Source organism: Pelophylax lessonae (assembly GCF_965119305.1).
Source record: "Pelophylax lessonae genome assembly, chromosome: 5".
NCBI classification, from domain to species: domain Eukaryota; kingdom Metazoa; phylum Chordata; class Amphibia; order Anura; family Ranidae; genus Pelophylax; species Pelophylax lessonae.
This window is the reverse complement of record NC_138772.1, coordinates 481,585,009-481,873,366: the sequence shown is the minus strand read 5'-3', so window position 1 is coordinate 481,873,366 and position 288,358 is coordinate 481,585,009. Positions and strand designations below refer to the sequence as shown.

The 288,358-nt window shown below is 42.7% G+C and overlaps 1 protein-coding gene across 1 annotated transcript; it reads right to left on the bottom strand.

The window, feature by feature from the left end:
* Positions 1–63,185: 63,185 nt before the first annotated feature.
* LAPTM4B (lysosomal protein transmembrane 4 beta) lies at positions 63,186–250,407 on the bottom strand. Its single transcript, XM_082258011.1, has 7 exons — positions 250,078–250,407; positions 144,845–144,956; positions 138,495–138,568; positions 134,484–134,606; positions 101,414–101,512; positions 87,942–88,037; positions 63,186–64,595 (listed from the first exon to the last, which is right to left on the bottom strand). The coding sequence occupies exons 1-7, from the start codon at positions 250,174–250,176 to the stop codon at positions 64,521–64,523; spliced, it is 678 nt and encodes a 225-aa protein (XP_082114137.1). The 5' UTR covers positions 250,177–250,407; the 3' UTR covers positions 63,186–64,520.
* Positions 250,408–288,358: the final 37,951 nt, after the last annotated feature.

Genomic DNA, 288,358 nt, shown 5'->3' with positions numbered 1-288,358 from the left:
AGACCTTGATGATGGCAGAGCAGGTCTCAGGGATGATGACTCCAAGAGCTTGGGGGGAGATGCCTGTGGTGAACTTCAGATCCTGCAGGCTTCTCCCTGTTGCAAGATACCTCAACGTCGCAATTAACCTTTGCTCAGGAGTAATTGCAAGCCGCATACAAGTATCCTGCTTCAGAATATAGGGGGACACCAGGGCAAGAAGACGGTAAAAGATGGGATCCGTCATCCTCAAATAATTCCTGAAGTCATCAGGATTATTTTCCTGGAGCTCCCTCAGCAAGGACATATGAGAAAATTTATCACGGTTAAGCAACCAATTTTTCGTCCAGGAGGTCCGCTTCTTCTTCCTATTGCTCGTACGTCGTCTCAGAGCCAAAACTCCAACACTAACGACAGCAACGGACGAATTCACGGTCGCCATAATAAATTCTCGAACGATGTCTCGGAAAATAGCGAAATGTCGTCAACCAAACAAATGCTACCGAAATCAGCGCGAGATGCCCAGAAGGGTCACGGCCAAACACTCACTTCCTCTTTTGTAGCGGCGAACGTGCGTGGAACGTAGTGACGTCATTTTCTGTCGGAAGACAAATGTCCTGGGCAAGTTTTGAGCACTTTTCAACAGACAAACAACAAACACACCAGCCGCGAACATTTGTAGGACGTTCCGTCGGCCGACGATCGGTACGTGTGTACGGGGCTTTATTCTCTAGGTCAGCCCAGCATGGATCAACAGGATGGAGACAGAGGTCAGAGGGGACCTGCTTCAATCTTTCACCTCAAAGCTCGGGATAGGTGCCTGTTGACTTCAGAAGGGAATCCAGAAACAGTGCCCATCAGTGCCTGCTCATCTGTGTTGCCCATCAGTGTCCATCAGTGCCGCCCTTCAGTGCCCATCAGTGCCGACTATCAGTGCTCATCAGTGCTGACTTTCATTGCCCATCAGTGCCGCCTATCAGTGCTCAGCTTTGTCGCCTATCAGTACCCATCAGTGCAGCGAATGATAGTACCTCCTCATCAGTGCCACCTCATCAGTGCCCATAAGTGCCACCTCATCAGTGCCCATCAGTGCAGCCTATCAGTGCCCATCAGTGTCGGCTCATCAGCGCACATCAGTGAAGGAGAAAAATTACTTATTTTCAAAATTTACTGACAGAAAATAAGAAAACTTTTTTTTTCCAAAATGTTCTGTCCTTTTTCATTTTTTTTTAGTAAGAAATAAAAAACCCAGCGGTGATTATATACCACCAAAAGAAAGCTCTATTTGTGTGAAAGAAATTATAAAAATGTAATATGGGCCACCCGATCCCTTCTTGCATCCACTCCAGCATCTCCATCCTTTCTCCTATCCCCTTTCTCTTCTTGTGTTCTTTCCTTCTTTTCCTTTCCTTTTCTTCCTTTTGGATATTCCATACTTCCTCCTTTCTTGTGGCTTATAGGGTATCTACCTCTCTCAGGACCTATATCTTTAGAGGGTGATTATATGCAACCCCAGTTCATAAGATTCAGGGGGGGGGGGGGGGGGTTCCCCTTCCTGGTTTACAGAGGGCGTTTGTAACTTACATGGAGGTCCACGGTTATATTTTTCTGTGCTTTGCTTGCGGGCTGGGATTCTGTTCTGATCCTCGGACGTTTTAGTAATTCTGTTTTAGTAACCATGCCTATCTCGTATTGCATTGTTGCCATTGTTATCGTTACGAAGTCCCTTCCCGAGTGGGCTCTGTATATGACACATTGTATACCTTTCTTATGCAATATTTCCTGAGATTGTATGTTATTAATCTACATATGTCTTACAAAATAAAAAACTTTTGCAAGTAAAAATGTAATATGGGTACAGTGTTGCATGACCGTGCAATTGCCATTCAAAGTGTGACAGCGCTGAAAGCTGAAAATTGGCCTGGGCAGGAAGGGGGTGAAAGGGTCCTGTATTGAAGTGGTTAAAGGTTTTCTCCCATCTGGAATGAGATTTGTATGTGGGCTTGTGAAAGGGGGCTGATTAATTTTTCTTCCAGAACGGAACTGTTTTCTGCTGGATTGATACCCAAAGTACAGTTCTGCCGCTTTACAGGAATTCTTCATTTAAATAGATGCTGTCTACATAGGTCAGGATGACATGTTTGTCTACTAGGTGTGTGAGAAAGGTTGTCAATCATCCCCCAGACAAACACTGAACACAAGGGGATTTCAGGTCACAGTTAAATCTTCTACATTCCTGTCTGCCCACATATACTTGGCTTTACATTGCATTTAATATAAAAAATTCACTGAAAAATAAGATGAATGTCCTGTGATCATTTCCTGCATCCCATACTAATGCTTTCTATACTGTAATTATTTGCATATTTACAGTCTTCTGCAGCCATTATAAAATGGTTAAAATGCGGTAAAAAGACATTTTTGTTTTTCATTTTGGATCTTGAATAAAGATGTAATCCTGCATATTGGGAAGCAATTACATTGTAGACAGTGGAGGGTATTAGCAAAGACTCTGGTGCATGCAAAAAAATGCATCCATTTCTAAATGCCTGCTTAATTAGCTCTTCCTGTGTCAAATAATTAAAGTGTTATTTGTGGCAGGTGGTGTGCCAGATTATATGGTAACTGCATGTGCCAAAATTGGGGTTCAAAACTTATGTTATGCTCACTACAGTATTAACACCTGTATTTTTTCAGTGAATTCAAGGTGTTATTCGACTGGAAGATCAATCAGAGGACACCCCGTATTCACTGGAAAAAATACAAGGTGTTCTCTAAATGATGGCAATTCTGGGCGAGCGACCCCCAGTGTGCAGTGTGTAGAGGGGAAACCGCTGAAGCAGCACTTAGCGTACAGTGCCTTTGCAAAAGTATTCAGCCCCCTTGAACTTTTCGACCTTTTGCCACATTTCAGGCTTCAAACATAAAGATATAAAACTGTAATTTTTTGTGAAGAATCAACAACAAGTGGGACACAATCATGAAGTGGAACGAAATTTATTGGATATTTCAAACTTTGTTAACAAATAAAAAACTGAAAAGTTATTCAGCCCCTTTACTTTCAGTGCAGCAAACTTTCTCCAGAAGTTCAGTGAGGATCTCTGAATGATCCAATGTTGACCTAAATGACTAATGATGATAAATAGAATCCACCTGTGTGTAATCAAGTGTCCGTATAAATCCATATAAATGCACCTGCACTGTGATAGTCTCAGAGGTCCGTTTAAAACACAGAGAGCATCATGAAGAACAAGGAACACACCAGGCAGGTCCGAGATACTGTTGTGGAGAAGTTTAAAGCCGGATTTGGATACAAAAAGATTTCCCAAGCTTTAAACATCCCAAGGAGCACTGTGCAAGCGATAATATTGAAATGGAAGGAGTATCAGACCACTGCAAATCTACGAAGACCTGGCCGTCCCTCTAAACTTTCAGCTCATACAAGGAGAAGACTGATCAGAGATGCAGCCAAGAGGCCCATGATCACTCTGGATGAACTGCAGAGATCTACAGCTGAGTTAGGAGACTCTGTCCATAGGACAACATTCAGTCGTATACTGCACAAATCTGGCCTTTATGGAAGAGTGGCAAGAAGAAAGACATTTCTTAAAGATATCCATAAAAAGTGTCATTTAAAGTTTGTCACAAGCCACCTGGGAGACACACCAAACATGTGGAAGAAGGTGCTCTGGTCAGATGAAACCCAAATCGAACTTTTTTGGAACAATGCAAAACGTTATGTTTGGCGTAAAAGCAACACAGCTCATCACCCTGAACACACCATCCCCACTGTCAAACATGGTGGTGGCAGCATCATGGTTTGGGCCTGCTTTTCTTCAGCAGGGACAGGGAAGATGGTTAAAATTGATGGGAAGATGGATGGAGCCAAATACAGGACCATTCTGGAAGAAAACCTGATGGAGTCTGCAAAAGACCTTAGACTGGGACGGAGATTTGTCTTCCAACAAGACAATGATCCAAAACATAAAGCAAAATCTACAATGGAATGGTTCACAAATAAACATATCCAGGTGTTAGAATGGCCAAGTCAAAGTCCAGACCTTAATCCAATCGAGAATCTGTGAAAAGAACTGAAAACTGCTGTTCACAAACGCTCTCCATCCAACCTCACTGAGCTCGAGCTGTTTTGCAAGGAGGAATGGGCAAAAATTTCAGTCTCTCGATGTGCAAAACTGATAGAGACATACCCCAAGCGACTTACAGCTGTAATCGCAGCAAAAGGTGGCGCTACTAAGTAGGGGGCTGAATAATTTTGCACGCCCAATTTTTCCGTTTTTTTATTTGTTCAAAAAAGTTTGAAATATCCAATAAATTTCGTTCCACTTGTTGTTGATTCTTCACAAAAAATTACAGTTTTATATCTTTATGTTTGAAGCCTGAAATGTGGCAAAAGGTTCAAGGGGGCTGAATACTTTTGCAAGGCACTGTATGTGGCATGGACTACAATCATTATTTTCAGCATCCCCAGTGTCCCTCTGGATATCAAATAGGGATACTTGGAAAAAAAAGTAAGTATTTGCAGCGCCTATTAAAAAAGCACAAACATAAAGTGTATCAGCAAACCACAAGAAAAAAAAAAACACCTACATTTATTTTATAAATCATAAAATAAAATGAAATAATATTGTATGCAGTACAAAGTGCAAAAAATATATTTTAGTACCTATACATATATGTCCAGAAAAAAAGGTCTTAAGATTAAAGTTCATCCACATGCGTATAAAAGATGAATCCTCCACTGACAGATCCAAATTGATAGTGAATCTTCCAGTATATGGGCATACACTGCCACCCAGTGCAATAAACCCTCACCACAAGTCAATGCTATAGCCAACGTAGCAAACACAGCTTCTCTTTTAGAGTTAAGAACCATCACACATGTAGTTCACGCCACCTCTCAGTTATCTCCTCTGCCCCAGTCATGAATGCCAATATGGGCTGTAGCAACAAAGCTCGCAAAAGTAGTGGGCAGGATGTGGCAATGATGTAGAATTTTTTTTGGATAAATGGAAAAATGGATACATCAAAAATCTTTCATGGAACAAATGAAAAAGAGCCACTGAACACCTGCATCCGAAGCTGCTGCCGCCAGGATTGTGCAGCGGTATGACATCAGCACATAGACTTTGCCCCAATGCGTTTTGTCCAATGGGACGTCTTTAGGGGACTCTAGTGGTGACTGCAGTCATCTTTTTGTAGCCAACTTTACTCCTCCAATGGGAAGGAACTCGGACCCTGGAGGTCCCCTGAAGATGTCTATACTGGAAAATAAGCTGGTTGGTTCGAAGTCTATGTGCTGACATCATGCTGCTGTGAAAGAGTGGTGAGACCCTATTGTGTCGAGGGACAGAACTAGGAACTGTTTAGAGCAGCCTTTCTCAACCCTTTTAACATGGAAGAACCCTTGAAATAACTTTTTGGTCTCAGGGAACCCCAACGAATAATTATTATAGCTACAGTTCACAGTGTATTACTGTGGTGGTCAGTGGGAACTGGGAAGAATGCGCTTTACATTGGTGGTCAGTGGCAAATATGCACCCTTAAAACCTGTTCACCCAGGTGGCCAGGGAGTGGTAAAAGCAGGTGGGTGTGCCATAGTTTTACCACAACCCCCACCGCCTACCTAAATGCAGACATGCAGGTGTTCAGGGCTGCATACATGTTGCGGCCGCCATGCTTTTCTTCTCAGCTGCGGCAAAAGTTAAACCCCTTCAAGTGAATGAGGTTACACTGCAACTGCCCTGCATTGACATGCAATGCACACAGTTTTGGCACAGTGGTTCAGCTTTTTGAGGGTGAAACAGGCAGTGAGGAGGTAACATATCACCTCCTGGCTGCCTGTCAACCACTGGCTGAAAAGCAATCCACGAATGTTGGCAAGGGTTGCTGCACATCTAAACGAGCCCTTACAGATAGTTAAAATAATCAGCGTTGTCAGGGGTTACCTACAGAAACTGCTCATTGGTCATGGAAGCCCTAACAATATCTGGAGGAACTCTAGGATTCCATGGAGTCCTGCTTGAGAAAGGCTGGTCTAGGTGATATCCTAGTCCTGCAGCCCCAAAAGATACAATATGATAGTATGTCATTTACCTACTATCATCCATGCATACAGTATCTCACAAAAGTGAGTGAGTACATGCCAACATGTACTGTGACATACTGAAGCAGAGCATGATCCCCTCCCTTCAGAGACTGGCCCGCAGGGCAGTATTCAACATGATACCCCAAACACAACTCCAAGATAACCACTGCCTTGCTAAAGAAGCTGAGGGTAAAGGCGATGGACTGGCCAAGCATGTCTCCAGACCTAAACCCTTTTGAGCATCTGAGGGGCATCCTCAAACAGAAGATGGAGGTCTCAAACATCCACCAGGCCTGTGATGTTGTTATGCAGGAGTGGAAGATGACTCCAGTGGCAACCTGTGAAGCTCTGGTGAACTCCATGCCCAAGAGGGTTAAGGCAGTGCTGGAAAATAAGGGTTGCCACACACAATATTGACACTTTGGGCCCAGTTTGCACATTTTAACCACTTAAGCCCGGGAAGATTTTACCCCCTTCCTGACCAGGGTTTTTTTTGCGATTCGGCACTGCATAAATTTAACGGACAATTGCGCGGTCGTGCGATGCTGTACCTAAACGAATTTGACGTCCTTTTTTCCCCCACAAATAGAGCTTTCTTTTGGTTGTATTTGATCACCTGTGCGATTTTTTGATCATTTATAATCAAAAAAAGAGCGACAATTTTGCAAAAATAACAATATTTTTCAAATTTTTTTTATATGAAATCCCCCCCCCCCCCCAAAAAAAATGTAAAAATCAAAATTTTTTAACATTTTTGACCAATTTGTTTTCTGCTACATATGCTTGGTAAAAAAAATCACAATAAGCGTATTTTGATTGGTTTGCGCAAAAGTTATTGCGTTTACTAACTAAGGGAAAGATTTTTGTCATTTTTGTTGGTTTTTTTTTTAACGAGTAATGTCGGCGATCTGCGATTTTTTTTGCGGGACTGCATCATTGTGGAGGACAGATCGGATCCTTGACTGACATTTTTGACACTTTTGGGGGTACCAGTGACATTACTACAGTAATCAGTGCTATAAATATGCACTGTTACTGTAAAAATGACACTGGCAGGGAAGGGGTTAACTTTATTGGGGAAGGAGGGGTTAAGTATGTCCCTAGGGGCGTGTTTCTAACTGTGATTGGACATGGCTACTGGTGTAAGAACAGAGATCAACGGTCCTACATAGTAGAGCCGTGTGATCTCCATTTTTACACAGGGGAGAATCACAGGTGGCTTTGTTTACATTAGCCACCTGCCTTTCTCCCTTCCCGGCGAACGATCGCGAGTGACCTGCGGACATCGGGTCCGCCGGTCACACGCACTGACTTGTTAGGGAACGAGCGGGGGCGGGCGCACGCCTCCGCGGGCGCGCGCTCGCCCACTATTGGCTCACAAGCAAGTGACAGGCTAGTGACGTACCCATACGTCACTTTGCCTGGCCGGGGCTGACCGCCGCAGTATATGTACTTGCGGCGGTCGGCAACCGGTTAACTGTGGCTGTTTCTTGAGTTATTATGAGGGGACAGCAAATTTACACAGTTATACAAGCTGTACACTCACTACTTTACATTGTAGAAAAGTCTAATTTCTTCAGTGTTGTCACATGAAAAGATATAATAAAATATTTACAAAAATGTGAGGGGTGTACTCACTTTTGTGAGATACTTTATATGAAATATAATTTATTATTTATTTTATTTTTTTTTGCCTATAGTGTATGCATTACGATTCAACAGTGCAGGGAAAGATCCTGCACGCAGTTCTAGTCCATAGAAAATCAATTATAAAAATGCACATAGCTCAATAAAAACACACACAACAATATAACAGTCCCACTAATGGGTTTCAGCCATAACAGCCCATTACAGCTCTTCATATAAAACGTGATAAAGTGCATGCTTTTGTCTTTGTAAATGGAGTTTATACAAGCAGAGAGGACAGATTGGAATCGCCATGATGACAGTAGAACTCTGCACTCAGTCAAGTGCCGTCAGGATAAACTCAGCACTGAAACAATTTGTTAAACAAAGTGAGCATTACAGATAAATGTGATAATTATTTACAAGGAGATCATATAGGTCTGATGGTGGTACAGAATGTTAAATGTGCAACATTTAAATGATACAGATTGCATGAGGTCTATTTTATTCTTCAGATGTTTTGCTTTTTTCACATGCATAGCTAAGGCAATGGAGGAAGGTGTTACATGCAAACAATGCACTTCGGCTCTAAAGTAAATTCTAAATAGAAGGCAGTTGGATCCTAAAAAACAAAGTGCGGCGCTCCAAGCGCCAGCATATATTAACGTGGTGACTCCGGTGTTACAGAATGCCAGCATCCAATATGTTCTCAAAATTTAGAGTTAGGACTGCAGATAATACTGGGATGCTGTGAAGTGGCTCTGCAGCTTACGCATGTATTTTCAAATGTGTGCTAACTAAACCCCTGTTTTTAACACTGTTAGACAGAATAATTTGGTTGATTGCAGGCTGGTTGGTAAGTTGAGGTGGGAATTTTCCTTGTTTTTTGTTTGAATGGGGTCGCCCATCCATGTGCTCCTTTGCAGTTATAGGCCTCCAAAGCCAACACCCACTGACGCGCTTCACCCTCCCACAGGCTTAGTCATAGAGGTGGATACTTACAGGACTAATGTACGGATTTTTGACACCCTAGGTGAACACCTCATTTTGCCGCAACCACAACCCCCCCCCCCCCCGGCTCCATCCCTGACTCCAACCCCTTTGCCCTGCCCATGTATACCTCGCCTTTTGAATGACTGCTACCATTTGCAAACATGATACAAGAGATGGCCAGAGACTGTGCGGACATGATACAGCAGATAATCAGAGACTGCAGAGAATAGATGACAGATCAGTAACTTGAAGTGCCCACCCCATATCCACACTTCAGGTCTGTCCTTATACAGATTCAGTCTGCCCCCAGCACACATTATACAGCTCCCATAGACAATGCTGTACAGAGCCACTATGATAATGAGCAGCAATGTCCGGTCTTAGGCACACTGCCCCTGCCATCTCCGGTCTCCCGTTCCTCCCGGCATCTTTATGCTCCTCTGAGTACTTGCTGAACATACACACAGTATGGAGAGCCAGGCACATGTGGTGGGTGAGGAGGGAAATGTCAGCAGCACCCTCATTGGATACAGGGAACAGGGCTCTGCAGTGTGATGTAACCTCTGATTGGCAGAGTGTGTGGTGGGCAGGGCGCAGTGTCTAAGCAGCCGCAAACAGTGAGTGGAAGGGGAGCCAGAGGGAAGTCAGCTTTTGTTAGGACATGCGAACACCGACCATTCCTACACACGTCAGACAAATTAGGCGGCCGCGAGGCCCCTTGCCAGCGGCACACCGGCGCGGCGCCCTAGACTGATGTTCACTCTAGGCCAGAGCCTACCTTGCATATAGGTAGCACCGGGTCTGAATAGGTACCTTGCTTGCTGCCTGTACCTCCAGAATGCAGCTTCATTCACAAAAAATCCCCGGCTAAAGTGTGCTGGAAAACCAAGCACCATTCTGCAGGGTCCTCAGTGCTTGGTGGATCCTCCTGCTGACCTCCACTTAATTTCCTGAGACAGAAATGTTGGTTTGCTAAAGGAGAAGTTTTCCTTTTGCAAAGTGAGTTTTGCCTGAGCTTAGTGATGGAGGAGAAGCTATGTAAAAATTCACTTTGAAAATGATACCCAATCACGTGCAAGGAAATAAAAAATAAAAAAAAACAGGTTTTGTGCTCACACATGATTGGATGATTGAAGTCAGCATGGCTTAATTTTATTCAGTAGCCTAAGTGAATATTCCTCTCTTCAAGAAGCTCTATTCCTTTAGTAAATCAACCCCAGTATGTTTTCAGTCTTCTATGCTGAATAATGCTGTAACTAAGGACAGCCTGTGGCTGGGAAAAGGTATGCAGGAGACAGCACCGGAGAGAAGGTAAGTATTGCAGCTCTAGCTGAATTTTTTGTTTTTACACAGGCTGGGTAGCTCTTGTTACATACATTTGATACAGCTCTGACTGTGAGCACATCTATTATAATGTAAAGGAAATTGTTTGTTCACCAGTTTGGCCCAAACAAACTATTTAGTAATAGAAAATCTGGAGTTAGGTTTTAATTCTGTGTATATAATGTTTCTTTTATAAAAACATCCAATTAATCTGTGGATATCACAAAAGCTGCCTGGAGTTCGTCAGCTCCTCTGATGGCAAAGCTCCATGTTCAGTCTTCACATGAGGACATAAACTTCTGTGGTTTGGCTTTCTTTTTGTATTTTGCTGACTTTTCACAACTTGTAAAATGTTCAATATAACAGAGTCCAGTTTTTAATGAACATTTGTCCTTATTTATGTTATGTGATTCAAAGAAAGCCAAGCAGATCTTCTGCAGGGTGAGCCAGAACCAAACATTCCCCGTTTGCTGTTCTAAAGTCCAGAATAACGCAGAGGATTCTCCATGGCAACAGAACTGTGGATTTTTCATTTTCGAGGAAATCTAAACACTATAAGAAAAGTATTCGCTCATTAAATCAGCATAACCTAATGTGTAAATCCTAAAAGTCATTTGCTAACCTCAAATTACGGTATTTGGAGGCTTACAGAAGGAAGGCTCTCTCATTAACAGGAGTGTACTGAACAGTGGTTTTATAAAAATAATATTTTTCTTTTCTTCTTTTTTTAAGACTGGCAAATATGAAATCATATTTAATAATATATATTTTTAGCCAGTGAGTTGAATTTTTAGTGCCTTTTCACATATTTTCTTATATCTCTTTACAGTCTGTTGCAAAATAAAAAAATGCCTGTTGTTTACGGGCCACAATAACTCAAGCTGAAATTTACATATACAAGTGATTGAGTATTTTAAGTGACTCACTCCCTATGAGATGGTTGATTAAGTGCACAGTTTTTTCAAACTCAATGTGCTCTGGGAATCAACTTCACGCATTAAGGACATGTTTACACTAAAATGTAGTTAAAGTATAAATAAGGGCAAAACTTTTTTTCTTAGTCTTGGGTAGAGTTAAGAGGGATTAGAACACCTGTCAGTTTTTATTGCTGTCAGTGCCCCCCTTTTGCACATTCAACCTCTCTATTTGTCCTGTTTATCATTATCATTGAAAGTAAAAAGTAAAAGAAAAATCCCAAATTTTGGGCTGTCCCCAGAATAGTAATAGAGGGGAAATCTTCCAATGTAGACACTAGTTCTGGTGACCTGGGGGTCCGCCATAGAATTCCCTTAGCAGGTCTGCAGGGATTTCCTCTCACTTCCTGTTTGGCTATGGGACAGGAAGTTAGGGGAAGTCTCCGCAATGGGACAAAGATGGTGAAGAAAAATCTGACAGGGGTTATAACCCTCCCTTACTATATCCAGAATGAACAGTTTTGCCTAAAGTTCTACTTTAAAGTGTCATGGAACCCAGACTATGAAAAAACTCACATTACATGTAATATAACAGGGTGTACATACTCACGAAGCCACTAAAGCATTTATTTTGTACAGAGTGAAAAATACCTTGTTGATCCTGCCTTCAGCTGTCCCTCCTATCTTCTCTGTGTCCCCATTGCAGCCTAAGATTGTGGAGACCAGCTGTTGATATAGTATGTTGATTGCTAATTGATTACATTCATTAAGAAAACACAAAAAAGATTAATTTTAATATAAATCAGTATTAAGTATATCAAATGTAATTGCTAATACCTGTAAAGTAAAAAAAGATCCTTGGATGCAGATGCCAACTGAATAAAATGAAAGATCTAGTGTGCTGTTACACCAATATGTAAGATATAATATAATGCATAGTTATGGTGATGTCTATATAATTGGTCCTTATATTGCCATCTTGTGGTTATTTAGGTTGTTGTACTTGCCTTTCTGTCTTTCCCTTTTGTGTTCCCTCCTGTCTCCTCCCATTTGTGAGGAATTTCCTGTTCCTGCTTTTTTATGCTTGTGGGGATAGAGATGGCCACATCTGTCTAGGCCTTTCATACAATCTGCTCGCATCCGGGAACACATTACCATGTTTTGACCTGCAAATACCATCTTTCAATCATCTGCCACATTTGTTGTCTGCTATACCTACTGCTTGCAATAAAACCTACGCGGATGGAAAGAAACGGTCTTTGGTGAGTTCAGCTATCTGATAACGATTGTCCGCGGTGATTGTATCTGCTTATACAGACCAAGTGCCCACCCTCGTCATCTTGGGCTCCACAGTCAGACATGTGACATATATGCTGATGTCACTATATTGCTCTGCTGCACAGACGTGGATCAGGCGCCCCATGTGGGAATAAATGGTGGCTCCAGACTTCACCACACCCACTGTTTCATGGATGCATTAGGCTTGTAGGATGGGTGCTACTAAGTGACTAACTTACAAATTAAGAGTGAACAACATAATTCCCTGTTCAAATGATACACATACACATTTTCAGTTATTTAATGATTTGCAGATGTTTGTTTTCATAGAATGTTTATGGGCTTTTGACCTTATATGACTTTATTGCTGGCCCTTGATACATAACCTCTTGATCAGATCCTCGGCACTGCCTTCTATCCCATTCAGTATTTGAGGTGTTGTCAGCCGTGTCATTTTGAGGAGCATTTGGGTGCCCAGCATGGATGGGGGAGTGTTACATCTTCTCAGCCATCCTTACCTGGTGGGAGTTCACTCTCCAACCAGAGGTGGTGCATCTGGGGCCGTGTCAGACAGCATGCATGCGCACTACACTGAATACCCATGCCGGACGTGGTATCAGTGGGCCGCGTCACTGCCCTGTCATGTCCGGTGGGACCATATATAAACGATCTGGTGGAACTACAAGCTGGACGTGGCTCCGGTGGCTTATGTGCCATATACACAGCAACAATATATAAGGTGTGAACATTAGAAGGAGATTTTATGGGTGGTATGACTACCGTGAGTGGTTGGTAGCTGTCTAATGTTATCTTTATGGGTTACCAAAGCATGGGGGATGCTTTTTTAGGACCACATAGTTGGATGCATTGTGCCTAGAGTAGGACTGAGGGGCTGCTGATTGTGTGTGGGGGAAGGGGGTGGGGTAGATGCTGGTGTGGATATTTATTTGTTTTGTGAGGGGGGCAGTGTTCTGTTGTGCGTTTCGTTGGCATATATGTGCAAGGTGTCATCATGGAATTGTGTGGGAGAAGTTGGGATGTGTCTGTGGGAATGGGATGCATGTGGGGACTGGGAGGTGGGTGGACGTATTGGAAGTTAGGTGTGGGTGTAGTCTCACGCCTTGTAGATGTGATTGAGTTTGCAAGCGTGGTTTTCTGGGTGAACATATGTATGAATGTGGTTGGATGTGGACTAGGTGTATGTACTGTATGATACAGGTGCAATCTTCTGTGTGCGCTGATTGATCAGGTTTTAGCATATATCCATATCCACTTAGTGAAGTATCTTTTTACCCTAGTGATTGGGCAACACCTTGGTCCACTTATATCTCTGCCTTATGGTCCAGTGTCTATCAGACATGGCCCTGAGACCTATCAGAGGCCAGTTGGTCGATGTACGACCCGGATTAATCCATTTGCATCTGGAGGTATTAACAGTTTACTTTGGCAAAATTGGTGAGCATAGATACTCACTTGCAAGAGTGAATAATTTAGGCACCAACAATTGTCTATAAAAATCAAATAAAGTGCAAAATCAAGCTGCTATACCCACTTAGTTTACCACTACAAAGTAAGATCAATAACAAAATAATCCTCCTGAGGAAGTCTAGCATCTGATTGAGGGATGACGCAACGCGTATAGGGGGCGGAGTCTTCACCGGCAACCTGGAAGCCGACAGCCAGTTTGGAAGAGTTTACTAAGCTTTGTGTTCTACTTGCACTTAATGTAGTGCCCACACATGTGAGTTCTTTATTTATCATATCCTGATTAAAACTCTGTTTATACTGAGAGCATTAGATCCTGTGCCTCTTTTGTCTTTTATGCCACATCCACGATAAGAACTTTGTTCGAGTGTATGGCTGTTTCTGAGCAGCAGTGATCCTATTGAGAGTGGAGATAAGGAGCTTTTTAACCCCTGCTTGTTTGACCTGCTTATTTTGACCTTGTGGTGAAACACAGGCCTAAACCTCAGGTGAGAGGCCAATCGTTTATGTGGTGGTGGTGGAAGCACACATACTTACCCTTGAGCACTGGTTGAAGCACCGTCTCCAAGCATATTTTGCACAAGTCTTTGTACAAGATCACCGGACTTTTTATTTATTCATATTTATTTATTTATAATTTATATGTATTTATTATATCTATTTGATTGATACATATTACATTACAAGCACAATACTGGCACTGTAGCACTTTATTTCCATTTCATCATTGCACAGATGTATTTATTGTTTGCGTATAGTCACTGAGTGCACTTTGGTTTATGTAGCGCTGTACCGTTATTTTTTTGATATAGATACTCACTTGTTGATGGATAATAAGTGTTTATGTTCAATGAAGTTCCGATGTATAATATGTTTTTCCTCTTTTCAAATCTTGTAAGAATGTGTAGATGCACATATAAGCTCCCTGAAGAAGCAGAGAAAGTGTTCTGCAAAACGCATTGGATCTTATTGTTATTTTACAAGCACTGGATATGTGTAACAGCTGAAGCTGTTTGCTATGGTTTTGTACACATGCTTTTATGTTTAAATTCTAGACCTCTTTTAATCAGGTTTATACAGCAAAAATTAATTTTTTTAGATATATACATGTATGTGCTCATTGTGACAACACCACTTCCTACAAAGTCCTGTGCTTTTTGATAGGGGTACGCTCTGTCCCCCTATCCTTTTTCACAAATTTGATATATTAGGATGTGGAGAGTTGTCCCTGGAACTGGTATAATATACTAAAACTATGCTTTCTATCACATACTTTATCAACTCTAAATGGACTTTTTTACTCACAATTTTTTGCAAGTACATGAAAATCAATTTAATAAAATATTACTATTATTTTTGAACTACTATTGAATATTATTACAACTAAATTATGGTTCCTTCCCAATGCTTAGAAAATGTTTTGCCTTGAGTGATATACTGTATATTGTTATTATACTATTTTCTGTTATATGTACACAAGGAAAATACATTTGTCGTGGAAATAATAGAGATCAATACCTAAAGATTATGTAAAATGTGATATAACCAAATTGTAATATCAATTTCAGATCTCTTTACCTCCCTTTCTTCTGATGAAGTAGACTTGGTCTAAGAAATACATAGAGAATTGGAAACCTTACCATTTGAACTTTGAATACACCAATATTGATTGTTGTATATATTTGCAAACATTATTATACATATATTTATAATGAATACTTGATATCATTTATATTAGGAGGTTGTTCAGATATTGTGATCTACATCATTCTTTCATAATTATTTTTACGTGATATTTTGAAATAAAATTTATTGTATTTTATTTATCACCAATTAACTGATTTTAGATACTACGTCGTGCAAAAGTCTCATCATTCCTTATACATGATTTATAGTCTCCTTGGGATGTTGGTACAATTAGCATAGTGACCTATTAATTCCATATACTGACTTATTAATTCCATATACTATTACCTACATTTTAAAGGTTTCATTTTAACATTTACTTAGCATGTTGATAAGGGAGGGCAGGAAACAGAGAAGGAAAAATATAAGCCATGTAGCTGTAAAGCCAAACCTCAACGAAGATAAAGGTGCCACAGCCAGTGTTTAACCCCTTCCTGACCCCTTCAACCTCATTGTAAATTTACATCCCCCTGGTTAGTTCCCCAAAATGGGAGGATGGTAATTTAAGTCAGACGATATTCAAATCAGGAAAATCTGTGCAGATTGTCAAAGAACGCACAGGGTGTCACAGACCCAAACACTGCTTTCACAGTATAATTATGTTAAGATTGTCAACGCACTCTTTAAATCGTTGATGACCCACCTCTGAAATTAGATCCAAAGAGGGCTCTTTGCTTTATGTAATAAGGCTGAAGATTTTGGAACAAGGTTTTAGGGGAAGCACTGAGGGTGCGGTGGCTAAGCCCAGAGTTGAGATTTAAAGTAAAATGTCAGTAACTTTGCAATCCTTATTACCAGAAGCATTGTTTTAGTTTTAACATAAATGGGACACATTGCCAAATAAAATAAATACTTAAGATCTATGAGAAAAAAAATCTGTATTCCCCTCTTCGTTATACAATTAAACGGAGGGTTGTGGTCAGATTTCTGAGCTCTCTGCAGTAAAATGACTTTTCGAGAGGTGCATACTAATTTAGGTGACTCACAGTTTATATTGGGCGCTGGAAACATTTTCCAGCTCTAATGAAAGAATATTGGATACAAACAGAGTAAAGAGAGCACCTGCTTTTTTTCCACATTAGCCCATTCTACTAACACTGCAATAAAACAAATATCAAAATGCATTCATTAGAAATAATTATTTTTTTGAGATACTTGCATGGAAAGGGCCCTGTAGGTTGACACAAAATTAAAGCTATATAGCTCTTCTCTTGTCACTTAGATCATCCTCCTAGTTCCCTCAGGGCCATCCATATTTGATGTAAACTCTTTGGGATTTCCATTGACGTTGGACACTTAAACATGTGTAAGGTGAGGATGGTCATCGTATGTCCTCCCCACATCCCCAAGCTGAGTACGCCATCCCATCCTCATATATCTTCTACTATGCCCAGGTAAAGTCAACATGCACAACACTGTTACTCCAAGTACTGTCATATGGCTCAATGTAATGCTTTCCTAAAGTCCTACACAAATGAAATTGCTTTTTTGGTTATATTCTTTTCTTAAAGCTTTTCAGCTACTGGCACTCCTCCCCCTCCTTTCTCCATAAATCTCCATATAAAACAGCTAAAGTATTAGAATATAGCTGGTCGTGCATTAGAAAGGCTATAAAAGGTCAACCCTGGTGGGAAATGCACTTTAAGTTACTACACAGAGCATATTATGCTTTCATCATTAAACTTGCTGCTGACCCAGTCAGTGAAGCCTGAAATCTCATCAATCTAAATCTGACCTTGACCATCTTTCATTGTTGTGACCTCTAGCTTTTCACATGTAGTCATTCTCTATATGACATTTATTAGGGGTAAACATAGAACGCCCAGACCGAATAATGGAGACACAAGTTCACAATTGATTTTGACACACAATAGACCAGGAACCAAATTCGAATTTGTGAATCCTTTTTTGTGAAAAATTGTATTCTTAGAAACTGGTTTTCCCACGTCAAGCCTACCTGTCACGTACCTGGTCGGAGGGCGAAGTGCTGAGGGGGCTTCCCTTGTGGTTAAGTCCAGAGCACCCCTGAAGGTGGTAACAGGGAATGCTATGCTCAGAGAAGCAGGGGTTGCCAGCTGCAACAGGCTGAGGTGATGCTGAGATGTCCGCTGGATGGCGGCTGACGAGCAGGGTGCGCTGCTGTGCAGGAGTCCCTCAGGAGTTTCAGGTGAGACTTGGCAGCAGGGAGAGCCAGGAGTAAAGTCAGTAGTCAGGCCAGAAGTCCTGCACAGAAGGTCAGCCAGGAGTAAGCAGCAAGCAGGGTCAGAAGTCAGCAGGGGTCATACACTGCAGTAGCGGAGTCAAAAGAGCAAGCCAGGGGTCAAGCACTGAGCAGCAGGCAGAAGCGGGGTCACAGGAATAAGCCAAGGGTCAAAGCCGGAAATGGAGGCAAGACAGGTCAAAGGCAACCCGGGTCGGTAACAGGAAATCCAATAATATCAAGAACAGGAACACACGGGGGGGGGGGAGCTGAAGATCATCCAGCAACTAGTGGCTTAGGCTGCTGGCTTTAAATAGGCCATTGGGCGCCAGCATCTGTCACGCACCGGCGCATAGATCTTCACAGCTGCCCTTGCCCGTGCACGCATGCGCATTAGCATGGGCGAATTTCTAAGTGCCCACCTTTGGTTTTGCTGGGCATTTACAGATGTGCCAATCTTTCTACGACCCGTTCTCTGACACTACCACTGTTAAATGTTGATATTCAACAAACCCTAACTAAACTCATATTAATAGAAAACCCCTATCCCCCCATCTACACAAGCCATATCCCCCTTTATTTTCCAGTAACCCCATTCTGCCTCTTCTTTATCATATTGTTTTATGTACACCACATAGCCTTACACCACTACCACCAAATAAGATCTATTTTTTTTTTCTTGCATTTTACCATTGACCACAGGTCCAAATTAATTACCTAACCTGTGGTGTTGTCAGTTGCCAATGCATTATATCTATATCCTCTTTTGTTTACATATGCTATTAATTATTTTTACTTTCCTGTTTCTTTACTACATATTGTTTAGATAATATATTACATTCCATTTACTTCCCTTCACTAGTATGTTGATATTTCTGATTGTCTGCATTTCCAACTGTCAATACCATTCTTGTTACATTTATTCCCATCAAAAATGTAGTTGCAGATAGCATGTAACCACTATTTTCTTATCTAATCATATGTGAATATTATTATTAACATAGCTCCAAAAGAGATACAGATACCAATGAAAATGCTTTTTGGAGATTGGAGAAGGGCTCTTCCTGTCCTCTGTGAACAGTTACTAATTCTCTGCTCCCTTTGTGCCAAACTGCCAAAATTGATCTTTTATTTGTAATGAGCAAGTATGGCTGCCCTCATAAGTATAAACAGTATATGTTTAGAATCTGCAGTAGTGAATAGTGGTAGCATCATCCTGGTTATACAGCATGTTAGGACTGTGTGAATCATGAAAATGACTAAAGTGAATTGCAAAAATTGTGTAAGAAAAACAAATCTCATATAAGCATTGTAAGTGTTTCTAGTAACTTGTGTGGAGATCTGCTGTAGGTGATCTCCTAACTGTCTACATAAACTACTAGCCCTGTGCTAATATTAGCTTTATTCTTAAACAGCAGTTCCACCGAAAACAGGTTTCTACACTATACTGTAGGTGGAGCAGAGTTGGTTTCATTCCCCTGCCATGCCCATCCTAGAGGAAATGGCAGAGACCCCTCCCTCTATTGGTGGCATGGCTTCTACAGACTAAGCTCAGATTTTCTGCTGTTGTCATTAGTATCCATATTGTTGTGTATAACTCACTAAAAAATGGAGAATTTACTTAGACTAGTGACAAAACTAGCTTGGCTGAAAAAGTGAGATCAGACTTTCACAGCAGCAGAAGAAATCTCCCTTACTGGATAGCAGTAGAGACACCTCCTTCTGGATAGAGTTTTTAATATAGAACAGTTGTGGGAGGGGCCCTACTAGTATTGCCCTCTCTTGTAGCATGTTTGCCCCGTTCTGTTTGGAAATATCGATATTGCGGTCTAGTGACCACTGATAATATTGCTATCAAAAGTGAAATCAAGCAGAGGAAGAGGTTGCCCTCAACTGAGGACACCTGGCGCCATTTTTGGGAAGCCTAGATCTAGATTGGACTTCCAGCAACATTTTTGGGGCCATTTTTGGATGCAGAGATGATGTGCGTCAAAAGGGACCCTGCAATGGGAAGCATAGTTAGGGACAGGGCTCCATCTGGTCAGGCAGAGTTAATCTCTGAAGATATCCTTACATTGGGGATAGGGAAAGATAGAAAGGCTGTGGACCCAAGAAGAGAGTGATCCATTGGGAGTAGGGTGACCACATCTCTAAACTGCCATTCAGGGACACCCCCCCCCCCGCAACACCCCACCCCCTCTAATCCCCCACTCAAAAAAAAAAGATGATTTTTTTTTATACTTTTTTTTGCCAATTAGTTTAGACAGGAGATTTACAATGTGCAAATACATCTTTAAAGCCCTACACCCGGACACTCATCCATTAAAAAGTTAAACTTACATTTGTCCAGGTTTTGTCCTCCTCTTAAATGCTGATATCGGCCGGCCGTGGTTGGATTACAGACAGTCACAGTCAGTGACTCAGTTACAGCAGCAGGCTGAGGTGAGGCGGCGCTGCACAGACAGATCCCGGCTCCGGGGTCCGGCTGACGTCACCGTCGTCACGTGACGTGACTCTCACTCGACCGCGCACTGCCCAGCGTGCAGCAAGGCAGGGGAGGAGCCAGTGGCTCCGAGCCACACACACTGGACACTCACGCTGTTGTGACACAGAGCACAGCAGACATTCTATTCATTTACAATACACTCCTCTGCTCACTGCTCTGCTCTCGCATTGGCTCGAATTGTACAGCCCGCCCTGAGCGCCCTCTAACATGGTACAGCCCAGCCAGCCATCCTCTCATCCAGCGGCCGGACATGGTACAGTCCAGACCAGCACATGATGATGATGCACTAGTATGAATGCAGCTCGCGCTGCCGCGCACTTCCTCTTCCTTTCTGCCGGTTCGGTGGGGGAGCGGAGCGGCAGTGCGGCAGTGCTCAGATCATTCCGGGACACTGCATTGTCCTGGAATGAAGGTGACCGGGACCCGGGACAGACTCTCCAAATGCGGGACTGTCCCAAGCGATCCGGGACACGTGGTCACCCTAATTGGGAGTGATGTTTTGTAGCAACCAAACTGTTCTCCACTGTGGTCTCCTACCTTGGAAAACTTGACATAGAGCAAGAGAAGGTAAGAAGGGGTGGCTGAATTTGGCCCTAAAAAGAGGGTTGTGGGTGTAGCAGAAGTGCCCAAAAAGAAGAGGATGCCCAAGGTTTTCCTGTATAAAAAGTAAGAAGAGAAATGACATAGTGCAAAAAGAAAGTTAAGAGGATAGGAACTTCAGTGTTTCAAGAGAATCTTCCCCATTCAGTGAATCTGATAATGGGTGTCTCTGAACCCATACTCAGAAACATTGGTCTTGTTGGTTAATCTGTTGAATCGTTAATTTATTTGAGACCGATAAAAAGGGACTACACCAAAAAGGCAAAGTATTGTTTTTCATTGTTATTTTCACTATTACTTGGACCAGAACTATTATGAAGTGTTGCATTCTATACTTTTAGTATCACCTCTGGCGCCTACCTGTTAAATAGTCACCATAAAAAAAGAAGTAAAAAGAAGGTCATTGTCACATTACTGAGGCACATATTACATTGTGAAATCTATGGTGACTGTAATGGTTTATTTTAAAATGAACATGTATAACAACAATAATTACATTAGGGTTTTTAAAAGCCTAGAAAGGAGTCTGGGCCCATAAGAGCAAAGATGCAAATAGTCAGAATAATACATTACAGCCATGACATAAATGGTTGTGAAAGGGAAAAGAATCAGCCTCACTCTGACAGCTGAAAAGGAACCCGAATGGGTAATTTAAATTTATCCGAACCAAAGGAAAATATCCAATGTGTTCCTCTATGGTCCAAGTGTGTTCCAGTGTTTTGTTTGCTTGATGTCTGGAGGCAGGACACAAGATACATACGTGTAGCAAGCACCCTCCTAGGTATGTGTTAGAGAGAGAGTAAAGTTTTTGGCTCTGTCTGCCTATCGGAGGAGCAGCAGGCAAATCTATGTTGCTTTCTGCCTACCAGAGAGCAGGATCTGGGAGTTAGGTCTGCTCATAGTGCTCAATGTGTGATTCATCTGGTCTAGGGAGTGTTTCACACTGGTCCAATAGGGAGGCCTATTGGACAGTGGAGGAAATCTGACCAATGGGTACAGAGGCTTTGGTACAGCCCCAGTGATTGGCACAGACTGATTGTCTCAGTGCATTGTGGGGTGTGGTATCAAAGCCAGGAGCACATGTACTGGGGGTCTTTAGCTAGTGAGCAGAGTCCCAGAGGGAGGGTGGTGGCTGCCTCCTCCGCTTTAGCAGTGGCACGTGGTCACAGGCAGCCGGCCTGGGGACCAGAAGGAAGGAGCTGATCCCAGAGGTCCATGAGAGTTGACTGAAGGGGTAGGGACACTGGAGACCTTTGACAAAAAGTATCCTGAGTACAGGGGATTGTGTCTAGGGGCCCCCCCGGTGTAGGATAGTCAGAGGACAGGGGTCAGCGGGTGGAGTGAAAAGGGGTACTAGGTGTGTATCCCGAAGATAATTCATCCTAACAAGTCATCTACATAGAGACTTAATCCTAAATTCATCTAAGTGGCAAGGTGAATATGCAGGCTGGCTGCACTTTCAGACAGGAGTCCTCATCTACTGTGAATAGTTCAAGTTGGAGTATCCCACTCTTCCCTTCTCGCATCCCTAATTTACAAAGTAAATAAAACCACAAAAACAACTACATAGTTACACATTAAGTCCCTCCAAACTCAGGTCCAGGTGCCTGAACTGTGTCTCCAGTGAGCATTACTGCTCCTTTAAATAGGGTGTAGTCGGGTATGGCCAGTGTCGACCATGTTAGCTCCATAAATACTTCACAGATTTGAATGGGACCAACTGGTACCTACATTTCTGGTGATACATCTTTAACCCCTTTCCCATCCCTTTAACTGGGCCTTTATGCTGGGGGTGGGGATAGGAAGACCTGACTGGCTTATATAGTATAGTGTTATCGTTATTATATATTATGGTTATATTACTTTAATGGTGCATTCATTTATATATTTTTTTCTTTCTCTGGAGTTCTGCTTTAAAAATATGGGGGGGGGGGGGAAGTAATTAAACATAAGGCTAGAGATGATGAATTCTTTAATTGAATGATATACTGGGAAAATACTGTCCTAAATATATGAAGATTTGATCAGTTGCATTCACTACGTCCTTGACTTCTACAATAAATAATTGACAATAAGGGGAACCCATGCCATTATTTGTTCTGCTGCACCAGACCGGCTGAGTCCATGTATGTGATTAGGTAACATTCTTTTCTTTGGAGAAGGTTGGCTGACAAGTGAAAGAGTCTATGATGTAAGATGCAGTCAATGTGAGTCTATGATGTAAGGTGCAGTCAATGTGAGTCTATGATGTAGGGTGCAGTCAATGTGAGTCTATGATGTAAGGTGCAGTCAATGTGAGTCTATGATGTAAGATGCAGTCAATGTGAGTCTATGATGTAAGGTGCAGTCAATGTGAGTCTATGATGTAAGATGCAGTCAATGTGAGTCTATGATGTAAGATGCAGTCAATGTGAGTCTATGATGTAAGGTGCAGTCAATGTGAGTCTATGATGTAGGGTGCAGTCAATGTGAGTCTATGATGTAAGGTGCAGTCAATGTGAGTCTATGATGTAAGGTGCAGTCAATGTGAGTCTATGATGTAAGGTGCAGTCAATGTGAGTCTATGATGTAAGATGCAGTCAATGTGAGTCTATGATGTAAGGTGCAGTCAATGTGAGTCTATGATGTAAGGTGCAGTCAATGTGAGTCTATGATGTAAGATGCAGCAAAGTCGCCCCTGGCAATCCGCACACCGGAGAAATAATCCAATATACAGTAAGCAGAGGAGCACATCTTGTGATTAAAGAGGATTTACTGCACTTTATTTAGCGTGGACAGAAAAAGACAAGTGGAAAATCCCCATTCATCAGGTCAGACTGAAAAGGAGCAAAGCCTTACCTTCTGTTATTGGGAGCAACAATAACATATATGTACAGTGCTAGCTAAAAGCCTAAAAAGAAATGACAGAATCTAGGATGCATGGAAATATTATGGTGCACATAAGCATTAAAGTGTAGCTAAAGCTGAAATTTTTTTTTCTGGGATGATTTACCCTCTTTTTATGTCCTGTAAGACCTTTTTCACACAGGTGATGATGCCCATATACCATCAGTAGGCTGTTTTGTTCATGTACAGTGCCTTGAAAAAGTATTCATATCTCTTTTCAGTTTTCTTTTGCAATTTTTTACAACCAAAAAGGTAAATGTATTTTATTGGGATTTTATGTGGTAGACCTACACAAAGTGGCACATAATTGTGAAGTGGAAGGAAAATGATAAATGGTTTTTACATTTTTTTACAAATAAATATCTGAAAAGTGTGGTGTGCATTTGTATTCAGCCCCCTTTCCTCTGATACCCCTAACAAAAATCTAGTGGAAGTAATTGCCTTCAGAAGTCACCTAATTAGTAAATAGAGTTGTGTGTAATTTAATCTCAGTAAAAATTTGCTGTTCTGTAAAGCCCTCAGAGGTTTGTTAGAGAATCTTAGGGAATAAACAGCATCATGAAGGCCAAGGAATACAATAAACAGGTTGGGGATAAAGTTGTGGAGAAGTTTAAAGCAGGGTTATGTTATAAAAAAATATCCCAAGCTTTGAACATCTCACGAAGCATTGTTCAATCCATCATCCGAAAATGGAAAGAGTATGGCACAACTGGAAAACTACCGAGACATGGCCGTCCACCTAAATTGACAGGCCGGGCAAGGAGAGCATTAATCAGAGAAGCAGCCAAGAGGCCCATAGTAACTCTGGAGATCCACAGCACAGGTGGGAGAATTTGTTCACAGGACAACTATTAGTCATGCACTCCACAAATCTGATCCTTATGGAACAGTGGCAGAAAGCCATTGTTGAAAGAAAGCCATAAGAATTCCCGTTTGCTGTTTGCGAGAAGCCATGTGGGGGATACAACAAATGTGGAAGAAGGTGTTCTGGTCAGATGAGACCAAAATTTAACTTTTTGGCCTAAAAGCAAAATGATATGTGTGGCGGAAAACTAAAACTGCTCATCACCCTGAACACACCATCCCCACCGTGAAACATGGTGGTGGCAGCATCATGCCTACCCTGAGGAAGTCACGTGATCAGTGGCGCAAGGTGTTGGGCGGAGTTAGTAATGTCAGTCTCCTTTGGTATCTCTGAGACCCGGAAGTCCAGTGGTGAGGAGGCGATCGGCTGTTTTTGGATGTAATTCATGCTCATTACAAGCAATGTTCCTGTAAGTGTTTTTAATCTATTAAAAAGTGAAGCAATTTAGTAAACATAACATGCTATGAGCCTATTCCTTTGTGTATTCTAGGTACCTGGTATTCCCAGAGGTAGTTGCATACATAAAAGGGCAAAGCACAAAGAGGTGGAAATCTATTTGGAGGCATATCCAGCTGACAGTTTTTCTCTACAAAGGCTCAGTATGACTTGTAGTGGGTCATAAAGTGAGGTGAGTGGGCATTGCACCTATTGGTGATTGGTGAAGGCATTTGACATACAGCTGAAGATGTATGGATGGATACCACAAGTCACATTTTTTCACAAAGGCCTCGTGCACACTGGATGTTTTTGTACTTCGATAAACGCCGACAAACACAAAAAGCCACTGCTAACTGACGTTTTTTGACACTTTTGATTCCATTGCTTTTTTTTAAGCCTGGGTTCTGTTTCGAGGTGTCGTTCATGGAACATAGCCTGGGTTCACACTGGTGCATGCTGAACACCACAAGTGTTTTGCACCAAAAATGCACCGCATTCCTCTGCACATCACATGTGATGTCTGTGCCATGCGATTGAAGCCATATATTTTGTATGGCTCAAATTGCATTACATTTGCACCAAAATGCTGTAGGATCCTTTTTTCTCCACACCTAATCGAACTGCATGGGTGTGAACACCCACGCAATGTGATTTTGGTAAGCGCACTGCATTTTGCAATCTGTTTCGGTGTATCGTTCAGGAAACCTGAAGCCCCCGTTGACATTGTGCAGATTTGGCATTCGATTTGGCATGTCGAATCGCATGTCAAATCGGAGCCTATTGCCGGTTTAAACTGAGGGCGGGTTTGAAATCATTCAGCTGAATGCACACAATTTCAAACTCGCATGTCAGTGCAACTTTGGGGGCGATTTCACAGACATCTGTACAGGTTCATGCACAGATGTCTATTGAGATCGCCATGAAGTCACCAAAAGTAGTGCAGAAACTACTTTTGGGAATCGGTGCGGCGCCACAAAGTCAGGGTTGCACCAATTTGCACAGTGACGTTGCCGGCAATAGGCTCTGATTTGGCATGCGATTTGAAATGTCAAATCGCATGTCAAATCTGCCCGATGTGAACGGGGGCTTAATGTTCCATGAACAACACAAAACAGATTGCAAAATGCAGTGAGCTTGACAGAATGGCATTGCATGGGTTTTCACACCCATGTGATGCGATTTTGTTGCGGGGAAAAAAGGGTCCACATTTGCACCAAAAGGTTGTAGGACCCTTTTTTCCTCGCACCTAAATCTTATCGCATGGGTATGAACATCCATGCGATGAAATTCTGGCAAGCATTGCATTGTGGGAAAGTGGGAGTTACAAATTTATCAGAGGTGATTTTTAGCTAAAAACGCCAAAAAGTGCTAATGTCAAAAAATGCTAAAAAAACGCTACAAAACGCCAATGTAAAAAAGCTGAAAAACTTACTACAAAGCTACCGGCATTTTTTATAACGTCCCGTGTGCATGAGGCCTTATAGTTTTGGAAGTGGACTTTTCAGAATCGTATTCTAATCATTGGATGTTTCCTGATTGTTTATATATTGTTTTTCACTTATATGCATATAATAGCACTCATTATCATTGTGAGAGATTTACCAGAGATCGTATTCTTATGTTGAATAGCGTACTATTTATCACTTTATACATGCATTCTGAGTGAAAGGAGTAACACTATGGTGCAGCAGTTCTTGGTTTAAAATGAATTTGCATATTCACATAGCAGTGCATTAGTATTTTACTCTATAGCTGGAAAAGGTAAATGTCATTGACTGGACCTTGTAGCACCATCTCTCTTCTGGGGAAATGACGCAATGTCTGTATAGACTCATTAAGATACACAAGGGATGCGTTCCTCTAAGGCCAATTTCAGTAGCATCAACTCTGTCACATATAACATTGCTAAGTATCTGGCTACTATCCTACCTCTCTTAGTTGGCAACACGGTACACCATATTCAGAACGCCATAGAATTTGTCAACAAGGTACATGGATTTTAATTAGAGGGAATAGAGAAAATGGTGCCCAATGATGTCACATCCCTTTTCACTTGTATACCAGCTGCAGAGGCTATTGCGACTGTAAAGAAACATCTGAATCAATGAGATAAGACTATTGACAGTAGAGCAGAACTCAAGCCACACCAAGAAAGTTCCTTGCTGGACCTTTAACTCAACACCATCTATGTTTGTTTTAATACATTTTTTATTCAAGGAGTAATAGACATCACACTAGACACAATTCCAATCAAGGAGGGTGCATAAACAAAATCAGTATTCCGAACGTTCAGATCCCATTCATACTTTCATGCAACTCGAAGGCCATATACTTCAATGTTAACCTTCAAAAGTTGCATGAAAGTCATACCTGAATGTTTTACATGCAACAGTGGTTCTGACTTTGTAGAGAGAGAACAATTCACATCCAAGTCATGCCCATCCAAAGTTGCATCAAGGTTGCTTCAATGTCGCATAAAAGTTTCACTCTAAAGTCCTGCGACTATGGAGTGGAAGAAGTGTGAATGGAGCCTAATAGTCTGGGACTGAGAAAGCAAGAACTGTAATTCACATTCTCAGTATCATCTAATGAAGGATCAAATAAAATATCTTAACTGTGCTGTAGTGACCAACGAGGAGGGTAAAGAGAAGTAAGAGAGAAGAAGGAGGACAGACTGGGGAGATAGATCAGGTAAGGAGTGGTTGTGAGTTCACCAGAGGTAGATATGACAAAAACAGACAACGCCTAATCCAGTCCCCTGTAGGAGGTAAGTACATGGTGCACTGGCAGATGGCGTCTTCCTTACACCCAAAGACCACTGTATAAGGTAAAGATGTGTAGCCGGCAGCCCGTCACCTGAACGTAGTAGTCCTTATTGATACAGGTAGTGTACAGAAAATACAGAGGCTACCAGATTTTAAAAGCAAGTAGCCAAGATCTTAGTGTCTAGAATGATTAAGCAGAAAGATGGGTCAAAAATTAGACTAAAAGGTAGTGTTTGTATCTTCCTTGGACAGCATACTGGTTGTGACAGTAAGCATATTCATGCACAAACCTACACTTTAAGGCCATTGATGAGCACTTTGAATGACAATTGCATGGTCATGCAGCACTGTATCCATATGAAATCTTTATCATTTTTTTTAGCTTTATTTTGGTCATATATAATCACCACTGTTTTTTTTTACTTGTTGCTAAACAAACAAAAAAAGACTGAGACCCCGTTCACACTGGGGCGACGCTACTTGCGGGGGCGACCTCACAAGTCGCGGTGTGCAGCTCGCACCGCGACCTCGGAGCGGCCGGCACGGACTTCATATCATTGAAGTCAATGCAGGTTGCTCCAGGTCGCCCCAAAGAAGCTCCAGACCCTTTTTCTAAGTCGGAGCGACTTGTGTCGCTCCTATTAGAACGGGTCCACAGCTTCTCTATGGCAGGCGACCTGTCAGGCGACCAGGTCGCCTGACAGGTCGCCCCAGTGGGAACGGGGTCTGAGTTGTGAAAAAACAAAAAACAAAACACTTTTTCTTAGTTTTTGTTATAAAATTTAGCCATTAAGTAGTTTTTCTCCTTCACTGATGTGCACTGACGAGGCTGCCCTGATGGCTACCGATAGGCTACACTGATAGGCTTTGATGGGCACTGATGAGGCTTCACTGATAAGGCGGCACTGATGGGCATTGGTATGCTGCACTGATGGGCACTAATATGCTGCACTAATGGACACTGATTGGCACTAATGTAGCTGCACTGACAATCAGGGCATTGATGATTAGTGCCCTGATTATCAATGTAAATGTGTGATGTCACAGGATAGCCGGTTATCCATTTTCCTTTCCTCACACAGTGACAGTGCTGAGGAAAGGAAATGCCGATAACCGACATTTTTTTACATGGGATCCGCTGTGATTGAACACAGCTGATCACATGGTAAAGGCCTGTTGTGATCAGCCCTTTACCTCAATCTGTGATCCGCTGTGTCCGAAATCAAACAGCATGTCCAATGCACGCCCTGAGGGCGTCAATAGACGCCCTCCCAGAACTGGACAACTGTACTGTAGCTGTCTTTCAGCTATAGCGAGGTTGGTAAGTGGTTAATGTAATGGGATTCTCCAGGACTTGAGAAAAGTCCTTTGATATAGGTGAGAGAGATAGGTTGAAGAATAAATTCCCATGGTCTTGTTATCAAAATGTTTTGTATCACAGTAGAGTGTGGAGAGACGTTTATGAAATTCACACAGAATTTTGGACTTAGATTCTCAAATTTCCAGATACAGCAGTTTTGTCATGGGGTCAGGTTGTCGCAGTGTGTTTGCCAGGAGTGTGTGGGGCTTGTTGCCATCAATATAAAATGTATTTTTTTGGCCAGCAGAATTGTTTTTCAGCCTAAAAAGCCAGGCACAAATTCAATCGGATTTGTACATTAGATCATTTTTCATGTAGGTCAGGAGATGGAGTCACATTGAATTGAGTGTTTAATGAGGAAAACTCCCTTTTTTCCCCAATTCCCTAAGTTGTTTCTTCATTTGAGAGGCAATTTGAATTATGTGGTCCCTAATGACTGCCATGTGAACATTCCATAGAATGCTCAGAGAGGCATCATCGTGAAATTTAAGGTGACATATTCTGACAAAAATCATTTAGTGACCATCTACCATTCCATGGTTTTATGAATAGAGAAGTAAAAGAGGTCAATAATGCATCATGATCAGACTATGGGAAGGCTGGAAGTTTGCAGGCTTGGAATAAGGGATTGGAATGGCTCTTAACCACTTTAAGACCAGGCCTATTTTTGACACTTGGTGTTTACAAGCTAAAATCATTTTTTTTTTTTTGCTGGAAAACTACTTAGAACCCCCAAACATTATATATATATATTTTTTTTAGCAGAGACCCTAAAGAAAAAAATGGAGATTGTTGCAATATTTTTTGCGCAGCCGTCTTCAAAACACAATTTTTTTGGAACAAATTCACTTTTTTTAATTAAAAAATAAGAAAACGGTAAAGTTAGCTCAATTTTTTTCCATACTGTGAAAGATAATTTTATGCCCAGTAAATAGATACCCAACATGTCATGCTTCAAAATTGCACATGCTCACAGAATGGTGATAAACTTTGGTCCTTAAAAATCCCCATAGGCGACACTTCTACAGGTTACCTGCTTAGAGTTACAGAGGAGGTCAAATTATTGCTCTCGCTCTAACGATCGCGGCGATACCTCACATGTGTGGTTTAAACACCGTTTACATATGTGGGCGCGGCTTCCATATGCGTTCACTTCTGCACGCGAGCTAACAGGGACAGGGCGCTTTCATTTTTTTTTTCCTATTTATTTTATTTATTATTTTTTATTTTTACACAGTTTTTAAATGTGATCATTTTTATTCCTATTACAAGGAATGTAAACATTCCTTGTAATAGAAATAGGCATGACAGGACCTCTTTAATGTGAGATGTGGGGTTAAAAAGAGCTCAGACCTCACAAGTACACTACAAAAGAAAAAAAAATGGTTAAAAAAAATCGGCTCTTTAAAGCGGTTGCTAGGCAACGATGATTGACGGAGCTCCAGTCCTCCAAGACCATAGAGTCGAGTGAGGGCCATCTTGCCCTCACTTGACTTCCTGTCTAAGAGGATTCGGGACCGGATCGTTTTCCCCGCTGCCGGCAGGTCCGGTAAGGCGGGGAAAAGGACCGGAACGCAGCGGGGGGCACCTCTTCCGCCGCACCTTAACGGTGATCCAACGGCAAATTCAAACATACTGGGGTTATGGCAGCTATCTGCTGCCATAACCCTGGTATTTAGCATCAAAGGACTGACGTAAATTGGTGGCGGACGGTCGGTAAGTGGTTAAGTAAGATGTGATGTATGAAAGATAATGTCCCTCGGGGATGCAGGAAATTTAACCTTCTATTGTTGGTTGTAAAGGGGAAGGGGGGGGGGGTGGTGAGTGTAGAGTTGGCCAAGGCAACACAATCTATTTCAAGTTTCAAGTACAAGGGTAACTACTACAGACTTAGGCTGGGTTCACACCATTGCGAATTGGATACAGGTTTCCCCTGCATCCAATTTGCATGTCAGGAGATTGTGACCAGCTCTCTATGGAGCCGGTTTACATTTCTATGGAGCGGCTCTGGTGCAAATTGCATAGGAATCCTGTGCATCTTCTGGCCTGTTTCAGGTCCGAATTCAGTCAAAAATTCAGACTGAAATCGGACCTGGAATGGTGAACAGGGACGCACCGGACCCCTGCTGTGAGCTGCTCCGTGCAGCAGTGTGAACCCAGCCAGAAACCTGACTGTGCTATATGATCATCGTTATGTAATTAGCCTGTACATGGAGAAGAGAGCCTTAAACTTATTTAGAGAAATAACACCAAAACAGTGTGACAGAGTCTAGGTACAAAGAACATAAACATCTCAGGTGTGCTTTGAAAGTTTGTGGCTACCCAGACTGGACTTTCATTTAAACATCCATAAGGTTAAGCAAAACCACAGGACCATTGAACAGAGGAGAGAAGCAGAACACATTGGGGTTGATTTACTAAAGGCAAATAGATTATGCACTTTGCAAAGTGCAGTTGCACTCTGCAAGTGCAGTTGCTTCAGAGCTTACTAAATGAGGGAAAGCTTCACTTTGCGAAGAATACCCAATCACTAGCAAGAAAAAAAGCGTCTTTGCTTGCACATGATTGGATGATGGAGGTCAGCCAAACTCCTGTTCATTTACTAACTTTTGGAGCAACTGCTCTTGCAGAGTGAAACTGCACTTTGCAAAGTACACAGTCTATTTGACTTTAGTAGATCAACCTAGTAAGTAATACAGACATCCCATATAAAGCTGGAGAATCTGAAAAGCTCAGAAGGATCTTTAACAAACCTTACATCCCTGTATCTTTCAAGTGTAGCAAAACATTCAGACAAAAGCTTGTACATCCAAAAGACCCAACAGCCAAACACAAGAAAAGTAAGCTGGTATTTGCAGTGCAATGTAGTGAGGAAAGCAAAGACTTGTACATTGGGGAGAAGAAGCAACCTTTCAACAATCAAATGGCCCAACATAAGAGGGGAAATTCCATAAGTCGAGACTCATCAGTTTTCCTTCACATTCCTTTGCATACAGTGGGGTGCAAATTTTGGACAGAAAGGACAACTGGTTCACAGAAGACATGAAAGAGACCATCTACATCAAACTGGAATAATCGTCATTGAACAGGGGTAGGGGCCTTTAACATCATCTGTTTCTTATATAATGTCATTTTAACATCTCCAATGCAGTGTTAGTGTTTTGACAACATTTCACACCTTCAGCCATGTAAATCAAAAAATTAACACCTATGCATACTCCGGGGTTTCTGGGGAATGAAAACCATAGCTTGAAGACTGCTGTATGTTATCCTCTACATCCGTGCTGCGGCTGCCACAATCCTCCTCCTTCTCCTGTGCGTTTTGCGGAACCGCAGGAATGGTATCTGCATAAAGGGGGCCTTATGAGGATAGGAAGTCCTTCTCTTCCTCCCGCTGTTCTGCCTCAAGTGCCCTGTCCATGATTCCACAAAGCGTGTGCTCCAGCAGGAAGACTAGAGGGATAGTGTCACTGATCCATGCATCATCGTGGCTCACCATCCTTGTGGGCTCCTAAAATGGTGACAGGACAGTGCATGCATCCTTTATCAGCAGCCACTGGTGTGGGGAAAAGAAGCCAAGCTCCCCTGAGCCTTTCCTTGTGCCATACTCACACAGGTACTCAATGATGGCCCTCTGCTGCATGTGCAGCCGCTGCAGCATTGCCAATGTTGAGTTCCACATGGTGGGCATGTCACAAAGAGGTGGTTGGTTGGCAGGTTAAATTCCCGTTGAATGTCAGCCAGCCAAGCACTGGCATTGTATGACTGCCGGAAATGGCCACAGACTTTTCTGCCTGTCTCAGAATTCAGCAAAAGAGGCCATAGAGGAAGAAGAAGAAGAGGCGTGGGGTGGAGCAGACAGATGTGGCAGAATCACCACCAGCTTTTTTGGAGGTGGAACAAGCTCCAACACTAAACCCTGCCCGGCATCCTTCCCAGCTGCCACCAGAGTTACCCAGTGCGCTGTGAAGGAAATGTAACGTTCCTGACCATGTCTGCTGGACCATGAGTCAGCAGTAATGTGAACCTTCCTACTTACTGCTCTGTCCAACAAGGCCAAAACATTTCCTTCCACATGATGGTACAGAGCTGGAATGGCCTTATGTGAAAAGAAATTTATTTTTGGAACCTGCAACTGTGGTGCAGCACATTCCACAAATTTACAAAATGGGACAGGGTCTACCAGATGAAAAGGCAGCAGTTGTAATGCTAGCAAATTGTCCAAGCTAGAATTTAGACGCTGAGCATGTGGATGGCTGGGACAGTATATTTTCTTATGGTTCAGTAATTGGGGTAGCAAAATTTGTCTGGTGGTAAAAACAACAGGTGGTGTACTGCTAGTAGATTGGGTGCAAGTACCTGTGGCACCCATTGCTAATCCATCATCCCTCTCAGGTTTTTGAGAAGACTTGAGGTATAGTAGGGATTGAGATCCCAGATGAGGAGCAAGGAGAAGTCTGTATTTTATTATGATGTGGGTCTTTCAGGTGCTGTTGCCAACAGACTGCATGGCAGGTCATCATATGTCTTTTCAAGCCTGTGGTGCCCAAGTGGCTGGTGTTCTGGCCATGCTTGATCCGCTTCAGACAGATTACAAACAGCAACGCTGCGGTCTGCTGCACATGTGTTGAAAACAGCCCGCACCAATTAACTTTTGGAAGTCAGCGGGGAGTTAGCAGCACCCTGCACCTGTAGAGCTCTGTGGTATGATGCAATAAGGTGGCTGCCCTTAAGCCGGTCCCTGGAGGACATCCCGCCTCATTGGAGTTATGCCTCCTCCTCCTCACTTTCCTCCTCTATTCTCTCAGGCACCCAAGTAAAGTCAGTGACCTCATCATCCCCTCCCTACTCATCACTGGAGCATACGTGGCAGTATGCTGCAGCTGGGGGAACATTATTGCTAGTTTCTTGTCAGTCATTGGCACCCCCTCTCTCTAGGCTCACATTATTCCATTCCTCAACCTGGGAGCCAACATCGGAGCATTCAAATTGATGCGCATCCTCCAGCATCATGTAACTGACCCTATGATCGAATAATTTAGGTGACACCTCTGTGGTGAAAGGCAAACCAGTATGAGCCTGGGTAAGAGAGGATGAGGAGGATGAGGACGGCTTAGTTATCCACTCCACCAACTCTTCTGCATGTTGTGGCTCAATAACATGGCCAGCACCGGAAAAAAGGACAAGAGTGACCTGCCTGCAGAGGATGTACCATGTCCGCCACCACCACTTTTCACTGTGGACACAGAGGCTGCTTGCCCTCTTTTAGTGGCCTGTGAGTGTCTGCCTCTCCTTGTTGACCTTTCGGGCATGATGGGGATTTTTTTTGTGTTGCTGCGCCACAAAATAAAAATCCCTGCTGACGCAGAAGGAATAGCACCTGCAACGCAGAAGGGGGGAAGGTAATTATGCTCTAAATATTATTAGTGCTGCTGCGCCAAAAAAACCCCCTGCTGATGCAGAAGGAATAGCACCTGCGACACAAAAAGGGGGACAGCAATTATGCCCTAAATATTATTAGTGATGCTGTGCCACGAAAAAAAACACACTGCTGATGCAGAAGGAATAGCACCTGTGATGCAGAAGGGGAGACAGCAATTATGCCCTAAATAATATTAGTGCTGTTGCCCGGCAAAAAAAGAAAACTCCTGCTGATGCAGAAGGAATGGCACCTGCAACACAGAAGGGGGACACCAATGCTCCTGTGCCATGAAAAAAAACCCACACACTGCTTATGCAGCAGGAATAGCACCTGCAATGCAGAAGGGGGGACAACAATTATGCCCTAAATATTATTAGTGCTGCTGTGCCACGAAAAAAAAAACACACTGCTTGTGCAGAAGGAATAGCATCTGCAACGCAGAAGTGGGGACAGCAAATATGCTCTAAATATTATAAGTGCTGCTGTGCCACGAAAAAAAAAAAACACACTGCTGATGCATAAGGAATAGCACCTGCGATGCAGAAGGGTGGACAGCAATTATGCCCTAAATATTAGTGCTGCTGCGCCACAAAAAAAACCCGCTGATGCAGAAGGAATAGCACCTGCAATTCCGAAGGGGGGGACATCAATTATGCCCTAAATATTATTAGTGCTGCTGTGCCACGAAAAAAAAAAACCCTCCTGACGCAGAAGGAATAGGACATGCCACACAGAAGGGGGGGACAGCAATTATGTCCTAGATATTATTAGTGCTGCTGCGCCACAAAAAAAACCCTGCTGATGCAAAAGGAATAACACCTGTGATGCAGAAGGGGGACATCAATTATGCCCTAAATATTATTAGTGCTGCTGTGCCACGAAAAACAAAACAAAAACTGCTAGCGCAGAAGGAATAGCACCTGTGACGCAGAAGGGGGACAGCAATTATGCCGTAAATATTATTAGTGCTGCTGTGCCACAGAAAAAAAGGAAACACACTCCTAAGGTGGAAGGAATAGCACCTGCGATGCAGAAGGGGGAACAGCAAATATGCCCTAAATATTATAAGTGCTGCTGTGCCACGAAAAAAGAAAAGAAAAACACACTGCTGACGTATAAGGAATAGCACCTGTGACGCAGAAGGGGGGACAGCAATTATGCTCTAAATATTATTAGTGTTGATGCGCCACAAAAAAACCCCCTGCTGATGCAGAAGGAATAGCACCTGCAATGCAGAAGGGGGGACAGCAATTATGCCCTAAATATTATTAGTGCTGCTGCGCCACACAAAAAAAACCCTGCTAGTGCAGAAGGAATAGCACCTGCAACGCAGAAGGGGGGGCAGCAAATATGCCCTAAATATTATTAGTGCTGCTGTGCCACAAAAAAAAAAACAAACACTGCTGACACAGAAGAAATAGCACCTGCGATGCATAAGGGGGGACAGCAATTACGCCGTATATATTTTTAGTGTTGCTGTGGCACCAAAAATAAATAAATAAATAAATGAATAAATAAAAAAATCACTGCAACAGAACCTGATGCTACAAAAAAAAAAAAGGAAAAACAAAATATCAATGAAAAAAACACTTCCGTGGCACCACTACACAAGAATCAGCACAGCACTACACTGACTGTGACTACATCACACTGTGCTATACAAAGATCAACACAGCACTACACTATGTTACACAAGAATCAGCACAGCACTACACTACACTGACTGCACTACACTGTGTTACACAAGAATCATCCCTTCCCTACACTACACTACACTGCACTGCATTAAACTGACTGAAAGCACAATCCGCTAACTACCTGCCCAATCTCCACTCCTAACACACTACACAGGGCTGCCATGTAGCAGCCTTATATAGTGTGGGGCGTGGACTTAACCCCTGAGCCATGATTGGCTAAAGCCACCCTGCCTTTGACCAATCATGGCTCTGACAGGACATTGTGCTGTGATTGGCCAAAGCATACAGGTCAGGTGCATGCTTTGGCCAATCACAAGCACTTAATGCAGTGCATTTACGGGCGCTCGTCGGCGTGCAAACTTCCACGTACGTTCGAATCAAACATAACGCCCATCACTAACTGAAACACCGTTACACAGTTTTCACACCTCCCATCCTGTTCTGGGACAATAATATCTACACATTCCAATGGTGATTGAATTAAGGTGTCAAAAAAGGATACCTCACAAGAATACCTTGCGTGGTCAATTTAAGGATTTGAAAGGCAAAACATGAGACACATCATTTTATATAAAAGATACATTTTATTTAACATGTGTGAAAAACGAGTGTATTAAAAGGCTTAAAAGATAGCCAGCAACACGGGAACATCCCCTGCAAATTACTTTCTCAAAGAAAAAACAGGACATTGATGACCATAAACATCAGATAGTTTATCATTACGGTAATCCGAATCATCCAAGTGGTCTTGTAAAGTCCTGAGCGGTCAATGTGTTTCGCTTAATTTGGAGCTTCTTCAGGACCATGTATTTTGAGGGAACAACACTATTAACTTTAAACAAATAAACAAAAATGAAATATGTATTTTTCCTAACATAATCATCAATTGGTATGTATAGAACGAGTGCACAGCTTACATTGATGGCGGTAGTTGGTAAAATTCCAAAAAATCAGTCTGGGGGGGCAGCAAAGGGGACTCAGGTATAACCAGCCCATGGGCATTGTGTATTGGATGTGACACTTTCTGGAAAGCTAGTTTGTTGGATGTCAGTGCCACCTTTCAGGATTTAAATACTGGAGTCTTTCCCTGATATTTATTAGAACTATAGAAGGGACAGCTGCCTGCTGGTTCCACGATACTTAAGGGTAGTACACATGGGCTAAATATTAGGCGGCATTGGCTGGTTCAATGGAAACTGGCGGACATTTGGCCCGTTTGTAGAGCAGTCGACTTGTGTGTTCTGGCAGGGGGCTGTCCCCCTGTCAGAACATAATAGCTCAGCAGGGGAGATGGCTATACTAACATTGGAATGTTAATACAGCGGCTCCTCCTGAGCTCCTCATCAGTTTTTTTTTAGTAACAAAAAAAAAAAAAAAAAAAAGCTACTAGTATTTACCAGAGTCACCACACTGCAGTCTCCTGTTCCACCAGTCCAGCTAGATTCTCCACCCATCTCCCAGTGACAGAGCGGGTCCCACCGGGAACCAGCATGAACCCTATACATGCATATAATTAACTCTTCCGTATCATGCTGCTAGGTCCCTAGAGCCTCTGTCATGTGAGTACGGGCCCTTTTGCTGGGGAACCAACAGCTTCCATCACTATACATGAGACCAGTCCCCCCTTCCAGTACCATTCTCCCACTGTCTGGCTATCATCCCTCTCTTGTACTTGTTGTCCCTGGCAATGGCATTTCACCCCTTGTGTGTGCATTACAGCCCTGTTCTTCTATACGCCATTACCACCATGCAACCCTTTAGGTAACTTCAGGCCAGGCATGGAAACTTTTTAAAAGCTTTAATGTATTAGTGCAGCATGATGAGAAACACAAGATAACAGTTCAACATTAAGTGCAGTCTTTTCCTAACATCTCTAATTCCTAACTACAGGCTTGTGTCTGCCCCTCCAGTATACCTGCTTAGGAAAGACTCCATTGCTGACATTATCTGGGAGGACTACAATTCCCAGAAACCCCTCCTACATGTGGAAGGCTCCAAGATACAGTTTTGTAGCACCTTTGCTGGAATCAGAAACAGGAGTTCTCTCCCACATCTCGCTGGCTGTCCCTGTCTTTCCTTCTCATGCAGCAGGCAGTGTGTTGTGGGACTACAGGTCTCAGCAGCCCCAGGCATGTTTTCAGGCTCCTCACAGCAGGGATCTCCAGTGAAGACAGATAGCAGAGAAGGTAGCCGAAGCTGAGCAGAGCCCCTCTGGGCAGATGGTGTGCTGGAGGGTCAGGATACAATGCAGCAGTCAGCCTCTCTTCTCCCATATGGCTGGCCTCTGTCTGGGCAAAACTCCCTTCTAATTTATATATGCACAGGAAAGGGGCAGAGCCCAGCAGAAGTGTGCCAAGAAAGACCCGGGAAATGAGTTAACCCTTTCTTTCCCTGCCGGGCAGCAGCCTTTTCCCTAACCAGCATTTCAACCTGCTTACAAGTGGTTTGGATAAATTACAAAACATCTTTCCAGCAGTCAGCCTCTCTTCTCCCATATGGCTGGCCTCTGTCTGAGCAAAACTCCTTCCTAATTTATATGCACAGGAAAGGGTCAGAGCCCAGCAGAAGTGCGCCAAGAAAGACCCGGGGAAATAAGTTAACCCTTTCCCTCCCTGCTGGGCAGCAGCCCTCTCACTAACCAGCATTTCAACCTGCTTACAAGTGGTTTGAATAAATTACAAAACATCTTCTATATTACAGAATAGGTCCAGTTGAATGTGACTAACTACTACTAGATAATTGCATTGTTATGTTCAACACAGAGAACTGAACGATGATCTCCACCTTTTGGCTTATGACTGATAATATTAGTTCCTTATAGAGAAGAGATGGTAACAAAGAAGAACGATTCGTTCTTTTCAGTCCAGTATTCTGGAGTGATGACTTAAATCTGGGACATTTAGCCAGAAAGAGGAATCCACTGAAATTGTGATAATTCCGAGGTGAGCGCCAGCAGCCATTTTCTTCTTCAGGAAATTAAAAATTCATATCGCCACATGTTCGATGGATACATTTCAGAAGAAATTTTCTGGGTATAGCTAAAAGCTGTCATCGTACTGCAAAAAATATGCTGTGTGCAAATGCCAACATAAAAATGGACACACTTTTGGATGCTAAAATATTAGAAATATTGAAACCCTAAGTGAAACCAGACCATATTGATGCGTAATCTGTATAAGTGATACAGAAGAAACATAATAGTGAGAAGGGGGAAGGTGGAGAAGGTAGGTGTTGTATCTGGTCCATCTGCTAATGGCAATTTAAATATGTATTAAAGAAGCCATGTTTGCCTTTTAGAGCAGGGTGACCTAGTGTGCACAAAGCATTATCTGACTTGGACTGCTTTGGTTCTCTCAAGCCAGATCTCATTTTTGTACCAGATGATCTCTGCTAATACTGTTTTATTTGGAGGGGCTGTGGCATAAGCATTGCAAGAGAAAAGCACATTCTGTCCCACTTGCATATATCAGGCTATTATTGTTTTGTAGTATGCATCCATCTAGTGGTGATTTTGGGCCACTACAACTTATTAACTGTGTGATTTGGTTTATCCCTCTGTCCTCGCCTCCTTTTTACTACTAGTTAGTTCAGTCCTAGTTAGACCTGCCCTATTTCCTCCAGGTTCCTTCCCTCAGTATTTGTACTTCACAGAGACAGGGCTTAGGAAAGTCATCGTCTTCTTCCACATCAAAGGATTGGTAAAACATCCTCTGTACTGAAATTAGCTGGAGCAAAATTGCGTTGGATTTGATTTCTGTGCCATATTGAAGGGAGCTTTCTGTGGATGGTGCTAAGTCAGCAGGAGACCATACTGTCTAGAATAGACAGACTGAATCTAAGGAGCTATGTCAATGCATCTAACAGCATTTGAAACAGAACACAGCAGTTGCAATAGATCACACATCTCCCCCCGAAACCGAGCCTTAAAACTACACCTAAATTCTGTATTGGCTTTTAATACATAACCTCCTACATAACCCTTAAGTTAAACTCCAGGCAGATATAAAAACACAAATGAATGTAAATATTAATACACGATTAAAGGTACTTTTAATGCAAACAGTTTAGGCCACTGATTGCCTTTTGCAATATAATAAACAGTCAATACAGTGGAGCTCAAAAAAAAAGAGTGCGAGAAGCAGCACAAGCAGCCAATCGGGTATGCTACAGGACAAGGAGCATGCTGATAGGAGGAGAGAGCAGAGCGATGTTGAGATTAGCTCATTAGTGTGCTGCTTCTCCTGTAATTGTCCAGTCACAGGATGTGTAGGGACAGGACTTGTCAGTGAAAGTGAAGCTAAAGCAAGAACAGGTTCCCCTACTAGACACGGTTGTCACAGGGTGTGCCAGGTGTGCCTGGGAACACCCAAATCATTCTGTGTGGCTCTGATTCACCCTGTTTGAACCCTTAATATTTCATCAAAGCCCTCTAATGGGACTCCTAAAAAAATTGTAAAAAAATAATAAGAATAAAAACTACTGACACCGTCCACTTCCCTACTGACACCGTCCTCTGCTCTGCTGACACTGTCAGTATATCTATACATATGCACACACATGCATATATGTTTGAGCTATGGAGTGCACTAGGCTATGCACACCTATGACAGTGGTTCTGTGTTAAAGCAGCATTCCAAAACCAAAAATGTAACATATTGCAGCTTACTGTTCATTAGATGTGGTGGCTGAATTTGTTTTCTTTTCTATGGCTTTTCCCCCTCTGTTTTCAACTGGTGAGCTAGCCAATAACACACCTCCTGTATTAGTGGGACAAAACTCTGGAGTAATGAGAACAGGAGGCACAGCAGACAGCAGCATTCTCAGTTTGGGGGGGAGATTATGAACCATTTAAACTCTACGAGGTGAAATCTTGCATGGAGCCCCAGACTGAGGAAGATTAGTGTTTCTTCCATTTACGAATAATTGCACCAACTGTTGTCCCCCTGTCACCAAGCTGCTTGGCGATGGTCTTGTAGCCCATTCCAGCCTTGTGTAGGTCTACACAGTCTTGTCCCTGACATCCTTTGACAGCTCTTTGGTCTTGGCCATGGTGGAGAGATTGGAATCTGATTGATTGATTGCTTCTGTGGACAGAACTGAGATTAGGAGCACTTTAACCGCTTGCCGACTGCTCACAGTATATTTACTGCGGCAGTCAGCCCCTCACAGGCAGAGCGAAGTAGGTCTACGTCGCTAGCCTGTGAGGCTCTGGGGAGCGAGCGCGCGCCCGCGGAGGCGCGCTCCCGCTCCCGCCCGGTCACGGACCCCCCCGCGCGTGTGACCGGCGGACCCGATGTCCGCCGGTCACTTGGCGATCGTCGGGGGAGAGGGAGAAAGTCAGGCGGCTTGTGTAAACAAGCCACCTGTCATTCTCCTCGGTGTAAAAACACTGATCACACGGTTCTACAATGTAGAACCGTTGATCAGTGTCCCTACAGCTCAAGCCACAGCCAATCACAGTAAGAATCACGCCCCTAGGGACACACACAGCCCCTCCCTCTCAAATAAAGTTAACCCCTTCACTACCAGTGTATTTTTACAGTAACAGTGCATATGTATAGCACTGATTACTGTAGAAATGTCACTGGTAACCCCAAAAGTGTCAAAAATGTCAGCCAAGGGTCCAATCTGTCCGCCGCAATGTCGCAGTACCGCAAAAAAATCACAGATCGCCGCCATTACGCGTTAAAAAAAAACAACAAAAATGACAAAAATCTTTCCCTTTGTTAGTAAACACGATAACTTTTGCGCAAACCAATAAAAATACGCTTTTTGCGATTTTTTTTACCAAACATAGGTAGCATAAAACAAATTGGCCGAAAATGTTAAAAAATTTTGATTTTTACATTTTTTTTGGGGGAATTTCATATAAAAAAATGTGGAAAATATTGTTATTTTTGCAAAATTGACACTTTTTTTTTGTTTATAGCGCGTGATCAAAAAATCGCACAGGTGATCAAATACCACCAAAAGAAAGCTCTGTTTGTGGGGAAAAAAGGACGTAAAATTCGTTTAGGTACAGCGTCGCACGACCGCGCAATTGTCCGTTAAATTCACGCAATGCCGAATCGCAAAATACCCCCTGGTCATTTAGCATCCAAATCCTCCGGGGCTTAAGTGGTTAAGAGAGTGCTCCTAATCTCAGCTCATTACCTGTATAGCAGACACCTGGGAGCCAGAAACCTTGCTGATTGATAGGGGATCAAATGCTTATTTTACTCATTAAAATGCAAATCAATTTATTACTTTTTTTAAATGCATTTTTCTGGATTTTTTTTGTAGTTATTCTGTCTATCACTGTTAAAATAAACCTACTATTAAAATTATAGACTGATTATTTGTTTGTCAGTGGGCAAACGTACAAAATCAGCAGGGGATCAAATACTTTTTTCCCTTACTGTATGTACATTTTCCGCCACTAAATGCCATGTGTTTTGTGCATTAGTAATAATTCATATCACTTAAATACTCACTGGTTTAACCAGTTCCGGACCGCCCTATAGCAGATTTACTACCTTTAGATCCTGTGTAGGATCACCTATATACAGTATATATAGTTCTGCACTTCTGCCTACAGGGGGCTCGCTCCGTCAGTGGGCCACTTCTGCTGTAAAGCCGATCAGAAGCCGATCTGGGGGTGCCAGGCAGCTGAATATTTGGCACACAACGATCACCGGTGAAACACACAAAACCGAGATCTGCCTATGTAAACAAGGCAGACCTCCAATCTGACAAGAAGGAGAAATGGGGTTTGTGTCCCTGCAGAGCAGGGAATAAAATCAATCTCTTCCCCTAGTAAAAGCAGCACACACGTCACAAAACACCGGTTAGGCACACAGTTAACCCTTTGATGACCCTAGATCCCTAGATGTTTAACCCCTTCCCAGCCAGTGCCATTAGTACAGTGACACTGGTTTCCACAAAGTGTCAGTTAGTGTCCGATTGTTCGCTACAATATCACAGTCCCGCTATTAGTCACTGATCACCGCCATTACTAGTATATAAAAAAAAAAAATCCAATAAACATATCCCATAGTTTGTAAATGCTATATTGTTTGTGTAAATCAATCAATATATACTTATTGGGATTTTTTTTTAACAAAAATGTGTAGCAGAATACACATTTGGCTAATTTTATAAAGAAATCAGATTTTTTACATTTTTTTATAGAATATGTTTTATAGCAGAATTTTCTTTTTTTTTTCGAAATTTTGAAAAAATTTTGAATTTTTTTTTTGGTTTATAGCACATAAAATAAAAGACACAGTAGTGATAAAATACCAACAAAAGAAAGCTCAATTCTTAGTTAAAATAAGGCAGTGCCATATCAAAAAAATAAAGAAAATGGCCTGGTCATGAAGGGGTAAATCTTCTGGAGGTCAAGTGGTTAAGAAGGCAATGCTGTAAAATTGTATCCTTATTCTAAGTTTTTGAAGTGATGTTGTGTACAATATCCGTCCTCATTGTTTTAATAGTATTGTCTCAGATTAGCTTGTCCCACACTTACCCTTATGCCGGGTGCCATGTTTCACAAGCCCTTGTGCCATCTACAGGTATCTAAATTAGAGGATGGATATTAGTTGCAGATATCATTTCTACTTGAACCTGTGTACTAGAAGTAGCCATTCAGTTTTGTAACACTTCCCCATTAAAGGTTTTAATGCACTTAATGACCTTTGTTTGGATTGTGTGGATCATTTACCTGTATCTGTTACACGCCTCTGACTGGCTGGAGGTTGAGTTACATAAGATGCATGGTGCTATGTTTCATGGACCTCCACACTTTCACACTAAAACTAAACTGGGAACAGCTGACACTGGCACATTGCAGTCAGATAAAGGATCCCTTAAATTTCACGTGTACATGGAAGACCCATCTTTTATTTCCCTACCACAAATTCTCTTATTGGGTCTCTGGCCTCAAAACAATTGATATCATCATAAAGGCTCCAAAACATTCCCATCATAGATGGGCGTGCACCTGGGGTGTCCCAAGTGTGCCTGGGCACACCCTAATCACCCTTTGTGGGGCAGATTCCCCCTGTTAAGACTAATAATCACCAAACCTAACAGGGCTCCTAAACAAATTGTAATAAAAAAAAAATAAAAAAAAACGAAAAGTAAAAAATAATTAAAAATAAAATAATAAAAATAAAAATACTGACACTGTCCACTGCCAATCTCTGCCCTATTGACACTGTCCATTGCTCTACTGACACTGTCAATATGTATACACACACACACACACACACACACACACACACACACACACACACACGTGTGTTTGAGCTTAGGGGTGCACACTCTAATGTGATAGACTGGGCACACCTATGCCATCATACTATGTCATATTGCTTTTTACTCGCTTTCAAACCCTCTGCATGTGTTTTTTAAATGCCAAATAACCTCTGGTTATCGTAGGAGCATTATACAGTATATCTAAGTTTACTGCAGCCTTTTTTACCCAGGGTACCCAGGCACAATGGGGAGCCCTTAAGTTTCTTCAGGGGTTCCTTGGCAAAATGCCTAAAAATTGCCCAAAAGTTGTATACAAGCCAGTGTGTGGATCAGGATCTTTTATATTCAATCTGAGATTATTGAAAAGTATTTTTACATACAAATTTTCATACATAGATGGTATTATCATACCTCCAATCGCAATAGAATATAAAAAATATAATTAACAATACTAATAGAAGTCACTTTGACACAGAGGAACTCGTATGCAATACAAGAATAACGCACAAAAAAAGAAGAAATAAATAAAGCATACAGTATGTTATATGGATCTATATTACTAAATAAATGGACCAAATTACTTATATATATATATATATTCATTAAAAGGGTGCGTATGAGCATTAGAGCACAGTGGACCACCTTCCCTCGATACTATTAATAGTTACAGTCTATGATATCCTAGTCCTTAACATTCAGCAACAACTCCAAAAAGGTGAGAGAGAGAGAAAAAAAAAAGGAAAGCAAGAGGGGAAAAGGGGGGGGGTAGTGAAAAGGGGGATTAAATAAAAATTTTAATTGAAACAGCCAGAAGTAGGCATCCGTAAAGAAACTTCACTTTGGGTCCTTTCACACGGCCGCTCCGTGTGAAAGGTCCGCTGCGGGACTTTTTTTTTTTTTTTTTTCCACGGAGTGGATGACATTTCTGTCATCCGCTCCGTGTGCCCGCATATCATCCCATCCGTTTGCGGATGATATGCGGACATAATGTAAGTATATGGCATTGCGGATGTCAGCGGATGACACCGCTGACATCCGATTTTCCTTCCTTTCCGTTTTTGGAATGGATGAAAAAATGGGGTTCTGTTCCATTCGAAAAAACGGAACAGAACTGAAAGGAGGAAAATCGGATGTCAGTGGATGGTATTTCGCTGACACCCGCAGTGCCATTCACTTACATTATGTCCGCAAATCATCCGCAAACGGATGGGATGATTTGCGGACACACGGAGCGGCCGTGTGAAAGGACCCTTAATCATATTCGAGGCCTACTATGAATCAATAGAAAGATTCTGGTTTTCTGTTGACTCCCTAATGTCCTCCAGGAGCCCATATCTGACGGCATTGTTTGTGTGTATCCAATTCATGCGCCAAGAGGGACTCCATCCTTTCATTACAATCCATCTCTGTGACCCACTCATTCGCAGAGGGGGACCGAGTTGACCACCAATGTTGCGGTATAACCAATCTCGCTGATGTCAACCAGTGTCTGAGAAGACCTTTTTTGATGTTTTTGAAGGAACCTGTTTAAATAGAAAGCAAGGTGGTTTGAGGGGTGTTGGGGGCAACCCCCCTGGGACAATAGTATACAACGGCATAATCCGGTTCAAGAAATGAATGGATTTGAGGGCATTCCCAACTGTGAAGGAATGAGCCCTTAGCAGAATGAAAACGCCAACATATATCAGATGCATCTGGGTAAATACGATGCAGGGATATTGGGCTTCAATACCAGCAGGAGAGAAACTAATTTTTTGTCTCTTGAGGTTTAATCTCCAAAGACAAACAATGTGTGAGAGTGAACGACTTCTCCCGCTCTTCTGCTCTAATTTGGACATTGAGATCTTTTGCGCATTTGTTTGTAAATTCTGGAAGATCAAGATGTTTTTTTTGGCAAGAAGAATCTTATTTACCACTGATAGAACATATTTTGGCTTACAATCTTGCAAAAGAAGGGTCTCAAAAGAGTCCAGATCCCTATTAAAAGGTTAATTTAAAGAGATAGAAGAAAAAAACGACAACAGTTGCCAATATTCCATCCATTGCATAAATGAAGGCTGTTAGGCACACAAAGCTACAGGTTTTCATTGCACATTTTTACAATCTTCTAGCTGCCACACTTGTAACAACGAACAACGTCATTGGTTGATGAGGAGGAGGTTGGGTGCCTGCACAGCATCTTTGTTTGCCCTTTCTATCAAGCACCTGGGTCGTATAAGTTGAGTAAGGGCTGGAAACTGGAGGAGAAGAGAAACACTGGAATACTGGTCAGTACCAGTGTGCAAAGGTGTATTTGCTTTTGAAGAATAAATTACCTCTAACTTTGGGTGCCCTATGCATGTAATTGTTGCTACATTAGAAAAGGGTGCCTCGAGATTGTGCATCATTTTAATGGGTACCTTGATGGAAAAAAGGTTGAGAAACACTGGTTTTCTGTACACATTAGTTGTCCAAAATTCCTACAACAGAAATAGTTGCCTGCTATAGGTGTATGCTTGGATCTCCCAAAGACCACATGGTTAGTAACCTTTTTTTAAATCATGCTCTAGTTTTTGCTATGCCATGCGCAATGTTCCCTTATTCTGAGACACCAGCTGTAAATCGTTTTTCTGCAAACTGCAGTATTTCATTAATCTTGGTAAGTCAGGTGCCAGTATTATGTCTTTGTATGTCAATCTTTTTATTTAAAATTTCCACAAAAGTTATTTCAGTATACCAGAACTGGCATGAATTACACGTGACAAAAGTACACGTTACATCGTTACCAGCATAATCGCTCATTTTCACATTATCATCTTGCACATCATAGCCATATCCATTTTCAAAGCACAAGAAAATACAGAAGAACTTGATCACATCAAATATTAATAGCAGCAATCCAGGACATCGGAAAATATGCCAGATTTTACTGTGTAAAGAAGACTTCAAATAAAAGAAGCCATGAAAAGAGAGAAAGGGGGAAAAAAATTAAAATCCGGAGCCTAACCAATCCTAGAAAAAATAATAAATCCATGGGTCTCAAGTTTTCCCGAATTTCTTTTGAATGTTTTGAAAAGTGCATGTGAGTTTGTCTTTAATCATCAGTTCACCCAGTTTACTTTACGTTTGCCATTGTTGAACTGTATTGTTGTTTTTCCAACACTTCGCTATAGTTATCCTAGCTGCCAGCAGAATGTTCAAGAGTAATCGTGTAGAGAATCCCGAAATATCAAGGTTGTTTTTTTTGGAACAAGTCACTCGCTAGAACACTTGTCTGTATAAATCATATTAAAAATTCTGATCCTTGGGACTTTGTCACCATACATGTGCATATTTTGAAGTTGACTACAACCCCTGAAACGCAATAGAGAGGCACATGGGGTCCATTTGGCAATTTAACTCGGGACCATGTACCATCTCACAAAACAATCAGAGATGTGCTTACAGAGATCTTGGGCAAGTTATCTGCCATTACCATCTGGCAAAACATTCCTATTGTAGCATATATTGACATATGTGAGTCGGTGTGAATGTGTGTGGTGGATCTGAGCTTGGTCCTCAGAAAAAAGGCTATTTGCAAGTAAGGAAATGTTGCTAAAAAGCAAAGAAAGGCAAGTGTCACTATCTCGTCCCTCCTCTAAAAGGTCAACTATGCAAAGTAAACCTTTATTGGTTACCAGTTTGTCTTAGATTTGAATTTCTAACTATAATGGTGTCATCATTTTAAAATTTCCCAGTTGTTGCCATTGCTTTCCAAGTGCTAAACATGTCATTCCCATTAGAGTGTATTCTGTATACAACATCTAATGGATCCCATTACCAGATTATGCAATGCAATGGATCCTGCAAACTTACAGCACAACTGACTGTTAAATGAATGAAGCATTCAGAACAACCTGAATCATAAAGCAGCTTGTAAAGTCATTCAAATACTGTATGTGGGTGGAAGATAAGACCATCTTGGCTAAATAACAATCAGCACACAGTACACATAATGTGAATACATCCATTGAGCCCTGTTCTGAGTTCATTTTATTCTCACTATGGAAACTATCCTCATGGAAATAAAGATTTTCCCATCATCTCAGTGCAGTGGAAGGTCACTATGATGCTGGACAACAGGCTTTCTGTACTGTAGGTCTATATACACTATGTTAAAGTGGATGTAAACCCTCACATATACCCAGTAACAGTGGCGGCCAGTCCATTAGGAACGCAGAGGTGCCGCCCAACCCCATCCATGCAGTCGGCCCCCTAATCTACATGCAGGGCCCCGGATGCATGGATTCCAATAGGGGATTTTTTTTGAAGCAGGTGATTAGAGCCAGAGGCTCTAATATGCTTAAAAAAAGGGTGGGTTCGGGGCGGAGAGCACTGCGCCCTGAGCCCACCCAGTTGTATGGCAATAGCGAAGAAATATTCGCTATTGTCACACTCATTCTCCTCCCAGCCAATCAGGAAGAGGGTTGTGAGACCCCTTTCCCTATTGGCCAAAAGGAGAAGCGATCTTACTGGCCACTGGCGTCCTTCTGCCCATCAGGGAAAGGAGAATGGGGGGTGGTGCGTTGGTTTGCCAACCCCCCCTGAATTACTGAGCACCAGCCACCACTGCCCAGTAAAGTGAACAGCTTTCAATGATACACAGTGACAGAGATGAAACAAATCTCCATACTTAAGGTTTTGTATATGTGCTGTCTTCATCTTTCTATACTGTTTAGAAAGTGGTCATCCTGTTAGAATTTTCTATTCCTGATTTAGCTGTGGGAGGGAAGTTTGGCCATACAATGTGAGACAGCTGATTGTAGGAAAGGCATACACCCCCTCTCTACATAGGCAGAAACATGAAGAGCTGTGCTGTGAATAGACCAGCTCTCTGCTAATCTATTGATAGCATCCACCCAACACAAAATTCAGCCTGGTTTTATCTTAGTTGACGGAGAACTTGTCAGAAGTTATCATGCTGATAACAGAAGAATGGAACAGGAGAAAGCCAAGGGACTTAGGGCTTTGGAGAGAGATAAGTAAACACTACAGATAGATGTACCAAGGTCAAATTTCATGAATGGGGTTTGCGTCCACTTTAATGCACATCCATCTATTAGTGTATTTGTAGGGACTTTCCCAGAGGCAAATTTACATGTGATGGGGCTTTGAAACAGAATTATTACTAGGCTTCTACCTCGCCAGCTTAATCCTAAAGGCATTCCCACAAGTCATACTTTTGCATTTTCTCAAACTTAAAGCCCATATCCAGCTTTTATCCCACCCCAACCTATACCTATTATAAAAATCCTTTATACATACTTTGAAACTGAATTTTAATCTACAAGACTTATTTTTTCCTTCTCTATGGAATGCATGCAGATTGTGGCTGGTGGGAGGGGCCAGCAGGGTGCTGTACTATACAAGCAGCTTGCTATGGGGGCACCCGAGCCGAGCTGCAGCTTTGTGTGTCCATTCAGACACAAAGCTGACACAAAGCTGGGGTTCAGCCCCGCCCCCTTTCTCTCCTGATTGGCTAACTGACTTTAACCACTTTACCACCGGAGGATTTTCCTGCTTTACGTCCAGGCCACTTTTTTCGATTCGGCGTCAATTTTGAAAAAATAACAATATTCTTCACATTTTTTTTATATGGAATTCCCGAAAAAAAAAATGTAAAAGTCTAAATTTTTTAACATTTTAGGCCAATTTGTTTTCTGCTACATATTTTTGGTAAAAAAAAATCGCAATAAGCGTATTTTGATTGGTTTGCGCAAAAGTTATCGCAGCTACTAACTACGGGAAATTTATGTCATTTTTATTGTTTTTTTTTTAACTAGGCGATCTGGCGGCGATCTGCAATTTTTTTTGCGGGACTGCGACATTGCAGCGGACAGATCGGACCCTTGACTGACATTTTTGACAATTTTGGGGGTACCAGTGACATTACTACAGTAATCAGTGCTATAAATATGCACTGTTACTGTAAAAATGACACTGGCAGGGAAGGGGTTAACTTTTATTGGTGATCAAGGGGTTAATGTATGCCTGGTGCTTACTGACGTGTGTGGGGGGAGGTGACTGAGTGACACAAGGACAGATCTCAGGTTCAGCTATGCTGAATCCTGTAATATTTCCCTGCCTGTCACTTAGGAGATCCGCCCACTTTGTTTACACATGCGGGCGGATCTCCACACTCCATCCCCGACGATCGAGGAAGAGCGGCGGTGATCACTGCCGCTCCTCCCCTGGCCCGACTCCCTCTGTGACTGAATACAGCAGGAGCGAGCCCACAAGGGGAGGAGTCCAGCGACGTAGACCTACGTCGCTGGACGATAACGAGCCACTTTGCCGCAGTAGGCTCAATGTGAGCGGTCAGCAAGTGGTTAAATTACAGCCTTGGGAGCCAATGGCACCACGGCTGTGTCACAATCAATCAGGAGGGAGAGTCCCGGATGGGATATAAATATAACGTCACTGATGCCAAGTGAGCCAAAGTCTATAAAAAGCAAAAAAAGTCCCAAAGTGACACTATAAAAACAATTTTTTGTATGTCACCACAATCAACAACAAAAAAAAATATACGGGAGGACACCCGTGGCATGTGAATGTACAATATCTCACAAAAGTGAGTACAACCCTCACATTTTTGTAAATATTTTATTATACCTTTTCATGTGACAACACTGAAGAAATGAGACTTTGCTACAATGTAAAGTAGTGAGTGTACAGCTTGTATAACAGTGTCAATTTGCTGTCCCCTCAAAATAACTCAACACACAGCCATTAATGTCTAAATCACTGGCAACAAAAGTGAGTACACCCCTAAATGACAATGTCCAAGTTGGGCCCAAAGTGTCAATATTTTGTGTTGCCACCATTATTTTCCAGCACTGCCATAACCCTCTTGGGCATGGAGTTCACCAGAGCTTCACAGGTTGCCACTGGACTTCTCTTCCACTTTTCCATGATGACATCACAGAGCTGGTGGATGTTAGAGACCTTGGGCTCCTCCACCTCCATTTGATGCTTAATATGGCAAGACACACTTGTCTTTGTACTGCTCACCTGGTTGCCGCCACACACGCTTGACACATCTGAACCAAATAAGTTTATCTTGGTCTCATCAGACCACAGGACATGGTTCCAGTAATCCATGTCCTTAGTCTGCATGTCTTCAGCAAACTGTTTGCAGGCTTTCTTATGCATAATCTTTAGAAAAAGCTTCCTTCCGGGAACGATAGCCATGCAATTTAATGCAGTGTGCAGCGCATGGTCTGAGCACTGACAGGCTGACCCCCCCCCCCCACCCCTTTAACCTCTGCAGTAATGCTGGCAGCAGTCATATGTCTATTTCATAAAGACAACCTCTGGATATGACGCTGAGAACGTGCACTCAACTTCTTTTGTTGACCATGGCAAGGCCTGTTCTGAGTGAAACCTGTCCTGTTAACCGGCTGTATGTTCTGCAGCTCAGTTTCAGGGTCTTGACAATCTTCTTATAACCTAGGCCATCTTTATGTAGAGCAACAATTATTTTTTTCAGATCCTCAGAGAGTTCTTTGCCATGAGGTGCCATGTTGAGCTTCCAGTATGGGAGAGTGAGAGCGATAACATAAAATGTATCCCCATTCACACCTGAGATCTTGTAATACTAATGAGTCACATAACACCAGGGAGGGAAAATGGCTAATTGGGTCCAATTTGGACATTTTCTCTTAGGGATGTACTCACTTTTGTTGCCAGCGGTTTAGACATTAATGGCTGTGTGTTAAGTTATTTTGAGGGGACAGCAAATTTACACTGTTATACAAGCTGTACACTCACTACTTTACATTGTAGCAAAGTGTCATTTCTTCAGTGTTGTCACATGAAAAGATATAATAAAATATTTACAAAAATGTGAGGGGCGTACTCACTTTTGTGAGATACCGTATCTATTGTGTTTTTAAATAAAAGCTTGTTTTTACTATTCACGCAATGGGAGCATTCGTCCTTTCTTCCATTTATCTGGTACTGAGCGCTGTGGTTCAATAATGGGAAAGCGGATGGGAGCCTAATTGGAGTGGAGACTGTGTTCGCTGGATATTCTGTGGCGTTTGTACTGGTTTATAATTTGACCAGCCTGGGGTTCTGGTGAGTGATATTTAGTGATAGCGGTAACTGATTCACTTTGAGGTGCTGCACTACAGGGGGACATGCTTTTTACCTTTGAATATCACATGTGTTTGAGGATATTACATACGTCTTGAAAGAAGAATTTTTTCTTGCTTGAATTTTATATATATATACAGTGTATATATATATATATATATATATATATATATATATATATATATATATATATATATTATTATTATTATTATTATTATACAGGATTTATATAGTGCCAACAGTTTGCGCAGCGCTTTACAATGTGAAGGAAGACAATACAGTTACAATACAGTTCAAAACAGGAGGAACTAGAGGGCCCTGCTCGTTAGAGCTTACATATATACAGGGCTTTTTTTCTGCCGGAACGCACCGGAACGGCGTTCCGGAACCTTTGGCAGCAAGCCCTGTTCTCTTCCACTTGTCACGTAACACTGAAGCTGCTAGAGGACTCACTTCCTCCACCAGCTTCTGTGTGGTAGTGACGGCGCTGCAACCAGGGCACATGAATACCCGGGATGTGACTGTCCCGGGTCTGGACGCTGCAAATGTAACATTTTTTTTTTGTCTTTGGGGCTTGGGGAGGCGGCGGCTTCTTACTCCGCCCGCCGCCTCTCCCCACTGTGTGGCACGGAGTCAGGGTTCACTGAACTGCTGTGAAACTCCTCCTCCAGCTCTCTGCTACATTCCTTATAGGTGGAGAGGAGCAGAGCTGCAGGAAACGTCACTAGCTTTAAAAAAAAAGCCCGGGCAGAGCTAACAGAGCGGTCAGCGGTGCCGGCTGCATTCTGAGAGAGGTGAGAGAGCTGTGGGGGAGGACGAGAATATGTCAAAAGGTGAGAGAGCTCTTTGTGTGGGTGTGAGGGATTATTGTAATCAGGTGAAAAAGCCTTTTGTGTGTGGGGGGGGGGGGATGATATGTGAACAGGTGAAAGCTGGGGGGGGGGGGATTTGTGAAAAGGTGAGAGCTGGGGGGAGGGGATGATTTGTAAACAGGTTAGAGCTGGGAGGGAGAGGAGGATTTGTGAACAGGTGAGAGAGCTGGGGGGAGGGGATGATTTGTAAACAGGTGAGAGCCTGGGGGGGGCGGGGGGAAGGATTTGTGAACAGGTGAGAGAGCTGAGGGGGAGGGGATGATTTGTGAACAGGTGAGAGAGCTGAGGGGGAGGGGATGATTTGTGAACAGGTGAGAGAGGTGAGGGGGAGGGGATGATTTGCGAACAGGTGAGAGAGCTGGGGGGAGGGGATGATTTGTGAACAGGTGAGAGAGCTGAGGGGGAGGGGATGATTTGTGAACAGGTGAGAGAGCTGAGGGGGAGGGGATGATTTGTGAACAGGTGAGAGCTGGGGGGGGGAGGGGATGATTTGTGAACAGGTGAGAGAGCTGGGGGGGGAGGGGAGGATTTGTGAACAAGTAAGAGCTGGGGTCATGATTATAGAATGTATAGCACAGTATACAGGGGTAGTGGTTAGGAGTGTGTATCATACAGTGTACCTTACATGTGCCTGATCATAGCCTTGATGCTGTGCTGTATGGTACATACTGTACCTTTTAATGTTCTGTACTGTACATGTTTATGGCTGCTGCACCCTGTATGATATGCACTCCTCAGCACTGCACAATACATACTCCTGAGTCCTGTACTCTGTGTGCTTCTCTTTTCTGAACCTTGCGCTTTCTGCGATACGCAGTTCTAAGCCTCGATCACACCCACTTTTGGCAACCGTATAATTTTTACCTCTGAGGAAGGCGTGACTGGGGGTGGGGCTGTGGGCGGAGTTGGGGTGGAGTTGCGGGCGGAGTTGTGGGTGGGGAAGGTGAGTTCCAGCACCTATTCTCTGAGAAAAAAAGCCCTGCATATATATATATATAGTGTAACTATGGGACTTTTTTGCTTTAATAGAGTTTGGCTCACTTTGCATCAGTCACGTTATATTTGTATTGCACTTTATTTTTGCTCTCAGCAATTTATATTATTTAGTGCACATTTATGAATTGATGATATGATATTCATGATGTTTTATTAGCATGTTACACGTATGGCATAGGATTTAAGTTGTTTATTCACACTTTGATTGAGCATACTTAGTTTGGTATGTGGATCAGCGCTGCTCACTAATACAATCCCTCCTTTAAATCTAGTTGTCTTCTGGCTGGTCACATGACAAGCAAGATCTTTATTATGCTTCTTCCCTAATGAGCATTCCTGAATGGCGAAGAGAACATTCTTTATAGGGTTGCCACTTTTTCTTTACGTCAAACCCGAACACTTTAGCATTGCACATAAGTCTTTTTAATATGTTCCCACCTCTTTTCCTCTCTTTCCTCATTATGGTAATTTCGCCACTAGTTGAAGGGATTCATGACCCCAACAAATGACTGAGAGGATTATCGACATTGGGAGGGTTTTTGATATTTCGTAACATAAGTTAAATATTTTATTATTCTACAGACCACCTTGTACATGCTAAGTATTATTGGTGCCTTGTGCCTCATGGGCCCTGTGCATTAATTGGTGGACCTGTTAAGCCGTCTTTCTGAAAGGCCCTCTTCTATTCATTACCATGTTATTGAAATATAATGTATAGTTTTCCACATGTTTGGTCTTCCAGTTTGTATTCAACTATACTGGACCTCCTGGATGGTTCATCCTTGTTGTTAGGACCCCCTTTTGTGTACCTACATTACTACTTTGTATTGTTCCTCCTTTTTCTCATTTGGACAAGAAAATGTAATAAAAACGATTGAAACAGAAAGGTGTTGAAACATCCTTCCTGAAGAACATGTTACTCTAAGTTCCCTAAACTCTTGGACCTGTGAACAAAAGCTTTGGAACATGGTTCTGGAACTTTTGTTGTAGGTGAAGATCATAACACAGGTCTTATCCAGCAGGACTTGGATACATTTTGGGGCCGCTTGACCACTGCTGAGTCCTGCATCTGTGGAGGACACTGCTTCCTATCATACCCAGAACTTGGCTGATCTACAGGTTACTGTGAATCTATTGATGACTAGATCCGAGGGCGCTAAGAACAGACTCCATCATAACAATCTGAGGGTAGTCAGCCTCCCAAAAGGGGCAAAGGGTTCACATCATATCATTCTTACAGAGTTCCTCTTTGAACAACTCCTGGATTTACAGGCGGTGTCTCCATCGCCATTATCCTGGTTTTCCCAGTTGTTTTGAAAATTTTTTTTCAGACCTTTTTGTTTGATTTTTCATTTTTTTCACGAGGAAGTTGCGCACTGTCCTACAGGTATACGTAGTTACATAGTAGTTGAGGTTGAATAAAAATAGTCCATCCAGTTCAACCTGTGTAGGTGTGAATCATTTCCCATACCCCTGAATGTTTTTATCCTTGAGATGTGTGTCCAAGAGTCTTTTAAAAGTAGACATACTTCCCGCAGTTATACAAGCCAGGTGTATCCATTTTATTGCACAAAAAAATTCTATATTCTGTTTGTCAGGTGTTTTCTGATTATGAGGGGAGATGCGTGGCAACTGAAACCAATTCATAGTTACTGGCATAATTAATGTGTATGTCCCCCCGCCCCTTTTAATAATACCATGTTTTATACTATTCTAGAAAAGTTCTTATGCTTAAAATCATTATTTGCTGAGGACTTTATTTATGTGTTAGACTGCTCCTTAGACACTTCTAGACCTATCATCTTTTATTCTATTCTAGAAAAGTTGGCTCCTCTTATGCCGCCTAAAATCCTTATTGCTGAGGACTCTAATAATGTGTTAGACTGCTCATTAGACACTTCTAGACCTCAAATCGTGGGCGGGCTTCACTATGCTCACGGAACTTTGGAGGTGGAAGAACCCTACTGCCAGAAGATACTCCTATCTATCTCATGCCGTTTGCTCCTCCTCTAGAATACATCTTGTATTTGCAAATTCAGCCCTACTTCCTTTGGTATTGGATGCCACGTATCTCGCTGGGGGTATATCAGGTCACACACCCCTCCAAGTTATTCTACAAGTGACGAAATCTAGGCATCCATGTATTTGGTACCTAAATCCTGGCTGGGTGGCAGAGTCAACTGTTGAACCTGTGGTGCCAGCTCATTTTAACACCTTTTGGTACTTTACTGGGGACTCCTCTACTCCCCAGGTTGTGTGGGATTCCTTTATGGCGGTTACAAGGGGAGAATATGTTTCTGCCACTAAGGCAGCTCGTATCAATCAAAACTGCAGTGTCCAGGATTTCCAGGATAAAGAACTGAGTTGTGCTCAGGACCATGCTGAGACACCATCCCCTGGAATCTTAGTTGGCTCTACAACAGGCTAAAGCTGGTCAAAGACAGTTTGAATCTCGGCTGTTTTAACAGGGACTGGATGGGGTTCAAACCATTTATTGGCAGGCTAAATTTACCTAAGTTGATCAATCGTTGTTGGATTTTACATATGATTATTCCTAGAAGCTGTTATAGCTGCTAGCAGTAATCACTGTGTTCTCCCGGCAGGGACAGCTCTTCTCACCCTACTGCTGACATAGGCTCCCTGGGAGGGATTCCACCATCAGCACAGTCAGCGTTGATAAGGGGAATCTAGGGATTTCCTTTCATGTGACCCATGGTTGCAGATAAAAAAATTGTTACATCTATGGCTGGCTTAGGAGAAATCTCTTGACTCAGTACCAAATCCTGATGCATTGTATTAGCAAACAAAGGGCTAAGGACTTTTTTGAAAGGAGATATAAGAAAGGCAAGCTGTTGGCTCTGTTAACAGCTGATCGTAGAACTCACAGTTATCCCTTGTATTTACTCCTCTGATGGTACACTCCTGGCCGCGAGAGAGGAGATTCTCCAGGCATTTTTTTGATATTACAGTAAATTGTATTCTCCTATATCCCCATTTGATTATTGCCACTTGCATACCTCCTTATACAGCCTTCTTATATCCACTTTGCCTGATAGGAGACTTTTGAGGTTTGATTACATAGATTACAGTTGCTCACTCTGGAGAAGAGGTGGTTAAGAGGGGATATGATTACAATGTACATTAAATATGTACATATGTATAATGTACATTATATTAAAGGTGACACTAGTAACTGTAATAAAAGGTCCATAAAGGGGCCATGGTTTGAGGTTAGAAGAAAGCGGGTTTAACTCCTTCATGTCTAAGGGTAAAACAAATATTAACCCATTAATGACTCTTGTTCCAATATTGGAACAGTAGTGATGAGTTATTTATTTATATCCTACTGCTCTAGGTAACATATGAATTTTATGCGCAAATTTAAAAAAATTTCAACCTTAGGCATAAATGGGTTAATGCCTAAGCACAATTTTGCAACTTTGACATGTGTTAGTAAAACCCTACAAAACACAACTACTTTGTGCGTCCAGGTGGATTATACCTTGTTTTATTCAGGACAAATAGGGCTGTCATTCGGTGATAAATGGTAATGGATATCTCCTGATTTTTTTTTTTTATCAAAGGAAAACCGGCAAAAAATAGTAAAAAAATATATTTTTTTTAAATGTTGCTGTATATTTCCTGTTACTACCATAAGCTACCACCGAAGAACAAATCAAAATAAATTCTCTTGCTCCTGAGGATTGCAGCGATACCACATGTGTATGTCATTTGTTGTTTGTATCCGTAGTACAGCCCAGAAACAATAGTGCACATTATGCTTTTATTTTTTTTTTTGTCCTACCTAAAACACAATGACACACTGAAAAACTAACTGACACTAATACTAATTTTAAAATAAAATCCTGCCCAAAATATGACTCTGACCTTTGAACCTGGCCCTAACCATTGACCCTTACTTGACCCATACACTAACCCAGGCACAGACCTAGATCAAAGCTTGATATTATTATTTTATATTATATTATTCATTTATTTTTATTACACACCATTGTTGTTTGTTTATATCTGCAAGGAGAAAGATGCAATGTATCTTTCCTCTACATTCACAGAGAGAGAAACACGGGGGCAGGCTTCACAATGCGTGATCACTGCGGTAGCCAATTACAGGTTACTACAGCGATCAGGTGACTCAGAACTGGGTATTCCAGGTCCCGATCATTAGTATGGGACCCGGGGCTCTTGGTGAGACTCCGGTCTCTGTGCTGGGAGCTTAATGTGTGGCAGGCTTCCAACACGAAGCGCATATATGCGGCCCCATGGGAAAAAGCCCAGTCCAGTGAGTCCTCATATATGTGTTATATCGGCATAAAGGGGTTAGCCTTAGGATCTTTACTGTTAGAGCAGTAAAATGTGGAACTCATTTACTCCAGGAAAAAGTACTAGATAAAAATGTTGACAACTTCATAACCTTTTAGATATCTTTCTCACAAATAGAATATACAGGGCTATGGGAATTGTTAGAAAATAAAAATCACACACACACATATACATACACATATGATGAACTGGATTTAATTGTATTTTTTTTCTATCCTTATAAACTAGTTAAATATAATAATAGAGTTTTTGTTAATGCTGCATACTGATGGCTCTTTGCTGTACAATTATAGGGTAAGTGCTGGTTATATTTGCTAGTTTTTGCTTTTTCTCTTGATGCATGTTGTCTTTATTTGTCTAATTGTGATATACAGTATACAGATGTGTATTTGTAAACTCTACATGTGTTGGATATGGGGTTAAGAGTATTTACCTTGATTCAGAGGGTCTGACAGACAGCTATGATTAAGGCCTCACTGGCAGAAATGCGTCTTTGTCATGATTTGATTTTAGCTGTTTGATAATACGTTTTTGGATGAAGGATCGGCTACTGAGTGCCAGCAGGAGTTAAGCTTGGCACTGGTGTTCCATCTCAATTAAGTTGGGTGGAGGAGGTTTGGGCAGTGTTCTACGCTGTCTGCTTTAATGTTAACACACGTAGAATATCATTCTTGTACACTGCATAAATGTTATTGCATCAGACAGGCAAAGTCAAGCACTTTCCAAGGTCACCGCAACTTTTGTCGCCTGTAAATGTAAGCAGTTCAGATACAAAGGGAACTTATCAAGTTATACTGTGTGACTACTACAAATGCAAGAAAATGCAACAAAAGCATATCAAGACCCAGAATATTTTATAATGAGAAACCAGTGTCTACTTTATTAGTATAGATTGGAATACAGATGCTTGGAATTACAAGAAACCTCAGTCACAATGGACAGAAACAATAGCAGTTACACAAGAAATGCTCAGGTGATGTCTTGTTTTCAGTACTATTAAAAGTTACGATTTCTGAGACATGAAGCATTTTGACTATCGGGTGTAAAACTCTTTCTCCATTTTCCCTGCCTTTTTCTGTTTTAGTTGTATTTTCTTTTTTTTAACTTTATGTTATAAAATTAATAGCTAGATCAAGAGAAAAGGTTATGTCTAACCAGAACTCCAGCCATCATTCTTGCTGGAATAGTAAAAAATATTCAGTTTGGAATTATGTGTTATGAAAAGTATTGTTTCTCCTATGATAAGACTGGTATCTGGTTATCTGCTCATGTTGACAATATAAGCGACTTTAGGTGATCTCTTGAAAGTTGGACTATTCCTGGTTGTGGCAAAGCTACCAGGGATCTGCCTCAACTTACAGGTCCACCACAAGCGGAGAGTCTACAGTTACCAACCTTTATATTATATTGTTGACACATAGTGCCCAGCCTGAGGCCTTTTGGTAATTGTGTGGCCTTTGGAACACTCATATTCAGTCTCTGATCTAGCCCTGTTGTATGTCCACAATTATGTTTATCACACAAGTTTTGGCTTTCAAATTGCCCTAGAATGATGCAACATGAGTAATGCCTATAATTTCTAAATATTACAAATGCCTATAATTTCTAAATATTACAAACAGCCATTCAGGATTGATAAAGTAACCTCAAATATTCACTTATAGTTTAGTAACATACACAATTTCAATATTATAAATTCCATTAAAGAGTGCCTTCAAAGTGGAACTTTAGTCAGAGAATTGAGTCTTGCTAGATAACATAATGGTGGCCCCTTCTGCATGTATAGCTATGTAAAACATCAAAAAATAAGTGGCTATACTGTTTAAAATTCAGTAATACACCGTCTCACCCTGCTCTGAACATGCTCGTTTGCTATTTTTTGGCAATGTGCCAAAAAATCAGAGACACTAGAGGCTGATATGCTGAGCTTGCCTAAAGATTTAATGCTGCTCAGTGGCTCTAGGCTTCAGCACAATGGCAGCCTCCAGCAAGAAGAAAAAGAAGCAAAGCTGGAGGCAACTTACAGCACATACTAACTATGGTAGCATAATTATTAAGGTGGAATGTATGTTCATTGCGAAGGAACATTATTCTATTTTGAAGTTATTGTGGGTAAAGTTCCACTTTAAGACATTGTTTCTCTAGAGTGGAAAATGTACAACTGGTAGGTCTGTAAGTAGTACAATACAGAGCTCAGAGTTTTTGTGTAGACATATTTTGTTGGAGAATAGACTAACTTGCTAACGATCAGTGCACGGGGGAATATATGTTTTCCAGTGGACGTTTTGGAGAAGGCGACGTCCAAACTGGATGCTGGCAGTGGAGCTAGGTGGGGTATGTGATAATCTTTTATAGTACAAGTGGCACTCAGACACTGTAAAGGTTGGTATGGAGGTGTAAAGTTTGGAAAACACTGCTTGAAAATAGCCTGGGGGTTTTGTCATCCATTGCAGAACCAATGGATATAATATACTAAGAACCTACTAAACAGAGCTTGATTAAGGTGCCACCATAAATACTAGATCAGTGCAAATATGTGTAATGAAATTAAACCTTTTACAAAATTATTTTAAGTTACTGTATGTACATAATCAGGGGGATTTAGTAAAACTAAACCACGTAGCATCTGGTGCGGTGCATAATCAATCACCTTTTAACTTCAGCTTGCTCAATTATGAAGAGGAGGGGGAGGTTTCGGACTTTGTATGAGACGCACGATAGGATGTGTCGTGCACCTACATCCCGATTCAATAGAAATAAAAAGAGGGTTGGGACTTTGAGTGAAAGACATGACAAGGCTTGCAGGAAAAAATTTTAAAATTTATTGATAGATACATACAGATAAAAAGCATAACAGAAAATTGTATATATGTTACATGAACAAGTAAAAAAAGAGGTTGGTGAATAATCCCAATTCAAGTGTTCATAAAAACCAACATGGCAAATTTCCAAGAATAATAGAGTAGTTATAATCACAACATCAATAGACTGCAATGGTCAACAGTACTAAAGTAACTTAATATAATCACAACATCATAGAACTTGACGAATCGCGTGGAATTGGGATTATTCACCAACCCCTTTTTTTACTTGTTCATGTAACATATATATAATTTCATGTTATGCTTTGTATCTGTATGTATCTATCAATAAATATAATTTATAATTTATAATTTTTTCCTGCAAGCCTTGTCATGTCTTTCACTCAAAGTCCCAACCCTCTTTTTATTTCAGCTTGCACAATTAAGCTTTGACAATAAAAAAATAGAAGTTGATGGGTTACTATGTACAGCTGCACTAGATTTGGTGTGCTACAGTTTGAGTAAATCTCCCCCAATATCTATAAATAAATAAATAATAAATACATTTGTGGCAGGCTTACATAATTTTATATATAGTGACCTTCTGCTCAAACAGAATGCTTGAACAGTAACAGAAATGCATAATCCATTGCTAGTTTGATACTCTAAAAACATTCACAAGTTGGGCATATAAACTTTTAAACAGAACTCAGGACACTATCAAAAAAGTACTCAAGATATGCATTAGCATGACCATAATATTAAATGGGACCGTTTAGATCTAAACACAACTTTCACATCTTTTGTAATTTTTAGAAAATAAACATATATGGAAATAAAATGAAACACTAATTTTGGTTAAAGCAAAAATTGAACTTTCAGTTTCCAGCAGCCATCTCTCACCAACATGTGTGTGGAAGCAGTGGTCTCTCTGCAGACTTCTTGCTAAATCAGACCTATAGCTCTGCAATCAGCAAAGCTCAAGCTCCTTGCTGATTGAAGAGAGCTAGCTTTCACTATGCAGCAGTGCTTTAAGTGGACCGGTATGCACTGGTACTCAGTACCGCCACTTCTAAATATGGCTCCTGAGCATACCGCCACCTCTCCGTGTGCCTTAGCGTACCAGTACGCTCATTTTGGACATCTGCGCCCTCAATTGCCCCCCCCCCAAGAATATTTCCCACTCCAGAGCCAGACCAGTCACCACCAGTGAGTCCCCCTGCTCCGGAGTCCCAGCCCAGGGGGGGTGCTCTGTGGGGACCCTGATGTGGGGTGGTGCGACAAAATGTATAGGCTATAATAGAGTACCGGCACCTCTTTTGGGCAACTTAAAGCACTGCTAAGCAGGAGGTGTGTCGGATGTCTTCAGCGAGACCACTGCGTCTACATTGAGAACAAAGATCTTAATCTGCAGAATGTTGGCAGAGGACAGGGTTTTCTAGTCAGGCGATAGCTATTTTACAAAGAAAATACTTGTAAGACTTTGAACAACTTTTGCATTAATGAACCTGGAATGTACTGATTTAAACAAAATGTTCATTGGAAAACCCGGGATGATACAAATACCACTGTTCTATTGGCTTCTTAAAATGAAAACATGTAGCATTATTTATAACAACCACAAGTGATCTTCAGGTTTCATTATGCATCAATGGCCTCAGACTGGCATGAGTATGCAATTATTAAATTACTCTTTAAATTTTAAAGATTATTTATTATAACAAAAATATGGACAACACAAAAAGTCAGTGGATAAAAGAGAAAACTAACAGATGTCTACATATTTCAGCCAATATTGCATTTTTCATTCAATGGGTTAAGAGTTAGTTATGCTTAGCACTTTTATTCAGCCATTTGAAATGCCTAAATGTATCAACTCCAAATGCTTTGCCACTCTGTTTAAAATGTATCAAAATAAAATTCTCATTTAAGACAATTGAGTATTCATCAATCTGACTGAATGTATGAAAGCAACAGCAAATGGCAAACTATATCATCTTTGGAATGGATAATGTCTTAACTCATCAAAGTACACTAAAGTCAGCCTTTAACCCAAACAAAAAAATATATATACAAATGTATAATTCTTTACATATGCATTTCCCATTTACATAGAGCACTATATGATAAATTGTCCAAGTTCACCCACATTCATTCATGTTCCATAAAAAGTCATGAATGTTTATACGAAATCATCAAAAAAAGAACACTTTATTTTTACCATTATATATTAAATTGGGTTCACCTTAATCTTTGGACATGCAAAAGGTTATTTAGGTTGGTCATGCAGTCTTAATTTCACTTTGTAATAAAATGACATAGCAAACTCAAACGCCGTATATTCTATGAGCTGAAAAAAACTATTATTTGGACCAGAGTGTATTAGGATTACAAAGATCAAAGTGAAGACATGCAGCCTAAATATTGGTTATGATTCTGATTTTGATATACAATGTTCCATACCTAATCTACAATGTTCTACAGCTATACATTGTCTAAATGTTGTTTATTAGAAGACTTTGTTAAAGTAATACACAAAAAGTACAGAAAGAGCGAAAGTTAGGGTATGAAGACGCTATGGACCAGCAGTCCACACAAGTGTGCAAGTTTCCTTAAAATCTGTATATACAATATCAACATGAATTCATTACATCGTTACTCTATTAAAAGCAATGGGACCAGGTAAGTGCGGTTTCAGGGTACAGTATGTATGTCATACAGAACACTTTGCACATAGGTTTCAAAGATGTCACATTACAAAGCCAAAGGGAAAACACCGTAGGGGATGCACTAAGGTCCTCTGTTCCGTTTTACAGAATGACTCGAAAATCCAAGTACATGACTAGGCTATTTTCTAGCTGTCAGCGGAACATAGTGCATCTAAATCATGGTATGCTTATTGACAAGATATTTGGTAGTGCTGCTGTTCAGTAGAATATAACCAGTAGATGAAATGTTTTATTGCCCCAATGACTCAGACATTTATAAAGCTGCTGATTCTTTTAGAAGTTGGGTTTTCGCCTTTTCTTCAGGCTGACATGTAGGGTGGAGGAGGCTCCTTAGATGTTCCACTTGCACTGTCTTCATATTGAGGTAAAAGTACCTGCAAAGTTAAAAAAAGAAAGCAAAAACTTTGCTTTAGTGAATATTAAAAAATTTAACATGACTTTAATTTAAGTTTTCAGGGAATAAAATGTACAATTTAGTAGAATATACTATAATCGTGTGTATATATTTGTAGGCATGTTCTGCTCTTAAAAATGAGGTCTTCCAGAGCATTCAGTCTTCAATACAATGTAATAGAGAGAAGGGTTCAAGAAAGTCAGCATTTTACTAATTAAAACCCTCGGATGGTCAGACTTGTGCAATTAACATCTTCCTAGTAACAAGTACACTACACATTGTTGGAAGTGCTAATTATTGCTTGCGTTTTCCAACATCTTAGATCATTTTTAAGTTTTGCATAGTAGAAGGACAGTCTTGGTCAGCATAGGCAGATCTCTCATAGCTGCTCCCTTGGCAGCCTATCAATGATGAGTAACAAACAAGCTAATAGTGTTTGAGAAGCAGGTCGAGCTCAGTTCTTGGGTTTCAAGTGCTCAGGCATTCTGCTACAATTTCAGTTAGCAATACACTCTATATAAAAAAATAAATAACATAAAATATTCTATTCTTACCCAAGAAGCCATCAATACTATTTGATAGAGTATTATGATATTTCTTCTTTGACAGGGAAAGTCACCACAATTGTGAATGCTATTAGTGCTATGTAGTGTTAAGGAACTACAAAAAAAGTAAAGCTCTGCTATGTTATAGGGAACATCCAGAAATGTTAATTGTGCCTAAGTTATACCCTGAAAAAAATAACCTTTGTCTGAAATTCCTCCTGAAAAATAACTGCACTTCCTTGTATGTGACAATGTCACACTGCGTGTGATGATGTCAGCACTGTACTGCTCAGGGTTCTCTTTCTTGGAGGCTCTGATATTAGGAAACAAAGCCCTATCCAGGGTTGTTGCTAGACCCTTGCACCCAGGGCATATGCTCCAGGTCTTCTACTGAGTGCCCAGGGTCTCCTTTAAAATATGGAGATGATAAATTATATGCATTATAGGGTTTTAAAATATATAGAGTTTTAAAACATTGTATAATGTATTTACTTTCAATCAATCTATTAGTTATTTTGTCATGAAAATGTGACATTACTGTTTTTAGACCAATTCAATATTATTCAGATAATAGGATGGTATTAGTCTTAGATTTGATCCAAAGTGGCCATCATGGTATTCTACCAGCCCTTGGTCTATTAGAACCCTAGAAATGCCCTTGGCCCTGCCTGCACTGAGATAGAAACCTCCACACCTGGGACACATTGCAGAACAAGGCATGGGGAAAAGATTGGCTACATGAAGTCCACTGGTAATACTGAGGGCTAGTACTTAGCCCGCTATCTACCTTTTTTTGACACATTTTTGAGGGTTCAATTTCTTTTTAATGAAAGTAAAGAGAGGTGGATTTACCTCTCAGAGATGCCAAAAATGGCAAATAAGCCTAATGGGCACGAAGAGAAGAAGCTTTTTGCTGGGGACCGTAGACCAAAGCCTTTGGAGTCTTATGTTATTTCTGGTCCTGGTAATATAGAATCTATTTATGTTGCTTTTATTATGACGAAACACAAATATTTCATTCTATTTCACTGCTAGGACTACTAATGCTTGTTTGAAAGGCAGACAAACCCATTCTAATGTGGAAACTTCAAGGGAAGACACAGCTGCAGACAAATGCAGACCCTCCAACCTAAAGGCTTGAACATCGATATCGATCTGAACTGTTTTATCACCGATTTTTAAAAGACTCCCGTTTTAAAAACTCCCGTTTTTGAGCCTTGGACTTTTTAACCTTGGAATTTTATTTCTAATTTTATATTTATTTTTATTTTTATTTATTTTTCTTATTTTTCTTATTATTCATAGTTTTTCTCAATGAAGTTTCTTATACATCTCTAAGAAGGGTTTTGAAAGGGTTTTAATAATTGATTTTTAATTTTTAAACCCTGGTTCATACACATCCAAACAAGATATTATCCAATTTGCACATCCTCCTCTGATGTAGATCGAGCCTTTTTACAAGTTCTCTTTTTACAAGTTCTCCTTTTATGGATTATCGCAACTCATAATTTTTGGGATTTTTTTTGGAACTTTTTGGAATTTTTAATTTTATATAATTTTTTGGAATTTTATTATTTATTTTATATGTAATCTGTTCCAATGTTCTCCTCCTACGGACTTCCCCGTCATATAAGAATATTTCAAGTGTCCTATTGCAATGGTTCCTCTATTTTAACGTCCTCCTGTTTTTTCTGTTTTTTCTGGATTTTCTGGATTTAGAATGAATATACAATTTTATTCTTATTTTTTCATATTTTTTCATCTAAAAACGTGAGAACCTGCTCATGAGGTCTCTGGATTTTAATCAGAACTATTTTACATTAAAAAACATTTTTTGTTTTAGCACGATTTTATCTCACCGACTAATTGTTACATGTATGGGCACTTTTTTCATAGTCTAGCACCAATTGCATAGACACATGGGCCCACGATTTTATGTTTTATGTATTAAGTATAGTCAAGACACGTATCACTTGATCACTTTGTCACTATAATAATAAAACTATTTTAACAAATATCTATTATTTCCACAATCACGGCACACACTGGTTATCGGTTCACCCTGATTAAACCAGACACATCACTATTTGCACAAATTTATTTTAAACCTATTTATTGGTTTAGTCGTACTCTGTGTTTAATAAAGAATATTGTTTTTATGTACGGCAAACACAACATGAAGGGAGTTCACATGATGAATAAACATTCTTTTAGGATATGGGATAGGTGCACCAAGATGGCCGCCGTGTCCGGCCTTAAATTGGGTATACCAAGATGGCGCCATCCCAGCCTATAAAAGACCGGGAGTAGCGAGAGATGGCACGCTCCAGATGACGTCGTATGACGAAACGCGTAGGGCGTGGCTTGTTTACGTCAATACGTCACTTCCGGGAATGGTGGTTTGAGCCGGTGGAACGCGGAAGCGGCCCGGCGAACACCTTTCAAGCTGACAGTGAACTCCCCAAACTGTGAGTGGATGCTAACTTATTTTGCTACACACAACATATGCTACGCAATGGAGGTTTATTCTTTGTTCTAGTGACCAAGAAGTGTCGAGTCAAAGGCTTAAGAGTGCGGTAAGCAGCGGTGCTTTTTGGTGGACCATCCGCCGGCGCCATATATTGTTTTTAGCACGGATCACAACACGTGGCACTTGGTATTATTAGCACTTGGCAATTTATGCAGATGTATGATATATGACACTTTTAATGTAGTACACTGAGCACAGCCCAGGTTAAACCTATTGATGTTTTTAACGGCACGTAGCACTTTCTATGTATTGATTGCACTACATGCACCTTTATAGCACATAAAGCACATATTTGCACAATACTAATTTAAAAGTGGTAGCGCCGGGTCCAACATTTCTTGCATTTTTCCTAATACACTCTATATAAAAAAATAAATAACATAAAATATTCTATTCTTACCCAAGAAGCCATCAATACTATTTGATAGAGTATTATGATATTTCTTCTTTGACAGGGAAAGTCACCACAATTGTGAATGCTATTAGTGCTATGTAGTGTTAAGGAACTACAAAAAAAGTAAAGCTCTGCTATGTTATAGGGAACATCCAGAAATGTTAATTGTGCCTAAGTTATACCCTGAAAAAAATAACCTTTGTCTGAAATTCCTCCTGAAAAATAACTGCACTTCCTTGTATGTGACAATGTCACACTGCGTGTGATGATGTCAGCACTGTACTGCTCAGGGTTCTCTTTCTTGGAGGCTCTGATATTAGGAAACAAAGCCCTATCCAGGGTTGTTGCTAGACCCTTGCACCCAGGGCATATGCTCCAGGTCTTCTACTGAGTGCCCAGGGTTTCCTTTAAAATATGGAGATGATAAATTCTATGCATTATAGGGTTTTAAAATATATAGAGTTTTAAAACATTGTATAATGTATTTACTTTCAATCAATCTATTAGTTATTTTGTCATGAAAATGTGACATTACTGTTTTTAGACCAATTCAATATTATTCAGATAATAGGATGGTATTAGTCTTAGATTTGATCCAAAGTGGCCATCATGCTATTCTACCAGCCCTTGGTCTATTAGAACCCTAGAAATGCCCTTGGCCCTGCCTGCACTGAGATAGAAACCTCCACACCTGGGACACATTGCAGAACAAGGCATGGGGAAAAGATTGGCTACATGAAGTCCACTGGTAATACTGAGGGTTAGTACTTAGCCCCCTATCTACCTTTTTTTGACACATTTTTGAGGGTTCAATTTCTTTTTAAGGAAAGTAAAGAGAGGTGGATTTACCTCTCAGAGATGCCAAAAATGGCAAATAAGCCTAATGGGCACGAAGGGAAGAAGCTTTTCGCTGGGGACCGTAGACCAAAGCCTTTGGAGTCTTATGTTATTTCTGGTCCTGGTAATATAGAATCTATTTATGTTGCTTTTATTATGACGAAACACAAATATTTCATTCTATTTCACTGCTAGGACTACTAATGCTTGTTTGAAAGGCAGACAAACCCATTCTAATGTGGAAACTTCAAGGGAAGACACAGCTGCAGCGGCTACATTCAAAATCTTGTTACCATTGCTGAGATTTTCCAGAAATGTTTTCCCATTATCAGTTTAAATAAAGCCTCTGATGAGCAGGTTTATCTGCTGCAAGCCAACAATGTGCTAAGAAATAGATGTAAGACTTATATGCAGCATAAATCACTTCTATTACTCTGACTGTAGACTTGAATCACATTACTTTTCCTGGGTCTCTGCAAGTGTGCTACAAAATGTGGAAATAGGAAAACTTTATTAGCTGCTTAATTAAAAGTCTGGGTAAGAAAATTCTCCCGAGATGCTGAGTCATTAACACTCAAAGTTTTCATCTTTAAATAACTGGAAATGTAGTTTTAATTGTTAGCTAAGGAAAAAAATGTCTAAAGCTGGATACACACTATACAATTCTCTTTAGATTTTTTCCTTTAGATTTACCATAACCACATAATGAGGTCAAACCCAAACACTTTCAATTTGTATGCAGTCAGGCAGGCCCTTGCACAACATAATTGAAGGTAAAACTAACAACAAAAGTTGTATAGTGTGTATCCAGCTATAGGGTCCTTTCACACGGTCCGCCTCCGTCGGCAGACTCCATGCTGCTCAGCGGGGGATCGATCTAAATCTTGTGGACAACCTTCCCAGAAGGGTTGAAGCTGTTATACCCAACTCAATATTGAACCCTACAGACTAAGACTGGTATGCCGTTAATGTTCATGTGTAAAGGCAGGCGTCCCAATCCTTTTGGTAATATGATGTATATTAATGATCAGCCTTATAGATCTCTCTTTGGTTGTTGCTACAGGTAAGTAATATCACACAGGCAGTGCAGTAAAGCAGGCTTGTTATTCTCACCGTGGACTCTAATAGGTTAATCCTGCGCATTGTGTAAAAAGGCTGCTTGAGACTGTCTTCTCTGATCCTCCCCATCTTTTACTGACCCCAATCCATCTGCTGATGGAACAGAGCCCTAGGAGGCACTCTGCACATGCTCAGTTTGGTGTATTGCTAGAGAGTTTTTTTTTTCTGGGAGGGTGCATGTGATCAGCACAAAGCCAATCAGCACTGTCCAGGCAGAAAGTCAGGGGTCATGCAGCCTCATAGGACAGTCAGAGAAGAATGAAAATTCCTCCTACAAGCTTTGACCAGTGCTTAGCTGGACACTGATAGAAGTCACAAGACTGCTATATGCTGCTGATGAGAAAAGGTATTTAGCAGTTTATATTAACTAAAATAATTGTATTTCCATGTTCCGTGTCAGAGGCATAACTAGAACCTTCAGGGCCCCAATGCAAGAAACCATGAAGGGCCCTCGACCCTGGCAGGGGCCCTAAATCTCCATTTCTGCAGCCTCAGCTGCAAAGGTTGAATGGACAGGAATAGCTCTGTACAGAGCTTCCCATTAATTCAAAAACTGAAGCATAGTAAACAGTTACTATGCTTCATTTATGAATGGACACAGTGAGTGCGGTACCGATCACTCACTGTGTCCATTCAGAAAAAGGGGCCGAAGGGGGGCACTGTGAAAGGAGAGGGTTAGTGTATCAAGAAAGGGGTAGTATGACAGTAGGGGACAGTATGACAAGGTTGGTAGTGTGACAGATAAGTAGTATGATAGGGGGGTATTGTGACAGTAGGGCAGTATGATGAGGGAAGTGTCTCTAGGAGGGGGCAGTATGACAGGGGTATTGTGACAGGAGCAAGGCAGTATGACAGGTAGGGGGGCAGTGTGACAGGAGAAGGGTATCTGAGAAGTATGAGAGGAGAGGGCAGTGTGACAAGAAGGGGCAGTATGATGGGGGGAAGTATGACAGGGGGCAGTATGACGGGGGGCAGTATGACTAGGGGAATATTCTGACAAGAGGGGGCAGTGTGACAGGAAAAGGGTACCTGGGAAGTATGAGAGGAGGGGGGCAGTGTGATAAGAGGGAAGCAGTGTGATAAGAGGGGGAAATGTAATGAGAGAGCACTGTGAAAGGAGGGGGCTGTTTAACAAGAGGGGGGCAGTATGATGGGGGTAGTGTGACAGGAGGGGGGTAAATATGACAGAAGAGGGCAGTGTGACGAGGGGGCAGAATGATGGAGGGGAAGTGTTACAGGAGGGGGGCAATATGACGGGGGTATTGTGACAAGGGGGCAGTGAGACAGGGACAATAGGACAGATGGGGGGCAGTGTGATGGAGGGACAGTATGACGTGGGCAGTGTAATATAAGGAGGGCTGTGTGACAAGTGGGGGGCAGTGTGACAGGTGGGGGGGCAGTGTGACAGGTGGGGAGCAGTGTGATAAGAGGGGGAAATGTGACAAGTGGGGAGCAGTGTGATAAGAGGGGGGCAGTGTGACAGGTAGTGTCAGTGTATACAGTGGAGAGGGGAGGGGCCTCTGACCCAGGCAGATATCGGCAAGAGTGTACAAGCAGAGTGACTCACTTCTGCACTGAATCTGGTGCCTGCCCGGGTCAGAGGTCCCTCCTCTCCCCACTGTATACACTGACACCCGGGAAGTGAACTGCTAGCTGGGGGGGACATCCCGTGGACATCACAAAGCTGCAGATCGCCCCCTCTACTGTATAGTTAGCTGCCATCCGAATGTACAGTGGGAGATGCTGGGTCTTAGGGCCAACCCCACAGTGGCGGAACACCAGGGCCCTGTCGCAAGTGCGACTACTGCGACCCTGGTAGTTCCACCACTGTTCTGTGTACTGTGGGAGACCAGATATAGTGAATGCAGGTCCTGGGTTTAGTAAAAATCTGTTAGAACAGCAAAATTACAAACAACCACACTGTGTGAGAATCTACCTAGATAATCAACTAATTTTATATCTATCTAGGCGCTGCTAAGTTTAAGTGGTCTCACTGTGTTGGACCATCTATACGTCCTTCATTGAAATGGAGTGTACACCAATAATATAACTAATGCAGATCTGAGGAGCTTTTGGTAAGTGATAGATGCTGTGCATATTAGTAGTACTGCAGATGACCCTGGCCGCTGTTATTGACATCTATTTGTATCTATTTCTCAGCAATACAAAAATTGAAATATTTGGAGGCCGGGGCCATCTGGATGAGTTAGAGACTCTAATAGGGAAAGTGCAGGGTATTTTTAGTGAGCACATGCTTTGAGTTATTAAATGCAGTCATTTTATTGTGGTTTTCCCTTTTTTACAAGCTCGCTCTTCAAAATGTTTGCTACTGCATATCACCTCAACTCTGGGCAAAAACATTAGTTTAAATATATTCCTCAATAGCTGCAAAGGATATAAATTCACATTGGGTGCATCAAATATCTTCACTGATCCAGATATTATCTGGTAAAAGTAGCAGTGACATCATCACTGTGGTGTTCAAAGTGCAGAGCTGTGTGGGGGAGCCAGCAGGTCCTTCTGCTACAGGAAACTACAGGGAGGCAGACAGGAGAGAAAGCAGTGGCGATTGTTTTTTTATTACAGAAATTATAATACAGGATTTGTTTTATTCTGTTTTACTGTATGGGTGTGGAAAATACACAAAGGGGGACCAAGATTCAGGTAATAATACCCAAGCCTTTTGTGTTTAGACCAGTGGTCTACAAACTGTGGCCAGGGGGGCTAGATGCAGCCCTTTGCTTGCTTTTATCCCGATCTTGAGGCACTAATTCTTCCACTGATACAAGGCACTATTCCTCCCACTGACACCAACAATGGGGCGTAATTACTGCTACTGACATTAGCTATGAGGCACTATTTCTCCCATTGACACCAACGCTGGCATACTATTCCTTAAACTGACACCCAAGATGGGGCACTATTTTCTCCCACTGACACCAACGATGGGGCACTCTTCCTCCCACTGACACCAACGATAGGGCACTCTTCCTCCCACTGACACCAACGATGGGGCACTCTTCCTCCCACTGACACCAACAATGGGGCACTATTCCTCCCACTGACACCAACAATGGGGCACTATTCCTCCCACTGACACCAACTACAGGGCACTCTTACTCCCACTGACACCAACAATGGGGCACTATTCCTCCCATTGACACCAATGATGAGGCACTATTCTTGCCCTAGTACCAAAAATGCATTTTTATTTCGACTGATGCCAGGACAGTTTCTATTCCCAATGACCACAGTTCGGCTCCCTTAAATTCTGAAGGGCAGTAAACTGTCCCTTTTTTTAGAAAGTTTGGAGACCCCTGGTTTAGACAGTATTCGCTTATCCCAGAATTCACTTTTAAAGTGTCTCTAAAGCATAAACATTTTTTATTTTTTTTTACCTTAATGCATTCTTTGCATTACGGTAAAAAATGTTTAGCCATCAGTATTGGCTCCCCCCCCACTCTTTTATTTACATAAACCTTCATTTATTCCAGCACTTTGCACATCTGCAGCTCTTCTCTCCCCACATTTCCATGTCCCACTGGCTTTTCTGGGGCACTAGGAGTCATTGGTTCCCGCTGCTGTCTATCAAAGCCAGTGAAAAGGGAGCGGAGGGTGGGGTCGAGTTCTCCTGTCTGTGCCAATGGATGTAGCAGTGGGGCTCCGGAGCAAGCATTCACACATGCCCCCATGGTAAGCTGCTTTCCATGGACAGATAGGAGGGGCCAAGAGTGCCGGCGGGGGACCCGAGAAGAGGAGGTTCAGGGCCGCTCTGTGCAATTTCATGAGCTGAACTCAAAGATCTAAGAATTTTTCCATGTACACAAAAGGCCTACTTCTCTCAAATATTGTTCACAAATCTGTCTAAATCTGTGTTAGTGAGCACTTCTCCTTTGCCGAGATAATCCATCCACATCCATCCATCCACAGGTGTGGTATATCAAGATGCTGATTAGACAGCATGATTATTGTACAGGTGTGCCTTAGGCTGGCCACAATAAAAGTCCACTCTAAAATGTGCAGTTTTATCACACAGCACAATGCCACAGATGGCGCAAGTTTTGAGGAAGCGTGCAATTGGCATGCTGACTGCAGGAATGTCCACCAGAGCTGTTGCCTGTGAATTGAATGTTCATTTCTCTACCATGAGCCGTCTCCAAAGGCATTTCAGAGAACTTGGCAGTACATCCAACCGGCCTCACAACCGCAGACCACATGTACCCCCACCAGCCAAGGACCTCCACATCAAACATCTTCACCAGGGGCGTAACTACAGGGGTTGCAGGGGTTGCAATTGCTACCGGGCCCCATGCTCCAGGGGGCCCAGTAGCAAACAGTGGGTGAACTTCCAGGATTGCAAAAGTCACACTTGCGACCGGGCCCTGGCATTGCACCACTGTGGGGAGGCCCAAAGATTGCAGGAAGGGAGCCCACTGCAGAACTTGTGAAAGGATCCTGCTGCGGGACTGTAATAAAAGGCCATGCAACGAGAGTAAAGAGCCGCAGGATTAGTGGGAAGAGCCCTGGGCTTGAAGGGAAGGGCCCCGGCCAGGGATCTGGGGGGGCCCTTCATGGTTTCTTGCATCGGGGCCCTGAAGGCTCTAGTTACGCCTTTGATCTTCACCTCCAAGATCGTCTGAGACCAGCCACCCGGACAGCTGCTGCAACAATCGGTTTGCATAACCAAAGAATTTCAGCACAAACTGTCAGAAACCATCTCAGGGAAGCTCATCTGCATTCTCCCCGTCCTCATCGGAGTCTCCACCTGACTGCAGTTCGTCGTCATAACCGACTTGAGTGAGCAAATGCTGACATTCGATGGCGTCTGGCACTTTGGAGAGATGTTCTCTTCACGGATGAATCCCGGTTTTCTTAGGTCTTTGAGTTCAGCTCATGAACAATTGGGGCAAAAACCAGTGCTGCGTTTATCATTTTGTTCAGTATATAATTACAAATTACCCATAGGAATATGCATTTGATCTCTTCTGCAAATTTTAAATAGAAGTTGGAAAAACTATACATCCCTTTTAAAGAATTGTGTATAATTTTATCATGTATTTGTTTAAGGAACATATAAATATGACAGTGCGGATATCATTTTAGGACAGTGTTGACTGTTTCTCTTTGGGGGTGAAAAGGTGTTAGTCGCTGCTCAATATAGCCTAAAGAATGGAAATAAGGTGTTCCCGCTGTCACTAATGATGTTGTCTGCTGTCCTTGGTCAGTGTGGCGGGATCGGTAGCTGGAATGTCGGGCACTAATTGAATCACAACTCTTGAAGTGCAGTGTGTTAATCAAGGATGGTATTTTCATAGGGAGCCAGGGCCACACGGGTCAGAGTGACTCACATCTCATGACTGCATTAGACTTCTCAACTAGTTACTACACCTATTACTGTCCCTGACAGTCCCCTGATAATTAGACTCTGAAAGCTGGAAAAGTTTACTTATTTATAGAAGTCATTTTCTGACAGAGCAAAACTCTGCTGAGTGTCCTAAGTGTTTTCAAACATAACCTTTCATGAATTATTTAAGGAAGAACTCCACATAACCTTAGTGTAATATAAGAAAACCAATCTTTTCTACGGAGACTCTTCTTGTCTCCAAACTTTACATTTTTATTCACGTGCAGAATATTAATGGAGAGATGTAGATGTAAAATTGTGGGAGTTTGGTATGGCGACATCTTTTTATCAGGAAATCCCAGCTGTCAGGAGTAAAAAATTTTACAGTTCATTTTCTTAGAAAAGCAGCCACCACCTGAGTAGAAAAGCATGTCCCCTGCCAGCATGCTTCAGAGAATGACTCTTGCTCCCTGTGTGGACGCAGTTGACTCACTGCAGAAGCTCAAAACACCCCCTGCTGTGTCAGAGCTATAGCTCTCCAATTAACAGGGAGTGTGAGCTTTGCTGATTGCAGAGCTATTGGTCTGACTCAGTAGAGGGCGTAAAGCCTAGTACCAGTGTTGCCAACCTACCAGATTGAAATTTACTGACATAACACCCAAAATTTACTGGCACACCCAACTTTTTACTGGCATTTCCAAAAGTTAAAAAAATTACAGTTTTAAAGAGGTTGTAAACCCACATATTTTTTTTTTCTTCACCCTGAAAGAGAAACACATAATGAGCTAGTATGCATCGCATACTAGCTCATTATGAAATACTTACCTTAGAATGAGCCCCCGCCGTGCCGCCCGCATACCTCTATGATGGGTGACATGTCCAGTCGCCCATATTCCGGGATTGCGGCATCTGGCCATCTGATTGGCCGGAGCCGCGGTGACGTCACTCCCGCGCACGCGCGCGGGAGCCGAGATATTACAGTACCTATAGGTAAGCCTTATCATAGGCTTACCTATAGGTACAACTTGCATAGGAGGGTTTACTTCCTCTTTAAGTGCAGTTTTCAGTATGTAGGCTACAAACAAGAGCAATATGCAATTAGCAATATGATTTAAGGTAGATATTAAGGCAAAAAACATATTTCTTACTTTATTTTCGATATAGTAAGTAGCTCAGGGACAGGACTCAGGGAAAGAAATTGGAATAGGCAGCCACACACACATGACATTGACTCCGACAGTGACACTGACAGCAGTGTGCAGCAGCACAGATGGTGATGACACCTCACCAACATGTCCCCTCCTGAGTCACAGTGACAGTCTCTCTCCACGCCAGGAGGTCCCTTCAGTCCACTTCAGTCCAAACAGCACTGGCAGTCCCTGGCTAGCCTTGCTCCTGTCCCACAGACTCACACACAAGGCCCTGGCCGCTCTGCCTAGCTCCCTTGCACCATGACATCACACAACATGCTCAGGCACCATCCCTGCCAGACCCACCACCTGCTGGTGCCACTCGAACACACTGTAGCAGGCACTCGGATGGTCCCAGCTGGCTCAAGCCCAGAACTGCGCATGCTGAGAGCCTCCACCATATTTTTTACTGGCAATCTTTTCCTGTTACTGGCAGAAGAAAAGTGATACATTTTTACTGGTTTCCAGTAAAAATACTGATGGTTGGCAACACTGCTTAGGTCACATGGGCCAAATGTCGGACGGCATCGGCCGGTTCAACAGAAACCAGCCGACATTCAGCCTGTGTGTACTGGAGGCCAGTTTCTGTAGAAAAAGAAAGAATAAACCATAGTGCAGCGCTAAACCTGTAGTAATAATTACTAAAACAACGATATGACTCTCAGTATCATAAAATCACGTGTGAAGTGTCCATAGTGATAAGAAATGTAGAAAGTGAACAGTGGTACGAAACAGAGAATTAAAAATTAGGATTCTTGAGTTTAAGATTCAGGAAGAAAATCAATAATCAATAGTCCAGTAAACAATATTCTTGTTGTGAGAGGATGAATCATGTAAAGTTGATATCATCCGTGAAGGGACGGAAAATTAAAACACCATCACTGTGGGATCCACCACCAATGTGTAAAGCCAGCATGCTTACCAGACAGTGTTCATACATATACTGGATGTATTAAGTCAAACACGCAGTTACAGGGAATTGGGGGGAATGACGAAAAAGGTCTGCCAATCGGCTCCCAATCAGCTGGAGTGTTCTGGGGGGGCCCTCCTCCTGTCAAAACACAATAGCACCGCAGGGGAGATCGCTGTACTAATGCCAGATTTTTAGTACAGCGGCTCCTCCTGCAGCTGTCAATTTTTTTTTCCTTCAGTCCTGGTTAAAAAAAAATAAATAAATAGTAGTTTGTATGAGACTTTTAGAATTGGGCTAGAGCTGCATCAAACTAAACAAGGCTGAAGAGTTCCATATGGCGCAGCAGCCTCAGGCTTGCTTTTTTTTATCCCAGGCGTTTAAGTGAGGGACCAACGCAGTTTGTTATGAGTCTTCTACTTTATAAATCCCTAAAAACCCTTTTAATTGTATGGAGAACATGATGGGACAATGGTCCCATAAAACCCTGCTTTAAAATGCTGTACTTGGTCAGATGTTTTATTTCTGCAACTATGCTAACTAAAACTTTAATGATGTATTGTTTGGAAGGTTTAGTAGAATTTATTATTGTTCTTCCAGCTACACTATTCTTCAAACATGTAATAAATGAGTATTATTCAATTATGTGATAGGCCATATCTCTTTGCTAAGATTTAAAGTATAACTTAAGGCAAAACTTTTTTGTTAGTTTTTGGATAGAGTGGAGAGGGATTAGAACCATGAGTTTTATTGCTGTCTGTGTCCCCATTAAGGAGATTCCTCCTCTCTATTTGTCATGTTTACCATTATCATTGAAATCAAATCTTCCAATGACTACACTAGTTCTAGTGACCTGGAAGTCCCCAAGGAATTCCCTTAATTTGCAGGGATTTTTAATCACCTCCTATTAGGCTATGGGAGAGGAAGTGAAGGGATATCTCTGCAATGGGACACAGTTGGCGAAAATAGAAATCGGACAAAGGGTTACAACCCTCCTTTTCATTATCCAAAATTAAAAGAAAAAGTTTTGCCTATAATTTTACTTTAACTCAGGCTATGTGGCCTTGCGATCCATGCTTTCCTTTAGTATTTTCATGTTGTGCATGCAGTGGCATTGCACAAGAGACACTACTTGCCTCTACTGTATAGGTTTAATAATGAAGCTTAGTTCTAGACAACGCATGCATGTACATGACCAGCATGGTCCCCTGTTATGTTACCTCTACAGATTAGACACTCATTACTGACTGCTTAATTGCACTACAGGCACAAATATCTGATGTAAAGATATCTGGAATGGTCTTTTTTCAGATTAATGAAAAATGAATGTCCCTGAACCAGTAGACAAACTAGCTTGTCTATGGTAAGCAATACAGAAAGTTAATAAACATTGGGTTACACCAGCAACATATTGCAGCTGGAATGCATGTATGTTCACATACCATGTACAACGTAAAACACCCCGGGAATCATTAAACCCAGAGTGCCCTTGTAATGCAAATCTTGACCATTTCTTATGGTGGAGACTTCTGGTTTGCCCCTTCTGCCTCCTGCTTCTTCTTAGTTATTATTATTATTATACAGGATTTATATAGCGCCAACAGTTTGCGCAGCACTTTACAATGTGAGGGAAGACAATACAGTTACAATACAATTCAAAACAGGAGGAACTAGAGGGCCCTGCTCGTTAGAGCTTACAATCTAGAAGGGAGGGTCAAGTGAAACAAAAAGGCAATAGCCGTGGGGGATGGGTTGATGGAGAAAATGGAGGTACATTTGTTAGGTGTGAGTAGGATAGGCTTCTCTGAAAAGGAGGGTTTTCAGAGATCACCTAAAAGCTAATAGAGTAGGAGATAATCAGACAGATAAGGGTAAGGAGTTCCATAGGATTGGAGAGGCTCTGGAAAAGTCCTGGAGGCGAGCATGGGAGGAAGTGACGAGGGGAGCTAGAGAGCTGAAGGTTTTGAGAGGAACGAATAGAGCGATTAGGTTGGTATTTTGAGACAAGGTTGATCATCATATTTATCTGTCAGTCATTCAGAAGGCACAATGAGGGGGGCCCAAGATCTTGACCAAAGTAGCTAGTTGTGTTATACTCTACAAACAACCTTGCAAACACTTCTAATTGGTTGTGTGTAAACATACTATTGGTTCAACTCTTTTTAAATGTTATCGAACAAATCTTTCAGCTCCAATGTGGCTATGGGTAAGCAGAATCACTTGATGGTTTTTCTATGTCTTATGAAGAGAACAAAGAGAAATACCCTCTATGGGACTTTAAGGGGCTCTGGTATAGTGACACATATAAAAGGTATCAAATATCGAAAAAGATAATTTTATTTTTCACAAAGATAATGATACAATATACAAAAGGGATGCATGATAAAACAAAACGGTTGTGACAATAAAAGCACATACAGTATAATGTACACAAGGGACAACAACCAAGTACGGCCCAACCCCTAGGAGTATGGGGTGGGTAAGGCCCAACGTGTTTAGAATATTAGAAGGATGATTCTATCTTCTTTAGGGTCACAAGTGGTTGAAACATATTCTGTAAGTATACATACAAAACAATCAATATAATTTTCAAGCATAACATTTGTACCTTGCATACAGTCTATTAGGTCAATCTTCATATGATTATTCTATTACAATTTTTGATAAAGATTATGTATAAAATGTTATGCTTAAAAATTATATTTATCTTTTTGTATGTATACTTACAGAATATGTTTCAACCACTTGTGTCCCCGAGGAAGATAGAATCATCCTTCTAATATTCGAAACGCATTGGGCCTTACCCACCCCACACTCATAGGGGTTGAGCCGTACTTGGTTGTTGTCCCTTGTGGACATTATACTGTATGTGTTTTATCGTCATAACCGTTTTGTTTTTTTATCATGCATCCCTTTTGTATTTTGTATCATTATCTTTGTGCAAAATAAAATTATCTTTTTAGATATTTGATACCTTTTATATGTGTCACTATACCAAAGCCCCTTAAAGTCCCATAGAGGGTATTTCTCTTTGTTCTCTTCAATTGTTATTGGGATGTAGGCTCAACAGTTTAGGTCTTTACCTCTGGCTTTCTACTAAACCTATGTCTTATGGGTATATGCTCAGTGAGATATCCCCACCTGAAGTCCAACCCAATTATAAAGTTTCCTATTGTATATTGTTTCTTATCCTTGAAAGGGACAAAGCTCAAGCAATTGGTTTGCCTCACTGCCACTCATGCACCCCTTGATTGCTAGGATGCAGGACTGCCAGCACAATGGAAACAGTGCAACCTGGGCCACCAACACCATGAAAGCATTGATGCTGTACCCAGCCACCTGCACCATGGAAACCAACGACAATGTGCCTCCCAGGTGGCCAGTGCCATGAAAATGAAATACCCCGTGCGGCCCTGGCTTCCCACACCATGGGACTGCTGAGTGGCTGTTGCAGCTGAGCTGCAGTGAGACAAACAGAGGGTTAAACAGGGAAATTGGATTAGTCATGTCATGGGAGAGGGGAGGAATCACCCATGGCCAGCTTGGGGGGAGTGGTTGGTGTAAAAAACATCATGGCATCCTATAGGGGTGCTCAATAAACAAGGGGCATTGACAACTGAGCTTTGCCTAAGCTAAACAACAAGGACACCAACAAATATGGCTTATGCATGGGAGGAGCTCACAGGCAGCAATGAAGGAACTAAAGAATGGTTTTCCTGAAGAGGCAAAGAAAAGATACATACACTGTACACTGTATATACATGAATGTATGGACATGTATTTACATTTTTAATGCTCACGGGAGTTCTTCTTTAACAATGTCAGTCACCTGATGTTTGATTATGTCAGTCACATAATGTAGTATTAAACAATGCCTACCTAAACCTGACATTTCAGCCATGAGTAAAGATGGCCCAAGTTATTTTTCTTTTTTATTTCAGAATGTAAGAACAAACAAAAAAAATTCAATCTATTTAAATAATAATCTGAGCAGTTATATTGTGACATAAATGGCACAGCAGATCAGTTCTCAACCCTCCGTACACAAAGGTCTAATAATTCCGGAGTCCTTCTCCCTCACACAATAGTGTCATTGATCCTTCTCCTGAATAATGCATCTGTGCTCAGTGGAAAATACGCACAGTTTAATTTGCAGGTAAAGCATGACAAATCAATTGATTAGATATGTTTAATTGGAGCTTTCTCACTGGAAACTTTCCTAGTGAGGTCATTTTCCTATAAAATTAGACTTGTTTCTTCTACTCTATTTGTCATTTACAAGTATGCTCTGGGATTTAGCTTTACTCATGTGGGCCTCAAAATTCATCCCACAATCCCCCTTTATTATTTATTACCATACTGCACATTTCAAGATATTGAAGTGGTATAAAACCCAAAAAATGTAATATATTGCAGCTTACCAATCATTAGATGTGGTGGCTGCATTAGTTTACTTTTTTTAGTCTTTTTTCCTTCCGTTTTCCCCTGGTGATCTGCACATATTATACAGACACCACTCTGGATGAAGGAGCACAGGGGGCAGATTTGGACAGCATCATATTCAGTTTGGGGAGAGGGGAGTGTTAGATGTGCTAGCAGGTTTAAATACACTAACAAAGTGAAGCCAAACTCCAGCTAACACTTTATAAGCAGTTACAGCAAACAGTTTTTTTCTCTTTTTGGGATAAAGGTTTTACATAAATAAATAAAAGATGATTATTTTAAGCACCCCTGTCAGTTTTAAATGGTGTCTCATACCTGTAACTGCTAGAGAGAGATTTTCTGTTGAAAAACAACAGACTTACTAGCTGAACCACCAGATGAAAATAGAATAAAGAACTACACCGCTCTCTATAAAGTACGAGCCCCTAGTTGAAAGTCTTTTTCACAAAACAAAGCGCATCTCCAGACAAGGTTCTGTTAATTAACGATATACTAATACGACAATGCTTAGGACCAATGGTCCTTTACACCTATGTTACTATTGAATGTTACAAATTTACAGAGAGAAACTCCTTCTGTACTTGTTCATATTTTTGCACAGACTTTTGGATATGAAAAAGTCTATTTTTTACTTTTTTTTTTTATATATAATAAAATTTAAGTGAAAGAAAATAGAATAAAGAAAGCCTAACAAGAAAATGAATGCAGCCATCACATCTACGGATTGGTAAGCTGCAATATAATAAATGTTTGCTTTTGGGTTTAATACTGCTTAAAGCTCGGTTCATACTAGCCTGACTCCAAAGTCGCACGACTTTCACTGCAACTTTGGAGTCTGACTTTGATATGACTTTGAAGTGACTTTTTACATTCTCTGGCATTGAAGTCATATCAAAGTAGAGCCAAAGTAGTGCAGGAACCTTTTCTAAAGTCAGACAGACTTGTGTAGTATCATTAAGACGGCTCTCATAGGGAAACATTGAATTTCACACGCCATCTGACTTGGGGTCTCACAAGTGGTATCCTATATCGCATCAGTATGAACCGAAGTCTCCTTCAGCTAATTATGAGGATGCCTCCTTCCTACTTTACTAACTGCTTGTAGTACTAATTGATTTTAGTATGGCTGGCTGACTGATTTTGTTATTCAAACTTAAAATAATTCAATCATCAATCATCATGTTTTGATTACTTTTTACACTTATTCTACCTACAAACCTTATTCTTTTATCTTAAATGTTATGCTTATAATAACACAGTTATAAATTATAAACGGTCACTGTGGGGGTTATTTACTAAAACTACATTGTGCAAAATCAGGTGCAGTTCTGCATGAAATTTCAAGCCGGCATTTCAGTCCGACTTCAGGGGAAATTTGATAGACATCTGTGCGGGTTCATTGAAATTGCCCCCCAAAGTAGCCAAAAGTAGTGCAGGAACTACTTTTGGGAAAGTCGGCGTCACATCGATTTGGACGGTACCGTTGCCGACAATAGGCTTCGATTTGTCATGCAATTTGACATGTCAAATTGGCCTGATGTGAACGGGGGCATATTGTTAAAGCTTAATTGAACAAGCTGAAGATAGAAGCTGATTGGCTACCACGCACAGCTGCACCAGATTCTGAGTGTTCCAGTTTTAGTAAATCTCCTTCAATACTGTGTTTATTTATTACAATGAATTCTAAAAGAACATATAGCTGACCTGTAGGCAGTTTAAAAACACAATTTAATTGAGTTTTATATTATGTACAATTAATTACAAATCATTAAAAAAGTTACATAAACTATTACAAATACATATATATGAAATTTCTGCACAACAGGCTGTAGATCTGGAGATGGATCAATTCATACTCATTCACTCAATGCTGTAATCTCTCTATCTGGAAGGGGAGAGCAGAGAGATAAACTTATGAGCCAGCTTACTCTTCCTAATTATCCAATGCAAGTCTGTGGTGGGCATGTAAACCAGCAGTACTGCTTATAGCTGAACTCTAGAAAAAAAACTTTTCCCTTGCAGTGGGTCATCCCCCATACTGCAAGGGTTAACTGCTTGATTTGCCCACAAGATGCTTTGTTGCCCAAGCGGTTTTAGCTCTCTGACTTTAATCCTGTATTTCCTAAGGTTGCCAAGGACCCGTTTACAAGACAGGAGATCGGACAGCAGAGGAGGGTGCTGGCTGCCGGGAGTGGGCATAATAAGGTAGGTATATTATCTTATTCATCATCCCTTAGCAAAAATGTGCAGTTACCACTTGCAGCCTGGAGGGGGCTCACTGCAAAGGTAAAGTTTTTTATTTTCAGAAATTTAGCTTTAACTGCAGTAAAGAAAAGTGAGGTCACCATACTAGCTGTGCTGTCTGGGGAAAATGCTTAGATCACAATATTAGCTAACTAGAATTACAAATCTGTAAATTCCCCTTTTAAAACTGTGGAGGGTTCCATCCAATAATTGTGGCTGCAGAGAGGCATTGTTTCTTTAAAAGGATATGAAGAGTGTCTTTTCTGTGCACAAAGTGTTATCTTGTACAGTGTTACTTTGTGATGATAAAGGGATGTATATTTCGTAATTACATTCAAACCTTTCATTCTGACCTTATAGCTTGACTGTGCAAAATTCTAATGGAAAAGAGTGCCTATGATTTAAAATATGGACTGCAATGTTCTGCTTCCCACAGTAAAAATAATAAAACTGAAAATAACAGTGAAAGAGGCATTAGACCGTGAAGTGCTAAGTGAAGAAAGCATGAAAATAGTGCTATATTCTCTATAATTCCTGCCCATGCTGGACTAGCACTGCAACATTAAAAATGAGAGACCTGACAAATATTATGCATAGATATGTGCAAAAGTTTTACGCTGGTGTAACTAAATGCTGTAAATTAGGAATGCTTTCAGAAAAAGAAGTGTTAATAGTTTATTTTTATGAATTAACAAAATGGAAAGCAAATGAACAGGAGAGAAATCCAAACTAAATCAATATTTAATGTGTGATCACCATTTGCCTTCCAAACAGCATCAATTCTTCTAGGTAAACTTGCACACAGTTTTTGAAGGAACTCAGAAGGTAGGTTGTTCCAAACATCTTTGAAAACTAACCAAGTATCTTCTGTAGATATAGGCTGCCTCAACCTTCTGTCTCTTTATGTAATCAGAGACAGACTTGATTGTTCTTAATGACATTGGCTGTTTATTTGGGGTAATGTCCTGCTGGAGAATAAATTTGGGGCCAATCACACGTCTCCCTGATGGTATGATATGATGGAAATTTATCTGCCTGTATTTCTCAGCATGGAAGACACCATTGGTTTTGACCAAATCTTCAACTCCATTTGCAGAAATGCAGCCCCAGACTTGCAAGGAGCCTCCACCATGCTTCACTGTTGCCTGCAGACACACATTATTATACCGTTCTCCAGACCTTCAGTGAACAAACTGCCTCCTGCTTCAGCCAGCTTTTTCATTTTGACTCATCAATCCAGAGCACCTGTTGCCATTTTTCTGCATCCCACTGCCTATGTTTTCATGCATAGTTGAGTCGCTAGGCCTTGTTTCTACATCAGAGGTGTGGCTTTTCAGCCGCAATTCTTCCATAAGACCACTTCTGGCCAGACTTCTCTAGATAGTAGATTAGTGTACCTGGATCCCGCTAATCTCTATGTGTTCTGTGCTAATGGCACTGCTGGACATCTTCTGATTTCCAGGTGAATTAAGCATGATGTGTCTTTCATCTGCTGCATTAAGCTTCCTTGGCCGACCACTGCATCCTCATAGTTCCTCATTTCTTTGTGTTTCTTCAAAAGGGCTTGAAAAGCACATCTTCGATCCCCAGTCTGATTTGAATTTTTTGTAAAGACCTTGCTGATGCAGTCTAACTTCCTTGTGCCTTTTTGCTGTGCTAAGTCTTGCCATAGTGTATGACATGTGACATAAAACAGTGTTCCACAACCTCATCTTAGTAGCAGGGTTTGGCTGTTCCTCACAGAGTTTTAGGCCTCTTACACAGCTGTTTTTGTTTCAGTTAATGACCGTATTTAAACCTACATATGAAATTGATCATTAGCATGTGCTTGTTATAATCATACACCTGGCTCTAAACCTACAAAATCCATGACTTTGTGCAAGTGTGTAAGTATAAGAAATAGATGCTGGTTTGAAGCCCAAGGGTAGTCACACCAAATATTGATTTTGATTTTTCTTCTGTTTGCTCACTTTGCATTTTGTAAAAATAAACAACAAAATATATATTTTTGAAAGCATTCTCACGTTACAGCATTTCTTCACAACAATGGCATCCCAGCCTTAGTCTCTAGGGTTCAATATTGAGTTGGCCCACCCTTTGCAGCTATAACAGCTTCAACTCTTCTGGGAAGGCTGTCCACAAGGTTTAGGAGTGTGTCTATGGGAACGTTTGACCATTCTTCCAGAAGCGCATTTGTGAGGTCAGGCACTGATGTGGAGGAGAAGGCCTGGCTCACAGTCTGCGCTCTAATTCATCCTAAAGGTGTTCTATCGAGTTGAGGTCAGGACAGTCAAGTTCTTCCTCCCCAAACTCGCTCATCCATGACTTTATGGACCTTACTTTGTGGACTGGTCCAAATCATTTGGTGGAGGGGGTATTATGGTGTGGGGTTGTTTTTCAGGGGTTGGGCTTGGCCCCTTAGTTCCAGTGAAGGGAATTCTTAGGGCTTCAGCATACCAAGACATTTTGGACAATTCATCCCAAAGGTGTTCATGGGGTTGAGGTCAGGCCAATCAAGTTCCTTCACCCCAAACTCGCTCATCCATGTCTTTATGTATCTTGTTTTGTGCACTGGTGCACAGTCATGTTGGAACAGGAAGGGTCAACCCCAAACTGGGGGGATTATGGTGTGGGGTTGTTTTTCAGAGGCTGGGCTTGGCCCCTTAGTTCCAGTGAAGGGAATTCTTAAGGTGTCAGCATACCAAGACATTTTAGACAATTTCATGCTCCCAACTTTGTGGGAACAGTTTGGGGATGGCCCCTTCCTGTACCGACATAACTGTGCACCAGTGCACAAAGCAAGGTCCATAAAGACATGGATGAGCGAGTTTGGGGTGGAGGAACTTGACTGGCCTGCACAGAGTCCTGACCTCAACCCGAAAGAACACCTTTGGGATGAATTTGAGCGAAGACTGCGAGCCAGGTCTTCTCATCCACATCAGTGCCTGACCTCACAAACGCGCTTCTGCAAGAATGGTCAAACATTGCCATAGACAAATTACTAAACCTTGTGGACAGCCTTCCCAGAAGAGTTGAAGCTGTTATAGCTGCAAAAGGTGGGCCATCTCAATATTGAACCCTAGGGACTAAGACTGGGATGTCATTTGAGTTCATGTGTGTGTAAAGGCAGGTGTCCCAATACTTTTGGTAATATAGTGTATATATTAATATATTTCCCAGACTTCTCCTCCTGTTAGTTTCATATTGGGCCAGTGCTCAATATCCACTGTCAGGGTCAATGACAGGTCAGGAGGAATATAATCATTTAAGTACCAGGATTTATTTAAACATCTAAAGCCAGTGACAGTTTCCTCAATGGACAGTGATATGTAACACTTGTATACCACTACAGTAACATAAAATAAACAGCAGTTAAATGAAATGTAGTCTGTAGAATTGACTTTGTATGCAGTTAAAGCAACCCTGTCAGGTTTAAAAAAAAATCTCCAAATTAAATTCTGAATCAGTGGCTATTCCCAGTTCTGGTTTCCTTTACAGTGACCATATCAGACGTCTAAAGAATTCCTAGTGGCAGGTCCCTGTGATAGAGGAGATCGTCACCTTTTTGGGAGCCTTTGTGTTGTATCCAGCACTGCAGCCTCTGTAAGGCTCTTCAGCATTCCACATTAAATATAATTAATAATAATAAATTACATGGCTGACAACTACTACAACTACTGTCTACTTAGCAGATTGTTCTCTAGTATTCATATTCTTTTCCCCTAATTCCCCTCATTTGCAAAAACATTCTGAAAAGTAAAAAAACTCACTGTTGTGTCATTGGTGGTTACATAGACCAACACATCTGAAGAATTGCGGCTGTTGATGTATCGATAACAGTTCCACACACAGCTGATTAGGTAAGCCTGGAAACAAACACAAAGAATTCATCGAATTAAAATTGATACCACCTATTACATAACAGAGTTTCCTGAGCCACCATATGGTCTATATATGAGTACATTTTCCTGTGTAAATTGTATTCTGGATATGCCATAATAAGGGGATATCCACAGACTGTACAGAGAATGCGTCTTTCCTTGCGTCCCTCGCTGCCTCTGAAATCTTGTGAGATTTCAAACATATACGGTATGACTAGTTGGGAAAAACAGACATTGCTGACATCCAAGGCTTTTTTTCTCAGAAAAAAGGTGCAGGAACTCAACCACGACCCCCCCCAAAACTGGCCGAAATTTCACTAACAGTGGGAGAGTCTTAAAGGGGCATCAAATACCAGGAGTGCAGTATGTACAGAGTGCAGAGTTCTGTGGATACAACACGGAGTGCAGAGTTCATGGTTGTGCTACGTACAAAGTTCGGGAGTGTGCTACATATACAGTGCAGAGTTTAGGGTTGTGCTACATGCAGAGTTCAGGAGTGTGCTACCTACACAGTGCCGAGTTTAGGGTTGTGCTACATGCAGAGTTCGGGAGTGTGCTACGTATACAGTGCAGAGTTCAGTGTTTGTGCTACGTGCAGAGTTCGGGAGTGTGCTACGTATACAGTGCAGAGTTCAGGGTTGTGCTACGTGCAGAGTTCGGGAGTGTGCTACGTATACAGTGCAGAGTTCAGGGTTGTGCTACGTGCAGAGTTCGGGAGTGTGCTATGTATACAGTGCAGAGTTCAGTGTTTGTGCTACGTGCAGAGTTCGGGAGTGTGCTATGTATACAATGCAGAGTTCAGGGTTGTGCTACGTGCAGAGTTTGGGAGTGTGCTATGTATACAGTGCAGAGTTCAGGTTTGTGCTATGTGCAGAGTTCGGGAGTGTGCTACGTATATAGTTCAGAGTTCAGGGTTGTGCTACGTGCAGAGTTCGGGAGTGTGCTACGTATACAGTGCAGAGTTCAGGGTTGTGCTACGTGCAGAGTTCGGGAGTGTGCTACGTATACAGTGCAGAGTTCAGGGTTGTGCTATGTGCAGAGTTCGGGAGTGTGCTACGTATACAGTGCAGAGTTCAGGGTTGTGCTACGTGCAAAGTTCAGGAGTGTGCTACGTATACAGTGCCGAGTTCAGGGTTGTGCTACATGGAGAGTTCGGGAGTGTGCTACTTATACAGTGCAGAGTTCATGGTTGTGCTACATGCAGAGTTCGGGAGTGTGCTATGTATACAGTGCAGAGTTCAGGGTTGTGCTACGTGCAGAGTTCGGGAGTGTGCCAAGTATACAGTGCAGAGTTCATGGTTGTGCTACGTGCAGAGTTCGGGAGTGTGCTACGTATACAGTGCAGAGTTCAGGGTTGTGCTACGTGCAGAGTTCGGGATTGTGCTACTTATACAGTGCAGAGTTCATGGTTGTGCTACGTGCAGAGTTCGGGAGTGTGCTATGAATACAGTGCAGAGTTCAGGGTTGTGCTACGTGCACAGTTCGGGAGTGTGCTATGTATACAGTGCAGAGTTCAGATTTGTGCTACGTGCAGAGTTCGGGAGTGTGCTACGTATACAGTGCAGAGTTCATGGTTGTGCTACGTGCAGAGTTCGGGAGTGTGCTACTTATACAGTGCAGAGTTCATGGTTGTGCTACGTGCAGAGTTCGGGAGTGTGCCAAGTATACAGTGCAGAGTTCATGGTTGTGCTACGTGCAGAGTTCGGGAGTGTGCTACGTATACAGTGCAGAGTTCAGGGTTGTGCTACGTGCAGAGTTCAGGAGTGTGCTACGTATAAAGTGCAGAGTTCAGGGTTGTGCTACGTGCAGAGTTCAGGAGTGTGCTACGTATACAGTGCAGAGTTCAGGAGTGTGCTACGTATACAGTGCAGAGTTCAGGGTTGTGCTAGGTGCAGAGTTCAGGAGTGTGCTACGTATACAGTGCAGAGTTCAGGGTTGTGCTACGTGCAGAGTTCGGGAGTGTGCTACGTATACAGTGCTGAGTTCAGTGTTGTGCTACGTGCAGAGTTCGGGAGTGTGCTACGTATACAGTGCAGAGTTCAGGGTTGTGCTACATACAGAGTTCGGGAGTGTGCTACATATACAGTGCAGAGTTCAGGGTTGTGCTACGGGCAGAGTTCGGGATTGTGCTATGTATACAGTGCAGAGTTCAGGAGTGTGCTGTGTACAGAGTACAGAGTTCAGGGGTGCACTACACACAGAGTACAGAGTTCAGTCTTCTTCCACAGCTGCTTAGTTCTGCATTCCCCATCCACATTTCACTTTTACCCCTCTTCTTCTCTAGTACCTCCCCTCACACTGTAGATGGCTTTGCCTCTCTTACTTGCAGGAAGATCATCCAGTGGGGGTGTCAGCATTTGCACTGCACCCCAGGCACCGCCATCTCCTTTGTCCCCATCCTGCACTTGGAAAACACAGGAAGCCAGACCTCTGTGTTTATGAGTGATAGTGGTGAGCAGGGAGCAGAGGGCCTGAGCCAAAGGTGGTGGAACTGAGTTCCACCAAGTTCCAGCTGAAAAAAGCCCTGCTGACATCACATATCACATGGCCAGAATACAGGTAATCGGGGTATCAGTTCAACATTGTTCAAATGTCACAGCGAAATAAGGTGTTTGGGGTCAGACTCAACACCAAACGTTAACATAGACAACCTACTTACACATTTCAATTACTTTACAATCCTGAACAAGCAATATTAATCATATCATTACAATAAAAAAACTTTCCATGAAAAAGCAGTTTAACCACTTGTCTACAACAGGGGCAATGTTTTATTTCTTTGCACATATGTTAATTCTACATTTTTTGCTACAGATTATTTAAAACCTCCAAACAATTATATATTTTTCGTTTAGCAGAGATCCTGGAAAATAAAATAGTGGTAGTTGCAATGTTTAATGCTGCACAATGTTTGTGCAGCTATTTATCAAGTACAAAATGCAATATAATGAGTTTTAGTGCACGCATGTTATACCCAGTTTGCAAATAAAATATAAGAGAAGGGGGTTGCATTGAGTAAATAAATACTAAACATGTAAAGCCTTAAAATTGTATGCACTCATGAAACCACAAAAAACATTGGTACCCAAAATTCTCCATAATCGATGCTTTAAAGGGGAAGTAAAGCTTCCTCTGTAACTTGTACCTATAGGTGATCCTATGATAAGGCTTACCTATAGGTACTGTAAATATCTCCTAAACATGTACCGTTTACTTTGCATGTAGCCAGAGACATCACCGGTGCATGCACTCTAAAGAAACGACCGCCTGTGCCGTTCCTTCAGAGCCCTGTGCCGTGAACGGTGGCTCCCGTGCGCATGCGTGGGAGTGACATTATTGCAGCTCCGGCCAATCAGATGGACGGAGGACGCGAACCCGGAAGGAAGACGGGTTTACATGTCGGCTGTGTAAGTGTTGTGCAGGCAGGGCTGCGGGGGCTTCATTTTAAGGTAAGTATTTCATAATGAGCTAGTATACGATGCATACAAGCTCATTATGCCTTTTCCTTTCAGGTTTTTATGTTTTAAATGTTTTTTTGGGAGGTTTACAACCTCTATAAAAGCCTTTACAGGTTATTAGTTTAGAGTTAGCCATGAATGTTGGTTCTAGAATTGTTTCTCTCACTCCATTGGTCATGGAGACACCTCACATGTGTGTTGCAATTCATGTTTACATACACTTGTATGGCCTATGCTGTGAATTTGAATTAAGGGGGGGGGGGTGCTCTTAATTTTTTTTTATCATAAATTATTTTTTTACACTGTTTTAATTTGTTTCATTATTCAACTTTATTGCTGTCACAAGCCACCCCAGTGATAGCATTAGGCAGGTGTGACATGTCCTCATTCTGGAGACATCATATGTCTAATAGATCCCCAATGTCTCCCATGCCCTCTATTGCAGCTAATCAAGCGCATATCATGCTTAATAGCTGCAGTGGCAAGGGAATGACAGCTGTGAATCTGGAAGTAATGTAATACACCTTGCTTACAGGTGTATCAGTCACGGCGGGGGGACAGATGTTCCCTGTTCTCCTGCTCTCATACGCTATCCAAAACTAAGAAAAACTTTTGGCTTCAGATACACTATAACCACTTAAGCCCCGGAAGATTTTACCCCCTTCCTGACCAGGGCCTATTTTGCGATTCAGCACTGCGTGACTTTAACGGACAATTGTGCGGTCGTGCGACGCTGTACCTAAACGAATTGATGTTTAGGTGAAGGACGAAAAATGTCCTTTTTTTCCCACAAACAGAGCTTTCTTTTGGTGATATTTGATCACCTGTGCAATTTTTTGATCATGCGCTATAAACAAAAAAAGAGCGTCAATTTTGCAAAAATAACAATATTTTTCATATTTTTTTTATATATCAAAATTCCCCCCAAAAAAATGTAAAAATCAAAATTTTTTAACATTTTCGGCCAATTTGTTTTATGCTACATATGTTTGGTAAAACAAATCGCAAAAAGCGTATTTTGATTGGCTTGCGCACAAGTTATTGCGTTTACTAACAAAGGGAAAGATTTTTGTAATTTTTGTTGTTTTTTTTTAACGCGTAATGGCGGCGATCTGCGATTTTTTTTTGCGGTACTGCGACATTGCGGTGGACAGATTGGACCCTTGACTGACATTTTTAACACTTTTGGGGTTACCAGTGACATTACTACAGTAATCAGTGCTATACATATGCACTGATAATGTAAAATTATACTGGCAGTGAAGGGGTTAACTTTTTTTTTGAGAGGGAGGGGCTATGTGTGTCCCTAGGGGCGTGATTCTAACTGTGATTGGCTGTGGCTTGAGATGTAGGAACAGTGATCAACGGTCCTACATAGTAGAACCGTATGATCACTATTTCTACACAGGGGAGAATGACAGGCAGCTTGTTTACATCAGCCGCCTGCCTTTCTCCCTCTCCACCGACAATCGCGAGTGACCGGCGGACCCGATGCGCGGGGGGGTCTGTGACCGCGCGGGAGCGGGAGCGCGCCTTCGGCGGTGCACGCTCGCTCCTGAGACCCTCACAGGCTAGCGGCGTAGTACTACGTCGCTTTGCCTGTGAGGGGCTGACCGCCGCAGTAAATAGTCGTGCGGCGGTCGGCAAGCGGTTAAAGTCTATCATTCCAATTTATCATGGCCAGTTACAGTCTCCAAAATCTGGCAAAACAAAAAAAAAAACAACTACATAAATAATATGCATCCTTTTCTATGTTTATTTACAAATGCAGACTGATTGCGCTGAATATGCATGAAGTTAGTGAAGAATAAGCAATGTTAGGACAACAATGGCTTGTGGGATAAGAGCCACATGTAAGCAATTATTTGGAGTAGAGAACTACAGATGTTAAACTTATATGGATTTATATTAATCTGGGCCAAATTCCTGGACTCGTGCATTGTGCAATTACTTTTTTGAGAACATTTTTAGCTACATGTACAGTATTAACTCTATGTACATTTTACTGATATAACTGTCCACATGCATACTTTTCTAACTTTCCCACTTAGCCCTCAAATGGACTCCCCAAGCAACTAGGTTTTTGCCTATGATATATCAACTTTGAAAAACACACACATGATATTATCATAAGTATTGTAAGGCCTGCCTTTACACGCACATGAACTTTAATGGCATCCCAGTCTTAGTCCGTAGAGTTCAATATTGAGTTGGCCCACCCTTTGCCGCTATAACAGCTTCAACTGTTCTAAGAAGGCTGTCCACAAGGTTTAGGAGTGTGTCTATGGGAATGTTTGACCATTCTTCCAGAAGCGCCTTTTGTGAGGTCAGGCACTGATGTTGGACGAGAAGACCTGGCTCGCAGTCTGCGCTCTAATTCATCCCAAAGGTGTTCTATCGGGTTGAGGGCAGGACCGTCAAGTTCTTCCTCCCCAAACTTGCTCAACCATGTCTTTATGGATCTTGCTTTGTGCACTGGTCAAAATCATTTGGTGGAGGGGGATTATGGTGTGGGGTTGTTTTTCAGGGGTTGGGCTTGGCCCCTTAGCTCCAGTAAAGGGAATTCTTAAAGCCTCAGCATACCAAGACATTTTGGACAATTCATCCCAAAGGTGTTCATGGGGTTGAGGTCGGGCCAATGAAGTTCCTTCACCCCAAACTCACGCATCCATGTCTTTATGTATCTTGTTTTGTGCACCGGTGCGCAGTCATGTTGGAACAGGAAGGGTTAGGGTCCATGTACACGGGACGCTGGAAATGGCTGTTTAGGAGCAGTTGGGCGTTTTTTTCAGAAGCCCCTGAACCCATCTACATTTTATCTTATCTGTCCATGTACACATGGTCGTTTACAGTCATTTGCAGGCAGTTGCGTTCAGGGACTGTTTTTAGAAAGCAATTATTTGCGTTCGAACGTGTGTTTCCCGGCGTTTCAAACGCACAAACGCGTCCGAACGCGTCTGAACGCGATGACCCGCGTTTAGCGTTCGCGTTTTTCCATTTTAAAGGGGAATAATTTTTTTTGACCTCTAGGAACGCTTCTAAACGCAAACGCTGCTAAACGCTGCTAAACGCCCGCTAAACGCGGGTACAAACGCGACTGAACGGACGTTTCAAACGTCCTAAAAATTCCAGCATTCAAAGGGACTTTTAACAACGTCCCGTGTACATGGAGCCTTAACCCCAAACTGTTCCCACAAAGTTGGGAGCATGAAATTGTCCAAAATATCTTGGTATGCTGACGCCTTAATAGTTCCCTTGACTGGAACTAAGGGGCCAAGCCCAACCCCTGAAAAACAACCCCACACCATAATCCTCCCTACACCAAATGATTTGGACCAGTTATAGTTGCAATGGGTGGGTCAACTCAATAATGAACCCTACGGACTAAGACTGGGAGCGCATTAAAGTTCATGTGCATATAAAGGCAGGCGTCCCAATACTTTTGACAATATAGTGTATATCTTCCACATTATTTCTCTTAGTTTGGATACATTTGATTGTCTCCAACTGTCACAACGCACAAGCACACTTGACAGTTACTTTGTTTTGCATATAAACATTAATTACATGACAAAGATTCCCAAAGCACTATGGATTACCTAAAAAGAGAGTTAAGCAGTATCTGCCTGATTTTTAGATTCACTTTGTCTGCCTGAAACCCCGGATAAGGGACGGGTCGCTGCTCTTATTCACTTATATATTTCAGCTTGAGTCATAGAGTTTTGTAAACAATTGGCTTATTATAGCAGATGAAAAGGAGACATTGTACATTGATCATGTAGTCTCATGACATCATTTGTTGCCCTGGACACACAGCATATAGTAGAGTAAATCTTCACATTTCTGTGTCAGCAGTTTCTGTTTGTGTTGAGGCATGCGGCTTGGTACTGCCCATTAACATATGACCTTGTTGACCCATCTGTAGTGTGAGACCTGGCATTTTCTGTCAATTAACCCTTATATCCCGCAATCCCTGGGTCTCTGATTCTAGCACTGGTGCAGGGGAGAGCTCCACAGTAGATATGTTATGGAAAACTTATTGTGTATCCATCACTGGTGAAGTGGATCTCATTATGTGATGTATACAAACTTGTACTGATATCTAGTGACTATTTGGTGTGGCTACAACTGGTTATTACTCTTTTTCTGAAATGGCATTTTCTAGTTTACCTGCATGTTGGGGCTAGTTAGTTTAGTATTTAGATGGACCCCTCTCTTCTTCCTCACGTTTCTTCAGTTAGTTACCAGCCTTCATAGTGGCAAAAGGCTTAAAAGCTAAATGCCTCTTTACACTTTAATTTGACAAATTAACATCCCATGTATTGCAGTTTTAACAAGTAAAACTATATTGGATTAAGCTGCCGTGTCTTATTAGAGAGTTGAGCTGTCTGTGGAGGTTACTTATTCAGCAGGTGACCATACTGAGTTCTAAAGGAAGTATGTCGTATGTCTATGCATATAGCAGTGCATGAAACAGAACAAATTAGATGTCACACAGATACAAGCAGGTAGACCATTCACAGACATGCATTTGCAATGGAAGGAATAGAGAGGCATGCTTTGGATTCTATGTGACACAGAACAGGAAGTTGTCTTGTCTAGTGCTGAAACAACTAATCGTTTATGAAAATAGTTGTCAACTATTTTCATAATCGATTAGTTGATCAGCTGATTAGTTGGCCTGCATACAGAATGCATTATTTGTTTACATTTCAGGAAATACAGTGCAGCACACATATAGCTCAGTACACCATCCAAACATGTCAGTAAGTGCCCGAGAACTTGTGAATGTGAATGTGTGAGGAGCAATGCCTCATGGGACACGTAGTCCTGGGCAGGAAGTGAGTGGCTCTGAAGGCAGAAGTTTTTTTTTACCTTGCTATTGGGGAACTCTATACTATATTTTGCATCTTGTTATAGGGGCACTCTATACTATACTTTGCAGCTTGTTATAGGGGCACTCTATACTATACTTTGCAGCTTGTTATAGGGGCACTCTATATTATACTTTACAGCTTGTTATAGAGGCACTCTATTTTATACTTTGCAGCTGGTTTTAGGGGCACTCTGAAGGCAAGAGTAGCCAGAAAAATGGGGTGGGGGCCCCAGAAGAGGAGAATCAGAGCTGCTCTGTGCAAAACCATTACACAGAGCAGGTAAGTATAACATGTTTGGTTTTATGTTTTTTTTTTTTTTTGTTTTTTTTTTTTTATCACTTTAAAGACTCTGTGCAGGGAAGATCAACATCTGAACCCGGGAAAGGTGGAGGCTGATAGACTGGAGGTAATATAAGGCATTACAATTACTTTTAAAGTAAACTTTTACCAGTATTGTGCATTATATTTAAAAGGATCATATCTATCGGGGAAAAAAAAGTTTCAGCTTTTAGTACTACTTTAAAGTAAAAGATTTATATCTCCCTTCCACCCTTTATATAGCTTCATGTCTGACTCCTAGTTAAAATGCCCATATATCCTACTTCTGGGTGTATTATTATATATATGATATAAGTCATTTATATTATTACTTTCACTGTTTCACATTTTTTTTATAACTTTACATATTACCTAAAGTATACACCACAGTTTTCTTTAAGGTTATTTACCTGATTAATCGAAACAATAATCGGCCAACTAATCGATTATGAAAATAATCATTAGTTGCAGCCCTAGTCTTGTCCCTTTGGTGCATAGGGACAAGCTAGCTGAAACAATAAAGGGATCAATCAGCAAAGAACATTGCCAACTGCAGCCACAATATATGAGCCAATCATTACAAGATAAGGCAAACAATAGATAGAATGAATATAGTTACATTAATAGCTAGTTAAAACAATGAAAATATGTGAACAATGCCTTTAAAATACTGTATTTCCTATTTTTATTATAACAATAAGTAAAATAAAATACATAAATTTGAACCACTATACAGCCCCTTTAAATTAGTGCTTTATATAGTGTATTTTTTTTCTTTCTAGATAGGCCTGCTGTAAATATTTTCTTTAAAACAGACCTTTATGAAGTTTATGTATATTGCTACTTCATGATCAATAAAAATTATTTTATTGTGTTGTCTAACCTGCAGCACTTTCTCACCTCTCCCCTGTGAGTGCTCGTGCCAGAACATTCTCTACAATAAGTATGACAGTAAATTGTCCTTGCAATAAATCTTACAAAACTGTTACATTAATAAAATATTTGTAATTTCTTCATGAAAAATCAGTTATAAAGTGGCTATATATACTATTTTATTTTCCTAAGTTTTAATGGTATTGCACAGAGCATTCAGCCGGCACTCTATGCTACTCCTCTTCTGTGAATGCCCCCATAGCAAGTCTGCTGATATGGGGGCACGCAAGTGGGCAGTCTCAAGAGCTGGGCTGTGTGCATCTATAGACACACATTGTGCAGCTTGGCAGCACCCCCGATCCCTCCTCTCAGGATTTGATTGACGGCAGTAGGAGCCAATGGTTCCTGCTGCTGCCTCTGTGTCCTGTGAGAAGAGGAAGAGAACAGAGCACTGCTGCAAATGAACACAGCACTGGATCGAGAGAGGACGCAGGTATGTGGTTAGGTTGGTAGGGGGGCAATACAACTACTAGGATGTTTTTTACCTTAATCCATGCAATGCAAGCAATGTAAAAAATGTCTTGACTTTAGAACCACTTTAATACATATCTATTTAGCTATAAAAGCACCAGGAAAGTACACTCAAAGTTGGATAAAGGCAACCCTGTAGAAAGAGGAAAAACAATGCATTGTGATTCCACTGCATAGATTTTATTACTTTGTGTACACTACAAACCTTTCTTTGAATTGCAGCATTATCATGGGAATTGTTTTTCCAAAGATACATGATATAATAACTATTAGAGCCATAATGCAGTGAGATGAGTGTGAGAGTTCGAGCCCCATAGCGACAAAGCCAAGCCGAGAACTCTGCTATGACTATGTTTATTCAAGTGTTTAAGTTTCCTGAACAGATGTATAACTTCAGGGCTGCATCCAAGCTTTCCTATAAAATCATCAAACATAGAAATGTGTTTGGGAACAGTGATTGTAGAAATAAGTGAACATGTGTTCCTTACTCTAGCATCCATTTATTTTCAGTCTATGGGTCAGGATTCAATATATTGACCCATGATAAATTTTTGGGGTCTCCAGAAGACAAGAAATTATATTCAACTGATACTTGGGGCTTCAGCATTAAAGCAACTATTGGGTTAAAATATGTAAAAAAACCACACCCTGCAATATAACTGGGATTACACTCACCCCCTCCTGACACCCAGGGCCGGATTAAGAGCATCATGGGCTTGGTGCTGAGGATTTTGAAGGGCCTTAAGGGCCGTGCCTTGGCATGCACCCAGAGGAGGAAGGGTGCAGCCATGCATGCCTAATTCAACATGGGATGCTGTCACTGACGCCCATAAACACATCCATGCATCGGCAACTGTCCGTCCTTGTCCGGCCTTCGTGCTGTGTGGGGAGGTTCTGAGGGAGCTGCCTGGGGAAGCGAGCATAGAAGCCAGACTTCTGTGTTTACAAGTGACAGAAGAGTGGTAACAGTGAATATGACCAACCCGGGGCCTATATTAAGGTAGGGGCCCGGAGCTGCAGCTCCAATAGCCCCTATGTTAATCTGGCCCTGCTGACACCCCTTCCTCTTATTTTCACTCTCTCTGGAGAACAATGGCCTCTTCATATCCAATACATTTCCAGGCCTGCCAGATTTCTTGTTCTACTCTGAGCTTCCTTCAGCTGCCCCCTTTGCCACTACAGGAGGAAGGTACCACAGTGTGTGCCAGTGGAAGCAAGCATCACCGTAAGTTTCTAATATTCATTTTTTTGTTGTGGGTTAGTGGCAACAAAACTGTTCATAAATAAATGGTGTTTTTATTGCAGCATATGTTTCTGCACATTTACAAATATATATAATTTCTTAGATATTTGTACCAATCTTTCCCTACTCAACTGGAACCTCTCCCTACCGCTGGTCCCTGTGCCTGACAGACGGGTGATCTGTCCCTACACTACCCACATGCTAAAAGCATGCCAAGCCTGGGAGCCAGGGCCTGACCCGAGATGGCCAGTAGAGTCACATGGGGCGGCAGCATCCAGCTCAATAGCTTCCCCAGTGATCCAGGAAACCATAAAGGAACCATATTGCTCTTGACTTCCTCTCCCTTTGAGATACTGCTGTGGTTGAGTTTCACCTGCAGTGGAGACAATAGACTACACCTGCCTACACATTCATGATACTGAATTTTCAATGCATACCGAGGTTCCTGAATACAAAAACCTACCTGTTTGCTTACTAGCAGCCTGAGTATCACTGATGATCTCTGCAAGCAGAGAGAAAAAAAAGTGTGTTCCTCATTAAATGGATCAAAATTAGGCCGGTTCAGCAAGGACCAGCCAAATTTCCATCCACGTGTGGCCACTGTGGTTGAACAGAAGTCGATCTACCAATCAGCTACTGGTCAACTGTCAGAGATATAGCTGTGGAAGAACTGGCTTTGCTGCCAATACTAGAGATGGGTGCATCAGGCGCACTTCCATGTGCATGCACATTGGCAGAAGAATGGTGACTTGGTGCACGCAGGTGCATGGCGCGTGAATCAGCGAGCGCGTGTGCGCAATGGCGCACGCATCACGCGACAGATGTGGACACTTGCTGGCCTAAATAAGACCACTGCTGATTCCATCAAATGGCTGGATTGTCATTAGCCTTCCTGTGTTCCTCTGTGTACTTTCCTTGGATTTCCTGTTGTGACCCGGCTTGTTTCTGACCTGTCTGATCTCTTCTCCTGGCATTGACCCTTTGGCTTGCTCTACCAACCTTGCTCCTGTTTAATCACATGTGTATGACTTCAGTTTGCTTCACGGACTTCACTATTACTTACCTGCCTGCCTTCCTGTGTATGACCCAAGCTCACAATACAGACTTTGCTATTACTCCCTGCCTGCCTTCCTGTTGTGACCTCGGGCAAGTTCCTGTTTCTGCTATCTGCCTTTGCCCCCGGACTGATTACCTGTGTTTGATCCTCAACCTGGATTCTACTACAGTTCCCTGTGTGCACAAGTTTGCCAAGTACATGTGGAGTTTCCCGAGAGACATGTTGCTGTGTATCCTGTCATTTCCGGCATCCACCAGGTGATCACAGGCTCAGCTCTTCAGTACCGTGTTGGCAGCCTGTGCTTTTTTGGGCGCTACACCTCCTGTACCACCTTCAGGGGTGTACTGCACTTAGCTGCAAGGGGAGTCCTCTCAGCACCTTGGCCTCGGATCAAGTACGTGACATCAACTGCCCTGTCGCATTAACGCTGCTCGATCAGCGCTGTATGCTTTAGACTGTAGCACTGATCAGTGTATTCTGACTGCGGGGAAGTCTCCCCTCTGTCAGGATATAAAGACCCAGCAGGACACACAGCATGGAGGGGAATCAAATCAGTTTTTTTGTTCAGCCCACTGGTTGAACAAAAAGAAAAACAGACTAATGTATGGGCAGTTTAAGACTTATAGTTTGTTTAGTCTGATCTCCCTCCTGTTCAGATCTATTTTATAGAATGACTTTTACCTGGATCCTGCAGGAAACTCGTGATCTAAAGCTTTGCACCTGTTGGCTTCATATATACCAGTCAGGCAAGAGTTTTTTTCTTTTTTTACCTTGAACATATGTATTAAATATTAAATAAAAGAAAGAAATATACAAAAGTTCCTTTAAATAGCAACAGGGATAAACGGGAAATATCTATTCCTTCAACTTTCCTACAGCAATTATAGATGTTCTTCATACGGATTGATGGTTTTGTCTCGATAAAATTAAAATAAATACCTACACCATTATAAAAGCGTAATTTTCTCATCTAGAAGACGAGGCCCAGCCATTACAGCACTTACCTTAAAAGCCAGGATGATACTGATGAAGAATAGAATGATCACAACAAGACATGTGGGATTCACGGACAGAATCTCTTCCTTGTATGGGAAACTGGACGGCTGTAAGAGAGATAGATTGTTGTTATAATGGATTCTATTAGAAAACACAGGATAATAAATTACTGGTGTCATCTCTGCTGGATGGAAAGAGTCTCCAGCTGTGATCCCACTCTGGGCATATGTAACGCTGTGAAGGGCTATTACTGGCTGGCGTTATGTCAGGAAAACAAACACAATTAGGTGACATGACAGATTTAATCTCGTATTCTTATTATTCTTTCTACTCTTATTAGAAATAAAATCTTTCATAGCACATTGGAACAGCTTTATGAAGATATGTGGATCTCAAAGAAATGTTGTAACACTCGTGCCCTAATTATGCAGCATGAGGAACATTCTCTGATAAGTTACTCTGAGTTTCTAAACTCTGTTCACAGGGCAGAAACTTTTTTTAAAAGTTTTTAAATAGAGTAGGGAATGCTTAGCAACCCTGTCAAGACTTTACCGTTGTCTGTGTCCAATGGGGAAATTCACTCTCTCCATTTGCCGTGATGACCATTGTCACCAGGTATAAAAGTAAAGGAAAATCCAGAATAGACAAAAAGTCTTCCAATGAGGATGCATTGTGGTGAAACCAAGAGTAGAGTTTCCCTATTCATGTCTACAGGACATGATGTGAAGAAAAATCTCTCCAATGGAAAAGAGATGGCCAAAAAACTTAATGGATTTTTTTCTTTCGCTACTCTATCCAAAACTAAACATAAAGCTTGGGCTTTAGTTACACTTTGAATTTCCAATGTGAAGGAAACCACATTTGGCAGTCCAGGGAGAATGAAGATGACTCTGCCAGCAGGCTGGTCCTTGGGTGCCTGTGCTGCCGTTTCCTGCTATCTTTGGGTTAGGGTACCTGATGTAACTTGCAGGCGTAAAAACAGAAGTGGCCTTTTTCCAGGCTGAAAAGCTCTCAGCTGATTGTGGAGTTTCCTTGCCAGGAAAAGAGTCTCTTCAGGCTCATAGCTAGAATAGTGACAATAGAAAATTTAGATCTGAGCATGATGATGTTGCACACCTGACTATATATATCACCTGAGGGCTTGCAGTCTTTTCCCTTGTAATTGTGCGCAACAGTCTGATGCGCAACCCCTCAGGTACAAAACATTTGCCAGCAGGTCTCTTTGTGGGAGCATCAGGTTGGGCAGCCAAGATCTGTTCCCCAAGAGGAGAGGTTAACCTGCACATATCCAAGATGGCTGCCAACAGGAAGGCAAAGTGAGACCTTGACATCACCAAAACCATAGAAAAGTCTCATTAACAGGTATTAACTGCTAGTGAATATAATTTGGCTCTTGGGGTTCCTAAGGGCTCATGCACACTGCAGCTCAAAAAAAAAAAGCTGCATATACAGGCATTTGAGATTTTATTTGTCTGCTTTATGGCTCATGCATGCTGCACCTCAAAAAAAGTTGCTTTTATAGGCATTTGAGCTTCTATTTCAGCTTGAATAAGCTTGTGCTTTGAGCATAGGCATTTTTTTTCACAAGCTCCTCTCGGCTCATTTTTCCTATTTTTTTTTTTTTTTTTTGTGTGTTTTCTAGCTTCTTTGAGCTGTTTCATGCTCTTTCACGTTTTTTTTTTTGCATGTTTTTTGGGCCCTTTTGCGTCTTTTATGCTCGAAAGCTTCTCTCAAAAACAGGAGTTTGGTGGGGTTTTTTTTTCTGCTTGTAAGAGCATATTCTTGTAAACTCCTGAAAAAGCCATAGTGTGCATGGATTAGTGATCGACCGATTATTGGCAATGCCGATATATCGGGGGCCGATACGCACTTTTCCCGATATATCGGAATCGGCCCATGAGGTTACCGATATTGGCAATATTAAGGGAAAGGGCTTGTACCGGAGTGATGCCTGCAGCTAGAGGCATCACCCCAGTACCGGCGTCCATAGCCGCTGGTCGGCTGTCTTGCAATGACAACCGATGCGACTGAGAAGCCGCTCAGCTGTCATTACAAGGAGCGTGAGGGGACGTCGCCCGGGGCCCCCGTCCCACCGGCATGGCTGCCGAACAAAAGACCCAATCAAAGCCGCATTCGGCTCTGATCGGGTGTCCATGTAAAAAAACCGGAAGTGATGTCATGACATCACTTCCGGGTACTCGGCAGCACATTCAAATAAATGCGAGCATTCAAAACAGCCAAACTTGGCGTTTTGAATGCTTTTAAGTGCCGAGGAGAGGTTTGGAGTCTTTTAGACCCCCAGATCCCTCCACCAGAGTGCCTGTAAAAAAAAAAAAAAAAAATTTTAATGTCTGAAAATATCAGCCAATATCGGCCGATACCGATATCCGATGACCAAAATATCAGTATCGGCAATAAAAAAAACAATATCAGTCGATCACTAGCATGGATACATGGCTAACATGGAGGGGAGTTTCCAGGCAGAAAAACATGAAAGCTCAAAAGCCTGAAGGAGCAGTTTCTTTGGGCTTCTTTAAGATCCAGTGTGCATGAGCCCTTATAGCATGATGAAGCTTGTGATTTTTTGTGCTCTTTTGCACGTTTTTTTTCTAGCTTATTTGAGCATAAGTGTTTTTCACAAACCCTCCCCTCAGCTATTTCTTTCCTTTTTTTGTGCATTTTCATACTTTTGTAAAGCTTTTTCATGCTTTTTTGTACTTTTTCACTCTTTTTAGCACATTTTTGGGCACTTAGGCATCTTTTCTGCTCTAAAACTCCTCTCAAAAACACGAGTTTGGTGGGATTTTTTCTGCCTGTAAGAGCATATGCCTGTAAATTCCTGAAAAAGTCATAGTAAAACCCTCCCCTCAGCTAATTTTATTCTGTAGTCTGTAGGAGCAGCTTCTTTGAGATGCAGTGTGCATGAGCCCTAATAAAGAAAGAAATCTGAGAGCCCCCATTGCTGACCCCTTTCTGAAAATGTTAGCTGATTTGCTGCACTGCTGATCTTATTTTTATACTTTTTGAGTCGCTGGTGTGGAACAAACATGCAGGTCGGGAAAGTCACAGCTGAGTTGTAACTAATTTACATATTGACTTGTTCTCAGGGTCTTAGTAGGCATTCAAGTCATTTAATCAGCATAAATATACAAGGAGAAGAGTGCCAGAATTGTATAAAATAGGTTTAATTTTTTTTAAAAATGTGTTAAGCAAGGAGACCACGCATTTGTTATCCAATGTGCTCCTTTCATTAAAACATTGAAAATGCCGGATGGGGCTATTGCAAAATCAGCAAATAGAGGAAACTTAGTGGGCGTTTTAGACTGTTCTCAGATAAAGCATCCCTTGGGAAAACGAATCTATACCATCCAGATCATGCTGCATCCAGCATTTCTAGGGAAGTAGGCCTCATGGAACCTCCATAAGACACTGGTTTCTTTCTGAACAGTCTTTTTTTCCTTTTAAATAGCACTTATACTGGACACAAACAATCATTATGGTGCTCCCTCCTTGTATCTTTATGCTGATCAAATGACCTGAATTCTTACTAAGTCATTTATTGAGAATAATCTTTTATATGAGTTCCTCTAGTTCTCTGCACTGGGCTGTTAAGATCAGCCTTTTTTAATGTTTTTATTATGGAGAAACCCCTGCTAAGTACTATATCTACAGATATAAGTAAACAGAATAATGTAAACAGGCCCCCTTACATTGATGGCCAGAGGGAGAAGAGCCCTTTGCACTGCTGGCCAGTGGATAATGTTAATATTAAAAAATGGAAAAAGCTAGGCTTACCCAATTGTGACAATATATAATAAACTCTTAATAAATACCCACCATGCAAAACTTATCAGGACATACAATTATATAAAGTGCAAACTTCAATGTGCAAATCAGCAATTTAAATCAAAGTGTAATAGTGCAAAGAAAATGTGCAATCCGCTTGTGTTACAATTCTTGCAAATAAAAGTGACTTGTGCCTTCATTCCACCCGACTCCACTCTGTGCCACCACCAGTGTCCCTTCCAGGGAATGAACTCACTAAAATATGTTGACCCCTCTATGCGTTTGCCTAAGAAGGTCAATACAGCTTTATATCATAGACTCTCTGTATAAGGGATCCCATAAGGCACAGGTGTCAAACACAAGGCCCACGGGCCAAATCCAGCCCTCCAGGCCATTTCATGTGGCCCTTGCACCTCTCCTGCAGCTGCTGCATCTCCCTCATCTCTGCCTCCACCTTGTCTCAGCAAATGGCAGCAGAGAGGACAGATCTCCTCTGCCAGATCCTGTGCTTCCCCCTGTAGCTGCAGAGAGGACCCCCCCCCCAACTTAGTAGCTGGCAGCAGAGAGGAGGACACAACTCCTTCTACAGATCCTGCACCTCTCTGTGCAGCTGCAGCACCCCCTCCTCTCCACCTCCACGGGTCTTAGCATTCAGCAGACTTCAGCAGCTGACTCCAGCCCTCCTCCAGACACTGCAGTTGCTGCTTCCCAACTCTGCCTCCAGCTTCTTCCCAGCAGCAGCACATGGTAAAGGGGATGCACTGTGATGTAAGGGATGAGAGGGTGGGGGCTCTTGACTTCTGATAGTGCTGGGCTACAGATAGAACTGGCCCTCTGAGGGCGACCATAATGGGGATGCATCCCGCAATGAAATTGAGTTTGACACCTCTGCCATAAGGGATCCCATCCACCTAGGACCAATATATATGGTTGGTTTCTATAGTCCCAGGCCCCCGCCTCCTTCTGACGTCCAAAAGAAACGACAAACGATGTGGCTAAGTTCAATGGATTGATTATGGCCTATGAAAAGCCAAACATAGTTAGTCTGGTTGAAACAAGTCCTTCTAGTTCAACCAATAAAACCAGTGAGAGCCCGAGCTCACGTAGTAAATAATATCACTATTTAAGCAGCAGTTTATTTTACAGTTACTTGAGGATATTTAATTTTTTCTGTGTCATTGGTATTTTCTTCATATACGCCAGTGGATAATGTGCATGTTCCAATGGTGGTCAGAGTAAGAAGGGTCCATTACATTGGCAATCAGTGGGAAAATGTTTCCCACATCGGTGGTCAGCAGGAAAATTGCTCCTTACATTAGCGGTCATTGGAAAGACAACTGCAAGCCCCCCCCCCCCCTTACTTTACAAATAGCTAAAAAGATCCCTGATATCACTGGAAGAACTGGTAGCAACCTGTGAAACAATCCTAGAATTGTCTGGAACCCTGGTTGAGAAAGGCTGAGCTCAACTAAGAGAAGATGAGGCCACTCTGGAAGCCAACCAAATTTTACCACATTGGGCATAGAGCTGGTTGATAGCATAGTAGAGCTGACGGTTGATCTAAGCAGTGTGTTATTGATATTTCACTATCCAGTACCCATGCTGAGGCAGTCTTTGACCAACCTACTTTGCTTTAAACGTAGTAGAGGAAAGTCAGGTCAGAACCTGGCTATGCTGCCTGGGAGGGATGTATAGGTTAGAACACTGGCTGAAATGAATTGCAACTTTTTTAACAGGTAAGACAGTTCATGCATACTATATCCATTTCAAATGTGTGTTAAGCTGTTTGTTTATACCTCCACGATGAATGAATTATAATCAGATGGATACATGTGCACTTAGATAATCCGATAGTGCAAGTGACACATGGCTGTTTTAGTATCTCAGCAGATAGGTACAAGGTCTATGTGCTACAAAACTCTTTTTCTAGAAATGGACTTTGTCAAACGGTATTAAACACAGGACCATAAATGTAATATATTGCAGCTCCCCAATCATTAGATGTGGTGGCTGCATTCATTTTCCTATTTTAGGCTTTTCCCCTCTGTTTTCACCTGGTGATCTGGCCAGTAACGCACCTCCTGTATTAGGCTTCATGTACACTAACCTACATGGCCAACTCCTAAACTTGAGTTTAGGAGCTTTTGGAGTTTTTTTGCCAAAGCTTCTAAACTCAACTCCATAAAAGCCTAGGTGTCTGGGAGAGTTTAGGAGCTGCCAGGTTTAGGTGAGCTTCAACCTCCCTCTCCCTGAACGCAGAAAAGGAATGTTTTGACCACCGGCCACAGGAAAACGCAGCAAAACCGTGATTTTTCTGCACTTTGTGTTTTCCCGTGGCTGCAGTAAATGTAGGCTAGTGTACATGAAGCCTCAGAGTGCCCTCATTCTAGATTAACCACTTAAGCCCCGGAAGATTTTACCCCCTTCCTGACCAGGGGGTATTTTGCGATTCGGCACTGCGTGACTTTAACGGACAATTGCGCGGTCGTGCTACGCTGTACCTAAACAAATTTGACGTCCTTTTTTTCCCACAAACAGAGCTTTCTTTTGGTGGTATTTGATCAACTGTGCGATTTTTTGATCATGCGCTATAAACAAAAAAAAAGCGTCAATTTTGCAAAAATAACAATATTTTTCACATTTTTTTTATATGAAATTCCCCACAAAAAAATGTAAAAATCAAAATTTTTTAACATTTTTGGCCAATTTGTTTTATGCTACATATGTTTGGTAAAAAAAATCGCAAAAAGCGGATTTTGATTGGTTTGCGCAAAAGTTATCGCGTTTACTAACTAAGGGAAAGATTTTTGTCATTTTTGTTGTTTTTTTTTTTAACGCGTAATGGCGGCGATCTGCAATTTTTTTTTGCGGTACTGCGACATTGCGGCGGACAGATCGGACCCTTGACTGTATTTTTGACACGTTTGGGGTTACCAGTGACATTACTACAGTAATCAGTGCTATACATATGCACTGTTACTGTAAAATGACACTGGTAGTGAAGGGGTTAACTTTTTTTTGAGAGGAAGGGGCTGTGTGTGTCCCTAGGGGCGTGATTCTAACTGTGATTGGCTGTGGCTTGAGGTGTAGGAACAATGATCAACGGTCCTACATAGTAGAACCGTATGATCACTGTTCCTACACAGCGGAGAATGACAGGCGGCTTGTTTACATCAGCCGCTTTACATCAGCCGCCTACATTTCTCCCGCTGTCACGGACGATCGTGAGTGCCCGGCGGACATCGGGTCCGCCGGGCACACGCGCGGGGGGGTCCTTGACTGCGCGGGAGCGCGCCTCCGGCAGCGCGCACTCGCTCCCAAGAGCCTCACAGGCTAGTGACGTACCGGTACGTCACTTTGCCTGTGAGGGGCTGACCGCCGCAGTATATGTACTTGCGGCGGTCGGCAAGTGGTTAAGGAGCACAGGGGGGCACCTTTAGATAGCAGCATTGTCAGTCTGGGGGGGAGGGTAGTGTTAGATGGACTAGCAAATTTAAATATACCAACAAATGAAGCCAAACTCCAGGTAATAATTTATACACATTTACAGCAAAAAAATTTTTTCCTTTTGAGATAAAGCTTTTACACAAATAAATAAAGGCTGATCTTTGTAAGCGACCCTGCTTAATGGTTTGCCTCATCCTTGTAACTGATACATTCTGCTGGAGAGCTTGTTCTTTTGAAAAACAACAGACTTACTGGCTGGATCACCAGGTGAAAATAAAGGAAAGAAAGCCTATACGAGAAAATGAATGCAGCCATCAAATCTAAGAATTGGTAAGCTGCAATATGATAAATGTTTGATTTTGGGTTTAATACCGGTTTAATTTGTTATGAAAATCCCAGTGCAAGATACAGTGTTGTGTTAACTGTAAGGCGGGAGTGATTTCATTGTGTACCGCACTCCCACAGGAAATGATGTCACCCCACTGGCCAATGTTCAAGGCAAACCAAGCCAAACAGACACTGAATGAAATGTCTCATACAAATACACATCTCAGTTTTCGAACAGAGACATGCTTTATGATATCATTCAGCAATTAAAGTCTACAATTGCTTAAATGGCAAAATACATGCCAAGTACAGAAATTCTAACAATATAACTGACAACAGGAAAACACATAACTGCTTATTATCTTGATTTCTTCTTCTTCTTCTCGCTACATAACTGCATGGCTGCTGACTTTGTGCCAACTTTCTGATATTTGATCATGAAAAAAATGACTTTAAAGGAAAAAAAGTAAATAGATATTTTGAGTTATTATAAGGCTTTACCTGGAAGAAATCTTTTACAATGTACATGTTACATATGGCAATTATATATTTATACAGACTTGTTGCTTGATTCTCAAGTGGTTATCTGAATATCAGATAGTAGAATAAGGTTATTTGATAAACAACTGCAGAGAAAAAAAAATCTGCTTACCGTTTATAAATAGTACATATACACAGAGAATGCATTGTTTTTAAGCAAATCCAGCCTACCTAAAGACTTGCACTGAAATAAGTGAATCAGTAAATCATAAACACTGTGTTTAAGTTCAGGGCCGTCTTTAATATTGATTGAACCCTGGGCAAACATTTTCTTTGGCCCTCCCAAATCCACTTAACTATTTGCGAGCAGTGTGGGCTTAAGAGGAAGCTGCCTTGGGCCTTATAACAATGACTGGGCCCGGGGCAGCTGCCCCTTTTGCCCTGTGTTAAAGACCGCCTTGTTTAAGTTACTGAGCTATGTTGACAAGGGGTTATATTTTATCAGGTGGTAATGAGAAACAGAAAAACACATGAAATTATCCAACAGCTCCAGCCATTGACTGCCTGTAAAGATCTAAAATATTAAAGCATACCTTTGCCCATAACAGTTTGATAACAATAGGGCATGATTCACTAAAACTGGAGAGTGCAAAATCTGGTGCAGCTGTGCTTGGTAGCCAATCAGCTTCTAACTTCAGCTTGTACAATTAAGCTTTGGAAATAAACCTAGAAGCTGATTGGTTTTCATGCACAGCTGCACCAGATTTAGCATCCATTAGTTTTAGCAAATTAACCCCTGAAAGTGATTGTAAAGTAAACTTTTTTTAAATAACAAACTTATCTATACTTACATGTTCTATGCAATCTCCTCTTTTTGGGTCCCCGGCCAGTGCTCCTGACCCCTTCCCTCTGGCCAGTGCCCCCATGGGAAGCACGCATGCTTGCACTCAAGTCCCACTGCTGTGTCCACCGACACAGACAGCGGGACTCGGATCCACCCCCGGTAACTGGCTTTGTGTGACAATGGCTCCTTGTGCCCCAGCAAAGCCAGTGGGACCCAGAAGTGAGAGGAGAGAAGAGCTGCAGACATGCATGGTGCTGGATCAAATGAGGGCTCAGGTAAGCAAAGGGGGGAGGGGGGATACTGACACCTAAACATTTTTTACCTTAATTAGTGTTTGTTACCCTAACATAACAACCCTTACGTGCCTCCATCATACGCAGCTCTCTTCTGTTCTCCCCCCCCCCCCTCCTTGCCTGTCAGCTTCTGTATGTGTGTGTGTGAGCCACCCTTCCCCCCGCCACTATTAGTAATAAGTTAAACTTTAAAAAAATTTACTGTCAGTCCCTCTCTTTTATTCAGCTATAACACGCAATGTAAGTGTTTGTTGAAAAATGAGCTTCTAAATACCTTTTTTGCAGATATCTTCAGGCCAGTCACGTGATTCCCGGCCGCTCTCCTCCCCCATCTAAGGGCTACAGCAGGAGGGGCCAAGCGGCCAGCACAGTGGTCACATGACCTCCCCGTCTGACGTCAGAGGGAGATCTTGGCCTCTCCCGCTGTTGCCTATACATTGGAGTAGGAGAGCGGCCAGGAGTCACGTGAATGGCCTGAAGGCATCTTCAAAAAAGGGTATTTAGAAGCTTTGTTTTCACGTATTCAGGGTTGCCTATTTGGAAGGTCTTTGTAGCTCTCACTTAATGTAAAAATATGTCTTCTGTGCTCCACATATTGTCTGTCTCAGTCTCTTTGGCATCCATTACAATTAAAATTTTGATTAGAGGTCAGGGCAGACCTGCAAGGAAGCCTGAAATGAGAGAATACAGAGGGGGCATTTGTGACCTCCTGATCAAAACTCTTCATTGCTTTCTAATGCCGGCCTTGGATGGTGTGATTTTCATCCCTGCGTCCACAGGCTGACTGTGTTGATGGGGGAATGGCTCCCGCTGAACAATTGTGTTCTCCCAAGGGTAGGGGCGCTTGGTGCTATCCCTGCCGGGAGAACATACTGGGATTATTTTTGGCAGCTACAGCATGAAAAATCCAACAGGCTGGTTGTACCCAAGTTTATCGATCGATCAGCTTGGGTACAATCAGCCTGCCCATACATGGTTCAAATCTTGACTGGTACATGCGGTCTATGGCCAGCTTAATGACTGACCTGGCAAAAGACTGCTGTTCAGGACTTCTGATTTTATTCTGCGTGCTTGGTTCAGGTCAGTGACACAGAAAGTACTGAATCCAGAGACAGCCAGGCAACTATTATTTTCAGGAGATCAGCAATTGTAGGCTTTGTATTTTTCTCAGTACAAAAGTTTTTGTGTATGTATAGCCAAAAATTTTTTTTTTAGTTTTTGGATAAAGTAGCATAGGATTAAAACTCCTGCTTTTTTTTTTTTTTTTTGCTATGTTTGTCCCATTGGTGAGATTTCTCTTAAACTTCCTGTCCCAGAGACACAGGAGGAAGTGAGAGGAAATCTCTACAAAGCGAGGAGAATTCCACTCTTGGACACTAGAAGATGTGTACCCATTTTAAGACTTCCTTACATGATCTCTTGTTGACGCCTCTTTCTGTCTCAGTGAGAATAGTCAGTAGGACAAGTAGAGGGTGAATCTACTCAGTGAGGACTCAAGACAACAACAACAAATCTAAAAAAAAGTTGAGGATACATACTCCTTAAAGTCCTTTAATGCCTGAAAATTGTTGAGCTATTCTAAATGATAGCCCACACATTCTATAAATCTGATACAAAACAAACCCAATAGAGACTTCTGTATATATAAATAGCATGGCCTGACTATGGTAGTACAACATGCAAAATGTATTAAATTAATGTAAAATGAAGAGGAGGGCCTAGGTACCTTGGAGCCTTTAAAGGGCAATATGGGAGCTTCCCTATGGATACGTGGCACTATAGGCAACTCCATCATTTTGTACATAGTTTGACACCAAAGCTTAGTCTCTCATGGTGACAGCAACCTGGAACCTCACTCTATTTCTGTACTGTATAAAATAGTATAATAATAATAATAATAATAATACAGTATATAAGTACTGTATAAAATGCTTCAGCTTATATGGCCACCCACCAAATCCTTCTACATACGTGAGTGGGAGACAGACTTGCACCATGATTTTCATGAGATTCGGCTTGATCACCTTTACTGGTTGACCCATTCCAGCTCTGTTGATACGAGAATGCAAGAAACTAACTACAAGCTGTTAACACGCTAATACAGGGTGCCATCTAAACTGGTAAGGATATACCCTTCACAGTCTGGCACTGTGGCCAACATGGCACTTTTGTACACATTTGATGGGAGTGCCCAAGACTTCAACTCTTTTGGTCTGATATTAGAACCCAAATTTACCCTTGACATCAATTTTCCTGACCTGCCAATTTAGTTTTTGCTACATGTTCTTTCCATCCCTCTCAGCCACTATAGAAGTGTGTTTTACCCCACCTCCTTAACACAGCTAAGCATTCAATTCCAATCTACTAGAAGAAACCTCAGGTTCCCAGTTGATAGGATTGGGTGAGTTTGGTATATATCATTATGGAGGCTGAGGAATGGATAGCTAAATGCAAAGAAAAATAAGATCGGTATTATTCTATTTGGTTTCTCTCATGGGGCGCTATTCTGGTATTGACTGTGTTATTGACCATTTTATTATTTGCTAACGGGATTCCCCGAATTTTTTGTATAACCGATATGCATGTATGGAATTGACCCTCACACCTGAGTTCAGTTTTCCAACTGCTGCTCTGCGTTCTGACTTTGCCCACGTTTCAATTTTGTTTTTGTGCTTGTTTTTTTTTTTTGTATAATCTATTTGCATATACCTTTATCTTTCCATTTGGCGGTCTGGATGCCCAGTGTGGTCGCGGATGCAGCCTTACTGGTCTCCCTGGTCATGATCTGACAGCGCCTCCTTACACCTGGTTTTGTTACCTGGTCTGTCAAGAGGAACCTCTTTTTTTTTTCTGGGTGCCCTCTTTTGTGGTATATATCCATACCTTTTTTTGGGGTTCTTGGTTTTGCAATTGTTGTACTACGGATTTGACTACATCACATTGTATCATATGTACCCTTTATGATAATCCTCATGTGCCTTTTCCTTGAGTGTGCCTTTTTCTTTTGGTTTTCATTGTATAATTTTATTTAATTATTTATAGTAAATTTTACCTTAATTAAAGTAGAATGAAATGCAAAACGTTTTTTTCCATTTTGGGTATAGAGTAAGAGTCCTAAAAACCTTGTCAGTTTTTTTTTTTGCTATCTGTTTTGGGGACATTTCCCTTCACTTACTGTCCTTCAGCCACAACAGGAAGTGAGAGGAAATCCCTCGAAAGTAAGAAAACACTGTTTATCACCAGGGTCAGCAGACCTAGTGCCTAGTGTCCCCATTGGAAGATTTCCCCTCTTTTCCTGTTCTGGTGAGAACCCAAAATCTGTGTCTTTCTATTACTTTCACCCTTAGATAACACTACATAGTACAAATAGAGAGGTTGATTCTCCCTAATGGGGCAAAGACAGCACTAGTCTATCTCCACTTTATCCAAAACTGAAAAAAAAAACTGTCTTTAGTTATACTTTAAACAATATTAAATGATAGAAGTCCATATGGCTAAAAGTTCAGTACTTTCTATGATACTGCTAAATTCATTCCTACGCATACCACAGACGTCTCCGTAACCTCCCTCATATAAGGTGTTACCAAGAAGGCCACAGAATAGCTGAAGCCATGCTAGTGATTTAATGTAGAAGGTATTTCTCCCACAAATAAAGTTGATGGGCAGAGCTGTAACCCACAAACTCGAACTTGGAAACCAGAGAACTACATGTATACAACAGAACGAGAAGAACTATCGGAAACTATTGCAAATCATTCTTATGGTGAAGAAAATGATGTGTCCGTGTATTATTTCTGGTTTAAAAAAAAAGACCAGTGCTGGCCTGCATGTGAGGGTACAGAGCGTACTCATTAATGCCTGGGACCAGGCAGGGACCTCGTTCATGTGACAATCAAAAATTATGCGTTAGAGATGAGCCTTAAATGGTGTGCAGTATAAAATGTATAAAGTCCTTCTGTAAAGTGCTGTCCATGTCACTACACACATTTCTCTTGCAGTATAGTGCATTGTGGAGGAACACTGCCGAGCCGATGCCTTCTCCACTAGTCCAGCGTACCTCTGCCACCTTACTCCCAGTGACAGAATGGAGTCCCGCTGTGCATCAGCACGGACCTCATGCGTGCACTTAACTCTTTCTTTCCTGTACCATGCGGCCAGGCACAGAAGGTCTTCATATCATGGGATCAGTCCAGGTTGCTTTAGGAAACTGACCACTAGGAAGGGAGCCAGATCAACGACCCCCTCCCTACCGGAGGACTTGACATCTACACCAGGCTTCATGATTGGCTGCAATGTACCTTGCACTAGTTCTGGTTACCCATAGCAAATGCTTTCCTCCTCTGACTAGGCCATGCCAAGTTAACCTTCCATAACTGCTTACTTCATTACCAACATGTGCTTTACTGACCCTGTTCTCTCATACGTCAGAAATGAGCATGCACCCCTTTTAAAGTCTTCAGACCAGGCTTAAAATACAACTTTACTTGAACATTTGTGAGAAAGTCCAATAGGTACAGTTCCAGTGCAACATTCCCCTCACTAACTGAACTAGACTGCCCATTCATACCTCAACAAGGTGGTAGTCCATTGCTGGAATTTCCCCAGGTCTTGGCAGTTCTCTAGGCTTCAGTGTCTTCTGATTGACTGTTGGGTGCAGCAGTCCCCCTCAATGTTGCATAGTGATCACATTATCTGCTAGAGTGGGCCAACCGACTGACCCAACCCCAAAACCCGGCTTTCCCCCTACATTTATATCACAGGGCAGAAAGGCAGGGCCAAAAAAGCCTTTGAAATGAGGTGCAAAATGTTAACCCCTTCCCCAGCCTGGGCCAGCCAACTACCTAACTTACTGTAGGCAGTCTGCCTACAAGCTGATCTGTGGCAATTGTGTGTGGTCCACAACCACCACTACCTCAATAAAAAGGCCTTTTACATTGGTAGTGGCTCTTTTTAATAACTCAGAGTTGTGCATGTAGCTCAAACTCTATACTGGTCCTGCTGTTTAACCCAGGTTCTGATCCCAATTTGGTTCAAACAGCCAGTCACAGGCTATTTTCAGCCAGGTGCACAAAGTTTCACTCTGTCTCTCACACAGTGACTGGGCAGATAGTGTGTTTTTGTGGTTTTTATTTAGTTTTGTAGAACTGGGATAGGGGTTTGCAAAAGCCTTGGGATGCCCAGTACTAACAAACTTGAAGGAGGTCTTCTATGAAGGAAACAGCAAACAATTCAGCACAGGGGTCTCCCACCATGGAAACAACCCTGGCCAGCAGGTATGAAGCAGTCCCTCTAGCCAAAATGGGGCAAAATGACAACAGTCCCTCTCCGAGATTTTCTTTCAGGCCCACTTGCTGTGTCACTGGCTATCTGGATGACTCCTTCCAGTTTCAGATGACACTGCACTATAAGCCTCCTGAAAATGATCCTCCCTGGATGTTGCCTGGTTGTTCCTGCGACTTGGGGGTTATCCTTCAGCTCCTTGGTGAGCCAGAATCATCAAGAATTTCTTGCAGCTTCTCAGAGCCTTGGAAGGTTTAACAGTATTTCAAGGCCAGGTCACTCTCCATCAGGCCAAGGACCTTGCAATTCTCTGCTCAGCACCCTAAATAACCCTCTCAGCACCCTGCTGCTCACTCTCCTGACCAAGGATTAACTGAGGCAGCTCAAGCCCTACCCTCTTCAACCACTATGTTCCAGTGCTTTCTGGAAAGATAGGGGGAGACAGGCAAGCCTGCAGTTGCAGAGCCCAGAATAGACCAAAATAATCATTTAGGCTACAGCAGAGGCCAAAAATAACAAAATTTACCTACAACCTACCTTTACTTGCACCTAAATAGGAGAGTGCTACATGCTAATTTCTTTGGATTTCCTATGAGATAACAATACTTAACCCTACACATTTCAGTAGAACTAAAGTAGAACTATAGGCAAAACTTTTTTTCCATTCTGGATAGAATAAGGCTAAGTTTAACATTTTGTGCATTGCAGCATAATGTGTGGTTCACATGGTTGTGTTAGCATCCTATGGTGTCAAATTTACCAGACGTGTCAGACTTTGAAACTCCCCAAATGCCTATCTAAATGCACAAACACAGTGCATACACATCACAAATGCCCCTATGGCATTCACAATGCATTTGAGATGAGTTTAGAAAACGTTACTAGCCAAGATGATAATACAAAAATCCATAAAGTAAAAAAAGCCAACACAGATGGGGCAACTGGTAAGTGTTTTTTAATGCACTGCAAATGCATCAAAAATATGCCATTAACACAGCTTAATGTATTAGGTGCATTTATGGGTGCTCCAATTTCTTTACATTTTTAATTGAGCCCTAAGGGAGGGTTATAACTCCTGCAATTTTTTTTTTTTTTCCATTGCTGAAATTTCCCTTCACTTTCTGTCCTATAAGCCCCATACACACGTAGCGATTGTCGGCCGTAAATATTCGGCCGCCGAACGATCGGCCGATTGTCGGCTTGTTAGTATGATGCTTCCGACAACCGACAGCGACTTTTCGGCCGAACAGAATCTTTTGTGCAGGCATTAAAATTTTTGTTGGCCGACACCAGAACGGCCGATTGTTCGCCAGTCAGTACAAAATTCGGCCGACAAACAGCCGATTAGCAAGACTGGGCATGCTCAGAAAAGAAAAAAGACACGGAAAGTTAACCAGCACATGACATCACTTATGCAGTCGGCTGTTGTTGGCCGACAAAATTCGTGTGCAGTCTTTAGCACTTTTCAGCTGACAGGACAGCACCGGACAAAAGACGGCCGATCGTTCGGCCGACATTCGGTACGTGTGTATGGGGCTATAGTCAAAAGGAAGAAGGAGGAAATCCCTCCACAATTAGTGAATGCCTGGTTGTCACCAAAACTGATGTCCCCATTGGAATATTTCCTCTCTATTCCTGTTCTAGGGACAACTCAACATTTGAGATTTCATTCACTTTAACTTTCAGTGATAAAGGTAAACAGGACAAATAGAGGGGATGGATCTCATTAATGGGGCATATACAGAAAAAAAAAAAACCTGACGGGTGTTCAGATCCTTCTCCGCTCTATCCAAAACTAAAAAATAAAGTTTTGCCTTCAGTTATAGGATTATATGATTAAGGATTGGAAGCTGAGTGCGCTGCAGACTGTAATGTTATAGGCAGGTGGATATATACCGCAGAGGCTCTATACAAGTAATCAGAATACGCTGTAGCCACCAGAAAATCAATTTTTAAACAATTTCAACCACTTTCAAACATCATTTGATCACAAAATTGACTAAACCAATAAATCCAACCAAGAACAGTTTATTTTGAAACTGTAAAATGATCTAAAGTGTCGGTGGTAAGTTGCCTTTAGCTGTTTATCTGTTTTTCCGTTAAAGCAGATGAATATTTAAAAATTGTATTGTGCATGATCAGCATAAAGCTGGCCAAACACTCTTAAAACTGAAAAAAATTGATGGAGCTGGGCAGAAAATTATCGGCTGAACAGTGACTGCAGCCAATGAAATGCAGTAATTGTTCGGGCATTCTGACAGCTGCGGGTGGCGACTGTCAAAGCAAAAATAAATAAAATAAGTAAAAGCTGCTCCTTTACTCTATATAAATAGAAAATATCAAAACTAATAATTACTAAAGGAAGTGTTAAAAAAGTTTTTCTCAAATAAATATGTAGCACTACTCCCATGGGAGCTGCTGGTTACGGGTTCCCTTGGTTTACCCATAGCAACAACATCACAGTTTAGCATTTTCGAAGTGCTTGGCTCAGTCAGAAAACAGTCTAAGAGGTTTTTTTTTTTTTTTTTGGTGGATTTATTTGAGAACTTGGATAGGAGAAGGGATGAGTTTTGATGGGATGAGGGATGACTTGCTGAGACTGCTGAATAACTGAATGCGGCAAGGCCGCTGCTTCACCTTGACTATGCAGTGAAGAAGTATTTAGATAAGCTGCACTGTACTGTAGAACACTCTTTATGGCCCTTCCTGGTACCCCCTTTGTCCCTATTCTTCCCTTTCTCTACACGGCACCCCCTTTACTGTAACTCTGTGTGAGCTGGCTCCCTGATCCCCTGACTCCATTGGAGTGGCCCCCCTTCCTGGGCAGACCCTTTGGCAAATCTCCTGGTACTCATGGACACTGTTTTTCCTGAGAGACTCTGCAAGCAGCTCCACCATCAGCTTCACTGTATCCTCTGCAGCTCAGCTCCACATCTGGTTTACTAGGCCGACTGCTTGAAACCACCTTCTTCATACTCAACAGGAGGAGAGACAGCCGTCAGCCTCCTCCTGGGACTCTGCTACCCGCCAAAGATGCCCTGTCACATGTCCCCCCAGCCTTTATGGGCAATCCCAGGATGCATTGCAAGAATGCCCTCCCACTGGGACTCCAACAAAAGCCAATGTGTCACTGGCTGGGTTTCCTCCACTATCCAACAAGCTCACTCATTGGATACAGTGGGGACACTCCCTCAGACCCAGTGAATCACACCTAGAGACATGCAACAGGCAACCTAATAGATCAGGCTCCCCTGATAAGAACAAGGAGCGATAGATGCATTTGCCTAGCACCTGCCTACTGTACCTAGGAGAGTGCTACAAATATATAACATACACATGTTATATGCAGCAGGCAGTAGGTGCACTCAATGGGACTTACAGCAGAATGACTTTTTCAAGGTAGTTTAATCAATGTCAATATTTCGGTGGGGCACAGCCACCCTTTCTCTTTCTCTTCCTCAGAAACATTGATATTGATTAAACCTTGTTGGAAAAATCCTCCTGCTGTAAGTTCCATTGAGTGCACTTATTGCCTGCTGCAAATTCTACATAATTTTTTTTCTACATAATTTTTTTTTAAAGTGATTGGGGGAAGTTCGTTACACGGTGTCCTTGGCCTGTCCCAGGAGGGAGAGAACGGCTGTCTCTCCTCCTGTCTGAGGAAGTGGATGTCTCGGGGTGTCGCCTGAGAATCCAGAGAGAGAGCTGAGTTGAGCTGAGGGGATCCGGTGTGCCGAGAATCAGCGGAGAGCGAGAGGGAACCAGTCCCAGGAAAGCCTACACAGGTCGTGAGTACTGAGGATTGCCCCTGGGGGTCTGCCTGAAGAGTTAGAGGAGACCACTCTGTAGGAGGTTCTGGGATCCAGTGTCAGCTAAGTGTAAAGGGGGTACCTAGGTTGAGGACCCTGAAGTAGTAGAGGGGGTACATAGTCAGTGGACCCTGAAGAGCTTAAAGTGTAAAGGGGGCGCCTGCGGTTTGGGCCCTGAAGTGTACAGAGCATCAGTTGAGAGTTACAGCCATACAGAAATTCACAGCAAGCTACCTCCAGTCAGTGCCAGGTTGGAGAGAGTGGTCGGTCAGAGACTTTGCAGTGCAGCAGTGTCAGTAGTTCTAGGCTTCACAGTCCTGAGTCTTCTGGACCTAAAGTCGAGGATTTAGCACTTCTGTCAAGTTACAGTGTGTTCCAAGCGTCAGTGAGCTCTGGCTAGCGTCGGCTGGCGTCAAGGCAGCGCTAACAGACATTTTTCCAGATAAAGTCCCAAATTGTATCTAGTTAAGCCTAAAGGAGTATCCCACTCGTTCCCTTCTCCCATCCCCTTATCTACAAAAAAACCACAAAACAAAGATGCCAGAGTTTTTTTTTACTATATATATGTTTTTATGCACAATTTTCTATTTATATTTTTTTTTACTATTTTTGAAAATGTGTTTGCTCTGCTGTGGAATATTATTATTCGTTTATCACTGATGATTGTTTCACTTTTATTTATGTGTCGTGTAGAATCGCCTACAACTATTCATTTTTCACAATCCATGTCAACTTGGCCTTCAAGAGATCAAATGCATTATGTGGTATTTTTCTGAAATGATTCATAAAAAAGAAAAATACTGCATTGTGGCCACTAGATGGAGGTGAGGATCATAGGACATAATCATATACCAAACAATATGATATATACAGTAAAACCTTGGATTGTGAGCATAATTCGTTCCGGAAACATGATTGTAATCCAAAGCACTCCTCTATCAAAGTATATTTCCCTATAAGTGTAGCACCCTCCTAGGTAGGTGCTAGAGAGAAAGTATAGTTTAAGGTCCTGTCTGCTTACCAGAAAAACTGCAGGTAAATCTATATTGTTCTCTGCCTACCAGAGAGCAGGATCTGTTAGTGAGGTCTGCTCATTGCGCTCAGGTGCAACTCGTTCTGTCTGCAGATGGTTTCACACAGGTCCAATAGGGAGGCATATTGGACAGTGGGAGGAAACCTGACAAATGAGTGCACAGGCGTATGATACAACTCTGGTGATTTGGCAAAGTAAAAGTGCATGCTGGGGTACTGTATAAAAGCCAGGAGCACATGTGCTCTGGTTCTTTTGGCTGGATAGTGGAGTCCCAGAGGGAGGGGGCTGCTGCCTCCACCTCTGTAGAGGTGCCATGCAGCCTCAGGTAGTCGACCTGAGGGCCTGGACAGTGCTAGCGAGGAACTGAACCCAGAGGTCTGCTGAAGCTGACTGAAAGGGGAGACACTGGAGGATCTGATTCTGCAGTACAGAGAGTACAGATCTGTTTCAAGGGGCCTGACCTGAGGGGGGCCACCCCTGCAGCTAGAAGAGTCAGTGGACGGTTGTCAGTAAAGGGGATGCTAGTGAATGTCCCGAAGATAATGAAGATTCACCAAGTCTATTGCTGGAGAGAAAAGAGCACGGGGACTTAACCCTTTCCATTCATGTGTTAGTATTGATTAAGTAGCGCAGCTGCTTCCACAAGCAACCTGGTGAGGCCATGTTACAGTTGACCTTATATGTTAATAGTTACAGTTGGTATTTCCCACTATTCCCTTCTCCCATCCAAGTTCCAAAATAAACACTAAAAACCAATACCCCTGGACTGTTTATTGTGTGATGAGCCATCGGGAGTAAGGAGGGATGTGTGAACTGCTCCCTAAGTGACTGTGTGCTGGTAATCAGAGGAGGCGCAACAAGTCATCTTACAGCAAGCCCTACGGGGACAGTGCTACATAAGAAATAGTGGAAACTCAAATGATTCGTTCCACAACCATTTATTCATAAGTCTTTCAGTTTATTGTCCATATAAAAAAGTTACGTATGGGAATGTGATAGGTTGTGTAACCATAAAATGTCCATCCACGAATGGCAGCCTCCTCAAGGGGATTAGACGTTAAATCCAACAGGAGGCTCAACATTTAGCAACTCACATGGTTGATGATTAAAAGAGGCACATCTAATTATGCAGGCATCCAGGGTAAAGCTGTCCACGAAGACCATCCTCCTCACCGCCGGCTCTCATTGCCCTCAGTCATGACCGGGAAGACTACCCTGCAGTAGAGCAATCTGAAAGCAAGGCTTAAAGTACTCGTGGAGCGCAGTGTGGAAGGGATGACGTTGATGGTGCTGCAGAGGATGGTCTATGTGGAGAGCTTTACCCCGGATGCCTGGATACTTAGATGTGCCTGTTTTAGTCATCAACCATGTGAGTTGCTAAATGCTGTACCCCTATTAAATGTAATCAAATTGCTACACTTAGAGGCACCTCTCTTCCCTATTATACTCAGTTGTGACATGACGCTACTTGTATATCAAGGCATTACTTGTTTATCAAATCAAACTTTATAAAAAAGTTTTGCTTGTCTTGCAAAACGCTCTCAAACCAAGTTACTCTCAATCCAAGGGTTTACTGTACATGCTTAAGTTACGAGTACAGAGAATGTGTTTTTATATAAATGTATAGTATATAGCAGGGCTCAAAATTTAAAGTCCTGAGCTACTAGCCAGGCCTTAAGGGTTACTAGCCACCAGTTGCCCCACCCAACTCCTACCCTGTCCCGCCCCGCCCCTAATTACGCCCCTAAACACACCCTCATAAATTATCTCATAAAATTACACTGTTAAATGTTTTTGCATTAATGCAGAAGTTACAAAAATAATTAATAACAACGTTTTCAGTGGCCATCAGTGCAGGCTCATTAGTGCCCATCAAGGGTCTGGAGGGCGGGGGGCTGAAGAGCACTGGGGGGGGCTGGAGGGGGGGCTGAAGATCACTAAGGGGCTGGAGGGGGGCTGAAGAGCACTGGGGGGGAGGGCTGGAGGAAAGGGGCTGAAGAGCACTAAGGGGCTGGAGGGGGGGCTGAAGAGCACTGGGGGGCTGGAGGGGGGGCTTAAGAGCACTGGGGGGGCTGGAGGGGGGGGCTGAAGAGCACTGGGGGGGCTAGAGAGGGGGGGCTGAAGAGCACTAGGAGGACTAAAGAGCATTGGGGGGGGGCTTGAGGGGGGGGCTGAAGAGCACTGGGAGGGCTGAAGGGGGGGGCTGAAGAGCACTAATGGGCTGGAGAGGGGGGGCTGTACAGCACTGGGGGCCAGCAAAAGAAAAAAAGAAGTTGAATAGGTGGGGGATGGGGGGCTTCATATAGAGGAATTGATCTTTCCATATTCCTCCTGCAACCGCTGAATGCCTGCAAAGAGGAGGAATATGGAAAGATCAATTCCTCTATATGCAGCTGCCCCACCGCTCCTCCTATCCAGTCACACTAGGAGGCTTCTCAATCCTTGGGCACTCACCTTCTTCCAGCCCCCGCGAGCAGCGCAGCACAGACTGAGGGAGCAGCTACCTTAATATGAGGAGATGATCGGCGCGAGTACCGGCTTGACACCCCCCATTGGTATGCCACTGCTGGCCAGATAATGACAGAGCGTGGATCATCCCACTGTAACAGCTTTAATTGTAATTGCCGGGCGCTCGTCGACACACACAGTCCCGCCTCCTAGCCCGGCTTCTTTGATAGAGGTCACACGTCCTGGTTGGCCAGGTGTTCTGTCTATCAAAGAAGCTGGGCTAGGAGGCGGGACTGTGTGTGTGTCGGCGAACGCCTGGCAATTACAATTAAAACTGTTACAGTTGGATGATCCGCGCTCTGTCATTATCCACCGGCTTTCCTCTCCTCTATTCCCCTGAGGGGCTCCCAGAGCTCGCCCTACATAATTTTCCACTCGCAAAATGCGAGCAGGCGAGTGGAAAATGTGAGGGCTGGTATATAGTCAGCGTAAAGTGGTTGTAAACCCCATTCATGAAATCTGACCTAGGCACATATATCTGCAGTGTTTACTTATCACTCTCCACAGTGCCGTTTCTCTCTGGTGCTCCGTTCCTCTGTTATTTGAAGGGTCACTGACACATGAGATAACAGCAGCTGAAATGTTTTGTTGGGGGAGGGAGCTTAGAGGTAGATTAGAACTGGTCTATTCAGACTACAGCTCTAAATGTTCCTTTGTTCCTCTGCCTATGTGGGGGGGAGGGGAGGGGTGTGCCTTTCCTCCAATCAGCTCACACACAGTGTAAGCCCAGACTCCCCATCCACTGCTGAATTAGAAAGAAAGATTTCTAACATGATCTGCACTTTTCAAAGAGTGTAGAAAAGAGAAGACTGCTGATATATATGTAAAACTTATGTAGAGAGATTTGTTTCATCTTTATGTATCATCTGAGGCTGTTCACTTCACTAGGTATAAATTCACTGGGTATATGAGAGGGTTTACATTCACTTTAAGACGCTTCCCCTGATATTCACTGGGCACTACAGCCTGAAAATCCCTACAAAGCTTTCACTGCGTGCCTGACTACAAATTCAGAGAACCTACAATGTGTGAATCAGTTTTTATTAAGTCTATAGTGCTTCCTCTTTGACTCTGCAAGCTAAGCAGTAATATTCCCCCTCCAATTATGTTATTAGAGTGCGGAATGGTGCCAGCACTTGTGCAGAGGGACAGCCAAGACTATCTAGTTGCTTCACCGGCATAAACCGTCTAATGAAACCATTACTTCATATTGGCCAACAAAGTGAAAGCTGCAGATGCTCTTTCTAAGATTTTGGAGGACAATTCATTAGCAAAGTGGGAGCGGGATCAGACAGGGACAGCTGGTGAGACAAACAAAATCATGTTCATCTAGAATTTCTAAACCTCTCTGAGGCACATAAAAAACACCCAGTTCAATGTCTGCCAGAGGAAAAAATTGCAATTTTATAGTGTAAAGGGGCCCAAAAAAACATTTCTTATTCTGCCAAAGTGCAGTATGTCTGAGACACACCCTGGAACTCCCTATGTAGTCATGTGACCCTATTATGTCACTGTGCTATAAATTGTAGCACTAATGGGACACTTAAGTCAAACATAAAAATTGTACTAAGCCTAGGTTTTTTTTTTTTAATCAGCACAAGGGATGCTATTTACATATAGGCATCATGCACTCTAGCGTATTTCATAAGCTCAAAAAAAGCTAGAAAAAATGCTGATAATAGCATTTTTGTGCCAGCTTCTAGTAGTATGTTAGTAGCTTTTAGAAGCTTTTAGGAGAATTAGCATTTTATAAGTGTTTTTTCAGTACATAAAAAAAAAAGCTCAAAAAAAGCTGTTAGTAGCATTTAGAAGTGGTTAGGAGCATCTGCTGGCAAAACGCTGCAAAAAAAACTCTACAAAAACAATGTTTTTTCTGCTCCTAGATGCTGAAGCTCAAAAAAATGCTAATAGCCTAAAGTAGTGTGCATGGGCACATAGGATGACACTATTTAGCTTCTAGGAGCAGAAAAAAATGCTAATAACAGCAACTAGGAGGTAGAAAAACAGCTTGTGTGCATGGAGTCTTATTGAGGTGTCCCCTGTGGTGGCTCTCTTCTGCCCCCCATACCCCCAGCAGTAATTTACCAGTGCTGTGGGGCCTAAAACAGCCCCTGGATCTCTCATAGGCACTCATCAATGTGCCTGCCATTTAAACCCTGCACCTCCTCCATTTATAGAAGCTGTACTATAGGTTCTGTCAAGGAAAAATGCTCTATAAATGGAGAAGGTGGACCTTTCAACCATACGCCCATCCTCCATTCATAGAGCACGTATCATTGATGGAAGCTATGATACAGCTTCTATGAATAGAGGGGGAGGAACGTGGCAGAAAGGGCAGGCAAAATTCTTTAAGGGTTCCTATAATAGGTCAAGAGGCTGCATTAACCCCGCAGCACCAGAAGAGAACCCCCGAAGGCAGAAGATTCAAGACAGCACTCATATACAAAGGATGTCCATGGGACTCTAGGAGAGCTACACCAAAAAAAATGAAACTTAGAAACATTTCATGGACATTCCGTGGGGCAAATATGAAAGAGCCAGTAAGCTGGGGGTGAAAGACGCTATATCACCGCTCCAGCCGCTAGATCATCACAGGTGCACCACCCGAATTCCAAGAAATGGGAGAGGGAAGGGGCATGGGATTTTAATGGTGCCATAAACATTAAAGTTACAACAAACCCATATAATAAGTGGTTAAAAACATATCAATTTTATTCAAAAAGAAAAAAATATTTCGTAGATAAAAACTATATACGAGTATCAGCTATCGTACAAAAATCGCATGACATGGACATCAAGGACATCAAGGACATCAATAATACAGATATAATGGTGGACCATGGACTGGTAAGTGGTAATCCAAGGGTTGGTATCAAAGCCAAGAATTCCCTGTTATTAGGTGGCAAGGTGGTCCATGCCCATCCAGAGACTTTGGGCTCTTTCACACGGCCGCTCCGTATGTCCGTATATCACCCCATGCGTTTGCGGGTGATATACGGACATAATGCTTGTCAATGGGATTGCGGATGTCAGCAGATGACCATCCGCTGACATCCGATTTTCGTCCTTTCAGTTCTGTTCCGTTTTTTGGAATGAAACAGAACCCTATTTTTCTTCCGTTAATAAAACGGAAAGGAAGCAAAATCAGATGTCAGCGGTGTCATCCGCTGACATCCGCAATCCCCATAGACATACATTATGTCCGTATATCATCCACAAGCGGATGGGATGATATGCGGACATAAGGAGCGGATGACACAAGTGTCATCCGTGTCCGTAAAAAAAAAAAAGTGCCGCAGCGGAAGAAGAGATCGTAGTGGCCATGTGAAAGAGCCCTTAACATGTTTCACGGTTTTCAACCGCTTCTTCAGAAGTTTATTATACAAAAGTAAACTGTACTGGTGATTAGAAAACAGGTGTGATGGACCTCAATATGCAGTCAATCCACTAGTACTCATAGTTGCTTGATAAAACAAAATCCACTTCTAAACTACCCAAGTTTACGGTTATAATTCCCTCAGGAATTTGGGATGAATATCTTAGAAGTGGATGAAAAAAAAAAACCCCGGGCGGTCAGGTGCAGTCTCCAAGATCAGTAGATGGAAATTCAATTCAGCCACTACAAAGACAAGCAACACAAGGGTGCATTTCTCCACTGTTCGCTAATGTAATGGAATGATTCTCCACTTACCACTAATGTAAGGGTACACTTCTTTACCACAAAAACAAAGAGGCGCCTTTCTACTAACTACCAATGCAATGGGGTGACTCTCTACTGACTATCAATGTAAGGGAATGCTCTTCTACTGGTAGTGGTGCGCTTCAGGGATAGGCTCTAATGAATTTCTATTTGGGTTGATGGCAGTGATGTGTACAATTCTTGCTGTCAAAGTGCTCCGCGTAATAAATAATGTATAAAATCAATAAAATTTTATACATTATTTATTACGCGGAGCACTTTGACAGCAAGAATTGTACACATCACTGCCATCAACCCAAATAGAAATTCATTAGAGCCTATCCCTGAAGCGCACCACTACCCTTAGAATTATATGATTTACTGCCTTAGTAACAGTCCCAGTGGCGCTGCAGCAGGGAGTCTCTAGCCATCTCAGACAGCGCAGGGATCACACACCCCCCGATTGAATGCTCTTCTACTGTCAATCAATATAAGGGGCAATTTTCCATGACCACCAATGTAACAGAGCAACTCTTTACTAACCACCAATAAATTGGGGCACTTATTTACCGACCCCTAAAGTAAAGGGCACTTCTTCCATAACTACCAATGTAGGAAAGCATTACACTGACCATCAATGTGAGAGGACACTACAAGGACCAGTGATACTAGGGGGGCACTTCTTCACTGACTACCAATATAAACAAGCACCATTCACACACATGCAAAGTAAATTCTCAACATTCTCATTAAGCTAAGGGAAAGTAAAAATTTCCTTGCACAGTAAACAGATGTAGGCACAGGCCCCTTTAACTCCATTTGTTCCTGGACATGCCCAGAAAGAATAAATACCTCAGCTTCCCTCACTCATGCAGGTCAGAAAGGTCACAACGGATGAGGCAGAGGTAGCTGGACAATTGATCTTCAGTTGGGTGAGACTGGCCCTCCACTGTCAGAATCAGCAACTGGGTTGGAGCTAATGGCACATAGCTTCTCCAGATGATCCAGTTACTGTGACAAAGCCCTTCCCAATTCCTACCAGAGTACTTCAGTTCCAGTAGGGTGGCCCATTGTCCTTGGATCGCTCTGGCTATTTACCTATGTTGCCAGTATTACCACTGGATGTTGTTTAATCGCAAGTAGCTGTGTTGTGAACTGTTTTACTGAAGTAGTAATTCTCAGCTTGACTCTTTTGTTATAACGTTTATAGAGATTATTCTATGGAGCTATGTCAATATTTGTGCAGCTTTTATTTTTTTGCACTGTATGCATGTTTTTTGCCACCCTAACCTATTGGCCAATTATATATTTTGTTAAAATGTTCCTCTTTTTCAATGCAAGTGTATAAGTGAGGGACCCTTTCTTCAAATCTTCTGCTCAGCCCAAAAATGTGACTAAGCAAGAGCTGCTGCCTGATCGTACCCTTAAGATAACATTTATTGGCTTGTCTTGGACAAGTTATGAATTTCTGTGTAAGAAACAGCCTTTCATGGGTACATTTTAATGGAGTTTTCAACTTGTACAGTCAGAGCTAGAGTTACATAGTTACATAGTAACATAGTTAGTGAGGTTGAAAAAAGACATCAGTCCATCCAGTTCAACCTATGATGTGTGTGTGTGTTTGCTGTTAACCGTACATTGTATACCCCTGTATGTTGTGGTCTTTAAGGTGCCCATCTAATAGTTTTTTGAAACTATCGATGCTCCCTGCTGATACGACTGCTTGTGGAAGAGAATTCCACATCCTTACTGCTCTCACAGTGAAGAACCCCCTGCGTATTTTAAGGTTAAACCACCTTTCCTCTAGTTTTAGTGAGTGGCCACGTGCCTTATTGTATTCCCTTTCTCTGAATAGTTTGTTCCTTATGCTAGGGTCGCCAGTACAGTATTTGTACATTGATATCATATCTCCCCTCAATTGCCTCTTCTCCAGAGAGAATAGGTTCAGTGCTTGTAGTCTTTCCTCATAGCTGATGTCCTCCATTCCCCTAATTATTTTTGTTGCCCTTCTCTGGACTTTCTCCAGTTCCAGCACATCCTTCCTGAGGACAGGTGCCCAGAACTGGACAGCATACTCCAGATGTGGCCGGACCAGAGTCTTGTAGAGTGGGAGAATAATCTCTTTATTTCTGGAGTGAATCCCCTTTTTTATGCATCCCAGTATTCTGTTGGCTTTGCTTGCAGCGGCTTGGCATTGCATGCCACTGCCAAGCCTGTTGTCTACCAGTACCCCCAGGTCCTTTTCCATCCTAGACTCACCCAGAGGTTTCCCCCCCAGTGAGTAGCTTGCTTTCTGGTTTTTAACACCCAAGTGCATTACTTTACATTTTTCAACATTAAACCTCATCTGCCATGTAGTTGCCCACCCCATTATTTTGTTCAGGTCCGCTTGTAAGATTTCTACATCCTGCATAGAAGATATTGGCATGCTTAGTTTAGTATCTGTGACGGGAGTCACTTTGGGCATGGGGGTTGTGGACCCCAAATTCCTTTAGAGAGGTCGGGGGGCACCATGCCCAGCCTTATGGGGCTCTCTTATGTTTAAGTCACCCTGCATCTGTTATGGATGCAGGGTGACCAGGAGGGTGGTGAACACTGAAAATATGGTTTGGACTACTACAAATGGGACAGTCACATTCAGGAATAATGTCTCCCTTATAAAATGACAATGTTATTCCCTGTATAGTATGAGGTCTCTGGACAGGAAGTACCACTCCTAATATGGTCATTCCAGGAAGTTCAATGAGGAGACGGACTGTCTGAGGTGGCTCTCCATTCACCTATTGTCGGGTGTGCTAATGAATTCACCTGCTGTCTGCTAAGGGATGTATTGACACTCAGAGTAATGTGTATTGAGGGCTCGTTAGGGAACCATTGTTCTTTGTCTGGCTATTGTGTACATTGATTGCCCCCTGGGGCTTCTGTCTCCTTGCACATGGCAGTCCTTCTGGTCAAGCTATCTGACCAATTACTGCTGACTCATTTTCAAGCCCTCATTTGCATGGCTGGAGAGGACCTTATGGGGAACTGCAGGTACTGTGCAATTGACCAATGGGAAAGCGGTTGTTGGGGGAAGGATGTTCCAAATTCTGTATAAAAGTGTGCTGTGTTCTTCCAATAAATTGTCTTCCTGTTTGAACTTACATACAGCCTGCCTGGTGTGTGTTCTAATGGATTCCGGACGGCACATAGCTGTAGTTTGGTTCCCAGATCCTTGGTTGACTGAACCTTCAGACATTGCGATCTGCAAGCTGACTCACTAGAAACAGAGGAGTGTCGGGAGAGCGGACAGAGCGAGCAAGGGTCTCGTCACAGAATCATCTGCAAATACTGAGATTGTACTAGATATCCCCCCTCTAGATCATTTAAGAGTGAATTAAACAGGATTGGCCCCAGGACATAACCCTGAGGGACCCCACTTTCCACACCCACCCAATCCGAGTACTCCCCATTAATCATCACCCTCTGGACTCTCCCCTGGAGCCAGTTCTCTATCCAGGTACTCACCTTATGGTCCATACCTACATGCCTTTGTACAGTAAGCGTTTGTGGGGAACGGTGTCAAAGGCCTGAGTCTTCCTCTCAGCAAAGCTCACACTCCCTATTTAGTGGAGGGTTCTAGCTCCAAGCCTTCATTCAAACCTGATCAAAACGTAATCCTAGTAACTGTAATGCCTTTTTTGGGCATTTTACAAGTTTTGTGCAAGTGTTGCACATGTATTTGTTTCCTGGGCTGAGCAAGGGGAGGAGAGCAATTTTAAAGAAGGAGAGTAATATCAGGTGTAAAATCGTGCACAAAAATGTGTGCAAACACATATGTTGTGCATTTACAGGCGCACCCATTGAAGTCTAATTGGGCAAAAATGTTTGAATACACTCAAAAGAAAAGCTCATGTACTTTTTTGAGCCCTAGGCATAGAGCATATAATGTAGAACATAAGAAGACTGAGTGTTAGGGAGGACCATTAGAGAGAATGGGATTCTACTTGCTGAGCATAGTCAGACACCTTTTTATGTCATTGAAGAAAACCATTCTGCCTCACTAGATTGCATGAACATCTATTGTTACATAGGGGCCGAGATGTGCAGGTAGAGAAAACAGTACCAGATGTCCTCTATAGGAAAACACTTTGTGGCACATCCACAAATAACTGTTCTGTTTTCCAGGAAGAGTATTAGGTAGTTGGTTACTATTTGGCAAGATCCTTAAAGCCCATCCAACACAATTTATGGCAGCCAGACACTGCAGAGGAGCTTTCTGGCTCAGATCCATATGTAATTGAATTAAACAAAAACTCATTACCAAAATAGCTATGAAATCAGATTCTTGTGGCCCTGTAACACTGGGAAGCTTTACTATTTGTCACAGACACCGAGACACAACGTTGTGCTTTAACCTCATGTCAAGTCATGGAGGCATCCTTCAAGGTTAAGTAATCATCTCAATAGTGCTACATCTGACCCCATGATGCTTGGTCACAAATTACACCTTTGCTGCAGTGAATTTGATTTATGGTCTCTATAAATCCCAGCTGATATACTGGGCCAAGAATCTATGAAAACAAGCACAGAGGAATATAGTAGGCCATTACCTACATTTTAGATGGTTTGAGTGCAAAGTAAATATTTGTACCTAAGCTCAACCCGGCTATGTACAGTTATGGAAGATGAGGAAGGCTGAACCAATAGACAGACTATGACTTTTTTTTAGGAAATAAGGATTGTGCAAAGCACAAAAGCAGGGTAACCTAAGGACATGACCCAAAGTAAGAATCATGCCTCAGAGAATCAATCATAAGGCAACCTTTGAAGATTCAGATAACCTATATTTGGGCAATCTAGGTCCATTGGTGTAGAAAATGAAGAGGAACCTTAATATAACCAAAGACATGCTGGTAGGTTAATTGGATCCTGTATAAAAAATTGGCCCTACTGTGTATGTATGTGAGTTAGGGATCTTAGATTGTAAGCTCCTTGAGGGCAGGGACTGATGTGAATGTACAATGTAGATGTAAAGCGCTGCGTAAATTGACAGCGCTATATAAGTACCTGAAATAATAATAATAATAATAAATATAGAGACGCTGAGCAAAAACAACTACCTTGAAATAAGGTTTGGATTGAAATTAATGTTAAAAAGGAAACAAAAAAAGCTTTTTTGAAATAAAATGCAGTTCTAATATTTTTTGCATCCATTTTTGCATTTCAGTGTTGCTGGTCTCCTCCAGCCTCTTTTAGCCACTTCCTGACTAAATGTACCTGCTCTATCATCAGCTTAACATTATTTATTTGGGCCAGCCTCCTGATAGTGACAATGTTGAGACATGCCTCTGCAATGTTTGTCGACAAGGCTGCCTGCAGTCTATATCAGGGGTGCATGGGACAGGGTAACACTACAGGAGCACATTGTGGAGACAAAGACAGAGCGTTGTCATCTTATTACAAGCCTGACTTTTAAAACAGGATCACAATGTATTCTACATATTTAATGCTTCATATATTAAATGATTGAAAGGGTAAAAAAGATTTTGCCCAGAGTTTGGATTAAAAGAGAAGTAAGGCCACTGGGTCACAGGAGTGCAGCTGTGACCCAGAATCAACTGAGAGCAGGCTAAAGCCCGCTGTCGGCTGACTTTACAGAGTTGCTTTGGGATGCATCCCAATAATAATGTCAGGATCCACCCAGATGATTTGCAGGCAGCTGGCTCAGCCTCTCAGCATGTCACTGGCAGCCTGACCCAGCTGCTCCCAACCCTCTCCTGTCTGATGCTCCAGTGAGTGCTGGAGGGGCAGAGCACAGAGAGGTGACTGATAGTCACAGCTCTCTACTCTGAATGGACCAGAGTACTGAAGATCAGTGGTCATGTGATTGTTCAGTTCTTGAGCTTAGAGCTGGCCAGGGACAGCTTGCGGCATGGAACCAATGCTGCAGCAGGTAGGTAAGTTTGTATGTGTCTTTTTTATATTCCCACACTAGTCATTTAAAACTGTCAAAATTGTTCCTGTTTGCCTAATGGCCTGAATACAGAAGAATGTGTTACTGCACAGGTGGAGAGCACAGAAGTGCACATTGGTATAATGGCTGCGAGCACTGTGGCATGCATCGGTGCTATGGCAGTGAGCGCAAAAGCAGGCATTGATGCAGTAGCAAGTACAGTAGGGGCAAGTGGAAGGGGTGGTAAAAGCAGGAAGGTGGAGGTTGGTGTGCAGGTGTGTTGTGGGGAGAAGAATGGGGGTCAGCTGAAGTGGTGAGGTTGATGGTAAGTGGTCCCTTGGCACGTAGCTGTCAGACGTAACTCCAGATGCACTCCAGATGTCTGCAATGGCAGCTACTGAATTAGGTCTCATTTATGCGGGCATATTTAAGGGTACATTAATGCAAAGCATCGTGTTTGCCTGCATGAGATGCACAGTTGTTCCATGCAGGCAGTCCCATTAATTTCTACTGGGATACAGGGGCTGCACGGATACAGCTGGTGCTCCTGATTTGCCATCCATGTGGGTGTGTGTCATCGAAATCACACTGCGTTCGGGGACACGCACCCAAACCCGTATGGATTTTAAACTGGGAGCAGCGGATGTGTCTGTGCACCCCCTGCATCCCAATGGACATGAATGTGACTGCCTGCATGTAGTTGCACAGAACACCTGTGCATTCTATGCAGACAAACACAGCCTTTCACACAGATGTGTGGTTAAAGCAGTAGCAAGCTGGACCAAAGAAAAATGGGCCCCTGGGCAGTTTAAGTCATAATGTGCTGGTATGCATTGCATACCAGTACATTATGAAAGACTTACCTGAAAACGAAGCCCTTCAGCGCCACGCTGTCACGAGCCCCAGCGCTTCCATCTTCACCTGGTCTTCCTTCTGGGTTTTCAGGATTCAGCCGAGCCGCGATGACGTCACTCCGTGTGGGAGTCACAGCCGTGGCACAGAGTTCTGAATGAACAGCACAGTCCATTCAGAGCTCAGTGCGCATGTGCCAGTAATGTCACCGGCTGCTGCTAAAGTAGATATCTCCTAAACAGTACATGCATGGCCGTCTTTAACGCAGGGCAAAAGGGGCAGCTTCCCCGTGCCCAGTTATTGTTGTGGGGCCCAAAAGCTGCTGCCCCTTGGGCCCACACTGCCCAAAAATAGTTGATATGTGGACTCAGGAGGGCCCAAGAAAATGTTTGCCCAGGGTCCAATCCATATTAGAGATGGCCCTGAGTACACATTTAGAAGATATTTACTGTACCTATAGGTAAGTCTTATTATAGGCTTACCTATAGGAAAAAAATCACCATTGTGACTGTACAACCACTTTAAGTAAACTCATGTGAACGAGGCCTTATACTGCATTCACATTCTATGTAAAGGAGTTTTGTATCAGAGTGGGCTTGTGATAAGGCTGGACAGATAGTATATTGGTTTAGACCACAGGAAAATTCCACCGCTGGCAGTTGGCACCAAGACAGGTGTTTCCATTGGAACATTTCCCCTCACCCCATGTACAGTAACTGCTCACTCACCAGTACCCCTCAGATCACCCCTACAGTATGTAATAATATGGAACTTTAAACAATATATATATTTTTTTTTTGCTTACCAGTTGCTGCAGATAGTCCTGAATTGTGTTGGGATAGACAAGCACACTGACAGCAACCAGGGAGTTCAGAGCAAAGTCAAAAATCTGGTAGCAAAAAAATGGGATAATCCAAGCAGCATGTTGCTAAGGAGAGAGAAACAAAAGAAAGTTAAAAAGTACAAAAGGTCTAAAAAAAAAAGCACCTATTCTGCAACTAATGGAATTTTTAATTATCTTCAGATGACTAAGCAATATTAGAAATCAAACATAATTTGAACATAAATAAAGCTGAACTCCAGGCAAGCATCTAAATACAAACATTGAATGCATACAGTATATGGGAGCCGTTTTATCTGCCACAGTCATATTTTTTTTCTTCTTTTTTTTCCTGAGATGGTGCGTGACACCACTTTCTTTTTTACAGGATTAGACTGTAAGCAAAATTTTGTGATATCCACACTTCACCCCAACGTGCTAAATAGAGAGTGAAAAAACAGCAAGCGACTGATAAGGTCATCTCTCTACTCACTTTGCTTTCTCCTCCTATTAGCATGTACCTTGTCAGAATACTGTATATCTGCCTGGAATTCAGATTTAAGTTTACGCAGCATAAACTAAACCAATACTGAGAAAATGTGTAGGCTGCTCTACTTTGAGAATGCATGTTTAATTTTATGTTATAATCTGTAGACCATTATACTGAGTCAGTGGCCCAGATCAGAATAACTGGTCAGGGTTCTGATTTCTCTAGTTGTGTGGTTGTTATGGAACAGTGACCCAAAATACTAAGGACTGGGACAAAAAGGAAACTAGTATTTTTAAAAAGTCACCAATGGCAGCCCCACATTTTTAACAATACAGGTTTCCTTTAAATTGTTACCAGTGTAAAAAGCCTCTGACCTGAACAATGCATTCTTAAACATAGTTACATAGTTACATAGTTACATAGTTACATAGTAGTTGAGGTTGAATAAAGACAAGAGTCCATCCAGTTCAACCTGTGTAGGTGTGTTTGGCCGTAATCATTTCCCATACCCCTGAATGTTCTGATCCTTGAGATGTACGTTCAAGAGTCTCTTAAAAGTAGCCATACTTCCCGCAGTTACTACCATCTGTGATAATCGGTTTAGAGTGTATTTAAACCCAACACCAAAAATTTAATATATTGCAGCTTACTAGTCTTTGGTTTGGTGGCTGCATTCGTTTATTCTTTTCAAACTTCTTAAGCAACAATTAAATTAAGCAATTGAGCGATGTCCATGATACTTTTTTATTTACACTAATATAACATTTTTTCAGGACAAGCTTTCAGGGTATGTCCCCTTCTTCAAGGTACTAATTCCCAAATTGCTTACAAATTGCACTGAGGAGATATACAGCCTGATAGTGACCCCTGGTGGACGGATAGGATCTGGACGTGCCTAAGCGACGACAGACCGACTAGAAGCAAGGGCTCATGCAGCTTATGCATAAAGGCGATATTTCAAGGGCAATTCGGTGAGTGGCCACTTCATAGGGGTGCACAGTCGGTGTGGTGAAGGATTAGTGATACTGTGTGTACAATCACTGGTGCTGAACATCAGAGGAGAAATCTTTTTGCTGGCTGTGACTGCACATCCTGTGGAGTTGGGACTAGTTTGCAATTGCAGGCTCTGAAGCACTGCAGGAACTGACTAATATGCTTGCACACATACATTGTGTGTGCTAAAGCGCCGCTGAATGTATGATATAACGAACTGAGACGCACAGATTGGGCTATTATTATACATTTGATTTTGCAAGTTTTACGTTTACAGTGGCAGCTAGTGCATTAAAAGGATGCACAGAGTGACATGTTTTACATGATTTTATCTACATGATTTTATTTACTATTTATTCATGATTTGAGTAGATATATTTATTTCTTTATACCTTACACTGATTTATATATATATTTTAGCGCCGGGCGGGTGGTTGACGTTTTTTAGCATCAGTTACCTTTTACAATACTAATTCCCAAAGGTTTTAGCAGAATGTAAGTTTTGTCAGAAATAGGTTTCCTACTTATTAGTTTATGTCTGAGGTTGGGTGGTTGTCTGAAAGCCACTATTGTGGGTTGTTTGGTATATTTCTTTCAGAGTTTCATCCTCTGGTATGATGGGTTGTAAATCTTTGATTATCTTTATTATCCCTTCTATTCCAGGATTGTATGTGGTTACTAGAGGTACACATTTTTTTTTTCTCTTAGGCCCCTTTCACACATGCGGACTGTTCAGATCCGCCTGTCAGTTTTTCAGGCGGATCTGAACGGATGCCCCATGCATCTCTATGAGGCAGCAGATGTCCGCTGACATCCTATACGAACCTGTCCATCAAATCTGGACGGATGGCTGATCGGATGAGAACGGACAGGTGGTCCGTTCTCATCCGATTCTCCCATAGGGGACAGCGGGGATCTGACACCTCCGTCTCCGCACACAGAGCTGTCATCCGCCTGCTCAGCGGGGATTGGCGGATCTTTCCCCCCGCTGAGCAGAACGGCTCAGTTGACGGAACGGAGCCATGTGAAAGGAGCCTTAAAGCTATTGTAAAGTTTTGTTTTTTTTCCTATAAAAATAATAAACATGTTATACTTTCCTTTCTGTTGCAGTGGATTTGTACAGAGCAGCCCAGATCCTCCTCTTCTCAGGTTTCTCTTTGCTGCTCCTGGCTCCTCCCTCCTGTTCAGTGCCCCCACAGCAAGCAGCTACTATGGGGGCACCCGTGCCGAGTCACAGCTCCCTGTGTCCATTCAGACATGGAGCCCCGACCCGGCCTTGCCCCCTCTCTCCCCTAAATGGCTAGCTGGCTTTGATTGACAGCAGTGTGAGCCAATGGCGCCGCTGTTGTGTCTCAGCAAATCAGGAAGGAGAATCTCGGACTGCTGGGACACTCTTGGACATTGCTGGGGAGGGGGCTCAGGTAAGTATAAGAAAGGGCTGAAGGGGACTGCTGCACACAGAAGGCTTTTTATCTTAATGCATAGAATGCATTAAGATAAAAAACCTTCAGACTTTATAACCCCTTTAAAGCTTCTTCTGCTTTATTGCTGCAAATAACACGTTTCCTGTCTCTGGGTGGCTTTGTCACTCTTCCACTGTATCAATGGAGGGAGCCATGGTTGTCACCCTAGGCTCCTGTCCTTATATGGACTACAAACATGTGTGCATCTCTTCATCTCCATTACATAGGCATACCTCCCTTCTTTTTGAAATAAGGAGGGACACCTTTTAGCAAGTAGTATGTAGGTAAAGGACGTTTTCCTGCCATGGCCTCAGGTACATGGACCACAACGATCTAATATGCAAAAAATGATTGGCTAAACCACACAAGTACTTTTTTTGACATTTATTTTCCTTTATATTGGGTTTTCAGCATAACAAATGCACCAATACAGAGGTTGGGTAAATAAATTTAGTGCAGTATAACACTTTTTAGTAAAATAATACATTTTGTATAGAGATGTACACATCAGATACAAAAAGAGGGACAATTGAAGATACAAGACAGAGAGAGGTTATCTTAGAAGGGGGGCAATTCCTTCAAATAAGGGACAATTGGGAGCTATGAACAGGGGGAGGGGCATTTGGTAGCTTTCATAAGATAGCTAGGAAGGAAGATATTTGGTGAAGCTCACAAGAAGTGACAAGTAGATTGCATTTCTGGCAGGATCAATGGGTATTTTCTACATTTGCTAATAATTTTTATAACTTGAAAATAAAAATAAATGCAGCCATTGCACCTAAGTAATGTATACTACATAATACAGTGGAAAGAAAAAATGTACATGCCCTTTTAAAAATGGTAGGTTTTTTAGATAAAAAAATCAGTCCAAGATAAAACACTTTATTTTTTCCATAAAGATAATAGACCCATATAAAAAAGCCAAATCAAAATTGCTTCGGAAATATTTAACTAATCACTGTGATTATTTATACGTAAGTCATTCGTTTATAGCAGATTTTGTATTCCCCAAACAAGTTGGTGCTTTTACAAAATATTAGCAATGTTTACCTTGTAGGCACCGTATGTCGCCATTGCACAGATTAAAATCATTAGGAGTGATACTGAAGTAGCAATGCACATGTCTAAATAAAAAAAAAGGAAAAAACAGAAAGTTAGACAACAACAACAAGGACACAGTGTGGATTAAAACACAACTGCCTAGATGACTATATTTGTAATAAAAGTCACATTTTCTGGCATTATGGAAAATTAGGCATTGGGTAAGGTATGGGATGTATGCCATACCTTGCCCCTCTACATATCCCTGCAGATGATAAGAAAAAATAATTAATATTATACAGGATTTATATAGCGCCAACCATTTTCTCAGCACTTTACAATATAAAGGGAGACAGTAGGATTAAAATACAGTTCATCATAGAAGGAATAGGAAGGCCCTGCTCATGATGCTAAATGCTATTTTAGGCTATTTTATTGTTTTAAGTGGAACTTCAGGCATATAAAAATCCCATCACTTGGTTTAACGTTCTTTTAAGTCAATCCATAACTGTATTTTACCTGCTGCTGGAATAATGACCAAAAAGGATCTTTGTATTACCTTTATAACTTCCCATAGTCCCTTGCACACCAGATATCAGGCAGAGAGGGTTAGCATTCTAGACCAGTCTGATCAAACTTTTTACCCAACAGAAACCACCCAAATCAGTTTCAAGTCATGGGAAACCCTTACTAAAGCCAATTAATCGGGGGGTCAATGGGGAAAATGCCCACTAAACCAGTGGTCAGTATCCCTAAGGCCCGGGTTCACAGCATGGGGTCCGCTGCATCCCTGTTCATTGATTTAGGAGTGAATCAGGTCTGAATTTTAGCCTGCATTCGTACCTGAATTTGAAACCAAAGACACACAAGATCCTTTTAAAATGCGGACCGAGACCACCCCAGAGTTGTGTGAACTGGCTCCATTGAGAGCCATTTACACTCTCCTGTCATGCGGGGGAACCTGAAGCCAATTTGCATATGTGTGAACCCAGCCTTATGGCCAGAATACACGATAAGAAAATCGGGCAAAAATTTCCATTCAGCGAACGATCGGCCGATATTCTACTCCTTAATGCCCAGCCATCAATGACCAATATCGATATTGTGAACGAAAAATACCATTTGAAAAAAACAAAAAATTATATTGTCTTATTTGCGAATGAACGATATTATATTCGTTGGTGTTAGGGTCGTTCATTTGAAATCTGTAGAACATCATCACGCATGACCACTGTTTCGATGGTCGGCGGTCAACGGTCGGGCGATATTCGGCCGTGCATGTTGGCAACGTTTTCGACCAACGAACACTTTTTCATAAGTCAGTGGTCGAATGATCGGGCGATATTCTAATCGTGTATTCCGGCCATTATAGTGTTGGTGAGAATTCTATCTTACAGACCACTAAAAAGATACTTTCTGTTGGTTTTGTCTTGTAGCATCAGCCCTGGCAGGCACCATCAAATGGGAGGTCAATCAACCACAGGTCAAAGAAACCCCTAGCAACCTCTGAAGGAGGGTCACACAACCCTGGTTGAGAATGGCTGCCCTAGGACTGAGCAGGCTTAATTATATTGCACAGGATTTCCACATGTGCTAGGAGTAGAGGCAGTGATGTTAAAGTGTTACTAAACCCAAGACCCTGTGTTCAATATATCTGGTCTCCCACAGTACACAGAAATGTTATTAATTTAGTAAATATAAACTGCTAAATACCTTTTCTTATCAGCAGTATATAGTAGTCTTGTGACTTCTATCAGTGTCTGGTTAAAGCTTGTAGGAGGAGTTTTCATTCTCCTCTAAGCAACCAGTGTGGACAGCGCTATCCAGATATGGATGATGTCATGCAAGCCTCCAATTGTTAGAGAGCCAGTGGAAAATTAAAAATATTTATTGAACAAACAGTTGATATAGATAAGAAATAAAAAATTATTTATTATTTTATTTTTTATTTCTTATCTATATCAACTATTTGTTCAATAAATATTTTTAGTTTTCCACTGGCTCTCTAACAATTGGAGGCTTTCATGACATCATCCATATCCGGATAGCGCTGTCCACACTGATTGCTTGTTGAATGGTCATTTTGTACCAATTTCTGATGGCTTCATTGGATTGGTTTGCGACAGTAAATAGTGTGGTTGGCCACAGAGACTAGCGCTGTTTTTGCTGTTTCATTCTCCTCTGACTGTTCTATGAGGCTGAAGAACTCTTGACCATCTGTCTGGACAGTGCTGATTGGCCCTGTGTCAGGACCCGGACTTGAACTTGGGACTTCCATGGTGTCTGGCAATGACTCTACTCGCTGAGCTACCTGGAATGCTGGACATCTCCCTGGACAAATCCTTGAATGATCCTGCTGTGAATCTTTATTGCCTTGAACCTTGAACCCTTTGCTCCTCCCATGAACTTCCTGTTATAAGCCATGTCTTTGCACTTCCTGGTTGCCAGAATATTGTGCCTTCAACAGCCGATATCTCGCTTGTCTCTCCTGCTGCCGTCCGTATCTTTGCTACCATCCGTTATCGACACTTGGCTTGTTTCTCGACTACTCTTCTGCTTGATCCCAACCTGCAACTACTGGTTACCGACCTTTGGCTACTCCTTGACTACGCTTCAGCTTAATCCCTATCTGCTACTGGACTCTGACTTGCTCACCTCCTGATGGGGCGATCTTGAGGACTGCGACCTGGTGCTAACACGCAGCAAAATCCATCTCTACCTTCAGGAGCGCTGGTGAAGACCGGTTAGTACTTAGACTACGCACCTCAGGTGAGCCTGCGTCATCTGCCTGGGTGAGCTGCCAGTGTTCCTATCCTGCTGGTTCCTGTGTGACCTGCGACTGCTATAGCTACTGGTCTTCGAGCCTGACCCCAGATCGTGACACCCTGTGCCAATCAATTGTACCCTCCCAAGAAAAAAAAAACCTTTCTGGTAAAACACACCAAACTGAGCATGTGCAGAGTGCCCCCAAGGCTCTGTACTATTATGAAAAGTACTCGAGACTGTGGAAGAAGGGGAGGATCAAATAAGTCAGGATCAAACAGCCTTTTTATACAATGCAGAGGATTAACCCCTTAGGTTCCAGAGTGAGTATAACAAGCATGCTTTACTGCATATACAGACTGATTTTACTGTTGTGGGTTTAGTAACACTTTAAGGTGGGTGACTATAGGGCAGATATCACAGGTACTGTATTAGATCTTCACTAAAGCCTGCCATACACTGTTCAAATTTCTTCTGATTCATGCTGAATTGGTTAAATATTAAACCATGATTAGGCCCTTTCAGCTTAACAAACCTCAATTGGAAAACTGAATTGTTTCTTGGAAAACTGTAGGGCCAAACAGTGACTGCACCCAATACGGCACTGCTAGGTATACAGTAAGTGGCAGGGGAGATTTCTTCATCCACGCAGTTTAGAGTAGATGGAGGACTCAGTTAGATTTCTCTTGTTCAGCCCTCAGGCTAAACAAGAGAAATCTATGCGTGTTTAGCTGAAGAGTGACACCAATGAACAGATTGGGAGAAGAAGGTGGCACAATAAACTACAAACCTTTTGCAGAGTAACAAATCAGCTTTAAATTGGCCATTTTATTGTCAAACTCCTAAATGACTTGAGTAACTAACCACTGTCATGAGATGTTTTATTTGTTCGATTCGGGCACTTGGTTACAACAAAACAGTGAGAAAACGAAATGAATATGTTTCCTATGGCAATCAAACATCTGTAGCTGCCATTCTTCACCCTCTGGTTACAAAATAAAAACTGACAGAAGATTAGGTTGACGTGGACAACTTCAAAGGGGGCGACTTATCATATTTACACAAAACTGCCAGCAGGTGTGTATGATCTTATGCGTCAAATATTTCAGACAATATGTTGTATCCAAATGTTGGGAAGTTGGGAACGTTCTTACACATTTTGTATTCTTTTTCTTTTATTGTTATTTATTTGAGGCTTGATTCACACTTTCTCTTGTGAAAATGCCCATCATTTTGTGTGTTTTTAATGTGCGTTGTGCCATGCAGTTTGCCAATGTTAGCAGGAATGTTTTTACAGCTTTTGCCAGCATTTGCTATGCATGCTCTTGGAAAAATGAAATACAAATTTGTTGGTCATATGGTATTCAATAAAACACACTACAGGTTTGACTTAGTGCATTACCGTTAAGAAATAGGTTGCCTTTAGAATAAAAGTTTACTCCCCCCAGCCCAGAGGTGGCACCAGTGGTGTATTTTGGTTTTGTGCTGCCCTAGGCAAGACTAAAAATGGGTGCCCCCCTCCTGTGTAAATATGCCCCACTCCTTTTTTAACGGATGTTGCTCCCTCCAAAATTGAAGGACTACAAGTCCCAGCATTAACTCCTGAGATCTCATGGGGGGGAGGGGGGGGGGTAAGAGGGGGTGGGAGAGAGAGAGGGGTGAGGGAGAGAGAGAGGGGGGTGGGTGAGGGAGGGAGAGAGAGGGGGCTGAGAGAGAGAGTTGGAATCAAAGAGTGAGAGGGGGGATGAGAGAGAGAGGGGTGATAGAGAGGGGGTGAGAGAGGCGGCTCTAGCAACCAGTGGCCAATAGAGTCTCAGGTGGAGGGGGGGATTTTTTTGCTGCCCCCCTGCAAAGTGCCGCCCTAGGCCTGGGCCTTGTTGGCCTAGGCCAAAATACAGCACTGAGTGGCACAGATTATCATGTTATACAGTCCAAAACCAGTCTGATCTGAATGCAATAAGAACACAAAGGCTGCCAGCACCAAAGAATATGATTGTGATCCATGAGATAATGCAAATAATGGGGTGCCAATAACAATGATACTGGACAGTCATCAGATGAATAAAGAATTAATGAATACAGTTCAGATAAGTCCACTCAGCAGATAAGGTGAGAAAAAGTGAGAGGTCCCACACCCAGGAAATATGGCAAATCCAGGGGCCAATCCACCACAGTGCTCAGGATAGGTGAACTGCTTACGTCGTCACGTCATCAAGGTCCCCATTGCATGGTGATCATCTTACCTGTATACCGTAAGGAGATTAGTGAGGTTGACCATCTTGATATATCATCATCGATCTAAGTACGCCTTTTTGCTATCCATGAGGAGCTGGTTAATCGCTGACTTCAGTGAGGATCCCGGGGAAATATCCTACTACATGCTGATTTTGACCACTCTATAATTTGAGGGTCAAATCGTTCCGGTAAGCAGTTCACTTATCCTGAGCACTGTGGTGGATTGAGCAGACATGGGAGTAAGTCATACATGTGCAAGTCACAAGCAAGTCTCAAGTCTTAACCTTCAAGTCTCAAGCAAGTCCCAAGTTACTGTGGCGAAAAGCAAGCAAGTCAAGTCGAGTCCCTGCTAGAAGTCAAGCAAGTCAAGTCAAGTCATTTATTTTGGTCAAGTCACAAATCAAGTCAAAATACTGATCCACCCCAATTTTCACCTTTAAATCAGTTAAAAGCCAGTGGTCAGGAAAGGTTTTGTTTTATTTTCAACATTAACAAAACTGCTAAGTGCAATCCGATTGAGCCCTGGATTTGCCATCTTTCCTGGGCGTGGGACCTCTCATTTTTTCTCACCTTATCTGCTGAATGGACTTATCTGAACTGTATTCATTATTCATCTGATGACTGTCCAGTATCATTGTTATTGGCGCTGCACCCCATTATTTGCATTATCATGTTATACACACTTGTGGTACCACCCCATGGTAGTGTACAATTTTTTCTGTCCTATTGCTCTCTGTTCCCATTTGGGAGTCTTCTCCTGATCTCCTGATTTTCTGTCTACTTGGTTGGTATCAAAGAGAACAAGAAGCATGGTATAATCTCCAAACTTCCTCTCTGGTTAACAGATATCAGAGCAGCAAATGATGGGAAGATCTCAAAATGGCAACACTGGCAGTTAAAATGTTTTTTTTTTTTTTTTTATAAAAATCATTAATTTCATTTTCGGTGCACTGTCAAGAAATCTTTCCAAATAACTTGCTTTTAAAATTGGTGGTAGAGGAAAAATGCAACACACTGAACTTCCTATTGACCTCGATGCCCATGACAGCCACGCACATTTTGGGGTCTATTTGTAAAACATTTGTTGCATGAATATCAGAAGCATTTGTGCAAGCTGAATGAAATGTGACCGTAATGTTTCAAAGAGATTAATGCCTGTATCGTCAGCTCCATCCAGTGGCCAATATGTGGTATAGTTTTCTGAAATACCTCAATAAAAAAACTATAACCACATTCTGCACACTAGACAGAGCTGTTGACATCAGAATTAATCTCTTTGAAAATTTGTGCAAAAAAGGTGATATTCAGTTGTCTAAGTACAGAAAAGTGGCGAGTTGTTAAACCAATCTTTATATACTTACTGGCCTCATCCATATAATAAAATTCATTCCTCAAGTCATTGCTTGGAAGGTGATAGAGGTCTGGATCAGCGAGGGCACTCAACAGTATAAGAAGGACCAATGAATTTATTATCTGTAAAAAATAAAAGAATAACGGCAATATCAAGCTGTGTTGTATGGAGATCTACTTCAACATATCCATTAGGTTTAACAGGCTTTAATAGTGGTTTTAAAGAAAGAGGCAGTTAATGGTCTTTAAGGCTTTGGGGGGGGGGGGGGGGGAGACTATGGCCAGTGGGAGTAAAAATGGGCCCTGGCATCAGTAGTCAGTGGGAGTAAACAATCACCATCATTGGTGTCAGCAGGATGAATATTGTTCCATTGTTAGTGTTACTTGGAGGAATAGTGCCCCATTGTAGGAGTCAGTCAAAGGAATAGTGCCCCATCCTTAGTGTCAGCAGGAAGAGTGTCCCATTCTTGGTGTCAATGAGATAAATTGTGCCCCATCATTGGCGTCAGTATGAGAAATGGTGTCCCATCATTGGTGTCATTGGGAGAAATAGTGTCCCTTCATTGGCTACGGTGGGAAGAATAGTGGCAAGGTATTGGTGAGAGGAATAATGCCCCATCACTAGTGTCAGTGTAAGGAATATAGCCTCATTTGTGTCAGTGGGAGGAAAAATGTTGGTGTGGATTGGAGGAATGGTGCCCCCTCATTGGTTTCAGCCATTATTGGTGTCAGTGGGAGGAACTGTGCCCCATTGTTGGTGTCAGTGGGAGGAACTGCGCCCCATTGTTGGTGTCAGTGGGAGGAACTGTGTCCCATCATTGGTGTCAGTGGGAGGAATAGTGCCCCATCACTGATGTCAGTGGGTGGAAAAATGCCCAATCATTGGTGTCCATGGGATGCAGAGTGCTCCTTGTTTGGTGCCAGTGGGAGGAATACTGCCCTAAGGGCCAGTTAAGGGCAAGCAATGAGCCACACATGGCTCATAGGCCACAGTTTGTGGAACACTTTTATCGCACCGGATCGTCAAAGGGGCTAAGGAAGACCCTATCATATTCCTGCACAGGATCATCAAAGGGGCTGAGGAAGACCTTATCATATTCCTGCACAGGATCGTCAAAGGGGCTGAGAAAGACCCTATCATATTCCTGCACAGGATCATCAAAGGGGCTAAGGAAGACCCTATCATATTTCTGCACAGGATCGTCAAAGGGGCTGAGGAAGACCCTATCATATTCCTGCACAGAATTGTCAAAGGGGCTGAGGAAGACCCTATCAGATTCCTGCACAGGATCATCAAAGGGGCTAAGGAAGACCCTATCAGATTCCTGCACAGGATCATCAAAGGGGCTAAGGAAGACCCTATCATATTTCTGCACAGGATCGTCAAAGGGGCTAAGGAGGACCCTATCATATTCCTGTACAGGATCGTTAAAGGGGCTAAGGAAGTCCCTATCATATTATCATATTCCTGCACAGGATTGTCAAAGAGGCTGAGGAAGACCCTATCATATTGTCAAAGAACAACATTTAGAAAAAGTAGACATGAAGTTTAACCAAATGCTCTGGAGTCTACCTGATGTAAAGTATGATTGCCTCCATGGTCCAACAAAACTTTCCTCTGCAAATATTTTCAAAATGCATGCAGCACTAATGACATTTTACAACTCCGACCCATCATGAGAATTCCTTCATATAGACAGCATATACTCCAAAGATGCCGTATATCATAATTTCTGCCAATGCATCATATACAAAATGCTAAGCTTGGGCAGACATCCAAAAAAATACATGTAACCAACCCTTGAAAGGTCACCTTTCCAATCCCTGTTATTAATCCTCTTTCAGATTATAAAACAAGATAAACATCTTCTTGGTTTGGACATTTCTGAGAATTAAGCTATAAATACATTCAGGGTTGAATTTTAAAGAAGGCATTGTAAATTTAATAGGGACAGTAATCAGACTGATTCACCTAATTTATAGAATGCTGGAGCCACCTCAAGAAAGTGACTGCTCTTAACAATAGCAAAGTGCAGATATATCTTACATTCAAAGAAATAAATTCTTTATTAAGACTTATTGCGCTCATGGAAATAAAATAAATATTGCAGAATATAACAAACAGGATGAGACTTATATCAGTGTAAATGTAGACTGTGGCACTGGAGAGTACAAGGCGATTCAGATAATATTTATGTACAAAAAGAACAGACCAAATTCAAACATCAGGGCAAATTTGTTGCATACAGAGCAAGTATAAATTGGAATTTATATATTATAAAATACATCTACGCTAGGTCCCCAAAAAATTTATAAAATAAACAAATGAAATAACAAAATAGAAAATAAATTATAAAATAAAGCAGCTCCTATGCAATTGTGATACCAATTGTAGATTATAAAAAAACTGAAAAGCAGAGCAAAATGTCAAAAAACAAACATAAAATCATAAACAAACATCCAAAAGGCCTCATGTACACAGGACATTTTTTAAGCTGCTTTTAGATGCATTTGGTGGTTTTTTTACTGCCTCTGAACTCTCCTCCATGTTAGCCTATGTGTCCATGCACACATAATCTTTTAGAGGAATTTAGAGCCATAAGCGTTTGGAGGCAGGAAAAAAAACACTGCCTGTGCATCCTGTTTCACTGCAAAAACGCAAACCACCTAAAAATGCGCCTAAATGCAGCTAAAAGCTTGTTACAGCGTTTTGGCGCGTTTGGCGTTTATAGGTGTTTTTACATTACAAAATAGCAAGGGGAGTGTTTTTATGGTAAAAACGACCAAAAACGCGCATAAACGATCATAAACGTTATTCAAAAACGTAGCTAAAAGTCCTAACAGCAGCACTGGTATTTTTTAAATGTCCTCTGTGCATGAAGCCTAACAGTCCATATGTAGGCTGCGCTTTCAGGTATTGGCACCAGAGAGAAGAAAAAACTTCCATTGTGAAGTACATTTAAAACTTCTACTATTTATTTTAATCCAGTGATGTCTGTCCCCCAAAGACGTCACTTCCAACGAAACGTGTAGGGTGTTGCCTGTATATGATGTCATCACACACAAACTGCTGGTCGGAGCTGCTGTTTGCTGTAAGCTATCAGCCTGCTATTATTGTTTGAAGCGCGAATTTCATACTGCAAAGCTATATGATGTATTTGCAATATACTATTGCAAACCTCTGGATTTAAATAAAAGGAAGTTTAAAAATTACTTCACTATGGGAGTTTATTCTTCTCTCTGGTGCTAATACTGGAAAGCCGAGGTGCGGTGTTTGGTCCTATGGTGGGAGCCATTGGAGTAATATACAACCAAAGCGCGTTTGACCATTTATAATTTTATGGCCCATCTTATCTGGTAAGAAGCCTCTTCTACTGGTTTCACACGGGGATGGAATCCTTTTCAAGTTTGATGTTTGCACATTTAGCAAACAGATGAACCGTGACCTTCTATATGCACTTTCTAATCACAAAAGTGTTTATTTGCACATCCCCGTGTGGCTAAGCTTTTTGGAATAGACAAGGGGTCTCTAAACTATGGCCCTCTAGTTGTTGAGGAACTACAATTCCCATCATGCCTAGTCATGTCTGTGAATGTCAGAGTTTTGCGATGTCTCATGGGACGTGTAGTTCCTCAACAGTTGGAGGGCCGTAGTTTGGAGATCCCTGGAATAGAAAATCTGCTCACAGATGGACTGTTATGGATGTTTGTTTATGATTTTAAGTTTTTTTGTTTTAAATTAAGCGCTGCTTTTCTGTGATTTTACTATTTGGAATTTTAGAGGCGAAAAGTGATACAGTTGAGAGTGGTGAGGTATCTGGACAGTTTGCCACAAAGTGCCCATATGGCTGGGCAAAGTTTGGGTGGAGGGAGAACCACCCAAGGGGCCCTTGTACAATCCCTCCAAACCATACAGTGCAGGCAGTTACACACACGTGGCTGAATGTTTCAACCCTTGATCCCAAACGTCATTGTATATAGAGGGACAACCTATATGAGTATTTGTTAACTTTTTTTAAGGGAGAGTGGAATTTATTTTTGCCAGCCAAGATTGGAAGTGGGGGAAGTGCCTGCATCCATTTGCAAGCTATCACTTTCCTTTCACTACAGAGAGTTTCAGGTAAAAAAATCGTCATATGTTTGTCAGCATCAGGATCAGGAATGAGGCCTAGCAGGCATTGTTTAGCCCAGGGGAAGAGAGCGAACTCATGGCCTGTCCCAAATATTTATATCCTCCACTAGCATGCACCAGTGGCCTAAACCGCCTGATGGCTTGGCTGAAGGAAATATAAATATTCATAATTCCATTTTAGTCTCATGTGACCACCTTAAACATACTTTGAAGATTCTGAAGCAACATGGAAAAAGGTGCTATGGTCAGATGAGACTAAAATTGAATAGCCCGCCAACTACTGCCATATCAACTGGTGGACTTGGAGGCCTTTCGTAAATTTGTGGCCATTGGAACACCACAATGGAAGGTCCCAGGCAGGAAATATTTCACCAGGGAAAGAATTCTTCGGTCATCCACCACAGTTGTTTTCCGTGGTCTTCCGGGTCTTTTGGTGTCGCTGAGCTCCCCGTTGCGTTCTTTCTTTTTAAGGATGTTCCAAACAGTTGATTTGGCCACACCTAATGTTTTTGCTTTATCTCTGATGGGGTTGTTTTGTTTTTTCAGCCTAATGAAGGCTTGCTTCACTGATAGTGACAGCTCTTTGGATCTCAATAAAAGTCCATAAGGTGATTATTTAGTGAATTAAACTCCAGATTTAAGTTGATGGGTGAATCTCGGGGTGATCCAGAAACAGCGTGCCGGGTGAGGAAACTAGTGCTCCCCTCTCAATTCTGCCCGCACTCACCAGAGCTCAATACCCTATAGGGGTAATCAGCATGATGTTTATATGGGGTTCCCTCAGCCAGGTAGGGCCTGTATACCGTTATCCTCAGTGGTTGCTTAAGATCAACCGGAAACCCATTTGGTCATGGTGGAATTGGACCACTTGAAGCCAAAATTCCTGAATTACTGGGCAGACCCATAGGTATTGATAAAAGGTACCAAGTAAATAAGAACATGATGGGCATAGTAGGCAAAAAGTGGGACAGTACTTGGATATTCTAACAGGGGTCAGGTAGGCCCTGTGTAGGATACACACCTGTATTAGACAATCTGATACCCTTAGGGAGATCGACTTATAATTATCCAATAATTCCTCCCATTCTTTATCGTCCAGGCCCCCTATATCCGCTTCTCAGCAGGTCTTAATTTGATAGGCTATTTTTGTGGCAGATGGTGTTTAGAGTGCAAAAAATAAAAATCCCAGAGGTGATGAAATACCACCAAAAGAAAGCGCTATTTGTGGGGGAAAAAAAGGACATGAATTTTATTTGAGTACACCGTCGCATGACTGCGCAATTGTCCGTTAAAATATGGCTGTGCCGTATCACAAAAAATGGCTTGGTCATTAAGGGGGTAAAACCTTCTGGTCCAGAAGTGGTTAAATGTTGACAATAGAGTGTCAAAGAGGATAGGAAGAAAAACTATTGTTCGCCCCAGAAGTATAACATTTTGGTAATGGATGGGCAGATCTCCCACTGCTTAATTTTTGGGTGTTAAAACTGTCCATGTATTGCCACCCCCATCTTCTACTGGTTGGGTTATTCATTAATGAGGAGATTTAACAACTTTTTTCCTCTTTAGCACCAGCACAGCTGCATAAAATGTATAAACAGTCTGTACGTCTGCAGAAATGACATATTGTTTTAAAATGTTTTCTTCATTAGGTATAAGTACCCGATTCTTACAACCGTACTCTTTGTCAGCAGAATTTGAGTCAAGAAAAAATATGAACAGCATTAACTCTGGTTAATTAAGCCAAAAATGTGTTTACATGCAGAACAGACAAAGCTGGTCTGTTCTGATTCTAAAGAAAAGCTGAATTGCCACCTTTCCAATGACTCGGTGGCATTAATCAATGTCCCTGAGCATGTACACAAATTGCTCATCACAAAGCAGAGACACAGCTGTACCGGTATTATTGCTGTCAGTTAAAGAACAGGTAAACCTCAAAATTGAAGCGGCCATCAGTGAAGCATGAAGACAAAATAAATTGTTCAAGTTGTTTAAGTTTATTCTGACATTCTAGCACAACTCTGTTAAAAACAATAAAAGTGATAAAAAGCCTATGGGTAATGTAACAGAGAAATAACTTCCCCCCTACCACCCCCACCCCATTGTAAGTTCCCCTACATTAAAGATGGGGACCAGAAAGTAGCACTTCTGAACAATCAGTGAAAATGCATGAATGATCTTGATCGCTAAAAGTGCATCAGCCTGGAACCTTCGCCACCTGCTGGTCTTTACTCAGTACTGCAGCTCAGCTCTCTACTATGCACACTTGCTCTCAATATTGGACTTTAAAGAAGGGCTACAACCTCAAACTCATGCCTAACCAACAGCCCGAGGTGTTCTTGGGGAAAGACCGCTAACATAGGGTACCTCCACTTTGAGGTTGCTCTGTCCGTCGTCCGTAATAAAACGTCCGATTTTCGTCTCATTAGTACAGATTTCGACGGAAAAAAATCTTAAGAGCAAGACTAGGCATGCTCAGAGACGAAAAAACACATACAAAGCAATCCAACACATGACATCACTTCTGAAGTAGAATTCTGTAGTATGGGAAAATTCTTATGAAAATAACCTCTTCACTTTCCACATCAGACTAGCATGCCACAAAAACGGTCGTGTGTACAGGCCTTTAGTCACATTGCTTGCACAAGTGGTGATTTGAAGAAATCTGCAAGCAATAACTGAAGGACTTTTATTATTGGATGGACAATGATTTCTTTTATCTACATTTTAACTTCAATCACTGGGAGGTGGTAGCTCCCTTCAGATTCTATTTTAGGTTAAGCGCCGCTGGAGTGATTTCCGATATTTTATTCTTACATATGAAATTTACTGGTTTGAATTAAGCAGCAGCTACTCATAATTGTATTTGATTTGGGTGTTTATCTACTTCCAGGAGAGCAGAGTTTTGTGTAGGAGATTTAAAAAATCAATATTATTGCTGTCACAAGGAATGTAAACATCCTTTGTGACAGCAATAGGCATGTGACAGGTACTCTTTATGGAGAGATCTGGGGTCTATAAGACTCCACATCTCTCCTGTACCCTTAAAAGCATTTGACCATACCAATATCGGTGTGTTTGAATGCATTTTGGTTTTTTAAAAATGTCGCCGTTTACATCCGGATAACCCTGGAAGTGATGTCAGGTGATTGCTTCTGGGATACCATAGCAAAGAACTGAACAAAGCTGATCCGGTCTTTGTTTGGCTTTGCAATCAGCCAGCGGAAGCAACGACTGGTCAATCAGGACTTCCTGGTGGGACAGGAGATCCCGGTAACACTGCTTGTAAAAGCACTCCCATGGCAAATTAGCCACTGGTATTGCTTTTACAAGAGAACCGACCGTCAGCTTTATATAATAATGCATATATAATATATATATATATATATATATATATATATATATATATATAATATATACAGTGGGTACGGAAAGTATTCAGACCCCCTTAAATTTTTCACTCTTTGTTATTTTGCAGCCATTTGCTAAAATCATTTAAGTTCATTCTTCTTCCTCATGAATGTACACATAGCACCCCATAATGACAGAAAAACACAGAATTGTTGACATTGTTGCAGATTTATTAAAAAAGAAAAATTGAAATATCACATGGTCCTAAGTATTCAGATCCTTTGCTGTGACACTCATATATTTAACTCAGGTGCTTTCCATTTCTTCTGATCATCCTTGAGATGGTTCTACACCTTCATTTGAGTCCAGCTGTGTTTGATTTTACTGATTGGACTTGATTAGGAAAGCCACACACCTGTCTATATAAGACCTTCCAGATCACAATGCATGTCAGAGTAAATGAGAATCATGAGGTCAAAGGAACTGCCTGAAGAGCTCAGAGACAGAATTGTGGCAAGGCACAGATCTGGCCAAGGTTACAAAAAAGATTTCTGCTGCACTTAAGGTTCCTAAGAGCACAGTGGCCTCCATAATCCTCAAATGGAAGACGTTTGGGATGACCAGAACCCTTCCTAGAGCTGGCCGTCCGGCCAAACTGAGCTATCGGGGGAGAAGAGCCTTGGTGAGAGAGGTAAAGAAGAACCCAAAGATCACTGTGGCTGAGCTCCAGAGATGCAGTCAGGAGATGGGAGAAAGTTGTAGAAAGTCAACCATCACTGCAGCCCTCCACCAGTCGGGGCTTTATGGCAGAGTGGCCCGACGGAAGCCTCTCCTCAGTGTAAGACACATGAAAGCCCGCATGGAGTTTGCTAAAAAACACCTGAAGGACTCCAAGATGGTGAGAAATAAGATTCTCTGGTCTGATGAGACCAAAATATAACTTTTTGGCCTTAATTCTAAGCGGTATGTGTGGAGAAAACCAGGCACTGCTCATCACCTGTCCAATACAGTCCCAACAGTGAAGCATGGTGGTGGCAGCATCATGCTGTGGGGGTGTTTTTCAGCTGCAGGGACAGGACGACTGGTTGCAATCGAGGGAAAGATGAATGCGGCCAAGTACAGGGATATCCTGGACAAAAACCTTCTCCAGAGTGCTCTGGACCTCAGACTGGGCCGAAGGTTTACCTTCCAACAAGACAATGACCCTAAGCACACAGCTAAAATAACGAAGGAGTGGCTTCACAACAACTCCGTGACTGTTCTTGAATGGCCCAGCCAGAGCCCTGACTTAAACCCAATTGAGCATCTCTGGAGAGACCTAAAAATGGCTGTCCACCAACGTTTACCATCCAACCTGACAGAACTGGAGAGGATCTGCAAGGAGGAATGGCAGAGGATCCCCAAATCCAGGTGTGAAAGACTTGTTGCATCTTTCCCAAAAAGACTCCTGGCTGTATTAGATCAAAAGGGGGCTTCTACTAAATACTGAGCAAAGGGTCTGAATACTTAGGACCATGTGATATTTCAGTTTTTCTTTTTTAATAAATCTGCAACAATGTCAACAATTCTGTGTTTTTCTGTCAGTATGGGGTGCTATGTGTACATTCATGAGGAAGAAGAATGAACTTAAATGATTTTAGCAAATGGCTGCAATATAACAAAGAGTGAAAAATTTAAGGGGGTCTGAATACTTTCCGTACCCACTGTATAATGCATTAGGGTAAAATAAAAAACGTTTGAATTTAGAACCACTTTAGGGTTGCGTCCGCTGGCTGTAATAAAACACTCCAGCACACTGACAACACATCTCTCAGACCCTTTGATTGGGTGGAGTTAACTTTTTCCAACACCCTCTCCAAGGTCAATGAATAACTCTCAGCTTATCATTGCAACTATTAAGGAACAATAAGTTATTTCTGAGGGCCAGTGACTCTTGCAAACGTCAAATTGGATTATTACAAGTAATCTGAATTCTGCACTAAACCATAGATCAGGAAAACTCCACTTAAAGTGGTGTTAAACCCAAAACCTGGCTGGCTTTATTAGATTTCTTTTTTCTAGGCTTTTTTCCACAGGTTTTCCCTTGTGATCTGGCCAGTAACAAACCTCCTGTGTTACAGTGCCTCCACTCTGGATGAAGGAGCACAGAGGGCAGATTTGTACAGCAGCACTGGCAGTCTGGGTGTAAGGGAGTGTTAGATGTACTAGCAGATTTAGGTACACTAACAAATTAAAGCCAAATTCCAGCTAATATTTTATAATCAGGTACAACAAACAGGTTTTTTTTGCTTTTGAGAAAGGTTTTACATAAATAATTAAAAGCTGATCATTGCAAGCACCCCGTCACTGTTAAATGGTTTGTCTCTTCCCTATAACTGCAAGACAGCTTTTCTTTTGAAAAACAACAGACTTACTGGCTGGATCACCTGATGAAACTGGAAGAAAAAAAACCTAAAAAAGAAAACGAATGAAGCAATCACAAATAAAAACTGGTAAGCTGCAATATAATAAATGTTTTCTTTTAGGTTTAATATTGCTTTAAATCATCACTGTCCAGTTACTCTTTCACTGTTCAGTCAGCAGGCTGGGGGTGGGAAGGTGACAAAAAAGCAAAATTGTACCAGCCCCCTATTCCTGAACTTTTTTGTATATATATATATATATATATATTTTTTTTTTTTTTGGGGGGGGGGGGTTAAGAAACTGCAATCTTGGGATGCTGAATTTGTGAGAACGTTTTTAGGTATCACTGTGCAAATGGAAAACCCTGGAGCACAACAGAAAGGCCCCCTAGAAGCCCATCAGATGTGTACACAAAGGTTTTTAGCCTCAGCGTGATAACTTTAGCAAGTTGGATCTAATCATTATGCACAGTGCCCGGGGCATGTTCAGCTCAGAGATTCAAGGTGAACAAAGGAGGTCCATAAAAAAAGAAAGGTTTTAAATTGTTAATCCTTTCTGACACACTTGCCACCGCAAGGTAATGTGTAAATAATTAATTTGAAATAGTGTATCTGTACAGCCCTTATAAAGCTGGCATCGAATAACGGGCATCTTAAAGGGAAAACTCTAGAGGCTGCCAATGCTGACCTCTCCTGAAAACACAGTCCCCGTCTGTAATGCTGATCCAAATTCTGATTACCTTTTGAGCCACTGACTTAACACCAGGATGCATATTTTAAGTTCAGACTTAACTTTCCTAGTCTACATCTTTATTTTGTGTCACAATATTTGAAGCCAGAGTCAGCCAGGCAATCAGCATGTTCAGGAGGTCAGACTCTCAATTTTTCTCATTACAGATTTCCCTTATAGTAATGTATAGTGTTTCTTGTTTACATTGTTTTTAATAAATGGAGGATAGAAAAAATATTGAAAAAAGGCATTTTCAGAGCAGCTCTAAGGAAGGGGGCTTGGTAGCATCACGATTTGGAAGGAATCTTCCCCAAGAAGCAGCGAGAGAAAAGAGGACAGTGTGAGAACATCAGCATGGTCAGGAACTTGCAAAGGGAAAGACTGTCACATGTAGCAAGCCTTTCTGAAAGACAGCGTTGGGCTTAAAAGTGGAGTTCCGGCCTATTTTGCAACTTTAGTGATTCCTGAAGTGCTTGCTATGCTAATCAACAATTGGGCATTTTACATTTTTTTCGGGGGTCCCTTACCTTATTTTCATTGCATTTTTGATTGTACTTCCTCCTTCTCCCCCCTCTGTGGCCGCGGCCACCGACATCACTTCCTCCTTTGCATTGCATCCTAGGAGGTGTTTGTCATCACTCCCAGGAGGCTGGAATCAGGAAAAACTCCCAGAACACTCCCTGGAATCAGGAAAAACTCCCAGAACACTCCCTGGAATCAGGAAGAACTCCCAGAACACTCCCTGGAATCAGGAAGAACTCCCAGAACACTCCCTGAAATCAGGAAGAACTCCCAGAACACTCCCTGAAATCAGGAAGAACTCCCAGAACACTCCCTGGAATCAGGAAGAACTGCCAGAACACTCCCTGGAATCAGGAAGAACTCACAGAACACTCCCTGGAATCAGGAAGAAGGACACAGCAGATTACACTGCGGCTTCAGATGCCCACATCCAAGATGGCCGCGCTCAGACAGCATTTTTAAAATTTCTCTTTTTTTTTTCTATAAAAAGTCGCGCTAACTTGAATAATGGAAAATAAAGTCCATAAAGTCCATATAAATCAGGAACACCGTATCCAAACAGGCTCCCTATGGGTATACGCTTACCAGAGCTGGTAAATCAAAAGGCAGGTTCTCAGAAGCTAATCTCGTCTCTTTGATAGTAGACTGGAACCAATCTCTCGCGTAGACTCAAAAAATCGGAGAAAAGATAAAAACGCAATAGCATAAAACCCAACAAAAACGGATGAAAAAAATTATACACCAAAATGGGTGACTAACAACTGGATGAATAGTGTGAACTCCACCAGTGTATGGAAAAAAGAAATGCTCTGATAGGGACACCTAAGGTACCCCTTACCAAAGATAGCTGAAAAACATGCAATCATATAAGTGCAATCCTGTGACAGCCGGAGTCGCCTCTTAACACCGTGTAAAGATATGTTTGCCAATGTGAATAGAAAATCCTATGGGTGTCTTCTATGTAGATAACCACCACCAATTACACTCGCCTCTTACCAGATAGAAATCAGATTGAGCCAAATAAAGCAAGAGAGTATGACAGGACGCCAGCCTTCACCAGTAGGATTTGCCTCTTACCCTAAGGGGATGGTAAATGAGCCTATAGGGATGATGAGCTTCACGGAACCTGCAGTGGACTCCAGGGCAAGTGACTCCAATACGAGTAACTCCAATGAAACCAGGGTATTACCACCAAAAAGAAAAGACCTCCATAGTGTAAAACCATACGATTTATTGAAGAAAAAAGAATAAAACTTACAGAAACGAGGAAATGGGGAGCATGTATAACAAGGCCGCCGGCCGGACGGTCTCCGCTCGTCCGCACTTCCTGGTCGCGATCGGATGACGTCAGTACGCCGTGTCCTTCTTCTGAGAACCTGCCTTTTGATTTACCAGCTCTGGTAAGCGTATACCCATAGGGAGCCTGTTTGGATACTGTGTTCCTGATTTATATGGACTTTATGGACTTTATTTTCCATTATTCAAGTTAGCGCAACTTTTTATAGAAATATTGCTTGGGGTGTGGTCACACTTGAAGTTGCTGCTGTTCTCCTGTACAATTAGCGCGGTTATTACTTTTTATCTACCTTAGCGTTTTTAAAAGTAAGATTTTGACTAAAATCCAATACTGTACACCTTGTAAGTATGAGAATAGCGGTTCTGTAAAGGGCGATGGATTAGTATTATAGGGGTATTTTAAGTTAAAAAAGGTATTTGAGGCCGGAACTCCGCTTTAAATCTTTCCTTTACCTTGGTCTGGGAAATCTTCAGTAGCAGCCAGATGGGCTAGTGAAGAAGCAGCCAGGTGGGCTGGTAGTTCCTGCAGTCAGCAGAACTGGGATCAGTGTCTACGATGGAGTTGGAGTCATTCCTGTATACAACCTACAACATTTGTGCTACTTTCCAAAGAGGAGGAAACTACTCAGAGTTATGCATAGGGAGGAAGTTGTCCCTGGTTTTGTTGCTATCAAGTTGGGCATCACCATAATTCCTATTCCTCATCCAAGTTATTACAGCTAATAAAACATAAAAACCAAGCTCAAAGGCGCATGCGCGGCAGCTCCCAAGATGGCCGCTTAGGACCGGAGCTCCGCGCCACCCCGGCAGTCTCTCCCGCCCGACGCTGTTAAGCGGCACTTCAGCTAGCCGGACAGGGTGCCCGGACCTCGGTTATAACACCGGGACGCACCCCATGAGCAAAAACCGGGTCAGGAGAAACCTGGACAGTATATTTTCATCGGACTGTCCAGAGGCCGCTCCTCCCAAGATGGCGGATCCGGCCCAGCAACGGGAGGCGATGGAGGAGGGGGAACCTCCTCAGCAACACACGGACTATATGACAAGGGGGCATATCATCTCCACACCGCAGGGAACAGTGAGTAACCAGCTGCCCCTGACCCCCTCGCCAGCGTCCACTGAATCCCTCCTGAGCAGGATGATAGGAGACTTCTCCCCTGCTAGTGTATCTCTGTTAGCTCCCACAAGCGCTGCAGCCACAGAGGGTCCAGGGGGGATTCCTCACTCTGACCATGACGATCTGCTACTCAAAATGTCGGCAATGATGGAGAGGGGTATATCACAGATTGCAGACAGAATAACCACTAATCTGAAAATGGACTTTCAGAACCTAGGGGACAGGATGGAGGCAATGGAAAATAGGATAGATTTGACTGTAACCAAAACTAATCAACACACCACCATTATACAATCGCTTCAGGATCAACTGGATTCGGCTCTCCTCAAAGTGGAGGACCTTGAGAACAGGTCCCGTAGATACAATTTTAGGCTGCGTGGCCTGCCAGAATCTATCTCTGATGTGCATTCCGCAGTGCAGGGGCTCATCTCTGATCTCATCCCTGATATCCCTCAGCACAAACTTGAACTTGACAGGGCTCACAGGGCATTGGGTCCCCCACGGCGGGATGGCAACCCACGCGACATTGTTGTTAAGCCCCACTTCTTCTCTGTAAAAGAAGAAATCGTTAGCAGAGCCAGGAAGATCCAAAATCTCACCTGTCAAGGTCATGCGGTCCAGATTTTTACTGATCTTGCACCAGCTACAATACAACGCAGGAGATCTTTAAAGCCGCTTCTGTCCATTCTGTCCCAAAAGGAGCTTAAATACTGGTGGGCATTCCCCTTCGCTCTCAAATTTACCTACAGGAATAAGACTTATGCCTTTTCTAGCTTCTCGGAGGGAGAAAGGTTACTTACCCATCTGCAACTACTACCACAACCCCCAGATCACACGGCCCCTTCCACCAGCTCAAGCTCAGTAAAACGCCCCAACCCATCAAGCCCCATTGCTCCCCTTTGGCATGGATCCAAGTTCAAACGCACGAAGGATGGCAAACCTCCCTGATTACTGTCGTGGCGACTTCATGCAAGTTATATCACACTTGTGGACTGGAGTTACTCCGCTTGAATTAGTCCTCCTTACCCCTGATTGAAGTTTATGGAACACTATAGCTTTCTTCGGACGTACCCTTGTTGGACTGGTTTTCAGTCGTTTTAAGATGGCATTTTGTTTTTCTGGCCCTTTTTATTACTTAAAATTCTATTTAGCTTTTTCAAGTTTTAGTAATTAACAGGGCACTCTGCCCTGGCCTCAGCCCACCGGGCGGGCCCCCCCTCGGATGGTGGGTCCCTGACCGGAGTATCCCTTAAGCTACTCAATGACTCCTTACGGACTCATGAACTCTGAGGTGAACTTAAGCGATGCCCTCGGGGGCTCTTCTGGCCGGGTCATTGCCTGGCGGCGGAGCCCTGGAGGGCCATGCATTTCTAGGGGTCATTTAACGATTTGCTTGGCTGCTTTTATTTGTTTATTGTTACAGCATTATACTATGGGCGGGAGTCCTGCCGGAGTGGTCGGATGACGCCTCCACCAGTCACGCGGGAGGATCACGATTTTCCCGGGCGACTACCTCCAGTCCTCCCTGTTGGGGGACTGGAACCCTGTACTCAATCCTGTCGGATTGCGGTGGACCTCAATCCGACAATGGAAGTCCTTTTTGGACGCAGGTCCACGAGCTCCTCCGCACTCTCTACTACTACTTAATATTTTGCTCCTTTTTCTCATTTCTTCCCTTCTTTTTCCACAGCCGGTCTCCAGGGGAACAATGTTTATCACGTCTGAACCAACCGGGATCCTCACACGGCGGCGTACGAGCGCCTCAGGTACCTTGTTTCGGAGATGGGTGAGTGATACGAATTATCAGATGCATCCACATAATCTGCTTCATGGCTCTTTCTAAGAATACAGCTCCATACCTTAAAATAGCATCCCACAATGCCCAGGGTCTCAACTCTCCCATAAAGCGAAGGAAGGCTTTTCAGGACCTTTATCGCAGGGGAATCGAGGTCTTACTGATCCAGGAGACTCATTTTCCAAGATCGTACTGTCCGTCCTTCCTACATGCCAAGTATCCCACCTTTTTTCTAGCTAGCGCAGAGGACAAAAAGCGAGGAGTAGCGATCCTTTTTGCCAAGTCTTGCAACTTCTCCCTCCACTCCGAGCACAGGGATCCTGAGGGTCGATTTATTCTAGTTAAGGGGACCATAGAGGAACAATTGTACTCATTTATCTCATATTACGCGCCTAACCAGAATCAAACTCACTTCTTCCAGAATATGTTTAGCCTGCTTCTGCCTCACTTGGAGGGTCGTGTAGTCTTCGGGGGGGATTCAAATACAGCTTTTGACTATGGTTTGGACAAATCCAAGCCACTGGGCTCCCGAATAGTTAAGCCACCCAAACGTAGCTCGCAAATTGCTAAACTGATCAATCAAATGGGTTTGGTGGATAGCTGGAGGGAAATGAATCCAACCGCGAAAGACTACACACACTTCTCTCACCCACACCAGACTTTTGCCCGTATAGACCACGTTTTAGTCTCTCAAGCCTTAATCCCTTCCCTGATGATGGCCTCTATCAAGGATGTGGTCTGGTCGGACCACTCAATGGTGATCATCAGGATAGCTAGATCTGGTGCCCCCAGAGGCCCTTTCCACTGGAGACTTAATGAGTCCATTCTCAGCGAACCCTGCAGGGTTACGGAAATAGAACGTGCCATCACGGAATATTTCTCGCTGAATGATCTGGCTGAAATCTCTCCAGAAACTCTCTGGGCGGCCCATAAAACGACCATCCGCGGAAAACTCATACAAATCTCGTCACACATCAAAAAGGAACGGAATGCTCACGTCATTCGCTTAGAAAAAGAATTTTCAGCCTTAAGTGCCGAACATAAACGTAAACCTACCAGGGCGTCCTTGAAGGCTCTCGATGCAACTAGAGCCGACCTCAATATGGCTCTAACCAGCTCAGCTGAAAAACACATTAGATGGCAGGGGGCTAAATTCTACCACCAGAGGGACAAAATAGGGACATTACTGGCCCTAAAACTTAGACCTAGAATGAGATCCCACGCAATGCCCAAAATGTCCGTCAGGGGGGGAGGCAAGACCCAGAATCCACAACGCATATTGCAGGAATTTGCGGCCTTTTTTAAAGACTTGTATCACGATACCCGATCCGACAAACCACAAGCCTTGACGTCCTTCCTGGACAATTTACCAATTCCCAATATTGCCAAGAACCATAGTGAGATCTTAGAGGCACAATTCACTGAAGGGGAAGTTATGGGCGTAATAAAAGACCTTAAATTGGGCTCGGCGCCGGGACCCGATGGTTTCCCTAACCTTTACTACAAGACGTTCTCGGGGTTACTTTCCCCGTACATGGTCAGGTACTTTAACACTCTTAAAAAGGGCGCACCGATTGACAAGCAAAATAATCAGGCCTTCATCTCGGTCATCCCTAAGCCAGACAAGGACCCTGGAGAAGTCAGCAACTATAGGCCCATCTCACTTATTAACAATGACCTAAAGATACTCACCAAACTACTAGCGAATAGGCTGGCATCCTTCATCAGACTATACATTCATAAAGACCAGGTAGGGTTTATCCCTGGCAGACAGGGCCCCGACCAAGTGAGGCGAGCTATTGACATTATCTCTATATTGCAGTCGGGCTGGGCAGGGGGGTCCCCGCAGGAAGGCTTACTCCTTTCCATAGATCTTCAAAAGGCATTCGACACGGTTGAATGGTCATATTTATTCTCGATACTGGAAAGATGGGGATTTGGCGCAAACTTCCTCGGTATCGTCAAGGCTCTTTACTCCTCCCCCGAAGCACGGATTAGGTACCAGGGATATTACTCCGACTCGTTCCCGATTTCCAAGGGGACGAGGCAGGGGTGTCCCTTGTCACCTCTCATATTTGCGATTGCGATCGAAACCCTCGCCATCGCAATTAGATCTCATCCTGACATCAAAGGGGTAAATTGCGGCCCCCGGGAACATAAATGCGCTCTATTCGCAGATGACCTGCTACTTTTCGTCACATCCCCCACCATCTCTCTCCCCAATATTTGCAAGACATTGGAGAACTTTGCGACCATATCCGGGCTTAGAGTAAATCTGACCAAGTCTTCTGTCTTGAATGTCTCGGTGAAAAAGGAGGAAGCCAAGCGTCTACAACCCTCCTTTGGTTTTCGCTGGTCTGATACCCATATCAGATACTTGGGGGTTAACCTCACGGCTAAGTTCGAGGATCTGCATAAAGTAAATTACCCAGCTATCTACCAATCCCTAGGCAGGGATTTACAGGGTTGGTCACTCTACCGCTTGTCGTGGCTAGGCAGAATCAATGCCGTAAAGATGAACTTACTTCCTAGACTCCTCTACCTGTTTAGGGCTTTGCCGATCCCCCTCCAAAGGGAACCATTACGCAAATTCCAAAACTTGATAATCAAATTTATATGGGGGGGCAAAGGTTATAGACTCTCCCGCAAGGTTTTGTACACTCATAGACGGAGGGGGGGGTTGGGGGTGCCTAACCTCTGGCTTTATTACCAGGCAGCACGGTTGGCTCAACTTTCTATAGTCTACTCTAGATTTGAAAAACCTGATTGGATACAAATCGAGAGGCAGGCGGTCCCCTCACACACTCTGGACTTTCTCCTCTGGATCCCCTCTCGACATAGACCCCCTATAATGTCCCCAGTTTTGTCGTCTTCCTTCGCTTTATGGGATACTGTTAAACAGTCCTCTTCCCTCACGTCTAGCATGAGACCGCTAGCACATTTGTTCCATAATCCAGCATTCCAACCCGGTATGGACATCAAGGCTTTCCAATGGTGGCTGGATAAAGGGATGTACCGCATAGGTCACTTCTTCACCCCAAAGGGCCCTTTTACCCTCAAACATTGCTCCGACAAGCTTAAGATGCCACCATCGGAAATATATAGATTTTTACAAATCTCTCACTTTCTCACAACCATCTCGAAGGATGAAACTCTTCCATTATCTTTCACAAGCTATGAGGTATGGTGTTGTAATCCTACGGAGCAGAAAGGGGGCATCTCCATAATCTATCAATCTCTAGTCTCTGACCAAGTGAAGCTTCCGTATATGCAGGCTTGGGAGAAAGATCTGGCGGTCACCTGGGAGGTGGAGGAATGGGGTAGGGCATGCTTTCGCTCCTTTCAGGGAATCGGTAGTGTACCTCTGATGGAGGCGAGCCTAAAAGTATTGACTCGGTGGTATCTTGTACCTGTCAGACTACACAAAATGTATCCCTCTTCCTCTCCTCTCTGCTTCAGGGGATGCCAGATACCCGGTTCTATGCTACATGTTTGGTGGGAGTGCCCAAAGTTGCGTAGTACTTGGAACAAAATTTTTCACATGATATTTAAAATTACCGGTCACAGGATTCCTAACACTGCCCTGGTGGCACTCCTACATTCAAAACCTCCTGGTATACCGAAACACACGCAACAGTTGGTTCACTATATCCTTCTAGGTGTCAAACTATCCATTGCGGGTTCCTGGAAATCGCCTACGGTTTCCATCAGGAAAATTAGGAATAAGATCACCTGGATAATGACCCAGGAAAAGATGGTCAGCGTATTGTCCAACACGGTTCCCAGGTTTGAATTGATCTGGGAGCCCTGGGCGACATATGTAGGCATTTCTCTGATTCCTGGAGTAACCTTGAATTAGTTTCCTTTGTTGTCAGCTCCTGGGGACTGGCTGTGCCCTTTTTTCTCCTTTCCTATTCTCTCCCCTTTCTTTCCTCCATTTCCTTCTTTTTTTTTTTTTTTTTTTCTCCCCTTTTTTTTTTTCTACCTAGTCTCCTCTGCTTCCTAGCGATTTTCTAGGCCTCTTGGCCTCTTCTCTGAGTTTACGAGAGATAACAGATTTCAATACAGTTGCATTTACGATGGGAGATGACACCCTGCATTTTATCGGAATCTGGGTGGCATGTTAAGCTTTTTCCTAAGGAGTACTGTCTTACTTGACGCACTCATGTTTTCCTTCCGGGCAGTGAGCCGATTGGCAGATTTGAAAATATTAGATCTTGCATTACCATTATTAGTTGTACTGTTTTCTACTATATATCCATGTTAAGAGCGAGGTTTTTGCTTAGGATCCTCCACGCAGTCTGCTTCTATGTGCTCATGTTGATGTTTTCCTATTGATCACCCTGTACTGATCTTATTGGTCTGTCTCCTAGTTATGTTACTCTCTCGACATTGTTGTTGTATTCCAATGCTATGTTCACTTATTTCTTGAATAAAAACGATTGAAGTAAAAAAAAAAAAACCAAGCTCAAACATTGTTCCTGGTGTCCGGAGAAAGTGTGGAGAATACTGGTTGCCTGGCTGTGCAGGAGTGGGGAACTCAATCACCAATAGCTCCTTCAGGGGTGAGCGCTACATATGTGTTGAGGTTGCATTGGGCTAGTACAGGCCAACGTATGTGGTGTAAATAGGCCAGGGGCGTAACTACAGGGGTTGAAGGGGTTGCAATTGCAACCGGGCCCCATGCTCCAGGGGGCCTGTGTGGCTCTCCTGTACACCTGGATAGGAGGGGCGGCGGGGGCAGCATGTAAAGAAATCACTGTCCTCCTTTTTCCTCCTGGAGATTGGAAAATGGAGGAGATTGGTTCCTCTGTATGCTGCCCCCCCCCAACTCCTCCTATCCAGTTCACTTGTCTTCTGCTGTCTCTGGTTCCCTGTGTGCTCCCTTGCCCCCCCCCCCCCCCACTGTGCTCCCTTACATCTCCTGTCAGCTGCTGTAGGGGATGTGTCACAATAGAGAACCAGGAAGGGGTCGGTAAATATGTAATCTACCAGCTCCTTCCTTTTCTGAATGGACAGAGTCATAGTCAGTGACATCGTACATAAAATAAAATAAAATGATAAAAAATAATACAATTAAAATACCAAAAAATAAAAACTACAGACACCAGTGGGTGAACTTCCAGGATCGCAAAGGTCCCACTTGAAACCGGGCCCTGGCATTCCACCACCGTGGAGAGGCCCCAAGCTGGCAGGAAGCGGGCCCACTGCAGAACTTGTGAAAGGGTACCACTGTGGGACTGTAATAAAGGGCCCTGCAATGAGATTAAAGGGCTCCAGGATCAGTGGGAAGAGCCCCAGGCTTGAAGGGAAGGGCCCCGGCCGGGGCCCTGAAGGTTCTAGTTATGCCTTTGAAATAGGCCCTATATCTGCTGGGGCTGCTTACATCATATCCAAGATGGTGGAGCCTAGAAGCAGTCTCTGGGCTTTTGGATGTCTAGAAAAGAGAGGCTTTAACTGGTAGCTAACATATACTGTATAAACTAGGGTAAATCCACATATATTCTTATGGGAAGATTGATTTGAAAATAAATGGTCTAGCAGCAGGGTCTCTTTGAGTGTCACTAATGCACCATCAGTGTTTTAGTAACTTTTTGCAATAAAACCAGTGTGGGCAGTCTAATGCTGTTATCGTCTAATTCTTTACAAGGAGGACCTACTAGGGCAAATAAGTCACTGTCCATATTTTTAATACAAAAAGTAGATTTCAACTAGAGGACCATAAAAATTCAGTATTCCAATATCAGAAAGCACCTGACTCCATACAGTATACAGACCTGTTATTACAATACAAAATACTGGAAACACCTCCTAGACTCCTGACCCCACTGGTCCACACACTCCTTCATTGTCACAGAGATCCTATTGAATTTTAATGGCCATAAAGTGTCTCCCTTTGCCAGACGGAATTATTGGGGCTGGTTTAATAGCTCCAGTCTCATTCACATTCAGGAAAATTTATCGTCCTCTACTCTCTATTATGAATTCTGCTTTCAGGAATTTGCAGTAAGTGAGATTTACAGTCCTCCCACTTTCTTAATGAGCCCTGTGCATTAAATCGTGTTAGGCTGCACTAATGGAGCTGCACTGACGGCCAATATCTACTTACAGCTAATGAAAAACTGTCTTGAGGTGCTTGTAGAACAAGGACAGCACAAAATGATATCTGCAGGATATTTATTACCGCTTCCTTCCTTCTTAAGGGAATACACCTACAAGTTACAGGATTTTATAAATAGTCATATTTGGAGAGAGTAGACAGTGAGACTCACTAAATATAACATATGGACTGAAAACCTTGGAAGACAGAACTAGTTATATCACCCAAAACTGATATTTCAGCAATAACTGAATTCTGGTGGCCTGAATCACTTACTTGGGTTTGCCTCCAGTAGTGACAAAGCAGTAGAATGCCGTTTCGAAAAATGCATCTATGGGCACTCTATGAAAGCCAAAGGCTCATACTGACAAACCAATTTAGAAAGCCAATTGTCCAAGCTGATTGCTTTTGTTTTCCTGAGATTGCGCTCTGAACCAGGCTGAACAAAAATCAATAGATTTCTTCCTCTACACTAAACAGCATGGATGGAGGAATCTGCATTACGGGCTATTGCATTCATCTTATTGGATGTAGTGACTGTCTGCCTGACAATTTTCCACCTGGCTTCTTTAACTTTTGAATTTTGTTTTGTTGTGCTAAGTGGTGTTAATGGGGCCACCCACAGCTCAAATTTTACTAGATTCAGCAGGAAATTACTAAAATTCAAGCTGTGTATGGCTAGCATATGGTATGGCCTTGACCAATTTGCATAGCTCCCAACTGTCCATGATTTTGAGAGACTGTCCCTGACTTGGAACAAAGTCCCTCTGTCCCTCTTACCTCTTCATTTGTCCCTCATTTTGGTCTGATCTATATAGTTTATTATAAAATGCAACATTTATCTGTCAAAAAGTGTTTCCCAGTGCTGTCATCCAATTTCAAAATTTGTAAATTTCAAAAAGCCAGTATTAAGGCATAGTAATGGTAAAAAAGCACTTGTGGGTTTAAATAATCTTTTTTTTTTTTGTTGGTATAATTTTCCTTTAAGGGGCATGGCAGGGGGTGTGTCCTATGCCTACACCATTTTTCTAATAGGTGTCCCTCATTCTTTCCCCAAAAAGTTGTGATGTATGCAATTTGTACTGCCTACATGCCACGGAGAAATTTGAGGACATCAACTTGGGTTGAGTGCCTGGATCAAATGACAATCAATTTCCATATACAATGTATGAGAATGTTATGTTTGCCTGGTATTCGGCTTAAAAATATTTGTGTGGCCCATAGGAATCACTTTCAATCGTGTTCCTAAGGTTTAAAAAATAGAATATTTGGAAGCTGGGAAACCTTTGGTGGTCCTTGCAGCATTCATAGAGGTAGGCAGCATACTCAAGGGAAAGATGAGGTCCATGTATGGGTCACCATTATTTGCTATGAGGACCAGACACATACCCCATCACCTACTTCTGCTAGAGAACACTGCTGCTTCAAAGGATATAAATACTGTGCCAGCCACTTACAGTCTGAGTTAGTACAGGGATGTCTGAGTATAAAAGCTACCTACAGCATGTATTTGTATTTCCTTACAGATTATACATATTTAAAGTGAACCTTCGCCCCGCCCACCCCCTTTTCATTATTGCACTCTTACCCCCTCCTTTCACACAATCTCATATCTATAATTTATTTTCACACATCCCATTAGACCTCGGGGTACTCTTTAGCGCATGCAATGCTGTCATCAGGGGGTAGTTGTTCATTCCTGTATTTTTGCAGCTGGCCCCCTTTTAATGCTCTGTTTTGCATGCCCTGTAGAGTACCACAAGGCCTCCTAGGATGTATAATGTCAGTATCCTAGGAGCCTGTGAGTGACTGCATCAAGAGGCAGTTGAAGGAACCCAGAAGAGTCAACCAGCACCCTGATGACATACGTAAAGAAAATGGCTGCACGTGACCCAGCATCCCAAAGTGGATCACGGATTGCAACAAGACAACACTGGATTTGCGGGACGTATGAGTATGTATTTTGAGGATAACCCAGTGGATAAATAAATTAAAATAAAAAATAACACAGAAGGGGTGAAGTTGAAGGACTGCATTTTAGATAAAATTACACTCCTTTAAACAGAATCTTAAAATTTCCAGTAGCTGAGCAGTCAGGGCCGGCCCTACTATGGGTCCTACTGGGTCCATTGGACCCAGGCAGCACTTGGAGAGGGGCAGCAAATTGACTCCCAAGATCTTTTTTTCCAGCAGTTTTGTGTGTCATCAGTTTGCGGCACGTTACGAATGGCATTTCCCCATCTCATACTGCCGCCGTAGTGCAAACTGATGAGTATGAGGAGGTGGAACGTCTCTTCTAGGGAACATCCCTCCCATGATTGTGGTGTGCGCAATGATGTCAGACATCAGTGCACTCCATCTCACGCAGGGCAGGCTGGATCTTTTAGGGCTGTGGGTGCGACAGACACAGGAGTGACAGGAGGACTGAGGACGGACAACGGGACTTTGGTGGACCTGTCCGGTGGTGAGTTATGGAAGCAGATAATAGTATATATAATTATTTCAAAATGTTATATTTATATAAAATAATGGATGTGGGGGCCTTTTGGTGGTCGCAATTTATTTGGGGGGGGGGGGGGTTGGGGGGGCAGCATTTAATTCTTGGACCCAGGCAGCACAATGTCTTGGGCCAGCCCTGTGAGCAGTACTATATTCTGCACATTAGAACTAAAATAAAATTACAGAAAAACCTAATTAAAAAAGAAAGCAAAGCAGTGGGTGTAGATCAGGAGGAGTAGATCAGTCGTCATGCTCATGTTTTTTGGATATTGTCTATAGCTGTTTTGGTCACAGGTCCATACAATCGTTCAGAAGTTCACTTATTGCTCAGTACCAAAAACTCCTGTTTCTTTTCTTTTACACCAAAGTGCCGTCTCTATCAAAGCTTACAAAAATGTGGCTGTGAAACATTTAGTTAACAAAGGTGGGTTTTAGCGTCCCTGCACTGTAGAAGTATGCATCTCCCCAATCCATAAAGCAATGGATCCGTTGTGCTGAGAAAATTAAAAGTATAAAGGACCCAATGAGCTTGGTAAAATGAACAGAGGACAAGTTCTGGTCTACCTGGTATTATGGGAATAAATATTCCTTTGTGGTGGAGTTAAACAGATTATGGCTGGCTGAACACTAATGCTCTTTCCTGGCCCATTCCATCTCAAACTTTAATTTCCTTAGCCATATGCCTCCCTCTCATTCCCTTTTATGACTTCCTTCTAATAGGGGTGCCACAGCCCTTTACTGTCTGATGTATCCTCCTACCATCTCTTTCTTCCTCTGGCTGCCCTCCCACCTATCCCAACATACCTTTTTCTCCCTTTTGTTTGTTCTCCCTACTTGTTAGTCCTTCTTCCTAATATTTTTCCAGACCCTTATCCCTATTGTTTGAGTCCCCACTCCGTCCTTATGCCCATATATACGATGGGAAGATGTTTCTTCCACTTCTATTACCTTGATATCTCACTCTTGACATAAGTTCTTTTTCAGCCCTTTGGTTGCCTATAGTTGTTTGATATAAGCTACTACTACAGTGTTTGATGGTTGTATTCTACATGTTAATTATACTTTATGTTCTATTATAATTTCTTGCTTTACATGCATGGTGATACTCTCATGCTTACTACTAACAGTCATGATTATTGTGATTCCCATTATCCTTGTCTCCTACTGTGGAACCGTCTCTAATATTGCTACCCAAGTATGTCCGGTAGGCTCCCACCCTGTCCGCCTATAGGCGATCCTTAAACACCCTTTTATTCAGGGAAGCCTAACCAATCTCCACCTAAAATCTGTACTTGAGCCACCTCCATTAGATCATCTCCTGCAGTTATTACCTTTTGTACCACCTCCCCCTCTCTTTACATTGTAAGCTCTATGAGCAGGGCCCTCCTATTCCTTCTGTATTGGGCCGTGTTATAATTGTACTGTCCCCCTTTAAATTATAAAGCACGGTGCAAACTGTTGGCGCTATATAAATCCTGTATAATAATAATAATAGTAAAATTGTTGAAAAATAGATTTTTGTACATGCCTCTCTTTTCTCCCGGGATTCTTCCTTTATTCCCGGTATTGGGAAACCCGCAGTTCTCCCCAGGTCTCCATAATGTGACTTTTCAAACCTTTCATGACTCCATCTGCTACCAGGCTTTACACTTCCTGTCCGCAGACGCTTGGCCTTCCTTACACTTGGTAATGAGCTCTATGGGTACATTTCGTTTAGACTTTTGGGGGACCCTTTAACCACATCACTTTTTGCACTCTTTATCGTCTCCATGTAACTTTAGTTGCTGTCTCACCACATTTAAAGAATATTGTTCCGATCAAGGGGTCTTACCCCATGTGCTCTCAAAAGCCTATGCTCTATTGATCACACCCGCCCAAGGACTACCGACTACCCTCTATAATGAAATGGGAAGCTAACCTTGACTGTTTGTCTACTCAAAACCAAAAGAACAATATTATCAGGTTCGCCCTCAAGTCCTCAATTTGCACGAGGATCAAGGAAACCAATTTTAAAATTCGGACGCATTGGTATCATACGCCATCTCTTTTACGTACATTTTTTCCAAACACTACCAATCATTGCTGGAAATGCCAGGAGGAACGGGGAACAAGGATGCACATCTTTTGGTCCTGCCCCAAACGTAGTCACTATTGGAGAGAGGTCCAGAGGTTTTGCCAAAAATGTACAGATCATTCCAGATACAGAGGTTCTGGGAGACCCGAGCCTTTTTTCTCCTCCATGTTTCAAACATCCCAGCTAAAATGTAAAAACAATCTATAGTTCGACACCTCTTTAACGCCCCCAAGTTCTTTTACTTGTAAATACCATTGGTTTCTGACAGGGTGGAAGAAATAAACAAGATGGAGGATCTAGTGCTCATGGCACAGCATAAATGTAAACAGTATACCAAAACATGGACGTCGTGGAACGTTGTCTACTCTGCAGAGGGGAAATCCCTTTTTTGATGTATAGGCTTCTGCATAAGAATGTTCTGTGGCACCTCCCGCTTGCACACACTGACACGTCCCATTAGTTTATTTAGCCCCCCCTTCCCCGCCCCTTCCCTTCTTCCCTTTCTATGCCTCCTCTTCTCCCCTTTCTTGTCCTTTTTTTCTTTCTTCCTTTAAAAAAATACAAAAAACAAAAACAGCTGGGTGGGTTTTTTCTTGTTTCTGTGACTTTTTCTACACCAACTTTGGCTTACTACAAGGGAACCAATAGTTTTTACATTAGGTTTACATTGTCTGAGAATCCACTGATCCCTTCTTGTATCTATAACTCACCATATATTAATGTCTTGTTGACATGGAAACTGCCTTTTTGGTTAAATAAAGTGTAGCACCCTCCTAGACAGGTGCTAGGTAAAGCATTTTTTTTGCTCTATCTGCTTATCAGGGGAGCCTGATCTGTTAATTATGCCTGTTGCATGTGTCCAGGTGTGAGTCACTTGGTTTGAGGGAGTGTCCCCACTGTATCCAATAGGGGAGCCTGTTGGACAGTGGAGGAAACCCAGCCAGTGGCACACAGGTTTTTGTGGCAGTCTCAGTGAGAGGGCACCACCACAGTGCATCCTGGGATTGACCATAAAAACTGAGGACACATGTGACAGGGCATCTTTGGCGGGAAGCAGAGTCCCAGGAGGAGGGTGACAGCTGTCTCTCCTTCTGTATGCTGAGGAAAGTGGTCACAGGCAGTTATCCTGGTGAGCCAGGTGTGGAGCTGAGCCATAAAGGTCCTGGAGAAACTGACAGTGGAGCTGAGGGCAGAGCTACCTTGGAAAAAGAGTGTCCGTGAGTACCAGGGGGCTTGCCAAAGGGGTCTGGCCAGGAAGGGGACCACTCCAGTAAGGTCAGTGGGCGGAAGGTCAGCGCACACAGCTAGAGAGAAAGGGGGTGCCAAGTAGAACCCTGAAAAGTCATTTACCAAGTAGTTCGCCTTTCAATTACTTCACTTCAGTGGCAAGGTAAAGCAGCGGCCTTGCCACATTCAACATAGCTAAAAGTCCTCAAGATTGTGCATAGTTTACTAAGTTGGTATATCCCACTTATCTCTTCTCCCATCCCATTATAAAATAAAAATAAATTCCCTGGACTGTTTACTGAGTGAGCCAAGATTCTAAAGAAAAGTACTAAGAATTCACAGGTCTTTGCTATGGGTACAAAACAATCCTCCTGCGCTCGAGTGAAAAAACGATGGGGGGAAAGAGGAATACTTCCAACGGGCTTAGATGAGTATGACTACTGGTCTTGCTGCCCCCTCCGGACCAAGGGTTTCCGAAAACAACTGCAAACAGTGCAAACAGCAAAAGAATGGGCGCACCGACCTAGTGCATTACCACTAAAAATGTTTATCAAAATAGTAAAAGATAAGCGTTATACTCACAAACCAGATGTGAATATCGCACATAACAACATATTCAACATACTGGGTCTCCAAGGTAGCCAGGGTACTATGAGATGCTGCCACCCTGGCTACCTTGGAGACCCTATGTTGAATATGTTGTTATGTTTAATATTAACATCTGCATTGCTATGGGTAACCCAGGGGAACCCGCTTTCAGCAGCTCCCATAGGAGTAGTGATACAAAAGTATTTGTAAAAAAAATTTATGAAAAAGTCTAAACAAAAAATGCATAAAATAAAAAAGTGCAATGTCCCTGAAAAATCTCTGCGCCCTTGGTTCTTGAACAGTATCAATGTACTTTGCTGAATAAGCCCGATAGTGAAATACAGGTTGTCCTACTAACTACGCTAACATTTTATTTATACACACAAAATATCCCGTTCTATTTTAGAATACACCTGCGTCCTTCCATTTTGAAAAAAAATGCCTACAAGTCATAAGTTGATAAATGCAAAATGAATTTTACAGTCCCAAAAAGGCAACAATTTTATAACAAAAGTCACACAAGCCCAAGGGCAGGGACTCTAGTGTAGAACAAGCAGTAGGAGGCGAAGAGCAAACACTGTGCAAAACATTTAAAAAAAGACAATTTCTCCTGTGAATATGGATAAAAAAAAAACAAAAAAGATGACTTTGCTGTTTTATGGAATGTGACATTGTCACGATGATAAGGACACAGGAAAATGTTCAGTACCATTCTCTTTTTTAATAAATGACACAGATAAAGCACAAAATGCAGAAAAGACAAAGAGATCCCTTAGGGGCTTTGCTATGTCTGTGCTTTGATGTAAGGATACATGAAAAGGTGGAAGAGGCATTCAGAGGACAAAGCAAGCCCCGCAGCTGACACAGCACTCCATTAGGCACTGTATGAACAGTAATACACAGACTGAATCACAAGTGATTAACCCGCGTCAGAAAACAGAATGATAATGATCCCGTCTACACAAAGCAGTATAAAATCAATGCAGAACTTCTGATGCCTTGGATAGATAATAGGGAATCTTACCATAAACTAACCTCCGTAGAGAGCAATTCCAGGAACCAAGAAAAAAAAAATGTGAACTGCTAACAAAGTTCAGGAAACACTGCAATTCTACTAAAGTCAGAAAATTCAACTCAGTCTACTACAGCAGTAATCTGAACATTGTATTATCCGATGCAGCTAGATTAAGCAAGCCTTCAACAATGTTCTTGGTAGGACTGTAACCTCTTGTCACATGATACCTTCCTTCCAGAGCTTAGAACTTGAGAACACACCTGCCTGCATGTTTCCAGGCTCAGGCCTCATGCACACTGGATGTTTTGCTATCTTTCCTAGATGCATTTTCTCCTGGCAGAGGCATTTTGGAAGAAAAAACGCTTGACGCTTGTAAACATGTGTAACGCGTTTAGGCATGTCAAGTGTTTGGGCCTTTATTCATTTCATTGGCCAGAATAATAATTTATTCTGGCCATTGAAATGAAATACTACTCAAGCTTTAAACGCGCCTGGTGTTAACGCACATTTAGATGCAATTATACACGTCAAGCTTTTTTCCTGCAAAAAATGCAGCTGCTCCTAGATGTACTGGTTGTGTTTTTTTTCTGCCTCTAAACACCCCTGCTTTTAAACTCCTGTGAACATTTATGAGTGCATGGAGACATAGCCTGACATGCAGAAGCATTTAGAGGCCACATTAAAAACATCCAGTGTGTACGAGGCCTTAACACAGTGGTTCTCAACCAGGGTTCCTCCAGAGGTTGTTAGGGGTTCCTTGAGCAATGAGCAATTTCTGCCTCTCAGATAAGTTCCCCTGACACCATTGATCTTTTTAGCTATCTGGAAGAAGGCAATTCTTCCCAATGTCCCCAATTCTTCCCAATGTGTAGGAGTATTCTTCCCACTGATCCTCACACCAATTTATCATGAGTTGTAAATATAGTCATTTTTAGCAGGGGGTTCCCTGAGACCTGAAAATTATTTCAAGGGTTCCTCCACATTGAAAAGGTTGAGAAAGGCTGCCTTAGAATCTGGGCTATTCAAAACCATAGGATACAAAGCCTCTGTCTATAGAAGATAAATATCATAATTATACCTGCAGATTTTCAGTAGATATACTATGTGCCAGAGTTTAAATGGAATTTCGTTTTGCCTGGAGCAATGTTAATTTCGTTGACGAAAACATTTTCGTCAAAATCTTCGTCAGCGGCCTTTTTACATTGATGAAAATGAAACAAAAAGTACACCACCGTTTCGTCCACTGATAAAAACTGACAAAAATTAATTCAGTTTTCGTTAACTAATGAAAATGAAATGAAAATGTGAGGAAGGGACGTTTACCCTCGTGAACTTCCGGTTCGAGTGTCGTCTAGAGTCCATAGCGTGCTTACTACTTAGCAGTTAGCACTGTGCAGCTTTACAGGCCTTCTCAAACAACTGTCCAGAGCAGCACTGTGCATTACAGGCCTCCCAAGGAGAGTCCCAATTCATGACCGTCCAGAGCAGATCACTGTCAATGTGTACATTACAGGCATCCCCTCAGACCACCATCCAGAGCACTTTGCGCATTACAGGCCTCTCAGACCACCGTCATCCAGAGTACTGTGCATTACAGGCCTCCCCTCAGACCACCATCCAAAGCAATGTGACTTACAAGCCTCTCAGACCACTGTCCAAGAACACTGCGACTTACAAGCCTCTCAGTCCACTGTCCCAGAGCACTGTGACTTACAAACCCCTCGGAACACCGTCCCTGAGCACTGTGCATTACAGGCGTCCTCAGACCACTGTGCCAGAACACTGTGCATTACAGGCCTTCTCAGACCACCCTCCCAGAGGACTGTGCATTACATACCTCCTCAGACCACCATCCAGAGCACTGTGTGCATTATAAACCTTCTCAGACTGTCCATAGCAGAGCACTGTGAGTATGTACATTACAGGCGTATCCTCAGACCACTGTCCAGAGCCCTGTGTGCACCAGGCCTCCTATGACCACCAGCATCCAGAGCACTGTGCTTTTACAGGCCTCCCCTCAGACCACCATCCAGAGTGCTATGCAACATTACAGGCTTCCCCTCAAACCACCATCCAAGGCAGTGTGCAGCATTACAGGCCTCTCATACCACCATCCCACAGCACTGTGACTTACAAGCCTCTGAGACTCCTCAGATTGTCCATGTCCAGAACACTGTGTGCATTACAGGCCTCCTCAGACCACCGTCCAGAGCACTGTGAATTACAGGCCCTATCAGACTACTGTCCAGAGCACTATGCAGCATTACAGGCCTCCTCAGACCGTCCAGGGTGGCTAAATCTGTATCTGTGAGTTTTACTCAAACCTTAATACCATAAATAATAGCATGATATTAGATTTGTTTACTCCAAGAGTATATAAGGAGTTTGGAAATTCTAGAGAAATGCCTAAATAATGCATTACAGTTTAACTAAACACATTCGATTTCAGTAGACTAAAATTATTTTAGTTGACTAAAATGTACTGGAGATTTTAGTCGACTTAATATGAGTAAAACTAAAACAATTGCAGATCACCGTATTTTCTGGCGAATAAGACAGCTGGGCGTATAAGACGACCCCCAACTTTTCCAGTTAAAATATAGAGTTTGGGATATACTCGCCGTATAAGACTACAAGCCAAGCGCCGAGCCGATACAGCTCACCTTCCTTTCCTCTCTGCCCTTCTGTAGCCATGAAGCTGTGTATCCCCATGAAAGCTGCTATCTGAAAGCTGCTATCCCTGCATGCTGATCCAGTGTCCATCTCCCCGTACTCCACACCGCTCACCTTCCTCTCCTCTCCTCTCCGCCCGCTGTAGCCATCCATCCATGCAACTCCGTCATCTAAGGGTTAATATGCGGCTGTATCAGCTCGGCGCTCGGCTTGTTCTGCCGAAATCCGGCGCATGCGCATTTGCGGCAGGGATACCATCTCTCACAGGGAGACCACCAGACAGATGTACAGGCAGTCTGCAGGACCGTGGCATTACACTTACGATCTGTTGATAGTGGGTGCAATGCTTTACAGGTCCGTTACAAAAAATTAAAAATGCATATTTTTTTACATGCAATAAAATGTACATGTATTATTTTTTTGGGTAAAAGTGAACTCATCCTTTGAAATGTTGGGCTACATTTAATAAACATGCCGAAACTACAGCACCCCTCACCATTCTGGCTAAGTCCCAATGTGAAGCAACACTAGTTTAAAGGGTTAATAGAGGCAAGTAGGATTTTGAGTACCAAAATATGATTTATTTTATATAAACCATGCTGCTTGGTTGAAAGCGTTACCTATTATGCAAGATGGTGTTATGATTAAGAAAAATCTTACTTATTAGGTGATTGTGTGCGGGCAGACATAGACGCAGATGGCACACAATCCTCAAGCAGACTAAATTTAAGGCCAGAATCCACAATTCAGCATCCCTCCTCTAGATGTAATACAGTTTCACCATTGTCACTCATTTTTTGAATATGCTAGTTCAGGAGTCTTGAATTAAAATGAACGGGGGTCCAGTTATTAATGTTTTCTTTTTGCATCGGGCCGAACCTCATGTTTGCACTATAACACTTAGCAGAACCCTTTTATATCACAGTTCCCATGTACATCAGCGTCTTCAGCCCCCCTTTGCATCATAATCCCCTTTTTACATCACTGTCCTCAGCCCCAATTCACATCACAGCTCCCCCTTTACATCAGTGTCCACAGTCCCCCTTTACATAACAGACATCCTTCACATCACTTCACCCTTTAAAGCAGTCCAACAGTGTCCTCAGTTCCCGTTAACCTCACAATGCCCCTTTACATTATGGTGTTCCCTTTACATGTCCCAGTGCCCCCTTTACATGTCACAGTGCCCCCTTTACGCATCACAGTGCCTCCTTTACATCACCATACCCCCTTTAAATTTCACAGTGTTTCCCTTTACATTACCATGCCCCCTTAACGCATCACCAAGCCCTCTTTACACAACACTGTGCCCCCTTTGCCCATCACTGTGCCCCCTTTAGCCATCACCATGCCCCTTTACATCACAGTGCCCCCTTTACATCACAGTGTCTCCCTGTAAAGGCAATCTGTCCCGATTTGCAGCACCTCCTGCCCCTGCCCGCTGTGAGGATGATAGCAGTGGCTGGGTGGGAGAACCAAGAGAGAGAACACCCAGGTTGATGAGTGGCATGGCCACGGTCCAGACAGGACTGTTACTTGATCCGGGTTCAGACCGCAGTCCACCATTTCATGAACCCTGGGCACTAGTGACTTAAAAGAGAAGTATGGGGTGTCCTTTTTTTCCCCATTTATACTTACCTAGTTGGGTGCAGCTTCCGTCAGATGCTGCATCTGTCCCCTGGCGCCTTTGCACTGAGAACAGAGTAATCAAACACCACAGATCACTCAGTTCTGACAGCTCCCCGAGCAGAGAGCTGCTGCCTGTCAGTCAGCAGCTCTCTGCTCTGCTCCCTCCTCGCTCACTTGAGCGCTGGGAAGGGGAGTGGAGGAGAGCGGCTGGCTCAGGCTCTCAGCGGTTCGCTGAGCTGGGTGTCAGTCCAGGCACCTGGCTGATCCCAACTCCGTGGTCGTGATGACACGTGCCTGGACCGACATCTGTGACGTCAGCAGAGAGCAGACTTCAGCCCGCTCTGTACTGAAAATGGGTCACAGAAATGCAGAATGAACTAAACTCCTGTGATCCATAGGCGATGTACCGCCAAACAAGCTTTCGCTGAACATCTCCTTTAAGCTGGCTATACACTTTATGAATTTCAATCAGTACATGGCCCAGTTGGCCTCCTTCTGCCCAACATCCTTTGAATTAAAAATCAAAGGAGCTGGGAAGAAACTTGTTAAACAGCAGCTGCATTCAATCAGGCAGGGCCAGCTGTCAAAATACAGTACCTGTAGCCAGGAATTCATCCATCAGCCCTTTATAGTATGGATGGAGGAATCTGTTACCCCACAGGCTGAATAAGAAAAATCTATATGTGTTTGGCCAGCTTTAGCCAGACCACAGCCAACAAGCTCCCAGCAAACTATCATCAACCCCTCAAATATGAAGGCAAAGATCTTACGGGAAGAGTCCATGATCAGTGTTAGGGAAGGGTTCTCCTTAAAGTGTATTTTCACTTTAGCAGCCAAACACTAAAAGAAAAAAGGGCTGTGCTGCATGCAGGATCCAACAGCATTCCAGATAGCATTTTCTTCTAGTTTTGTTTAAAGGAATAGATTGATTATCTGGTGCAACATGCTTTGTTACATAAGAATTGTTGATCATAATTAATTTAATTAATGCAATGTCACGAGTGCTGAGTGATAGTCTTATGCACCCAAACCTCTATAAGTAGCAACAATAATCTCCTTATGGCAGTGAGCTTGAATTACTCATGTGTTAGAGAAGGGATCCTGAAAGGTCAACTCATTTAACTTAGGAGAATTGCATCACTTCAGGTTAAGTGCTTAAGTGCTGCTAGGAAAAAATGTAACGGGAAAATATTACAGACAATTCCTCAATGAAACCTTAATCAAGAAAACAGAAACAAAAATAGGAGTTTCATTTTGTTTGGTATACTGTATATACTGTATATATTAAAAAAAAACAGTTACTAAAACAGTTGCTAAATTTATTGTTAAAGAAGATCTTCCGTCTCCCTCCCCAAAAATTAGTCAAATACTGTAAGTGTTGCCTTTTATTAACCACTTGCCGTCTGCTTATGGTAATAGTACTGCGGCAAAGTGGCTCGTTATCGTCTGACGACGTAGATCTACGTCATCAGACACTCCCCTTTCTCGGCGGCGCGCGCGCCGCCGGAGGCTTGCTCCCGCTGTATTCAGTCACAGCGGGAGTCGGGCCAGGGGAGGAGCAGCGGCGGTCGCCGCTGCTCTTCCCCGATCATCGGGGATCTAGTGTGGAGATCTCCTAAATGACAGGCAGGGTCAGATTGCAGGGTTCAGCATAGCTGAACCCTGGATCTGTCCTTGTGTCACTCAGTCACCTCCCCCCACACACGTCTTTAAGCACCAGGCATACATTAACCCCTCCCTCTCCAATAAAATTAACCCCTTCCCTGCCAGTGTCATTTTTACAGTAACAGTGCATATATATAGCACTGATTACTGCAGTAATGTCACTGGTAACCCCAAAAGTGTCAAAAATGTCAGTCAAGGGTCCGATCTGTCCGCCGCAATGTCGCAGTCCCACAAAAAAAATCGCAGATCGCCGCCATTACTCGTTAAAAAAAAAAAAACACCAAAAATGACAGAAATCTTTCCCTTAGTTAGTAAACGCAATAACTTTTGCACAAACCAATCAAAATACGCTTATTGTGAATTTTTTTTACCAAACATAGGTAGCAGAAAACAAATTGGCCAAAAATTTTAAAAAAATTTAGATTTTTACATTTTTTTGGGGGGAATTTCATATAAAAAAAATGTGAAAAATATTGTTGTTTTTTCAAAATTTACACTCTTTTTTTGTTTATACCGCAAAAAGTAAAAATTGCACAGATGATCAAATACCACCAAAAGAAAGCTCTGTTTGTGGAAAAAAAAGGACGTAAATTCCGTTTGGGTATTGCGTCGCACGACCGCGCAATTGTCAGTTATAGTCGCACAGCGCAGAATCGCAAAAAGTGGCCCAGACGTAAGACAGCAAAATCCTCCGGTGGTAAAGTGGTTAAAAGGACGCTTACTTGTCCAGGGATCCAGCACTGTCCTCACCCAGACCGGTTCTTCGCCGGTCTTCGGGTACCCACTCCCCCCAAAACAATAAAAGTGTCCAAAAGTGGGAGGGAGGTGGCAGAAAAGCACAACTTCCCCTTTTGGGCGAAGTTCTGCTTTAATTTGCGGTGTTGTGTGCAATTACCTATAATGTGTATTATTCAAGAAGAACAAGTTGTCCTCCAGTTATATTGGCATTTGTCTAGTTGTAAAATCTTAGGCAGCCCATAGATCAGTCAATTATTTTCATTCAACCAGCTAGTTGAATAAAAAAACGGACCTGATCTCCCCCCTTCCACACATTTGATGTGGATGGGGGAATCTTTCTCCCTGAACTATTATATTCTGACAGCAGAGGAGACTTCCCTGGCATTAGAATACAATGATCAGCATTGTTGGCTATAGCCTGCAGAGAAAATTGAGAGGGTAAAATCCAACAGGGTGGTTGTACAGAAGTTGATTAGTAGATCAACCTCTGTACATCCTCAGTGCGCGTACATGGATCAGAATTTGGCCGGTTCCTGCTGAACTGGACAAAATTTTCAGTCCATGTATGGCCATCTTTAGATCATACCTCATTCCTAATCCTAGAATTATATCTCTAGGAAATCTCAACTTTGCCTCACCTTCTGTGTTCTGTCCTAATCTTTCTACTCAGGTCCAACATATAGATATGGCACTAATATAGTTGCAAGTAAGAGAGGCTTGCATCAATCACCCCAGCTCTGCCCTTTAATTCCAGTTTCAGCCACAAATTCATGGTCTCCTGTTCTTGGAACAAATTGGAAATGCAGCTCCTTTCTTGAGAATTTGGATAACTGTATATTTAGGAGGACGCAATATCCACTAGGGAAGGATTTGACAGCTGTAGGAAAACTGCCCCAACAATATGGGTACAGGATGGTCTTCTACATTCAGCCCCAGTGTAAGCAGAGCCTAAATGGAAACCATACAGTATTCTCAGTGTCCACAGATTTCGATTTAATTTAATTTTGTTTACATACATTTTTTTTTTATATGAGTTTAATATTTTGACTATTCCTGTCCATTAGTATTTTGATCTTTGTTCTTCATAAGGGATGTGTGAATCTAGGTTCGATTTGCCAAGGGTTCAGTCAATTCTATTTAAAATTCAGAACCTATGCTGGTGCTGTGATGGCGCTAAAGGGACAATGTTCCTTATTTTCTGGGAATGCCCGCTGAATAAACCTTTTTGGCAAGCGGTGACCGACACCATCAAACAACTTACTAATGTTGACGTGGCGGACGACCCTGCAACGTGCCTGCTGCATCTCACTCGAAGGCCAGCTAAAAAATACAAAGCATCATTGACTATTCAGCTCTTGAATGCTGCCAAATCCTGTATAACCTATGTTGGAGATCAACTGTCCCACCTGCGAGGTCTCTGTGGTTTTCCAAGGTTAACGAGCTCAGGGAAATGGAGGACTTATCGGCTACTTTGTATATTTGGGCAAGCGTTTTCCCAGGACAAATGGGGACCGTGGGACTACTTCACCTGTACTGACGCATACCTGTGGGAGCTCCCCGGCCCTGGCTGAGGAGTGGGGGCGCGGGTCTGGGGGGCCCGGGTGCTGCTTTGTTCCTCTTTCCCATGTTTTCCTTTCCTTGCCTTTGCCTCTTCCTCTTCGTGTCTTCTTCTCTTCACTTTTTGCTCTAAACCTATCTTAGTTGTCCCTTCTGTGTATACCCAATACCGTGTCTCTGCTGGTAGGGACCTTCCCGTCTACTCCCCTCTGCTCCCTAAAAGTTCTTTCACTGATTCCTTGGTTTGGAGCTTGATTTCTACACTAGTACTGTTTGGGAGTCCATCCGTCGGTGCAACATTTGTAACCGACACATGTAAAAATCACAAAAATTTGGTTGTTGATTGTTTGTTTTTCACAACTGTTAATGCCTATATTATGCGGAGAAAGAAGAAAAAGGATAGGGAGGGGGCTGAATCCTCCTCGTAAATTCTAGCCATTTGTAGAGCTAATAGGCAACTATTACTACTGTAATAAAAAGGCATAGGTACTGCTATGGGGGACATGAGCAAGTGCAAAAAAAAAAAAAAATACTGTACAGAGTCTTTGAGGGCAACTTTAAAAATACCCAAATCCTTTAAATGGCATTCTTGAGGGATGCCTATGTTGTAAATGTTGTTATGGAACAGTACAGTTTTCACAAACAGTCTCAGTGAAAGCGTACACTTGTAGTAGTAGTAGCTTGGCTATGGAATTAATTTTCTTCTTTTACAATTAGCGCATCTTATATAGAGCAGCAGCACCCCAATTTGATTAATTTCAGTTTGAAAAAAAGGCTTTTTTGTCACATGGTTTTAACAGCAAAGCATGTTTTTTTAATCAAATGGTAATATAAATTGGTGTTTACTGCAGCTGTCCCAGTTCTTGCTGATGCAAAACAATTCTGTTGCCAACCAATTTATAGCAAACTCTCAGAGAGGACTTCCAGTCTGGAGGTAAAAAAAAATAAGAGTCAGCAGCTACAAATACTGTAGCTGCTAACTTTTAATATAAAGTCAATTACCTGTCCAGAGATCCTACGATGTTGGCACCCCAAGCCGATTCGTCCATTGGTGCAGGCGCCGAAATTGCGCTCTCTAAATGGTCAGCGGGGGAAGCGGGGAGGGGGGGCAGCGGGGGAAGGAGGAGGGGCCAGACATATGTAGATCGCCGCGTCGCAATCTTATTAGGAAGTTGGAGGGGGTATCTGTCAAAACCCGCACCCCTATCCCCCAAAAAGTGCCAAATGTGGCAGCGGAGGGGGGAGGGTGCGAACAAGTGGAGCTTTCCCTTTTGGGTGTAGCTTTGCTTTAAGAATAGGGAGACTGCAGATGATAAAAAAAAGCGGTGCAATCCTGGCCATACATGGATCGACATTCGTCCTGACAAATTTTGATTCATATACGAGCACTGTGGTTGTACAGAAGTCAATCTACTGATCGGCTTCTGTACAACCACACTGTCAAATTTTCCCCTCTTGATCAGCGCCGCAGGCTATATACTTCAGCGCTGATCAGTGTATTCTGACGGTGGGGAAATCTTCCTGCTGTGAGGCTACAATAGCTCAGCAAGGAAGTTTCCCACATCCACCTCGAATGCGTCAAACTGGCCCATCGGGTCGCGTCAAACTGACCACCTAAAACTGTCTATCACCAGGACATGAGAGAGAATTGTCCAAAATGTAACAAAGAAAAAGTGAGTATAGGCCGGTGTATTGCTTAATGAATTCAAGCCTAAGTTAATAAAAAAAAAGAAATAATAAGCACTAGGGACACTACTAACCTTCAGTAAGATATGTCTTTTGTTCTGCTGTAATCTTGGTTCATCAAAATCTTCCTCTTTGCTTGCTGTAATCTTCCATTGTTGGGGGGATAGAACTGAGGCACTGTCACAGGTTCTCACCAAGAGAACCCGTCTATGTTCTTTCTACCCTGCTGCTCCATTCAAAGAAAGCAGAAGAGAGAGCAAAGAGAGCAGCCCCAATTCTCTTTTTGGGTCCCCCGCTAACGCTCTTGGCCCCTCCCTCTAGTTGAGTGCCCCCACACCAAGCAGGTTCAATCCCAAGCAGCTGTTCTGTCTGTCCATTCAGACAAAGAGCGCAGCTCGGCCCCACACCCTCTCTCTCCTCATTAGCCTATTGGCTCCCACTGCTGTCAATCACAGTCAGTGAGGAAGAGAGCCACTGTTCTCGTGCACATCACTGTATTAAGATGGGGCTCAAGTAAGTTTTAGGGGGGCTGGGGGGGCTGCTGCACAACTTTTTTTTTTTATCTTTATGCATAGAATGGGTAAAAATCCTTGAGCATTTACAACCACTTTACGTTTTTTCAATTATGGAGGCTCAGCATCACATGTGGAATCAAAATGCACACGTGCAAGCAAAATGCAATCTGCCTAGGAATGTCTACTTCATCTAGACTATCATCCACTCATCAAGGCATTTTGATATTTCCATAATTCCTACCAAGAGCCAGGTCACTGTGCATCAGGGATGAGGGCTCTTGAAAGGAGTGCTCAGACAATTTTCAGGAAGCTTTATATACCCCCCTGCTGGCCCTTCCAACTAGGCATGACCTGCCTAAATTGCATAGAGACTACAGAGACCCAGCATTGACATCACTGGCTCTAAAAGGTATATTGCTAGCACGTTGATTGTGAGAGGAGGGAGTACCAAGGAATGGCAATATCAAAATATAAGCTAATTAAACTTCAGCTTTAAAAGAGATTCTTCAATACAGGCTAGATACTTGCAATAAAGGAGAGGAACCATGAAGCACTTTAACTGTGCAGCAGCGTGAATAAAAAGGCTGCCATTGCTGATTTCTCCGTCTGCAAATGCTAGTTGCATAGTTGTCATGTTGACCCTCTTCCTTCAATACTTTGCGACACTGACCCAGAACAATTATGCCGATATGGACTTCCAAATTCACTCTGACTTTTATCATCTTCAGAAGCATGGCTGCACGTTCTTGCTGCCAATCGCATAGGAACTGGCTGCTCCACATTCTTAAAATATACTGTCCACTTCTGCTATATAGCTCCTACAGAGACCGGAGTTGTCCCCTAGGCCACTGGCAATGCTGTATCCGTTCACAAACAGTGGTGACAAAGACAACTCTACATGATCTAAGATGGCTCTGGCTCCTGCCCTACCTGGAACTGCAAGGCCATGGCCAAAGTGGCACAATTCGCCCACACTCCAGCTATAGAGGGAGTGGGAAAAACTACAAGTACAACTCTAAATAATGTGCACCCTCAGATCACTTTGAACATATGAATGGGGATCCCTGAGCTCGCTCACTTTACTTGTTCCTAGACTGTGAATCCAAGTTTGGGAGCCAGGGGGGCAGTAGGCATCTAGCATTTTCGGAAGAGGTGCAGAAATGGCAGTCCAATACTTTTTAAAAAAAAATAACTTTAAAGACTAAAGCAAGAGAAGAATGTTGGTGTTATATATCTATAACTCTACCTAGGACAGCGCCATTCGAAATAATGATGCCTTTGGAAAAAAAATAACACTGCCCAGAGACATACCAGTAACTTCTTCAATATCCTGACATATTTTATGAGCTTTTATGACCCAGAAAATTTCAAATATTATTTCTTAAGGGCAGGATGTTCAATTTACAAGCCAGGGAAGTATTCATTTTTGAAAACGTTGCAGCCCTCAAAAGATTTAATGTCTGTTTTCATGGGACAGAGAATGAAGCAATTGTGCAAAGCAGCAGATTTATTAGCAGGGTCTCTCTATAAAAGCCCAGGAAGGGAACAGAATAATATTTTTGTACAAGTGAAGATGCAGATCAAAAAGAGATTGATTCTTTTAGCAGCTGCACCACAGGAGCGGTGTGCAATCCCAATGACTACCTAGCAAGCAAAAGTCTTGAATATTAAAGGAATGCTTTTGGAAATTGTTTGACTATGAAAAAATGTATGGGGCAAAGAAAGGAAATGTTTGACTTTTTCTCTGTTGGAGAAGCTAAAAGGAACATCGCAGAATGTTGAAGTGCTAAAGGGCAAGGCACGATTTTTAACATCCCCCAAACCAAATAGGAAAAACAAAAAGTTAGAGAAATATACTTTTCTGCCATCAGCCCAGGGTGCCTAAGCTAGGGTGATGTCATCATCCATTTTGCGGGATCCTTCCCAAGTCTTGCAAGACAGATTAGGAACACTCATTATTCCCAAATGTATTAAGCCTTTTTCTTCCCATTTTTTTCTGGGGTATGAGGAAGGGGGGCCATTATGTACTAAGCAGACCTTGCCTTTTAGGCACTGGATCCAGATTTAGCCAGATATCACAGTCAAGATATAAACTAGATTGAAGTGCACAAGGGCTCTGGTTGGCAGCATACAGATATGAAGGAACTTCTAGGACGGGAAGGCTTTGGGTGACATCCAAGAAGTACAGAAAAAATAGGAGTCTCAGACTAAATGTTGACAGATCACAAAGAGGTTTTTTTTTTTTTTTAAATCTTAAAACGTCAAAAGAACCAGTCAACACATTTTGAGGGGCCTTTATCGTGGCTTAAAATTGCTGGCTGGAATCTATATAATCTAGTCATGAATGTGTTAAAATGTAGGGTTAAAATGGTTCTAAAACCAGGACATTTTATACCTTAATGCATTCTCTGCATTAGGGTACAAAGTGCCCCAATATTTTCATCGCCCCCTTACGGCTCCCTTATACTTAGCTGAGTCCTCACTCCATCCAGTGCTGTACCCATTTCTAGCAGCTCTCTCTTTTCTCCCTGCATTTACAGGACATTGGCTCCTGCTGCTGTCGACCAAAGCCCATGAGCAGAGAACAGGGGGCAGGAGCGAGTCACTCTGTGTGAGTCTATTAACACACACAGCCCAGCTTGGATGCCAGCCTGTAAATGCACCCCAATAGGAAGCAGTGCAAGAAGAAGAGAAGGAGCCAAGAATGCTTGAGGGGAACCCCAAAGGAGGAGGTTCAGGGCTGCTCTGTGCAACCACAAAGCAGGTAAGTATAATATGTTTGTTTAAAAAAAAAAAAATCAGCCTTTACAATCACTTTAAGAGCAGGCTCCAGCAGCTGACTACAAAGCGAGAAATAAGACGATGTCTTTGTTAACCTCTTTCTGAAAGTGCTAGTTCTCCGGCTGTCTTGCTGATATCCTGGTTCCAATGGCCTGCAGCAAGTATGCAATAGTTCCTCACTTGTTACATGCTTGCTGCAGCTCATTACCTTACAAGCATTGAAATTAGAGGATCAACATTAGGGATGAACTCGGGTTCGGGTCAAAGGAACATATGACCCTGAACATGGGGACAAGGTGCCTTGCCATGGAGATCCAACACCATCTTTTAAAATCAAAAAGCTGAGAAATTGAATTTTTAGCAGCAAATTTATTTCTTTCTAACGGTCACTTCTGTCATATCCTATGGTTGTACCAGTTCATATGCAGATGTAAAGGCATCCCCCGAGCATAATATTTAAAGGAATTGTACTGTATATTTTTTATTGTTCCCCCTTAAAAGAAGTTGTAAAGGCAAAAGGTTTTTTTTTTATCTTAATGCATTCTATGCTTTAAGATAAAATGCCTTCTGTGTGTAGCAGCCCCCCTAATACTTACCTGAGCCCCCTTCTCTATCAAGCGATGTCCACGAGTACCTCGGCCATCCAGGACTCTCCCTCCAGATTGGCTGAGACACAGCAGTGGCGCCATTGGCTCCAGCTGCTGTCAATCAAAGTCATTTAGCCAATCAGGAGAGAGGTGGCGGGGCCGAATGGCAATTCTATGTCTGAATGGATAAATGGAGCTGTAGCTCGGCTCAGGTGCTCCCATAGCAAGCTGCTTGCTGTGGGTGCACTCAGCAGGAGGGAGGGGCCAGGAGCAGCAAAGAGAGACCCGAGAAGAGGATGATCCAGGCCAACTGCACAGAGGAGGTAAGTATAAAACGTTTGTTATTTAAAAATAAAAAACACGAAACTTTAGAATCACTTTAAGCCTTATTAACCACTTGCCGACTGCCTAACGCCGATCTACGTCGGCAGTCAGCCCCTCACAGGCAAAGTGACGTAGGGCTACGTCACTAGCTTGTGAGGGTCTAGGGAGCGAGCGCGCGCCCCCGGAGGCGCGCTCCCGCTCCCGCGTGGTCACGGACCCCCCTGCGCGTGTGACCGGCGGACCCGATGTCCGCCGGTCACTCGGCGATCGGCGGGGGAGAGGGAGAATGTCAGGCAGCTTGTGTAAACAAGCCACCTGTCATTCTCCTTGCTGTTAAGACACTGATCACTCGGATCTAGTATGTAGATCCGTTGATCAGTGTCCTTACAGCTGAAGCCACAGCCAATCACAGTAGAAAGCACACCCCTAGGGATACACACAGCCCCTCCCTCCCAAATAAAGTTAACCCCTTCACTACCAGTGTATTTTTACAGTAACAGTGCATATATATAGCACTGATTACTGTAGAAATGTCACTGGTAACCCCAAAAGTGTCAAAAATGTCAGTCAAGGGTCCGATCTGTCCGCCCCAATGTCGCAGTATCGCAAAAAAAATCGCAGATCGCCGCCATTACACGTTAAAAAAAAAAACAACAAAAATGACAAAAGTCTTTCCCTTTGTTAGTAAACGCGATAACTTTTGCGCAAACCAATCAAAATACGCTTTTTGCGATTTTTTTTACCAAACATAGGTAGCATAAAACAAATTGGCCGAAAAAGTTAAAAAATTTAGATTTTTACATTTTTTTTTTGGGGAATTTCATATAAAAAAATGTGAAAAATATTGCTATTTTTGCAAAATTGAGGCTCTTTTTTTGTTTATAGCGCGTGATCAAAAAATCGCACAGGTGATCAAATACCACCAAAAGAAAGCTCTGTTTGTGGGAAAAAAAGGACGCCAAATTTGTTTAGGTACAGCGTCGCACGACCGCGCAACTGTCCGTTAAAGTCACGCAGTGCCGAATCGCAAAATACTCCCTGGTCGGAATGGGGGTAAAATCTTCCGGCGCTTAAGTGGTTAAAAAGACCTGCTCTCTGTTGTACAATATTTAAAAAAAATATTTTTCGCATTGGAATATGTCCTTCATGGCAGTGCCCAGCTACCCATGCCCTTTTTGTTTGGTGAACATCCAGTGGACAGAACTTTGCTCAATTCACTCATCACTAATTAACATAATAAGGAGTCCGCTAACATTTTAAGGCTTCATATACACTACAGCTCCTAAACTTGAGTCTAGGAGCTTTTGGTGTTTTTTTGCCAAAGCTCCTAAACTAAACTCCACAAAAGCTTGTGGGCTTGATTTACTACTGGAAAGTGCAAAAATCTGGTGCCGCTCTGCATAGAAACCAATCAGCTTCCAGGTTTTCTTTGTCAAGCCTTAATTGAACAAGCTAAAGTTAGAAGCTGATTGGCTACCCTGAACAGCTGCACCAGATTTTGCACTCTCTAGTTTTAGTAAATCAACTTCTACAGTATGTGTCAATGTACCAGATTTTAGGAGCTGCTGTGGTTAGGGGGAGCTTCAACCTCCCTCGACCTTCATTTCCTGAACGAGGATAGGAACATTTTGACCGCCGTCCGCAAAACTCGGCAAAATCGTGGTAAAATCAAGCCACGATTTTGCAGTGTTTTGTATTTTCCCGCAGCCGGCGGTCAAAGTATGCTACATATACATGAAGCCTAATAAAGACATCAGCAACTGCAGCACATACTTTTTCATTGCCAGTTATTTTATGTATATCTCTATTGTCTGAATGGCCATTAAAGTAGACCTGTCATCATAAAAGTACTTTATGGGTTTTGATATGAAAGTTGTTACAATGTTGTCATTTAAGTCAGAACCTGCAGTCAGAATTGATAATGAAGCCTTGAAACGTATATATTAGGGCAGATTATCTGCTCAGAGGATTAGCTTTTCATCCAGGGAGAGCTGCAGAGTAGAGCTGATTTTATTCTCTTTTGTTGGTAATCTGGTGATGTAAGAAGCCCTTTAGCTAAGAGAGCTATGCCCAAAGCCACCCACCTGATGAAAGCCTGATGTATGAATGTGTCAGTACTAAGAGGGTTTTCTCCCAGCTACCAATCAGACTCAAGCCTACCCTGGCAGCTTGAATCTGATTGGTGATGTAAGAAGCAGAGAGAGACAAAGTTACACAGCACTGGTTTCAGGAAGTACCCTCCCACTGAACATGTGATAAGCTGTCTATATTCTGACTGTGTGCAGGGCCGGCGTTAGGGGGGGGGGCAAACTGGGCAACTGCCCAGGGCCCCGAATGTCCAGGGGCCCCGTGTCACTGTCAGTCAGGGCCGGACCGGGCAGACCGGGCAGTGTCCCGACTCCCGGTGGGCCGCGGCGCTCAGAGTCATCAGATACAGACACTAGAAGAAGACGATCCCTCACTGCGGGCGGCCGCCGGCCGGTGTACTTGCCAACTACACCGGCTCCGCGGCCAATCAGCCTTCTGCTCAGGGGGGGTGTGAGTCACACCCCCCTGAGCAGAAGGCTGATTGGCCGCGGAGCCGGTCCGGAAGTCAAGGTGTGTGTGTTCCTTCCCGCGGCCGCCGATGATCACTGAAGCCGCTGCAGATGGGAGCTCCTTCAGCCCGACTCCGGGCTGCTCGCGGGGGGGTGGCGGGGAGAGGGAAGGTAAGAGACTGCCTGCAGAGCAGCCTGTGCAGCCCCGGCCGTGTGTGCTGAATAGGAGGGGGTTGGGGCGGCTCGGCTGCATATAGAGGATTTGATGTTTCCTTATGCCGCTGGATGGATGGATTCTTCTCCTCCCTTCTGCAGGCATTCTGCGGCTGCAGGAGAAATATGGAAATATCAATTTCTCTATATGCAGCTGAGCTGTCCCATCCCCCTCCTATTCAACTTCTTTTACTGCCCCCCAGTGATCTTAGCCCCCCTTAGTGATCTTAGCCCCCCCCCCAGTGATCTTAGCCACCCCAGTGATCTTAGCCACCCCAGTGATCTTAGCCCCCCCCCCAGTGATCTTAGCCACCCCAGTGATCTTAAACCCCCTGTATTTTTTTTACCCCCCCCCCCGCCCTGTGCTCCTTAGCCCCCCGTGCTCTTCAAGTCCCCACAGTGCTTTTCATCTCCCCCTATGCTCTCCGGCTCCCCCAGTGCTCTCCACCCCCTCCCCGTGCTCCCTGGCTCCCCCTAAGTGATTTCCAGTTCCCCCCCAGTGCTCTCCAGTCCCCCCCCCATGCTCTCCATCCTCCTGGTTTTCCCTGCCCGCCACCCCCCCCCCAGTGCTATCCACACCCTGCGCCTTCCAACCCCCCTGCAATGCTTTCCAAACCCCCCCCCCCTTAATTCTCTCCAGTTCCCTCCCCCCTTGCCCTTCAGCTCCTCCAGTGCTATCTGCTTTCCCTGTGCTCTCCGGCCCCCCTAGTGTCCTATCTTCTATCATGTCTGCAGTCTCTGACCTTCTCTTGTATCACATCCGCAGTCTCTGGACCATCTCCTGTACTATGTCTGCAGTCTCTGACCATCTCTTGTATCATGTCTGCAGTCTCTGACCATCTCTTGTATCACGTCTGCAGTCTCTGACCATCTCTTGTATCACGTCCTCAGTCTCTGACCATCTCCTGTATCATGTCCTCAGTCTCTGACCATCTCCTGTATCATGTCCTCAGTCTCTGACCATCTCCTGTATCATGTCTTCAGTCTCTGACCATCTTCTGTATCATGTCCGTGGTCTCTGACCATCTCTTGTATCACGTCTGCACTCTCTGACCATCTACTGTATCACGTCTGTAGTCTCTGACCATCTCTTGTATCATGTCCTCAGTCTCTGACCATCTCCTGTATCATGTCCTCAGTCTCTGACCATCTCCTGTATCATGTCCTCAGTCTCTGACCATCTCCTGTATCATGTCCTCAGTCTCTGACAATCTACTGTATCATGTCCTCAGTCTCTGACCATCTACTGTATCGTGTCCTCAGTCTCTGACCATCTACTGTATCATGTCCTCCGTCTCTGACCATCTACTGTATTATGTCCTCAGTCTCTGACCATCTCCTGTATCATGTCTTTAGTCTCTGACCATCTCCTGTATCATGTCCTCAGTCTCTGACCATCTCCTGTATCATGTCCTCAGTCTCTGACCATCTCCTGTATCATGTCCTCAGTCTCTGACCATCTCCTGTATCATGTCCTCAGTCTCTGACCATCTCCTGTATCATGTCCGTGGTCTCTGACCATCTCTTGTATCAGGTCCGTAGTCTCTGACCATCTCTTGTATCATGTTTGCAGTCTCTGACCATCTCCTGTACTATGTCCAGCGGGAACACTCTGCAGCCACACCGCACGGCACACCCAAGGTAAGTGGAGGACTGGAGAGAGGAGTGACTTCTACTTAGGGATTTATTTTGCAGATAGGCTGGGCTGGCACTGGCAGCAACAATTTTATTCAAAGAAATCGGGATTTCTTCTGCAAATATACTGGCACTGGCAGCAACAATTTAATTCAAATCAGGATTTCTTTTGCAAATAGGCTGGCCTGGCACTGGCAGCCAGGCATAGTACTAGTCTAGTGCAATGCCTGCCAGTGCCTTGTCTGATCTGATGATGTCACTGCCAGGCTATTTGCAGAAAAAATCCTTATTTTTCCTCATTTTTTGATCATGTGTCATGATGACATTGGTTTTGGTAATTGTCTGACTCTGATGCCAGCCTATTTGCAGAAGAAATCCTGATTTGAATAAAATATTTGCTGCCAGTGCCAGCCTACCAGGCTATTTGCAGAAGAAATCCTGATTTGAATAAAATTGTTGCTGCCAGTGCCAGCCTACCAGGGGCTGATCTGAGGTGTGAAGGTGCAGAAATTGGGGTGATCTGAGGTGTGAAGGTGCAGGAATTGGGGTGGTCTGAGGTGTGAATGTGCAGAAATTGGGGTGATCTGAGGTGTGAATGTGCAGAAATTGGGGTGATCTGAGGTGTGAAGGTGCAGGAATTGGGGTGATCTGAGGTGGGAATGTGCAGGAATTGAAGGCTGATCTGATTTGTGAAGGTGCAGAAATTGGGGTGGTCTGAGGTGTGAAGGCGCAGGATTTGGGGTGATCTGAGGTGTGAAGGTGCAGGAATTGGGGCTGATCTGAGGTGTGAAGGTGCAGGAATTGGGGTGATCTGATTTGTGAAGGTGCAGAAATTGGGGTGGTCTGAGGTGTGAAGGTGCAGGAATTGGGGTGGTCTGAGGTGTGAAGGTGCTTGAATTGGGGTGGTCAGAGGTGTGAAGGTGCAGAAATTGGGGTGGTCTGAGGTGTGAAGGTGCAGAAATTGGGGTGATCTGAGGTGTGAAGGTGCAAAGCTCACTTGATTTCTTATTTATTCTATTTAATGTTATTTAATTAAAGCATATTTTCATGTAGTTGTATGTTTTATTTGGCTAAATTGATTAAATGCGCCTATATTTTTGGTAGAATATAAAAAAATTTGGGGCCCCACTTTTAGGTTTGCCCAGGGCCACACTTTGTCTAAAACCGGCCCTGACTGTGTGATTGCCCCTGCATTTAAAGAACGTATAATTTAAGGTCCTTAACGCACATAGACACGAAGGCCAATTTACACAGGAGCCAATTAACTAACCAGCATGCCTTTGGAGTGTGGGAGGAAACCGGAGTGCCCAGAGGAAGGCCACATAAGGACAGGGAGAAGTCACAAAATGCTAGCACTTCCGAAGTTTTAGCAATACAAGTTTATTTCCTTTTCAGATGCTACAGAAGAACAGGGAGAACATGCAAACTCCATGCAGGTGGTGTCCTGGTTGGAAATCAAATTGAAGGCCCTAGTACAGTGAGAGTGAACCTTGGCACCCCAGATGTTTTGGAACTACATTTCCCATGATGCTCAACTACACTGCAGAGTGCATGATAATGTAGTTCCAAAACATCTGGGGTGCCAAGGTTCGCCATCACTGCCCTAGTACAATAGGGCAAATGCTAACCACTAAGCCATTGTGATACCCAGGAGCATTTTCTATGGAAAATACTGCCCTCTTATTTCAGCAATGTCCAATTCCTGCTGCGCCAGCACAATAACATTCGTTTCCAGCACTGAATGGATGTCAGAGAATGGATCTATAGCGTCCACTGAAATATTTAGTCACTTGATGCGTGTTTTAAGATCCTCTAAGAACTCCCCACTGCATGCATTTTCCTGCACTGCTGCTGTCATCAATGACCCGGTCCCTGTCCAGAAAAAAGGGGGGGGGGGGCTGGTGATGTCAGAATTTTTTTCTCGGTTGCACTGCCAGGCATGATTAGATTTACATTTACACATTCCAACTTTGAATTAAAGCAGAACTTCAGATGGAAATTGTCCTTTTATTTATTTTTTTGTTTGCTCTGGATACAGTGAGGAGGTAGGAGGAACCTGTCACATTTTCATTAGCTTCTTTTTCTGTGTTTAAACAAGGGGAGTACTGCCAGAGATACTTGGGTAAATCCCCTGCATCCCTAAATTATTGAACACCAAAAGAGAACCCTCTAAAGGTAGGACTTTGTAGGACAGAAGGTGGTTCAATATATAAGATAAAAAATATAGAAAAATATTTATTTACAAATATGCATGACAAACACAATAAAAGTACCATGCGGAAATATACAAGACAAAAAAAAAACTGTTGTACAAGAATTAACCCAAAGATCTGTTGGATAACAGATAATAACACCCAACGCGTTTCGAGATATCGGAACGGTTTGTTTTCATCAGGGGTGAAAGGTTATGGGTACAGTGGTATCCGTAAAAGGTGTACAACCAAATATGAAAAACCACATGTAGTTAAAAGCCATCCAAAGGACTGACTTTTTTCATACACAGAAAGCTGGCCAGGGAGGGGTATGAATCAACCCACAAGAAATTGTTCCACCAAAAGGGCCAAAAAAGGAACCTGTAAACAGATAGAATGCATGTATGGGACCCAATGATAAATAACCATATGTATATACACCATTCTTCTTGTACAACAGTTTTTTGTCTTGTATATTTTAGCATGGTACTTTTATTGTGTTTGTCATGCATATTTGTGAATAAATATTTTTTTTATATTTTTTATCTTTAATATTGTACCACTTTCTGCCCTACAAAGTCCCACCTTTAGGAGGTTCTCCTTTGGTGTTCTTTTTCTATTTTGGGGAGATTTTTTTTTTACTTCCTGTTGACGTACCAGGACAGGAAGTGAGGAGAATCTCTCAAATGGGGACATAGAAAACGATAAAAAAATGTATTATAAAGGTATTTGTTGCTGTCTGTGTTCGCATTGAGGGCAAAACTTAGCTCCTGCTTTGATACTGGGTTAACATTTTGTGGGAAATCTTCTTGCCCGTTCTGCCCAAAAACGTTTGGCTGGAGTCCTTCTTTAACCACTTAAGGACCATGCCTATTTCTGACACATGTTGTTTACAAGTTAAAAATCAGTATTTTTTGCTAGAAAACTACTTAGAACCCCCAAACATCATTATATATATACATATATATATATATATATATATATATATATATATATATATATATTTTTTTTTTTTTTTAGCAAAGACTCTGGAAAATAAAATGGCGGTCATTGCAATATTTTTTGTCAAGCGGTATTTGCGCAGCGGTTTTTTAAATGCAGTTTTTGGGAAAAAAACACTTCACTAAAATTAAAAAACTAAACAGTAAAGTTAACCCAATATTTTTGTATATTGTGAAAGATTATGTCATGCGGAGTAAATAGATACCTAACATGCTACAGTTTAAAATTGCGCACACTTGTGGAATTGTGACAAATACGATACCTAAAAATCTCCATAGGCGACCCTTTTAAAATGTTAACGGTTTTAATAGTTACCAGTTTAGAGTTACAGAGAAGGTCTTTTTCTAGAATTCTTGCTCTCTTGATTGCGGCAATACCTCACATGTGTGATTTGAACACTGTTTCCATTTGCGGACAAGACTTACGTATGCCTTTTCTTTGGTGCACAAGCTCACGGAGATATGGGTGCTTTAAAAATATTTTTTTTTCCTAGACCCCTCCACTGCACTTCAAAGTATTCAAAACTATGAAATCATAATTTTTGAATACTGACAGTTTTTTTAAATCGGCGCCGTTGGCAGCCAAGTAAACCGGAAGTGACGTCATGATCAGAGACCTGATCTAAGCCAAATCCCGGTGGGACAGGAGACCCGGGCAGAGCGGCGGAAGGCGGCGGGATGGGGGGGGGGATGTCCTTTCCCGCTTGCTGGGATAACGGCCGAGTGGCTGCTGAGCCACATTGGTTGTTATCTCAAGAAAGCCGACTGCCGGCTCTTAAAAACAGTAATGGGGTGAAGCCTCTAGCTGCAGGCATCACCCCGGTATAACCACTTCTTCGAGCTGATGTACAGGTACATCAGTTTGTGGGAAGTGGTTAAGCAGTGTTTGCTAATGTAGCCCTGCCCTCTTGGGAGCTGCTGAGTGTGGATTCCCCTGGGTTACCCATAGCAACAGTTTGGAAAATCCTATCACTTTGTACTTGGCCCAGTCAATAAACAGTCCAGGGGATTTGTTTTTTTTGTGTTTTATTAGAATCAGGATGGGAGAAGGGATGAGTGGGATACTCCAACTTGACAACTATGCACAAATCTTGAGGACTTTTAACTGGATTAAGTGCGGCAAGGCCGCTGCTTCACCTTGCCACTGAAGTGAAGATTTGACCCCGCTCATCAGCCGAAGATTTCAGGCACATGTGCCCCTGCCATTTATACAGTATCCCAGCATGCACCAAGGCATTTTCCTCTGTCAATCACCAGGGCTGTAACAATGCCCGTGCCTTCACTTGTCAGGTTTCTTCCCACTGTCCAATATGCCTCCCTATTGGACCAGTGTGAAACATTACAGACAAACTAAGCTGCACCTGAGCAACATGAGAAGACCCTACCAATGGATCCTGCTCTCTAGTAGGCAGAAAACTTACCTGGCAATATCTCTGGTAAGCAGAAATACCCAAAAACTATACTCTCTCTTCTAGCACCTACCTGAGAGGGTGCTACACAAACATTTTTTTTATGCTTCTCTATTAAATAGAAATAATTTCATATTTTACATTCAAACATTCAGATAATATCAATATTCACTGTAGCAGAAAAAACGAATCTAGTAAAAGAACGTTAATAAATACAGGAAAAAAATAAAAAATAAAGCAGTGGAATTCCCTGAACCAAAATTAATGTAAAGATTTGACATGGTCATAATAAAAGTAAGGGAAAGTAACAATAAAAGTAAATAAATAAATAAAACATTGGGGAAGGGAGGCAAACATTTATTATATTGCAGGTGACCTACTCTTAGATGTGAGGGTTGCAATAGTTTTTGATTTTTTTAGGCTTTTTTTTCTTTACATTCACTTGGTAATCCAGCCAGTATTTCCTCTGCATTTTAGATTTTTCTAGAACATAGTGGGCTGGAAAGTGAAATATATCTAGTCTGAATATTTATGGGACTTCAGCCAATCCCTGGTGAGATTTGCCCAGCAGGAGGGTGGGGAGCACATAAATGATGCCTGGAGCAGCCATGCTTCTTATCCTACTGGGGGAGTTCCTAGTTCCTGGTCCCTTTTGGCAGACTGCTGGAGTTTGTTGCCTGTTCATCGAGGTCCCAGCTGCTGCATAGCTGGGGGGGGGGGGGCATACTACTAAAGATCTATTTCTGGGGCTAATAAAATGGTTTCACCTAAGCATGCAGTCTAGAGAGCTCGCTGAAGAGTCACCGGAGGAATTGGAAAGGGTCTGGCTATCCTGTGGCATTGTGAGCATTACCTTCTTCTCACTGAAGAGTGTCCAGTAGATACTGGAAGGAGGCATCTGGTGATCCTGTGATGAGTACTGACCTGAGCTCAGAGTCCCAGTGACCAGTGCTGTTTCTTTTGGGTAGAAGAGCCACTGTACGTTCTGACTGGGATACCTTTAAAAAGGACTCAGTTCTGCCATCTACACTTGTTATTGTTCAGCAAAGTTAAGTGTCCTCCTGCAAAATATTCAGTAAATTTGGAGTATCCCATATTACCCTATACCCCAACCAAGATCTTCAGCAATAAAAATTTGAAGAAGACACTCCCTAGACTGATTACTGAGCTGGAGTAAGGGAACTGTTGCTGTGTGCCTGGCTGCCACTGCATTAATCTTGGGAAAGAACCAATGAAACAACAGTGGCTCCTTTGCTGGTAACGCTACACTTTTTTTTCTTACCTGGTGATCTGGCCAGTAAGTCTGTTTTTTTTATATTTAAACTCCCATTAAGAGACCGAGCTGTCCAACAAAACTGGCAGTTAGAGGGTTGAGACAAACCATTTAACACTGACAGGGGTGTTTACACTAATCAGCTTTTATTCATTTGTGTAAAACCTTTATCCCAAAAGGAAACAGTTTCTATAAAATTGTGTAAAATGTGTTAGCTGGAGTCCAGCTTTATTTTGTTAGTAAATCCAAGTAAATCTACTAGTGCATCTAACACTATCCTCTCCCTACACTGCTGTCCAAGGTTGTCCCTGATGGTCCTCCATCCAGAGTGCAGACACCCTAAGCCCCGGTTTACATTGCCACAACTCTGAACCCAACATGCCGGTGCGACTTTGTCACACTGGTATTAAATTCAGAAATTAAAATATTGCGGGAACCTTTTTCTAAGTCGGAGCGACACAAGTCGCTCCTTTTAGAACAGTTCCATTGGCGCTTATGGGGCACGACTTGTCATACGACTTGAGAGTTGAAAGTCGCGCCAATGTGAACCGGGCCTAAGACAAGGAGTGGGTTACTGGCAGGATCACCAAGGCGGAAAAAAAAAAGAGAAAAAGGTCTAAAAAAATAAAACGATTGCAGCCACCACATGTCAACTGCAATAGATTACATTTTATGGGGGGTTATACCAGTTTTAACACCTTTGCAATACAATTACAAAATAACTGCTAGTTCATTCTTGAGCAATTCCGGCCATGGGGTTGACTCAGGTAGCTGTCAGGTTGAACAAGGACACAAATGAAATTAATTGTATTAAATAGTTACCCCTGGCAGACATATTCAGACCTGCCTAACAAAGTAAACCTTTCAGTAACTTTAAATGTCCGCGTGAATGAATTTCATGTCACAACATTCTTCAGCGGTATATTCTTTTAGAAAAGCTTTAACGTTTATCATTAAAAAGCCTCCTCAACACCTCTCAAAGTCCTCTGAAAAGCTATCCACTGTAGATTACTTTATTGAGGGGCAGCAATGATAACCGGATATGTAAATAAGCCCTTAGATGATCAAAGATGCTGCTGATTCATCTCTAGGAATGCGGGTTCTTATGGTAAACCTTTACATCTCCGGTGTTACAATATAAGCTGTGAGCGGGCAGAGACTGATCATATCTGGAAGTTTGTAAAGAAGGTAAAATGGCCATGTTTAATGTGACATAACCCATAATAACTATATTTTACCTTTCTTCAGATTAGAAGTGGAAATTATTTATTATATTATTATATATTATTTTCCCATTTTTGATAAAGTAAGAGAGGGTTATAACCCCTGTTAGGTTTTTTTTATTTATTTTTTTTTATTTTGTTTTTTTATTATTATTCTTTATTTAAGGGTATGCCACAGAACACAGTAGTATGACATTACAGTACATTCTTGATGAAATCCATCAGTGGTAATATGTAGACTATGGAAAATACATAAAGATAGTCTCTGAGGCTGGGTTCACACTTAAAGGAGTTGTAAAGGCAGAAAGTTTTTTTATCTTTCTTAACTGAATTCCAACCAAAAGTGGAACTTCCGTTCATCTGCTTCCTCCTCCCCCCCTCTGGTGCCACATTTAGCACCTTTCAGGGGGGAACGGGTACCTGTTTTTGACAGGTACCCTTCCTCACTCCCGGGAGACAGCGCCGCAGGGCCGACCCTCGGAAGTTCTGTCCCCTTTCTCCTCTCGCCGTTGAGCCAATAAGAATGTGCAGCGTGCTTTGTGCATGCGCAGTAGCTGTGAAGCGGAAAGGCTTCATTGCAAGTTACTCTTAGAGTAAATGGCGGTGGCAGCACCCGGGAGCCAATCCGAAAAGTGCCTGGGGTGCTGACATTGAGGGCTCCCTGGACAGGTAAGTGTCTATATATTAAAAGTCAGCAGTTACAGTATTTGTAGCTGCTGACTTTAAATTTTTTTTCGACAGCTGTAACACCCCTTTAAGATAAAAAGCCTTCTGTGTGTAGCAGCCCCTCCCCTCAGAACCCCCTAATACTTACCTGTACCCCCTGTCCAGCGATGTCCACCAGTCCCTTGGCTGGCCAGGACTCTCCCTCCTGATTGGCTCCTGCGGCTATCAATCAAAGTCAGTGAGCCAATTAGGGGATAGATAGGGTGAGGCCGAACGGTAGCTCCATGTCTGAATGGACACACGGTGCTGCAGCTCAGCTCGGGTGCCCTCAAAGCAAGCTGCTTGCTGTGGGGCCACTCGAGGGAGGGGCCAGGAGCAGAAATGAGGGACCCCAGAAGAGGAAGATCAGGGCTGCTCTGTGCAAATCCAACTGCACGGAGGAGGTAAGTATATCTTTTTATTTTATTTTTTTTTTAAACAAGACTTTACAATCAGTTGAATACAGATGCGGCTCACAGCAGGGGTTCGGTGAGTCTCTGTTTTCTGTTTCAGGGAAGAATCAAGCTTGAATTGGGACCTGAGATGGAGCCAAAGATGTACAAGTCCCCTGTGCAATCTGCTTTGCAGTCACCACGAAGATGTGTGATCCGGCTCCATTGAGAGCCGGCCACACTCTCCTGTCATGCGAATTGGATGCGGGGAATCCCACATCCAATTCATACTAGTGTGAACCCAGACTAAACCATGTAACATACCCAGTGTCTAAACTGTAACGTATACTAACTAACAATTCAGGTTTGGTATACCCTTGTAAAAATAAAAAAACACCCGCAATGTGATAAAAATAGGACATAGAAGAACATGACTTTCATGTACATACTAAGAGGATTGTATTCCCTACAGGTACAAGGCTAGTATAACGTAGGGTCAGGCATCAACCTCTGTAAAGAGGGGCACACCACCCCGACTTCGAAAGAATCGTACCTTGAGGTTGGAGAATACCAGGAAACATTTTCTGCAATTTTTCATAGAAGAAAGGGAATAGAAGTAGGAAAAAGGGGGCGGGGAGGAGAAAAAAAAAGGGAGGAGGGATGGGGAAAGGAGGGGCCACGGTGGGGTTGACAGCACCCCCCCTCAATTCAAGAATAGGTACATCTGGAAAATCAGTCCCAATGTAGCCAGCATGTATTATGTTCCTCCAACTTGTCCCTGAGAACCGCAGTAAGGTGTTCCATCTGTTGATCTGTTGGATATCATTCACCCTAGCAAAGCATTGCAATATGGAAGTAGGGGCTTGTTGTCTTCACATACTGGGACGCCCCTGCTAGTTTTTATCTGCCATCCGTGTTCCATCCCTTTAATGTGGGGGAATCCTTGGTTGTCACCAGAACTAGTGTTCCTCGGTGATGGTACACAGGACAAATAGAGAGGGTGAATCTCCTACAGACAGCAAATAAAACCTGATAGGGGCTGTAATCTCTCTCCACTCTATCCCCAAAAAAAAGTTTGCCTTAAGCTTTTGTTCACATTGAATGTGGCTTTGAAATTGTGCAACTTCATCTGAAATTGCACAGTTTCAAAGCCACATGTCAGTGTGACTTCAACTTGGAAGACAACCATGCAAACACGTCTGTGCAAGTCGCTCCCAAAATCGGCAAAAATTAGTGCAGGAAATACTTTATTAAATCGATACGGCAGAGCAAAGTCGGCGTTGCACTGATTTGAACAGTGCCATTGCGGAACTTGTCATGCGATTTGACCTGTCACTACACAAGTCGCTCCAATGTGAACAAGGGCTTAGGGCTCTTTCAGATGGGTTGCAGTGTTTGCTGCCTTTAAAACGCAATCTGCAGTGGATCGTTTTTCAAAGAGCAGTGTCTGGCAGGCATTCAGAATCATGCTAACTCGTTTTTTCTTTTTTTCAATCTCAAGGGTTTTTTGTATTAAAATACCGAACCTTAACTGCAAGTGAAGTGTTTGTGTCATTATTGCGCTGCGCTCCAATTGACCCCCAATGGGTGCACTTGGCAAGTAGTGCCGCCTGTCAAACTCTGCAAGTCGGGGTAAAGCAGCCACAATTCAAATCAAGCATTGTGATTGCAGCATGTATACAACTCCTGCAATAGTAGAATATAGCTTGGCGGTCAGGGGGTGGTAAAACCATGTGAATGGGCCCTTTTTTGTGCTTTAATAAACATTGTGTCTGCTGCAATAAAAGTCATCACTGCTTGGAAGTCTTTTTGCTGTGTATTACACAATCTAAATGCGGCCAGGAAAGTTCAAGCAGCCAAAATACAATTCTGATCCCTAAAACAATCATTAAGTTAATTGCCTCCAGCCTGCCTATTCTTTTCCTGGATGTCACTGAATCAATTGAAGTATTAACAAATTATACAGACAACTATTCCTGGAAATTAGTGCTTTGCGCTGTAAGGAGAGAACAGCAAGTCAGGACAGAAAGCAGTAATAACGTAGAAAATACGGTAAATTACTCTGCACGGTGACACAGGAGAAACCTGGTCTATCAGCAAATTGGTAAAGTGGAATTTAAATCTTATTAAGTGGAAGGAAACTAGTAAGGATGATCTCATTAATTGAAATTGCCTATCACATGGTGAGAAACTATGCGCTATCTGCTGCAGTACTGCATGTCTGTAGATGAAGCAGAAAAAAGTTCCTGTAGGCAAATAAAACTCTAATTAAAAAAAGCAAGAAATTGGTTTCAGACAAAGAGACAGTACAATCACTGGTATAACCAATTAACACTTGCTGACTTTTATTACGCCCTCTCATACATTGAGTTGTTGAGTCTGCGCCAACCCCCCCCCCCCCTTCACAATAGCACTCCAAGTGATGGCATGGTTCACACCATTTCAGGTTGGAGAAAGCACTGTGTAACGGATCAACTGAGACCACAACCTGGTACCTCCGTTGACGGATGCTCCAAGTGCTTCCAAAGGGCTCCAAGCACTCCACCTGACACCATATGCACCTCAGACCCCACGAACCGCCGCAGCTTGGTTGGGGTCTCACCGTCTCCTACCCACCCTGGACCTACGACAAGGCTCCAGGTTCCCGTGGGTGACTCTCTCTTTCCCCAGAGAGTGAAGCAGGAACAAGAACAAGCTCTTACACAAGCTCTTACAAGAGCTTAGTGATTATCCAAGGGAGTATGAAGGACATAGCAATCCTTTGTAGCATATTCCCCCAATGAGAGACAGGACTCTAGATTGAGGGTGAAGTATATCTCAACTTTATTGAACAAGAAAGAGACTGTTATACAGTTTTCCCCGACAAGGTTACCGCCCAGGTGGACCTTGTTGAAAACAGGCCCTGACATTCACAATCCAATGAAAACAGAGTTTTATACTCCCATACAGTGTACACAAAGATATACACTGTGGGACAATCCCCCCTCCCCCTTAGCAGCCAATCCACATACACATATACATCCCATAATAAGCTTATCTTAAGGCAGACAGAACAATGTGAGGTCATTAACATTTAAAAAATGAAACAGGCACAATCCACATTCCCTCCCAATACACAAACAATAGGGAAGTCTGCCAATGACCATCTGTGGAATACATGGAAAACACTGTGTAAGGTGGTATTAAATCTTCATATTTCTATATGAAGATATGCTTGACAAATATTACTGTCCCATCTGAAGCAATTCAAACTATTAAGTATCTGCTCCCCACCTACAGTGATGGTGAATACCGTCACACACTGTATTATGGGAAGTGAAGCTTTATTTTGGTCCAAACTTGCCTTCTTGTCTGTAAAGTTCACAACAGGTCAAGACAGTGAAAGCATTGCATCATGGGAGCTGAGGTTTTTCCTGCTGGGGCCAAGGATCACATGCTGGATGTTGGTACTTCTGCTTATCTATTCCTCATCCTATACTTGTCCTAACAGGGGTGGATGGTGTTGTTGGTTGTTGTGTAACATTCCGATACAATAGACTGGGATGCCAAGTCTAATGGTTGGCCAGACCTTCTTCCTTTTGTACAGTGCAGGAGAAAAGGTTCCTGATGCTTCATGTATGAGAGGTAAATGTGTGGGGCAGTATGATCACAAACTCCAAGAGGCCGATGGAAGTTCTCTAGTAGTGGCACAAAATGGTGGTGAAGCTCTCCACAACTAAAAATGTCTTACATCAAACTGGTTTAAAAAATGATATTCAAGTACAGTGCCTTGCGAAAGTATTCGGCCCCTTTGAACTTTGCAACCTTTTGCCACATTTCAGGCTTCAAACATAAAGATATAAAACTGTAATTTTTTGTGAAGAATCAACAAGTTTGACACAATCATGAAGTAGAACAAAATTTATTGGATATTTCAAACTTTGTTAACAAATAAAAAACTGAAAAATTGGGCGTGCAAAATTATTCAGCCCCCTTAAGTTAATACTTTGTAGCGCCACCTTTTGCTGCGATTACAGCTGTATGTCGCTTGGGGTATTGTCTCTATCAGTTTTGCACATCAAGAGACTGAGATTTTTGCCCATTCCTCCTTGCAAAACAGCTCGAGCTCAGTGAGGTTGGATGGATAGCGTTTGTGAACAGCAGTTTTCAGTTCTTTCCACAGATTCTCGATTGGATTCAGGTCTGGACTTTGACTTGGCCATTCTAACACCTGGATATGTTTATTTGTGAACCATTCCATTGTAGATTTTGCTTTATGTTTTGAATCATTGTCTTGTTGGAAGACAAATCTCCGTCCCAGTCTCAGGTCTTTTGCAGACTCCATCAGGTTTTCTTCCAGAATGGTCCTGTATTTGGCTCCATCCATCTTCCCATCAATTTTAACCATCTTCCCTGTCCCTGCTAAAGAGAAGCAGGCCCAAACCATGATGCTGCCACCACCATGTTTGACAGTGGGGATGGTGTGTTCAGGGTGATGAGCTGTGTTGCTTTTACGCCAAACATAACGTTTTGCATTGTTGCCAAAAAGTTAGATTTTGGTTTCATCTGACCAGAGCACCTTCTTCCACATGTTTGGTGTGTCTCCCAGGTGGCTAGTGGTGAACTTTAAACAACACTTTTTATGGATATCTTTAAGAAATGGCTTTCTTCTTGCCACTCTTCCATAAAGGCCAGATTTGTGCAGTATACGACTGATTGTTGTCCTATGGACAGAGTCTCCCACCTCAGCTGTAGATCTCTGCAGTTCATCCAGAGTGATCATGGGCCTCTTGGCTGCATCTCTGATCAGTCTTCTCCTTGTATGAGCTGAAAGTTTAGAGGGAAGGCCAGGTCTTCGTAGATTTCCAGTGGTCTGATACTCCTTCCATTTCAATATTATCGCTTGCACAGTGCTCATTGGGATCTTTAAAGCTTGGGAAATCTTTTTGTATCCAAATCCGGCTTCAAACTTCTCCACAACAGTATCTCGGACCTGCCTGGTGTGTTCCTTGTTCTTCATGATGCTCTCTGCGCTTTAAACGGACCTCTGAGACTATCACAATGCAGGTGCATTTATACGGAGACTTGATTACACACAGGTGGATTCTATTTATCATCATTAGTCATTTAGATCAACATTGGATCATTCAGAGATCCTCACTGAACTTCTGGAGAGAGTTTGCTGCACTGAAAGTAAAGGGGCTGAATAATTTTGCACGCCCAATTTTTCAATTTTTTATTTGTTAACAAAGTTTAAAATATCCAATAAATTTCGTTCCACTTTATGATTGTGTCCCACTTGTTGTTGATTCTTCACAAAAAATTACAGATTTTTATCTTTATGTTTGAAGCCTGAAATGTGGCAAAAGGTCGCAAAGTTCAAGGGGGCCGAATACTTTCGCAAGGCACTGTATGTATTCCTAATTTAAAAAGTCCCTTCTGTTACTCTCAGCCTCCTCCAAATCTCCAAACTCCTTCTTTTGCTGCTTAGATTTTCTGTTAGAGGGTGGCTACTTACATTCTCCATGGTCTCACTGTATGTAGGAATGTAAACACCCTCTTTTGCATGCTCCAGAGATGGCCTATCAACTACAGGATTTGCAGTGTGCATAGAGCAGTCCGCATGACTGTAAGTATCGTGCATTTAAAACCCAATATTCTTATGCGCTTAGTGCAATAAGCACATGCTGCAGTCTGTCGGACAGAGAGCTTTACACATGGGCCGAAAGTCGACCGGTTCCTGCTGAACCATTTTTGGATGATTTGGGGCCTGTGTGTACCAGCCATAAGGATCACTCTGACTTATCAAGAATATAGGAATACAATTAACACTATGCAGTTCAGTTTAGGGCACCAGTTCACGAAAAGGATATTGGGGAATTGGTGAAAGTGCAGAGAAGAGCAACCAAACTGATAAGGGGCATGGAGGAGCTCAATGAGGAAAGATTAGAGGAACTGAATGTATTCTCTCTTGAGAAGAGGAAATTAAGGGGGGATATGATCAACATGTATAAATACATAAGTGGTCCATATAGTGAACTTAGTGTTGAGTTATTCCCTTTAAGGTCATCAGAGAGGATAAGGGGGCTTTACATCTGGAGGAAAAGAGATTTAATCTCCAAATATGGAAAGGCTTCTTCACAGTAAGAGCTGTGAATATGTAGAATAGACTCCCTCAAGAGCTAGTTCTGGCCAGCTCAGTAGATTGTTTTAAAAAAGGCCTGGATTCTTTCCTAGATACATTTAATATAACTGGGTGCTAACATTTATAGGTAAAAATGACCCAGGGAATATCCGATTGCCTCTTGGGGGATCAGGAAGGAATTTTTTTCCCCTGCTGGAGCAAATTGAATCATGCTTTTTTTGGTGTTTATTTTTTTGCCTTCCTTTGGATCAACTGTGGGTATAGGATTGTGTATTTACTGTCGGATTTTATAAAAAAAAAAAAAATGTCCCCCTCTTTTAGTTGAACTGGATGGACTTGTGTCTTTTTTCAACCAGACTAACTATGTAACTATGTAACAGTTGAGTAGCAACAGAAACACAGATATCCAATCTTCTGAATAAAATGGAATACAATGGCAGAAAAACGTATAGTCTGCACTCAACTAAATAGTATGTACAACAAAGGTGTCAGGTTCTATCACAGTCAGAAGAGTCAGAAGATCTGCGGAAAAACTTAAATGGCAACCAAGAAACAATAGCAGGGGTGTAATCCTAGATTTTCATTATGAATGACTTGGTGAGGTTAAGAGGTCAAATAAGCACCTCAACAGTGATAAATCATGTATATCTCTCTTCATTATTTCCATTGTTATCATTCTCATTATTTTTTTTTCAGTGTTATCATTTTCCTAGGCTTTGTTGTTTGTTAATATTATTAAAAGGACATTCCAGTTAAAAATGTAAACTTAAGTCTTGAGATGACTAAAGAGGACACCACCCACATAAAAAGAGCTTCTATGTTTTAGCCATGCATCGATGTAACGTACTCTTCCTCTCTACCCCCCTTTCTTAATAATGGGGTGATCTGTGAGCCCCTGCTATTGATGTTGGAGAGATATTTCCCAGCACACCCCCATAGGTTCTTGGTTTTCTCAAAGAAGGAATTTTATATAAAATGGCAGACGTTTAGTCTCTGTGGTTTTTACATACTGTCTATTAGGGCCATAGAAATTTGTGGGGAAACAGGGCAAGCTACACTCAACTCTACCAATTTCAACTACCCATTTAAATCACAATAATATTTAAGTTTACTGAGAGTAAAGAAATGAAGCCTTGCACTGCAATGTGGTAGATTAGCTTGTTCTCCTGCTTCAGACCTAACCAACAATGAAGTAGAAGAGAGGGCAAATATTGGGACAAAGGTAACATTTCACCATAAAAGAAGAATTATCTTTCACTGAAAAGGTTATCTTTAAAAACATTTTTACAGTATTTCGTTTTTTTTCCTATTTATAGAATTTAAAAAAACTGTAATAAGTAGTTATGTGTATGAGCATAGTAAAAACTGGTGATTATTTGTATAATAAGCAGACAATTAGCAGATCGTACATTGATCCAGCTAGACTTTTTTGATGGAAGAAGTACATACAAATAAAGAAAAAGGAAAGAGAAGTAGCTAGATGTTCTGGAAAACAAAAAGAAAACAGAATTTCCCGTAAAGTCATGGATTGAGTGGAAAATTCCTTCCAAGACCACAAAGAAGTTCATTTTAGTTAGGACTTGAACATACAGAACTAAGAACATAAGTTTAGAGTTTTTACCCATTGTATTGTCGGATATAGGTTGGATAGGTACAATTTATACATATAGGCAATGATAGTGTAAAAGGTTCAATAAATATGTCACAGGTTCAAAATATATGCTCAAATGTCCCTATAATGGGACAACCCATAAAACATTTATTTGAGACATCAGGGAAAATAAGGTGGAGCCTTTAGAGAGTGGAGGGGTTAGATAACACACATTATGTAGCTTATAAGCCGTACTGTGAGAGGACATGTGCATATTAGTGTGCATGGTTTCCTGCTGTTTGAGGGGAGAAGAGTTCCTTGCATTCAATTTTCTACTGAGTCACTATTTGAGATTTTTCCTGGAGATACAGGTGGTTCAAATCAGAGTAAAGTATAGATATGGTACCTTTGGGGGGGGGGGGAGGGGTGAGTGATTATTGATAAGTATAACAGCGTTTAATTTGTTAGTATCTATATCTATGTCCAGGATCCTATGTGGTGTTTAGGTAGGTTAAATAAAATAAAAATTGTACCAATTTGGAGATCTTTTTGACATGTCACTGAGTTATTAATTCACTAGGGAAAATTAATTTTGGTGGTGAAAAGCTGAAAGTTTGGATCTCCTATATAGGAACACAGGTGTGAGATATGGAAATCAATGTTATATTTTCTCTTATATAGTAGCCCCGAGGGAAAAGATTGCACTACTAATTTTTTGAAAGTGTTCATATGTTTATAGTGTATTGATAAGTCTGTAATAACCTTGGCAGGTGGTAAGGAATAATGGAGCAACTCTCAAACTGTATCCATGTTTGCACATTCACACTCCTTTAGTGGAGAGGAAAAGCACAAATATTCTTTGGTGTTATGATTTATTAATTTTGGATTCATTCTGTGTATAACATTAATCTTTGCATGGTTTATGCAGATATATTTTTATGGGGATGTGGGAGCGCGCTAACTAATTTATTGTATATTGGTTATTTTTAGACTGTATTAGTCTTACAATTATCAGCTCTCAACACAATATACACATTAATTTATTTTAAAATATTTTTTGATTCATTAGCTTCGTTAATTCACTTGGTTGTCACCTATAAAATTAAGTCACATGGAGTATTTATTGTCCTATTTGAGCAGGTGTTGGATTCCATATACCTTCATCATCTGTATCCATTGAGTGTCAGGCTTGGAAGACGTCTTGTGGGACAAAACATGTTAGTGTGGAGCCAATTGGCGATGTCATCAGGCCGCCTTTAATGACTGGCGGTATTGTATTGAGCTGGTTATTATCTTTTCCACATTTGTGATTAGTTATGTCTGATTTAATAAATATTGAGGCAAGAAATACTGCACTACGTGGTTTCCTTTGTTCCTCTCTGCATTTGAGATTTTATATTGTGGTTGTGATAAATATTGCTGTACACTGAGAAGAGAGCCATTCATCCTGCCCAAGGCCAGCATAAGGAGGTTGGTCATTGTTTGTGGCCGTTACAATCTTAAGAGAGTGAGTCAATCATCCAGCCTGGGATCAGGTAAAATCTCTGTAAGACCTCATTTGCGGTCTTAACTTCTAGTAAGGAGAAGCAGGTGGTGGTACGAGCACTAGATGTGGTGAAACATTGGCAAAAGTGTATTTCATCACACTGGACTTTCTTTCAAGGTTACGTTGTGATTTTTTTTTTTATTATTGCTTTACACTGATACTTTGTTTTATTTTTACCAGCACAGCACGTTTTTTTGTATGAATGTTATTTTGGTATTGAGTATTCAAATATCTGTAAATGCTGCTGTTTTGTTGATCATGGTTTGCATGATTACATTTTATTTGTTCAGCACTAAGTACAGTTTTTGGTATAAAGGCTTCAAAGCGTGCCACTGTCATTTGAGCTAATTTTGCTGCTAGATAATGAGACCAAGGGTGGCAGATTTTTGCAGGTAGAGTAGAATTGTATTAAATTTGGGTCTCTTATTTAACAATATGGATTTGTTGATTTATATTTGAAGTTGGCGTACAGTAGATTTAGCTATAAAGATCAGTAAGGCTCTAAAGAAGAACAGTATTTTTAGAAATATGGGCATTTTTACATTCACGACTGTGTAAGAAATATATTTTTATACTGAATATCAGAATATAGTTGTGGTTTGTGGTCATTGTATTATTTTTCTTTAATTTGTTGACTGGAGAGAGGCCTGGGAGGACCATAACATCAGAAGGGTAGACATACATTTATTTGCAAACTAAAAAAGAAACGATGCTATAAAGGACAACACAAACGTAACGAGCCATTATATGGGCTTTAGAGGTATAAATGATCACAAAGAACTCTAGCAAGGCTTTCGAGTTCACAGTGGGATAACTATGATTTTTCTTATGTGCTCCATGTGTCTATTAGTTGGGAATAACAGGAAAAAGGAAAGGATCTGGAGCCAACATATGATGTGAAGAGAAGAGAAATGAGAACAAAGGAGAGAGAAAGGTGAAGAAAGAAGAAAAAAGGAAAAGAAAAAAGTGAAGGGGGGAATGAAAGGAATGTGTAGGAAAAAAGAAAGGGAGAACCCAAAGGGCCAAGACTATCTATTGTTCATTGTTCAGTTGAATGTAAGGATCAGCAGACCTGTACCCTTGCTGTCCATTTTTTACAAGTACTCCAGAAGTTTTCAAAGTAGAGGTCCAATCTTCACTAAGTTTACTATCATTCATTTTCGTAAGCATTTGGCCATTTTAGATATGGATGCTGCTTACAAGAGGTGAACTCTGGAGAAACAAAATTGACCCTTGCAGTGGGGTTCCCCACATCCTAGGGCATTGGAGAGAGGAGAGCTATGGTAGATGCCAGGCAAGCAAGGAATAATGTAAGCATAACTGCTTTTTATGTTCTACCTAGACAAAGACAACGAAATAATAAAATATAGTTCTTCAATAGGTTTCTTTACCAATACTGAATAAGCTATTTCCTATTGTTATATACTCAATAGTATCTTTGGTAAATGAATGGAAGCGTTTGGGCTCACTTTATACCTTAGTACTTAGGTTTTAGACAGAAAGGGTAAAGGATGAAATAAAATGCCAGAATACTGAAAAGTTGTTGACATTAATGCAACTATAGCACAACAGCACATCTCTTACAGAGTTCACATTACTCAGCAATCGGATACTGGTCAAGACAGAGACCAGTCCACATCCAATCCAGCTGTATCTAACTAAAGAGTATTACATGTACTCATGACTGTCATAAACTAGATCACATTACCCCTAATGTCATACTAGATCACATAGCCTCAATGAAGCTTCCAGCACTGATCTGTGATCTGACAAGTACAAAATAAAGTGCATAGAAGCAAAGGTGATTTGTGTGGCACCACAAAATTGCCAATCTGGAAAAATGATAAAGAGGCTTGCCTTTATTTGCTACAAAACCAGCATAACCTGGCCACCTCCTCAAATCATTTATTTCCAGATTTGTTTATATATGTTTAGCTAAAGATATCGCATATCTGGATGTGCTTCTAAGAGATCAAAATATAAATGGAGACTAATATAAGTAGGAAAAATTATTGTAAAATGTAGATCTTGGTAATGATCTGATTGCTACTTGGGAAGAAGTGTTTTCACTGCGGGAGCAAATTTGACCAGGCTTTATAAGGGTTTCTGTAGACCAACTAAAGCCCGGAGCATATGAGCCGGAAATTGGCTGGTTTAGCAGGAACAGGCCGACTTTTGGTCTGTGTATAAAGCTGTCTGTTAAACAGAAACTGGTCTACAGGCCGGCTTCTGTCTTGTGGTCAACTGGAGAATCGGCATTCGATTAGAGATTTCAGCCAATGGTTACAAGCACTTATCAGTGTATTCTGATGAGGGGAGTCCCTGCTGACAGATTGCAATGCCTCAGTGGGAGTGTTTCCTGCATCAACATCACTTGGATTGATGTAGGGATCTTTCAGTTCTTTTTCTTTCAACCAACGGTGTGGAGCAAGCTCAAGGATTTAAGATTTATTTTACTGTTTAAAGTGCACTTTCACTCTCTTTTTATTCTTTAAACAATAGTGCTCATTCCTCTTCTTCATGATGTATACATGTATGTGTGTGTATATATTACAGGTATTTATATAGTGCTGACAATTTTACATTATATAAAGAACATTCACATCAGTCCCCGCCTCAGGGATCTTACAGTCTAAAGTTCTAATATCACATGCATACATACACATACTAGGGCTAATTTAGACAGGATCTAATTAACCTACCAGCATGTCTTGGAGGAAAGTGGAACTCCCAGAGGAAACCCATGCAGATAGTGTCCTTACCATGGTATGGACCACGGTCTGGCAGAATAGCACTGCCAGTTTTTTAAAAGTAGCATCCAAAAGCGTGCTGGTGTGATTGTGACACAGACACAGGAAGCTGAAACTCTGGTTTAATTTAAACCTCAAAAAAAAACAGATGAATAATCCAATCAAAAAACCTGATATTATTTTGAAACCTGTGAACAAGTCTGGGGGTTTTATAGTGGAACTGAAAGGACTGCTATTGCATGAAGTTGCATAATCGGATAACTGCATACCACCAATACATCTAACAAAACGAATACTCATTCTATTTTTGATTTATCTGCATTTATGAATATTTTTTTCAATGTTTTATAGTCAGGACAAAAAACGTGTGTGTGTGTGTGTGTCTGTGTGTTGGGTGGGACGGGGTGGGATGGGGGGAGCGGGGTTGGTGCAGCTTAGACTTCCAGGGGTTGCTTGAGCAAGTTGCAAAAAGTGTTTAATTTTTAAAACATGCATTGTGAAATAAATGTAACTGTTGTCATACTGACATACTTGTTGGTCTTGGCAGCTTGCTAGTGAAAGGATCTCTATAGAGGGGAGAAAAACCCACTCATCGGTTTCTACAGTGTTGCTCCCTTTCTATCCAGACCATCAAGAAGTCAAAGCCTTGCTAGCTGGAAGACTGCAGGATCTTGTACTTGATAAGGGAGCAACACCTCACTGTCTGCCTGGAGAGCAAGGGTGCTAAGCTCAAAATGGAATTGAAGCACATCGCCACTGCTAAGGGGTCCAAATACAACTTTATCCAAAACAAAACTCAGGGGGACAATCCAAAGCTTGGCTACTCTTTGTATTGTCCCCATAACTTTTATTGGACTAAAGTTGTATCTGGACCTCTTGGCAGTGATGTGGAGCTTCAATTTCCATTTTTGCTATAATACACTACAAACCAAGAGACCATGGAGATCCTCTGGGGTGTAGAAGCCACCTGCCCAGGAACCAGATTATTAACATCAAGATCAATACTTTATGATAGCAATACCAAAAGAAACTTACAGGTCCACTTTTTTCCACTTTCATCAGCAAGGGTGCAATGTCATAGAAACAGGTTTTTTACCCTTCCATCATAGGTTTTATTAAGGTCCAATTCCCACAGGCTTTTCGATAGGGTCCATCTGTCATTTTTTCAAGTGGACCTATTCAGAAGCTTTATGCAGGCAGATGAAAATTGAAAATGGACTTGTGTATGTTTACATCTGCCTACCTCCAAGTCTGTCCAGTGTATAGTTTTCCATTTTTGTGGACCTAAACATTATGGATAGGAGGTGGCCTGATGTAAAAAAATAAGTTCATTTGGCAGCCCATAGATTGAACAGGGGTCCTTCACAGTCCGCTGTTAAAATATACACAAAAAACTGAATGGCCATGGATCTCACAAAGGTGACATCTGTCCTATTCTGCTCTGATTCAGCTAGTATTCAAGTGTGAATACTAGTATGAATATGAATATGAATACTAGTGTGAAGCTCCGATTCACAGATCTACTGCTGTACAGAGCAGAGTGCACATGTGTGAACCACTAGACAGCCTGAATGCAGCTCTGCAATCTTTAAAAAATCATTAAAGAGACGTATAGGATTAGAAAAAAATAGGGAATCATACTTACCTAGATGGCTGCAGCACTGATCCCAGCTGCAGCTGTCCTCCGCAGCCTCTGAGACCGAGAACTGAGCAATCAAACAACACTGATCGCACAGCTCTTAGAGTGCTCACTAGAGTGCAGGGCTATAGAGGGGCCGGTAGCAGCTGACTCAGACTCTCAGCAGGACGCTGAGAGAGGGTGATCCAGCTACCTGTCCAGCCAACAACAGGTCTTTTTCTGTACTTGTGGCGTCTTTAACCACTTCCCGTACCTGTACGTCATTTAGAGAAAGGGGTTGAACCAGAGTGATGCCTGCAACTACTACAGGCATCACCCTGGTACCGATTTTTTAGAGCATACGGTCGCTTTGATGTGATGTCAACCGATGCAGCTAAGTGGCTGCTTGCCTCTCCCCCTCTCCTGTTGCCTTCCGCTGCTCTGCCTGGGTCTGTGGGCTGGCCGAAGACCCAAACGGGTCTCTGATGTAGTAACTCGGAAGCAACGTCCAGACGTCATTCATCCAATGACACCGATTTTCAAAAATCGGAAGTATTCAAAAATGCAGATTTAGATGTTTTGAATACTTTGAAGTGCAGAGGAAGGGTTTGGGGTCTTTTAGATCGCAGATCCCTCCATAAAAAGCACCTGTCACTGTCGAAAACTGTCACAAGGGATGTTCACATTCGTTGTAAAAGCAATAAAAGTGATACATTTTTTGTTTTTTAAGGGACAGTGTCCCCGCATGCTCACGCGCCAAAGAAAACGCATACGTAAGTTGGGCCCGCAAATGTAAACAGTGTTCAAATCCCACATGAGATATCACCACCATCATTAGAGCGAGAGCAATAAATTATAGCAAAAGACCTCCTCTGTAACTCTAAACTGGTAACCGTTAACATTTTTTAAAGCGTCGCCTATGGAGATTTTTAAGTACTGTAGTTTGTTCCCATTCTGCGAGTGCGTGCAATTTTAAAGCATAACATGTTAGGTATCTATTTACTCGGCGTAACATCATCTTTCACAATATACCAAAAAATTGGGCTAACTTTACTGTTTAGTTTTTTTTTTTTTTTTATTCAGTAAAGTGTATTTTTTTTTTTTCAAAAAATTGTGTTTGAAAGACCGCTGCGCAAATGCCTTGTGACATAAAATATTGCAACGGCCACCATTTTATTCTCCAGAGTCTCTGCTAAATATATATATATATATATATATATATATATATATATATATATATATAATGTTTGGGGGTTCCAAGTAATATTCTAGAAAAAAATACTGATTTTAACTTGTAAGCAAACAAATGCTAGGAATAGAACTGATCTTTGGGTGGTTAAAGGATAAAACATAAGGAAATGAAGAGACAGGGTGTAATGGAGATATATACTGAACATATTATTTTGTATTCTGCCCTAATATGCACTTTAAGAGCTGGTTCACACTGAAGTGATCCGACTTCGGGGGGCGACCTGTGAAGGCGCGTGCACCGCTGTGCACCGCGACTTCGGTGCAACTTGCAGGGACTTCACATAATGAAAGTCTATGCAAGTCGCTCCCAGGTCACGCCAAAGTAATACAGGACCCTTTTTCTAAGTCGGAGCGACTTGTGTCGCTCCTATTAGAACGGGTCCTGTGCTAATCAATGGACCGCGACATACCGCGACTTGTCAGGCTGACAAGTCGCCTGACAAGTCGCGCTAGTCTGAATGGGCTCTAAAAGAAATAATAGAATTGTAAATGTAGTGCTTTGTTGCTGCCTTACTTTAGCCTTCCTCCCAGATAGCAGGCCTCAGGGGGCTTATGGTAAATACTTGTTCTTGTCTTATCTTGTAAAAACGTGGGCTTAAGCTACTTTTTTGCAGTACACAATAAATAATAAAATAATAATATTAATAATAAACATGAAATTCTTCTTCATCTCAGCAGCGGCTCTTCTTGGCTGCAGTCTAGTACAGGTTGCCGGGGCTGTTACTATGGAACATTTAGGTGTTAAGTCCTGGAATCTGTAGCAGCCTGAGGGGAATGTATGTCACTACCTAGTAACTATGTTTTCTCCTCTGTTTCCTGCCTGGGTTGGCTGACTGAGACACGCCAGTGATGTCATTACCCTGTTTTTCCCTTGTTTTTCTCCTTTAGTCAGCAACCAGTCAAGCTGCAGACTCCAGTACAAAGTCAGCAGTTGCTTAGAGACTACGGCAGCCAGCAGCTTGTATTTCTGTTTATGCCATTCTTCTCGACTGGATTATTTGTCATCTGTCAGCAGCAGATGAACCAACCACTAAGCAGCAGAATTCGGGTAAAGCAGAATGCAACAACGAGGTGGCACTAGATTAACACCAATCTTAAATCCTGGATTGTTAAATTTTATAAAAGGGTGCACGGTGCGTTATAAGTGCAATGTTAGAAATTCCTGGGTCAGAAATACCTTTGTATCAGTACTATCAGTACTTTGATAATCCAGGGTTTCGGATCACCAGCCAACCGACTTTGTAAATTTGTATTTTTCAACATATTGCTCACAACCAACACCCAAGCAAATAAAGCCTTCCTTCAGCATACAAAATACAAACAGTCCATAACTTCAGATCAACATATAACTTTGGCTTACCGCCAGTGAAACTTGTGCCTTAACAGGACTATAATGTCCCCGCAGAAAAAGGTTACCAGATGTCTTAGCATCGAACAGCCTACAATTTTTCCCCACAAGCCTGTACTGTTCCACATCATACCTCACAGACACCTGATCATTCCTTCTTGCCCTTTTTCAGCCCTCTGTCACATGTATGTTAACCCCTACATGACCACTGTACCCATAATCAAGGTGGGAGGCTCTTTCCCAATGGACACTGTGAGTACCTAACTCAGAAGCTGCATCCCCATCCTAATCTTGAAGACTGGGGCAAGTACAGGGGATATCAATAATAACCCATGGGAAGTATGCAAATCTCCAGGGCCCACATGGGGGAGCAACAAAGAAACAGAGCAATTACACACTTATTCTCTGTGATTAAAAAATTCTGCTAACAGAAAGCACAGGGACTCTGGTGCCTGCACATACAGTATCTCACAAAATTGAGTACACCCCTCACATTTTTGTATATGTTTTATTATACCTTTTCATGTTACAATCCTGAAGAAATGAAACTTTGCTACAATGTAAAGTAGTGAGTGTACAGCTTGTATAACAGTGTAAATTTGCTGTCCCTTCAGTATAACTTAACACACAGCCATTAATGTCTAAACCGCTAGCAACAAAAGTGAGCACACCACTAAGTGATAATGTTCAAATTGGTCCCAAAGTGTCAATATTTTGTGCGGCCACCAATATTTTCCAGCGCTGCCTTACCCCTCTTGGGCATGGAGTTCACCAGAGCTTCACAGATTGCCACTGGAGTCCTCTTCTACACCTCCATGATGACATCACGGAGCTGGTGGATGGTAGAGACCTAGCACTCCTCCACCTTCTGTTTGAGGATGCCCCACAGATGCTCAATAGGGTTTAGATCTAGAGACATGCTTGGCCAGTCCATCACATTTACCCTCAGTTTCTTTAGAAAGGCAGTGGTCATCTTGGAAGTGTGTTTGGGGTCGTTATAATGTTGGAATACTGCCCTGCGGCCCAGTCTCCGAAGGGAGGGGATCATGATCTGCTTCAGTATTTCACAGTACATGTTAGCATTCATGGTTCCCTCAATGAACTGTAGCTCCCCAGTGTCTGCAGCACTCATGCAGCCCCAGACCATAACACTCCCACCACCATGCTTGACTGTAGGCAAAACACACTTGTCTTTGTACTCCTCACCTGGTTGCAGCCACACACGCTTGACACCATCTGAACCAAATCTTGGTCTCATCTTGGTCTCATTAGACCACAGGACATGGTTCCACTAACCCATGTCCTTAGACTGCTTGTCTTCAGCAAACTGTTTGCTGGCTTTCTTCTGCATCATCTGTAGAAGAGGCTTCCTTCTGGGGCGACAGCCATGCTGACCAAATTGATGTAGTGTGCGGCAAATGGTCTGAGCACTGACAGGCTGACCCCCCACCCCTTCAACCTCTGCAGCAATGCTGGCAGCACTCATACGTCTATTTTCCAAAGACAACCTCTGGATAAGACGCTGAGCATGTGCACTCAACTGCTTTGGTCGACCATGGCGAGGCCTGTTCTGAGTGAAACTTGTCAGTTTCAGGGTCTTGGCAATCTACTTTAAGCCTAGGTCATCTTTCTATAGAGCAACAATTCTTTTTTCAGATCCTCATAGAGTTCTTTGTCATGAGGTGCCATGTTGAACTTCCAGTGACCAGTATGAGAGAGTGAGAGTGATAACACCAAATGTATCACACCTGCTTCCTATTCACACCTGAGACCTTGTAACACTAACGAGTCACATGACACTGGGGAGGTAAAATGTGTAATTGGGCCCAATTTGGACATTTTCATGTAGGGGTTACTCACTTTTGTTGCCAGCGGTTTAGACATTAATGGCTGTGTGTTAAGTTATTTTGAGGGGACAACAAATTTACTCTGTTATACAAGCTGTACACTCACTACTTTACATTGTAGCAAAGTGTAATTTCTTCAGTGTTGTCACATGAAAATATATAATACAATATTTACAAAAATGTGAGGGGTGTACTCACTTTTGTGAGATACTGTATCTGCAGCAACTTCAAATACCTTACTTTTACAGTCAAATCCCAGGCCATTCTGAGAGGCCAAGCTTCAACTCTTCTGGAAAGTGTCAAAGCTTGCCATTACCTCCCACCCATCGCACATTCCTACAGGCCCATCCCCCCAATGTGTTTTTTTGAAGTGTAAAGTTTGAACATGCCATTGCAAAAACTGAAGGCTGTGCCTGAGCTCAAGCGTGTTCAGATCCTAGTCCAAACTCATCTGAACAAACACACCAGGAAGTCATCACTGTATTGGGCCAATCATAAGGGGCTGAGGCATTCCCTGCCTCAGGTGCATGTATAAACACCCCTTGTATACATGCTGTTGCACAAGAACAGCTTTCTGGCAGGCTTGCTCAGGTGGGTTAGGATTAGGATTCAAACACACCTGAGCTAATCCCTACTGAAGGCCCCAAAAAAAAGAGCATTCTAGAGAAACACTACCCATGTGCTTCTCATCAGCTTGATGGCACTTCATAAATAAATACATGTATGTGGGGGCACTTCTAGGTACCTGCATTGTATTATACTTCCAGATTTTCTTTATTTCAGAGTCTCTCTAAACACCGGACCTTTTTTATTGTGGAGATTTGTTCTCCATCTAAACCATGTAGTATTTAAAGTCTACACTAACATATTGGTTTGGGGACATATAGGGCTTTTATTTCTAGGCAGCTTTATATGAAATTCCCCCCTAAAAAATGTAAAAATCAAAATTTTTTTAAATTTTTGGCCAATTTGATTTCTGCTACCTATGTTTGGTAAAAAAATTCACAATAAGCGTATTTTGATTGGTTTGCGGAAAAGTTATTGCGTTTACTAACAAAGGGAAAGATTTCTGTCATTTTTGTTTTTTTTATTTTTTATCGCGTAATGGCGGCGATCTGCGATTTTTTTGCGGGACTGCGACATTGCGGCGGACAGATCGGACCCTTGACTGACATTTTTGACACTTTTGGGGGTACCAGTGACATTACTGCAGTAATCAGTGCTATATATATATGCACTGTTACTGTAAAAATGACACTGGCAGGGAAGGGGTTAATTTTATTGGAGAGGGAGGGGTTAATGTATGCCTGGTGCTTACTGACGTGTGGGGGGGGAGGTGACTGTGTGAGCCAGGGACAGATCGGATGTTCAGCTATGCTGAACACTCCGATCTGTCACTCCCTGTCACTTGGGAGATCCGCCTGCTTGTGTTTACACAAGCGGGCGGATCTCCACACTAGATCTCCACACTCGATCGCCGCTGCTCCTCCCCTGGCCCGACTCCCGCTGTGACTGAATACAGCGGGAGCGAGCCTCCGGCGGCGCGCAGCGCCGCCCACAAGGGGGAGTGTCTGACGACGTAGGTCTACGTCGTCAGACGATAACGAGCCACTTTGCCGCAGTAGTACTACGGTACTCAGTGGCAAAGTGGTTAAAATAAATACCATTGACATATTGGGGTTGATTTACCAAAGGCAAACAGGCTGTGCACTTTGCAAAGTGCAGTTGCTCCAGAGCTTAGTAAGTGAGGTAAAGTTGAATTTGGCAAAGAGTACCCAATCACGTGCAAGGAAAATAAATAGACTGCATTTGTGGTTGTATGTGTTGGATGATAGAAGTCATCAAAACTTCTGCTCATTTACTAAGCTCTGGAGCAACTACACTTTGCAACGTGCAGTCTATTTTTCTTTAGTAAACCAACCCCATTTGGTTTTCTTTTTTTTTTTTTATAACAATATTTTAAATCATTAGCTTGGCTCCAAAAATTTACCCCAATGTATAATTAAATTCTGAATACAGGGATATCATATAAGAACTTTTTGACATAAGCTAGGGAAGTGATAAAAGTCTGTGGTTGCAGGAAAGAAATTTGCTCCATCTATGGCTGGTAAAACACTCTGGATGAAATCTGCACATAATGAGAGAGAGTCAAAGACTCATGCAATCACAATTTGGAATCTTGTCTAACTGTGAAACACTATGGTATTAATTCCTGACTCCAAAAATACGACTTGCTGTTATCTTGTTAAATAATGCTAACACATTATGCAAACAGATTTCTTCAGTGCAATGCAGTGTAATGTCAAAAGTCAGGAATTAATACCATAGTGTTTTACAGTTAGACGAGATTCCAAATTGCGGGTGATTGCATGAGTCTATGGCCGGCCTTAGCATTTCCTATTTTGGTTCATCTGTACTCATAGATTTTAAAGTGAATTTAAAGCCCAAATTATAGTTTTAAATAAAGTAGAAAATGGTTAAGACCCCTGTCAGTTTTCTTCTGGGTCCAATTTGGGGGATTACATTTTTTTCAAGAGGTCACATGACCACAAAGTTCCAGCAAGGGTGTCTGTCTGTGTAGTGAGCATGAAGTCTTCATGACCAACGAAACCTTGAGCTATGGACACCAGTGGGATGATGTCATTGCACTAAGGATGCATTGTATCAGCCTGCATCTGTGTCAACCCTTCGAAATGGACACACTTGGCTGAGCTTTGTGGTCATGTGACCGCTTGGAAAAAAATCATCAAAAAGGTGAGTGAGATTAATTAGAAATTGTATGCAGGAAATATAAGATCAATGGGGAGGCTTCATTCAAAAAGTGGGTGACTGCAATTCCCTTCCTTCTACTTGAACCCAAAGACACAGCAAAATGTAAGAGATCTCTTCAAAGCAAGAGGATTTCTTCTCTTATGCCTTGTACACATGCAACGATTATCGGCCGACCGATCGGCCGACTTTTGTCCAGTGTTGTTGTGTTGGTTGAAATGTGCCTAGACTGCACACGAATTTTCTCGGCCAACAAAAATCTACTTCAGAAGTGATGTCATGTGATGGTTTACTTTCCGTGTGTTTTTTCATCTCTGAGCAAGCCCAGTCTTGCTCATCATATTTTTGTCTGCCGAAATCTGTACTGACTGACGGAAAATCGGCCGATGTGTTGACGGCCAACAAAAATTCTATAGCCTGCACACCAGATTTTATTCGGCCGAAAAGTCGGAAGTCGGTTGTCGAAAGCATCATACTAACAAGCCGAAAATCGGCCGATCGGACGTTGGCCGAAAATTCACGGCCAACTATCGGTGCGTGTGTACGAGGCATTAGACAGCTGTTACCAGATTACGTTTCCCCATTAGAAGATTCCCCTCACCTCTTGTTCCTGTTAATTTCTCATTAGAGAGACGAGGGTCACAGGAGAACGATTCTCCCCAGGCCCAGCTGAGTCACAGTCAGCAATAAAAAACTGAGAGGGCTTCTAAAACTTCAACATTTTATCCAAAACGAAAAAAAAAAAGTTGAGTACATACTATAAAGAAGTCTGTATATGTGCTCTCCTGCTATTTCCCAATGGACAAAAGTTTATCAGACATGGAGGATGCAGAACTCTCCCCCAGAACATGAGCAATGATTGCATCCAACAGAAGTCCAACTACAGCATTTTTCCCATGTTACATCACACTGTCCTGGACTTATAATGATAGGCACAACACACAGATAAAGATTAGACTCAGCAAATAGCAACACTTGTGATGTAAACCAGGAGACACGCAGTTACAGCAGAAGTTTAGCTGGGAGATATATGAGGGGCCCGATAGATAAACTGTGGAGTAGAGAGCACAGTAATGTTTAGCTTATATACTGTAGAAATATACAGATTGTAACACTAAAACTGGTCATAGACATAGTAGGCAAACAGGATTAGGATCCTCTTTCATCTCAGTTGATGATGTGTTAACCACTTAAGCCCCGGAGGATTTGGCTGCTCAAAGACCAGGGCCTATTTTGCGATTCGGCACTGCCTGATTTTAACGGACAATTGTGCGGTCGTGCGACGCTGTACCCAAATGAAATTGACGTCCTTTTTTCCCCACAAACAGAGCTTTCTTTTGGTGGTATTTGATCACCTGTGTGATTGTTACTTTTTGCGATATAAACCAAAAAATAGCGACAATTTTTAAAAAAATAACAATATTTTTTTATATGAAATTCCCCCCCCCCCCCAAAAAAAGTAAAAATCAAATTTTTTTAACATCTTAGGCCAATTTGTTTTCCGCTACATATTTTTGGTGAAAAAAATTGCAATAAGCATATTTTGACTGGTTTGCGCAAAAGTTATTGCGTTTACTAACTACGGGAAAGATTTATGTCATTTTTGTAGTTTTTTTTTTTAACTAGTAATGGCGGCAATCTGCGATTTTTTTTTTTTGCGGGACTGTGACTTTGCGGCGGACAGGTCGGACCCTTGACTGACATTTTTGACACTTTTGGGGGGACCAGTGACATTACTACAGTAATCAGTGCTATACATGTGCACTGTTACTGTAAAAATGACACTGGCCGGGAAGGGGTTAACTTTATTAGAGAGCAAGGGGTTAAGTGTGTCCCTAGGGGCGTGCTTCTAACTGTAAAGGGTGTGGCTTTTGATGTAACCACAGAGACATACGATCCTACATAGCAGGATCGTATGATTTCTGCTGTTACATCAGGGAGAATGACAGACGGCTTTGTTTACATCTCTCTCCAGCGGGAGATCGCGAGTGACCGACGGACATCGGAGCCGCCGGTCACTCGCGCGGGGATGCCCGTGAACGAGCGGGGACAGGATCTCTTCCCCTATTGGCTCGCGGGCGAGTGACATACCCATACGTCACTTTGCCTGCACGGGGCTGACCGCCGCAGTATAAGTGGTTAAAGTGGGAGTAAACTCCCATGTATGATTTTTACCTATAGGTACTGTAAGGCTTACCTATAGGTACTGTACCTATCTTCTAAACATGTATCGTTTAGGAAATATTTATATTAGATGCAGCTGGTGATGTCACTGGCGCATGCTCTCCTAAGGGACGGCATACCCGTGCACAAACAGCGACTCCTGCACGCTTGACAGCGCGCCGCTGGAGGGCTTAGTTTTCAGGTAAGTCTTGCATATTATGCTAGCATACTAACACATTATGACTTAAACTGCTCGGGGCCAGATTTTTTTTTGGGATGCGGTTTACTACTGCTTTAGACTGTCCTTACTGTCGAAGATTTCTGAGTGAACCTTTGTACAAAAATTTGTATGAAAATTCAGATCATTACACTGATGACCTAAAAAATTTTATTTAACCACTTGCCTACAGTGCACTTTCACCCCCTTCCTGCCCAGACCGATTTTCAGCTTTCAGCGCTCTCACACTTTGACTGAGAATTACTCAGTCATGCAACACTGTACCCATACAAAAATTGTGTCCTTTTTTTCACACAAATAGAGCTTTCTTTTGATGGTATTTGATCAATACTGGGTTTTTTATTTTTTGTGCTATAAATAAAAAAAGACTGAAAATATCGTGAAAAAACGCATTTTTCTTTGTTTCTGTCATAAAATTTTGCAAATTAGTCATTTTTCTTCACAAATTTTGGCCAAAATTTATACTGCTACTTATCCTTGGTAAAAAAAACCCAAGTAAGTGTATATTATTTGGTCTTTGTGAAAGTTATAGAGTCCACAAGCTATGGTGCGAATCATTGAAAATTGATCACACTTGATCACACCTGATGTACTGAAGGCCTATCTCATTTCTTGAGACACTAAAAAGTAAGGAAAGTACAAATACCCCCCAAATTACCCCTTTTTGGAAAGTAGACATTCCAAGGTATTTAATAAGGGGCATGGTGAGTTTTTTGAAGTTGTAATTTTTTCCCACAATGCTTTGCAAAATGAAGATTTTTTTTTTTTTTTACAAATTGCCGTATTAACAGGTTATTTCTCTCACACAGCACATGTATACTTGCAACTACACCCCAAAACACATTCTACTACTCCTCCTGAGTATGGTGATACCACATGTGTGAGACTTTTTCACAGCCTGGCCACATTCAGAGGCCTAACATCCAAGTAGCAGCGTCCGGCATTCTAGGAGCACAAATTACACATATAATTTCCTGACAACCTATCGCACTTTTGAAGGCCCTGGAGCACCAGGACAATGGAAACCCCCATAAAATGACCCCATTTTGGAAAGAAAACAGCCCAACGTATAATTTTTGAGGCATAATGAGTCTTTTGAATATGTCATTTTTTTCCACAAGTTTTTGGAAAATGTGGAAAGAAAATGAAAACACATTTTTTTACACAAAGCTGTCCATTTATGCAATATTTCTAACACATAGCATGTACATAGCAAAAATTGCACCCCAAAATACATTCTGCTATTCCTCCTGAGTATGGCGATACCACATGTGTAACACTTTTTCACAGCCTGGCCACATACATAGGCCTAACATCCAAGTAGCCCTTTTCACAAAGTTGTCCATTTATCCACTTTAAGACTGGGCCTATTTTTGACACTTGGTGTTTACAAGCTAAAATCATTTTTTTTGCTAGAAAACTACTTGGAACCCCCAAACATTATATATTTTTTTTTAGCAGAGACCCTAGAGAATAAAATGGAGATCGTTGCAATATTTTTTATCACACCATATTTGTGCAGCAGTCTTCCAAATGCGATTTTTTTGAAAAGAATTCACTTTTTTGAACTAAAAAATAAGAAAACAGTAAATTTAGCCCATTTTTTTTCCATAATGTGAAAGATAATGTTACGCCGAGTAATTAGATACCCAACATGTCATGCTTCAAAATTGCGCATGCTCACAGAATGGCGCCAAACATTGGTACTTAAAAATCCCCATAGGCAATATTTTAAAAATTTCTGCAGGTTACTAGCTTAGAGTTACAGAGGAGGTCTAGAGCTCAAATTATTGCTCTTGCTCTAACGATCGCGGCGATACCTCACATGTATGGTTTGAACACCGTTTATATATGTGGGTGGGACTTGCGTATGCATTTGCTTCTGCGCGCGAGCTAACGGGGACAGGGCGCTTTAATTTTTTTTTTTTTCCTATTTATTTTATTTATTATTTTTTTATTTTTACACAGTTTAAAAAAAAAATGTTTTGATCATTTTTATTCCTATTACAAGGAATGTAAACATCCCTTGTAATAGAAATAGGCATGACAGGTCCTCTTTATTGTGAGATCTGGGGTCAAAAAGACCTCACACCTCACAACTACACTAAAAAAGAAAAAAAAGAAAAAAATTGTTGAAAGAGGAAAAAAAAAAGAAAAAAAAAAAAGCGGCCCTTTAAACCGGTTGCTAGGCACAGGGCCAGATTAACATAGGGGCTATTGGAGCTGCAGCTCCAGGCCCCTACCTTAATATAGGCCCCGGGTTGGCCATATTCACTGTTACCGCTCTTCTGTCACTTGTAAACACAGAAGTCTGGCTTCTATGCTCGCTTCCCCAGGCAGCTCCCTCAGAACCTCCCCACACAGCACGAAGGCCGGACAAGGAGGGACAGTTGCCGATGCATGGATGTGTTTATGGGTTTCAGAGACAGCATCCCATGTTGAATTAGGCATGCATGGCTGCACCCTTCCTCCTCTGGGTGCATGCCAAGGCACGGCCCTTAAGGCCCTTCTAAATCCTCAGCACCAAGCCCATGATGCTCTTAATCCGGCCCTGGCTAGGCAACGTCTTTTGACGTAGCTCCGGTCCTCCAAGACCATAGGCCATCTTGCCCTCACTCGACTTCCTGTCTCTGAGGATCCGGGACCGGATAGTTTTCCCCGCTGCCGGCGGGTCCGGTAAGCTGGGAAAACGTCTGGGACGCGGAAGGAGGGGGGGGCACCTCTTCCCCTGCACCATAAGGGTAATTTCGTGGCGAATCCGCCACTGGGACCACCCTTATCTGAAAGCCGACCGCCCGCCGTTTCAAAAAATACCGGGGTTATGGGGGCTATCTGCTGCCATAACCCCAGTATTTAGCTTTTAATGGCCGACGCATATAGTCGTTAGGCGGTCAGTAAGTGATTGCATGTATATGGCAAACAGGTGACGATGACTGATGGGGTGACAGGTGACGATGACTGATGGGGTGACAGGTGACAATGACTGATGGGGTGACAGGTGACGATGACTAATGGGGTGACAGGTGACGATGACTGATGGGGTGACAGGTGACGATGATTAATGAGGTGACAGGTGATGATGATTGATGAGGTGACAGGTGACGATGATTGATGAGGTGACAAGTGACGATGATTGATGGGGTGACAGATGACAATCACTGACGGGGTGACATGTGACGATGATTGATGGGGTGACAAGTGACGATCACTGATGGGGTGTCAAGTGACAATGATTGATAGGGTGACAGATGACGATGACTGATGGGGTGACAGGTGACGATGACTGATGGGGTGACAGGTGACGGGCGATGGTCACTGATGGGTGACAGGTGACGGGCGATGGTGCACGGCGGTACTGATGGCAGTCTCTGGTGACCGGTGAACTTTAGGCTACGAATCACTGCGATTCTGCCCGCGATCCGGGAATCATTGCAAATCGCGGGGCGCCTGTGCGTTGCCCGTGATTTGCAGTAGCACCCCAAACGCTGTGCGATGTTGCTGCGATTTGCACCTGCCGAATCGAGGTAACATCACGCAAACAACGCATGACGCCCCAAAGAAGCTCTTGTACCTTTTTTGGGCGTCATGCGATGTTTGCGCGATGTTACCGCGATTCGGCAGGCGGAAATGGCAGCAACATCGCACAGCGTTTGGGGTGCTATTGCAAAAAACGGGCAACGCACAGGCGTCCCGCAATTTGCAATGATTTCCGGATCGCGGGCAGAATCGCTGTGATTCTGCCCGCGATCGCTGCGCTCACATGTGAACGTTATGGGTGTCAATTTCTGGGCACTGACGAGGTGACTGTTGGGTGACAGGTGACATTGGGGGGGGGGCTGAGGACTGTGTGGGGACCTTTATTAGTGTGATTTTACTGTGATTTTACTTTTACAGGTACACAGAGCAGTAACTCACTATTTCTAGCTCTTCTCCCCTCACACTGGAAACTGTATGAGGGGAGAAGAGCTAGTAACAGTGAGTTACTGCTCTTTGTTTACATTTTGTGATCGGCTGTGAATGGATTCACAGCCGATCACATAGTAAACAGTCACTGTCAGTGACTGTTTACTACTGCCGGTGACAGCTGTGTTCCTACGGAACACAGTGCCACTGACATGACCGCGCTGCGCGCTCCCGATCGCGCATGCGCGGTCATCTCCCGGGCGCCTCCATTGTGATCGGCTGTGTCATTGGAACACAGCCGATCACGTGGGAAACAGGCTGTTTCCCCCCTGCCGGTGACGGGGGGTGTCCCGGGGACACCCCGACACCGGCAGTGCAGGGCGGCGCGCACGCGATCGCGCGCCTGCTCTGCATTCCTGGGATCACATCATATGACATCTTCCCAGGATAATGGTCGCACCGCTCCGCCGTCAATTGACGGCGGGCAGGCGGCAAGTAGTTAAAAGTACTTTTGGAACCAATGGACTTTCTCGAACTAAAACCACATACGCTGTTTGAAACAGTGTTAATTTCGTCGATGCAAATATTTTGTCATAGTTTTCGTCAGCTTCATGTTTTCAGTAATGAAAATGATACTAAATTAAAATTAGAATTAAGTCAATTGACGAAAATCAATTCCAATTTTCATTTAGTCTACTTAAATCTCCCGTACATTTTAGTAGACTAAAATCTGATGGGTTTAGACATTCCCAGCAGCAGCCAATGGAACATGAGCATGCAATTTATTTTTTAACAGATTTGTAAGTAGTGATCGACCGATATAGTTTTTTTGTTGCCGATACCAATATTTTGGTCAATGCATATCGGTATCGGCCGATATAGGCCGATATTTTCGTACATTTAAAAACATTTTTTTTTCTATTTTTTTCTTTGACAGGTACTCTTGTGGAGGGATCTGCACTTTAAAGCATTCAAAATGCCAATTCTGGCTGTTTTGAATGCTGTAATTTTTAGAATCTGGCGCCAGTGCCCGGAAGTGATGTCATGACATCACTTCTGGATTTTTGCATGGAGACTTGAATGCGGCTTTGATCGGGTCTCCGGCGGCCGTGCAGGCTGGTTGCCCGGGTCTCCCGGTGGGACGGGAGACCTGGGTGAGCCGATCGGCTGTCATTACAAGACAGCCAATGGACGCCGGTACCGAGATGATGCCTCTAGCTGCTGGCATCACTCCGGTACAAGCACTTTCCCGAAATATCGGCAATATAGTTCACCTTGGTGGCCGATTCCTATATATTGGGGAAAGTGCATATCGGCCCTCAATATAACGGCTTTGCCAATGATTGGCCGATCCCTATTTGTAAGTATGGGCCCCTTGGTGTTTTGCATTAGTACAACATTATTTACTATCTTTTTTAAACGCCATAAACTGTTTTATTTCACAGAAATTATGTATCGCATCAACCCCTGAGGAAGTGAACGGTTGTTCAGGAAATACATCGGACTAACAGGGTGCATTTTTATACCTACCATTGATTGTTCTATAGAATACTGTACTTGATTTCGAATATATAATATACTATATATAACATCACAAATCTGTTTGACAATACGGTACTTTTCTGTGTTTATTTGTTGACATTGTATGTACCAATAAACTTGCATTTTATATCTCATCATTGGGCATGCCGCACCTCATTTAAAGTCCCAAGGGCAAACTTTTGCAACTTTCTATGTTATTTAGGGATGGAGGTGCATCACAGGGTGCATCAGGCCATATTTTATTATTGTATTTCCATAAGCACACTTGCCCCCTACACACATCTTGGTTCAGTTTGGTGGACAGTCTTATGTATATGGCAGCATCGGATATATGACAGCCAACCACTGCTGGGGCAAGGTGAGCATACAACATGTCCCAACTGACCTTCATTTGGAGGGAACTAGTTCTCATTTGGAACCAAATCCCCTTCTTTTTTCATCTGAGGTATAGATCTCTATTTTAAAAATGTATAATTTAAAGCGGTAGTATCATCAATTTTACAACTTTGCATAATCAAAATGATCTGTGTCCGTATTATATTACCAACCATTTACCCTGCCTGTCACTTCAGCCGTTCTCCTTCGATTTAGAACGCTGCAGTCAATTACGTCACTCGCGCATGCTCATTGTGATCTTATTTTCCGGCAAGATAATGAGCTTGCCAGAATAATTCAGTGTCTATTGCGGGGCTGCGTCATTTCCTCTGCTAGACGTCAGCCCCGTGCTCCCGCGAGACTCCGACCTTCCCCCATGAAAAAAATTCTCCACTACCCCATGTGCCTCCTATTGGCTGTCCAAATGGTGAATGAAACCAAAACGAGGCTTGGTTTCGGCGTCTACTGCGCATGCGCGGGATTTAGGAACAATACACATACTGTGGGCGGAAATACAGCAGCGATCAGCAGACGAAAACCACAGCAAGGATGGCGGCGCTCAACATCCCAAAAAACCGAACAGAAAATATGAAATTATACAGGTTAGGAAAACGTATACTGTAATTGATTGCTTTCATTCTATTACATTGGACATTACATGTTACTGGTGTTTAGTGCATTTAAATGATATGCTATGACTGAGTTTACTACCGCTTTAAAGCGGATCTTGACTGCATCTGAGCACCACAAACCAAAAACACAACTTAATTTGTTTTTAATATTTAAAACAAACTCCCCATCTATCCATGTTTCAATGCTATATTTTGTTGAGAAATCACTTTGAAAAACACCCCCTAGCATTTCTGGCCATGGCCTTCTTTGGTAAGGGCAAATGAATCATGTATAATTTACTTCCTGGAATCCACACATGCAGGAGGGTGTGCTTAGCTAAGAAAACCCTCCTCCTCTCCTCCCCTCCTGAAGATTCCTGGGATGTATGACATCATTTGCCTAAGCAAGAAAGCAGGAAGTAAGAAAAGAAATGTAAAAAAAATGTTTAAAGCAAGTAAATATATTATACCTTCCTATCTATTTACTAATGTTAGCAGCATGAAGATTAAAATTAATCAATGTTGAATGAGAGAGTAAAGTTCCGCTTTAACAAACTAAAAGTGTTATACTACACCAAATCTTTTATCTGCTCTCCAAAAACATTACTTGTATTCGTCCATTGTATAAAGGAAAGGGATAGGACTGTGTACTTTCCTAAATACTTTAGATGTCCCCTTTGGACATCTATGACCACATTCATTACGATATATATTTCTCATTTTTTTCTTTTATTAGATTATATTTATTATTTTTTTACACAATCGCTACGAAATATGATGAATATACTGGTAATTATGATTATATATATCAATTTTTCAGATCATTTTGGTCATGACAAATTTTTCTTCCCTACCACTGCCGACTCTGGCATACATTTTCTGCTACCTCACGGGTCATCTCCAGGTTTTTCCTCCATCTCCTCCTCCCCACGCTCTGACCTCGGCCAACTTATCCGCCTCGGCCCCGGGTGAGACATTCGCTGGGTTTCGATGACCCCCTTGTTTGTTGGAGCTTTTTTCTTCTCCTTTTTTTTTGTGGGCTACCTCAGTAAGTAGCTTTTATCTACATTGGAGCAATGGTTATACTTTTTCTTTATATATGCTATATCTCAATGTTAATTTATATTAACAGACCCAGAATTTCAAACTAGCTCCTGATGAGTGGACGTTGAACCACGAAACGCGTAGAGCCTATAAGATACGAAGATAAATTATTTGAAGACTGTTTTACATGTTGTTTATTTATTTATATAGTGTAGTGACGGATTATGTATTCATTGATTGATTACTATGTATGTATTTTTATGAATTTAATACTTCATGTTCAGTTCCGATATGTGGATATTCTCGATTTTTATCTATTTACAATGTACTTTTCATTATTTATGCAATAAATCATTTTGTGAGATTGCATATTATCTCCAATATTTACTAGTGACTGTCCTCACTTAAAGTCCCACAACCCTTGCTCTTGTTACTTTGTGCTAAACGTTGTCCCTCTTCCTCATCTCAGAGACCTGGGAGGCATGCAATCATTTTGTTCTTTTGCCAATAGTGCTCAGATTGTGCCTGCACATTGACAGCTTTAGGGGGGAAGCTATTGTATAATTACCTTATAAAACATACAGACTTTTTATATGAACAGGAAAAAGTGTCTGTGTAGCAATGTCACCTCTAAGGATTGGCTGCTTTCCCAAGCTGAAGAAAAAAGGGAAGTAACCGCATAAACTAAATTACATTTAAAATAACTAAAAATAAATCACTAGAAAAGGCATATCATGATTAAAGTGGTTGTAAACCTCAGACATAAAATATGAACAAAGCATACCCTTCTATAGTGTGTTCTTGTGTCAATTAAAAGCACTAAGCGTCATTTATGTCTGCTGCTTAATTCCTCTGCTATCAGCATGAATCTCTTCTGACAAGTTTTCCTGACACCAAGAGAAAAATGGTGACAGGGGAGGGAGCTCCAGCTGATTGACAGTGCTGGGCTGTGTGGAGGGGGGGGGGGGTGTGTCTCTTCCCTCCAATCAGCTCTCAGAGCTCTCCTCCCTGAGCTCTGTAGAGCATGACGTCAGCTCTCTGTCCCCTTTTTTCTGAACTTTCAGACAAGTTTAAAAATCCAGCACTTTGAACGGATGTAGAGAAGACTGCAGATAAACTGATACATTTTATGTAGGAGGATTTGTTTCATCTCTGTGTATCACCTGAGGACAGTCAATCTAGATTGGCAATATGTAAGGGTTTACAACCACTTTATAAAAATAGGGTTTGCCCATTTAATCCAGGCTCCATTTGCAGAAAAAATCTCTCCCACAACTTGTTTGTATGACACCTGCTGAATGACACAACTAGTGCGGTAAGCCATTCAGGACGGTTCTTATGTCCAATTCAAAGTGCCCTTGTGCTGCTGCTTGTTCTTTTATTTGAAATCCAAAGTCTCCCCCACCCCATATCCTTTCAGCTTAAGGGCCCTTTCACACAGGCTGTCTGATCAGGTCCACCTGTCAGTTTTTCAGGCAGACCTGATCGAACCCTGCAATCTCTCCTATGAAGCAGCAGATGTCAGCGATCATATGTCCGCTGACATCCGCCACTATCGGATCCAAACTTGCCCGCAAAATGGACAGATGGTGGTCCTATTTTCTATCCGTCTGGCAGGTCGGATTGGATGGGAATGGACAGGCAGTCAATTTTCATCTGATTTCCCCAAAGAGGCGAGTGAGACTAGGTCCGTGTCCACTCTACACAGCGGAGCGGACAGGACCTGTCATCTGCCTGCTCAGCAGGGATCAGCGGAGCAATCACCCGCTAGGCAAGCAGAATCTGTTCCACTGAGACACCTGTGTAAAAGGGGCCTAATCCTCTGATGCTGCGGAGGTTAATACAAGCCCTGGACTGTAACAAGCACTTGTCAAGAATGCTAACTCTACCCTTTCCACTCCCCCCTCCTCCATGCATAGAAGCTATGTACTATGCCTTCCACCAATGACCAGGGATTCCCTCACTTTGGAGAGATTTCCTCTCACTTACAGTTTTGGCTATGGGACAGGAAGTGAAGGGGCATCTCCCTAATGGGACATAGATGGCAAAAAAAACCTGACAAAGGTGTTTTCACGCTGACATGAAGTCCACAAGTGCCACTCTTCACACAATGGCATGCACCTTGGGGAGGATTGGGCTAAGTGGCAGGGTGGCATTGGTCTCCATAGCAACACAAAAAAATCGGGTATGATGGCGCTCCCGGACAAAATGACATAAAGAAAGAAAGAACTTGGATGCTGCTCGGGATCTGGATGATAAGCTTGTTTATTAAAATCAATAAAATAGGCTCCTGGTCAGGGAGAAACCAATGGTGTGCCAAGGATGTAATACTAAGCATGTAGACATGGTACCAAAGGAGATAACTCAAAGAGCAAGGAGGACCCAGAGGCAGGAAAACAACGCCTTACCACCTGTAAGGTCTGGACGGTGTGTCACCTGTTGATGGACTGACTGACAGCCTCGATCGAATCGGGAACCTTCGCTGCGGGTGAGTCTCCGGATGGGGCGATGCAAGGGGTGAGAAGAGGTTGATGGGGGAAGTAGTATGCTCAAACCCCGACCTACAGCTCCGGTGGTGGTGCGCGCCCGAGGTGGCAGCGGCCGCTGCTCGTCAGTCCCTGCTGACGCGGCGCCGGGAGATGACGTCACCAGGTGCCTAGCGCCGACGTGCGCACCAGGGGCTGGACCAACGATGTAGCCGGAAGTGTGGAGGTGGCTCACCAACGACCCGGTTCTTGCACAACCAAAGGATCACCTGGCGGAGCTATTGGGGAATGCCACAATTGGAGGGAAATGACATGTTTCGGGCCAAGCCCTTCTTCAGATCTCAGATCTGGCATTGGTCTCCCCTCTTAGGACACTACTCATAAGATATGTAGGGGTGATGGTCCAGAGTGGAGATACCTCATAATTTAAACGTCAACGAGAGCAGGACCAACAGTCATTGACCCAGATTGGACATTATATAACTACCTACTCCCCATTTACAGCTTTAGGCATAGAAAACTCTTCCGGAACCAACATAATAATATGAGGCCACACAAGGAAAAGGGTCAACAAAACTGGAAAATTAAGAAAACATTGCCTGGTCTTATGAATCTAAATGTATGCTGCTTTTCAGTTCTGGGCCAACTTTATAATAGAATTCTGATTTTTTAAACATTTAATTCATTCTTGCCAGCTGCACACTGAACATCATAAGGAAATATTTATAGGAGTTCAAATTCTTAATGAATGAATGTAATTTCTTCATTTAAACTCAACAAAGAACATTTCATAATTCGGCTCAGCCGGCTCCTCCAAATGAAACCTGAGGTCTCTCCTCCAGTTCTACAGATGCACAGTCTAGGGCCAATTAATTGGGTTGTTACAAGCTGAAATGGTTGTTTCCAACAATGATTGCCAGTAATAGGCAGTACATGGTAGTCATAGAATACAAAGCACATTGGGTATTTTTTTGAATTCTTTATGTATGATTATGCGTAGTACAGACATTATGTAAAACACATGGCACACAAAGACCATAAAATCACAATTGCAAGAAGCCATTAGGTCCAAAATATTGGGAAAGGAATTTGAACTGAGAAAGGAAAATTAAAAAAAATAAAAAAAGAGAATACCATAGCCCTCAACTTCAGCCGCATAGCTGAAAATAATACAGTTACGGTAGGCTGACCTGGCTCGCCTGAAGTCAAGTGGTTACCATGACCTGAATTAATCTAAAATACGTAACTGGTCTTGTGTTAGTCATATACTACACAATAACAAGAGTAGATGAAAATGAAAAAAAATCCAAACGACGAATAAAACATCTCTTACTCATTTGTACTGACGGCACGTTGGTACCAAAAGTGTAGTGTAGAACTTGATATAACTCATATAAGATAGGTTGACAGGTATTCAGAGGGATTGGGGGAGGAAGGGAGGAAGGCGAGGGACAGAGAGAGGGAGGAGAAAGGACGGAAAGAAAACAAGAAAAAGAGGGTCACTCTCCAAGGGTCAAACACTAACCAAAGACTGCAGGTAGAAAGGCGCCTAACAAGTGGCTTGTCCGGTGACAGTCTTGGATTGGAATAAGGCCTGTAAATAGCCATCAGTACATGTGAAGTATCTCCAAGGCCTCCACCTCTCCCAAAACATTTTCTCTGTGTTGTTTAGGGTGGCAGTCAATTTCTCCATGCCGAGGATGTAATTGATTTTGAAATACCACAGGACCCTAGTCAGCGGCTGTGTCTGCCTCCAAAGCGATGGGATGTAGGCCTTGGCTGCCTTAACAAAATTGATCATGAGTAATTGTTTGTATTTCCAGAAGGAACAAGGAACAAGACATGCAGCTGGGTTCCCACTGATGTCAACTGATGTTAAGTGTTTGATGGTGGTCATCACCTCAACTTGGGGCAATGTTAGAAGATATGAGAAATTGTACCTACCTCTTGGTTGCATCGCCAGCATGTATCTGGAACACTGCTATCCATTTTGTGGAGCACATAAGGTACACGGTACCATCTCAAGAATATTTTGTACCCCACTTCTTGGTACTGGTTCGCAATAGATAACTTGAGAGCCAAGAGAAAACTCTTTTCGGCCTGTTGAGGGGTGAACTGGATCCCCACATCCAGTTACCTTTGGTGTACATACGTCGACAATGGGACATCAAAGATAACCATAAAGCAATAAAAGTGTGTGTCTGGACAGAGTGATTCATATGGCGTGAGAGTGTGCGGAGGGTAGTGAGATCTCTGGAAAGTCTGCAAGTAGGGTCGGAGTACGGCGATACTCCAACAATCCAAAGGGGGGGTCTGAAAACCGAGTAGGATCGGCCTGAGAGGGGATCCCTCCCTGAGGCCAGAAATCCATGAGGCGGGACTTCCCCTGTTGGCCTAGCCTCTTGAGGTACCATTTTGTAAAGCCTGGAGTGAAATCCGGGTTACCAAAAACCAGTATCATGGGTAAAGGCAATGTGGAAAAGTCAGTGGAACGAAAAACCCATCTGCCTATACGTAGAGAAGTACCAATCAGTTGGTGATTCCTCAGGTCTTCAGGAAATTGTGATGTCAGCCAAGAAGACGATCATAGAGGAAGCAAAGTGTCCTCAGCCTTCACGGAGACCCACTTGTTGGAGCTCTCATTGCAATGCCAGTCAACTTCTATTGAGAGGTGGACCACTCTATGGTATCGAAAGACGTCAGGAAGGCCTATGCCTCCTCCTCTCCGCTTGGGAAGGGAGAGGAGAGGCAACTTTAATGTTGGTGGTTTACGAGATTAGATAAATTCCCTGAACAGGAAACGCACTTCTCCCACCCTTCTCTCCCTGCCTGTGTGCTGCTACATCCGTGAAGGGGATGTGGGGGCGGGAAGATTAAACAAGTCAACAGCCACATTGAGAGAACCTGCTGATTGAGAGCCCCAGGGACCATCCAAATGAGTGAGCACTGTGACCAGACCCTGCCCCCTCTCTCTCCCTGACCCCCTCCCTCTTCCTGACCCCCCTCACTCCCTGAACCCCTCCCTCTCTCCCTGAACCTCCCTCTCTTTCCCTGGACCCCCTCTCTCTCCCGGACCCAACCTCTCTCCCCCTGGCCCTCCTCTCTCTCCCTGGCTCCCCTCTCTCTCCCTGATCCCCTCCCCTCTCGCTCCCTGGTCCCCCTCTCTCTATACCTGACCCCCCCTCTATACCTGATCCCCCCTCTCTCTCCCTGATACCCCCTCTCTCCCTCTCCCTGACTCCCCTTTCTCCCTCTCCCTGAAACCCCCCTCTCTCTCCCTGCCCTCGCCCTCTCTCGCTATGCCCTACTTCTCTCTCACAACATATATACTGCGGCAGGCTGGCCCTCCTGCGCGAACCGATGTAGGGCTACATCAGGCGCGTGCCTGCTATTAGGGGGCGAGTGTGCTCCGGCGCCGGCATGCTCCCACTTCCACTTGGCAGCCAGAACTCCGATGCATGGGGCAGGCGGCTCCGATTGCCATCTGACACCTGCGATCGTTCCCCGCTGAGAGAGAAGAACGGTCAGCTGTTGTAAACACAGCTGACCGTTCTTATATCTGGAATGATCACAGAGCTCCTGTGATCCTTCTATATAGGATCACATGTCTCTATGATCATTTCACAAGCCACGCCCCCCACAGTTAGAATCACTCCCCTAGACTCACATTTAACCCACTGATCACGCACAGTGTTAACCCCTTCCCTGCCAGTGTCATTATTACAGTAACAGGGCATATTTCTAGCACTGATTACTGTAGTAATGTCACTGGTACCCCCAAAAGTGTCAGAAATGGCAGTTAGGGGGTCTGATCTGTCCGCTCCAATGTCACAGTCCCGCTAAAAAATCGCAGATCGCCGCCATTGCTAGTAAAAAAAAAAAGAAAGCAATAAAAATGACATAAATCTTTCCCGTAGTTAGTAGAGGCGATAACTTTTGTGCAAACCAATCAAAATACGCTTATTCCTTTTTTTTTTTTTAACAATAATATGTAGCAGAAAACAAATTGGCCTAAAATGTTAAAAAATTTTGATTTTTTAATTTATTTTTTGGAAATGTCATATGGCAGAATATCAAAAATATTGTTTTTTTTTTTCAGAATTGTCGCTCTTTTTTTCTTCATATCGCAAAAAATAAAAATCGTACAGGTGATCAAATACCACCAAAAGAAATCTCTATTTGTAAGAAAAAAAGGACATCAATTTTATTTGAGTACAGCGTTGCATGACAGCGCAATTTTCCGTTAAGTAATGCCGAATCGCAAAATATGGCCTGGTCATTAAGGGGACAAATCTTCCGGTCCAGAAGTGGTTAAAGTGGAATTGCACTTCATCTGAGCACCACAAACCAAAATGCTATTTAATCAATTTTTAATATTCAAAGCCAACTCCCCCATCCACATCCATCCATGTCTCCATGCTTTTTTTTTGCTGAAAAATCATTTTGAAAAACACCCCTTGGCATTTCTGGCAGTGGCCATCTTGAGTAAGGGCAGATGATTCATGTATTATTTACTTCCTGCCATCCATTTGCCCTTAGCTCAGGGATAGGCTGAGCTTAGAACCCTCCCTCCCCTCCTGAAGACTGCTGGGATGTATGACATCATTTGCCTAATGCTAACAGGGTAAAAAATAATTAATGTTGATTGAGGGAGTGACGTTCCGCTTTAAGAACTGCATTGTTTGTATGCTACAAATGCAATCCCCTTCCCCTGTGCCTGTCACTGCCTGCTGTGCAGAGACTGAGCATTGTTCTCCTGTATATCAGGGTAAAGCTAGGCAAGCTGTTTATTTCTTCTGATGTCATCTGGAGTTGAAAGGTGAAACATCCACATTGAATGTTCCCCTCCCATGGTGGATAAGACCTTTTGGCAAATGTATGTAAACAATGCACATCTGTCATTGTCTGCCTCTAGCACTCCAGCATGCCTGATTGTCAGAGTACACAAGTAACAGACACTCAAGCTGTTGCTAGGAGGAGGGATGCCAAGAAGCTGTACATATTAAAATAGATCAAATCTCTTGCTTTTGTCTTTCTTATGTAATTAAAATGGACATTTGCCAAGAAAAAAAATATATTTTTCTATTTATAATGAACATCTACGTTATTGTGAAAGGGGGTTTTCTGCTCAGTGAACATTTTATTAGGTAAACCTGCTTGTCGGTTCAAAAATAAAAGAAGAGAATTACAATACTTTATTTATAACGCAGGAAAATACACTCACCGGCCACTCTATTAGGTACATTTTGCTAGCAGGGCCGTTGATAGGGGGAGAGGGGGGGCACCGGTCCTCTTGTAGGGGGCCCGAGTACACAGGGGGGTCCACACAGTGATGTTTACAGAAGTCTTCCCCCAGCAGCTGAAAGATGATCTCTTCCCCTCTCCCTGCTGCCAGATTTTATCTGCTAAGAAAGAGACAGTTGTCACTCACTAATCCCCCTCCCTGTGTGCCCCCCCTCCTCCCAGCCCTGGCTCCAATGCTAGCTATGCTAGGTGAGTTTATCTCTGTAACTTTGTTTCTCTCCCTGCAGTTCTTCCTATACTCCTTGACCCAGGCTGTATATTTTTTTCATCTCTTGCCCCCATTGCTCTGTCTTCCTGACACAGTCACAGCTGATCAGCTGCATTCCCATGGGGTGAAGAATTTACTGATACACCGGTTCCATAGCTGCCTGTTATCTTGTCCCAGTGAAGTTTAGTGTGCTTTATGTAGCTGGGCTTCCCACTCCCCCCCCCCCCCCCCCAGACTGCTTCCTGACCTATGCAACTTTGCTTCTTCTCCCCTTAACTGTCAGTTCTCTCTGCATCCATGTATCAACTCCTTCTATTTACCCATTTACTAAAGCCCCGTACACACGCAACGATTATCGGCCGACCGATCGTCCGACTTTTGTCCAGAGTGGTTTTTCGTTGGTTGGAATGTGCCTAGACTGCACACGAATTTTCTCGCCCAACAAAAATCTACTTCAGAAGTGATGTCATGTGTTGGGTTGCTTTCTTTGTGTTTTTTCTCATCTGAGCATGCCCACACTTGCTCATCAGATTTTTCCCTGTCGAAATCTGTACTAACTGCACGAAAATCGGCCATGTTTTGACGGCCAACAAAAATTTTATAGTCTGCACACAAGATTTTTTTCGGCCGAAAAGTCGGAGTCAGTTGTCGGAAGCATCATACTAACAAGCCGAAAATCGGCTGATGATGTTGGCCGAAAATTCCCTGCCAATTTTCGACGCGTGTGTACGGCGCTTAACTGATCTGGCAGTAGTAAACTCATTTTATCATCTCGTATCTACAAGTAAGCCTATAATAGCACTTGCCTGTAGGTTCAGTGAATATCTCCTAAACGTAGCAGCCGGTGATAGCACCATTGCACGTGCAATGCGCTCTCAAAGGATGACATACCATCCATTGAGAGAGCTGTGCTGTGACCATGACACCGGCGCGCATGCGTGTGAGTTACATCATCACAGTTTGGCCAAAGGACTGGAGCCCAAGAAACCAGAGAGAAGACCGGATGAAGATGGAATCCCTCTCAGTAGGGACAGCACATCGCTGGAGAGATCTGTTTTTTAGGTTAGAAAAATATAATTAAGGGCTCATTCACACAGGTACTCTGGCTGTGTGAAGGAGGGGGTTGGGCTGGAGCCACCTGTCATGGGGATGCAGAGCCTGTATTAACACAGCCGCAGGCCCTACTTGGACAGATGTGCAGATGATTGGCCCCCAAATGCAGACTGTCTGTGTTCAGGCTGTACACCTGCGTCCCCACGCCTGTCAAATTAGGACTTTCTGCTGTGTTTATACAGCTCCAGGTGGCTAAAGCCACATAAATGTACCACGGATTCACACTGTACAGACCACAGCACCCATGTGCACGAGCCCCAACACCTCCCCCACACACACAGATTTATCTATCAAATCAAATTCATCTTTTAGATTTAGCAGGAATTCTGTGAGTTAATTTTTTATTATAATTTTATTGTATTTTTATCGAAAAATATATCTTTAATATTTTCTTGAGGGGGCCTGTCCAATCTTTAACAATTAGGCAAACCTGCTTGTCGGTTCAAAAATAAAAGACGAGAAATACAAGGCTACAATAGCAGAAATAGCAGGAAAAGCAGGAATATACACTCACCAGCCACTCTATTAGGTACACCTTGCTAGTATTTCAATTTTCCTATTTTGGTGAGCCTGTGCGAATGTTAGTCTCAGTTTACTTTACTTAGCTGACAGGAGTGGCACTCGGTGTGGTCTTCTGCTGCTGCAGCCCATCTGCTTCAAGGTTTGATGTGTTGTTCAGACATGGTATTCTGCATACCTTGATTGTAACGAGTGGTTATTTGAGTAACTGTTGCCTTTCTAACATCTCAAACAAGTCTGCCCATTCTCCTCTGAAATCAACAATGCATTTTCGTCCACACAACTGCCATTCACTGCATATTTTCTCTTTTTCGGACCATTCTCTGTATACCCAAGAGATGATTGTGTGTGAAAATCCCAGTAGATCAGCAGTTTTTGAAATACTCAGACCAGCCCGTCTGGCACAAACAACCATGCCACGTTCAAAGTCACTTAAATCTCCTTTCTTCCCCATTCTGATGCTCAGTTTAAACATGGAGTTGTCTTCACCACATCTAGATGGCTAAATGCATTGAGTTGCTGCCATGTGATTGGCTGATTAGTAATTTGTGTTACCAAGCAATTGAACAGGTGTACCTAAAAAAGTGGGCGGTAAGTGTATGGTCAAGAGGTTTATTTTTATTTTTTTTAAAGCAGTGAAGATGTGTGATTTAACCACTTAAGCCCCGGAAGATTTTACCCCCTTCCTGACAAGGGCCTATTTTGCGATTCGGCACTGCGTGACTTTAACGGACAATTTTGTGGTCGTGCGACGCTGTACCCAAATAAATTTGACATCCTTTTTTTCCCACAAACAGAGCTTTCTTTTGGTGGTATTTGATCACCTGTGCGATTTTTACTTTTTGCGCTATAAACAAAAAAAGAGCATAAATTTTGCAAAAATAACAATATTTTTCACATTTTTTTATATGAAATTCCCCCCAAAAAATGTAAAAATCTAAATTTTTTAACATTTTAGTCCAATTTGTTTTCTGCTACATATGTTTGGTAAAAAAAAAATCACTATAAGCGTATTTTGATTGGTTTGCGCAAAAGTTATTGCGTTTACTAACTAAGGGAAAGATTGTTGTCATTTTTGTTGTTGTTTTTTTTAACGTGTAATGGCGGCGATCTGCGATTTTTTTGCGGTACTGCGACATTGTGGCAGACAGATCGGACCCTTGACTGACATTTTTGGGGTTACCAGTGACATTACTGCAGTAATCAGTGCTATACATATGCACTGTTACTGTAAAATGACACTGGCAGTGAAGGGGTTAACTTTTTTGAGAGGGAGGGGTTATGTGTGTCCCTAGGGGCGTGATTCTAACTGTGATTGGCTGTGGCTTGAGGTGTATGAACAGTGATCAACGGTCCTACATAGTAGAACCGTATGATCACTATTCTTACACAGGGGAGAATGACAGGCGGCTTGTTTACATTAGCCACCTGCCTTTCTCTCGCTCTAACGGACGATCGCGAGTGACCGGCGGACCAGATGTCCAGGGGGGTCCGTGACCGCGCGGGAGCGCGTCTCCGGCGGCGTGCGCTCGCTCCCTAGACCCTCACAGGCTAGCGACGTAGCCCTACGTCGCTTTGCCTGTGAGGGGCTGACTGCCGACGTAAATCGTCGTGCGGCGGTCGGCAAGCGGTTAAAGGCCTTTGCAGTCAGGGGGCCCCAGCAAATTGAAGCTCCGGAAGCCTAGCCGAAAAACTCTCAGTTAACAATCCGAACATCTGGCCTTGTTGCTAGGACATGAAAATTGCAGATGCTCATTCCCAGCAATAAAGGAGTAAAAACCAACAGCTTCAATTTCTTAGCAACAAGGCAGAATATAGGTTGCTAAAGGGGATTTTTTTGGCAGGCTTCCATGGGGGGCCAACCTGGCGCACAGGTATGACAATAAAATAAATGAACATTTTACAAAGCCGCACAAGTTTTTTCATATCTATATATATATATATATATATATATATATATATATATATATATATATATATATATATATCTCGACTGCATAGGTTTTTTTCTGGGAAAGGTGAGCTTAGCCTTTAAGCAACATTGGCATAATGGTTGGCACCAGATGTGGTGGCTGCAGAAACTGCTGACCGTCTAGGATTTGCATGTGTAACAATCTCTGGAGATTATAGACAATAGCATAAAAAATAGAAAACTTCCAGAGGGCAGCAGTTCTGTAGAAGAAGGAAACACATATAACTGCTTGTATAAATGGATGTGACCTAAATAAGTATTTTGTTTAAAAATAAAGTGTAGGAAAATCGATAAATTCACAAACTGAAATATTTACATGGGAACTGTTTTACCAGCTAACACAAAGGTGTTACTACTCAGTCATTATTCTAATCCAGACAAATACACCGATTAGTCATAACATTGTGACCACTGACGGGTAAAGTGAATAACATTTATTATTGGGAGACAATGGCACTTGAAAGTTTGTGGCATATATTAGGCATCAAGTGAACATGTCCCGGAAGTTGATGTGTTGAAAGTAGCAAAAATGGGCAAGAGTAATGCCTGGTACACATGGTTAGATTATCAGATGAATGATCGACCATGTTTTTTTCCATGCTAGTCCTATCGAAAATGAAGAGTTTAGAAAATTCTCGTACGACAGAACTAAAATTCGGAATTGATGTATTATATTGTATTTTCGAACGACATCTGTACTGATTAAATTAAAATCTGATCTGGAATCATACTAGAAAACATTTTGTGCTTGTCCAATCGGATAATTTGGCATGAATTGTCATGATTGGCTCTCGAAAGCTGTGTACTAACGATCAGATTTTTGTACAATTGCTGTATTTTTCGTACGATCTTCTAGTATTTGAGTGACTTTGACATGGACCAAATTGTAATGGCCAGACAACTGTGTCAGAGCAACTCCAAAACTCCAACTCTTGTGGGATGTTTCCGGGCTGCAGTGGTCAGGACCGACCAATAATGGTTCAAGGAAGGAACACCAGAGAACCAGCAACAGAGTCATGGGTGGCCAAGGCTCACTGACGCACATGGGGAGCCAAGACTGGCCTGTGTAGTCTGATCCAATAGAAGATCTACTGTAGCTCAAAATGCTGACTGTGGTAGAAAATGCATTGCAATTTGTTATTTTTGGGGCTGCTTAGCCGCAGGTCAGGGTGCTCATGCTGACCCTTGCCCACAGACAAAAGCGCCTACAATGGGCAGGTGAGCATCTGAAATGGACCACAGAGCAATGGAAGAAGGCAGCCTGGTAGGATAAATCATGTTTTCTTTCACATTGTGTGGATGACTGGGTGATTGTTACCTGGGGAAGAGATGGCACCAGGGTGCACTATGGGAAGTTCCATCCACGGAGGCCCCATCTCACAACTTACAGGACTTAAAGGATCTGCTACTGATGACTTGGTGCCAGATACCACAGCACACCTTAAGAGGTCTAGTGGAGTCTACACCTCGACAAGACTGGGCTGTTTTGGCAGCAAAAGGGGGACCTGCTCAATATTAGGTGGGTGGTCATAATGGTATGGCTGATTGATGTATGTCAGACAGCACATCTAGATTCTAACCTCATTTCTTCTACTGCAGGTAAAGCAATCCAGCTTGGACAAGGTCCCTTCTTTACTTCACAGGGAATTACACGGAGCTAATATAAAGACAGACTAAGGTAAGCACATTTAAAGCTAACCTTAACCACTAGGTCAATCAATATTGACTATTATTAAACCCTATGCTGCTGGCATTAGTAAATGGATAGGAAAGTATATCATAGTTGTTGTTTTAAACTTTATTTTACATTTCTTCAGTTACTTCCTGGTTTCCAGACCTAGGCAAATTATGTCATACATCCCGGGAGTCTTCTGTAGAGGAGGAGGCGCTTTCTTAGCTAAGCACACCTTCTCCTGCCTGCATGCCTGAGCTAAGGTCACACGCATTCTAAGAAGTAAATGCTATATGAATCATCTGCCCTTACTCAAGATGGCCACAGCCAGAAATTCTAGGGGAGTGTTGTTCAAAGTGATTTCCCAACAAAAAGAAGCATGGAGACATGGATGGATGGATGGAGAAGTTTGCTTTGAATATGAATTATATAGCATTTTTGGTGCTCAGATGAAGTGTAGTTCCACTTTAGTGGCAAGGTCCGCTTATTCAGGGTGCTCCCTTAACTGCCTAAAATGCCGTATAAAAGTACGTGTGTGGGGAAAAATGGTTAGATAATATACTTGCCTTTTCCCAATTTCTGAAGTGCAAGGAGTGACGTCATACCTCTACTGACAAGATCCCAGGGAATGCTGAGTAGCCCAGAAGAGGATCGTCTTCTTATGGGATATGGGCGACTCAACATTCTCAGAGATTTAGCCAAAAGGAGGGTGATGTTACCCTTGTATAGACATCTTGGAGGGAAGTCAGGGCGAGGTAAGTATATTCTCTATCTTTAACCCGTCAGGTATTTTTATGCAGTGTTTTATGGAGATGGAAAGGGGACAACTTGAATAAGCAGCCATGCCACTGAGTTGGAAGGTCCACGTTAGGGTTTTCCTAGTTAATAATCAACTGTTTAATGGTTATATTAAAATATTCTTTTGTCGTAGGCACATTTCTTGTTTCCTTACATGGCACATAAAGCATTGTAGATAATTGCTTGTGGCTATTAACATAACACTGAAAAAAAGGGGGGTTTGGTGCAAACCAAAAACCGCGCAAGTGGTTCAACCGTGTATATATGTATAAATATGTAAATATATAATCAATAAATATAAACATAAAATTATATGTGAATATAGATATTAATAATTAATAAATATTAATTATTTACAGGAATTGCTTCCTTGTAGTGAGCGGCAACAAAAAAAGCAAGGTGCTGAACAATTGTTTAAAAGAATGGGTAGTGTCGCGCTCAAACATAAAGTGCTTGTGCAGATATTTAAACCTTAATTCAAAAATTAAAAATACATGATAGGTGACAATCTAAAAAATCAATCAATCTGTGCTCAATATTGTAAAGTGCAAACAGTCCATATGCAGCATCAAACAGTCCACATCTCTTTGGTGTCACACAAATTAGCAGAGACTTGATGTTAGTGCAGATTAACCTTCACCTCCACACTTCACCCAGTGATCTAGTAAGGTACTCCTTACCGGAAATATATGACCCCTTAATTATAGGGGGTCACATAGGCAATATCTCCACTCAGTACACACGATCCTCAGCTCCTCTGTTACACAGTGGGTAATCCAGCATCAAGCCCTTATAGTGTAGCTCGGATCAGGTGGCAAACATGGGTGGGACAAAAAGGAGACTCTCATGGTGCAGTACATCTAAACATATCGCTTTATTTAAAAAAGTATTGCACTTACTCGAATCACCATAAAACAATCGCCTTTCTCATAAAAACATCCAGCGAGGGTTGTGAGCACTGCCGATCGCACAGCGCTCCTCTAACCCGGAAATGGCTACGGTCTCACGTTTCCCTTCCCGACGTACGTTTCGTCAGTACGACCTGACGTCATCAGATTGATCATTGATCCCCTGATGACGTCAGGTCGTACTGACGAAACGTACGTCGGGAAGGGAAACGTGAGACCGTAGCCATTTCCGGGTTAGAGGAGCGCTGTGCGATCGGCAGTGCTCACAACCCTCGCTGGATGTTTTTATGAGAAAGGCGATTGTTTTATGGTGATTCGAGTAAGTGCAATACTTTTTTAAATAAAGCGATATGTTTAGATGTACTGCACCATGAGAGTCTCCTTTTTGTCCCACCCATGTTTGCCACCTGATCCGAGCTACACTATAAGGGCTTGATGCTGGATTACCCACTGTGTAACAGAGGAGCTGAGGATCGTGTGTACTGAGTGGAGATATTGCCTATGTGACCCCCTATAATTAAGGGGTCATATATTTCCGGTAAGGAGTACCTTACTAGATCACTGGGTGAAGTGTGGAGGTGAAGGTTAATCTGCACTAACATCAAGTCTCTGCTAATTTGTGTGACACCAAAGAGATGTGGACTGTTTGATGCTGCATATGGACTGTTTGCACTTTACAATATTGAGCACAGATTGATTGATTTTTTAGATTGTCACCTATCATGTATTTTTAATTTTTGAATTAAGGTTTAAATATCTGCACAAGCACTTTATGTTTGAGCGCGACACTACCCATTCTTTTAAACAATTAACATAACACTGAAGCTTAAAGCTGAACGTCAAGAAACTTGAACATTTTCCCCTGCAGTAAGGCTGAGTAAACTGATAGTTTAGGTCTACGGTACATGGTAAAGTAGAACCACTTACCCGATTCCTGTCTCCTCCTCACTGTTAGACCGGTCACTCAGCGTCTTTTTCCCCATGTTCTGCGATCTAAGGACCTGATGTCATCAAAACCGATGACAGTCCACCACTGGAGCATGGGGGAGCACTGTCTGCCGGGGGAGTGGAGGATAGGGTAAGTAAAAGTGCTTTTCTGTCCCCGGACTGCAACCCCACTGCAAGGGTGAATTTTCAGGTTTCCCGGAGTTCAGATTTAAAGTTGATGGCAAGGCTACATATCTTAAATGTCAAAATAGCACATCCTACTTTGCACTGTGGTACCTGTTTGGATATATAAATGCTGGAGTATTTTCCTGACATTCATTAAAACCGAAGATGTGGCTTGGGTAAGCTACCAAACACCTTCAAAATTAATGAATATGTTCAGTTAAATGTGATTACTCCTATTAGATATACCAGGGGCCTCCAAACTTTACTTTTAGACAGTAAACAAAGGGCCAGTTTACTGTCCTGCAGACTTTGAGGGGCCGAACTGTGGTCAGTGAGAGTAAAAAATGCCCAAGCATCAATGGGACTGAACAATACTCCATCATTGGTGACAGTGGGAGGAATAGTGCCCCATCATTGGTGTCAGTGGGAAGAATAGTGCCCCATCATTGGGGTCAGTGGGAGGAATAGTCTTTATTGTTCGCGTCATTGCCAGGAAATTAGACCTCACTGTTGGTGACAATGGGAGGAATATTGCCCCATTGTTGGTGTCAGTGGAAGGAATATTACCCTCATCATTGGGGTCAGTGGGAGTAATAGTGCCCTGTTGTTGGTGTCAGTGGGAGGAATAGAGCCCCATTGTTAGTGTCAGTGGGAGGAACACAGCCCCATTGTTAGTGTCAGTGGGAGGAATAGTGTCCCATCATTGGTGTCAGTGGGAGGAATAGTGTCCCATCACTGGTGTCAGTGGAAGGAATAGTGCCCCATAACTGGCATCAGTGGGAGGAATAGTGCCCCATAACTGGCATCAGTGGGAGGAATAGTGCCCCATTGTTGTTGTCAGCGGGAGGAATATTGCCACATCATTTTTGTCAGTGGGAGGAATAGAGCCCCGTTGTTAGTGTCAGTGGGAGGAATAGAGCCCCACTGTTAGTGTCAGTGGGAGGAATAGTGTCTTATCATTGGTGTTAGTGGGTGGAAAAAAGTGTCCCATCACTGGTGTCAGTGGGAGGAACAGTGTCCCATCATTGGTGTCAGTGGAAGGAATAGTGCCCCATAACTGGCATCAGTGGGAGGAATAGTGCCCCATTGATGGTGTCAGCAGGAGGAATATTGCCACATCATTTGTGTCAGTGGGAGAAATAGAGCACCATTGTTAGGGTCAGTAGGAGGAATAGAGCACCATTGTTAGGGTCAGTAGGAGGAATATAGCCCCATTGATAGTGTCAGTGGGAGGAATAGGGTCCCATCATTGGTGTCAGTGGGGGGAAATGGTGTCCCATTAATGGTGTCAATGGGAGGAATAGTGCCCCATCATTGGTGTCAGTGGGAGGTATAGTGCCCCATCATTGGTGTCAGTGGGAGTAATAGTGCCCCAAGGGCCAGATAAAGGCAAGCAAAGGGCCACATACGACCTCTGGGTCACAGTTTGGAGACCACTAAAGCCCTGGATGAATGAGAACCTTCACAGACAGCCTTAGAGTCTTTGTTGTGATCTTTGAGAATGAATAACTTCACCCAATATGTAGCTAGAGAGGTAAGTAATGGCTTGTTTTAAAACTCTTCTACTGCCTTATTTATGGATGTCAGTTCACCTGTGCAGGTCTGTATATCGTCTCAATAAATCTTATGGTGAAGAAGGACAAATCGTTTTCATTCTACTGGTTACTGCTTGTTAAAATATGTAAATACTAGTCTTGGCACAGGTGAATCTTCAAAGACCAATTATTGGACCAACCACAGCATCTCTGTGATGGGGTGAGGCGCTATATAGTTACATAGGTTAAAAAAGACATACATTTGTCTGATTCAACCAATAGAAATAAATAAATAAACTCCATATATAACTATGCCCACCGTTGATCCAGAGGAAGGCAAAAAAAAAAAACCTTTGAGGCATGGTCAAACTTTGCTTCAGTAGGGGAAAATAAATCTTGCCTGATCCCCTGAAGGCAATTCCCTGGATCAACAATCTCTGGTCTTATTACCTATCCAGTTATATTTTGAGCGTTTAGGTGAACGACTGCTCTTGCCTTCTTGACCTGCTCTAGAAAAGTTACAGCTATTCTTTACATGCTTTATCTTCTTCATGCTAGTCAGGGGGCATTCACATAGAGATCTACGGAGGTCACAAGTCATTCTGGCCAGCCACGGACTGGCACTGAAAAGATGGAAGAGTGCCAAGACATAAAATTTGTACTTGAAAATCCTCCTTGGGGGGCACAGAACATAAAGCGCATCATATCATTTATCTCCCCCAGATTCACGGATGTTGTGAACCTGAAGTGCGATTTAGGTCACACATTAAACCGTTAATGGAAGAAGAGATCAAAATTAACTTTTTGTGCAAAGAAATGTAATATTGTAGAGAAGAAAGGAATAACATCCACCATACACACTAACACACTACGCAAACTAATCCACCATGACCTTAGTTTAGAAAGACCAAAGCACCAACCCTTACTGTATTAAGTTATTAAGAAGACTTAATATTAAAACCCTAAGAAGCATATCAAGAATATTCAATAAATACATGGTACAATCCAGCTTAAAAATAGAAACGAAGAACGTGACAAAACACAGCCAACTGAATCCAACATCTAAAAAAAAAAACGAAATAGCAAAATATAGATAATTAAAAGGAGGTAATGTGGCGACATAAAGGAGTTGAATTTTATCTCCCCAATAAATAAAATACTGCAGACTTTTTCCACCAGAGCTGAAATTAGCAGCAAAGTATAATGCTAAAATTGATTTTCAGAAGCTAGATGCCTAAGCATTACGTGTCGTCATGGTGCAACCTTATCCAAAATAGCGATGCAGAAAAGAGGGGTGAATGGTAAAGGATGCTTACCAGGTACCACACGCCAAGGATAATTGTCCCAGTGCGGACATGACAACACAGGCAACAGCTGTTAGAGTAGAATCGAGCCCATGGTGAATACATCTTCATGTCTTGGGACTGATACGAAATAAACTCTCTGCGTAGAATGGTGGCCTTTAATGCAGCAGATAAGACTTTAGCTGTTCTCGCAGCAATGGAGTTTGCTTCAGTGCATGGGAAATATGTGCAGAGCTTCAGCACCACCACAGCAAAGGACAACACAGGCAGGCAGCATCACTGCTCACAACTGCAGGATTCTTCTATTCAGCACTAAAGACAACCACTGAGCACATAAGAATAGATTAGCTGGAGATGACCAGGATCCACCAAAAAACTGAGCACCAATACCCTCTAGTGGGAAGGAGGATGTGTTACAACCTACCAAGCTTGTCTCTTTATATAGTATCTATTTTACGTTCATTATTATGTGAAGGTGTTATGCTTTAGGGTTCTTGCGCAAAGATCTGTACGATGTGAAGTATTTTTTTTTTTTTTTTAACGGATTTGAATGCAGCAGTAGTGTATATTATAAGCAGCTGTATTGTGCTCAGTAATCTTGCACTGCATTCATCTGCATAAAATCACAATAGAAAATTCTGTGTACGCAGTCAGAATTGCTGCATAATTTATGCATGTACACATAGATATACATGTGCTTGTTTATGTGTTTTTTTTGGTGCATTTTTGCATGTTTTCATGTGGTTTTATGCGTTAGAGGAGATTTATAGGGTAGGGGGCAGGCAGTACCTGGACAGGGTTGTCCAGTGCCCAGGGCAAGAATTCAGAATTTCGCCCCCCAAATCCACTATGAATACATGGCCTAGAATAGGTGTACGGTGTACCACCCTGCGTCCATTTTTCACTGCTCCCAGGGCAACTTCCCCTCCTGCCCACCCCTTGTCCCAGCCCTGGGGGCAGGTGGGTGGTACCTCCTCCATTTTCCCGTCCTCATTGGGTGCCAAGTGTTAATTACATGAGAGACCCACCCCGGGGTGGTTTCTTCTGGGCTCACTAGGCACTTAGGATAGGGTCATTGCCTTACACATAACACTTAGACAACTGAAAACACGAGTTAACTCTCCAGACGTTAATTTACACGATCCCTGTTGCATTTAGGAGGGACACACAGAGCCAATGCCCTCTGCACCTGTCCAGTGTAACCCTGCTCTCTCACTCCCAGTAACGGAATAGGTCCTGCTGTGCACCTAGCGCAGACTCTATGTGGGCACTTCATTAACGCTTCCTCTTCTGTACCTGTGTACAGGATGGGGACCTCTGTGGTGCTGATCTGCTCACAATACTATGGGAGGTGGACGGAGAAAGTGCCCACAACAACTCTTCCTGCAAGAAGCTATCCTACCTGGCACATGTACACACTTACAACAAGATGTCAGACAAACCTTTATTACCCTTGGCAACCACCTGTGTCTTCACGCTATATTAACTCTCATACTTCTGTCTTTATACCTCAATGTGCGTGGCTAATATGAGCTGTATTGAAAAAAATAAATAAAAGTAATGGCGCTTCACCGTGTGTACTCATAAATAAACATACAGACTGAGACTGCATATACAGTATAAGTGAAAAGAATTCTATAAAACATATATAATAGTTGAATTTTTTTTTTTTTTAGAAACAATAAATGCAAAAGTAAAGTCCAATGTGACTGTACCCAACACCAATTATATAAACTGCTTCTTGATGCATAGATCTTCTAACTACTTCACCACGGTTGCTCAGAGGGTAGATGGTAACTCACCAGAGGTGTTTGAACTCTTTTTACAGAAGGTCAAGGTGTGCTTTTCGGAAAACCAGATTGGTTCCATAGCTCAAACCATTCCACTCCAATGGTCCCTCGGGTTGTAGCTAGAAAGTGAGGATGCCCCCCACCATTAAGGACACAAAGAAGGAAACTTATTATGGTGCAGGAAGCTGCACCAAAGAAGGACTTTACAGTATAGTGAAGTATGTTTATTGTTTTAAAAGAAGACATAAAAAAGGTAGATATATTGCACTCACATGTATCAGTGCCTAAGCCTGGCACTGGGGATCTACAGCATGTGTGGATGTGGCCTGTCAGTTTAGCACTGGCGTGCGCTGCATGACTCGTTCTCAATACTGGGCCTTGGTAGAAGTCACATGGGAATCCAGAAATTACAAATCCCCGCTCCGACGTACGTCACTTCTTGAAGACGCCAAGTACGGTGAAATGTACGTTGGAGTGGGGATTTGTCACTTCCGGATTCCCATGTTACTTCTACCAAGGCCCAGTATTGAGAACGAGGTGCGGAGCGCACGCCGGCACTAAACTAACAGGCCTCATCTGCACATGCTGTAGATCCCCAGTGCCAGGCTTAGGCACTGATACATGTGAGTGCAATATATCTACCTTTTTTATACCTTCTTTTAAAACCTCAATAAACATTCTACACACTAAAGTCCTTTGGTGCAGCTTCCTGCACCAAAATAAGTGTCTGCACCTTTATAAATACGCACTGCAGGAAAATGCATAGATGTGAACGGGCCCCATAGAAAACAATGGTAAATGATTTGCCATGCATTGCAGTGCTTTAGAAAATGCACTGCAAAATGCACAGGTGTGCACCAAGCCTTAAACTGTACTGTTCCACAAAACTAGGACTGAGCTTTTGTCTTCTGGCTTAGCTTAAAATGTTGCAAGAATAACAATGACTGCCATATAATTTTTATGCAAAATAATATGAGGCAGCTTTTTGCATATGCATTATAGACTGTGGCCTAGGGTGGCGCTGGCAGGGTTGCTAGGGGTGCCATTGCAAGCCATGCATCATGTTGCTGTCAGCAATGCATTTCTGATTATATGTGGGGAAAGTATATAATGGAGGATTATAAATACAGAATGAAGATATAACCAATGACATGGTTGGAATTTTACATATTACGCATCCTTTCGCCAACTTTTCTCTCACCCTATTCTCTGTTATTCATTAATGATTGTAAAGGTAAAAAAAAAACAAAACAAAACCATTTCTATACTTACCTGCTGTGTTCAATGGAATTGCACAGAGTGGGTGCGAACCTCCTCTTCTCCGGTACCCCCACCCGCACTCCTGAACCTTGCACTCTGTACGTATTGTATTCCTGAATCCTGCACTTCTGAACTTAGCACTATGTATTCCTAAACCTTGCACCGTGTACGTAACACATTACTGAACCTTGCACTCTGTATGAATTCAAACCCTGAACCTTGCATTCTGTACACAATGCACCCCTGAACCTTGCACTCTGAACGAAATGCACTCCTGAACCTTACAGTCTGTATGTAACGCACTCCTAAACCTTATATTCTGTACAAAGCACTCTTGAACCTTGCATTCTGTACGTAACACATTCCTGAACCTTGCACTCTGTATCAAAAATGCACTCCTGAACCTTGCACTCTGTATGAAATGAACACCTAAACCTTGCACTCTGTATGAAATGCACACCTGAACCTTGCACTCTGTACGAAATGCACTCCTGAACCTTGCACTCTGTACAAAATGCACTCCTGAACCTTGCACTCTGTACAAAACGCACTCCTGAACCTTGCACTCTGTACAAAACGCATTCTTAAACCTTGGACTCTGTAAGAAATGCAACCCTGAACCTTGCACTCTGTACATAACACACTCCTAAACCTTGCATTCTGTACAACGCACATCTGAACCTCGCACTCTGTATGAAATGCACTCCTGAACCTTGCACATAACGCATTTCTGAACTCTGCACTCTGTACATAATGCATTTCTGAACCTTGCACTCTCTATCAAAAACACACTCTTGAACCTTGCGCCTTGTACGAAATGCACTCCTGAACCCTGCACTCTGGACGAAATGCACTCCTGAACCTTGCATTCTGTATGTAACACATTCCTGATCCTTGCACTCTGTACCTAATGCATTCCTGATCCTTGCACTCTGTATGAAATGCACCCCTGAACCTTTCACTCTGTACAAGCTTTACTTCTGAACCTTGCACTCTGTACGAAATGCGCTCTTGAACCTTGCACTTTATACAAAACGCACTCCTGGATCTAGCACTCTGTATGAAATACACTCCTGAACCCTGCACTCTATACGTAACGCATTCCTGAACCTTGCGCTGTATCAAAAACACACTTCTGAACCTTGCATCTTGTACATAACTCCTTCCTGAACCTTGGACTCCGTAAGAAATGCAACCCTGAACCTTGCACTCTGTACAAAATGCACTTCTGAACCTTGCACTCTGTATGAAATGTACTCTTGGACCTAGCACTCTGTATGAAATGCACTCCTGAACCTTGCACCTGTACATAACGCATTCTTGAACCTTGGACTCTGTAAGAAATGCAACCCTGAGCCTTGCACTCTGTACGTAACAAACTCCTAAACCTTGCATTCTGTACAATGCACTCCTGAACCTTGCATTTTGTATGTAATGCATTTAATGCAAAACTCTGCTCTCTGTACGTAATGCATTTCTGAACCTTGTACTCTGTATCAAAAAGGCACTCTTGAACCTTGTGACTTGTATGAAACGCACTCCTGGACCTTGCACTCTGTGTGAAATGCACTCCTGAACCCTGCACTCTGTACGAAACACATTCCTGAACCTTGCACTCTGGACAAAACACACCCCTGGACCTTGCACTCTGTGCGTAAAGCATTCCTGAACCTTGCACTCTGCACGTAACACATTCCTGATCCTTGCTCTCTGTACGTAATGCATTCCTGATCCTTGCACTCTGTACGTAATGCATTCCTGATCCTTGCACTCTGTACGTAATGCATTCCTGATCCTTGCACTCTGTATGAAATGCACCCCTGAACCTTTCACTCTGTACAAAATGTACTTCAGACCTAAATCCAATTGAGAATCTGTGGTAAGACTTGAAAATTGCTGTTCACAGACTCTCTCCATCCAATCTGACAGAGCTTGAGCTATTTTGCAAAGAATGGGCAAAAATGTCACCCTCTGTGCAAAGCTGGTAGAGACATCCCCAAAAAGACTTGCAGCTGCAATTGCAGGGAAAGATGGTTTGCATGCCGCACTTTTCAGATATTTATTTGTAAAAAATTTTGAAAAAGTTTTGAAAACCATTTATCATTTTCCTTCCTCCCAATACAATAATTTTTTGGTTGTAACATGACAAAATGTAGAAAATTATAAGGGGTATGAATACGTTTTCAAGGCACTGTAGGCTATCTTTGATAAGGGAAGCCACTATGATGCACACAATCAAACACACACACCACTGGTTGTGTATTATGTGGGTGTATTGGACAACTTGCCTGTAGAGGAGGTTACCAAACAGGCATAAGCCCGGGCTTTATTTCAGGCCAAGAAACGAATCCTCCGACTTTGGAAGTCAGCTGATTCTCCCTTGTGGAAAGAGTGGGTTACCGCAAAGGAGGATACAGTACGCTTAGAAACATATATATCTTCTAGAATAGGGGATGCCCAAACAAATTTCAAGCGACTTGGTCTCCTTGGTTAGACACACCTGGTTTGTTGCCTGTCGATCTAAATTTAGACAGAATTTTGTGAATATAGTTTTATGTGTGGTATATCTATGATTGTAACACAGGCTGGGCATGTACAGTTGTGCTCATAATTTATGATTTCTTGGCCATTTTTCAGAGAATATGGATGATAACACAAAAACTTTTCTTTCACTCATGTTTGGCTGAATCCATTTATTATCAATCAACTGTGTTTACCCTTTTTAACCACTTCCCCACTGCTCACTGTGCTTCTACTGCGGCACAGTGGCTTGTTATCGTCTGGCGACGTAGGTCTACGTCACCAGACATTCCCCTCTCTCGGCGGCACGCGCGCGCCACCGGAGGCTCGCTCCCGCTGTTTTCAGTAACAGCGGGAGTCGGGCCAGGGGAGGAGCGGGAGGATCGTCGGGGAATCTAGTTTGGAGATCCGCCCGCTTGTGTAAACAGAGCGGGCGGATCTCCTAAGTGACAAGGAGTGACAGATTGCAGTGTTCAGCATAGCTGAACATGCGATCTGTCCTTGTGTCACTCAGTCACCTCCCCCCCCACACGTTAGTAAGCACCAGGCATACATTAACCCCTCCCTCTCCAATATTAACAATATTAAATTAACCCCTTCCCTGCCAGTGTCATTTTTACAGTAACAGTGCATATATATAGCACTGATTACTGCAGTAATGTCACTGGTACCCCCAAAAGTGTCAAAAATGTCAGTCAAGGGTCCGATCTGTCCGCCGCAATGTCGCAGTCCCGCAAGAAAAAATCTCAGATCCCCGCCATTACGCGTTAAAAAAAAAAACACCAAAAATGACAGAAATCTTTCCCTTTGTTAGTAAACGCAATAACTTTTGCGCAAACCAATCAGAATACGCTTATTGTGATTTTTTTTACCAAACATAGGTAGCAGAAAACAAATTGGCCAAAAATTTTAAAAAAAATTGATTTTTACATTTTTTTGGGGGGGAATTTCATATAAAAAAAATGTTAAAAATATTGTAATTTTTTCAAAATAAACGCTCTTTTTTTGTTTATAGCGCAAAAAATTAAAATCGCACAGGTGATCAAATACCACCAAAAGAAAGCTCTGTTTGTGGGAAAAAAAGGACGTAAATTTCGTTTGGGTACGGCGTCACACGGCCGCGCAATTGTCAGTTAAAGTCGCACAGCGCCGAATCACAAAAAGTGGCCTGGACGTAAGACAGCAAAATCCTCCAGTGGTAAAGTGGTTAAATCATAATGACAACAGAAACTACCCAAATGACCCTGATCAAAAGTTTACATACCCCAGTTCTTAATACCGTGTATTGCCCCCTTTAACATCAATGACAGCTTGAAGTCTTTTGTGGTATTTGTGGATGAGGCTCTTTATCTTCTCAGATGGTAAAGCTGCCCATTCTTCCTGGCAAAAAGCCTCCAGTTTCTGTAAATTCTTGGCCTGTCTTGCATGAACTGCACGTTTGAGATCTCCCCTGAGTGACTCAATGATATTGAGTTCAGGAGACTGAGATGGCCACTCCAGAACCTTCACTTTATTCTGCTGTAGCCAATGACAGGTCGACTTGGCCTTGTGTTTAGGATCGTTGTCATGTTGGAATGCCCAAGTACGTCCCATGCGCAGCTTCTGGGCTGATGAATGCAAATTTTCCTCCAGTATTTTTTGATAACATACTGCATTCATCTTGCCATCAATTCTGACCAAATTTCCGGTGCCTTTGTAGCTCACACATCCCCAAAACATCAGCGATCCACCTCCGTGTTTCACAGTAGGAATGGTGTAGCTTTCATCATAGGCCTTGTTGACTCCTCTCCAAATGTAGCGTTTATGGCTGTGTCTAAAAAGCTAAATTTTGGTCTCATCACTCCAAATGACTTTGTGCCAGAAGGTTTGAGGCTTGTCTCTGTGCTGTTTGGCGTATTGTAAGCAGGATACCTGACCATGGTTTGGTTTCAACAGAACCCCTCATTTTCACATCTTGATTAGAGTTTGAACACTGCTGATTGGCATTCTCAATTCCTTGGATATCTTTTTAACTCCCTTTCCTGTTTTATACAGTTCAACTACCTTTTCCTGCAGATCCTTTGACAATTCTTTTGCTTTCCCCATGACTCAGAATCCAGAAATGTCAGTGCAGCACTGGATGAAAGATGCAAGGGTCTGTCAGAAGTCCAGAAACTCATTGAATTTTTTATACACACACACTAATTACAAGCAAACACCTGGACCGGAAGAAAGGGAGGAAAAAAAGCTCTGCCCCCAACTAAGGCTAACCACGACTGCCTGCTCTGCTGTTTGACATTTCTTTAATAGGTAAGGGGCACCGCTCCCTATGTGACATCACCGGCCCAGCATGCCCCGATCGGTAATGTCACATGGGGCAGTGCCACCAGGTGGCTCCACCCTTTACCTATTTTAGAACTGTCAGATGGCGGAGCAGGCAGTCGACGGTAGCCTTCGTGTGGGTGGAGCTTTTTATTTTTTCAGGTCTGGCGGTGGTGGCAGGCATTGTGATTGACAATAGATCTACATTGGGGGACAGTTTTTTTATTTTTAATTAAGGACTTGCCAAAAACAGTGTGTGTTTATTTCTTTTTGACATTTTTTTGGTGAATGAGTAGAGGTACAAAGTACCCCATATTCATTCACATGGGGGGCGGAATCTGGGGGCCACCTTGTTAAAGGGTTTCCAGATTCTAATAAGCCACCTGCCCGCAGACCCTCACAGGGTTGTGGGGGGACAAGGTGTTTTGGGGAAGGGGGGGCAGAGCACCCTCATGTTAAGGGCATGTTGCCTGGTATGGTTCAGTAGGGTAGAAGGGGTTCTCTCTTATCCCCACCTTTCTGGCCTGCCAGGCTGCATGCTTGGATAAGGATCTGGTATGGGTATTGGGGGTGCCCCATGACATTTTTTTTAAAAAAATGCTAGCATGGGGGTTCCTCTTAAAGGGCCTGTTTTTTTTTTTTTTGCCAGCAGTAGCTTGCAGCCCGGAAAATCAATTTAAATGTCCTTTTTTTTTCTTTATAATTGTCAGTTTTGCTGCAGCAGGTTCTATACACAGCACAGATGCACCACTTTGCAGGCAGACTAAGGGGAACCCCCATGCACTATATTTAAAGGAATTTTTCATTTTTATTGTTTTACTTTAAGCATCATTAAAACCACTGCTTCTTTAACCACTTCCTTACTGGGCCATAGTAATAGGCAGGAAGTCTCCCTCGATCCGCACGGATCCGCTGCTCTCCAGCCCTCCCGGGAGCACGCAGCGCGGTGATCGGGGATGCGGCGTGTCCGTCAGGACACAGCCCATCCCCGATCAGTGTAAAGAGCCATTAAAAAATGGCTCTTTACCATGTGATCAGCTGTGTCCAATCACAGCCGGCCACATGCACTTCCCTCATGCACGCCACTCGCGCGTGCACCCAGGGGCGCGCAGAACGGCGATCGGGGATGGAGAGTGTCACTCTGACACAGTCCATCCCTGATCAGGGTAAAGAGCCAATTAAATAGGCTCTTTACCACGTGACCGGCTGTGTCCAATCACAGCCGGTCACAGAATGTCAACAGAGAACACGGTAACTAGCTGTCACCGTGTTCTCCTCCTCATACACTGATCCTGTGTGAGGAGGAGATTGCGGTAACAGCTAGTTACCGATTACAGGCCACACCAAAACACACTGATTGCCCCCCCCCCAATAAAGAGTACCGGTCACTAGCCCATCAAAGTACCTGTCACTAGCCCATCAGAGTACCCGAGTATCTGTCAACAACACATCAGGTACTCTGATGACAGATACTCGGGTACTCTGATGGGCTGGTAACAGGTACTCGGGTACTCTGATGGGCTGGTGACAGGTACTCGGGTACTCTGATGACAGGTACACGGGTACTCTAATGACAAGTACTCTGTACTCTGACAGGTACTCGGGTACTCTGATGACAGGTACTCGGGTACTCTGATGACAAGTACTCGGGTACTCTGATGACAGGTACTTGGGTACTTTGAGTACCTGTCATCAAAGTACCCGAGTACCTGTCATCAGAGTACCCGTCACCAGAGTACCCGAGTACCTGTCACCAGAGTACCCGTCATCAGAGTACCCGAGTACCTGTCACCAGCCCATCAGAGTACCCGAGTACCTCTCTGTATCCCATCAGAGTACCCAAGTACCTCTCTGCAGCCCATAAGAGTACCCGAGAACATGTCATCAGCGTACCCAAGTACCTGTCTCCAGCCCTTCAGAGTACCCGGGTACCTGTCTCCAGCCCTTCAGAGTACCTATCTGCAGCCCATCAGGATACCCGAGTATCTGTCTCCAGCCCATCAGGGTATCTGAGTACCTATCTGCAGCCCAATAGAGTCCCTGAGTACCTGTCTTCTGCCCATTAAAGTATCTGAGTACCTGTCTCCAGCCCATCAGAGTACCCGAGTACCTGTCTCCAGCCCAGAGTTCCCAAGTACCTGTCTCCAGCCCAGAGTTCCCAAGTACCTGTCTCCAGCCCAGAGTACCTGAGTACCTGTCTCCAGCCCAGAGTACCTGTCTCCAGCCCAGAGTGCCCGAGTACCTATCTGCAGCCCATAGATTACCCGAGTACCTGTCTCTAGCCCATCAGAATACCCAAGTACCTCTCTGAAGCTCATCAGAGTACCCAAGAACCTTTCTGAAGCCGATCAGTGTACATGAGTACCTGTCTGCAGCCCATCAGAGTACCTGAGTGCCTATCTGCAGCCCATGCCTCCTAGATTATGTTGGGGTGTTTGCTTTCCAAAATGGGGTCATTTTGTGGGGGTTTACATTGTCCTGGTGTTCCAGGGCCTTCAAAAGTGTGAAAGGTTGTAATGAAATTATATGTGTAATTTATGCTCCTAGAACACCTGACAGGGCTCCTTGCATGTTGGGCCTCTGTATTTGGCTACGCTGTGACAAAGTCCCACATATGTGGTATTGCCATACTCAGGAGGAGTAGCAGAATGTATTTTGGGGTGTCATTTTTGCTATGTACATGCTATGTGTTAGAAATATCTTATAAATTGACAACTGTGTGTAAAAAAAAAATGCGTTTTCATTTTCTTTCCACATTTTCCAAAAACTTGTGGGAAAAAAACGACATATTCAAAAGACTCATTATGCCTCATAGAATATACGTTGGGGTGTTTGATTTTAAAAATGGGGTCATTTTGTGGGGGTTTCCATTGTCCTGGTGTTCCAGGGTCTTCAAAAGTGTGAAATTATATGTGTAATTTATACTCCTAGAACACTTGACGGTGCTCCTTGCATGTTGGGCCTCTGTATGTGGCCAGGCTGTGTAAAAGTCTCACACATGTGGTATTGCCATACTCAGGAGGAGTAGCAGAATGTATTTTGGGGTGTAATTGCAAGTATGCATATACTGTGTGTGAGAAAACTTGTTATTATGACAATTTTGTGTAAAAAAATGTATTTCTTCATTTTCACAAGAATTGTGGGAAAAAATTACAACTTAAAAAAACTCACCATGCCTAACCATTACTAAATATCCTGGAATGTCTACTTTCCAAAAAGGGGTCATTTGGGGGGCATTTGTACTGTCCTGACATTTCAGGGCCTCAAGAAATGAGATAGGCCGTTGGTACATCAGGTGTGATTAGGTGTGATCAATTTTCAATGATTGGCACCATAGCTTGTAGACTCTATAACTTTCACACAGACTAAATAATAACCACTAATTTGGGTTATTTTTTATCAAAAATATGTAGTAGTATAAATTTTGGCCCAAATTTATGAAAAAAAATTACTTATTTGCAAAATTGTATAATAGAAACTAAAACAAAATGTTTTTTTTTTTTTTAATTTTTCGCTCTTTTTTTACTTATATCGCAAAAAAATAAAAAACCCAGTGGTGAATATATACTACCAAAAGAAAGCTCCATTTGTGTGAAAAAAATGATAAAAAATTTGATTGGGTAGAGCATTGCATGACTGAGTAATTATCATTCAAAGTGTGAGAGCGCTGAAAGCTGAAAATTGGTCTGGGCAGGAAGGGGGTGTAACTGCTCTGTATGGAAGTGGTTAAAATCAATCTTTTTTAAAAAAATATTTTGATACATGTCACCCAGGGAAGTACCCAGGCCCCCATACCCTATTTATGGCCAATAACTTGCATATAAGCCTTCAAAAATGGGGACTTTTTATTTTTTTAAATTCGGGTCCTATAGACTTTAATAGGGTTCATGACTCGGGTCTGAAATGTTTCCATGTTCGGGAGTGCTGGAACGCCTGCAACACCAATTTGAGTTACTGCCTTTGATGGCCTCACAACCAGGTTCCCTCTTCCTCTTTTCCATCCAAGTCCACACTGGCAGCCAGACTTTTTGTTTACCCTTTTCCATCCTTGGGATCACTTTTTATCTGGAGCTGCTTTATCAAGGATTCCTTGCTGTCAATTGACGCCCTCCAAACTGTTCAGGCACGGTTATGTTCATCTGGCATCAGCAACAAGTGAGCAGCCTGGATGTCCAGGTGGCGGTTTCCTGGTTTGGCGCATGCAGAGTGACCGATCTAGCATCTGCACCTGGCTGATGACATCACACACCAGCCAGATGGGAGGTATAAAAGGCCGACATCTCCAGCGGCCATATTGCTGGAGCCACAAGGGGGACCTTTCCAACACACAGCTGAAACCTTAAGGAATTAATTTTCTCTCACCTGTGTTTATGGCTTTCAAGAATTGATGCTAAAGTCTTATGGATTTTTTTTGTTTAACAATAACAAATGTTATATTTACCTTCTCTGTGACATACTTTTGCACAAAGCAGCCCAGATCCTGTTCTTCTCAGGTCCCTCATCGGTGCTCCTAGCTCCTCCCTCCTGTCGAGTGCCCCCACAGCAAGCAGCTTGCTCTGGGGCACCCAAGCCGAGCTGCTACTCTGTGTGTCCATTTAGACATGGAGACGCAGCTCTGCCCCACCCCCTCTCTCTCCTCATTGGTTCACTGACTTTGATTGAAAGCAATGGGAGCCAATCAGAAGGGAGAGTCCCGAACAGCCAAAACTCTCGTGAAACATTGGTGAATTGAGATAGGGCTCAGGTAGGTATTGGGGGGCTGCTTCATACAGAAGGTTTTTAATCTTGATGCATAGAATGCATTAACCACTTCCTGCTCGTCCTATAGTAAAATGACGGCCGCCAAGTGGTTGTCCCATCCTGGGGGCGCGCAGACCGGCGATCATTGGTGCGGTGTGTCACTCTGACACACCACATCTCCAATCCCGTTAAAGAGCTTATGACGTAGGCTCTTTACCATGTGATCAGCTATGTACAATCACAGCTGGTCACATAGTAAATAGGAAGTGCCATTGAGGACTCATAGCAGCCACATTTAAATTGTCTTTTTTTTTTTTTTTTTCAAGTTAAGATTTGAAAAGATCTGATTAGTTGCTATGATTACTTTTTTTTTTCACCCAGCACCTTAATTGAGGATTACTTTATGATGTCATCTCACAGAATGTAAACTACAACCTCATTGCCTGCATTCTGTGATCTTGTCTATAAACAACTCTAATCCAATAACATGCTATGCCTGATTTAAACTGTCTGTGGATTAAGGGAGTAATCTGCTTTAGCTTTGTCCTGGTTTCTTGGTCCTCTAGCGTAAAATTGTTGCTGTGGATAATAAAATATGAACACACTACCTATATTTATTGGAGCAATATAAAATATAATCTTATTGTTAAAGAGCAGTGAAGTTATCTAAAAATATCCATGGTCAAAATGTAAAAATTGTATATTGTATCAAATACAATAATGATTCATTGTAAAATCATAAATTGATTTCCAGGTTGTATTTCAATTATTTATAGCCTACACCTTTTAATCTAAAAGATCTTGAAGTTTGTAAACTTACTTTCCTGACAGACTCCATGGCAGCTTACGTGTGGGTTAGTCCCGCCTCCTCCTACCTCATAGGACCCTACTCCCATAAATCTTTACTCTGTGCCAGAGGCCGTGTTACTTTTTTGTCCTCCTCCTGAAAGGATTATGGTCAAATCTTACCTCATGAAGATTCCCGATTCAGGCCTGGCGGTCTGCACGTTTAATCGAGTGGTGTCCCCTTCATGTCCAGCACGCCCTAGCTATTAGCGGGGTAGGACACGGGCGTGGAGTCAGTTGTCAGAAGAGCTTACAAACCTGGCCAATGGCAGGCAAAGCGACATTTGGCCAATCGTCCCAGCTATTAGCGGGAGGCCCATTAATACGCCCCATTGTGTGTGCAGCCACGGTGTCCGTATGGTCCAAGGTCTGGTCGTGGAAGTGGTGATGTACCCTGCTTTACATTCTATGGCAGCAGTTTGTTTGTGTATATTCTCCTGTTTTTTGTTACTTATCTCTCCCTGGAGTCTAGTTAGGATGTGGGATGCATGGGGTTCCATTCCACGTCCTTCCCCTCCGCTCCACTGCTTCCTGGTGTCTTCCAGGCTCGATCTGAATCGAGGCTTGGTTCACACAGGTGGGGGGGGGCGGTGCCTTCCAGGCTCGATCTGAATCGAGGCTTGGTTCACACAGGTGGGGGGGCGGTGCCTTCCAGGCTCGATCTGAATCGAGGCTTGGTTTGCACAGGTGGGGGGAGGGGGCGGTGACATCATTCCAGTAGCAAATTCAAATAGCTGTCAGTTTCAGCTATCTGTGGGTTTGTTCAGCAGTGTTTCCAGCGGCTTCCCCGTACTCTGCAGGAATCTTTTAAAGGTGAGAGATGGCTGTGATTATGCTGAATAGGCTTCCTGCCTGCTTTCTGCATGTCACTCTTTTGTCAAAATTCATGATCTCTTGCAGTTTCCTAAAGTGATATGGATGTCTCACCGCCCCCTGGTGGCCAGCCCTTACATTACAGGTAAGATTGGTTTTATTCCTCTACCTGTAATGCTTGGGTGTTTTTTTCTGCTGTTCTGTTGAGTCTTTATTTTCTTTCCTAAAGCCCTTCTAGGTCTGAAAGTCGTCACTCAGCCCGTGAAGATAAAGATCCTCCTAGGTCGCAAATGCGGCATTCATCATCAAGTTCCAGGCGCCATCGGTCGTCCTCTAGGCGACATGGTGAAGAGTCTGGAGCTACTTCAGGACACCGCCAGTCTGACAAAAGATCCTGCTGGGGATGTGGGGCACAGGTGCCTGATGGAAAGTCGCTCTGTGAGCCCTGTTTTGCACATGCTGCAAACGAAAGGGAAGACAGCAACCAGCAGATGGAGTCGCTGGTCAGGCGAGTAGTTAAGGAGTCCTTAAAAACCTTGGATCCTGCTCGTGCTGGAACTTCCTCCCCCAGGATGGCGAGTACTCCGGCTGGTGAAAATATTCATATCCCTGGGCCTTCCCAGCACAGTCACTCCTCATCTGACTACTCTGAGGGTGAGCTTGAAGCAGACGACCCTGGTGCGGGTTTTGACTTTGCCATGGTTCCCTCCTTGGTCAAAGCTGTGAAGGAATCCCTGAAATGGGATGAGCCGGTAGAGTCACCCTCTAAACAGAAGAGGTATTTTAAGCACCTCAAGAAGGAACGCCCTTTCTTTCCCCTGTTAGGGGAGGTCAGCGAAATCATTACAGACGAATGGGGCTGCACAGAGAGAAAAAACTCTCTACTCTCCAAAGTGAACAAAATGTACCCGTTTAAAACGGAAGAGGTTAAACACCTGGAATCTGCACCTCTGGTGGATGCAGCACTGATGCGTCTGGTGCGTCATGTCACCCTTCCGCTTGAGGACACAGTCACCTTTAAGGATGGCCTTGAGAGACACATTGATTCAGACCTCAAGCGCATCTATGTGTCAGCAGGAATGGCATGCAAGCCAGCATTGGCTCTCGCAGCCCTGTCTAAAGCAATGGAGGTGTGGACAGACAGTGTGGACACAACGCTCAGAAGCGTGTCAGAAGAAGTCGCAAGAAATTCGCCAATACATGAGCTTAGGCTGGCGGCGGCTTTTTTGGGGGAGGCCTCCCTAGACATGGTCCGCCTTGCGGCACGGGTAATGCTTTAATCGGTTACTGCAAAACGGGCTCTTTGGTTACGTCCTTGGTTGGCCGATCCTGCGTCAAAACAGGCCTGGTGCCGAATTCCATTTGAGGGGTCCTCCCTATTCGGCAACAAGTTAGAAAGAGCCATTTCCCGTGCCACAGGTGGTAAGTCAGGGTTCCTTCCCCAGGATAGGCGCTTGCTGGACCAGAAGAGGTCTCAGCCCGGGAAAGGGGCTGATCGATCAAGGGATGCTCACCAATATAAGCCTGGCCGTCAATTCCGAAAGAACTGGAGAAGACCGCAGCCTTCAGGACAGAAAGCACCCAGAGGAGGGTCTTCTGGTGGTCGGGAGGCCACAAAGTCTTTTTGACGTTGTGCCTGCCCAGGTGGAGCAAGTCGGGGCTCGGCTACTACGCTTCCAACACGTCTGGGCAGCCTCGATAAACGACTTCTGGGTCGTCAAGACAGTATCAACAGGCCATTCCTGGAAATTCTGCAGTCCGCCCAGACTGAGGTTCATTCCAACCTCATTGCCACAGTCAGAAGAGAAAAGACAAGGCCTTCTGTCTTACGTAGATCTGTTGGTGGCTCAAGACGCAGTGGTTCCAGTTCCAACCAACGAGAAGTTCCAGGGTCTATACTCCCCTCTCTTCTTGGTTCAGAAAAAGAGCGGTGCTTGGAGACCAGTCATAGACCTCACGCACCTGAACTCTTTTATCAAGAAGGAGAAATTCAAGATGGAGACGCTATTCACCATCCGTCAAGCAATACAACCGGCAGACTGGCTTGTGTCAATCGACCTCAAGGACGCCTGTTTCCATATGCCAGTGGCAGCAGATTACCAGAAGTTCCTACGATTCGCAGTAGATCAGAATCATCTACAGTTCGTCTGTCTCCCGTTTGGGCTTACTACATCGACGCGGGTATTCTCAAAGGTCTTACTAGCAGTGGTGGCTTTGATCAGGACCAAAGGCGTCCGTCTACACCATTATCTGGACGACCTGCTCCTGCTGTCACAAGACGGAGAACAACTTCTGGTACACAGGTCTCAGGTAATAGCCACTCTTCGCAAGTTCGGCTGGTTACTGAACATGGAGAAGAGCCACCTGGAGCCTACCCAGTCGTTAATATTTCTGGGAGCTCAGTTCGACACAATTCGAGGCACAATTTCTTTGCCCCTCGAGAAGATCCCGGTAGTCAGGGACAGGGTACGCCTAGCTATGACAGCCACTCACCTTCGAGCATCTCAGTGTCTAAGAGTGGTTGGGACCATGGTAGCCACGACTCCAATGGTGAAGTGGGCACAGTGGAAAATGCGGCCTTTCCAAGTGGGGTTTCTCCATCAGTGGCGTCCAGGAGATCAAAATCACCTCATTCGCATAACATCATCAATGCGGGAGAGCTTTCCATGGTGGCTGCAGAGCAAAAATCTCCTCAATTGCCATTCCATCATGCCCATCTCTTGGATCACAGTTACCACGGATGCCAGCAACACCAGATGGGGTGCCCTCTGTCAGACAAAGATAGCCCAGGGCAGCTGGGATTTCCAAGCTCACAGGGTAGTGTCAAATACTCTAGAATTGCGAGCCACGTTCTGCGCTCTGAAAGCATTCCGTCACCTAATAGAAGGGACTTCTGTGATCCTGAGGATGGACAATATGACCGTGGTCTCCTATGTGAAGCGACAAGGAGGCACTCGCAGTCGCTCCCTGTTGAAGGAGGTAGATCCAATCTTATATTGGGCCCAGAAACACCTGGTCAACCTCACTGCAGTGTTTCTTCCGGAGGTACAGAATGTTCAAGCGGACTTCCTCTCAAGAGTCCGCTTGGACAACAACGAATGGAGCCTTCACAACGATGTCTTCCAGTGGCTCACTTCTCTGGAATTTCACCCGGAAGTGGATCTATTTGCATCTCCGTGCAATCACAAGCTTCCGAATTATTATGTGAGGTTCCGTTGTCCCCAAGCCTTTGGGACGGATGCTCTGACAGACCATTGGAGATTCCACAGGGCATATGCCTTTACCCCAGTTCCTGTCATTCTCCGGTTCCTGGCGAGACCCAGGATGGAAGATGTGGAAGTGCTAACAATAGCCCCATACTGGCCGAACAGGCCATGGTTTCCACTGCTGATGCTCCTCAGTTTTCGGGATCCAGTTCCTCTACCCATCAGGCCGGACCTTCTGTCCCAGGGAGCAACTCTACACCCATGCCCGGCTCATCTGCACCTGAAGGCATGGTTTTTGAGAGGGAAAGGCTGGTGGCGTTAGGTTGCCCGAGTCGGGCAATTTCTACTCTCTTAAGTGCTAGAAGAGCGGGCACTAACAAGATCTACGGAAGGATCTGGTCCAAGTTCATGGATTTTGTTACCAAGAAAGGGGGGTCATGCAATGACCTGAATATCCAGCATTTTCTTGGTTTCCTGCAGTCGGGACTGGACCTACCATTATCCGTTAGCTCACTACGTGTGCAAGTTTCTGCTATTTCGGCCTTCACAGGAACTTCTTGGGCGTCTCATCCCCTTGTTCGTCAATTCTTTCGGGGAGCTTCCAGACTCAGGCCACAGAGGAAGCCAAGGTTCCCTAAATGGGATCTTCCACTCGTCTTGAACTTCCTTTCTGACGTCAGAAGAAGTCACACGGAGCAACTCTCCATTAAAGATCTGTCTCTGATATCGGCCTTCTTGGTTGCCGTCACCTCGGCTAAAAGAGTCTCCAAGATTAGTTCTCTGGGCTGCAAAGAACCATTCCTGACCTTCTTCCCAGATCGTGTGGTTCTTATCCCCATGTTGGGATCACACCCCAAGGTGGTCTCTGTTTTCCACGAGAACCAGGAGATTGTCCTTCCAACATTCAAATCGTCAGATGATCCGGATACACATCCATTAGATGTGGGTGCAATTCTGAGACTGTACCTGGATGCAACAATTTCCTTCAGGCGTTCAGATTATCTATTTGTTCTCCTTCATGGAAAGAACAAGGGCTTGCGGGCCTCTTCAAGATCCATAGCGGCATGGTTTGTTCAGACCATCCAATGGGCATATAAGGCTAAGGGCTTGGCTCCTCCAGAAGCGGTGACCGCGCATTCGACAAGAGGGGTGTCCACGTCCTGGGCGGCTTCTTGTCATGTGGCCCCTGAAGTAATATGCAAGGCGGCATCATGGTCTTCCATTAACACTTTCATGACTCATTATTGTATTGAGCCAGCTTCATTGTCTTCTGTTAACTTTGGTTTGCAAGTACTGTCTGTTGATGGTGCAAATTAAATTTCTTTTGGCCAGCAGTTTCCCACCCTTGTGTGTTTGGCTAGTTATTTCCCACACGTAAGCTGCCATGGAGTCTGTCAGGAAAACATGAAATTGTTATCAAATACTTACCGTAATTTTCCTTCCCTGATGGACTCCATGGCAGCTAGAGTCCCCTCCCATCTGCTGGAGTAGGCTATTTATGGAACACGGCCTCTGGCACGGAGTAAAGATTTGTGGGAGTAGGGTCCTATGAGGTAGGAGGAGGCAGGACTAACTCACACGTAAGCTGCCATGGAGTCCATCAGGAAAGGAAAATTACGGTAAGTATTTGATAACAATTTTCAGTTTTGTGAAGATCCTCTCACATTTACTTCCTGGAATTCTGTGACACTTAGGCTGACCATACATGTTCAATTTTCTTTTAGATTTACCTTAACCACTTAAGCCCCGGAAGATTTTACCCCCATTCCGACCAGGGGGTATTTTGCGATTCGGCACTGCGTGAATTTAACGCACAATTGCGCGGTCGTGCGACGCTGTACCTAAACGAATTTGACGTCCTTTTTTTCCCACAAACAGAGCTTTCTTTTGGTGGTATTTGATCACCTGTGCGATTTTTTGATCACGCGCTATAAACAAAAAAAGAGCGTCAATTTTGCAAAAATAGCAATATTTTTCACATTTTTTTATATGAAATTCCCCCCAAAAAAAATGTAAAAATCAAAATTTTTAAAAATTTTCGGCCAATTTATTTTATGCTACCTATGTTTGGTAAAAAAAATCGCAAAAAGCGTATTTTGATTGGTTTGCGCAAAAGTTATCGCGTTTACTAACAAAGGGAAAGATTTTTGTCATTTTTGTTGTTTTTTTTTTTAACGCGTAATGGCGGCGATCTGCGATTTTTTTTGCGGTACTGCGACATTGCGGCGGACAGATCGGACCCTTGACTGACATTTTTGACACTTTTGGGGTTACCAGTGACATTTCTACAGTAATCAGTGCTATACATATGCACTGTTACTGTAAAAATACACTGGTAGTGAAGGGGTTAACTTTATTTGGAAGGGAGGGGCTGTGTATGTCCCTAGGGGCGTGGTTTCTACTGTGATTGGCTGTGGCTCTAGCTGTAAGGACACTGATCAACGGATCTACATACCAGATCCGTTTTATCAGTGTCTTTGCAGCGAGGAGAATGACAGGCAGTTTGTTTACACAAGCTGCCTGACATTCTCCCTCTCCCCCGCCGATCGCCGAGTGACCGGCGGACATCGGGTCCGCTGGTCACACGCGCGGGGGGGTCCGTGACCACGCGGGAGCGGGAGCGCGCCCCGGGGGGCGCGCGCTCGCTCCCTAGACCCTCACAAGCAAGCAACGTAGCCCTACGTTAGTTTGCCTGTGAGGGGCTGACCGCCGACGTAGATAGTCGTGCGGCGGTCGGCAAGTGGTTAAACTATGTAATGCAAGGACCGGCCTAGTTGGATACAGTTGAAAGCGGTTTAGTTTTGACCTTGTATTATATGTTTTTTGGTAAATCTAAAGGAAAATTGTACAAGAGGATTGAACATGTATGGCCAGCCTTACTCCTTATAATCTTGTAAGTAGGCACTGCTGGGTCACATTTCACAGAGCCTGCCTTCTGAACAGTTGCTATAGAGACTTACAAGCCACACATCTAGGAAGTGACTTCCAGCATCCAATTTGTGTTAACCTTTGGCCTTCTCATCCAAAGTAATGTTATGGCAGGACAGTTGCAGGAAGATCTTGGTGTCTGCACAAGCTCTTCCTTTATATTGCCTTGGTGTCAACAAAGCCTTTGGTGCGTGAAAACAGGTTAATGGTTGCAAAGTGGTCAGCCCTCGCCTGTGTTCTTTAACTCCCTACTGGCCAGTAAGGCCATTCTTGGCACTCTGCAACCAATAGGAAGACAAGAGCGGCCCAATGGAGTTGACTTTAGTGCAGTCATGAGAGTGGTGGTCTCTGATGTGACAAAGCCCATTGACTTTCATAGTAGCAGAGCACTATTTAAACAAAAGAAGAGGCACTAGGAGATGACTGCATTATAGTTATTTTGACAGATTACCAATCATAAGAAAGCTATAGGTTTACTTTAAAGAGGAAGTAAACCCAGTGTGTTTTTTTTTTTTTTTTTTTATTTAATGTTTTTTTTTCCCTGAAAAGTAAAAGCATACTAGCACATTATGTGACACTTACCTCCAAACGAAGCCCTCGTCGTCCCCGCTGGAGGCCGCATCCATCTTCAACCATCTTCCTTCCGGAGCTTTGGACTCCAGCTATGCTACTGGCCGGGAGCCGCGTGACGTCACTCCTACGCATGTGCGCAGGAGCCCTAAAGAAATGGCACGGGCGGCTGTTTCTTCAGAGCGCATGCACCAATGACATCATCGGCCCAGTATACAGATCCTAAACGGTTCAAGTTTAGGAGATATTTACAGTACATATAGGTAAGTCTTACCTATAGGTACAACTTACAGAGGGGGGTTTACAACCACTTTAAAGCCCAATATCTGTTTAGGCATTTGCTGGAATGGTCTATCCCCCAGCAGCAGCCAAAAACAAGGGCTGCAGATGCTATACTTACATTCACTCCAGCTCTGTTCCTTGCAAATTCACCAAGCCGGAGATGCATAGAAATACTGTGAGGTCATAAAACTTAAGCCTGTGATTTTTATTTTTTTTTGCTATACATAAAGCAAAAGAACAAGATTACCACTACACCAAGGCGCACTGGCGAAAATATTTTCTATGATTACATGGAGGCACCATCCACCAGTTCACTACAGCACTCTGCATGAACTTTGGGCAAGACTGTAAGGGGTGCAACAGAAAAATACAACTTCTCTATCAGAACCTCCCCCCAAAAAAAACCACACACACTAAGATGTAATCAGAATAAACCGGTTTGTACCTTGTGGTGCTGCTCCAAGCTGAGGTGTAGAGCCCTAGTTGGTGCTCAGGTTTATTGGGAGTGCCAGGCTGAAGAGTAACTCATCCAGGGAGAAGTGAAGCTAGAAAACTCTGCTTGCCTTAGCCAATCCTAGTTATGACGTGTAGGTGAAAGCCTCAGTCAATGTGTACTGACACGTTTCACCCTGCCGACCGGGGCTCAGAGGCCTCTATGATTAAGCCCCAGTGCCCAGGACAAAACACATCAGAGGCATGGTCTAAAGAGAGGTATTGACAGAGGCTATCACATACACAGTTCAACATAGGAGAGCGGAGGTTTCTTGCTTCAATTCTCACACGCTGTAATCAGAGGTGATCAAATATAAAACAGACATGTACATTTACATCCACCTGCCAATAGTCCTACATGGAGCTTCCATTCAGGTCCACCTGAAAATCCTGAAATCCAGGTAAATCTGAACTGAGCAGCCCCTAAAGCCTGGTATACCACTAGCATTTTTTTTTTTTTTTTTCATTTAACCAAGTGGGCTAAGCTAAATAAAAAAAACTGAAGAGCTCAGGAGGAGCCGCTGTACTAACTATCCGATGTTATTACAGCGATCTCCCCTGGTGAGCTATTGTGTTCTGAGAGGGGGGCGCGACGACTACTACTATTGCTCCCGCCCCCCCCCCCCTTTCAGAACACATCGGTCAGCATTCCTAGCCATTGGCTCAGAGCACTAATCGGTAGACCCTTTTTCATTCATGCCCCTTTGACTGAAGCTGGATGTTTGGCCAGCTTCTGTCAGACTGGCTGCCATACACACAGGGCGCAATATTCGACCTGTGTGTACGACTCTTTAGAATTCATATGCCTGTTGTTTTGATGCGCCAGGAGATTCTTAGCCGATTCAGTTCATCTTTATTGGAAATAAAACAGGTGTGTATTATCCCGCGCTCCCTAACCTAATGTGTCTCTCAGATCTATCTTGTGTCTGATAGCGTCAACCAAATAATTGTGTTCCCACAACTGCAAATCAAGAATGTTGGCTGCGCCTATCCATGTGCAATTCAATAAATGTTTTTAAACCAAAACCTTACTTTCAAACCCTGAAACTGCTATCGTTATTCAGTTACAAACTTTCTTGTGTAAAATAAAACAGGGCAAACAAATATAACAGTCCCAAATGACTGATTCAATTAGTAGTGCTTTTCTTCTTTCAAATATTTTTCCATTTAACTGTGCTTCTCATATACCGCAGTTAATACAATTGTGCAGTGACTCCCATCACTTTTTACCACTGCGCTCACCTCCAGTTTAGACCTGTTTCAGGATCTAAAATCGCCTTCCCTTGCTGGGGGTTAATTTCAGGCTCCTCAGCTGTTCAGTCTCCTTCCACTCTGAGCAGCACTGGGCTGGCTTTGTCTGGACTTCCTTTCCTCCATATCCCCCTCAGTATAAAAGATACACTCCCATGGTGTAGTATATAAAGATTTCACATTTATTGTATAATATCCACTTATATTAAAACTTGAGACCATGCCCTTAAAAGATCATCCGTCTGGGCAGCAGCTCTCGTATGTTCCACAAACACAGTCCTTTGTAACCCAACTCCTCCCAATGCATATGATCACGATCATGTGACTTCCCCAGGGATTAGGGATCCCTGAGGAAGTCACATGATCGTGATGATACGCCTGGGTGGAGTCAGGTGACACAGGACTGCGTTTGTGGAACATACCAGAGCTGCAGCCCAGACGGATGATCTTTTAAGTGTACGGCCTCAAGTATTAATGTAAGTGGATATTATGTCACAAAAAAGTGCAGCGCTCTCCTTCAATAAAGTGCATTCAAAATATAGTGCATTAATATCTGAAAACAGTGTAAAAATACTCTATATATATATATATATATATATATATATATATATATAAACAGTACCGTACACCAGAAGCTGTAATTGAAACAGTAATTGCCTCTGATCACCACAGTTCCCTTCACCCCCACCTTTGGGTGTGTCTTCTCACCTGCTTGAATGGACCTCACCAATTAAAAAAGAGGTCTACATGCGCTTTGCAGTGTTATAAGTGGCACCTCTCCCACTGGCTGTACACTCCAAATCTGTGGCTCTCAGCAGCTCTCAGTGCAGTGTCAATCATATAGGAGGCAAGAGGAAAGAACTATAGTGCAAAACGCTAATAAAAAGTATTTATTTCCATATAAAAATACACTCACATTTCAGAAGTAAAAAGAGCATTTCACAATACAATCCTCGGCATACACAGCTCGACCTAGTCCCACCGTGAATAAATCACAGTGTATGCAGAGGATTGCATTGTGAAATGCTTGTTTTTTTTTTACTTCTGAAATGTGAGTGTTTTTTTTTATATGAAAATACATTTTATTAGCGATTTGTACTATGGTTCTTTCCTCTTGCCTCCTATATAATTGACACCAGGCTGAGAGCCACAGATTTGGAGTATACAGCCAGTGGGAGTGGTGCCACGTATAACACTGCAAAGCGCATATAGACCTTTAACCACTTCAGCTCCGGAAGGTTTTACCCCTTTAATGACCAGGCCATTTTTTGCGATACGGCACTGTGTTGCTTTAACTGACAAATGCGCGGTCATGCGGCGATGTACCTAAATGAAATTGATGTCCTTTTTTCCCCACAAATAGAGAATTCTTTTGGTGGTATTTGATCACCTCTGCAGTTTTTATATTTTGCACTATAAACAAAAAAAAAAAAAAAAAAAACCCACAATATTTTTTACTTTCTGTTTAAAAAAAATTATTGGGAATGTTTAAGAAAAATCTAATGTTTTCATCAGTTTAGGACAATTTGTATTCTACTACATATTTTTGGTAAAAAATAAAAATCAGAATAGGTGTATATTGATTTGTTTGCGCAAGTTATAGCGCCTACAAACTATGGGATACATTTATGTATTTTTAATTTTCTTTATTGTTTTTATTCTAGTAAAAGTGATGATTTTTAGTGGGACTGTGTCATTGCGGCAGAGAAATCTGACACTAATGGGCCATACACACTATAAGATTTTCTGAAGACTTTTTCCTTTAGATTTACCAAAGCCAGATAATTTGAGGTCAAACCTAAACACTCAATTTGTATGTAATCTGGCAGGCCCTTGAACTACATAGAAAAGGTAAATCTGAAGGAAAAAAAGTCTTAATAAAATCTTATAGTGTGTATGGCTCTTTAGTGACACTTTTTGGGAACCAGTAACACCAATACAGTGATCAGTGCTTAAAAAAAAAAAAAAATGCACGGTTACTGTTTAAATGACACTGGCAGGGAAGGGGTTAACACTAGGGGCAATCAAGGGGTTAAAAGTGTGCTCCTAGGGAGTGTTTTCTAACTGTACTGGACTGGATGCACTAGAGAAAAGAGAGATCTGTGATATAGCTTAGCTGAAACACAAGATTGCTCTTTTCCTCACTGACAGAACAGCCGTCTGCCTTGTTTACATAGGCAGACTGCCGTTCTGTCATACTGCAGAACTTTGGATGGGTCCCAGGCAGCCATTACGGCCGCTGGACCGGCTGATTGGCTCCCACTGCATCCAATCACAGCGGGAGCGGCGCGCCTCCAAAAACCCGTGCACAAATCGATTTTGTGGAGCCGGGCTGCCCAGCCGCAGTATATATGCGACAGGCGGTCCGGAAGTGGTTAATTTTTGAGGTCCATTCAAGTGGGTGAGAAGACACCTATAGGTGGGGTGAAGGGCACTGTGGTGATCAGAGGCAATTACTGAAGAGTTTCTGGTGTATTGGACTGCAACTTTTTTTTTTTTTTTTTTACAGACATTAACCACTTTACCCCCATCCCTATTTCGGACACTTTTTGTTCACAAGTTAAAACCAGTATTTTTTCCTAGAAAACTACTTAGAACCCCCAAACATTATATATATTTTTTTAGCAAAGACTCTGGAGAATAAAATGTCGGTCATTGCAAAATTTTTTGTCACGCGGTATTTGCGCAGCGGTCTTTAAAACGCCATTTTTTTGGAAAAAATTTGAAAAATCACATTTCACTAATTTTAAAAAATACTAAACAGTAAAGTTAGCCCATTTTTTTTGTATATTGTGAAAGAACATGTCACGCCGAGTAAATAGATACCAAACATGTTACGGTTTAAAATTGCGCCCCCCCCGTGGGATGGCGACAAACTACGGTCAATAGAGATCTCAATCTGCGACGCTTTAAATTTATTTAACGGTTACCAGTTTTGAGTTAGAGTGTAGCTCTTTTTTTTAAATTATTGCCCACGCTCTGGCGATCGCGGCGATACCTCACATGTGTGGTTTGAACAGCGATTTAATTTGCGGCTCGACTTGCGTATACGTTTTTTTTTGTGCGCGAGCTAATGGTGACGGGGGCGGCTAAATTTTTTTTTTTCCTATTTATTTTTTCTTTTTTTTTAACTTTATTACAGGTTTTAAAAAAAAAAAAATCTGATCACTTTTATTGCTGTCACAAGCAATGTAAACATCCCTTGTGACAGCAATATGTGTGACAGGTACACTTTATGGAGGGATCAAGGGTCTAAAAGACCCTAGACCCCTCCACTACACTTCCCTGTATGCAAAACGCCAAAAACGGCATTTTTGCATACAGCCGTTTTTTAAATCTGCCGCCTTTTGCGGCACAGTAACCCGGATGTGACGTCATGGACGCCGCCTCCGGGTTACGTCATCGGAGACCCGATCGATGCCGTTTCCGGCATTCATCGGGACTCCATCCAGCCGGCGGACGTGCCGGCTGGGTGCTCGGGGCTCCCGGTGGGGCAAAGCCGCGGAAGGCGGCGGGAGGGGGGGGGGACGTCCCCTCCCGCCCCCCCGGGTAACGATCGAGCGGCTCCCGAGCCGCATCGATCGTTACCGACGGAAAGCCGACCGCCGGCTTCAAACAACGGTACCGGGATGATGCCTCTAGCTAGAGGCATCATCCCGGTATAACCACTCAAAGTCAGCCGACGTAGATCTACGTGGCTGGTCGTTAAGTGGTTAAATAATTTATTGATGGACTAATATATATTTAAAAAAAAAATGGATTAGATATATAAAATAGATCATTTTTACACTGTTTTCAGTTATTTATGCACTATAATTTGAATGCACTTTTTTATGACTATATTTATTGCATTTTGTACAGTTGGTTGGATGCATAGTGGTGGTAGCTGCTTCCTATAGTATATAGGGTTGAGTAATAGGTGATTAATACACAGTGATGGCGCGGAATTGTTTTTACATTTAAGTGGATATTATGCAATAAATGTCAAACCTTTACAGTTCTATTCAAAATTATTCAACCCCCACTGAAATTGATTGTTTTGGCCAGTTTGACATTGATTTTGATCATTCAGTCATCCTGCTTACAATTAAATCAAAGAGGTACGTGTAGGTCAGACAAATATAACATTTATAATGAAATAACCACAAATGTCTTTTCTGTGCTCACATCATTATCAGTTTTATTCAACCCCCAAGTGACATTCAATCTTAGTACTTAGTACAACATCCTTTTACAATTATAACCGCTTTTAAACGTGAAGCATAGCTTGCCACAAGTGTCTTGCAGCGATCTACGGGTATCTTCGCCCAGTTGTCATGGGCAAAAGCCTCCAGTTCAGTCACATTCTTAGGCTTGTGCACTGCAACGGCTTTCTTTTAGTCCCACCAGAGGTTCTCAATCGGATTTAAGTCTGGTGACTGTGATGGCCACTCCAAAATGTTCCAGCCTTTAATCTGCAACCATGCTCTAGTGGACTTGGAGGTATGCTTGGGATCATTGTCCTGTTGAAAGGTCCAACATCTCCCAAGCCTCAGGTTTGTGACGGACTGCATCACATTGTCATCCAATATCTCCTGGTACTGAAGAGAATTCATTGTACCTTGCACACGCTGAAGCTTCCCTGTACCTGCAGAAGTAAAACAGCCCCAAAGCATGATTGACCCCCTCGCCATGCTTCACAGTAGGCAAGGTGTTCTTTTCTTCATAGGCCTTGTTCTTCCTCCTCCAAACATAGCGTTGATCCATGGGCCCAAACAGTTCTAATTTTGTTTCATCAGTCCACAGAACACTATCCCAAAACTTCTGTGGTTTGTCCACATGACTTTTGGCATACTGCAGTCGACTCTTCTTATTCTTTGGAGACAGCAAGGGGGTGCGCCTGGGAGTTCTGGCATGGAGGCCTTCATTACACAGTGTGCGCCGTATTGTCTGAGCAGAAACTTCAGTACCCACATCTGACAAATCTTTTCTCAGTTCCTCAGCAGTCACACGGGGACTTTTCTCCACTCTACGCTTCAGGTAGCGCACAGCAGTCGAAGTCCGCATCTTCTTTCTGCCACAACCAGGTAGTGTTTCAACAGTGCCCTTTGCCTTGAATTTGCAAATGAAGCTTCCTATGGTGTCTCTTGGTATGTTTAACATCTTTGCAATCTTCTTATAGCCATTGCCCTTCCTGTGAAGAGTAATAACCTCTTCTCTTGTCTTCCTGGACCATTCACTTGACTTCACCATGTTTGTAACCACACCAGTAAATGTCTAGAAGGAGCTGAGTATCAGTCATTTTAAAGCTGCCTAATTGGTGCTTATTAGGCTTTATTGCTGCTCCCTGACATCCACAGGTGTTTTCAATACCTGATTGAAAACACTTCAATGAACCTCTGTTCTTCAGAGTGGTAGTCTTTAAGGGGTTGAATAATTGTGTCAATGAAGAATTCACAAAAGAAACATTTACTACTGTATTACAAAACCAATTGATGTCATTTTAGTTGCATATGGTTCTTTAAAAAGTCCTTGTAGGATTTAATTCTGAATACAATTACAAATGTACACTAAATTCCCTAAAACCCTTTACAGCATTGGGGGGGGTTTGAATAATTTTGAATACAACTGTATATACTACACAATGGGAGTGTTATCTTTTATACTGAAAGGTGGAGGAAAGGAAGTCCAGACAAAGCCAGCCCAGTGATGAGAGCCGAGAGTAGAAGGAGATTGAACAGCGGAGGAGCCTGGAATTCACCCCAGCAGGGAAAACTAATTTAGACCTGGAAACAGGTCTAAAGTGGAGATGAGCGCAGTGGTGAAAGGTGGTGGGAGTCACTGCACAATTGTATTAACTGAAATCCACAAGGGTGAAGGTGGAAAAACTGTGGCATATGTGAAGCACATTTAAAAAAGGGAAAAATATTTGAAAGCCAAAAAGCACTACTAACTGAATTATAGTCAATTGGGACTGTCACATTGGTCTTATTTTATTGTACACAAGAAAGTTTGTCGCTGAATATTGATAGCAGCTTTGTGGTTTGAAAGTAAGGTTTTGGTTTAAAAACATTAATACTTCCAGTTTCGGCATTTCATGCTGATGGAGTGTGCATAGCTCCCGCCAAGCCCGCCACTAAAACATATAAAGCCTTACCAGGGACACAGGTGGCGCAAAACAAGCCCTGGATCAAACTAGATCCAGAACGCCATAGATCGATTCGTGGAGCGGCCACGAATACAGCCACCTGCCGAGTCTGGCAGGTCCACCATCCTCAACCAGCCAGAAGCTGCTGACATGGCCGCAATGTCCCAGATGGAGAGACAAGATGAGGTGAGATCCACCCTCCACCAAGTTCTGGCTCACTACCTGCCCACACAGCCATATCAATTTCCTACAGACCCCCTCTTATTTCAAGATAGCGGAGGCTGTGGCAGCGATCCTCTACCCCACTAGAACTACAGCAGTGGAAACTGCAGTAGCGCATAGCACAGCTGCATAAAGAACTAGGCCAGCAGCTACATTGCATAACAGAGGCAGAGCAGAGAATATCTTCGATAGAGGAGGAAACTATGAAAAACTACACCACTACACAAACGCATGAGGAAATCCTCCAGCTTTTACAGGATAAAATTGGGAATTTAAAACAGGAAAAAACAACTTCCGAATAATAGGAGCCCCAGAGGCCATGAAACCAGATGCTTTATTCGCACTGAGCTTATCAGCCATTCCCCATGCACTGGGGATAACCACTCATTTGCACAGTGGAAAGAGCACATAGAATAGGACTGTTCAATGAAAGCTAGAAAACCCCTCGGCCTGGTATAGTGTGATATTTGAACTATGCAAACATTTAATACTGCAAAAATTCCAACACCAACATTCGCTGCAGATAGAGGGGCACAATCTTATTCTATTTGCTGATTATTCAGAAGAAGTTTTGCAGAAACGAAAAGCTCTTTCCCAAATCTGCACAGAGCTTTTTCAACAGCACATCAAATTCACTCTGGCATTCCAGACAGTCCTTCACCTCACAAAACAAGGAGGTGAGCGACTTACATTTCACTCTCCCCATGATGTAGAGCAATTTCTATCCACCTACAATATACATACTAGAGAGACCACATCCCCAGCCAGGAAAGAATCCCTCTCTCGCAAGGCTCAGCTCAGTCCTACAAAAATATCTACTAAGGCTGGATACACACTATACAATTTTCTTTAGATTTTTTTCCTTAAGATTTACCAAAACCATATAATAGGAGGTCAGACCTAAACACTTTCAATTTCTATGCAATCAGACAGGCCCTTGCACTACATAATTGAAGGTAAATCTAATGGAAATCTACCAACAAAAGTTGTATAGTGTGTATCCAGCTTAAGAAAGGTTAATATGGAGGTATCAATACCCAAGGAATGACCTTCTGATCTTGTTTGCTGACCCAGACCTGCACAAGCTGGTTGAAAAATAACCGTCCTTTACGAACACTTTCAGACTTTAATAATAAAGAGACTCATGTGATCACATCTTTAATTACGGTTTCCTCTGTTTATAGCATTCATAGTAACTATGCAATGCTTTGATGTTTAAAGTTTGTTGTTGAATACTGTCCATGCTCAGCACCCTGAGACATTACTGTAGAATCTGCAGTTAGTTTTGCTGACATTTAATGTTACTTCAGCTTGTCGAAATTGTACACAATCTTCCTGGTACACCCCATACCCAGACAGGTGGACCTAACGGGCTATAGGGGCCCACTAATCACACACCCTCCCGTGTAGGAAAAAGTGAAGTCTCTATTATGTTAGTTATTTCAGGAACAGATGAATCACGCTCTCTCTCTTAGGCCATCTCTAGGACCCATACACGGGTACATAGAATCTCACCACTTTGGTAGTGCCCTACCCCCTCTTCTCCGGTCAGATAACATTGACACTTGCACATTTGAAATGCCCAGCTATAGATAACACTATGGCTACTTTACACCCTATACTCATCCAACTATGACCACCATGAAAAAAAATTCTTGGAAATGAAGGCCTTCGATCACCACACAAATGCATGAAAATACTACGCCACCTCAAGCGTTAGAAAGCAGACTTCGCTCTACTACAGGAAACACACCTTCCCAGCCTCTGATTTTCAGACTCAAAAAGCTTTGGGTAGGTGGTGAAGTTGTAGGATCCCCAGCATCTGGCCAAAAAGCAGGTGCCATAATTCTCCCGCATAAAAATCTACCCTATACTTTAAACTTGGTCACGCAGGATGAGGAAGGCCGCAGTCTCAATACACCTAACCATTTCAGCACACGACATTCAACTCTCGAATATATATGCGCCCAACTCCCCCACTATAGAATTTTTCTAGGACACCAAATGGCTACTGCAGAACCCATCACCACTTCATATAGTAGGAGGCGACTAACAGTTATGTCTCAAGATGAAGACCGTAGATCTCGTAAACAAACCTATGCAAACAAAAAGATACGACCTGTCAAAGAATCCATAATGGTAAATAGGATGTTAACATGATTGATATTTGGCGTCTTAGCCACACGGTTGATAGGGAATACACTTTATTCTTCCCCGCATGATTCCTTAGCTAGACTCGATTACCTAGTCGGTACTGCGCCAGCACTACAAACTATCAGGGAGTTTGAGATTCACGAGCAATTTCAGACCATTCACCAGTATCAATCACCATAGAAAAAACACAAAACCAAAACCCCAGGTTATGGAAATTCCTAGTGTACCTGACACAAAATGAGGACTTTACCCATCATATCCACATGGCATGGGCAGACTACGCATCACTTAATCGGGAACACACAAGCTCTCCCATTCTATTCCTGAAAGCATGCAAGACAGTATTCTGGGGAAAAATAGCGTACACCATCCTAATACAAAAAAGCCTGTAAAGGCATGGCATGCTGCCAAGAGCCAATTTGATTACTGGGCTGATCGAATTGAGCAACAAAAGCGCACTCATGGAGAGGCGCAACTACGCCGTTATGGCAATAAGCCAAGCAAACTTATCCAGACTCTTAATAAAAGGATCATACTACCAACATGTCATAAAGAGACAGAGATGGACACATTTCCCACTCGCCTACAAAAAAATCACTGCCATACTAGAAGACTTTTACACCAAACTTTACTCAGAGGATAATATCCTCCAAGAGGAAGACAAATCCTTTCAGGAAGATCTAACGCTTCCCACTTTAACAGCCTCACAATTAGACATGTTTAATGTGGATTTTCCCCCAGAGGATAATTCTAGCCACTATTAAATCGCTAGCAAACCATAAAGAACCTGGCCCAGGGGGGTACACGGCTGAATTCTTTAAACCCACAGTGACATGCTAATGCCTAGTCTCACAGCACTATATTATATATATATATACACACACACACACACACACACAGTACAGACCAAAAGTTTGGACACACCTTCTCATTCAAAGAGTTTTCTTTTTTTTCATGACTATGAAAATTGTAGAGTCACACTTCAAGAGTTTGTCACCTGAAATGGTTTTCACTTCACAGGTGTGCCTTGTCAGGTTTAACAAGTGATGAGTCACAAATTTGAGACCTTTGGTTCCAACCACTGTCTTTGTGCGACGCAGAAAAGGTGAACGGATGGACTCTTCTTGCCTTGTAAATGGGGTTGGGACCATCAGTTGTGTTGTGCAGAAGTCAGGTGGATACACAGCTGATAGTCCTACTGAATAGACTGTTAGAATTTGTATTATGGCAAGAAAAAAGCAGCTAAGTACAGGAAAACGAGTGGCCATCATTACTTTAAGAAAAGGTCAGTCAGTCCGAAAAATTGGGAAAACTTTGAAAGTGTCCCCCCAAGTGCAGTCACAAAAACCATCAAGCGCTACAAAGAAACTGGCTCACATGCGGACCGCCCCAGGAAAGGAAGACCAAGAGTCACCTCTGCTGCGGAGGATAAGTTCATCCGAGTCACCAGTCTCAGAAATCGCAGGTTAACAGCAGCTCAGATTAGAGACCAGGTCAATGGCACACGGAGTTCTAGCAGCAGACACATCTCTAGAACAACTGTTAGGAAGAGACTGTGAGTCAGGCCTTCATGGTAGAATATCTGCTAGGAAACCACTGCTAAAGAAAGGCAACAAGCAGAAGAGACTTGTTTGGGCTAAAGAACACAAGGAATGGACATTAGACCAGTGGAAATCTGTGCTTTGGTCTGATGAGTCACAAATTTGAGACCTTTGGTTCCAACCACTGTCTTTGTGCGACGCAGAAAAGGTGAACGGATGGACTCTACATGCCTGGTTCCCACCGTGAAGAATGGAGGAGGAGGTGTGATGGTGTGGGGGTGCTTTGCTGGTGACACTGTTGGGGATTTATTCAAAATTGAAGGCATACTGAACCAGCATGTCTACCACAGCATCTTGCAGCGGCATGCTATTCCATCCGGTTTGCGTTTAGTTGGACCATCATTTATTTTTCAACAGGACAATGACCCCAAACACACCTCCAGGCTGTGTAAGGGCTATTTGACCAAGAAGGAGAGTGATGGGGTGCTGCGCCAGATGACCTGGCCTCCACAGTCACCGGACCTGAACCCAATCAAGATGGTTTGGGGTGAGCTGGAACGCAGAGTGAAGGCAAAAGGGCCAACAAGTACTAAGCATCTCTGGGAACTCCTTCAAGACTGTTGGAAGACCATTTCAGGTGACTACCTCTTGAAGCTCATCATTGGAATGCCAAGAGTGTGCAAAGCAGTAATCAAAGCAAAAAGGTGGCTACTTTGAAGAACCTAGAATATGACATTGTCAGTTGTTTCACACTTTTTTGTTATGTATATAATTCCACATGTGTTAATTCATAGTTTTGATGCCTTCAGTGTGAATCTACAATTTTCATAGTCCTGAAAAGAAAACACTTTGAATGAGGTGTGTCCAAACTTTTGGTCTGTACTGTATGTATGTATGTATATATAACGCAGTTTGGAAGGACAGTAACTATATGCCTTCAGCAACCAGGCATACAGCATACTAATAGCAAAAAAGGAAGAGACTACACTACCAGTATCCTACCGACCAATCTCACTACCGAACACGGACGCTAAAATCTTATCGAGATTGCAACAAGACTAGCCCAGATTCTTCCAGAACCGCTACATTCCTCACAGTCTGGCTTTGTTAAAGAACGCGCCGCTTCTTCCAACATATGCAAAGTACTTGCTGCATTGGAACACGCCAGAGCCCATCCTACTGAACAACTAGCTATTGTATCGCTAGATACAGAAAAAGCTTTTGACGTTAGTTTTCACTGGCTTTTCCGGCCGATTTAATCAATTTCATAAAGGCCATGTACGCTAATCCATCTGCGCGTATTATCACATCAGCAGGCATGTCAAATAGCATCCCTTTACATAAAAGGCACCAGGCAGGGATGCCCACTCTCACCCATACTTTTCAACATTGCTTTAGAATCTCAAGATACCCATTACAGAGGGCCCCACTACACGGTATTGCCTAACATACGGTTATAAACCCTAACATGCTTAGATATGGATTCGATTGGATCACAGACTCTTCCGCTTATACCAACTATACTCTGGAATCCAGCACAGTTCACCCCTATCAACTCTCAGGGATACTACATAGTAAAATTAAATCCCTCCCAAAGAACTTGCATCATCATATCCTAATCAGGGACATGATAATTACATGGAGGGAGATATGGAAAAAACTGAATTTACCGTGCCATATCTCCCAATTTATTTCCTATAAATGGCAACCCAATGTTCCCGCAGACTCCCGAACACCAAGCCTTCGTAGTATGGAAGGATTTCGGACTAACCAAAATTTCTTCAATTTTTTAAGCAGGCTCCAGGGCACTAAAACCCTTAAACCAACTGGTTATGGAATAGCACCTTCCCTACTCTCGTGTTCTATCATCGAGAGATCACCTCCTACATATCCTCTTGCTCCAAAATTATCTTGAAGTCTCCAACTATCACTGCTTGACCGCATAGATTGCCCAAAAATCATACTCCATCTCAGCCTCCTACAACTCGCTCAGGCAATCAACATCGCTCCTGAAACCCTCTTTGAAAACGGCAAAAATAATTCCCTGCTGATGATCTTCGTAAGAAAATACTGGAAGGATACCTGACAGTTCTAAGGATCATCACTAATGAGACTGGAGAGAATTCAAACTGACACATGCAGCTTATTTCCCCTTTACTACAAAAGATCCAACCACCCAACCTTGATCATGCCCAAAATGTGGCAAATACAAGCCTACACTGGCCCACAGATTCTGGCATCGTCCTACGATCTCCTCTTTATGGGACCAAGTGTGTAATAGGATACAAGGTGCAACGGTCGGGACTAAATCTTGAAATCGCCTCACACAATGCTGTTCAACATCTGCGAATTGGGTCAACGCCCAATCAGAAACCCACAATCCCTCAATGGGTGCACGGGCATACATTGAATATGCTTTCTCTTCAACAGAAATAAGGACTTCTTTCAAATATACTGCCTGGTATCTTTAAGGCATCTCTGGCACAAACGCTGGGCAAATTCAATGCGCATAAATCCGCAACAAGGACCTAGATATTTACCCATGAGAAGTTGTATGTTCTACCATAAGTATGATCCTCATTCCTTCCCTTCTTTTCTCCAGGGGCGGGTCACCCCCACCATACATAATCAACGCTACTACCAAGGAGAGTTCAGGCAATGGTTCCAAAGTTTGTTGAGTTCTAGATTGACAAAATAATATATTATACTGACCTGTTTAGAGTCATCCGAATCTCAGGGTGGTTTTCTTTTCCTGTACCATGCGATACTACCAACCCTTATATGGATATATTTTTTATCTTTCATTATTAATTTTTTTCTGTTTCTGCTTTATCCTTTTATTTCTCTCCCTTTGGGTACTTTGCTTACCCTAACCCAATTCAGAGTGTCATACCTGTCTAGTAATAATGTACTTTGATACTCTGTAATTCTCAAACTTTATAATATAAAAAAATATATATTTAATTGGATTGCTTACAGATAGGCACAGCCAACATTCTTGATTTTATTTCCTTTAAGGGAAATAGCGAGAGATTAAGGAGGAATACCATCAGAGGCTGCCATTCTGTTTCCTAAATACAGGGGACCTATGGGTTTTTTTTGGGTCCTGGACTGGAATCCTTTTTGCAACCTGGGTACATCCCAAAAACTTTTTCCATCGAGTAAGAGGTTAACTATATCCACAACTCAGAAGGGGCTTCCAGGGCAGGAGTAAACTCCTTCAGTCCTCCTATGCTGCTGGAGTGTGCTTGCATGTCTGGTTAGCTACTGCATTATACTACAGAGCTGGATCCAGGTATGTTGAAGTCCTTAAAAAAAAAAATTACATTCAGGGAAGCCAAATCCATTTAGGCAACAATTACTTTGCACATGTCTTCAGCAAGAAATGCAGACTTTAAAGCAGTCCTTCAGTCTTTTTTTCATCTTTCCATCTATTAAATCATCTGCCCTTGTGGTTTTAACTTTGGATAGTAAAACATTTTTTTTCAAACAGTCAATACCTTATACAGCCCACTTCCTCTTTCTTGTCTGGTAATTAGCCAAAGCTAAAGACATAATGCACACCTCTCTCATGAGTTTGCCAGCAAGGGATGAGGGATAAGTCATAGGAGAGCAAATGAGAGCGGATAACCGGATACTGCAGAGATCCATGTGTTTTCATCTAGAGAGGAGAAAAGTGCAATGCAAGCAGTGGTGTGAGCATGTATACATGTGTATGTGTGTCTGTGTAAATCCAGGAAGAGAACAGGCAGCAGCTTCAGCTGCCAACAGTTAAAATGGCTGCACCCAGACAGTGCAGGGAGATTTCTGCAGCATATTTGGCAGTACAGAATCACAGTATATATATATATATATATATATATATATATATATAAATAAAATAATATGCAAAGTGGTTGGAGGAAAGCTTCAGAAAGGCAAATATGTTTTTATTACAAATTATGTGATAAGACTGCAGTTCCTCCAAGTATCCTCCATCTGTTCCATTGAATAACTTTATTCTTTTGAACTCTATGATTACACCTATTACTCTGAACCTGAACTTCTTGGTATCAATCAACCTCTACTAAAAATGGTAGAATTACAGGCCCTTCCTTTCCGAACCGTTTTTTCTACAGCTGCATCTTTCTTTTAGGATGCATTGTTTTACTGTTCTTTTGCCAGTCTCCAAACAATGAGAACGTTTTTGGTACTTTGGCTTTTGGTGGTGCAGTTTTGTATTATATTGATCCAACCACAGAGTGGCAAAAAGATGACCAATGGTGAGAAGACAGAAAAGGTAAAAGAATACAAAAGCACACTTCCCATATGGAAACAAAGGGGTCACAGTAGGAAATGGTTTTGCAACATTCCACAGCTAAGCTATGGTGCTGAAGCAAAATATAAACTCTAGCAATATGGCAATGTTAGCAGACAGCTGAGCAAAACGTTATGAGTACTGTATAGCAGCCACAGTCTAACAATGTCACTCCATACCATCAAAAGCCTTGCCAACATAACTCTATACAACTATGCACCACACAACACTATTATCCTGAAGCTTTGTACGAGCTAAGTGAATGGTGTGACTTGCGCTAAAGCTTTTACTTATACACATATGTATGCAAGGAATTGGTGTACGAGATTATTGTCTAGATAGGTTAGAATCTGCTTTTGGAAGAAAAGTGTCATCTGCTGTTGGCCCTAAAATGTGTGCTTTATATTTCTTGGGGTCTCCTGTGAGGGGAAAATGGAAGTGTGCTATTACTCTTGCGGCCTTAAATTACAAAATAGCTTGAGCAGCAATTTACTTAACAGACATGGAGTTTTTCTTTAATGGTTTAACACACAGATCGTGTGCTAGGACTGCTGAGAACTGCCCCCCCCCCCAAAAAAAACCCCAAAAGGCTAACATCTACAATCTCTCCCTCAATTCTACAACTCTCTAAAACAAGCAGTAGTCACCCCCAAATTTAAAATGCCTGCCTTTGACCCTACCAATCTCAACCCTAGGCTCTATCTCATTGCTCCCCTTTTCCTCTAAACTCCTTCAATGTCTGGCCAACAATCGACTGAGTGACCACCTCACTGAGAATAACCTTCATGATCTCCTTCATTCTGTATTTTGACCTTAATACTCCATAAAACACTGCTCACCTAGAATTCACAAACAAACTACTGACAGCTAAAACCAACAGACACTATTTTGTACTCTTACTTCTGGACCTTTTCGGCTGCCCAACACCTCCTCCCCAAAAACTTTGCACATTT

Coding starts and splice junctions, on each gene's coding strand:
- LAPTM4B (XM_082258011.1), bottom strand. CDS start 250,176: ATGAAGATGTATTCACCATGGGCTCGATTCTACTCTAACAGCTGTTGC. Junction 101,513..134,483: donor AGGACTATCTGCAGCAACTG/GTAAGCAAAAAA, acceptor TCTCTCTTACAG/CCGTCCAGTTTCCCATACAA. Junction 88,038..101,413: donor GTATCATCCTGGCTTTTAAG/GTAAGTGCTGTA, acceptor GTTTGTTTCCAG/GCTTACCTAATCAGCTGTGT.